The 257,310-nt window shown below is 39.3% G+C and overlaps 2 protein-coding genes and 1 long non-coding RNA gene across 11 annotated transcripts; 2 read left to right on the forward strand and 1 right to left on the reverse strand.

Annotated features, from left to right (window-relative positions):
- The first annotated feature begins 13,512 nt into the window (after window positions 1-13,512).
- Window positions 13,513-26,184, forward strand: LOC110345357 (uncharacterized). Its single transcript, XR_002388655.2, has 3 exons — window positions 13,513-13,657; window positions 25,477-25,659; window positions 25,967-26,184. It is a non-coding gene; the product is annotated as an uncharacterized LOC110345357 (long non-coding RNA).
- Window positions 26,185-35,333: 9,149 nt separating this feature from the next.
- On the forward strand, window positions 35,334-69,115 carry Map7d3 (MAP7 domain containing 3). 2 transcript variants are annotated; one of them, XM_004862333.4, is made up of 18 exons: window positions 35,334-35,469; window positions 40,243-40,341; window positions 40,433-40,516; window positions 41,725-41,888; window positions 45,494-45,608; window positions 49,554-49,646; window positions 50,693-50,818; window positions 53,974-54,713; window positions 55,280-55,407; window positions 55,746-55,945; window positions 57,149-57,284; window positions 58,446-58,584; window positions 59,820-59,924; window positions 61,959-62,012; window positions 64,095-64,194; window positions 65,035-65,233; window positions 66,290-66,570; window positions 67,743-69,115. In XM_004862333.4, exons 1-18 carry the CDS (start codon window positions 35,403-35,405, stop codon window positions 67,748-67,750), a joined length of 2,838 nt encoding a protein of 945 aa, XP_004862390.2. In that variant the 5' UTR covers window positions 35,334-35,402; the 3' UTR covers window positions 67,751-69,115. The 2 variants fall into 2 exon arrangements, with proteins under 2 accessions (XP_004862390.2, XP_087058246.1); XM_087202120.1 differs by lacking the exon at window positions 49,554-49,646.
- Window positions 69,116-72,503: 3,388 nt separating this feature from the next.
- On the reverse strand, window positions 72,504-132,424 carry Fhl1 (four and a half LIM domains 1). 8 transcript variants are annotated; one of them, XM_004862335.4, is made up of 8 exons: window positions 132,247-132,424; window positions 113,072-113,144; window positions 77,674-77,855; window positions 76,656-76,830; window positions 75,887-76,056; window positions 75,263-75,449; window positions 74,424-74,623; window positions 72,504-74,016 (listed from the first exon to the last, which is right to left on the reverse strand). In XM_004862335.4, the coding sequence occupies exons 3-8, from the start codon at window positions 77,827-77,829 to the stop codon at window positions 73,933-73,935; spliced, it is 972 nt and encodes a 323-aa protein (XP_004862392.1). In that variant the 5' UTR covers window positions 77,830-77,855; window positions 113,072-113,144; window positions 132,247-132,424; the 3' UTR covers window positions 72,504-73,932. The 8 variants fall into 8 exon arrangements, with proteins under 8 accessions (XP_004862392.1, XP_087058247.1, XP_087058249.1 ...); XM_087202121.1 differs by having other exon boundaries at window positions 132,055-132,326; XM_087202123.1 differs by lacking the exon at window positions 74,424-74,623.
- Between the last annotated feature and the right edge of the window lie 124,886 nt (window positions 132,425-257,310).

The raw sequence follows: 257,310 nt of genomic DNA on the forward strand, positions 1-257,310 counted from the left end.
AAAGGAATTCATCAAATCACTAAAGCAGATCTGTTTAGAGAGACTGACCACCATCTCGTTACATTCTCCCAGCTTTTCTCCTTAATTAATTGTAACTGAAGCATCTTATTTGGGAAATATACTGAAAACCCCAATTCTCCAAACAAAATTTTCTTCAAAACACAAATCCTATTGAAACATATTACAGAAAAGTGGCAGTAGAATGTTGACTGGCATTTTCTGATTTCAAATAAAATACACTTCTGAATGATATACTTGTGATTTTAAATAAAATACACTTCTGAATGATATACTACTGATTTAACCACTTCTTTTCCTATAAGATAATGCAACATATTATACTTTTTCCACTTCTAAGTGGAATTTGGAGTGAATAGACTCACTTTACATGTAATATAACTGAAGCCAATTAGAAAATCAAATGAATTTTGAACTGGCTATGGGCACCAGCCATTAATCAGGCTCTTCATATTTACCAAGTGCTCTACTGCCATTCTCATTAGAATAATAAGAGAATTTGTATGTCCTGAATGGATTTTTCTAAACTAGTAGCTTACAAGTATGGAGGTGTCTAAATCTTTTATGACTTGCAAGAAGAAATGCAGCTTGAATTTATAGTGTGTATGAGGACTAGGCTGAGAATCAGGAACTATGAAACCATACATATTTCTCTTCCTTTATTTCCCTGAGACTCAGTTTCCTTATCTGTAAAAATGAAGATAAAAATCTACCTATTTCCCTGAGCTTCTCTAAAAGAGGATCAAATGAAATGATAATTCGAAGGCAATTTTCAAAGCATAACGTGCTATGGAAATGGACAGGATCACTATCTATAAAATGGAATTTTCAGCAGCAAACAAGCCAATTTATATTTTTCTTCCATTTCCTTTAAACTTTTATAACAATTCCAAGGCTTGTTTCAGAAACTTACCTGGCACCCAATAAATAAATCAATGGGCATTCACCGACAGAATACTATGCAGCTCCTAAAAGGAATAAGGTAACTCTACATGTCAGGCATGGAAATGTGGGCTGGGGAAGGGGGGTGGGCTTCCAGACATTTTCTTTATGTGCCATACAATTCTACATTGTTTGAGTCTTTCACAGTAATGTTACTTATTTAATTTTTGAAATAGAGGGAAAAGTGGAAAGAAGGAAGAGAGAGAGAAAGGGAGGAGAAGCAGAAAGAGCAGGGAAAGAAGAGTGGGAATTAGAATCCCTTTATACCACCTATAATTCTGTACTGTTTGATTATTTTATAATGAGCATGTATTACTTTTCACATTTTTAAAGTGAAAGAAGGGAAGGTGGAAGAGAAGAAAAAGAAAAGGGAAAACTGACGAGTTGTATTTTATACTTCTTATAATTACATGTAATTTGGTTCCTTTATAATGAGTAATTGTTATTTTTGCATTTTAAAATGTTTTACAAGAGGGAAAGAAGGAATCAAGGGAAGGAGGGAGAAAAGAGAAACACTCACCTAAGCACAGAGTTTCTTTAACTTCCCACCCCTGTGTCACTGTGGGGTCCCAAATTACCAGATCTGGTCTCTAAATCCAGTATTTGATGCGAAAAGGAATGAGCAGAAAACAGGAGATTCATTATCTGTTGGCCATGCCTCAGTCGCCTTCTTTTCTGGATCAAACCAGCCTCTCTGTCTCTCTGCTCTTAGCTTTATGGAGCTTATTGACCAGGTTAGATCCTCTTTTTGTGGCTTGTAGCACGTCATGGGGCTGCTCTTCTGAGCATAAAATTAGCCTGAGCAAAGTCCTCAGTTTATTACATACCTGCAATAATCCATTAATTTGACAGCTTTTTTCCCCCAATTTTCATTAAAAATTATCTTCAGTTCCTAGTTAATTATTTCTTTAATTAAGTTGAATATAGTAAATGGGCACTTGCTCACTTAATTAAGGCTCATTTTACTTTATTGAGAAAAGTGGGAGGAGGTTAAAACTAGAAGCAGAAACCAAAAACCAAGAAGGAATGAACACATTTACATTTTACACTGTCAGTAATGTGAAGCCAGCTGTTTACTTTCACTGGAGATTCATTCTTCAAATTGCCTTGAAAAGAAGTAGATTTACTGAACAGCTTTGTGCATCTTACTGGAGAGCAAGATGTATTTTTGTCCCAGAAGATGTCATTACACCTCCGATGGGGCCACGAAAACATCACCAAGTCCCATTAAGGATCCAGAGATGATCCCCTTTAGCCACCATACTTCACAGCTGAGGACCCTAAGGCCCACAAGTGAATGACTTGCCCAAGGTCATACAGCTTGTGAAAGCAAAGTAGGAGATAGCACTGAGGTCTCCTGACTCCAGACTAGTGAATTTTCCTTTCCATCTCATCCCTTAAGTAGAAAAAATTCAGCCTAATAGGAGGCTGACTCAACCAGTGTGTAGGGCAGGATTCTCCACAGGGGAAAAGGGAAAAGGATGGGGCCAGACATGTAGCTCAGTGGCATGGAGCCTGCCCGGCAAGCACAAGGTCCTGAGTTCGATCCCAGTGGGGGGGGGGGCGGGGGGAGAAGAGGTGTATCTGAATTACTTATTATTCACCCCCCCCGAGGCTGTGATGGACATGGTAGATAAAAACACTCACTCATCCATCTTGGACAACTTATTGACTTAATGAGACCCTGTCTCAACATAAAAAATAAAAATAAAGGGCTGGGAATGTAGCTCAGTGTTAGGGCCTTGGGTTCAATCTTCCATCCATTCTGGGAAGGCGGCGGGGGCGGGGGGGATGACAAAAATAAAACAAAACCAAGTTTAGCAAAAAGATAGACTTGACATTGAATCTCAGCTATGTGACTTAGGGCCGGTTTCTTGACATCCCTGGAGCTCCCAGCATCCTCACTTGTAAAACATGGATGATGGAGCTCACCTCATATCACTGTGTGGATCACATGAGACAACATGTATAAAGGTACTTGGCCCAGTGCCTGGCAGAGTTACAGTCCATCTCCTTTCCATCCGTTCAAGGCTTAGATATTGTTCCCTGTCCCCCACACAGCTTACAAGAAATGGTAAAACAATTGTCAAGGAGCACTTTGATACTTCCCTTTGTCAGTTTCTCAACCCAACACTCAACTCTGCAAGGGCAGAAGGTTCATATTATTCAGTGATTTACACATTTCCCGATGCATAGAAAGAGCTCAATCAATATTTGACAAATGAGTGATTATGCACTTCAATTCTGCTAGAGTGTAAGCTTCCTCGGGACAGGGAAACACCTCTATTCACTTCACTTGTACCCTGCCCCAGGAGTTAGCACAGTTTCTGACACCCAATAGGTGTTTGTGAATATTTGCTAAGTTCACATTGCTATAGTTTGAAAATGAGTGGTGTCTCCTAAAGGCCCATACTTAAAGGCCTGGTCTCCAGGGTGGCACAACTAGGAAGTGCTGGAGACTTTTAAGAAGTAGGGCCTAGTAGGAGGTCCTTAGGTCATTGGGGATGTGCCTGGCAAGGGAATTGTAGGATTCCGGCCTCTCTCTGCTCCTTGAATCAAAATGTGATTCCTTGCTCTGACATGTGCTTCCACCATGCTATGCTGCCCTTATCAGAGGCCCAAAGCAATGGGCCATCAAACCTTTGACTTGAACCTCCAGAACCATGTGTGCTTCTTTGTTTCACAAGTATCCTGATTCAGGTATTTTGTTATAGTGATGGGAAGCTACCTGATACAAAGAGGAAGATAATTTGAGAAGAATATATTCATACATACTTAGATATGTCAAGAAAATTATCTGGAAGGAGACCCTGGTGAGAACAGCTGCCTCCAGAGAGAAAGACTGAAGAGTCTTGAGTAGGAAGAAAACTCACTTTCCATTGCATATCCTTTTGTAATGTTAGAATTTTAACCATCTGCATGTGTTTTTTTTTAAAGTAAAAACACTGTGTTTCTCAAAGAAAACCCAATGTAGTTCAAATGAAATAACTGACCAGAAAATGAAACTTGTCCAAAAAAATGAAGAAATGAAATCTTTGGTCAGGAAAAAAAAATAACATGTTTGAGGGCTTTAGTGCATAGCTTTCTATTTTCTGGAAGGTTATAAGGAGAATGATGACCATCTGTTCTCCATATCTACAGAGTAATAGGAAATGAATTGAAATTGCTGTACAATATATGGGTTAGACATAAATAAGTCATTATTGATGATAGTTGATGAACACCAGAAAAAATTGTCATGGGATGTATGACCCTCCTCTCCCTGGAAACTCAAAGGCTTATAGCCATAAGGCTCTGCTGATTTACCTGTCTTTCCACAGACAAGGCTGAGCTGAATAACTTTAAACTATGTCCCCATTTCTGACATTAGAAAAGACCCTTCATCTGCTGAGATCCGGCTGACCTGGTTCTTCTGGTTCTGAGTGTGAACATCTGACCAGGGCAATTGAGAGTGTGATGATTTCCATACAGCATGGCTCCCACTACAAGCTAGCTGTCAAATTTGGGCTCAACCATACAAATAGTGAGAGAGTCCAGTGATTGAGGGGGAAAAATTATCTATTTTGGTGATTTCTTAAGAGATTTTGAAAGACAATTTCTCTCTCTCTCTCTCTCTCTCTCTCTCTCTCTCTCTCTCTCTCTCTCTCTCTCTTTCTCTCTCGCGGTACTGGGAATTGAACCCAGAGCCTTCACACTGAACTACACTCTGAACTACATCCCCAGCCCTTTTTCATTTTTTATTGATGAGAAAGGGTCTCACTAAATCACTAAATTGCCTGGGTTGGGCTTCAATTTTTAATCCTCCTGCATCAGCCTCTCAGAATACTGGGATTATAGGCATGAGCTACTGTGCCTGACTAAAAGACAATTTTTATTATATTTGATTGCCACCTTAAACACCACCATTCAACTCATCACCTGCTCATTGTCATACGTTAACTACAGACGTTGGCATTCCTTAACAATTGTTTTGTATAATACTACTACCTGTTTTAAAGCATCACACAGTCATATATGGTTTTAAGCATTATAGAAAATGCATCATATGTCTACAGAGGCTGTACGGTTTAGGAGCTAATAAAATAGACTCTGAAGCCCCAGCCTCTTCATCTATAAAATGGGAACAATGCTTTATGATGATGACATGCATTTCTAGCCTTTTCATGATTTAAATGAGATAATATCATAGATGCTTTATAAGAATTAGCTAGTATTACCTACTCTTTTGCAACTTTTTTTTTTTTGGTACCAGGGATCGAACTCGGGTCTTTGCGTTTGCAAGGCCAGTGGCGCAACTTCTTCTTGAAGCTCAACAGCATTTATTTTGTCAACAACAATTGAGTCCCCATTATACACAAGCCATAATTATAAGATAATAGGGATTTGGCAGTGAACAAAATAGATAACTCTTGCCTCATAAAGTTTATGTTCTAGAAGGAGTAGGCAAATCGTAAACAAGAAAAATAAGTACAGGATATAATATTAACAGAAAGTGATAAATGTCATAGAGACAAATGAAATGAGAAAGAGATATGGGGATTTCTGGAAGATGGGCGGAGAATTCGATTTTCAATAGCGCAATCAAGGGCACCTTCATTGATACAGTGATGTTTGAACAGAGAGCTGAAGGAAGTGACGGAGTGAGGATATCTAAGGAGAGAGGATTTGGGGCAGGAGGAGGTACCTTGTGTGCTATAGGGCACTTGAAGCACACTTGGGAGCAGTATATAAGCACCTAAGAGTAAAGCGGAAACCAATGAAGAAATAGGTAGGCGAGGCCAGAGAGAGCCGTATCATTCATGGGTCATTTTAACCCTGAAGGAATGGGGACACATTTCAGGGCTTCACCCTGAAGAAATGGGGACACAATTCAGGGCTTTTTAAACTTTTTTTATTTTGAAAAGACATCAAACTTACAGAAGGGCCGGGATTTTGCTCAGTGGTCCCGGCCCCTGCCTTGCAAGCACAAGGTCCCGAGTTCAATCCCCGGTACCAAAAAAAAAAAAAAAAAAAAAAAAAAAAAACTTACAGAAGAGTTGTAAGAGCAACACAAAGAACGTTCATATATAGACCCTCCAGTTGTTGACATTTTTCCATATTTACATTATCTCTCTTTACATACATTTTTGAAGCATTTGAGAGTAAACTGGACACACCATGTCCTTTCATTCCAGATGTTTCAGCAGGCATTTTCCTAAGACAAAGAATAGTTTCTTATGTAATCACAACTATCAAAGTTACGTTAATGCAATACTTTCTCATATACAGTCATATTCATATTGAGCACACTGTATCACTAGTGTTCTTTATTGCATTTTCCCTTCTTGGAACCAGGATCTAATGTCAGATTACACTCTGCTTTTAGTTGTCATGACTTTTCAGCCTCCTTTAATCTGGAAATGTTCTTCAGCCTTTGATGACATTGACATTTTTGAAGCATACAGACCTGCTATTCATAGAATGTTCCTCAATTTGGGTTTGTCTAATATTTCCCCCTGGCTCAGGGTATGTATTTTTGGCAGAAACAGCACAAAAATGATGGTGTGTCTTTCTCAGTGCTTCACATTATGACACAAATGATGTCATTTTGTCCCATTTTTGAAGATGCTAACTCTGATCATTGGGTAAAGTGATGTCTGGCAGATTTCTCCACTGTAGTTTTCATTTTTCCATTTGTAATTTAAGTGATCTTTAGGGAAATACTTTGAATCTGTAAATATCCCGTTCTTCCCCAAACCTTCAAACAATAGTTGTGGCTTTCTTGCTAGTTTTCTTGTGATAGTTGTCAAATGATGATTTTCTACTTCCATCATTTTTTCTACATTGATTAGTCAGCTTTCTACTGAAATGAAGAGTTTTCCCTCTTCTCATATTCATTATTTCTTAATCCAGTAAGAACACATGGCTTCCTATTTTAATCAGAGGATTATAATCTATCATAAAATACGTTGATGCTCAAATTGTCCCAGATTTGTTCAACGGTATTCCTTTCAAACTGGCTTTTGTATCTTTCTGACAGGTTCTTCATGAGTGTTTAAACACTTCTGTATGCTTTTGTGCATTATGTTCCAGATTTACCATGCATTTTTTCCTACCTCATGCTTAGAATCTACCATTTCTCTGAGGATGCCTAGTTTCTTTTAGAGAGAAATGGCATCTAGAAATCAAGATCTGCATCATAATAGGCCTGAGCAGAAGAGTAAGATGATCTGACATGTTTTTAAATGATTACTCAGGCTACTGGGCCAAAAATTCACTCTAAGTGGGCTAAAGAGAAAGCAGGAAGATGCATCTCTGTTAACAGAGTAGGCATCTTTCTTTACAATGAAAATCTAAACATGTGGCTTTTCTGCCAAAAACCTTTGATGGATAATATCACCTATAAAGTTAAAGCCCTGAAGAATTACAAAGAAAGTTCTTCAATGGTCTGATCCCTAGTTACTTCTCCACTTTCATCCCCTAGTGCTCCCCTTCCACGTATTCTATATTGTGCCTATAGTGAACCTTTCAGAGTTTCCAAAATGCTCCATTTTGTTTCATTCTTCTGTGTTTTTGCAAATGCTGATTTCTTTGCCTAGAGTATTCTTTCAACAACCAGCCCCCCAGTCCTTGACTATCTCATCCTTCAAGACCCAACACAACAATATTTTTCTTCTGTGAAGTCTTCTCTCAGAAATTTCTTCTTCCACTTCTCTGAGCATCTCACCCCAGGAGTAAATCATTCAACTCATTGTGGTGTCATACATTCCATCATGGGAACAGAGTAACTCTTCCAGTCACTTTTCCTGAGCTGTTACAAGAGAGAAAAAAATCACATTGTAGGATTCCTTTCCTCCTAATGAATGGTCTTGTTAATATGAAACTCAAGGAAGTTCAGCGTCAAATGGCCCCGACCCATAACAAAAGAGAAATTCCAAGGCTGGAGTGCGGGAATCTTTGAAACTAAAGTGTGGTAGCAGGACTTCCGAGAAGGAAGAAGCAAGCCAGTTTCCATAGATATGTAGGGCATGGGGCATGGGGAAGAAGGAGGCAGGCTTAGCTGAGTGTAAGACAGAACTCAGTTGAGTTTTGAGACTTCTATAAGAACACGCCCCCTTCCCTAGTGCCTTCCAAGTCTTATCAGAGACCAACAATAGACTTCTTGCTCTTGTCCTCTGATGGGAATCCATGGACATCCAAGTAGGTCACATCCTTTAAGCCAGTTAGAAAACTGTGTAAGATATCTTTAGTGAATTCTCTGGAAAAGGTCCGGCTTTCTGAAACATTTCCTTCGGAGTCTTGGAGATGAGTCTCATTAGTAGCTCTTAGCCACAAAAGCTCTCTAATATCAATGACCTCCATCCAAAGACTCCCAGGACAACTCTTAGTAGAACAAGTTGTTGCAACAAGGAAAACACATGCCATGGAAACCCCTAAGTCATCTCAGGAAGAGGGAGAAGGAAAAGACTTATTGGAAAATTTGGGCTTCGGTTGAGTGAGTTAGGAGGTTTTAATGAAGGGAGGGTTCACTTTAAATTCTATCACTTGGGATCTCGGTAAATCTTATGGAGAGGGAAGGTAGACTACAGTGAAGATAAAGCTGTACATACTAATTAGTGAAGAAGTAGCAGTCACTCATATTAGCCAGGAGGTGGAGATATTTGGCATTTTATGGACAGCACAGTAACTGTTTTGGTCTGTGTTTAGAAAAAATTATGAAATTTCATTTTGTTTTACTTTACCATGATTTTAGAGTAACTTTATCTGACACAATTCTGAAAGCTTGCTTAGATCCCAAGGGTGAAGATGTTCTAGCTATGACTGCCTAGCCAGCTTATACCAACATTGAGCCCTAGCTGTGAGCATCAGACCAGTACTTATATGACAGGCTGCTCCTTTCTCTTTTGGCCAAGAGAAAGTGCAGTCAGACAGCAAAGTGTCATTTTGTGATATCTAGATTATCCCCATTGCTGATCAGGAAGTTATTTAGAGGATATAATTTGTATTTGTACTATGATTAGTCTCTCCTGCTTGCTGCAGGATGAGCTGTTGCATTCTCTGATATAAAAATGGCTGCATGGAAAGAATTCAATATGAAAAGACCATAGAAAGATTACATCAGCCAACTATAAGACAAGCAACTATAGAAACATACATCAGTAACAACTCTTAAAGTCAGGAGCTTGGACTATGAAACCCAGGCAATGAAAACATGTCCCAGCACTCAACTGCCTCTGTTTTAGACAGGCAGGTGGCCTTTTTTTAGTTTAGTCACGAACTATTATGCTTTCCCTGTAGCTTTTGCATAGGTATAATGAGTAATGTTTGCTGTAGCACAAACTCCCTCTTGCCTTGGCTGGCTAAGAGAAAATCAAGGTCTGAGTGATTATCTATGACCACTCTAGCTAATAAATTCAGACTAGTTTTTTGGACCACCAATTCACAGGTGTATCATTTATGACTTACTAGTGTCAGAGACAAGCTTCAGACCACCTTTCTAGTTGTATTATGGCCACTGTGGGAATTGTAGCTCATAGTGTAAGCATAAAGAGGGGGTAGATTATCCCTCCTGGAAGTTCTCTTGAAAAACCTTTGTTTGTCTCATTTTGGAGGCTTGTTGGTGTTCTTCTTTTCTTTTCTTTCTTTTTTTTGTGGTACTGGGGATTGAACTCAGGACCTTGAGCTTTCAAGGCAGGTGGCAGAACCACTGAGCTAAATCCCTGCCTGTTGGTGTTCTTCTTAAGGTGATATGAGGCATTAGAGGGATGGCTGTTTTAAATCCCTAAAAATTACCCTAAGTCCACACAATATAGTAATGTGTATGAAAAGGTGTATGAAAAGGTATATATAACAAGTAGATATATAACAGGCAATACTGTGGTGCAACATCACTTGTGTTAGGAACCTAACCACATTTACTACAATAGGAATGGGCCAATTTGTATCTCTTGAGATGAACAAATCCTTTTAGTAGAGTGAAACCATTCCTGCAAAGAAAGTTGAAGAGAACAAACTGATCACTGTAACAAGAACAACCCCAAAATGAGCTCCCACTCATGATTGACTAGATCTTTCTGACACGATTATAATGAATTCTAGCACATCTTGTTGATGTGGGGTCAAGATCTAATTTTTGCTAGACTAAAGGTTGGGGTTAATGCAGTAAGGGAAACAAGTACCAGAAAAGACCTGTAAAAGGAAATCTACCTTCTGTAGTGTTTAAAGGAACAGCGATTACATTTTTGTCAGCAATGTTAGGCAGGGGTACCACATGCAGCAATCAGTTAACTTCAGAGGATGGTTGTGGGAAAAACGTATAAGAGAGTTTTCTTTTTCTTATGTGGTAAATATGAAGGGAAAATAATAGGATAGAGATAAAGGATGTCAGTATTCTAGAAAGCTTCTAAATGGAAATAACAGGCAAGATTAGTAGAAGAGTAAAGGAAGAGACAAGGGTTCCAGAATTGCAAATTAATCTTGTTCTGTCAACTGTATAGAAACTGTTCACTTCTGAAGCGAGCAGCTTTGGGATGATTCTTAAAGATCCAAAGTTTAAGGTCTCCAGACAGACTGGATATGCAGCAATGAAAGTGAAGTGATGTATAACTTTTGCCCTGGGCACCATGAATCCAAGGATCACCACTTGGGAGTGATAAGGCCGTGTCAGTTGGTAACTGTACCCATTTAGGTCCTTACTGTCGAGAATGAAGAGAAGCTGTTCCCTAGTGTCTTTTCCGTGAAACTAAACCTCCGGGTTTGGATCGTACAGAGAAATTTTTGGAAAGGTAGCATTGGCAGATTGGTGATGCCGTTGAAGGTATTTATGGGTCCCTTGAATTAATCATATCTGCTTGTGACATTCCCAAGTACACAGGATGGACTCTTATTAATTTGTAAGTGAATTTGTGGATCCTAAAGGAGGTTGTTCCTGTAGACATGAAAGCTAATGGTAATACTTTAGGTCAAGGAAATCTTAGAGCTTCTGACAGCTTTATTAGTTTTAGTGTTAGAATTCCGTTAATTCTGTCTACTTTTTATGAGGACTGTGGACAATAAGGACAATAGAGTTTCTAGACAAAAGGCATTACTCTAAAAAAACTCCTTAATAACAATGTCAGCAAAATTAGTTCCCCTGTCACTAGACAGATAATTTAGAATTCCCGAAGTAGGAAAACTGTAATCAAGATTTTATTTTTTGCCACAGTTAAGGATTAATATGAGTTGAATTGCACCCTCAATTAATATACTGAAACTTCACCCTAGTACCTTCAAATGTGACCTTATTTGAAACTAGCTTCTTGAAGAAGTAATCACTTAGGTTAAAACGAAGTCATTAGAATAGACCCTAATCCTTATAAAAAGAGAAAATCTAGACACAGAGACAGACACACGTGAGGGGAAATTAATGTGAAAAACCCAGGAGCAGACAACCATCTACAAGCCATGCAGAGAGGCCTAGAACAGATCTTTCCTGCCACAGCACTTCAAAAGGACCGAACTCTGTGCACATGTTCATTTCAGACTCTGCGAAACATTTCTGTTTACCACTCATCCCAAGTTTGTGATAGTGTATTACAGCAGTCCTGGCAAACAAATACAGGGCTGTAGCCTTCTGACAGGGAAAGTTTTAACCTGTCCTGAGATGAACAATCACCTGAAATAGTCTACTGAAGAAGCATTTGTGTGAAGCCCATTTGGAAGTGCTCAAAGAGACCTCAGGGCTTTGGGTTCTGTTTATGAACCACCTTTACAGATTAACCAGGATTGTGTGTTAGCCGGTAAGACATGTTTGGGAAATGTCTTTGAAAATAACTTTAAAATGACCCACATCAGCTGAGCATGGTGGTGCATACCTGTAATCTTTGGAATGTGAGGCAGGAAGATCATAAGTTTAAACCCAGCCTGGGCTGCATAGTGAGCTGAAGGTCACCCCGAACTACATGGAGAGACCTTGTCTCAGAACAACAACACCAAATTACCCCCATCGTTATTGGTTTAATATTGTGGCCAGTTTAGCTCCAGTAATGTGGATAATAGCATGAACATTTTGTGTTGAATTCCATTTTAAAGAATTTGGCACTTCTGGTCAGCCATACTAATAGAATCAAATATTATTTTTAGGCAACAAGTCTTCAAACTTTTTCAATATTTTTATTCCCAATAAGAACTTATTTCTAACAGTTAACAATGATCACATTTAATTTCTCTAAGGAACTTTCTGAGTGATTACAGGAACAATTATCTTGGTTAAAGCTATTTGTTTAGCTTGACAATCAGCTAAAACCTTATCATCAGGTTCTGGCTCCTTGTACCTTGAATAATTCTCCACTTTTATTGTAGCTATTTCTTTAATTTGACAGCATCTGAAAGTTTTTTCATTGTCCAATTTTGTAGGTACTTCTGTGGAGATCAGAAAATCTCTTAATTTCAATGTATTCTAAAGTCAGACTAACCTAAAACCATATACTTACTATAAATATTTATTCATTTATCTTCTACCAGTTATAAATTTATAGGCTGGTAATCAGTAAACCCATCCGACCTGATTTAATGTCTGTGAAAAGTTTATCTCTTGAGGGTGAATTTAATTCTATGATAGCCTATCATATTTGTCAACTTTGGGTTTTATTCTTTATATGTGATCAGTTTACAAACATGATTAAGTTAGGATTATTCTAAGGCATCTCTAGAAGATCTATGTGGTATATGGGTAGTGTTATGGGTTTTTTGTTTTGTTTTGTTTTAACAGAGGCAAGAAAATGTGGGTTTTCATTTTTTTAGGTAAAGGGAAGAGGCTGGGTTTATAATGTTAAAGAATGGACATAAAGAAATGTGCTACAGGAGAATATGGAGCAAGCTAAAAGGAGTGATTTTTGGTTTTTGGTTCTGGAGACTGATCCCAGGGTCTCATGTTAAGCAAGGATCTACTACTGAGTTATCCCAGTGAGTGTTGTTTTTTTATAACACAAGAGTTTTTGCAGCTTAGAGAACCATTAAATTTGGTCATAACTAAACTACCTGAAGTCTTCACATGTTTTGGTATTTCTGTTATAGCACTTAATTAAAGAGATGTCTTGACCACTGGGACTAATAAAAGACTGAATTAAACAACAAGGCCTCTCATGACCATGTAACAGTCAGGATTTCTAGTGCCTATTTGGATGCTTTATGAACAAAAATGGCAGTGGAATTGTGAATCTAAGATCTTGGGAAACAATTATTGTGTCAATTTTTATGCTTCTACACAAATATGTTTCTTTTACCTTGAAAAATACTCAATCATTGAAATATGTCTAGTCCTGGTCCACTTATGTCATAGCTCAAATATGTTTCTTTTACCTTGAAAAATAATCATCGAAATATATCTAGTCCTGGCCCACTTATGTCATAGCTCAAATATGTTTCTTTTACCTTGAAAAATACTCAATCATCGAAATATATCTAGTCTTGCTTCACTTATGTCATAGCTCAGGCGACATCATAATCGATTGGTTAGAACACAATGCTGCAATCGGGGAGGGGCCAGTATATAAAAGGACTCACTCTCCAAGACAGCATAGGCATTGCAGAAGAGCTTGAGTGAAGACATCAGAACATACTTCTGTGGGGAGGTTCATTTCAGAGATTCAGCATCCATCCACCAGTTAGGTGAGCGATTCCAGTTCACATCAGTCAAAGCACATAAGAAGAAGCAAGACTGGCTGCCAAGGGTTACAAGGTAATGGGAGATGCAAGTAGTTGGGGCATATAGATCAAGTAACTGGGTGGGGTCTCCAAAGACAAGGTTTACAGGTAGAACTCTCCAAGTAAGATTATTTATTTACTATTCATGTATTAATTGTTTTTTCCAAAGGGAATTGGCCATATAAACAAATTTTAAATAAAATAAGAAGTAGAGGGTAAAGGTATAAAGGTACTAAGCAAATAACTTGATCCACAAGTAAGGCAGAGATTCGGGTCCTGGGTCTCAGCAAAGGAGAATATTTAAACCAGGGGGTAGAAGGCTTCGTAGGTGATTATGGACCTGGACTTCAAAAGGGAAGTGGTGTTTGCCTGGGTGGAGATAAAGTAACCAGCACTTCATGTAGAGGGAGAGCACTTGTTCCAACAGTGAGGCCTGAGCAAAGCGCCAGAAGCAAAGATAACGCGTTGGGAGAAGCCATGGGAGATGGATAAGACTTGAGAGGGGGTGGCCAATAACAAGGTATACAGAATCTTAAATGCCTGCCTGCCAAAGAGCTGTTCTGGGGTCCTTTGCAATCGCTCAGCACTTAAAGGTTCTGAATAATGCAAATCTTAATCAAAGAGAAGTCTTAGAAAAGTATGCTGGATATAGAATAGATTATATGTTTCCATGTGACAGAACATGAATGCCTAGGTATGGGAAGAGGGGCAGGGATGGGTGTTACAGGGGAGTAAGGGTTGACAGGTTACTGTGATGAAAGGAGTTTGTGATGTCACAATATTAGCAGCAGAGACTGACTGGGGACAGTTGAGGATGAGGGAAAAAAAGGAGAGGAAAAGAGACTTGGAGAATCCCTTAGTTAAAATAGGCTTGTATAGTAGCACTTCTGCTCTTAGAGAAGTTGTTCAGGGGGAGGCACACATGCTCTGACATTATTTCTCACATGTCATCACAAAGTTCTCCTTAACAGGCTAAAGGGATCAATGTGAAAGAGACATCATCCATGTAAATTATGCCTCCATTATGAGGCATTCTGAGGCCTCCAAAGTAAGGTTTCCCATTGGTGGAATGTGAGCCAATGGCAGCGCTTCTACTACATCAAGCCAATGTGCTTGAATCCCACTGCAATGCCTAATGCAGTACCAAGGGATTTGGCCATTGAAAGAAAGGTGTCCCCAGAAGGTAGTGGTCTCACAAATAACACCTCCAACATCATACACTGCACCATAGACTAGGGAAAGGACCTGAGATGTTCTTTAAAACTCACACATCTATTAATACATTAATATTCCCATTTCAGGGAAAAAAAGGCTATCAAGAGAGATGGTAAGTTGAAAAGAAAGTTCTGTGTTATTATTTTTTTGTTTCTCTTTTGTAAGAATCTTTTTGGTTTCTGTCTTGTACTCTGAGTAACTATTTTGAAGATAATGCTGCCTAGTGTATGAACTCTTATGGTCCTCTCATTATTTTCTTAGGAAATTTTGTTTTGCTTTTTCACAAAATAAAAAAACAGATACTGTAAACCAAGAAAGAAAGAGAGAAGGCAACAGGGAGGTAGACTCTGGAGATGGTAAAGGAATCTGGGAAAGAAAAGGGGAGGGAGGAAAAAGGAGTAAATATAATCAAGATGCCATATGTGTGTGTACCATTTCTGAAAGATGAATGTAATTATTACGTATCACAACCACACACTAATAAGAAACAAAAAAATAAAGAAAAAGTTAATCTCTAATTGGCTGAAGGGACTCATATGAGGGAGGAGCCATGCCATCTCCATTGTGAGGCCTTGATGGACCCCTTCACTATGTTTTCTCATTGATAGAGGCTGACCAATGACGGCCCTCCTACATAATGATGATCTATGTGCCAGGAGTCAGTGTACCCAACACCTGCCACTTCAGTTCTCTAAATTACAGAGTTGAACCATTAAAAGAAACAAAAGTGGTCTCAGAAAGTAGTATTTCCCTCATTACACCTGCACAACAATACCCTGCACCATACCATTGGTGGAAAGTGGGCAATGCCTGTCTCTCTACTAAAACAAGGTCACTGTATGACCATCTACTGTGCTCAATTCTCACCTCAAAATCCCAAATCATACAACACTACCACAAAAAGTGATAGAGTGGTCCCAGTAGGTAATGCTCTCTCTGTGACATCTTCACACACTTCACCTTCCCTGAGGGACAGCATTTAGAGTACCTATAGACATATAAGTATGCATATAGGCTACCTATATATTACCATTCAAATTTCAGTTTTTCTCAAAGCCTTGGGGACATGATGCCTCACTCTAGTCAAGGTTTGCCATTGGTGGAAGAGGAGCCAATGGCTGCCCTCTTCTGTGATAACATCATCTGCCTCTGCATCCAGTGTGCTTGTTTAATATCATAGAACTCTAGATCATAGGGTGTGACCATTAAGACAAATAGCACTAGTTATAGACAGTATTATTTCCCACATTACACCTAAACACCCAGTCTCTGCACTCCACTCCAGGGAAGACCGGACAGTTGCAGCAGTCATTCTTGGTGTGATTACTCACATTTTTGCACAAGGTGCTCTCTGTGCGTCTGAGGGGACCCTTATCATGATGAAGCCATGATATATCTCCACTGTGAATCATTGATGGCCTCTCTACTGAAGTTTCTCATTGATGAGACCTGTCCAATTGCTGTTTTCCCACTAAATCAAGGCCTCTCTGTGACTAGCCAGTTCTCACTCCAGAATCTCAAGTCACAGAGTTAGATGATTAAAATATATTTCAGTGGCCTCAGAAATTAATGTCTCCTTTATAACCTCTGCCCCCCTCCACGTACTTCACCCTCCCCAGGTAAAGGACTTTATGACCTTGCAGATCCCATTAGTTCTATTACGATACTATTGATAATACATTAGCAGTGCACAATTCTCGCTAAGTGGTTATCAGGATACCTGAGGTGGAGGAGACATGAAGCTCCTGTTTTGAAGCAGTAGGGGCCCCTTGAAGTTTCCCAGTGTTCAAAGGAGCCCAATGGCTGCCCTGCTTCTGAAACACAGCCTCTGTATCAGCAGCCAGTGTGCTCATTTATCATTTCAAAATTCCAGGTCATAAATTCAAGTCAATGAGAGGAACAGGGGTCTTGGAATTTAGTGCTTCCCTGTGACACCTTCACACTCAAAGACTACACTCTACCTAGTGAAATGAGATGAGAAGTCTGTCCAAGTCATACCAGATACTGCTCTTCACACCTATACCTATACACAAGTTGTTCTCAGAGCTAGTGAAGGGACACTTAGGAGGGAGAGGCCATGATAACTCCAATGTGAGACTGATTTCTTCTCCACTAAGATTTCCCATGGGTAGGAAAGCCACTGTGTTTGAGTCTCACCCCAGTGCCACATTTCATAGACTCAGGTAGCCGAGGAAGGTTTAGCCCTTCCCCACATTTCCATTTCAGCATAGTGCTTCCTGGCCTGTAGAAGGAGTTCATTGGGTTGCAGAAGTCATCTCTGAGGGCATCACTCACATATCTGACCAAGGCCCTTTGTAATGGCTGAAGGACCCTTAGGCATAAGTGCCACAATGTTTTATGGTGGTGAGTGGCCTCTTAATCTATAGATTCCCATTGGTGGAATCTGAGCCAATGGCTGACCTCCAACTTGATAATAGTCTTCTGTCTCTGCCAACCACGGGTGGGGTTTGTGTCAGATCTAAAGGTGAAAAGGTCTCTCTCCCATTACCATTCTCTTGAGTATATGAAAAGCCTATATGGGTTTTTATGAAGAGATTATTTAAAAGCTCATAGTCTTAAGGTGTATGAAGTGCAGAATGTCACTGAGGGTTTGTGGAATAGGATAGAATTATTACACAAAGTGAGAAAGATATTTTAAAATTGCTCAGTCTAATTATATGTACATGTATATAATATTTGATATATAATTTACATATTCTACAAATATATAAGTTGATTAATAATGGCTTTGCCAGTTATAAAACATATGGGCCTTTTCCTGACCCCATTTGAATCTTTTGAAACTCATCTTAATTCGCTTTGGGGTATATATGAATTGGGCTATGGTTGCTATGGAGATCTCAAAGCTCATCCAAACTTCTCTGTGGTTATATCTGAAATTATGTCTTTGGGGAGATTCAAATTATGAGAATGAGGGCTGTGGGTGTCTGCCTCTCAAGGTGCCACTTGTTATCAGCTACCATCATCTACTAAACTAGAAAGATTCATAGATTCCCAAACGTAATAGATGATTACATTTCATAGTAGATCTTTTATCCTGTCAACCATTCTGAATAACACACCAAATTAATTTGGGGGCATAAATGGATGTGCTTTTCGGGAGAATTTGGCTCTATTTTCAGCTGTGAATTATGCATTAGTAAGAATTATTTGGACAGCATTCATCATCATTTCCGAAGTTAATGAAATTCCATTACACTTTGGTACATTTTCATTTCATCCAGTGGTAAATTAATTCTCCCTTACTCTTTCCCTCTGCCTCTGTCTCTCGCTTCCCTTTTGCATCATTTACCATAGTTATTTAGTGGGAACATAGAGAGGCTTCATAGCTACAATAAGTTAAATAAGGGCCAGGAAAGGCAGATGTTACTGTTTCTGTCTATAATGATGCTGTGCCCTATGACCCAATGCCAAGATAAGCATAGAAGGCTCCTTGTTTTCTCATTCATTCCACTAACCCAGAGTTAAGGGCAGGGCTGGGTTGGAGCTGGGCACCTACTTATCTGGGCTACAACTTGGAAGTCTGGCCCCTCATCTTTGTGACACACTGCTCACACCTGTGAGCTGTCAGCAGAGCCATAGCACGGGCCACCCAGCCACTTGCTGAATCAACTGCTTGATTTGGTAGGGAAAACTCCTTTGGCAAGTGTGGGGCCAACAGCACTGCAAAGTCCAGGTTTGCCCAACTGAGAAGCAAGCCTGTAACTCTCCTCAGTGCTGGACATTTCTGTTTATTATTAGCCTGGCCCCACCCTGCATTCAGACCTAGTCAAGGCCGGATCCTGCTCCCACAGGTCCCCTGCCCAATAAGCAAACAAATGTCTTGGGTCTGGGTCCCTACGAACAGACCCAAAGTGCATCCTGGCAACTACTTTGACCTTCCTCTCACAAATGGCTCTGCATGTTTCTAGACTCTTCTCTCAGCTAATAGTGTAGTGGTTAAAAAAGGAGTTCTGACTCTGAGCACAAGAAAGACAGGGCTTGCATGCCTTGGACTATCATATGAACATTGCCAAGTTCTGTACCAACTTCGGCCATACTTTCCACACTATAAATGGAGGTGACATCTCTCTCACAGATATTATGAGGACAAAATGAGATAGTGTATGAGAAAATATCAAGCAAAGGGGCTGAAACTTAAGAAATGGGAGTTGTTATGACTATTACTAGCTCATTCTAATAATATGTTCTGATCACTTTTGAATCCTTTTGCCATTGTGCACAACTTGCATGTCCTCTATGAGGCTTAGAGGGATAATGGTAGCCACCACTAAAGCATGACACAACCAGCCCCAAATAGCATGCAGAAAATTTGAAAAGTGTAGAAGTATAGGGCTTCTTTCTGTTTTCTTTAATTGATGTATCCATCCAATCACTGAGTCCCACAAGGCACTGAAGGAGGGGGAAGGGAGGGAAGGAGGGAGGGAGGGAGAGACAGAGAGAAAAAGAGGAGGAGTAGGAGGAGGAGAGGAGAGAAAGGAGAGGAGAGGAAGGAGGAAGAAGAAGAAGAGGAGGAGGGAAGCTCTTCTGTTCCAGGGAAACTTCAGGCCTCATTTTTGAACTGGCCCCTTCAAGTGCTAGGAGATGCACTAGGTGAACAGAGATATAGATACTAAAGTCACCCTACAGGCAGGATTTGAGGATTAATAGGAGAATCATTTTTAGAGTGTTTGGTGATTTCATTATACAAGTAATAGGTGACATACCATAAACCTTCTGACTTCAGGCAGATCAGTATTTTATTTATGAAGGAGAATAGAATTTTTGAAACATTTACAGAGGAATAAGGATTCCACATTGCTATCAAAACCATACAAAAACAAGTTAGTTTTCCTGGTTGAAAAAGTCCTCAATCAGTTCTGTCGGAACAATTACAAATGGCCGCTGTCAAATGGATTGTTTTCTGGTCGATGGTATTTGGCCAAACTAACAGGAATGAAATTAACCAGATGGTAATCCCATTGATTGTACAATATTGGTCATTTTCTAGTGCAAAATATGGCTTCCCAGGCATGTAATAACAACACAGGTTCCTGCTTATAAATAGTGGTCATGGTCATCACTTTAGGTTACTTTTCCACTTGACTTAGTAATACAGTGTGTAATACAATGAATGTTTATTCAGATTATTTGATGCTCTGTATTTCAATTAACTCTAGACAGGTCCACTCCAGAAGCAAAAGGCAGACAGCATTAGTTTATTTGCCTATATTAGCCAAATTGGCAGGTAGTCAGGCAAACACGACCGTGTAGCAACATCTTTATAGTAAGTTGCCTGGAGCTCCTGAGCCAACAGAGTGATTTGAGTCAGGTGGAGATAAGCGGGACCTTGACTGTAATTTATAGCTGTTGGGGAAATGACAGAGCCAGGGAGGTGCCCTACCTTTGCAGAAAGCAAAGGCCATTAAAGAAGGGGAAGTAATCGATATTGATTGTGAAAGGTACAGTAAATCCTATGACCACATGCATCCCCTTATCAGGTGACGTTCTCCAAGAGTCGCTGATCCTGGGAAGCTGTACATAAACCTGGGAGCTAAAAGGCAGCATAATGTGGACACTGAATTAGACTGGGCACCACGGAGCCTGAGGTCCTCACCTTGGCTCCAGGTGGTTGTATAATCTTAAGCAAGACCTCTTTCTTCCCTGGCCCTCACAAAGTTCTCTCCCTCCTCCTCCTTCTGTCCTTTCTCCTCCTCTCTACTAGGAGGGTACTAGAAAGTAATGTCTGAAAAGTGGAAGGAACAGGGATTCTGATGGAGGAACTTATTTCTGGAAGCATGCAATTTTAATAATAATAATGACAGCTAAACTCTTCTCTTCACATCAGGCTTCAAATTGAGATCGTGAGCTTTGTTTCTTTCAATTTATTCATTTTGACTGATTTAGTCATCACACAACACATGGCCACTACTGTTCTTAGCTACTGGCCCTTTGGGACCTGTTTTTACAGTACTTTTTTTTCTTTAGTCCTTGGAGGAGGGGGGAGAAAAGTTCCACTCTAAATAAGAGACCAAACTATTACACATTTTTATTCCACATTCCTTGAAGATTTCTCATCTCTCTAGAAATATATGAGTGGTCTGAATATCCTGCATCCTTGTCAGCATTTGGTATTATCAGTTTTGTCTTTGTTTCTGTTTTAGCTGTATGCAGTGGTATCTCACCGTGGTTTTAATCTTCACTTTCTTGATGACTAATGATGTTGAGCATCTTTGAATGTGCTTATTTGCCAACACTATGCCTGGTAGCTCCTTCCAAGATTTCAACTAGCTTCTACCCCTTTCTTCCCAAATAGGTGATTTCAACAGACACCACCTACAGGCATTAACCCTAGGATTTTAAATAGAAGTCTCAGGCTTGGAGAAAAATATATGGAGGAACTAGGGTAAAAAAGGGGGTCTCTTTTGGAGTTTCTCACATACCACATTATGAAAGTGTCCACATATTTCTGATAATAAGAGTTGCTCTAATTCTAAAAATTCTTTTCAATTCTAACTTCTCTAGGTAAAGTGCACATACACACACACACAAGGGAGCAGTTTTTTAAATTAAAAATTGTTTTAGAGTGAATTCACTCCAGTAAAAGTAAAAAGCTAGATCACAGAGGACCTGTAACAAGTTACTGGGAAACTGCCCATACATGCTACATTCTCACAGATATAATTCATATAAAATGAGATGAAAAAATTTATTATCTTTACAATTTTTCCTTCATATTCTGAAACAATGTCTTCATAGTTCTCATTTCCTTTGTTTTTTTAAAAAACAAAACTTCATTCTTAAAGCCTGATTACAAAATCTGATTACAAAAAATCTGATTACAAAAGTCCTTTTGATTCACCAAATGTTTATTGAGTACCTAAAACACTCTGAGCACTAGGTTAGACAACATGGGAGAAAGTATTGAAAAATGAAACATCCTCTCAACCCCTGGAGGGAAATTGTGCTGTTTTGTACCTCAGGCTTATTTGAGGAAACAACTGAAAATTCTCTTTGTCATTCAGTCTTAGCATATGGCGTCTTCGCACGAACTGAGTCCTCTATATTTTTTAATAGGCTTTTTCTCTTTTGTTGACCATCCCAACACAAAGCTTCCTTTAGGCTCAGGCTCACTTCCTCTTTTTTAACAGCATTCTCAGCTTGTATTCAACGGTTTCCTGTTCACATAATTCGAAATGCCCTTGTTTATTATTCTCTACCTTTAAAAACTACAAAGGAACACTATAAAATGTTGTTTGTTTTGCCATATATTCTTAGCCTAAGGAACTAAAAAGAAGACAAAGGAGGGGCGAGGTTGGGGTAAGAGTGAAATCATTATGGTGTATCTTCCGTTTATATTGCATAGCTAGATATGTAACAGGCGGATGATACATACATACATACATTCATGCATACATGCATGCATACATACATACACAGCTTGTTTAAGGAATCTATTTATCTAATTAGTTGACTCAGTGGGAGGAAGAAGGGATTGTATTTAGCAAGAAACACCAGAAGGAAGTCCATTCCTTTCATGAATAATTCTGCACATGCTTGTTTATTACTGAAGGCAATTTTGTTCGTGAGAGAGGAAGATTTGAATTACTTAACTACACAGCTAATTCTTAATTATCCATGTTAATAGAGAGAAGCAATTGCTGATCATCTGAAAGAACAGAAAATCAAAAATTCTTACCATTAATTAGTCACTTACCTCCCTGCAGTCCAATTCCCCCCTCTGTCCCCCACCCAGCAAACAATTTTTGTATATTAGTGAAAATGTTTTCCCGAGGTAATCTCTCCCCCTACAGGCAACGAGCCTACCAAGCTGATGAATCAGATCCCTAAGGAGAGGCTACAATGCCGCACCACCTGTGCACTGATTTACAACAGGGTTCTGGGGGTGGCAAGGAGGGAATGTCCTAGAGACAGAAACATGCATGTTCCCTAGCCAGTGTGTACAGTTGCCTCCTGCTTCCTGGTTTTAGCTCATCTGAGAAGGCTGGTTGTGAGCTGAGATAATCAAGGAGAACTATGTGACTTTGGGTACACTGCTCTTTGAGCCTCAGCTTCCTCAACAGTGAAATGGGGATTATAATAAGGATTAGTGGATTGAACTATTGTCAGCCATATGAGATAATGAATGCAAAGCACCAGAGACAATGGATATCATCGGTGATATCAGCCATTACTATTACTATTATTTTTTTTAAGGTTGTTCATTGTGCAGAGAATCATTGTAAGAATAAGTGGATCATCTCAGCTAGAGGCTGTGACTTTGTCTTAAGGGATTTGATAACAATAAAAGCTTTTGATTTTTTAAAAATACATTCTACCAGATTTCGGTTATCCCACAGTAACCTTTGCCTTTTACTCTTACTTTCCATATTCTTTCCTAATAGCAGAGAAAAAGGTAAGATTCCACCTGGTGCACTGCAAGCTCTGGGCACTCTCCCAGGGGTGGGAATGTATCTAAGCAAGTGTATGAGCTGCTGACTAGGGGCCTTCACCTGTAGCCCAGGGATAGACAAATGATCCCTTCCTGCAGCCCAGCAGAGAGCACCTCCTAGCGTCAGAAGCTCCTTTCAGCTTCTCTTTCTCCAATGCACCCTACCAGAAAGACTGGCTTTCCCTTAAATAAGTTCATATCATTGATACATCTTCTAATCTTGTCACCGACCTGGCAGCTCTATTCTCTTGAGAAAGGCGATTTGGTAAATATCCAATCTCTTTTTTTTTTAAATCCAATCTCATTAATTCTAAGCAGATTTTATCAGACCAGCTTTCAAAGTTCTGGAACCAGTTTACCAGCACCTTTGCCTATGTTAACTATCTGTGTGACATTGGTCAAATTGAGTTTGTTATGCAGTCTGACACAAGCTGTCCCTGAAATTCTGTGAAGATGGTTCCTTCCCTCCCAGACTTTCTAGGGTTCTAGGATTTTAATGGGCAGGGGATAGAACCAGTGGGAAAGGATGCAGTATAAGCAGATGTTTGGAGGGGGTCAATGATGAATCAAAACTGCTTAATACTGATTAGAGTAGGTCTTCTCCTAACCCCATTTTGCTCAAAAGAAAAAGATATTGGCTTGAATATAATGAAGTAAACACTGTGATATTTAACATACACATAATTGAAGTCCCATGGGTTATCTGCTCAACTGAATGATTTTTGCTACTTTTTCAGTGGCCTCCACCCAAGGACCTGACCTTACATGAAAGCCATGCTCCCTTTACTCGCTAGGTGGCAGCAGCACTCAGTTTTGCCACATAGCAACAAGTGGCCTTTCCTTTGTCATTTCTAGGATGATCTCTATTATCCATATGTTAGATTTGGCAACACCTTCATACTTTGTATTTACATTTTTATTTTTCTGAGCAACTAGATAGGTTTAATTCCAATTAAATATTTCAAATAATTTCACAGATTTCAAAAAAAGCATAGGATATAAAGCCAAAAAAGAATGAGAGTAGTAATGGAGCATAACTCTTTCACTTACAGAGGATAAAACAGAACTGGAGTGACTTGCCCAAGGTCACACAAGTAGTTAGCTGCTCAGAGTTCTTAGCTCTCTGTCCTAGCCTCTTCCCTTTTTCTTCTTTTGGGAAATGAATATGCCCAATATTTTCATTTAGTAATTGTGTAGCCTGGGGCAGACTAGTTAACCTCTCTAGGCCTCGAGTTCCTCGTCTGTCATATGGGGATAATAATGATATCTACCACATAGGGTTTTACCAGAATTAAATGAGACTACATGGAAGGGACAGGGAGGCACATCACAGTCCAGAAGGCATGTCACTAAAAGGGAAGGGCAGCACACATAGGTAGGTATGTCACACACAGAGATGTCTGATGGCATTTTGTACCCCAATTTACTATGGCAGAGTCTGATACTGCAGGAGACTGCAATATTGATTATGCCCAAAGCAGGCTATAAAGAGTTAACCCCATAATTGCCCCTTTTATAGAAGCAAGTCCAGCCAAAGCCTACGTGCTGAGGTCAGAGTAACTCGCACCCAAATTCCATTTCCACGACTAAAACCTTCTTACTAGGACAATGTTCTAATTACAACCATATATTTTGTCTATTCTGTTCCTAATTCAAGAATGATTTGTCTTGTCCTTTAGGAGCCTTGCTTACATTAATTTCCATAGAAACCACACACAATCAGTGGCTTGGATTGGCCAGTGCCTTTGTCAGCTACACCGGCATTGATTGTCCTGGCACCCCACTTTCTGTCTCTCTTAGTTCTATCTTTTACCTTTTTTTGCTCAGGCCTGTGTCATACACTGAGTAGGAGATTGGAGCCTACTGCAGAGGTTTCCAGTAATGGTTCAGGGATTCCCCCATATGATACAACACAGTACATACAGTTTTCCTTCTCTTCATACGGGATCGTTAGAAAAACAATCAGGCTATATTCAAGAAATAAGAGGGCCAGGGATTTAGCTCAGTGGTTCTCCCACCTGCCTTGCAAGCATAAGGACCCAAGTTCGATCCCTGGTACCAAAAAAAAAAAAAAAAGGGAAGGGGATGGGTGCCACATGAGAGATATCTAAGGCCTCTTCTAATACAAATGAACTCTGATCCTAGCATGAAGGTACAAGTTGCCTCACTCCAGTTTTCTCCCCTAGGAGACGTGAGAGAGACAGTGTCTCCTTCAGGTGACATCCTGATTAGTCCATCAATCACCCACAGACAACAAAGACCTGATGTAGAAATAAGCTTCCTCTGACAGCCTCTGAGAAACACATCTGCTTCATCAGACCCCTTTGACAACACGGACAAGATTCTCAAAAACAAAAACATCTACACAGGTGAATCTCATTCAAGTGAGCATCTCATTTGCAAGCATCATAGTGTGACTAGCATTAGCCACCAACTTCCTGGAGATTGTTCCTAGGACAGAAGCTACTGAGTCCAGGCCCATAACTACTGGGCCAGGTTCTGTGGCTGGTAGCATCCTATAGAATCATTGTAGCTAAATGAAATCCAAATGATGGTAATGCCTTACATGTACAAAATATCTACATATTTATACAATGTTTTGTTCACTCTTTACAAGGTACTTTGTGATTTTTATCTCATTTGATCCTTGAAATAACACTGGAATCATGATTGCAGGTAATAAGTCACCATCTCATAAATGAGGAAATTATAAAAGGCAGAACAAAATCAAGAACAAAGAGGAGCCGGGCACCTGTAATCCTGACACTCAGGAGGCTGGGATAGGAGGGTCACTTGAGGCCAGGAGTTCGAGGTCAGCCTGGGCAACATAGCCAGACCCCTTCTTAAGAAAGAAAGGGAAAAACAACAACAACAAAGGTCCTGAATTAAAGGGAGTTCTTGAGTGAGTTTATATCACTGTGTGATTCTGGGAAAGTTAAATTATCTTTCTGAACTTGAGTTCAACCTTTGTAAAATGGGCATGAAAGAGTTCACTCCAAGGATTGTGGTGAGAATTAAATAAAATGGTGTGTAGAAGCTGGGATTGGTGGCACACCTGTGATTCCAGTTGCTTGGGAGGCTAAAGCAGGACCATAACTTCAAGGCTAGTCTGGGCAACTTAGCAAGACCCTGTCTCAAAATGCATAAAATTAAAAAGGCTTGAGATATAGCTCAATGGTAGAGTGCTTGCCTAGCATGTGCAAGGTCCTGGATTCAATCCCTAATGCCACAAAAATATATTAGGTAGAAGTAATGGGTTCAAAGGTCAAAAATATGCCTTCTGAGCCAGGCACAGTGATGCATGCCTGTGACCCCAGCAGTAGAAAGGCTGAGGCAGAAGGGTCACAACTTTGAGGGCAGACTATATTACATAACAGCTTTAAGCCCAGTCTGGTGGCCCTGTTTCAAAAGGAAAAAATAGGACTGGAGATGTAGCTCAGTGTTAGAGCTTTTGCCTACTGCCTAGCATCGGTTCAATCTCCAGTATGGAGGAGGAGGAGGAGGAGGAGGAGGAGGAGGAGGAAGAGGAGGGGGGAGAGGAAGATGAAGAAAAAGGAAGAAAAAAGTTATTTACTTATTAAATGGTTGGCAGTTTTAAGTGATAGAAGTCAGACACTTCATGAGCTAAATGTTCAAATTCAAGAACATGGTCATATAGATCCAGAGTCAGACTTTTCTTTCTTTAAAACAAAAGGGAGCAGCAAGGTTTTCTTTTCAGCTGATCATTGAAAATAAAATCACCTGTTTTGTCCAAGACAGAAATTCACAAATGAATTTTCAACATTTGATGTGGTAAAGCGCTTGGAAGTTCACACTTGCATGTAGCTTTTGTTAGGTTTCGCCTGGTCTTGCTGCGGAAACTGCTCATCCTGTTCTGAATCAACATGGCCACCTCAGCTCCAAGATTCTGCACAGAAGAAGGAAGTTAGAAACTCTCTAGGAAAGCGCTAATTGTGTGGAGGGTAGAGGGCTGGAGTAGGTGGGGAAGGGAGTTTCAGCCAAGAAACCTGAAGTTCCTTTTGTGTGCCTGGAAAGAAGAGTTAACCCCCCACCCCTAGTACAATCTGCCATCACTGGCAACCTACAGACACGACAAACTGGTGGTAGTTCCCTGGAGAATAATTTGCTTTGAAACCTCTTTACACCTCTCCCCCATTCCTGAAACCTTATCCCAAGAAGCAATTCCCAAAGGGGCAGGTGGTGGGAGGATAGGAAACTGCGTAAGGTCACTCCAAGCCCCGCTAACGCTAACGTGAAAAATTGGAAACGATCCAAATGTTCAACCATGGTAGAGTGTCTGTAAAAGGTATCCTAAGGACCAGGTAGTATGTTATTTCAGCATTAAAATGTAAGTATGTGGGCTGTATTAAGTGAAAAAGCAAGAATACAATACAGTATAGGTACAAACTTTACAATGACATCTCCTGAGATACGTGTGAATATTAGTATAAAGGAAAGAAAATGAGTGTAGTGGGTAGAACATTTTAATTGAGTCTGCTTTGCCTATTGTTCATACCAAATATGATCTCATTTAATCCTCATGACAGCTAATACTTTTGTTAATTTCTCTATGAAAAGCTCTGCCTGACCTGGTCGAAATGGGGCACATCTGCAATCCCAGCTATGCAGGAGGGCAAGGTAGGATGATGGCAAATTCCAGGCCAACTTACCAAGACTCTTTCAATCAATCAATCAATCAATCAATCAGCTAGCAATGTATGTCAGTACAAGGTCCTGGGTTCAAGTGCTTGTACCACAAAAATCAATGTTTTAAAGCCTTGCCTGGATTTTCATTTGGATTGTGTGTGACAGCACTTCGAAAATGGGATTTAAAAGTACTTGCCCCAGGGCCGGGGATTTAGCTCAGTGGTTTCGCCACCTGCTGTGCAAGCGCAAGGACCCGAGTTCGATCCCCGGTACCAAAAAAAAAGAAAAAAAAGTAAATGGCTGTGACATTTACTATTTGACCTTAGACAAGTCACTTCATCCAAATTGTTTTCCTTGATAAATGATTGATTAAAGGTTAAATCTGAGTGCCGTGGAACTAGCAAGTGATTCATAATTTCAGTTTTCTCTCCGATGCTCCTGAGAATGGAAGCTCCGACTACCTACCAGGAAATGTCCATTAAGGGGTTTTGGAAAGTGCGGTGCCAAATGCCACTGGAGAGAAACATATCCGACCTTCCTACTTTAAAGCAGTACGCAGTTTGAAATATTCTATTTCTGTTGTTCATATTTCTGTGAAGTTTGGAGACCAGGCAGAAAGAGCTTGCTTTCTACCCCACCCAGAGAACTGCCAGAGATTAGGGTTGGAGGGAGAGAAACACACCCAGGAAGAATTGAAAGCTACGCACAGACAGTTAAAGCGAAAACTGTTGAAACCCTGTGCTTCCCAGGCCAAAGGGCAACTTGAAACAGCGCTGTTTTCAGGCAGCATTCCGGCCACCTCCTCCTCGGGGGACACTGCTCCCCAACCCTAGCGCTAGCTGTCCTTCCCAGGTGGAGGTGGTGAGATTAGCCTTTCCTTAACCCGACCTTCTTCAAGGCTCCCATGCCTCCCTCTTCACCCCAAACTGCTGAGGCTCTGGTCTTCTGGCGGGGAATAACATTAGAAGCTGCTTCGGCCTTTGTCTTGGCCTTGGGAGAGCCTTTCTCTTCTTGCCAGATCTATCTTCCAGTAAGGTTGTTTCCATTTGTGAGAATTGAGGAAAGGGCTCAAGCACTTTGATAGCCCATATCTAACTGCTCAGAATGTTTGCTCTGCCTTCTGGCTTAGGCAAGAGGAAACGTGTTTGGGAGAGGGGGTGGGTGGGTCTGTGACTGTACAACTGCCCTTTGCCACCACCTCTAGGGAGTAGACCCCACCTTGTCCCCTTCTGAAGCAGACCTTTTCCTCTCCAACAGCTGAGGGAAGTGGGGGAAGGAAGGGGGTGGGGCAGGAACACAAAGGGGACTGGTGCTCTGTGAAACTCTGCTATTCTGGCTTTAACAAAAGAGGTTTTAAGTATATGAATAGCTCCTGTGTTTATTGCCCCCAAAGAAGACTCTTTGTTAGATAGTTCCTCACAATTACTAATCTTTACCTGAAAACTTGGACTCTTGTCTCTAACTGCACACCTCGCTGCCAGCATTTGAGTTACAAAATGCTCCTGTCTTTATTTGCTGATAACCTGGTGAAATACAGTATCCCCAGCCCTCTGCCCACTAATGCAGACACCTAGAGGCAAGGTGGAGGTGAAGGCTACAAAAGAAAAGGGTTTCCAGTAACTGGAGTTGGGAGAGGAATACAAGGCTTGGAGTTACCTATCCCCATCTGAGCTGTGTAATATACTGTCATTATTAACCGTATTTGCATTTTAAGGGATAGTTCTACTGATTCTACTCATCTTGTAGCATTATTGCCAAGAATAAGTGAAGCAATGTGAATAAAGTATATAATTCAGAGCTTGCCACATATAGTACTGCCTCCTAGTATTAGCTAATATTATGACTACTAACCATTTTATATTGAGCCTGTAGTGGGCATTTTACCTGATCCTCTATACCAACTGATTTGAATAATTAATAAAACAGTTGTAAGAAGCTGTCATATTATCCTCCTTTTACAGATGAAGAAACCAAGGCTTAAAGCTGTGTAGTCCTTAAGTGGCAGAACTGGGACCCCAGCCCAGCTGTATTACGTTCCAGACCCACACTCTTCTCAGCACACTGGGTGGATGGAGGATGCATTAGGGGCCGTCCAAATTAAGCAGTCAGTTACTCTCCTTGCTAGTTTGTTACTAAAATTTGAATGCTTATAATGACAGCATTTCTCCCTGAACTAATTTCCTCCAAATGTCATTTCCTCCTTCTATAAACAGACTGAATACATTCCTGACTCATATTTGAACGAAGTCATTTCACATTTCAGATTTTCTTTTCCCTGCAGTCAGCCCTATGGCAATTCCACAGGCCCAGGGCCAAATTCCCGCTCACAGTGGAGGATGTGTGAATACCATAGGCTAAGAAAATAGCATGAGACCAACTGACAGAGGTCCCCCAAGTGCTGCCTTAGCCCACTATCTCCTGGCAGGCTCTGGATTAAGATATAAATGAAGCATATGGAGATGGGAAAACATATGCCAGGAATATTATGCCCAATATTCTTGTCAAGTGCACACACTGGGTCATCTGTAATCCTGAAGACACCACAAAGAAGGCTACCCTAAAATTTCCACAGAACCAAAATTGATGCTACTGCTTTGTTTCTCATACATTCTTAAATCAGCCTCATCACATATGCCAACATACGTCCAGAAGGAGCCAGAATTGGGCACACCCACCCCATCCCAGAGACAAAGAAAAGAGAAAAGAACAGTTTGTTCCAAATGAACGAACGGTTCCTCCTGGGTCTGCTCCTGTTGAGTTAATTATGCCCAGGCATAATAGTAAATGTCATCATCATCAGCAACAAAAACTTGTTGAACATAAACCCTCTACACAGCATTGTGCTGCACTCTAAGGAAAACACATACAAAAACTCACCATCCAGCCAGGCATGGGGGTATACCTGTAGTCCCAGCTACTTGGGAGGCTGAGGTGGGAGGATAACTTGAGCCCAGGAGTTCAAGGCCACCTCTCAAGTAAGTATACTAGTGTTTGGCCATCTTCCCCCTTTATGTTCTCACCAAGGATTTGACCTCTCATTTAGCTTTTGGCCCAGGCTGCCAAGCATTCTTTTTAGCAGCCCTTTCTTCCTTTGGCTTCTCAATCTATAGGAAAGCTCCTTCCACTCAGAGTCAGATTATCCTGACTTTGAGCAGGCCTCTGGGAAGTGGGTAAAGGGTAAAGATCAAGAGGCAGAGGCTCATGCGCCAAGGTGATTGCGAGGGAAGAAGCAGTGAGAATAGTCTCGAACAGGGCAGGGGGGAGGGGGGACAACTCCTAGAAACCTTTACACAAAGAATGATTGCTAAATAGCCTCTGAAGTGCACCTTTCACAACTTACAACATCTCCCTTCATTTCCATCCTGTCCCTTTTTCTGTTTCATTTGGAGGATATAGTTTTAATTCCAGCTGGAACACACAATGGTTGCCAGTACTAGATCAGCATTCTCACTCTATTTTTCTTCCAAAAGATTGTTTGGGCAGCCGCGCATGCGCATGTGCGTGTGTGTGTGTGTGTATGTGTGTGTGTGTGTGTGTGTGTGTGTGTACCATAGAGTACTACATAGGGTGTCAGAAGATTTAGGTTCCAGCAATGGAGACTTGAGTCAACTCTTGCTTCACAAGAGAATGAAAGAAGTAGGTGGCCTTGATGATCCTTACTAGCTTGGGCATTCTGTGGTCTGTCATTAAGTGTAACAACTGGAAACCAAAGTCACCAAGGTTATGTGTCTCTTGTGGCAGCAGAGAAATATGGTCTACTTATCTCTTGACTCAAAGATGACCCTCATTTTTTTCTTTTTTTTCTCACCTTTTACCTGAAAAATCTCCTTGAGCCTTGGAAGGACTGACCTTTGGGATAACCTGAGCCTTAGAAGTTTTACTCTACTTTTTTTGAATCTTTAGCCCCCAACTGTATGTAGAGATGATGAGAATCCATAGGCGAAATCTGCTTTGGCTCTTGGCTGCCCATGTGAGTAAGCTGACACTATGGCCTCTAGAGAGTGTGCACACGGGTCACTTCATACACTCCAGCCCTTCTTCCTCCCAAAGTGCACATTCTTTAAGCTTTGAGCTCACAAAGAAACAATGAGGTTTACAGTGCAGTTATTCAGCTGCACAACTGTATGAGCCCACTGACATTTGAGTTTTGCAAACCAATTCTCAAGAAGACCCAGGGTAAAGATAGATTTGTAACCATTAAAAATTGTTTCAGCTTGGGTCTCAAAGCCTTAATGATCAAAGACTTTTTAGAGTGATAGGAGTTGATGATTCCTGAAGTGCAATATATAAATATGGATGAAATTCCTTCCATCCACACAGCTTCCAACATCTATATCAGTACTCAAAGCAACAAACTGCCCCTCTGAAGCATCTGAATTCAAAGCAGGATAAAGTGGGGGCTACATATCTTGGGTAATGGGATGTGGTCTCCCTCCTCTCAATTTGTACCAAATTCCCTGGGAAAAAAATTAGTAGGAGTGTTTTCTGTCTTTCATTCCCTGCATGGGATCTGCATGGCTTTACTTTCCCCCTCCCTCATCTAAATAGCTCATTAGAAAACAGTAGTTTGGTTTGTGTATGCACTGTCGTGTGTGAGGAAAAGAGAAGAAAAATCTTGTGTTTTGTATCAGGCATCTCTGCTGCCCCTCCCTGTGTGTCATGTACCCCCCATCTGCCTGTATTATGATGCACTTCCCTCCTTATGTTGCTCATCTAACGTCATAGTGGTACCTTGGCTTTCCATGTATCCAAGGGCAAAGATTCTGCCCACTCTTGGTTAAATAAATAAATAAATATCCATGATGCACATGACACTAGATCTGTATTAGCATTTCTAATATGTCACAGTATCAACATGTAATGGTATTATATGCTCCACTGTAGTTGACATCATCTCAGACGTTATAGAGTACCCTTCCTTACAAGTGTGTGCTATACAAATAACACTGATAGAATGAAAAACTCTAAGATTCTGCATCTTAAATCATTCTGACTCCTCTTTTCTGTTCACTTTCTCCCATCTGAATTTTACCAAGTTTTAGCTCTAACAGAAGTCCCACCGTGTCTTTAAAGGGCAGCCCTTGATATTTTATGCTTTTTGACTCCTATGAACTTCCCTTATATTGCAGGCCTGTATTTAGAATAAGAAGGCACAGCCCATGTTTGCTTTACTTTATTTGAAGTCAAGAAAGAAAATGAAGACATTTTCTTGTCCTTTAAAAATTTTAAATCTAGATTCTACACCCCAGTGGCCACCCAAAATATTTTCATCTCTTCCTCCTTTCAGTACTCTCTTTCACTCATTCGACTGTATTCCTTATCAAATACAGAGCATGGCAAATGTGATTCTTTTTCCTTTACACATGTATTTGATTGGGACTGAGACTTTCTAGAAAGAGGCTGCTCAATAGTCATATCTGTCTATCTCCATTGCCAGACAGATATTAAGCTAAGGCCTTTAAAGGCCCTAAACGCTGAAAAGATTACGTAAGGTTCTTCCCTATATGTAATTTCTAATAAAGTCTTATTTTTCAAAGTAGTGGTGTTTACAAGTAAGCTGAATACAAACTTCCTATATTACAAAAATACTACAGAAGAGTTGAAACAATAGTAAAATGAACTTCATGTAACTGTCTCGATTTTTAACATTTTGTAATATTTGCTCTTATCTGTTTTTCCTCTGAAATACTTGTCGGTATGTTTCAGACATTATGTGGCTTCACTCCTCATTTCTTCAGCATTTATTTGCATTTATTTAAGAAAAAGGACGTTTTCCTATATAATTAAAATGCCATTCTTACAGCCAAAACTCTGACCTTGATATAATATTACAGAGTTCATATTCAAAATTTCCCAACTGTCCCAATAAGGAATGCCCTTGAAAGCTATTTTTCAATCCAGGATATAATCAAAGATCACACACTGCATTTGATCTTCTTTGCCTCTTCTGTTCTAGAAGACTTCCCTGGTTTTTTCAGTCTTTTGTGACAACATTTTGAAGCATCCAGGCCATTTGTTTTGTAGAATATGCCACAGCCCAGATTTGTCTAAATGTGCTACTTCTGTAGGTGTAACATATCTTGTAGTGCTTTTCATTTGTCTTGACTATTAAAGTGTTTGAGTATTTAAAAAATAAATTTATGTATATGCTATTTGTGTTTTCTCTCCTGTGATAGGCCTGTTTATGCCTTTTGCCCACTTTTTAGAGGTTTTTTATTTTTCTTGTGTACTTTTAGATCTCTGTACATTCTGGATACTAATCATTAATAAAGTATCTAGGTCTCAACTCTCATGAAACAAGGCTGATCACACGAATACCAAAGCAGGATGTTTTGGATTCAAATTCCAGTTCTGCCACTTATTATGTGACTCTGGACAAACGATTTAAACTCTCTGATTTAGTTATCTCAGCTCTAAAATGGGGGCGATGATGGCACAAGCCTCCTAGCCATAATAGGGAGATTAAATGTATTCATAAACGTAGTGCAGTTAGAAGAGTACCTGGCACATAGTAACCAGCGTCTGCTATTATTAGCTTCTTCCATTTTATGGCTCCCATGTCATTTTGAGAACTCAGAGAGCTCATCAAAATGTTCATCCCACAAGTGATCTCCTACCCCAGCTGGAGGTCTCCTGCAGTCCCAACCATGACAACCTTTCATCAAAACACACATTAATAACCGTACAGGCAATGATCCACCTACACAAGCGCGCATGAAATGATGTACCTCCGGCCAGTATTTTTCCCTTGTGGATGGAAAAAACATTTGGCGATTTTTAAGGGCCTCCAGCCAAATCTGGAGAAATTCATTCTAAGTCCTCTCTTTCACCTTAAAAGCCCACAAACACCGTGATGATTCTGCAGTCAACTTTCAGACCTAACAGTGCCATGATTTGTTCCGCAACCACGTAAGAAAGTGTCTCCTCATGAATGGGGACCGCCACACCGCACAGCAACCTGTACCCCTCCCAGCCTCTCCCTGAGTCTGTTCCCTCAACTTGGACCTTTCTTTGTGTAGTATTTCAAAGATTAGCAAACCCATGATACAAATGCACATACAGGGTACTTCATAAATGCTCCTTAACTGAATGAATGGGTGGGTAAGGATGGAATGTTACTGAGTTGCTGGGTAGGGTGATAAAGGAAGAGAAGAGACATTGGATGGCCAAGCAGGTTGCTGATTGGCTGGCGCCCAGGATGCAAGGGTAGAACATGGAACCTGGGAGAAGGTTTATTTAGAGAAGTTAGTCGCTATCCCGCCAGTGCAGCACTGGGTGAAGAGCCGCTCTGCCTAGGCTGAAGGTCCTGAAGCTTCGTCCAGGCCCTTCGGGCCCCGCCTCGCTCCACCCCCCCACCCCCCACCCCCCACCCCCGTGGTCCCAGCCGCGGCCCCGGCTGAGGCCGCTTTAGCGCCTGCGCACTGGGGCCCCAGAGCCACTGGCGCTTCCCAGCTCGGCTCCGAAGATGGCGGAGCATGCTGTCCGCGGTGGCAGCGGCAGCACATCCTTGCGGGGTCTGAGGGAACGCATGGGTGAGCGGGCCGGCGGCTCCGGGTGGAACTCGGGCCGGCGCGGGAGGCGGGGTTCCGAGGCCTAGGGGACCGACGGAGCGGCGCGGCGGACTCCTGAAAACTTTTTTCCGGAGTTGCCGCGCACCGTCCGGTCCTCCCTTCACCCCCGCAGGAGCCCCTGGGATGGCCCGGGGGGAGTCGTCGGCCCGGGGCCGGAGGGAAACGGCCGAGCAGCGTCGCCCGCGGCCTGAGTCCCGCTGCCAACCGCGCAAATGCCGCTGCCAAGCGCCGAACCCCCGCGGGCGGGCGGGGCTCGATGGAGCTAACGGGCGCGGCCGGGACCTCGGACGCCGCTGACGGCCGGAGCCCCGCCTTCTGCTGGGGCCGGCGGACGCCCGCGCGATTGCCCCGCCGAGCCGGGCTGTCCGGGAGGAGCGGGCGGCCACTGCACGGCTTCCAGGCTTGGAAAGTTTGTGCTTTCGCTGGTCCGCGGCGGCGTTCACACCCTCTTGGTCTCGGTCCAGGGATGAAAGAGCTGGGGGAAGAGGGCTTGAAAGTTGGGGGGGGGGGGGACTTGACTGTGCATCTCCTGATTTGTCTGCTGTACCACATGACTTGGACAAGATGTCACCTTCAGTGGGACATCTTGCAGTCCCTAGGCTGAACTGAAGGAGAATCAGCACTTTGGAGTGTTTTCTTCTCAACAGATCCCATCATCAAAAAATACTCCCCCCCTCCAAAAAATTGTTAATTTAATCAAATTTGGGAGCGCATTGCTTGGGTCAGGAGACTGCTCCACTACCTGAGCGACGTAGTATTTCTTACTTGTGGGAGGTTGCTTTTAGCCTGCTTTCAGGCTAATTCCCGCTACTGAATAAAATGGTTTTGACTTTGATTGAAATCCTTAGGGAATGTTCTCATTTGCAATTAAAGTTAATTTAGACTGAGATTGGGAGGCCATATGTTACTGAAGAACACTTTGAATCACTCTCCAAAGTATGTGTCAGAAGCAAATAGATTTTCACCATGCCCAGGGGAAAAGAATAGTGCCCCTCTCTAGTTAACCTAGAGAGAGAGCTTGCAATGGATTGTTGCATTGCTTGTTGACACCTAAGGTTGTCTGATAATTTATTTCATTGATTGAGATTAACCAGTATGTGTTCCAGTATTTTGAAAAGAACTGTGGTCTGGATATCTTCTAAAAATTTTGCATATTGAATGTTAAAATGTAGTTTAAAATTACTGGGCAGTTGTGTGACTGTACAGCGCATCAAACTAAAAAAAAAAAAGCCATTACAAAAAGGCTTAATCTAGAACCCAGTTTACATCCTTCTTCTCCCTTTCCTATTAGCAATTGAAAACAGACTTTAGACTTTCACAGCACCAGCTTGATTGGAACTGCTGTCTTGGTCTCAGCTTTTTCCTGAAGGGGTCAAGGGGACAGTGAAATGCTTTTGCCACAAGGTCAATTTCATCTGGTGGGAGTCTGGCTGCCTGAGTTAAAATGGTGTCCTGAACAAATAACTTACATAGGTGCACAATAGTCTACCTGTACTTATTGTATTCATTTATGTATGTATCCCTTAGTGTATACAGTATCTATTACATAAATGTGTACATCTCCATTTACTGAGCTGTTTCCTATGTCTAGTACTGTGCTAAGGCTAAGGAACATGCTTATTTTAACAAAACACATGTTTCATATTTATACAGGACTTTTAAAAATAGTTATTTGAACATTTCAACGAGATGAGCATAAGAAACTTTGCCACTGACTTGTCACTTTTCCCTTCTTTCTTTTCTAAATGCACACACAATTTCTCAGTTTAGAATGTTATTCAAGAAATACTTTCTGCAAATGCAGAAAAAACTACAGAGATTGAGAGCCAGATCATTGTAGAATTTTAGAGCAGAAGAAACCTTAAAGTTAGTTAGAAAATCCTAAAAGAAAGAAAGGAAAAGAAAACAAACATGAAAGGAAAAAATGGAAACAAAACTTTTATATATAAGGAGGGAAGGGGAGGTTGAAGGGAGGGGCGGGGATTAAGAGGAATCAAGATATACCATGTACAGGTACAAATTCCCTTTGATGAATGTGATTGTTATGTATATTTGAATTGTACCAATAAAATTAATTTTTAAAAATCCTGAGCAGCTTCTGCAACTTAAATGTGTACTACAATGGGGAGCTTAATATTTTTCCAAAGAGCCATTCTGCTGTAGACGGCTCTAAATGTAGAAAATTCTGCCCATTTTTTTTTTAAATTTTAAAGACATGCTATTTTGGTTTGGATTTAGGGGTCTTCAGGAAGTTTTAGCCTTCTGGGGAAGATAAGTGTACTTTATAGAATTGTTGCAAGAATTGTATAAAGTACTACAAATGAACTTTGTAAGTGGTGAAGTGATATATATTACTTGGCATGGCTGTTTTTAGAAAAGTACCATAAATATTAAGATTCATAATTCAAGTTTAATAATAAATTCACACTTTCTTTATCTCCAGGCAAAAGGTAACTTTTACCTTAATATGGGTTTAGAGTTAGGATAAGAACTCCAGAACTCCACCTTACTGTTAATGCTGTTAATTTTATATATGTCTGCATTGATTTATACCTCTAACTGAATATTAATTAAATCCTTCCTTCAATAAAGTTAAATGAAATATTCACTCAATTAAGTCCAGACATAAAGGCTTTCTCCCATTGCCTGTACATTTTAAGTAATTTTTAAAGCCTATCCATTTCGTGAATGTATTTCTTGCCAGTAGGAATTTGGATACAATGGTCTAAAAAGATTTGATATTCCCACATTAGCCTTTATATGATTTGCTTCATTATTCCCACCACAACTACTTCTAAGGTTATCTGTGTTTAATAAAATCTTTAAATAATTTGGTAAAATTGTGCATTTTGAAATTGTCCTTATGATCAACTAAGTTGTGTCATATACAGACTACCATCCTTAAGGCTTCTAAACAGGAGAACTAAATGTGCAAAAACAATACTACAAGGCTCTTTATTGTTTTTCTGTGCTCACATAAATGTAAATGGAGGAGTATGTGGGAAGGTTTAATTCATAGACTGTATTAAAGAATTTTTGTTAATACACTAATCTCAAATCCAGAGGATAAATGTGGTCCACACAATTGCTAGTAGTTGAATTATTAAGGAAGCTGAGAAGAGTCTCATCTTGAAATTTAGCTAGGTCATAGATTGTAAAAAAAAATATATATAAAAATCCTTTCTCTTTTGAAATGATGATCCCTATGGCAACAATTGTGATGTCATTTTCAAGATTACACCATAAATTAGCTTCCAGAGAGCTTAACTTGGTGGCAACTAAAATCTCAGCATCCGTTCATTTTGTAAGTGTGAGGATAGGCCCTCTGGTCCCTTAATTATTTTAACTACCCATCTTTAACTGTTATATAAATCATAGGAGTGTATTTCCTATACTTTTACACAAGAATAAAACAAGAGTTTTCTATCGTCTTTTCTATACCTGAGATGCCTAGGGGCATCTTTAGATATAGACATACATGGAAGTAAAGAGTTCAGAGATCCACTATAAAATACCCATGTATGTCCTGTAGTTTTTCTCACTTGCTCTCAAATTATGCTCTCCTAATCTTACACATCAATCTTACTGATGTCTTATTAATTGCTTTCCTGCTGAGTATGCAAGATATGTGTTAGCAATTTTTTAAAAAATGTTTTAGTTTTTTTTAAACAAATCATTTATTGGTAGATTATATGTGTGTGTGTATGTATATATGTGTGTGTGTATATATATATATATATATATATATATATATATATAGCATTCCTCAGGGAATTTGTACCTGTACATGATATATCTTCTTTTTTTCCCATTCCCCCCCTTCGACCCCTCTTCCTTATATACAAAAGCTTTGTTTCCATTTTTTTCCTTCTATTTTCTCTTTTTTTTCCTTGTCTTTTCTTTCCTTTCTCCCTCCGTTGTTCCCCTTATCAATTTGTATTATTTCTACAGAGAGTGATATAATGTCCTTGGAGATTCCTTCTTGTAGACATGGGGTCACCCTACACCTTCACTATTCATCAGAATAGAGCTTTGGGGGGCTAGGGATGTAGCTCAGTGATAGAGCTCATCCCCAGAATACTAGAGGTCCTGGATTCACTGTATATATACAACTACAAATGCCTGGACCCCACAGAGGACAAGATCAGGCATTGCTAATGTTTTTAAAGTAACTTAGATGACCTAGTGTACAACCAGGGTAGAAAGCCCCAATCTAGTTTATAAATGCATTCCTTAATTTTGAGCTCTGTCTCTGAGGATTCACTGTTAAAACTCTGCTTTCAGATTCAGATCCATAACTTCTTGACTTCTTATTTTCTAAATTCCCATGTATGGCAAAACATTTTTTCCATTTCTTTGCCAACTCAATTTTTCTAACACTTGGTGTAATGTCTTATTTGAGATATTTGAGGAAGCTATTAATCATTGGGTTCCTACTTATCCACAAGCTTGTGCTGCCACTGCCACTAGCAACTCTGATTGTCCTCATATCCACAAATATCTTGCCATATCCACAGTAAATACTTTGAGTTCTTCACTAAAGTATTGTCAAACATCATGCATATTTAGCGCATCTTTGTTGTTCACCCACATTAAGCAGTCATGATTTTACTTTATGGAAGTGATCTGACCTTTTATTATCAAAGACATAGTTGACTGAGGTTTGCCAACTCCCATATTAGGTGTTTGTATCTTTAATATCTAATCCCTTTCCTTTATCTCCCTGTATTGTAGTTGCTGAGGCGCAAGCAATTGCCAAAGAAAGACGAAGTCAGAGTGGAGTTTGTTCTTTGCCCGCTCATTCACCAAATATAAGATCAACAGTTAAACCTGGTATAATTTCTGTATATTTTGATAGATTTCAGAATGTCATATCTTTAAAATTTGATGTCATATTAATGTCTAACTATATATTTTTTTAAAGTTATAGATGGCTCTGTGCTTAAAAATGATATGAAACAAAAGTTAGCAAAGGAGCGCAGAGAAGAAAGAAAAAGACAAGAAGAAGGTATGTTTTAAATTTTCTTAATGAATTTTGTATAAAGGTTATATATTTCTGAATTAGTTTTACTTTTTTCTTATGTTTATATGATAGATTATGACTTCTGTTCTATAAGTGTGTTGGATTGGATTAAAGCTATTTTATAAATCAGATTTTTAAAAACTCATGAAAAAATCTTTGACTAAATTGTTTTTGAAGAGGTAATTTGTTACCTTTAATTTTCTGAAAACTAAGGAACAAATTTTTTTAACATTTGTAAAAAGAAATCAAATACGTTTTCAGTAAAAGATAATTCTTAAAATGAAAATAAAAACAAGTATCTTTTTGCTGATTGCTCTGATTCTAAAGTGTGATTTTTTTATAAATTAGGACCTAAAAGAATGATCTTTCAGTCGGGCATGGTGGCACAGACCTGTAATCCCAGCACTTGGGAGGCTGAGGCAGGAGGATCACCATGAGGCCAGCCTGAGCTACATAGTGAGTTCAAGGCTGGCCTGAATTACATAGCAAGATCCTGTCTCAAGAAAACAAAAAAATAATCTTTCTCCAACTTGAAAGCATACTTTTCAACTATGTGTCTTTCTCCTTTACTCTTCTGAAGCCACTGACAAAACTAGTGTTCAGCTTTATTCAAGTTCATCTTTGTTTTTATGGAAAGGGTGTGGAAAGAGAGAGTACTGTCTTAGGGAGAATATTTTACAGTTGCATAGATACTCTCTGGGTTTTAGTGAAGGAAAATTTGAATATCGGAAAACATGCTCGTCTGTAATACGGTATATGGCTAAATCCATTAATGTAAACCCTACAAGTAGACTTGGAAAGAAGCTTGCTAGGAGAGAGGACCAAAGCGTACATTCTGGCCATGTATTTTTTCAATGTGAATTTTTAAATATAGCGTATTAATCTGGAGGAGTTTGACTTCACCTTAAGCTGGCAAAAATATCACGAGTGAAAATATTTCTTTTTAATTTGGAATTTCATGTGGACAGAATGAGAGTCATCTTGCCTAAGAGACCCCAAGTTCTCCAGAGTGAAATGAACACCCCATGAAATATAGTTCACTTATATAATAAATCTTTAGTTACTATTACAGGTTATGTTATTTTAAGAAGCAGAATGAGATGTATTAACTTTTCCCTTCTATGTGTGTAATGTGGAAAACTTAAGTATTTTCTTGGCTCTTACACTTTGAAAATGTATTTGGAATATTTCAGCCAGTAAAGAACTACAACTACTTGAAAAAGAAAGAAAGGCCAAGCTCCAGTATGAAAAACATTTGGAAGAAAAGCAACGAAAGCTAAGGGAACAAAAAGAGAAAGATGAGCGGCGAAGAATATCTGCAGAAGAAAAAAGAAAACAAAAATTAGAGGAAGAAAGGGTTCGTAATTGTATAGCCTGTTCATCTGATGATAGACACTGTGTTGTCTGGGTCCGAGGTGCTCTCTCATAGCCCTTCTAGGCCTTTACTGGCCCTGTAGAAAGGGAAGGAGTCCCTGCTTTTCTGGCTGTTGGTCCTTTACTGGTAAGGTCCCACCAACCTCAGGAGAGAGGAGGAGCCTTGCAGACCTTCAGGATGTGGCTCATGGGATGCCTGCAGTCTGAGGTTTGTTCTGAGCGGTTCCACTGTAAGCGGCATTCAGTCTTGTCCCGCTGGCTAATGTCTAAGGGCAGGCCCACCTCCTCTCCTCCTCTCCTCCTCTCCTCCTCTCCTCCTCTCCTCCTCGACAGACCCTACAGACCCTTCTAGCTGATGTCGCCCAAGCCCTCTGAGTCCTTAGCCCGATCAGAGCACTCACTCTTCCTTCCCTGGCCCTTAGCTCTCTCTTGTGTGTCCTAGAGTCTCTCCCTCCCTGTCCCAGTCTCTTTGTTTTCCTCACAGAGCCCCTCTGGACCTGTGATTCAGTCAGCGTTCTGCCTCTTGTTTCATGGCACTGTCCTCTCTTTTCCTCGCTGGCCGAGTTTTTGGTGTCATCGGCAAGCTGTTCGTATGAGTCAGTGGCTTCATTATGCCCTTTCTTTTGCCCTTCTGTGCCTCTTCAGTCAGTTTGTCTTTTGTTCTTTATGCTGGGCATCTGGCTACCTATCTCATCGTCAGTACGATTCTTTTTGACACTAAATATTTCTGTTGTAGGGCATTCCACTACTTTACTGTGCATATGTTTGGCCCCTTCTGAATCAGGCATGTGTTCTCTGATGCCAGCCCTGTCTCTTTGTTCCAGTGACTCTCAGGTGTCCCTAAATAAGTCTTAAGACTGTCTGACTCTGACCTTTTTCTGCATGATGCAGCTCGCTTTTCTTTGCTTAGCTTTCTCTTTGTCTTAGCTTCTCTTTGCTTTTCCGTACCTTTGGACTCTGCCTGCTGTTCTCTCACAATGTATGTCTCTGTCTCTGTCTCTGTCTGTCTGTCTGTCTCTCTCTCTCTCTCTTATGTATCTGTTTATTTATTTGAGTACTGGGACTTGAACCCTTTTTTTCGTTTTCAGACATGGTCTCACTAAGTTGCCCAGGCTGAGCTCAAACACGTGATTCTCCTTCTTCAGGCTCCCAGAGTGCTGGGATTACAGGCTTGTACCACCATGCATGGCTTCCCTCTCTTATTTTCTATTGCTCTAATTTTAGTATTTCTTTTTGTCTCCTTTTCTCTTTGGTTCCACTTTTCCCCAAGGCATTTCTCTGTCTTTCTCTCTAAGAAAGACACTTTTCCTCCTTCCTGGTATACACAGTTGCTCGAACAGGCCACTGTGCCCCATTTGGAGATCTCCCTTATTTTAGGATGACTCTTCTGTCATTTCTCCCCTGTCTATGGTCCACTACCTCTTCCCCTCTGTCTTTCTGAACTTCTTCTATGGCTGGTTGTGCTCTGTGTGCTTCATGTTCCAATACTTGCTAAAATCTCATTCAGAATTTCTGTCACTTTCCGTCATCCTCTGTGAAACATTTCTGTATTTTACTTCTCAGTGATAAAGAGATGAAAGCCAGAGGGGCAGGGAGGGCAAAGGCAAAAGGAGGAAAGGGAAGGAGAGAGAAGAGGTAGGGAGAGGAGAAGGGAGGGGAGAAGGGAGAGGGGGAAGGGAAAGAATAAACTAAAGACAGCTTGAGAACCAAAAATGTAAAATAGAAAACTGTACAGAATGAGGGAGAGTCTCCTGGGAAGAGACACATAGTCCTAAGGACTGAGAGAAAAAAGAAGAACCATCTCAGTAAAAGAGGATCCCAAGGGAGAGAACAAAGATGTAATAAAATGCTACTGCAGACAGAAAAGGAACTGGGGACATGGTGGGAGAAGGGGCAGAAAGGCAGGGAGAAAAGGCAAAAGAGAATCCCGGAGAGCTATTGTGAGAGCGTCCCAGACAGAGTAGGAGCATGGAACACTGAGTAGGCTAGGCGTGGAAGAAAAGAGAGGAATTCTGGGGAGCAGAGAAGGAAGCGTGCATGGAGACAGGAGATATATATGACACAGGGTAGAGACTTACATAAGAGGTGGGAGTGGTCACAGATGCAAGAAGGAATCTGAAAGAGAGCACAGAGGGTCAGTGCATTTGAATCCAGTAGGACAGAATTCTTATGAATCAGATATATTTTAATAGGGGAAGATTCGTCTCTGATTGTACTCTATTATAGTTCCAGGGTTTCTAAGTAATGTAGAATAATTCATTTTAGAAAGTTTAATTTTCAAATATTGCCATTAGAGAAATTTTGTTTCATTTTCCTAGTATTTTTATCTTTACCCTCAGAGAAATGGTGAGGACATTATAAGAACAATGTTGCTATGAAACCATTGTTGTTAGGGAAGAATACAAAATGTCTAGCCCTGAAGTTGATGTGCTTTCTCAAATATAGTCCATGATGTGTCACATTACAGGGTTGAGAAATATCTGAGCAAAGAACTCATTTGTGGATAAAGTGTTTGCTGTTTTGATTTGTTTTGATGCTGGGGATTGAAGCCAGGGCCTTGCACATGTTAAGCAAATGCTGTAGCAATAAGCTACATCCCCCATAAGTCGCATAGCAACTAGTGAATGGAAGCAGCTTCTTTTTTTTCTTTTTTCCTTTTTTCCTTCCCCTCCCCTTCCCTCTCCTTCCCTTCCCTTCCCTTCCCTTCCCTTCCCTTCCCTTCCCTTCCCTTCCCTTCCCTCCCCTCCCCTCCCCTCCCCTCCCCTCCCCTCCCCTCCCCTCCCCTCCCCTCCCTTCCCCTCCCTTCCCCTCCCTTCCCCTCCCTTCCCCTCCCTTCCCCTCCCTTCCCTTCCCTTGTGATTTCATGTGTAGGACCCAGGCCCTTGCACATGCTATGCACTCTGCTATTGAGCTATGTCTCCAGCCGCCCTGGAACTCCTTTCTGGAAGTGCAGTTGTTCTGCTGCAGTGTGGCATTTAATTTCTGTAGTTGTTCTTCTGACCATTTTAGGTTGCATTTGAGGTCACGACGTCATTGGTTATCTTTGCTGAAACTTTACTATTTAACACCAGAATTTACTTTTTATAGATATGGGTAGAATAGGTTATTGTCATAATTTCACTCTATGTGTGTCGATATTTTTCCCCTGTCACTCCACAAAAAATGTTAAGGTAATTTTTAAAAATGTATATGTACCACACTAGATGATAAAATCAGTGGTTTGGGGAATCAGGTGAAGGGGAAAGTTGAGGTAGGGAAATAGGAAAGTATAAGGTATGATTAGCATACACAAATGTATACCACTGGGCCTTTGTACAATTGCTAGAAAGAGGCTACAAGTTTGGTTCTAAATTTCCTAATATAAGAAAAGAGGGAAATGTGTTCAATTCCTTGTTGCAAGATCTATAAAATAAAGAGTAAGTTATTCTGGAGAATCATTGGTATTGATTGACACTTGAAACATGTCTCCGATGATACAAAAAAGCTTCTACCTGATAAAGAAATTTGGTGATGGGGTTTGTTATCTGAAACACAAATCAAAATTATACTAACCCACATAATGAATGTATAAACATTTATTTTACATAGGAAAGATATAAAGCTGTTCTTTCTCGTACTTTGGAACGGAGTAATCATATCGATCATCGGCAAAAGAGATGGTCATGGGAAGGCTCTACCATGATGAATTCTGAAAACAAACTCGGTAATCAATACAATTATCAAATTTTAAGTTTGCTAATGTTCATATTTAAATATTGGCTGTGGGTAGAAGGTTGCTTTGATAGCAAGGTTTTGATCTTTATGTCCCGAATGAAAATGCTCTACATAGTAAGTTTATAATTAAATTCATGTAATGTACCAGTGCAGAAGAAACAGGTAAGATTTTATAATAGATTTGAACTCAATATATCCCAAATCTTACTTAAATTTATAATCAGCCTAAGAATAATGAATAACTACAGATTATATAATGCATATTTTAAAAATAAGATGTCTGCCTTAGTTGCCACTGACTCACTATAAATTTCCCTATGTGTGGACATAATTCTACACAATTTCATAAAACATAAGCTAAATTTATTAATTTGTAAGGAGTGACTGACAATGAACATCATGTGCCTAATTAATACCCATATGTGCTCCATAGAACTACATCATGAAAACTCATTTTGTTTCAGCTAATGATACTTTCTTCTTGAAATACTATTAAATATTATATTTTAGTCAGAAAACAGTCTGTACCTACTGAAAAACTTCAACAGGACTCATCTGCTTTCATCAAACAATACCTATGTCATTTGCAGGTCTTCAAAATTCTGTTGCCAAGAGTAAGTAGTTATTTCATGCGTTCAATTTGAGAAAATCATTTATATATATTTTTACAGTGCCACTTATTTAGGTTACGGAACATCTACATTTATTTTTTAAAAGCGCCATGTTAATTTACAATAGAAATTAATATTTTATATTTTTATCAGTATAAATCCTTGTACCATGATTTTTTATTAATCATATCAGATGAGCTTGTTGGGCTCAGGTAGCTCAAACTGAAACTTATTTTGGCCAAAAGACATTGCCATCAAGTGGCTTTTAAATTAATCCATATCTCGCTAACTGATAAATGAAATTGCGTTTTCTAAGGTCTAGAGTAGCCATTCAGTTTCTGTTAAGGATCATGATTATTACCTCATTTAAGGAAAATAGCATATCTGTAACATTGGACAGGTTGGCCTGCTTTGCATATATTTGTTACCCACTATAAACTTAGTAAATTGACAGGCAAGTATAATTACCTTCCTTGCTTTATACTTGAGACTTCAGGAAATTTGGTGATTTCTACTTTGACATGCTTTTTTACAGTTTTATTTTGATCATTTAATAGGTCACAATATTTAAATTGTACCTCTCACTTAGAAGTCTCTGTCTTTCCCTCAAAAAAGCATAAATGCTTAGTGATAGCTGTATTACCAAGCTCTACTTTGTAACTCTTCATAGTAACAATGTAGTGTTGTTTTAAACAAAATGAAGTTATCTACCATGGGTACTTCAAATACCTTATAGTTCCTGGTGTTTGCCTTTTGTTAGTATTTTTTCGTCTGTACCTGGGGCCTGGGATGTAGCTCAGTGGCACCGCACCTGCCTGGCAAGAGCAAAGTCCTGAGTTTGATCCCTGGTACCAAAAAAAGTCTGTACCTGAGTGTGTATCAGTGACCATTTTTGGCTTGTAGCAGCTGGTGCTTCTCATTGATAATTAAATGTGTTAAACAACCATATCCATCAATCCAGATGGGGAAAATCCTTTTTTTTTCTAGAGGAAACAATAGGCATGATCTTGGAAAGAAAATTACAGGGAAATCTACCTCATTCCCTCAAACTTAGCCATTAAAAAGCATGCAGATGGCTGGGTATGGTGCTATGCACCTTCAGTTGCAGCTATTCGGGAAACAGGCAGTGGGATCACTTGAGACCGGGGAGTCAGAGCCAATGTGGGCAACCTACTGAGACCCCCCCATCTCAGAAAACAAAGTGAAGCAACACTACTTCAAATAATAGTTTGAATCTTAACATGTTTCTTTTATATTAATTAGTTGCCTTCACCTTTTTTTTGAGCAATGTTGATGGCTATAAAATTTTAATACTCAAAAGATTCTGGGCAATATCAGTTAAACAAGTATAATTAATTGTAGCAGTGGCTAACTTAGTGGAAAAGATTTCTGGGTTTGTCTAAAACAATATTATAGTTGTAATATGTTGAAAGGACTTCTGGGGCAAAAGAGTTTTCTTTTGTTGAAACTCACATTATGTTATTTGTACTCTTAGGGCTCTTGCAATTTCAAAAATGAGTTTGAGAGGTCTTGGATTTTGTTGCCAGTCTGAGTGCATCTTGTTTTCTCTTGTAGTCATCTAAGATTTCTGGTTTTGTCTAAAACAATATTATAGTTGTAATATGTTGAAAGGACTTCGGAGGCAAAAGAGTTTTCTTTTATTGAAACTCACATTATGTTATTTGTACTCTTAGGGCTCTTGCAATTTCAACAATGAGCTTGAGAGGTCGTGGATTTTGTTGCCAGCCTGAGTGCATCTTGTTTTCTCTTGTAGTCATCTAAGATTTCTGGTTTTGTCTAAAACAATATTATAGTTGTAATATGTTGAAAGGACTTCGGAGGCAAAAGAGTTTTCTTTTATTGAAACTCACATTATGTTATTTGTACTCTTAGGGCTCTTGCAATTTCAACAATGAGCTTGAGAGGTCGTGGATTTTGTTGCCAGCCTGAGTGCATCTTGTTTTCTCTTGTAGTCATCTAAGTTGATCCACTTACCACCCCTACCCTCACTGTGCTTTCCCAAGCACTTTTGGGTCTAGCCTGAGTTCGTTCATAGATTAATGTAGGAAGATTGTCCCCCGTACCTTGCTTGTCATATGGTAAAATTAATATATTGTCCACCAACTAAATCCTGTAGAAATATTAGGTAACATTAATTACAATGTCATGTTTATGTACTTTCATTCTAATACATCTTAGTTGTTCCACAACAGTTAACTGTTTCACTACCTAATTCTTTTCAGGGACTAGCAAAGATTTAATATAATGAGCAAACAGTAGTATGCTTTCATTTATATGTCTACTTTCATATTAATGAAACATGTAAAGAAAAGGGACAGATTATGACTTTCAAGGTAATAGTTAATTTGCACTGAAGGAGTAAGTCCAAGTAACTATTTAAATGATTTATTTACTAGTTTTTAATACAAGGTATATGTGGAAGATGCTTTTTGAAATAATTCACTTGAAGGTAAAGTATGGTGCACACTCTGAAGTGATGAATGCTGTAATTAGTGATTCCAGAAAAATCTCTTCAAATTGAACTGAAACCTGTTCAATCCAGAGAGATCAGCATCTCAAGCTCAAATGAAATTCATAATCTAACATGTAATATTTTAAATAACTTGTTTTCAATTTTGGTTGATTCTTCTACTCATTGCTGCTTCATAATAACTTCACACTATTTTGTCATTTCTTGCAGTATGCTAATGAAGGATACAAGATTTAATCACATTTCAATCACTTAGACTTCTACGGTTCATGCTGCACAATCACATTATCACTTTAAGGATTTTTTCAAATCACACTATATTGCCAATATGTACTAACTTACAAGTCCCCAAAAGAGAATTTCTCTTTTAAACAGACATTACTAGAGTATTTCAAGAAAAATGGACAAGTGTCTACACTTAAGCTGGGTTGCTTAAATTGTGACATCTGTACCAAATGTTAATATTCAACTTTAAAAAAACACCAGTTATAACTAAGGTATAAATTACTTTTTGTGTTAGACATCATAGATTATGTTTTAAATTAAAGGTTTTATATTCCTCATTTGGGAACTTGGATGCTGTCAAATAATATCAGACATTTTCCCTGTTAGTTTTTGCCATTTTCTAAATAACTTTTTCATTTCAGGTAACAAAAAGTAAACTAGTTTTAAGTTTGGAGATGTAGAAACTGCACAGTATTTGAAATTAAATTCTTACAAGCAAGGGTAAAGAATATTTTTCTAAAAATTTGAAAAGACTAATGACTCTCTGCTGAAATAATATATTTAAGCAGTTTTTGAAAAGTAATTCTCCTTTGCACTTGGTCTTTAGGAAAAACAGAAAATAAGAGAAGCTCATCTTTGAACAGAAGAGAGAGCAAAATGCATTCCTCTAATGCAACAGGACATATGGAAGATAAGCTGGGTGATTAGTTATTTTTAAGCATAAATCTTATGTTGTAGTTTAAAAGAGGTACATTACGTCAACCTGGGATGCTTAAAAAAGTCATTGCTGACACTGGAAGCCAAAATGTCCCTTCTTGAACTAAAAATGCATTGGTATCATGCTTACTTGGCAGAAACCAGAAAAGCCTGTCTTTAAATGAAGTATGTATTTCCTGTCATCAGTTGACAAGGGGTCTATAATGAAGCTGAAAAAATAAATTACAAAATGTTATAATAGATGGATAGGTTTTATACTGGAGGATTTGATTCAATTCAAACATTTTATCAGGTTGTGTTTAGGAGCTCTAAATTACTGGCCACATTTTGGACATCAGAGCTTTGCTCTGTTCCCTCATAGCATTACCCATGTAGATCTTTTGTGCATGTTTTCACTAATGATTTTTGTACAAAAATATATAATTACTAAAACCTTTTCCTCCTAGCGTTTCCCTTTAACAGGTGTTTGTTGCTTTTTGTTTTACACTGATCCATTTACTCACAGAAGAGCCTACTTAATTGATTCGATTAAATCCTATAGAAACAAATGCTGTTGTCAGAGGGATCTTTATGAACATAAAGATTTATTGGAGCAAGATATTTGCAATATATTTCACTTTTCACAAAAGAATTCAGTGAACGACAGGGAGCTTTTCGTAATGAATTTTTGGCCATGGACTGGCTTGAACATTATGATTGTCAGTGGCATACATCTGTAGGAGTCCCTGTAGAAGTCTTTTCATGTGCAATTTTTTTCTTCATGTGTAAGTTTCCCCATAGAGTAGGAATTGTTCTGTTAAGTACTTTACCTGGATTTCTTCCTTATGTTTTGCTGTGGCCTTTCCTCCTCTAGTCAGGTATTATCTTCCTGACATTGTGATCTGGTCAGATGACAGTGTCCAACCCTGTTACACTGTTATCCTGGGAATGTTACCATTTTTACAGCAGTTCATATTGCTCATGTTCACTTTGCCTTATTCATATGTGAGACCACAAACTGAATATTTTCTGACTTGTTTTCCCATTTAGCTCATCGCTTTCATAATAATACTCCAGAGAATAATTTAATCAGTCATCTACTCATCCCAACAAAAGCATCGGTGGCCAGAAGCAAGAGTGCTGCTTCATTATCCATCCCAGGAAAAGAAAATACAGGTAACAGTCATACACTATAGAAAGCTTGAAAGTATTAGTGTCTGTACTTCAAAAAATGGGCTCCATCACTCAATTTGTTGCATTTAGTCATTAAAATAATGTGAATCATTAGCTTCCAAACTTCTAGCATAGTAATCTGAGTAATGGATAATTTATATGCTAAGATAGCTATCTTTGGTGGTGGTTGTTCAATTTTAAAGCTCTATGAATTTTGAAAATTCACTAATGTCAAGGAAGAAAGTTTCCTACTCTACTTTTTCCTAAAATATGGAATTTTGAATCTAACTTTAAGCATTTTAATTGAGGGCATAAAGATTGTTAGTAAAATAAAACTCATCTTCAGGGTTATGTGGCCTTTCTCATTCATAGCTTCTCATTCATAGGTACAGAAGGGTAGATATACCTGTAGGTAGCAGGTAGCAAGACACCCCAAGTAATGAAGAGCACTAATGCATTGTCCTCATTATTTTCCCCCTCTGCTTTTTCCTTTCCAAAACGTGTCCTGCCCTTTTTGCTTTTTTTCCTATCATTATTCATATGAGTAATAAAATGAATCAAAATGCTATCACAGCCTTCCTTATAGTGCAGCCTTTCTGCTTTTAGTTCTGATTTCCAACATTGTTTATGCCCAGTAACATGTATATCATGTTATTTTCCACCAGTCTTCCCCACCTCCAATCTATTGTAAGATTTTTTTACAAGTTTTGTTTTAGTTTAATGGATCACCATTTTAAAAAGCTCAATATTTTGCCTTAAATTTCTATAGCTAATCATAATAATAATCTAGTTAGGCGGGGGATTTAGCTCAGTGGTTTCGCCGCCTGCTATGCAAGCACAAGGACCTGAGTTCGATCCCTGGTACCAAAAAATAATAATAATAATAATAATTTAGTCATTATACTTACTAAATTTTCTGTAACACAAGCTGTTGATGTTAAATAATGTGACTGTTTATGTACATGCAAATATGTAAAGAAAATACCTAGAAAATCAATATTTATATTGCTGTTCCACAGTTATTTGCCTAAAACATAAGGCAGGAATAGCTATGATCTGGTAGTTTCTGACAGCTATTGGGAGCTCACCTGTGTTGGCACAGTGGAGTCGTGACGCTATGACATTGTGTGTGTGATGTGCCCATGTGCAGTGCTTACAGCATAAACACGAGAGTGTTTGCCGTCACTCATTCTGTAGCTGAGAGCTTGCATTTTCTGTCTGCTTTCACAGAGCTTGAGAAATCCCCAAGTGCCCCTACCCTTACCTAACTCCCTAATCTTGTTCGATAGTTAAAGTTTTCCAGGTTCCTTCAACTTTGAAGTTAGCATTAAGTTTTTATTTCGTTTGTTTTAAATATTTATTTTCTACTGTCATCAAAGCATACTCTTAAGAAAATTACTAAAAAGGAATCTAAGCACATTTATTCCTTTAAAACCTACCGAAAAAACCAAAAACTGTTTTGAGAAGACCTCGTGCATGAGAACCAGCCACCAAAGGTAGAAGATACTGAGAGACCAAAGAAAGCAGACAGCCAGGCATGGTGGTGCACGCCTGTAATCCTAGCACTTGGGAGGCTGAGGCAGGAGGATCTCTGCAAGTTCAGGGACAGCCTGGGCTACCTAGTGAGCTCAAGCCCAGCCTGAACTACATAACAAGATCCTGTCTCAAAACAAAACCAAAGAAGCTGACAAATTTGGGATTACCAAAGTGTGTCTTTCGGACAGCAGCAAGATAGGCAGATTCTTGTACCCCAGATTTCAGCAGCAGGAAGAAGGGGATTATATCCTAAGCCAGACAAAGTGGCCCATAGCCAATTAGAATGTATGATGATAAGCTTTTATATACAAATACATTATTACTTAAATATATCAAAAATCATTTGTAATAAATCATTTGTAAGATATTTGTAAAATAAAATAGTTGCAATTTAAAAAAAAAGTTTTATTCAGATGTAGTCAATCTTGGGTAATTTATTCTATTTTAATTATTTGATGAGCTCATGTGAAAATTTTCCATCCATACTTAAAGATGAGGTGGTGAATATATTTACTAAGTTGTAAGAAAGCTACCAGCAAGTACTTTTCAAAGTGTTTATTATATAAACAATAAATACATGGCACAGAAAAATCTTTTAAATGTAATCTTCCTACTATCCCAGCATTCACTGGTAACAATAATTTTTTTTGCATTTATATATTTTTTTCACAGACTGAGATAATCTACCTTTATTAAACTCAATATATACCATTTTCTAGGTCCAAAAATCGCGTATTATGTTCATGATTTCCTTAGTATAGTCCAAGTTTTTGTTGAACATTTGGATTATATTTTCAGCAGTGTCAATATTATAAACAATGGAATAGTTAGCAACCCCATATAGATAATTTTATGTATTTATCTCTTCTTTGCTAAGGATAAACATAGAAGTAGAATTGCTAGAACAAAAAAGTATACTTTTTAAGTGGCTCTTGATATATATTACCAAAATGCCCCCTAAGGAGAATATACTAATCTGTACTCCCACTAGTAGTATATAAAGTTACCTGGTTCCAAACATTGGAATTATTATTTTCTTCCATCTTAGTTGACATGGCATATTAGCATTTTTGTCCATTTCCTGGGCAGAGATAATTTGGGTTGTTAAAACTGGAAGAGACATTGGAGATCCTATCCCTTCTGAGTGCCTTGATACCATTATTAGTAGGGTGAGGAAATGCTCCTTAATTCTGTTCTGAAACAAATCAAGTTTGGAGTGTCTTACATAATCCCCCTTATAATGGTAAGATGTCTAGCCTAGTGAAGAGGTTCAAATTAGTCTTAAAAAGTCTCGAAGATCTTGCAGTTTTCATGAAAACCAATCTGAAATGCAGTGTGACTAAAGTAGAAGTGGCTTATTGCAAACATCAGCTTTGGAGAAGCATCTTCTTTTCATCTGTACTAGGCCATTGCTATCACAGCAACTCTGTTGTTGGTGTTGCATCTGAAGTACTAACTTCATGTTGGTTCTGTCCTATGTCTGTGATGCATTTACTGAACACTCGCTGTGCTATGTGTAATCCCTGTGATTTTCTAAGTCTCTTTTCTCTGTACGTGGTGTTTTTAATCTTGCCAAATTTCTAACTTTATGGAATTTTACTTCCTGTTCTCATTTACTATAGGCGTCACCAAAAAGTACCTACTCCAGTATGTACACACACCGCCCTTGAGGAGCCATAGTAGCGAACAATTGAAGACTTCCAGCATGCACAGCAAGTCAACTGAGAAAATACCTCCACAGACAAAAGTAGACGCTGCTCCCCTGGAGAAAGTGGAAGCACCCCTCAAGGCAAAAGTGAAAGCGTCTCCCACAGCATCTTCTGCAGCAAGCAGGGAAGAACTCCCCAAGGTGAAGCTGGAGTCCGCCCCCCGGGTGAGTGTGGACGCGACCCCTGGTGCGAGCATGGACATGACCCTCATGGTGAGCTCGGAGGCAACCCCCGAGATGAGCATGGACACAGCCCCCAGCTTGAGCTGGGAGGCGACCCCAGGAGAGAGCACAGACATGCTTACCGAAGTGAGCAGGGACACATCCTCCGAGGTGAGCATGGAAACCTCTTCCCTGACCAGCGTGGAAGCATCTCCGGTGGTGAGCTTGGACACCTCCCCGGAAGTGAGCACAGACGCTTCCCCTGTGGCAAGCATGGACTTCTCTCCTGAGGGGAGCGTCAAAGCCTCCCTGGAGGGTATGCAGGAGCTGCCTGGAGCAAGTGTGGAAGCTCCCTCTAGGGCGAACACAGAAGCAGGGCCCAAGACAAGTGTGGAAGAATCACACGAGGAGGGTGGGGCAGCCCCTCCTGAGGTGCTGGTAGAAGCAACCCCCCAGGCGAGTGTGGAAGAACCCCCTAAAGAGCCCTGCAAGGTGAGCAATAAAAGCATCTGCAAGACAAAACTGGCTCTCCAGAGGTTTGTCAAGTACTTTTCACTAACAAGGTTTCTAATAAAACATGTAATTTCATTGTATAGATCACACACAGTAGGTTAGGCTTTACAACATGACTAATTTGTCGTTTATATAATTTTACATTCTCTGATGTTCATTGTACCAGCACCTCCCCCATGCTAGGTTATTAGTTAATTTTTCATACAAGGCAAAAAATGTATCTGTTTATATGAACTCTTTCTAAATTCTGAAGAAAAAGCTTTTGAGAAATATTCCAAACCCTTAATTAAGACTTAGAAATGCAATTAGGTTTTTGAAGTAAGATTTCTTTTAATTTATTTCTTTGATCTATTGAATAGTGTAATATAACTTGTTTGTCTTGAAGAAAATATCTATGTACAGTTTCTGGCTTTCATGCACTAAAGAAAAATTGAGAGTTTAAGGAGCTAATAGTTGTATTTTATTCAGAATGTTTCTCTCTTAGAAAGAAAGCTAGCTGCAGTAAAATAATTGCTGGTAATTTCTTATTACATTGATCTGCTCAGAAACCAGAAGTAGACAAACAGACCTCAAACCCTGTTAGCAAGAAGCGCCCGTTGGGGAACATACCACGTTACAAATGGCCTTCATCTCCTACAAAGGAGAGGCATCCACCCTCACCCATAACTACTATGTAAGTAGTCTGTTTGAAGCTGTTCTTCTTAAGTGTCTTACTAGAATAAATTTTATTTCGGTGTTTCATAAATGAAATATATAGTATACATGGCAACACAAGTATACAGAAAAAATTTTAAAAGTAGATTTACTTTTGTTTATTTAAAAAATTCCAAGAGAATAATACCATCATCATACAGTGCTGAGACGTGACTGAGGGGCTGGGGATCAAACCCAGGGCCTTGCACATGCTAGGCAACCACCGTACCACTGAGCTATATACCCTAGCCCTGGACATTGTATTTTATGAAATTGTATACTAAAATTAATTAGCACACATTTGTTACTTTTTCGCAGGCAGAATCAGAAGAACCGCCCCCCTTCACCTTTACCAGGCTTAAAACAGCCATCACAGTCTCCATCCCATAAAATAATACCCATCCAACGTACTCTGTTTGTGCCAAATGCATTGGGTACTTTCAAAAAGAAAAGAGAAACTGTTTCTAAAACTACAAATGAATTTGAGGCTGTGAGCCAAAAGCGTGCGATTCACGAAGGTAAGTATATTCACTAAGAAGGTTTTTGGGGTTTTTTTGTTGGTTTTTTTTTTTTGGTAACACAAAAAAATCTTAAGGTCCTTTGGGAATGTTCAACTTCATTTTTTTTTCCCACTTGAGGTAAAGAGAATTTAATCAACCACTGGTCCTGGAACCGTCTTCTCTTCTTGCTTGCCCTTGTCAGAGCTTCTCCCCCATTCCTTTGCTTTGGAAGGTATATTTCTGGATGAGAAGGGTGGTCTAGGTCAGTGGTGATGAACCTGTGGCACACATGCTGCAGCAAGCTGTTTGTTATCATTGAAAGCTCTAAAAGGTTCGCCATCACTGGTCCACATAATCCCCGTGGACCCTTTCAGCTCTGATATTGGCTAGTGGTTGGAGAGAGCACATCCAGCTATTGGTGGATGAGTGGGTTTTTACAGGAGATGTAGGTCATTTTCCATACATAGACCTAACATGTGCTATGTCTTGGTTTGTGTTCTATGCAGGCTCCTGAAAGTGTCATATTACTGTTTTGCCTGTTCTGTGCATTCTTACACCTGTAGACATTACTTAATTTCTAACACACTAGGGAATTTTACTTTTCCAAGGAACTCCACTCCACAGTGAAGTCTTTGTAACAGAAATAATCTTTTTATTACAAATTATTCATCCTTCATATGTCTTAAAATTTTCATTTTCACATGTGGCTTATTGAAAATAAATTTGTTACACAGAGTAAAATATTATACTTTCATGTATTCACTTTATTTTACTGATAGCCTTACTGTTATCAAAGTTTCACTCAGTAATAAAAATGATGTACAGATCTCCAAATGTATGCCAGGTATACTTTTGATTAGTTGAGTATTTAAAATTTGTAGTCTGCATTTGGAGCAAGCATAAGCTTGGCTTTCCCTGTTTTTAGTATTTCTTCATCCTTTCCCAGAGTCATTTGATTGTTTTCTCAAAACAGCTAAAACCAAAGTAGAAGTATATTGTTGCATTTTAGAGTAAGTAGTGGTTTAAAAGAAACAAAATGCCAATTCTGTTGTTGAGGGGCAGTTGGGGCTTTGAACAACTCACCTATAGTTTGCATGTTATTTAGACATTTTGGTCTTCACACATATGGTTTGGTGTTTTGATGTTTTGGGTTGCGTTGCACTTTGTTGGGTAGAGAGGCAATGAGTTCCCTAAACTGTTTCACATGTTTATTTAAACTAGAGTCTGGTAATAAAAGCACACCAGGAACCATGAGTGCTGAGGAAGCAACAAAAATTTTGGCAGAAAGGCGCCGTCTTGCTCGGGAACAGAAAGACAAAAAGGAAGAAGAGAGACTCCAGAAAGAAGTGGAACCAAGGTCAGTACAAAGCCTTTCTATTCTCTAAATCTTGGCTAGGGCCCAAAACTTAAAATTTTACCCTCAAAGAACAATTGACTTTTTCTTCATTGAAGATCAGAAATCGTTCATTGCCTTCTAAACCGAGAAAGTATAGGAAGCATTTCAAGGCTTTGCAACTAGCCGAGCAGAGGACACTGACGTCTCCATACGTCATGTGCCATGAAGGTGTGCTAGGAGAACGCACAGGGAGTTCAAGCTTGTGTCCAGGATCCTGTCTCTCAGCAGTAGCACCTGAGTGATCACAGGACTGTGCTGCTTGCCTTCACTGGTGTCAGCCCCTTTCTTTATTTTAAAGACTTGTAACTTTAAGGTTTGTAAACCTAGAAATTATACTGTTTTACTTTGTGGGCTTTCCGGTGGCTTTTGTGACACCTGAATCTTATCAGGCCACTGACTTGCTGGAAGGATGTCCTGTGGGCCGTGAGTCTTACGTACAGCTATGTGCATTCTAACTTGGAAGAGCGGTTCCTTGCTGTTCCATCTTGAGCCTCATTTTATATTGGGCTGTATAATGTAAATCTCTGTCCACTGCTGCAAAGAATACCTATAGTACTTGACTGTATTTTCCAGTATTAAGTGTTCTTTGAAATAATATTTGCATATACTTTATATGAGCTTAGAGAAAGGAAGCGAAAGAGGATATTCGGCTTAGCAAGAAATTGTAACTGGAAGAGTATTATTCATTGCCTCGTGTAAACAGAGCTAATTTAGCATTTGAAAGCACTGAGCACTCGGACACCATTATACCCTCTTCTAAATTACCCATCATCCCCAAGTGAGACTGAGTGTGAGCAGATGTAAGGCCTTGGAGGTGGTCTCTGTGGCTTTAAAAAGTTAAAGAGTGATTATTTCTCTTTCATGTGTACATAGGTATGTATCTTTAAGATGCAAGGTTGTCCAGTACTTGATAGAAACCTTTTTCTACTCCCATTCTTTTTCACCCCATTTAAAAGGGTTAAAATTATATAAATCCCATGTAGCAACAACACAGAAAATGAATCTGGTTTAAGTGTCAATTCAGTTACTATACCCAAGTAGTTTCACATACTACTGAAAGCTTTATATGGTAATGACTAAGATAAATACCAAAAGATATTTATATGTACTTTGTGTTACTAGGAAAGCGGCAGATGTGTCAAAGAAGGTGGAGGAAGCCCAAGTTGAAGAGTTCTCAAAATGTGAAGATAGGCAACAAGAAAAAGAGATTGAAAAGAGCAAAGGATATCCGCCTCAAGAAGACCAGAGAATAATGCAACAGGTTTGCTGGCTTCACACTTTAGCAACAGATAAGAACCAGCTAATAGGGCCAGGGATTTAGCTCAGTGGTTCTGCCACCTGCCTCGCAAGCGCAAGGACCCAAGTTCGATCCCCGGTACCAAAAAAAAAAAAAAAGAACCAGCTAATAAAGTTACAGTTGAAACTCAAAGCAGCAATCTGGTTTTGAGCAGATAGATCATCTCCAGCCACCCCCAGCAAAGCCTTGGAATGTTTCACAAGGGCAGCAAACAAACCCAGAAAGCAGCAGGTTGTACATTACCACACCTTTATTTTGGATAAACAGCCCAGGTCAGTTTCCCTGTCTTGCATTCTGTGGTGCTACACATGGCACTCACAGCTGCACCTCACACCCTTCAGCAGGTAAGAAAGCAAGACATTAGGAGTACCTCTAAAAGTTTAAAATCATCAAATTGACCAAGAAGAATGTCTTACTCTTTAAATTCAAACTGCCAGCTAAATCCCCAAACTGAGCTTAGGCTGTGCTCATTTGGCAGTACTGCCACAGCCCAGTTGATATGCCCAATGCTAGTGTATCATTCATCAAAACTGGTTGTATGCTTCTTGAATGATTGTATGCTCTGGCGTTCCTTGGGAAGGAACTGTTATGAATTCTCTTAGTGCTTTTGAGAAACCTAAGATTTTGGTTCCTAAGACATTGCTATGTTAATGGATAGCTCCATAGTCATTCATATACTTTTAAAGTAAGGTGGTCTGCTGTTCATAATGATAACTTTGACATCCCAAACCTTTCAGATAACATTTAGCCCAATTCTGTGCTTTCTACCTAATGCTTTGAAAAATGACAACCTAGGACTGTCATATATATATATATATATATATATATATATATATATATATATATATTTTTTTTTTTTTTTTGGTAACGGGGATTGAACTTGAGACCTTGCACTTGCGAGACAGGTGCCGGAACCACTGAGCTAAATCCCCAGCCTGTCATATATATATATATATGTATGCATACGTACATATGTATGTATATACTGAATCAAGAGGTTGGAACTTTAATTTTTTAAACTAGGAAAAAAGAAAAAAATTTTGCCGGGGATTTAGCTCAGTGGCACCGTGCCTGCCTCGCAAGAGCAAGGTCCCGAGTTCGATCCCCAGTACTAAAAACAAAATTAAAAATAAACTGGCGTTCTCTGTTTCACTGAGATATATTGAGATTAAATGAAATTTTTTACATCAATTTCCTAGAAAGGGGACACAAAAATAAAAGCTCACGAAGAAGCTGATAAACGCAAGAAGGAACACGAGAGAATTATGTTACAAAACCTACAAGAAAGATTAGAAAGAAAAAAGGTACTTGTTCTCTGTTTTGTGGGTTTTGGTTGTGTTAAACAATGTTGGGAGTGTGATACCAGAATGGTTTTGAAAATCGCAGATTGGGTGTGTGTTAGCCCCTGACTGTTTCCCCACTACCAAGGAGCTGACTTCTACATCGAAGGCTCTCCTCTTACTGAGCATGCGTACCCTTGGTAGCCACTACAGCAGTGCCTCTGTATCAAATCTGAGGGAACAAAGCTCCTTCGAACAGGATGCCTCCAGCCATAGTAGGGGTTGGTGGAACTTATTTTCTTCTAAACTAGGCTGGAATTTGCAGCAGCTGTGGTACAAAGAAGTGTAGGACTCTTTGAAAGGCCAACACACAGCCCATGGTAGTGCCACTTTTGTGCAACTCACATGGCTCATCTACCATATTTCCCCAAAAGTAAGACCAGGTCTTATATTAATTTTTGCTCCAAAAGATGTAAGAGGGCTTATTTTCAGGGGTTGGCTTATTTTTTTCATGTACATCAATCTACTCTACACGTATTTGTGTACAAAAATCTACATTTGTTTAAGTAGTCATGTCATCGTCTTCTGGAACATCATCCTAATTCTCCAAACCCCAGATTCTGGTCTGAATTTCTTTTTTTTTTTTGCCTGACTTTCTTGCAACTTCATGTCCTGGAGAACCACTGGCCCCAGTCCCTCACATCCAGCAATAGAGCTCTCCTTAAATGAGCACTTCTTCTTGTCCATGTAGCCTGCTCCTGATGCATTGACAACACAGCTGTCCATGATTTTACCCCATGAATTCTTCACCCACGTCACAACCTCTTGCAGGCTGGGCTTCACAAAGTTTCCATTAAGTCAAATGTCCATTGAAGACTTCCGAGACAGGAGCGGCAACAAAAATGATGACAGTTAAGAATGATGGTCTAGGGCTGGGGATTTAGCTCAGTGGTTCCACCGCCTGCCTCTCAAGTGCAAGGTCCCGAGTTCAATTCCTGGTACCAAAAATAAAAGAATGATGGTCCACACAAAAGCAACAAAAAATTGCAGACAGCAAAATTCAGAAAACGTTTCTTTATTTCACACAAGGGCATTAACTACATCTGTTATAACACACAACATACTGAATTATGAAGATTCATATTAGACATAATCGTGTCCATTGTGTGCACATGTTATTTGTGTGTGGTGTCTGTGCTCGATTGGTCATTTGGCAATAAGTCTGGAGTTCATCTGTTTACATAGGTGTTTACTTTTCCTCTAAAGGTACCCCCTTAAGGTGGTATTTAAAAATACTTAATTTATATTACCATGTATTTTAAGTATTAATTTTAATAATATTTATATTATATATTAACATTATTTTATAATTCATATGTCCGTTGTGTGTTGCAACAGATGTACTGGATGCATCCGTCTAGCTGACAATCTTAGCTGAGGGTTATTTTGGGGGTAGGGCTTATATTATAAGCACCCTGAAAAATCATGCTAGGGCTATTTTGGGAGAAACATGGTCGGAGCCTGGTCTTGGCCGAAGTGCTGTAAGGCCTCCCTGTCATTAGATTGATCACCGTGTGATGGCCAAGGAGCCACAGCTGGCCTCACCTCATGAAGGGGAGAGAAGTCTTATCCCACCCTAGAATACATCCCACCTCTGCCTCCTGTCTTCTCTTTTTAATAACAAAATCTCTTGACTGTATGGTAGCATTGAGGTACCTTATTTTCATTAAAATCAGCTTCAGGAATAATCTGTTAAGACTAAAATTCTGTTAAAAGCTCCAGTTGATTTGCAATAATACATGATTAGTCTAAGGGAGTGAATTTCCATGTCTGTGAAGACAGGAATGAGAAGTTGCCATTTGTGTGACTGTGTTATGATAACAAGTACAACTATTGTCATTCATGGCATTTTGTAGGGGAAACCAGGATGGGAAGAGGGAAGTCAGCTGCCACACCAAGCCTTTTGTTGGTTTAATCTGTGAAAAGGAGATATTAACTGCTTCAGGACCACTGGTTTTAATCTCTTTTTATGTTTGAATTTTTATTTCCTTTAAATAGAGAATTGAGGAAATAATGAAGAGGACAAGGAAGACCGATGTAAATGCCTCCAAGGTAGTCTCCACTCCTACAAGCAGTGCATAAGAATTACTTGTTTCATGTTCTTGCCAACTTTCCACTTTTGCAAATCTGGTGGTAAAGAAAAAGTATCACATTTGCATTTCTGTGATGGTTAAAGAGATAAAGCTTGTTTTATACCTCTAGATAGCTTTCCTGTTTTCTCTGTGTGAAATGCTTGTTTTGGTCATTTTGCCCAAAACGTTTGGGCTGATTTGTCATTTGCTTTTTTGTAGCTCTTCGAATGTTCTAAACTCTGCTGCTTTTTTGATTGTTTAATGTAGGTAGCTTCTCCTGATGCATGGCTTGTCTTGTCCTATTGTCATCTTCTGCTGGATAGATTCTCCTAATGTTAATGCTGTTGAATTTTGTCAATATTTTCTGGTACAAAGTTGAATGCTTTTTCGTATACTTACTAGTCATTTGGAGATCCACTTTAGTAACATGCCTTTTCAAGTCACTGGCCCATTTTCTTACTTTGTCCTTTTTCTTATTGATTGTAGGAATTTTTACTCTGGCCAGGAATCCTTTCATACATGTATTGCAGGGATCTTCTCTCATGCTATGAAAGGGCTGATCAAATAATATGATGTATGTTTACATTTTTAAAATTTATTACATTATCGGATACATTACCATTAATCCCCCTCGAAACACTCCCCCTTGCTTCAAACACACTTATCCCATCATTCTTTCCACTTTCTGAGGCAGTTCTAGAAGTCCAAAAATAAATGTGACCAAAAATAAGGTGAGTGCTACTGCCAAGTGTCATCCAATGGAAAGTCAGGCTCGAAAAAAGTGTTCCAGTGCGTCCTCATCCACCTTGTTCACCAGATCTGGCACCTTGCCACTTGAGGCTCTTCCCTAAAGTCAAAATGGCCATGAAGGTAAACATTTTGAATCAGTTCAGGACAGTGAGATAGCCACAAGAGTACAACTAGAGACACTCCTGAAAGAGTGGCAAAAATAATGGGATACGTATGTTTGCAGTGAGGGGAGTATTTTGAAGGAGATTAATGGCAAGGTGTCTTTTACGGTAATCACTGTTTTTTCATTTAAACATTCAGTCTCTTTTTGATCATACCACAGCCTCATTCTCTTGCTGTCTTAATGAATCAGTGTTTATCATTTCAGTGAACTCAGATTGATCCTTTTTTTCCTTTATGGGGAATGCTTTTTAAATCTTTTTCAGTTTTTACTTTCTCCAATATCATGTCTTTTGATGGAACACATGCATTTAACATGTTCATAATAGGGCCATACTTTGTATGTCTCACTGCTGGGAGGCTCTGATTTACTGAAATAAATAAATTTGTTCATTATTCAAATAATTTTTAAATGGTATGAGTAATATTAATTTATATTTATATTTGGCCTATAATTATTCAAATTCAAGCAACTAGATTTGGTCTGTTTATAGGCTTTTTATTACTTTTATTAGTAAAAAGACTGATAAAAGTGATTAGATCTATTTGTACCACCAGGGTACAAGCTGTATAATGAGACCACTAGTGGTTTAAGCAGGCAGGAATGTTAAGCCCTTTTTCCTCCAGATTTGGTGTTCTTTTCATTCTTTGTTACAAAACTGATATTCTGTTGTTTACAATTGCCCTTTTCTGCTCAGTCATACCATTAAGTAGCATGAGAATGTAGACCAGGTATGTCAGTTCTGAAAAGTGCTGGCAGTCTCTATCTCAAAGTTAAGTCAGTTCATTGGCCCAGGAAATTTCACCTCAAGCAGCAGCCAAGAACTTTTTAGCTCTTCACCAACTCGTTGAACCTTGGCTTAATTGGGATTCCGAGCAAGGAGAGGACAGATGGCAGTCCAAAGCTGTGGCGCCTGGACCCTCACTCAGGGCCAGCCTTCATTCTTGAATATTTTCCCTAGCTGAAAGACGTAGCTAAGGCCCCCTGCCCCTGTCCTCTGTAGATTCTTGGCGCCAGTTAAAGAGGTGATTTTCTTAACCTTTTAATTGAAAAGTTAACCATCAGTCCAGTCTTAAAATCAGACCTCTTTGAAATTCTAAGCCAGGATGGTTGAATATTAGTTATAATTATTATTTTCTTTTTTAACTATAGGCTATGGAAATATCCAGCAATGACACAACTGAAGAAGATGAGGCTGATGATGAGGAGACGGAAAGTGATGAGGACTCCCTTGATGACATGTTTACATCAGGTTTGCTTGCTCCCGCTGCTTCTGTTAGTCACCATTCAGGGGCTGGACTGCCTAGGTTCATATCCAAGGGCTCTTCCACTTGTGAGCTGTGTGGTCTTGGGCAGGTCACTTAACCTCTCTGCTCAGAAGGGGAGTTAATGTTGTCTTCCTCCTGGGGCAGGCATGAGATTTTAATGAGATAAATCTGAGTATACTAAGCATAATATCTGACATGTAGTAAACTCTGAATAAATATTAGCTGCTACTGCTGCTGTTACCTTACAGGTCATACTAATAGACTGTAGGTGGCTCTCTTCCTCAGTTGAATGTGAGGATTGCTGGCATTTCTCAGCTCAAGGCCTCAAAAGGCATCCGTGATTGACTACAGGGTAGAATGCCACTTTCTGCCTCCTTAAGAAAAAATCAGGTCATGATATGAGTGCCCTCCAAAATATATAGTTAATTCCCTGTGAGGAGGAAACAGAACCGCAGTAATTGTCATATCCATCCATACTTATCCTGCAAGCGGACAGTGGACAGGTAAGGAAGGTGTGGTATAAGGTGCTAGAGATGAAGAGCCGTGGCCCTCAGCCTCAGGGAGCCATAGCCAGTGGGAGACAAACACAGGAACAAACAGAGGTGGGGCCTGTGACTGGGTCCGAAGTTCAGTCAGCGTACAGAGGGGACAGAGCAGCAGGCACCTCTGGGTTTGCCTTTGCGTATCCCGGCCCGGCTCCCCACAGTGCTGCTGGCCTGCCTTATCCTACCTCAGTCAGACGTCCCATCTTATCAGGATCATATCCTTGACTTTTCCTTGTATTGTTGAAACTCCAATTTTAATTGTTTCTTTTTCTTCCTTAGGCATCGGAAATGGCAGAGATTCATCTACCAAACTCACAATGCCTTATAAAAATGCCACAAGAATGCCTCAAAAGCAGGCGGTTTTACAGGCCAAAACTGGTGAGGTAGATAAGGAGCAGACAGCATACTTCAATGGTGATGTGAAAACCTTCAGACAGGAGGACCCAACAGACTCTTCGAATGACGCAAAAGGCTCAGGGTGAGTCACTTGCCATCTTATTTACCTGAATAAACTTGTAGGGTTATGAGTAACATTGTTAGAAAGCTACACAGGATGTATTATTTATTGAGCTCTTAGTTTGCACATTCCAAACACTGTCAAACATCAACTTAACAGAAACAAACTAATCCCCAGGAGCCTTGTCAGGTTTAGAGGTAAGCAAACTGAGGTGTAAAGCAGCCAAGGGCCTTATTTGCCCAACATCCCACTGTTAAGAAGCCAGAGTCCAAATTCAAACCCTGATTCACCTGACTCCAGACTGTTTTTGTTTGCATGGTAAATGTTTTGTAAAATCAGGAAAGAGGACGTTTGTGGAGTGACTGCCATAAGTCAGCCATTTTACATTGCTTTTTCTGTGGTACTGGCCTTCACACTCATATATGTCCAGCACTTTTTTATTTTTTATTTCGAGATGGGATCTCACAAAGTCACTAAATTGTCCAGGCTAGGCTAAAATGTGATCCTCCTGCTGGGATTGCAGGTGTACGGCACCATGCCTGGCTACATTACCTATCTTATATCTCACTGCAGCTCTGAGATACATCCTCCTGTCACATATGGGGAAATGGGGTCAGGGCTAGCTCAGGAGAACAGGGACAGTTTCTTGGAACGGAACACTGCTCAGGTGACTGCCTGAAAAGACACTAAGCCACAGGACCCATGGGAATAAGAGTGTGCCAAGAATCTTGGTGCCAGTGCCAGTGGGGAAAGCACTGGAGGTGGGAGTCCTGCACCAATTCTCAAACTATACCTCACTGGCCGCTCTTGACCAACTAGAAGGAGGGGACCAGGGTTCCTGGCACCCTGCCTGCTTAGCTGCTCCTTGGCCCTGGTGCTTCCATGGTGCTCTAGGGCTTCTAGCATACAGCGGGCTCTGTGAGCTCCAGGGTCCTTTCCAGCCTTCCCAATCTAGGACTGGGAAAGTTCATTTATACCCAAGGCAACTCTTATAAGTTAATTAAAAGTTAAAGTTTTGCTCAGGCAGAGCCTTGGTGTTGGAATAATCAGAATTCTAATGAAAATGTCTCTTTCCAGACCATCTACCAAAAGAACGTCCACTCGCACAGAAAAACCCAGCAAAGTGAGGGAAGCCTCCACCAGCACCCTATCCACCCAGAGTGTCACCACAAATCAGGAGCGGATTTGTGACCAGGGTTTTGACTTTGCTAGTCACAACACCAATGCCGAGTCACCTGCCACCGATAGCACTGCTAATAGCTACAGCCACAATCTGAGGGATTCCATGGCTTCTCAGCAAAGTTCTTCAACGCCTTCAGACTCTGAGGAAAGGAGCGAGCCTGTCAGTACTCAGTCTGGTAAGGCCTCAGCCCGTCTTCACTGTGCCTGAGCTCTTTCCTGCTTCAGCTGTTCCAAGGTGGTCTTTGGACAGAAGAAGACAGTCCCGAGTCTGCAGAATGATTTAGAAGAACCTTCCATTAGGTGTTCCATCATCAAAGAGCACACTTAATGGAGCAACAATTGTAAATGGTTACCACACTGTAAGATATTTTGATAAAAATTAATTAGTAGTAATTGTATTTATTTGAAACACTGGGCTGTTTGCACAGCTCCAACTGTGCATGCTCAAAATGTGCACTTTTAAAAATTGTTACTTTTAAAAAACAAAAAACAACAAAAAGAAGAACCTTCCATGAACATGTTCACAATAGAGGTGTAATTCATATGTCTCACTGCTAGGTGGCTTGAACCACCGGTGGTACCTGCATGGGTGGCTTTCTATTAATTTTATTAGTAAAAAGACTAATAAAAGTGCTTAGATTCATTTGTACCACTAGTAGTCCAAGCTGCCCAATGAGACAGTCACACCTGAACCACCAGTGGTTCAAGCCGGCAGGAATGTTGTTACTTTTGAGTAGATATCTTGAATCCAGTTTTTATTTCTCACATTTTTTGCCAGATATAAAAAAAATAATTCCTTTCAAAATGCAGATTTCCCTGGGCTCCTAACCCACAGGCTGCTCAACCGACACGTAGACACTCCTTTAGGGCCAAGGGTTCAGGAGGTCTTTGGAATTAGTCCCTCATCCTGTGTTTCCAAAACCAAAGGCCATTGCTTTTCTTTCCTGGACAAGATTTCTTTGAAAAAAAACCACTTTTATTATAGTACTAAGGGTTGAACCTAGGGTCTTTGTCCTGAACTGTATCCTCAGACTTTTTTTGTTTTTTATTTTGTTTGAGACAAGGTCTTGCTAAGTCGTCTAGGCTGGGCTCAAACTTGTGATCCTTCTGCCTGAGCCTTCCGGAGTGCTAGGACTGTGTCATCACACAGGCCCTCTCTTTGAAATTAAGTGATTTCAAAGCATCCTTTGGGGGTTGAGGAAATGAGGGACATATTTATAATAGCATCAGCGTGTCAGCAACCCAGGGGGCTGCCGAAGGTCTTAGGCCTGCCCCAAAGGGAGGCCAGGGTTGCTGTGAGACCCGCAGCATCTTCCCTAATCTTTCTTTTCCTTTTCCCTCTGGTTAGATGTGTAAACCTCGTGTGGCCTGGACAATGGTTCATCTTCCACTCTGGATAAACTTCCCACGGCCATGTCTCAGAATTTTCCTGCTTTGTGCTTGAACTCAGCAAAGGAAATGACCATTAAAAACAAGGGGAAACAAGACATCCGAAGGCCACTTTACCATCTGTCTTAGAAGATACCCATATCATCTCATTTTCTTGTGAGTTCTGAGTAAAAAGACATCTTTGTTTTTTTAAAAAAAAATCCCCATTATCTCTCCTGTGTTTTCCTACCAATGTGTGTGCTTAAGTGATTGTACACCCAGAATGTTTTTTGTGAATGATAACAATCAAATTTTAAAAGATTCCTGTGGAAGGGACAATCCTCTTTTCAGTGTATGTTTAAAACTTTAATGTTTTTTCTGTTTAATGACATCAGTTTTAACAACAGGAAGCTCATTTTGATCTTGTTAAGAACCAAATAGATTCTGTGAGGCTCAGGATTGCTCACAAGAGCTGTGTCAGATTGTTGCTAGTACACAGATACTGAAGGTTGCATGATACAGTCACATTTCACCACGGCACACGTCTATTTCGTTCTGCTGACTTTAGTGCCTGGCAGCCATACCCCCAAATGCTGGGCGTCCTGAAGGCCTCATCGTGCAACAGCATCCATCACTATCATCAGTACATCATTTCCTTTGGAAGTACATACTGGGACTTAACTACAAAAACAGGGATTATTTTTGTTATGTACACAAAGCAGTGCTTAGCTGCTGTCTCCTGGTGGTGTTGAAGTCCCCTAAATGCTGAACATTTATCACCTTTTCCTGTCTGTTCTCCTCAGTCCTGTCGTCCTTCAGCATGCACTCAGGTTTGGGATATGTTACGAAAATGTGCTCACTTTTCTCAGCACTGTCTGCAAGTGAGTACGGGGGCAGCATTACTCCTCAGTGCCCCTGAGAAGCACATGCATGCCTACACACACATGCATAACACACACATGCATGCACACACCAGGCATATGATTCCATAAAGCTGGAATAATGCAGATACCTTGTCCTAATGCTAATGAGTTTCATAGTGTTGACTCACAGAGTTTGAAGTAGACCAGTTATTCCTTCTAGCCACCAGTCTTGGATTTGTAAAAGGAGATAATTATTCTTTCTAATCCTTCGTTGTTTGCTGCCTTGAGTACTGTACCTTTGTTATAGATTAGGGCAGGATGCCTTAAGTTTAAAAACTATTTTTATACACTAGCTTTCATATATAAGGCAGAGACAATCACCCTAAAAATGAAGTTCAGATATTTTTCTGCAGAGATGACAGGTGTTGAAACGCTGTTACAGCTCTCTGTGAATGTGTGCTGTACGAAATAAACTTGCAGATCAAACCCATTTTGTTTTGTTATGATGGTATGAAATACACGGATAGTGGTATAAATGTGGCACCACTTGCTGACTGAGTGCAGGCACCCAGCACCCTCGGTAATAGCAAACAGACCTTCCAACTCCCCTCTTCATGCAGTTGGTGATGCAGAGGAGTTCCACTTCAGGACAGTAAGGCACCAGTTTCACATCTGCTCTTCTCCGTACAACTATTCAGTACTTGCTGTTCTTTCTTCTGGTGGCTCTCACTTACTGAAGTCTGATGCTAAAGTATCTTTTTATTGTGGTAAAATTCATATAACAGTCACCATGTTTTTTCTTTTTCTTTCCCTTTCCCCTTTTTTTCTTTGAGATGGGATCTGGCTATGTTCCCTAGACTGGCCTTGAACTCCTCGGCTGCAGGGATCCTCCTGCCTCAGCCTTACACATAATGGGGCTGTAGGTGTGTCTAGTTTTAGAACATTTTCTGAAAAGAAACCCATCCCCTCCCCACCCCTTTGAAACCTTGAATGTGGCACTTGCCTCAGATGAGGAAAACCTACTTGATTTTTTTTTCTCACTTTTCAAGGTCTGTCTGTACTCGGGCAGTTTGTGTGCTTGCTTTTTTGTCCACAGTACTGGGGATTGAACCGAGGATGCTCTACCACTGAGCTATCCCCAGCCCTTTTTTATATTTTTATTTGGAGTCAGGGTCTCACTAAGTTTCCCAGACCACCCTTGAAGTTGCAATCCTCTTGCCTCAGCCTGCCTCAGCTAGGATTACAGGCAGGCTCACATGCCCAGCGGTGTGCTCCATTACATACCCATTTCTTCATGATATTACTGTGATTTTGAATGGCAAAACGAATGTTCTGATGTGCCTGTAAATGTTTTGTGTCCAGTCTTAAAACATGCTTTCTCCACTAGGTTTTAGTTATAGTAAGACCAGAAGTGTGTTTATCCCTAATCTTTGGGATCTGGTTCTCAGAAGGATGGGAAAGGTGTTCCCCACTGAGCATTCAGTGCATTCTGTGCATTGGAATCAGCATAAGCTGGACACATCCCATTCCTGCCAAAGACCCCACCTCTATGGACATCATCTGTGCTCAGAGCCCTTGACTGCCAAGTCTGCCACCAGGTCCCTTGGTCCACCTCTTGACTAAAGTTTCTGTCATGACTCCAAGGCGCTGGGTGGAGTCCTTAGCCTTTCTGCCCCCTAGCCGACACCGTGGTCCCCTCACATTTCCCTTCCTCTCTGGATAGACTTTGGGTGTCCTACTCCCTGAAGGACAGATCCCTGGCTACTACCGGGAGATTCTTCCGAACGGCATGTTTCCTACACCTGTGTCATTAAGGACACATGTGACAGCTGCAGTAGCCAGAAACCCTGCTACCCAGGACCCTGAAGACTTGAATCCTAGCCAAGAGGGCTGCCAGCTCCTCTCTGAGCCTTGCTCCTCTGTCAGTGAGGCAGCTCTACTACAATCCCTGCAGGCCCTGTCACTTCTGCAGTTCCCCCCCCTTCCCAGATACCACTCACTGGCCAAGCCGAGAGCATCGGGAGACGCCAAACAGCAGCTCATGCCAGGGAGCTAAGCTTGGAGGTGACAACTGGCCCCTTTATCTCAGCAGGGCTCAATCTCTGTGCACTTTCAGTGCCCAACCCGACCTGATGGGTTGGAGTCAGCCCCAGTTCTCACTCCCAGCAGTCCAGTGACGGTGTCCCCAGGTGGGTCCTGCTCACTCCCCTGACTACTCTGAGTCATAGTAATGTAGTCCAGGTCATTCACATGACATGCTGGGTGCTTCAGAAGCGTCATTGTAATGATGGGAGTTCATTTTTATCAATGAGATCATTGTTGTTTGTGGAAATGGGCATTTGTCACATAACTAGAAAGAGGCAGGGCTGGTATTGAAACCCAGGTCTGTCCCACCCCCGCCTTTGGGAGCCACACATCATGTGGCCTATAGGGTAGGTCAGACACCACCAGAACAGTGTCTTTGGAACTGGGGACAAAATCCTTGCCAATGTTGATTGGACACTTTAGTGTCATTTTACAGCTGAAGAAACAATGTCAGGTAACTTGCCTGAGGTCTCATTCCTAGAGAATGGCAGAGTAGCCAGATTTGAACCTGGGCAGTCTGGCTGCAGACACCACCCTGTTAGCCACATGTTGGTAAGTTCTTGACATTCTGATCCCCTTTGAGGGAGAAAATGCTTCTCTGCTGGTGATACAATAACGAAATTACCCTCATTCCTCCTGAACATTATGGGCGTCACTCAACAAACAACGTATGCCTTCTAAAGTCACGAGGGGAATGCTGCAGGGGGTGCTGGAGTACGGGCAGAACCCAGGTGCCACATCCTCAGGGAGGGCTGCCCCCCCTCCTTTCCTTGCTGCCGCCTCAGGTACCTGCTCCCTAGGCAAGGCTGGGGGCCAGTTGCTCTCAAGAACCCAACCACCCCGCTCCCCATGCAGCCCTGCACACTGGACAGACTCATTGGTTTAAAGGTTGTAATAGCTCATTTCTCTAGAGGAACACATATAAGGGGATGTCCCATGTTCTTAAAAGTGCTCATGGTCATGCAAGGCCCTGGATTCAATCCCTGGGTGGGAGGACCCCCAAACAAAAAGCTCACAGCTCACAGTTCCTCACTGTCAGGCTTCAATTCCTAAGAGGGTAAATGTTAGCACCCAAGGGCTCTGGCCCAGCCGAGGGGGCCCACTGAAGTCTTAACACCCTCCTCTCCATTGACTAAGCCCTTAGCCAAGATGTTTTGACGAGGTGCCTTAGAGCATGTGGCTCCTTCAGAAAGCAGGTGAGCTCTGCCACTGCCTGTTGCCCTGGGCCTCCTAGGCCACCTGGAAGTGACAAGTGGGGGTGGGGTGGATGTCCTGAGAGCAGGAGCCTCAGGTGAGCGAGTGACATGGCTGCGTGGTGGTCTAGCAGCTGTGTGCCAGGCCAGCTCCCTCTGCCCACACCTCCCCACCCTCTGCCTAACTGGACAGCTGAGCCCAGAACACAAGGACCAGCCAGGGTCTCTTGGGGCAGAGGGTTCCGGCAGCCACAGGTTAGGGTACAGTGGTGCTCAATGTGAATCCAGAGAGTCCGGCAGGAAAGTCAGGAGGAGGCTCCAAGAATATACTGCCCATGAGGACTTCTCAGCGACATGCTTTTCTAAGGGATGTGCAAATCTGGGGAAGGCTATCTTGGGTCATAGTGGACACCCAGTTTTTCCTTAACCTGGATCAAAGGTGTGTTACAGGTCTGTCTTATGTACAGTTCCTATGTTCCGTGTGATTGCACCAAACCGAGTATATCCTTGAGTTAGGGGAAAAAAAGCCTCTCAGGTTTCTGGGTTAGCAGTATCACCTTATGGCTTTATTCTGGGCAGTATACAAAGACAAGAGGCAAGTTATTTCTATGCTGCTTTATTTCTGTAAGGATACACTGAAACATTAGATGATAACAGCTAATGACAAAATGTAAAAATGAGGCACTGGCTTCTACAATCACTCCTATGAGAACATTAATATGTATTGTCATAACATGTTTACTTTGGATACTGTCTTGTGATACTATGTAATATAGTAATGGAGAATACAGTAAGTAGGTGATCCTGCATCACAGGGAAGCAGGAGGTGGAAATCAGGTTCCGCTTGTGAGGACTTCCCCAGAGAGCCAGCTGAGCTCTTGAGAAGCCCTAGGAGTCACAACAGAAGGGACTGTGCAGCCCTCTTCGACACAGATGAAGAGCAGACAACTACATGTTACAAGGGATTCAACTCGTCATGGTTTCACAATGTCAGCTCCACATTAATGACAGCCCTGGTGCCTGCTCAGCTACCCCTCTAGAGTGTTACAGTCATTGCTGAAGGATGAACCTCAAAACTGCAGGACTGTCTGAGGGGGCCCAAATATCATCATGCAAGTTTCCAAACCCATAAACTATTCTACTATTAATTAAAACAAAAATATCATTAATTAGAAAAATAAAAAAGACAGCAGGGTTAGTTTTGTTAAGCTTCCAGAAGTATTGGCTGTGATGCTGCTGCTCTGAAACAGGCTTGTTTTCTCAGATCTGCTCACACATTCCCAATCACCTGTATGTTTCATGCTGTGAAGCAGGAACGCTCAGAACACATGCCGCACAGGCAAATCAAACATCAGCGTGGGTAAAACGGTCAGTTGAGAATTACAGCTAAGTTCAAATGTTAATTTCCTGAAAATTCTTGTTAATCATGTAAAAGCACAAAAGAACAGAAGGAAGGTCAGAGTTTTAATAAGGAAGCTAAACCATGCATTCCAGCAAATTCTTTCTCTGCCCACAGAAGAGGGTGAGCAGTGAGTTGGAGCAGCCGCTGCAACTCTCGAGTGTCTTCGACTACATGGTAGGTCCCAGCTGAGCCACAAAAGGCGTCTCAGTGGGGGCTTTGTTGCTTATGCTTCTTGCTTACATCATAAGTGGCTAAATGGTCAGTACTTTTCTGCTCTATGATAAACATGCAGAAGAGTCAATCTATCTAAGTTTTTGTTTCTTCATTGCAGCTATAGAGAAATTAACTTTGCTGCAAGTTTGCTTTTGGCTAAATACTAATATGATCACTGTGTGTCCTTATTTGAGTAATACTGTAAAATGGGAGAAAAGACAGAAGGAACAACGTTAGGAGGTGAAAGACCACTCTTGTCCTATTGATGGTGTAGGGCAGAGAGAGCAAGGACACAAAGAACATGATGCACATTCCATTTTACAGGACAGGAGCCCCTGTCACTTTACAGCTTTTTGGCACAGTCAGGGCAATACACCTGCTCCTGGTGATAAACAAAGCGCTTGTTGGCCAGATTCACGGAGCATTTTTTGCAGTGGAAGCAGTAGTCGTGCCAGGATTGTCCTTCATAGGCCACCACACTGGAGCCTTTACCAAACCCTGTGGAAAAACAAAAGAAAACGAGAGACAGTTGAATGAATACAAGTGAGCAAGCTGTGATTCAGAGATAAAATGACGACTTGCCCCATTCAGAGCCAACAAGTGCACAGAGGCAACGTCTGCCTGGCTCACAGCCCCCCCCCCCTCCACCGCGCACTGTCCCCCATGCTGCCACTGTGCCCCATGCTGCCGCAACCCTGCTACGGCTCTCAAGGACCTGAGAGGATGCCGGAGCTCAGCCAAGGGCTTCTCTGATATAAGGAACCCTCATTCCCACACCGCCACTATCACCCTGTGACGCGCACCGACCTCCCACCATAACCAGTTTCTTTGATTTAGGTCAGGGCCATGGCATCAAAGTGGCTACCAGGAGGCAAACTTGGGCTGTTCGTGAGGTCTGCACTTACCGGGCCTCGAGGAGCTGCTAAGCTTCGATTTTTTCTACAAAGAACCACCACCCATGAGGGACAAGTCCTTTCTCCACCCGGATGCCTGCCCCGGAGGTTGGCGCTGGGAAACAGGGTGAGAGGCAAGCGTTTCCCGCGGCACACTGGGGGCTTCCTAGCTTTAGAGACTGGGTGGCTCACTCTTGGCACAGTCCTTTTCCCTGAGGATGGCAAAAGTCTTCTCAAATGTACATTTCAAGGCTCCCCGGGGAATGGGAAAGTTGGAGGTGGGGAAAGGGCCCAGGGCACGTGGATCGCGGCCGCGAGATGAGGAATGAAGTGATTAGCTTTGCTTCTGATCACACAAAAAATAAAAATAAAAAAACAAAACCCCCCTGCCAGCAGGTACCTCTGCACTAGCCTCCAGCTATGGGCTGTTATAACACCAGGTTATCGTGCTCCGGGCTCTCTGGCGCCCCCAGCCCTCCCCGGCCCTCCCCGGCACCCCCCTTCTCCTCCCCTCCACCCGCATCCCTTTTCCAAGCCCCTCCCCTCTCCCACCCCTCAGTGCCCCCAAACCCTCTTTGCAGTGCCTGCCTGTGGCCCAAGGGTCTCAGGCTTGTGAACTCCTGGCATTGTTAGTTGGCAGTAGTCATGAAGTGTTCTGTAATACAAAAGCTAGCCTGGCCTGCAGGAGAATCTGAACTACTGGGAGGTCCTTTAGAGCCACAATGGCAGGGACAGGGCATTCTAGTCTCTGGGGACCTTTGTGGATGAAATCAATGACACAGGAAAATGAGAGATGGTTATCATGCACAAAACCTAGCCTGGCAGACTTAGCAAGGACTCTTTAAGCCTACCAGTGATGGGGTTCTTGCATCCAGCACACTTCTTGGCCACAAAGTTCTTGTAGCAATCCACGCAGTAATACTGGTCCTCCACAGCGGTGAAACGCTGCCCAGCCAGCTTCTTAGAGCAGGTAACACACACAAAGCAATCGGCATGCCAGGGCTGATCCTGGTAAGTGATTCCTCCAGATGTGATGGCCTAGACCAGGGAGTGTAGCACCGGATTCAGATTCAACAACCATTTTGTTGAATGCCTACCACGTGCCAGGCACTGTGCTGGGCGCTTTGGTTTACAGTATCTCATTTAATCTCCACCACGGCCATGGGAGGCAGGTGCCATTATTACCCCTAATTGACAGATGAAGACACCAAGGCCTGGGGAAGGTGAGCCCCTTGGCAAGGTGGCGCAGCAACTGAGTGGTGGAGGCTGGCTTCCAGAGCCAGGGCTGCCCACACCACCGCCACCAGACAGCTTACTTTCTTATCCCAGTCTCCTCATCTGTAAAATAGGCATAATAATTCCTACGTCACAGGGCTGTTGTGAGGATGGAATGGGATAGTGTGTGTGCAAGTGCTCTACAAACTGTCAACACTTCTAGAGACAGTAGTCAACACGCATCTCCCTTGCCAAAGTACCTTGTTGCACTTGACGCAGTGCTTGGCAAACTTGGTCTCGTGGCAAGTCACGCAGTAGAAGTCCTCCCCTTTTGGGAAGAAGCTTCCGGTCCCGATGACTTGCTTGCAGTTGCTGCAGGTGAAGCAGTCTTTGTGCCAGACGGTGCCCTTGTACTCCACGTTCTGGTCTCCTGCAGGGGGAAGCAGGCCGATAGCCCCACTGACAGGCTCTGCAGGGGCCTGCATCCACTCAGCCCCTGCCCGGGCCCTCCAGAGGTGAGGGGATGCAGGCCCTGCAGTGGCTGGCCTCACGCCTCCTCCACCTAACCCTAACCCGGTGCCCCTTGTGGTGATGTCCACCTGGGACTCTTGCGGGCGGGGTCCCAGCAGTATCATTTCCTATGAGATGTGAATCCCCACTCCCCCGCCTCTACCCACTGCATGGACTAACAGTCAGCTGGGGGGCTGCCTGACCTCTGAGCCCAAATTACACCCTAGGGGGGAAGCATGCCTTGATCACTTACTACACCCAAACGAGAAAGCGCTACATACTGTTCACTTCATTCTCTTGCCACAGGCTGTTTTCGCCAGTGTTCTTTAGTCTCCAAGTGTGTGCGTGTGTGCGAGCATATATGTGTACGATATATACGTGTATGTATATGTGTACATATATATGCTAAAGTCTCAAAGCAGCTTGCAGCAACGTTAGCCCCACCATGACAAGCAAGCCAACATCATGGCTGCCCTCAGAGCTCCTCCCGGGCAGCCTGGGGTGGGAGGGGGACAGTACCTGCCACGATGGCCTTGAAGCACCCTTTGCACCTGGGGGAGTCCTCCCGAGTGGCACATTTGTTGCACAGTATCTTGTTGTCCTTGGACACAAAGGTCTCGCTGGCCAAGGGGTGAAGGCACTTGGCACAGCGGAAGCAGGTGTCGTGCCAGTAGCGGTTCTTGTAGTGCACCTCCTGGGAAGCAAGCAGAACGGGGCAGCCCCTGTGAGGGACACTGAGGCAGGGCCGGCCAGCTTCCCTGGGCTGACTACTGGGCGACACTCACTCACACCTAGGGTACCCCCCAGGTGAGTGTTCTTCGGAGCAGTAAGAGGGACACTGCAATGAGGATGAAAACCTCATAATCCCCAGGATACTTAGAGTACAGGCTGAGCATCTCTAATCCCCAAATCCCAAACCCCAAATGCTCCAAAATCTGAAACGTTTTGACTGGCAACATGGCACCACAAGTGGAAAATTCCACACCTAACCTTATATGTCAGGTCACAGCCAAAACCCAGGCACACAAGACATAGTCTACTCAGTGTCTCCAGGGAGAAAAAGAAAAAGACTCTCCTAGCCACTTCGGCTGTGGTGCACAAACTTTATTTCAGGCACACAATTATTAAAATATTGCATAAAACTACCTTCAGCCTATGTAGGTAAGGTATACATGAAACAAATGAATTTCCTATTTAGCCCTCATGTCTTATCCCCACGCTGTCTCATTATATATATGCAAATTATTCCAAAAATTTTTTTTAAAACCCAGAATCTGAAGCAGTTCAGGTCCCAAGCATTTTACATAAGGGAATTCAACCTGTACAACCAAAAGAGCTGGCAAAGGCCTCAAGGTCCATCTAGTCTGAGGCCCATATTAAACGAGGGACACCAGGAATGCCCTTGGGAACAGAGGCGGCCTCAAGGTGGCTGCTGTGAGGAGCAGAACTCAAAAAGGTGCCTGTTGCTGTCTGAGCAGCAGGAAAACTACACCCCGAAGCCCAGCCCGTGGTGCTCACACACGGGGATGCCCAGTACCTTGGAATCTGCACCGATGGGCTTGCGGCACTCCACGCAGGTGTTGGCACAGAACTTGTCAAAGCACTTCAGGCAGCAGTGGTGGCCATCCTTCTGCACGTACTTCTTCCCCTGCAAAGAGTCCCTGCAGTAGTGGCAGTCCGACTTCTCAGCCATGGTGCCCACCTTATAGCTGGAGGGACCTGCAGGGGCAAGCAGGAAGAACAAATGACCAAAGGGCATGCCAGGGCGCTCTGCCACAGCGGGCCTTAGAGGTGCCTGGGCAGTGCTGCATGTGGCCAAGAAGCCCCTTTGAGTAAACGGGCTCTGGGCACCAGGGCCCAGCTTCCACTGGAGCCTGGCTGGCCGCTAAGCCCCAAGGCCACGGATACTTCACTATGACTCCCAGAAAGACAATGCCTCCGAGCCCTGGCCGCTCACCATGCAGAGATTCTGGAAAGTATGGTGATTGTGAGCAGTAGAGGGCTGGGATGGCGCAGGCAAGAAAGGGGAAATTGCTATACAGGAATGAAGACCTAGGTGGCAGGCAGGCTTCTCACAGGAACGGGGAGGCAGGGGCCGGGCCCTCTCCTTGGAAGGCTGCCCGCCATGTGCAAGCCAGGAGCCTCCCTGCCAGTTTTTGCCCTTTTCTCTGTCACTTTTTCAGGGGAAAGAGTATTCTCTGGAGGCCTCACTTTCCTCCTATCTATACAGTTCTATCCATCTGAACTAAACCTCAACAGCCGACTCTGTACCCTGCTGGTCACACAAACAATCCTCATCCATTAAAAATGCTTAAATTTACTTGAAATCAGGTAGAAACAATTTTAGACCCTAGAGAGATCCCAAAGAGTTTTGTTCCAGATAAGTGTACTGACTTTTGAGGCCTAAGCAGTAGGGCTGAGGGGCATTTATCAAAACAGCCTTCTTGACTGGCACCAGCACATTTTGAAACTGGATTATTTGTCACAGTGATGCATGGTTTTGTGACTTACTAAAATCAAACCCTCGGGTCAAGAGAGGGAGGATCAATTATATTCACTTTGGGACATTTGCTGCTTTAAACACTGCAAGTTTAAAGTATGCTCTGGAAAAAATGACTCTGACAGAGGGTTAATTCCAAGAACCCCGCGATTCCCCCTGTATAACCCCATCACTTCCCCACCCAAGACTGCTAAGGCCCTCCGTGGCCCCTTTGCCAAGTCACTGTGCACAGAACCTTGCCACCAACAAAGGTACCAAATGTGAGCCGCTACTAGCTCTCAACTTCTTTCCATGTTAAGTCTATATGCTACTTTTTCTCCTCTCTCTGAAAAAGAAAATTTACAAAAGTAGATAGCACCTATTTAATCTGTGAAGGAAACACAAAAGCTGAGACTGTTTAATGCAAACCATCCACACACAGTTATCAAACACCCAGAGCAAGTGTCGTCTCCAGAGAAAGAACACGGGAAAATAATGAGCAGTTGCAGGCTACTCACCGCAGCTCTTCCTTCAACCAAACAGCCCAGACTCCTGCTTTGGGTTCCATTCCCAGGTTTTTTTATACAACCACATGTCCAGGCTGTTTGGATCCTGTTGCCCAAGGCAACCAAACAGCAGAGGGTGAGCTAAGGAAACCACACCCTGCATGTGGGAACCCGCCTGGGCCAAGGCTGTGGAACTCTCACTCAGACCCATGCCAGTCTCTGTAGGCAGCCTCCAAACAGGCGAAACTGGGCACCAGGACACACATACCTGCTGCCTCCTACTGACACGCACCCAGACCCCTCATCTCCAGAGAGCTGGGACGGGAAGGAAATGAGTGGCATTCTTTACAAGGACAGTTGCTGGGGATAGTTGTGTCATAGTCAGGAGACTAAAGAAGACCAGAGGACAGTTCTGACTTGACTTTTCCCTAAAAAGAACACTAGGATGTTCCCTTATGTGACAGGGTTAGAAACCAAATGTACACAATGAACCCAGGGCCAACCTCCCCGGAACTATGTGCTGGTTCCATGAAGCAGCTGTTCAACTGCCAAGGGCCTCCATGCCAAGGACAAAAGTACCTCACCGTGACGCTGTGGGGAAAATCACTCCCCTGCTCTTTCCTAGGTCACTTAAGATCCCTGTCTTCCCTTTACCATATTGAAATTGTGCCCTCTATAAAGATTTGCTTTCTTATTAAGAGCTCAGTTAAGAAACCAAATGAATCACCAGTAAGAGTAAATGCCAGGAAATTAAATTATCACTGGCTCCAAAATGCCATTTGGCAGGAAAATAGAATTTATAAGATTAGGCAGCACTGGCTTTCTGTGTGGCTAGTAACTATGACTGGGTTAGCCCTTCAGAGACTATCTTCTTGGACCATATTTGAATATCCCTCTTTCTCCCACACTGAGGTCTCTGTTTAGAACACAACCTTGAGCCTACTCATTCTAGTATCACTCTCTTTTGATGCCTATATGGGCAGAAATGGCTTCCAAATATTTCTGTATTTGACTATTATACAAGAGTTCCACCTACGGGGAGGGCCACCTTTTGATATTCCTGAATCCTAGCTCTATGGTTAAAATACAGGCATTAGTGTCATACACTAATAGCGCCAGACACAAGAAAAAAATAATTCTAGAAAACACAATGAATTCTATTTAGAGATATCTAGAGATTGTGAAGAAAAGGAAAACACTATCACGGTTCTCATACCAAAGAGATCTTCCCTGCCACGTCTTCCTGACTTTAAATGAATACACTTTCAAAAAACTCTTAGCTTGCTTTCTTAGTTCTAGAACATGACACGTTCAGTGTCTAGGCATCCAGATGATGAAATAATCCAGGGTTGAACAATGAACATGGACCTACCAAAGTGTGTGGAAAGTATCAGTCAATGAAGTGACATACCATTATATTGTTCCTTTAATACAGGGTCTTACGGTACAGGGTCCAAGCAAAAGGAACATTAACAACCCCAAGTTAATGGTACCAATAAGAAGGGTTCTTGGTCTTTTGAGTTTTAGCTTTAGGACTGTTCTCCAAGTATAAGATATCGAGGGTCTCCTTAAATTCCCCACCTCAGTATACTTAAACCCAGACTATCCAAATGGAGATTTCAAAGGGCGTATTTTAGAACTGATTTCGACAGGTGACTTAAATCATTTTTATGTATGTGGAAACAGTTATTAATCAAGATAAAATAGGCACTTCTAGAAATATTGGCTTTATTGCCTAATAAGTAAACAGGCTAGAAATACTTCAAGTACGTTAACAATGTCTATGTCAAATTCATGAACTTTTGTACATGTTTTGTAAGAAATCTAATTTGGTAGAACTTTGGGCAACCTGAATTAGCTCACTTCCTATTTTTCTAAGTTTATGATTAAGTGGTACAAAACCTTTTTAAACCTTCAGGCCACATGCTTTGGAAGTTACAGTAATACATTCCTACTGATGAGACATCATATCAAAACTCTGCATAAAATATGAATGATATGTATAAAATATTTTGCTAGCACTTATCTCAAGGGAATAACAACTCTAAGAACCCAGCTGATAAGTGATAATGTTGACACAGAGTTTTGTAAAGGATAGCAAATATCCCAAGTGGTTGACATCCAGGGGAATGAGCCATACATAGTTCAGCTTTGACTTTATGAGGGGAGAAAAGCTTGCAATTTTCTCTCTCTCTTGATTTTTGATAGAAATGATCAGGGAAGAGAAAAAATGGAAATGGCATTTGACCTCTTTGGAGGGGCTCTCTTTACTAAGCATTTATCTCTTATGTAATACTTTTACATCCCCTTCAAATTGTCTAAGTACATGAAATATGAAGCCTTTTAGCTTTTCAAACTTATGCTTGCCTTGACTTACTGCTGTCATCTTGACAGGACATGTCACTCATCATTAAGTGAAACATTTGCTACATACAACTACATGCCACTTCCCTTATCACCTGTCTTTGTGGAGGACATGTTTGCTCTAAGGTAGGCTCTCTAACATCTTGGTGTGGCCCTCATCTGTACCTAGCAGTGAGATTTTTCTACCACACAAAATTCTGCCTCTGCACCTGGAGCCCAGGTTTCAAATCCAAGATTTTGTATAAAGTAGTTACTCAGTATATCCTGCTAACAGTAAGTCACCACCACTAAGTTTCTAAAACTTCCATGTGGAAGGTAACTCAAAATTGATTGTGATCCAATGATCAGAGCTTCTATTTTGTCTATACAAAGCCCATTTCAGGGTAACACTGATTTTCCTTCCGTGAGGTCTTCTCTCTTTTTCATGGACCTGTTCTCTGCTTTCATGAACCAATGAACCTAATACAAAACAATATCCTATTTCCTGGTTTTAAAAATCAAATCCTGTGATCCTAAGGTACCAAAATCTAACCTATACCTTACAATTACCTGAGTTGTTCCCTGATTCTTTAAGACAGAAATCTTCCATATAGATGCATTTAATAATAGGCATTCTAGAAGCTTAGAATGCGGGTGAAAACTGTGGCTGGGTGATCACATTTTAGATATCTATTCTAAGATGGTAGCCTGGCTTTATTTCTATGCCTGCTCCAACAGAAACATCATTCTTCATCTAACAATCTTCTTCTTTTGGAAGAAAACTTCCTGACCTACATCCAGCATGGAAGTCCCTACAAGAAACCTCAGTATCTCAATAAAAAGTTTTGGCTCTTAATTTAATCATGTACACATACAAGTAATACAACATTGCAACATTTGTTTTCCACTCTAAATCTCTCATTAGAGAAGGTTCAATTTGCATTTAATAAGTCTTGCTTGTGTTTTTGTGTGTATTTTCTCATGTATTTCTTGGTAATATTCCTTTTTCTTTCCTCATCCCCAAGTTGCTCAAAATAAGAATATTTAAGGAGAAAGTGAACATTCTGACTAGATAGCGTTTTTCTAGCCATGCACTTTCCTTGAGTACTATAAGGTAGACCATGAAAAGTCAATTCAGACTATTTCTAGTCTATTAATTGCTAAGTCTAAGATACAGGTACCATATTGACCCAAAGTGTAAATGTTGACTTCCAAAGAGAGGGTATATTGCTTTCTTGAGAACATTTAACAAATGCAAGGAGGCTCTGGCTATGAATAAGACACTTGTGTCACAGACATGCTAATGCACCTGGAGATGTCAGCAGACATTTGGGAATAAACATCTAAATAGCTGCAGTGAGACAGAGCTCATGAGTCACTGCTAAAATGCCCTCTTTCATAGAATTTCATAGAAAAATCAGCAAGTGTTTTCTTCCCTTAAAAGCAGATGCGTACAGAATGATTCAATGTTATTAGCAACTTCACTGGAATGATGCATTTAGAAAAAAACATAAATCCCTTCTTGTCACCCATGTACAGATAATACTATTTTAGATTAAGTCTGGTATCAGGAGGGCTGGATATAGATTATTAAATGAAAAATTATGTGCCCCTAAACTTTCACCAGGGCAGATTCTATCCTAGTACCACACTGTCCATATATGAGGTGTTTCTTAATGTCCTACATACTACATGCAGCACATTCTCACTTGGGACCTGGCAGCAATAAAACATGTGTTTCTGGTTTCTCCAGTTGTGGTGAAGTAGTAGGCAGTCATTTGGTGGTCATTAAAAGTATGAAACACTCAGTTTCACTCTCAACCAAATCTTCTATCAGTTTTCAGTTATTTTAAAAAATCAATCCAGTTTGATTACGCCTCTCTCATATTCTTTCCCTGCTCTAAGATAGGACTGTCAAGAAGTGTAGGCCACTACAGAGCAGCTAGTGAAAGGACTCAATGGCAGTATAATTTGGCAAATAGTCTTACTTCTCTCCACAACCTCATCTTGGCCCTTGACTTGAACAGCCAAGGGATAAAGGCACTGAATTTATCTAATTTTGCCGACAAAGTGTTCAATGTCAAAATTATACATTTTTGTCCTTGAAATGCCCTCTCGATGAGTGGTGTCACTCAAAATGGATTCTGACCCAATGATCTGAAGCTCTATTTTGTCCATCCTAAACCCATTTCAAGACAAGACTGATTTTCCTTCTGTAAGAACCTCTCTCTCTCTCTCTCATCGACCTAGTTATTATTCTCTACTTTCACAAACCAATGAACCCAATGCAATACAAAATGCTATTTCTCAATTTAAAAAGTCATCTAAAAGATGTAAATAATTGTTTTAATTTAACCACATTTATAGCCCTGAGATTCAGAGAAGCAAAAATAATGTAAAGATCTGATGTGACTTAAAACCTGAAGTTGGGTAGCCCATAAATATTTCAACTTTTAAACATGCTGTCTTATGTGTCACTTAATTACTAAATAGAGTGCACAGTTACTCTACCAGTTAATGTACATTCAAGGTTCATTAGGATAAACTGCACAGTTGACCAGTTTGCTACACCCAGACAATATGTGTGTCGACCAATAACCACAATCTCAGACATGTGGTAGCATCTTTGTAAAACAGTTCCTTGAGCTTGGGGAAAAAAATCAGGCAGTTTTTGAACACATACAAATAAAACGCTGCATATTAATTAATTAAAGTAGGGAATTCTGTGGCAGCATATGTGCTTCAAAACATCAAAAGAGAACTTTCCAAAAGTATTTCCACTGTGAAACAGCGACAGGCAATTAAATTTTCAAAAATCTACCAGCAATAATTACTTTGTCCTTTAACCTGAAAGCTGGGAGACAGGACAGGGTGCTTGGCTTCTGCCTAACTTCTTACTTCACCAACTCCCAGAAAGGAAACTGTTACTTGGGCAGAGGGCAACAGACCAACAGCCACATTCCTGGCTTCACAGAGAGACACAAGCAGCAGGATGACTTCAGAGAACTGGGCTTCCGTCCTTCAGGCCCTTTTCCACAGGCTTCTTTAATGTCAAGTTACACAACAAGATCAAGACTCTCACAGTCGTGACAGTCTAGGGCAGTGGTGGAGAACCTGTGGCACATATTCTACAGCAGGCTGTTTGTGTCACTGAAAGCTCTAGAAGTTTCACCATCCCTGGTCTAGGGTATCCAAAACCTTGGCTCTTCTTCCAGTAAGAACACCTAAGGCTGTATTGGTCATATCAAAAGTATCCACAGCTGTTTCTTCAGAAAAATAAAAGACATTATTTAGAAAAAGGGAAGCTATCATAAGTCATTAGGGACCCTCTTAGTTGTAAATTATTCCTCCTTCCTGCTGTATATACAATTTGCCTTTTCCAAACACCTTAAGTTAGACTGTCAGCACAGTCAAAATGAAGAGCTGTATCTTACGAGTAACCAAAAATTCCTAATCAAAAAACCCCTCTTTCCGCTCACAATCATTTACAGTTTCATAAGACATCTTTTAAAAAATGTAAAAATGCAATCGTACATTTATATATGTAAACACAAATTGTTCAAACTGCTAATCTTACTTGAGTAAAAATAATCTTTTGTCTTTGAAATAGCGTTAGAGGACAAGAACAAAACAGACAAACTATGACTTATGTGCTATTTAGATAAGACTAAAATCATTTAATCAAAAATTTTCTCTTAGCCAAGTGACTGACTGCCATAACAAAATTGTGCTCAAGAGAAAGAACATAAAGTTTTTACCTGAATGTCTTTGAGAAGCCATGGCTCAGAGACCAAGTTCAGGAGCGGCACCTAGACCAGTCTTCCCTCAACTCCAGATGATAAGGTTATGGCTCATTTGTGAACATACATTTAAGGGGAAGCAGCTCACACAAAAATAACCAAGAGCAGATGTCCCACCCCTCCCCAGAGATCACAACCTTAATCCCACTAGAAAATTCTTAACCATTTTAGGTGATCCATGGGAGAAGAATAGAACCCAGTAAAAATACCAAATGCTACATATAAATACCTGTGAGGCTACTCAGCATCCAAATTAGCTCCAGAGCCAGAGAGGCCACATAGAAAGTCATCCCTCTACCGGAATAAAATTTGGACTCAACTCTGACATAGTTTAACGGTGAGCCAACCTTATTAATCCACTTTATATGCCTCAAGAGCTTGCATTTAGTCCTATAAACAACACATTTTTGTGCTATTAATGATAGAAGTAACTGAAAGAGATAGACTTTTGTTACCAGTATTATTAAAGGGGATTAATTACTACAGTTATAAAGATTAAGGGCATTATAGATGTTTAACACAATGTCCTTCCTGGTCGCTGATGCACATCCCCAGTAGACACACAAGACAACACTGTCTCACCAACTCAGTCTCTTGCTTTTTACTCTCTGGGACAATAAAAGTAAAAACATGAATGAAAACGAAGACATCAACCTTATATATTATACCAGCTCTGCAGGTCATCACTGGCTGGAGACTGACAATCAGGAGGTTTTAGGAAAAACCTCCCTAACTCTGTAGCATCCCCGCCCCATTCCTTCTCTGGCCATTCTCATCCCTGGTCCCCTTGCCCTGGCTCCTGCCTGACTGGTCTCACTGTCTCATGTATTCTCTCAGCATGGAGCCCTTCCTGGTTGCTCCTCTACTCCCTTAAAGTCTTTGCTCCAACCACTTTGTCAGTGAAGCCTTCTTTGACCACCTGCATGGTTCAAATGGCAACCAACACCCCCTACAATCTTCCTACCCTGCTCCCCCAATTTGTTGCTCTCCACAGTACTTAGGCCCTTCTACCACAGTAATCATCACATTGATTTCTCTTGTTTAATTTTCCATTCTGCTCCATGAGGAATCTAGAGTATAAAATATAGCCCAGCTCCCAGGAGGTGCCCAAAAACTATGTGTTGAGAAAATGAATTAAAAGGAGTTAAACATGCCGATCAAGCCTCCAAAGAAGTATTTCTACCAAGAATCCCGAAAGTGGCTTTTACTGAACTTCAGGGAAGACAGACAACTTTCACACTGGGAGAGGCCCTGGGCCAGGTACCTTTAACCTTTAGAGCCACTGTCTTGTCTAACAGTACATGTCACTGCTTTTGGTCCTATTCTTCCCTACCAGGCTGAAGGCTGGGATGATGCTCTGCTCATCTTTGTGTTCTCACTGCACACAATAGGCAAAGGCTTCATGGATAAATGAATTAGTGAGTTTTCTAATTTTTATGCTCTTTAGGCATTCAACAAAAAGTTATTCTGAAAGATATCTGATATTGTCCCTATCCCCTAGTTAGCTGGAGAATGGCATCACAATAAAAGCCAGGATGTTTCAAGCAAACATATTACATGTTAGGGTCAAAAAGAGAGCCTGAAAAATGAAGGGAAGTGGCACTGTGCTCTCCCTCCACACCTTTCTAGCCGTTTCCTTGTCCAGGCTGATTAAATTATGGCAGAGATTTTGGCCAGTTACAACAATAAACTTACACTTTTCACCTAGGTGAAATGATTTTATTTTACTAGATGACTGACCTTTACAAACCCTAACTTTTAGATTGTTGTGAAGCATGCTTTTAGGTAGAGCCAATATATTTTAAATGCCCCTCTTATAGCTTTGTGAATAATAAGCTTAGTGTACCAACTGGTTTTCTTTAGGAAGTCAATTCTAGTTTCAAGTTATGCATCAGGAGGTGGATTCTTGTGACAAGAATGGCAGTTCCTTTAGATATCTGATAACTACAGATTATGGAAAGGCATATAGCCTTATCGTCGGCAAACAATGTCTATTTTGCCTGAAATATAAGATAAAATACAAAGACAAGAGCATTACTTTCTGACCATTAATTAGTCAACCAGGACAAACCAGTGTGAGCTGAGAGTTTGGCTCTACAGCCACTGCATTGATTCCAGCTGTAACTTTTATCAACCAGGTAACTGCCTTCCTGAAAACTCCATGAAGCATTAAGCACTGTTTGCTCAGGCGCTGGTCCCCACTGTTGATATCCTCAAGTCACAAAACCAGAACGTTCACAAAAAGAAAAATGAAAAAGCCCTTTGCAATATGAAAGAATTTTCCAATAACAATAGTTGGTAACTTTTTCCTGTCTTGGGTCAGTGGTTCAGAAACCTTGATGTTATTTTTTTTTTAATTTTTTTTTCTTGATGTTATTTAACAGACACCCCAAGAGTCACCGGCTTCATTAATGTTGGAGATGATCCCACTACATATTAACGGTATGATGTTTAATAATATCCCCTATAATCACTGTAATGGTTACAAAGCACCTTTATATACTATTGTGGAGCTGTCTGGTGCTTAGTGAAGCAGTGAGAAAAAGGGTAGATCTCTGAGGAAGAGTCTGGAGGCACAGAAACAGCCCAGAGGAGTACTGCATCTGTCTATTTGAGGTGGAGGGGAAAGCCGAGTGAGTGGTAGGCAGTGACAATGGGCACAGGAAGGAAAGACTAGGTAGGAGAGACACTATAGGACGGGACTGGCTAGATAGACAGAACAGAGCCAAAGAGCTCTCTCTCCAAGGCTGCAATTCTGGGTGAGCAGGAAAATAACGGTCAATGAGGGAGGCAAAGGTGTTGTGGCAAAGAATGTCACTTATTTTGGACTTTATAACGAAGTTCTTCTGAGAGGTCAATAATGAACCCCCTTCGATGGGATCCTGTTGCTGAGTAAAGAGAAAAGTAAGATTATGGGGATCTGTTTGTGGGGATTCTCACACTGCAGTCTAATCCTAGCCTCCACCTCCAAATCACCACTGGGAAGATCACACTTCAAAGTTCAAAGAGGTGCATCCAGAAAATCAAATGTGGTAAATTTAGTGACCTACTTGGCCCACACACATCTCAGGAGTTCCTCCACAGCATGACTTAGGGTCACCCTTCTCCTTTACTCTATTTTCCTTTCGCTGAAGACATTTCCAAATGGTTAGAAACTTAATTCAAACAATTACTAGTCATTAGTGACTGCCAGAAGCAAGAGTTTGGTAACAACCTGGAATGGAATCTTTGTGAATTTATCAGTGGTTTCATCTTCATTTTCTTACATTATACTTCTCCCCTTTCCTACTATTAGGAAATTAACATGCTCAAGTTTTTTTCTCAATATAATTTAGTCAGGCTACTAGTCTCTCCGCCAACAACTTCTCCTGAGTGACTCTAACTGCAAGACTAAGGCATCTAGTCATGTACTATGATATGATGTGATTCAATGTTGAACTTTCCAGAGTATCTCTTGTTCTATGTACTCTTGCCAGAAAAGGTCCAGTACATCTTCACCCATCTCAGGTTCCTGTCAATCTTTAAGGTGGGAAGAGTACTTTTTCCTGATGACAGGTCCAATTCTGCAAAGTCACTGCTTAAATGTCATACCTATCAAAGAGCAAAATGAGAAGCACCTCTACAACCTCATGTGGGGTAATTTCATCAGGCTAGATCCAAAGGAAAGTTCAGTATTCTGCCTCCCCAAACAGAATCTAAATCTCAGAGCAAATGCAACGGTGGCTATGAATGGGGAGAACTGTTACAAATAAGAGGCACATAAAATAAAAGGCCCTGCAAACAGCGAGGCACCTTGAAAATGCTCATTAACTCAAGACCTGCTCATTTCACAACTGACCAGGGTTTAGGTGGTTTCTTTCTAATATTCATTCAGGGATTAATAACTGAAGCATGTGCCATGGCCTCTGTCATTTGATTTTTGGAAATGTCATTCCATGATTAGTAACAGTTTTAAATGTCTCCTGTCCCCAAACTCTGCCCTTTCCTGTGTTGCTACTGGACTCTCACCAAGAAGTAGAAATTATCCCAATCATATCATACACATATTTTATGGACTTCTAACTGGAAATCATTACTTAGGACAACATTGAACAAATGACTTTCAAAGCAAGCCACTATGATTTAACTCGGATTTTAAAAAATAGAGGTGGCACTCAAAGAAAAGAAAAAAGCAGAACAAAAAAATAAATAGAAACCAGTAAGAATTTTAGAAGGAAATATATAATCTCAAAATCTCAGATCAGAGGAAAATGAATATTTCATGAAACCAAGAAGCTGGTAGGGATAAATCTTTGTCATATTTTCGGTGTTAAAATTCTCTTCCAGTCTATTTCTACCACCCACTTGTGATATATCTGTTTTATTTCCATGTTGCCATGTGCCATGACTGAAAACACCCTTTCAATCATGCTAAATCCTGGCATTCACTAGGCCCACCTGTTATGAACATTTCAAGCCTCTGATAGATGCTTGAGGGCTAAACATTCCATGGGCCCATTCTGTAATTCACCCAGCTGATTAGTATCTGTAACAAGAAAGAGCAAATCAAATGTGCTCCCATCCATACCTTTACTCTTAATGCCCCTAAGTATGACTGACTGCCTTGACAGGAAAGAGACCATAATACTTCATGATCCCTGATTCCTAGTGTGAAATAGTAAGACCAGTAACATATAATCTGTCTTCATTTACTAAAGGATTATAATAAATACATTATTTTATTATGCAGTGGTGTTTTCAAACATCAAACAGAGGAAAGCCCTAGAATTCAAGGTCAAGGTTGAAGAAATCCACAAGTGGTTGTGTGGGCTTTGCGCAGTAGAACATCTGAACTTAACATGGTGCACAAAAGTGGGAGTGTGAGTATGGTAGGACAGAAGTGACCATGTCACTCAGGAAGTCTGTATTTTGTTAGGCACTTGAGTTGATTATTTTGACAGCAGGGTGAAACTGGATTTCTGGAGGACTGAAAAGGTACAGAAAAACGAAAGCTTACCTGGCCATCTGCCATGTTTCCCAAGAGCACTTATTTATCTGCCCCAGCAGTGTCTTTTTTTTTTTTTTAAATAGGGTCTCGCTATGTAGTTTAGGCTGGCCCTGAATTCACTACGAAGCCAGGCTGGTCTCCAGCTTGCAGTGATCCTCCTGCCTCAGCCTTGCAAATGCTGCCCAGCAGTGTTTTGATCGAGGCTCCACCCAGTAGTTCTTACGGGCAGATCCAGGAGGGTGGTGGCCCACAGTGATTGTGTTGAGACAGCAAACAAAAATAACTCCCTACAAGACCACACTGATTGCAGCATGTTGTGTGCTGATAAATTACGGCCTCAAAAGGTAGCTTGAATTCCCTGTTGGTCAGTCTGTGCATGGTAAGAACAGAGTATAGGTCCCTCCAAAAGCATGAGATGCTAAGAAGACCTGAAGATGAAGTGAGCCAGGTCTGCTCTGCATGTATTTCCACCTCCATAAAGACTGCTTAACGATAGCTGAAAATCATCTTCAATCCAGTCTAGCCCAATTGTCTCATTTTACAAATGTGAAAACTGCCCAAGATGAAGAGATGACTTGCCTCCCTGAGTTAGGTGCAGCTCCATGTCTACTTTCTGGGTGTCCACACTCTCAAGGTGTTGATCCTTGCTCTCTCTCAGACTGCTTCCAGCAAAGGGTAGTTATTTGTGATAATGCAAAACTCGAGAACATGGTTTATAGTAAATGAAGTTCATGTTCCCTTGACTTTGGTAGTCATCAGCAGATGCTCCTCTGGGTCACACACCCTGAGACTAAAGGACACTTATGTGATTTGTAGATGGGACACTAGATTTTTTTCATGCTAGTGCAAAAGTCTAGTCAAAGAGAACATAAAATTCGGCTGGGAAAACTTGGAAGTGGTGGCTGATACCAAGCTGAGACAAATAAGAACTCGGTTGAACAGAGCAGCAGAACATCTGCCCCAAACAGCTGACACTTGTGATTTCAAAGCTCTCAAAGCCAAGCAGTATGTTTACTTTTCAGGCAGCAAGTACATGAAGACAAAGTTCAGTAAACAAGGCTTGGTAAAAGGAAGGTCTCAGGGATGGGAGTGTGGTCTGGTGACAGAACAAGTGTTCAGCATATACAAGGTCCTGGCTTCAATTCCTAGAATCAAGGGTGAAGGTGCTCTGTAGAGCAAAAGTAGCAGAAGCCACCGAAGAACATGCAACTTGGAAAGATCACGTCACACTTATCTCAATCTCAGCCCTTCTTTTATATTTTCAAGTGGTGTGATAATCAAAACTAATCCAGGAACTATGTACCCACTGTAAAGCAAACCAGATTGTCTAAGGTACAGAAAATGAAACAAAGTTAACAGTGACTGCTCTATTCCATTCATGAACTTCAACAAGTTATTGTCAGGGGCTTTCATAAAATTAATTCAAGGTTTCATTTTTTTATGAGATTGGTTGAACAATTAACATTGTTAGTTCTAAGATAAATAACATGAAATTTCCCCTGAGCTTAATATATCTATTTTATAGTTTCCAGACAGGATAGTGTAGTGGCTAAGTATATAGACTCTGGAGCTGCCTTCATTACTTCCTGGTTATATGACGTAAGTGAGCTTCATTTCTCTGTGACTCAATTTGCTCATCTGTAAATGGAGATAATAATAGTACCTATGTAATAGGGTCACTGTGAGAAATACAGTAGTATTTGTGATTAGCGCACTAGACCAGTGGCTGGCATGTATTAAGCATCATATATTACCATTCAGCAACACTCTAAAAATGTAGCTGTCCCAAGCAGCAGATTCCTGCAAATAGAATCTATCTTCAAGTTTACCAGTTCAAAGGGGATACGTGGAAAAGAGTTAGGAGCTCAAGATCTTGGCCAAGAGTCCAACTGTAAGGACCATGGGCCAGAGAATGTTTGGAGCACGAGAAAGAAAACCTCAAAGTCCTAGGGACTCAGAGTAACTGGCCTCCAGCAGCAGGACCAACCAGCAGGGAGAGATGTATATCTAACATGGATAAGAAGGGTTTATGAATAGATGCTGGAGACCCAGGGAGAACAAATCTCTTTGATCCTCTAGGGAAAGACCCAATAAATAGGTCTCAGCCCTTTGTTTAGTCTTGAGGTAGGTAAGAGTCTTTCCTACAGCCTTCTTACCAAGAAAGGGCCCAGTTAGCTCAGTGGATGATTAGACTTTTTCCGGCTAGAGTTAACAAACTTTGCAACAGACCAAATAAAGATTTGCCCTCATGAGTGCTAATTAAAAAGGCAGACCATCCTTGCTTCACACTTTAGAGCTTATGTCAGTTTATGAAAAACAACATCAAAAAGATGCTACTTATATCTACTAGACAGCTCCAGCTAGGATGTAGACTACTTTTGAACTGTGCAAGTTAATCCTGAATAAATGTCAAAAACATGGATCTGAAAGAACCCGTCACATCAGACTGCTTACAGAATGGACCCAGCAGCCTAGGGGAGATAAGGCTTCTTGTGCTGAGATATAAGTTGGATGAGCACAGCAATATCAAAGGTCTCAGGTCTGAGACACTTGCACTATCTGCCCCACACTTGACCAAACACACGCTGTGCTCAATCCCCTATGCCCACCCTAAGATAGTTCAGGTTAAAGCACCTAGAGTGGGGAAAACTCTAAGAAGACTATTATCTGACCAACCTGTGGGCAGGCCAGATGCTATGGTTGCACTTGTCCCTCTGGACAACAACTCACAATGACCTAGCATCTATAAACAGTCACTGAGAAGCTATATTTTCCAGGCCACAGATCTCAAATCAGACCCCCAAATAATCCCCTCCTATCAGGAGGGGCTGCTTAACCCTGTGACTCAGCTTACCCCAGAAGAACCCCAGGGAGGGAAGGGCTGCTCCTACTCCAGCCCCTGGGGGGCAGGGACAGCTCTGGGATCAGCTGTGAGGAAAGGATAGATCCAACCAAAAGACTTTCTCAGGCTCCTCTGAAAACTCCAATGACCTCTTCTAATGGCAGGGATTGGGGAATACCCACAGGCATAATATCACAACCTTGTATCATCAAAAATCCTTTAGTTATTTTACCTAAAATTCTACAAGTCAGGGCTTCCACTGGGCTAAGAGTATTCCCCTATAAAATGAAAAGATCACTGGTGAAGGCTTCTGAAGGTAGCTAAGTGATACGAAGTCTTCTGGTATTCTCAGGGATAAGATGTACAACACTTTAGAATGGGAATATTTCTTGGGTGGTAATTTGATAGAGTTGCTCACAATTTTATGCTCACAGTGACTATTAAAGTGTCCATATTCCTCACTTCACCAAGATATGTGTTTATTGGTATCTTTGATATACCATACAGCCTGCTCTTTTAAAGTGTATAATTCAATGGTTTTCATATGTTCATAAAATTGTACAACCATCATCACTAATTCCAGAACATTTTCATCCCCCTGAAAGAAATCCTGACCTTCTTAGCAGAGACTCTTCCCACTCTCTACCCCTCCCAATCCAGCCCCCAGAAACCACTATCTACTTTCTGTCTCTATGGATTTGTTTATCCTCTATGGATCTGTATACCTATGGCTTAAGCACAACCATACGGTATGTGGCTTTTTGTGTCTGACTTCTCCCAGTAAGCATGTTTTCAAGGATCATCTGTGTTATACATTTATTCATCATTCCTTTTTATGGCTACATAATATTCCATTTTATGGATACACCACATATTGTCTGTCCATTTCTCAGTTAACAAGACCTCTGGGTTGTTTCACTTTTTAGCTATTATGAATAATGCTGCTGTGAACATTCTCTTTGTGCATGTTTACTTGTTTTAAGTATGTAGAGTATAGATAGTGAAAAGTCTTCCTCTCCTTGTATGTCACCAGATGTCCTCTTCCACTCAGTCATAACCAATGATATCACTGTCTTCTTTATGTTTCCAGAGATACTGGGCATATAAATAAATAGATAGCTACATATATATTTGTATTTTCTTTTCTTTCTTAAAAAGTACATGGTAGTATGTTATACATCCTCCTCTGTACCTTGCCTTTTCTATTTATTCCTCTGCTATCTGTATTTAGAGAATTTTCCATGTCAGTACAGAAAGCGCTTCCCCTTTTTAATATGTACATAGTATTCATGTGTAGATATACCACGATTTACTTGGTCCATTATTGACCGATGTTTGTTTCCAGTCCTCTTATGTAAGAAGTATGTATATGTGTTTTAAAACCAGGTGCAATGGCACACATCTGGAATCCCAACTATTTGGGAGGCTGAGGGAAAAGATCACAAGTTCAAGGCCAGTCCAGGAAACTTAGCAAGACCGATCACAAAATAAAAAAGGACTGGGAATGTATTTCAGAGATAGTATCCCTACCCTTGGGAGGGAGGAGAAAGAAAGAAAAAGGGAGAGGAAAAGGGAGAAAGAATATATATGCTTTTAAAGGACGGAGTGTACCCATTTTCAAAAGTAGTTTAATCAGCTTGCCTTCCTGTAACATCAGACATTCAAGAGGAGTCGGGTGCTGTAAACGAATGAAAGTTCTGATTCACCAGGAGAAGAGAGAAAGGGAAAAGGATGAGAGCTCTCAAGCAGGACCAAGGAGCACCTACTGAAGCTTACTGAAATGGCAGATTATTTCTGTTCACACAGAGAAGACGCCATCTGGAAATCCCATGCCAACTATGCTAAGGTTACGCTTTAGCTAATAACTTGCCCAAGAGGAAGTGGCTTTTGATTCCAAGCCTAGTGTTCTTTGCACCAAACCACAATGCCTTGCCTGTGAATTTAAAAATAAACTCAGTAAAACACATATAGTGACAATGTACACATGTTCGTGACACCCTGCACCATGATACTGTATATTAGTGTCGATGGAGGATCTACTCAAAATCAAAGAGGTATCTTACTGTTCCTCAAAGCTTTAGACTAAAAAGCTATAAAGTACATGTGGGATTTGACTTTCAAATGTTCATGTTGTCTTCTTCATCTATTTTAAAAAATAAAAGGTGGCTGGCTCCTCGGCTGGGGATTATAATGGAGCAACACCAGCTGGGCACAGGCCCTTTTGGATGATTAGACTGGCATCATGTCACTGAGGCATACCACCAGGGAAGTGCAGGGTTCTGAGTCACAGGCTGACCTTAAAGCTGCATGCTGGGTAAACAAGACAATGTTTGTTACATAAGTCTGGGGTGGGGGCGCTTTTCCACTATATCTGTGTCAGAGTTTTCAATTCACCCTTTAATTGTTCCTACTTCGAAGCAGAATAGTTCATTGTTTACAGCCTCAAAGGTCAGTCTTTTCTGAAATGGGCACTTGGATTTTTAAAGGTCACATAACTAACTGAAGCCAGGTGACCTGTACTCTATGGCTATTTGTCACTGATTTACCAACTTAGATTATACCTGTCTGTTTCTACAAACAAGACAAACGAGCACCCTTGTTCTAATCGCAGTGAACACTTTTAAAAAACTTAACTGGATTTCAGGAAAAGGACTGATGTTTATAAATTAGGTTAAATATATGCAAACCATTTTTAAAGTATATATACTGGCTATTTGTTAGATGTTGACATTGGGATCCCAATTTATGGGAATGTGACAATTCAGTATGGCAAACCAGAAGTATATAGGAATGTCAAAACCTAATTATTTTTAATTCCCTTCAAACTATCAAAAATAACATCAAAAATAAATGCAAAGGCCCAAATAAATTATCATATTCGACCAGGAAGTACACAGAAAGATGAATTCAAGAGCTGTGAAACAAGATATTTAATTTTCAAACACTTTTAGCAAGTTTGAAATCGAAAGTTAACTCTAAAATTAAGCTAAAATAATAGTATAAAAGTTAAACTAATTTTAAGGTTTCATTTAAAGAAAAGGAGAGTGAATGTTTTTGTAATGTTATTGTGTTGTAACTCAAGAAAAGAGTGCTGGACTTGGAATCAAAAGCCCTGGATGTAATCTCTTGACTACTGAATTGCTCACTAGCCAAATTAATTTTCCTTCTACATCTATGAAATGGAAATATTAATACCTGTCCTGCTTTCCCTTAGAATTATTTTAGGAACAAAACTGAATAATGTGTGTCTAAGTACTACATAAACTGAAGGTACTATAAAATAATATATTTGTAAAAAAGAATAAAGCCAGGCATGATGGTGCACACCTGGAATTCCAGCACTCTGGGAGACTGAGGCAAGAGAACTGACAGTTTGAAGTCAGTCTGGGCAATTTAGCAACTTAGGAATACCCTGTCTCAAAATTAGCCTTTGTACCTAGGTAGGTGGAATCTTCTAATTTTTCAGGTGGACTTAATTTTTCACATGACTCACACAATTTTCACAATAAACACACATTTATCATGCATTATAAAAATCTAGAGGCAGATGACTGTGAAAAGACTGGCAATCTGTGTGACAGAGATTCTCTTTCAGGCTAACCCAAATATTCAAGGATGGAGAATTCAGAAAATAGTAACATGGGTATTCTAAGTTTTGCTTCAGGTCAAGCTATTTAATCCCCTTATGTTCAATAATATTTAATTCTTTGTGAAGGCACAAGTAGCTGGGAACAAATGTATAAGCAAGATCCACATAATCTTATTTCTTTGCTTTGATGTAAAAATCAAAAGCATACTCCTCTGCATACTTGTATAGGGTATTTTTAGTTGTTCTAAGTAACTGACATGGCTCATCCTTCATTCTTTATATTGAAAATAACTTGAAAAGCCCTTAATCAAAGAAATTCTGCTAGTTTTAAAGAAAAAGTAAATAAGGAATACTTCTGACTTCTGTTGTTTAAAGGGATAGAGAACTTTAGTAACAACTTGAAGAAGTGAGTTAATCCCTTTGTAACACAGCCAGGATAGGGTTTATTTTCCTACTGTTATGATGGTAACTTAGAACACACTGCACAACAATATCAAATATCAATTCCCTCCAGAGTTGTAACTTTCTAAATGTGGTAATTAGTAATTTGTCAAAATTATCATTCAGCATAAAAAGTAAATACTCTCTACGTAGTAATTTGAACTTCTGTGCCACTTTCTGTATCAAATCTTCAATGCTATCAAAGATTATAGGTGTTATAGGTAGATAAACTGAGACTTTAAGAGATTATGTGTCTTGCTTAAGAGAAGGGGGCGAGGTCAAACTAAGAATAGAAGTTCAAATACAGTCACCTGTCCTAAGCATAAATCTAGAAAACTTTCCACCTTCCTATTAGCCATAGCACAAAGTGTGATCAATTTTTATATATTTTAAATGTGTTGTAGTTAAGAAAATTTTCTCAACTGATTTGTGGAAATACCATCTAATTAAGGGTGATATTATACATAGGAACTACAGGACATAAAGCATTTCTACACAAATTAACTTTTTCCAAACAAAATTCCTATCTAAATCTTCCTAATTCACCATCTTGAGCTATAACACAAAGTAGATATAGTTTTAAACTCACGTATACAATATACAGTAAATCAGTTTTATTATGAGTGATTGTGAAACAATCACAAGATAAATCATATATTTTGAGATCAAAGAGAAAGTCAATGGTAGAGGAATCAAGAAGTTTGCAACCTAATAGTCTCTTCCCAGACCAAAGTACATGTTATACCATCCTGTCAAGGGGTTTTTATGGGCTTTAAAGATCATGTGTCTGTATGAAGAAGTTAGTAAATTTTTATAACTCCCTATATATTTTTTAAAATATTCATCCTCTGCTGATATATTTAAAATATATCTAATTACCAAGTTCCCCACCTGTGTCCTCCACCTAATCTCTGCCCCAAAGATTTTCTGTCCTAACTTTTTGTTCTTATACATTAAGTTTTCTTGGAATGTCTGGATATTGGGAACACTGCAGAGGTCTGTTTCTACCCAAACAACAGCAACTGGAACTGAAGTGGAAAGTAGAGGATTAGCTTTTATAAAGAGTGGGAAAAACTGCTTGGACATACTTTTAAGGGACCTCCTGCCAGCCAACTCAAGAGTGCTAGTAAAGACTTCCAGAAGGAACTATACCCAGCCGACCCTCTGGGCCAAGGGAGAGTGTTTGGACATAATTTGGGGGACGGAGAACAAAGGGATCAACAATGCCGCTTTGCAAGAATGTAGGGAGTACTTTCCACGTGAATAGGGGCAAAACCGTTACACTGGAACCTTTCATCCCCATCCCCATTCTTCTTTTGAATTGTAACCAGAGTGTTGCTTTAATAATTTGCACTTAACACCTTGACACCAAGGCTTGGGACTGGATCCAGAACAGACCAGTTTAGCCCTCAGTTAACTGCTCCTCTGCCTTCCAAATGCAACAGATTTTGTGGGAGGAACTAACACTCAGTGTCTTTAAATGCTTTTAAAGATGATCCTGCCTTTCTGTAAGAACTGGAAGTTGCCTGGCTCCTGCCTCTGGTGAAAACAAAATTTACAAGTGCACCCTCCTTTTTTATGGGTGCCCAATGTCTTGAGTCACAAAAAACTATCAGATTTTTTAAAATATGCAAATATTTTTTCCCTGACTCTATGCCAGAATTCTAGAAACTTGTTACTTTTAAAATAAGGTTCCTATATGTTTTCCCAGTAAAACCAGGGCGTTTATTTTACATCTTTTATTTCACAGCATTCTATGCAAATTTAGGCAGATTAGTGTAATGATCAAGATACTAGACTTTTAAGTGTGTAAAATATGCAAAGTTCGCTGGTGAGGAAATCTACTACATTCATGTCAAAATGCATCCCTCAATAACATGGATAGGTATGTAAAAAAATAAGTATAGTAAAATGTTATTAATGGCTAACTGTAGCTGATGGTTATATAGTTAGCTACTGCAAAAATCATTTCAACTTTGAAAGTCTGCATAATAAGATGTTATGGGGAAAATAAAAAATAGATAAGCAAAATCCCATAAAGTGGATTGCAGTTACACACAAACAGGACTGACTTCCATTTGGTAAATTTAAGACTATGGGCACAGAGTGTCATACAATCTGGAATGAAGAAGACAAAATGAATACCAGTGCCTCCAACAGAAAGGAATCTGTCAAACCCATTTTCAAGTCTTCATCAGAGAAGCCCTGAAAGTCTCACAATGAACTACCATATCAGACATATACATCTGCAGTGTTGTCTTGAGGAGTTCGGTTTAATAAGGTTCTCAATCCATTCGTACGGCTCCATCTGAGAGATGCCACTGTAGCCAGCCTCCAGCTTCTTAACCATCTCTCCCCTTTTATGGACATTTCAAGTCTAAAGCATACTCATCTGTTTCCAGATTCCTAAAGATATTAGAAAAAAAAATCTAAATATAACAGATGGGTAAGTGCTCGTGGTAACTGGAAACCCAAATGTAACTTCAGCTTTCACAGGCTAGGGCCTTAACACCCATGGCTTTAGTGTAATGGTCCTGCTGTAGACCTTTTGTCTTTATTCCCCCAAGAGAAATATTACCCTGACTTTGATGGATGACAGATAAGTGCTATTCAAATTTTTATTTTAGGCTGACATTAATAGCCTTTACTTATTTTAAAGTCAATCAGTAAGTATTCTCCAGCATGTTAAAAGTCACTTATAAAACTCAGTTGAGTGTGTCTGTCATTTTATTAGCTTTTAAAATAATTCAATACACTTATAAAAATCTAATTCAAAAGTTGGTAAAAACCTCTGAAACACATCCACAGTATGAATTCTAGGGTTCTATAAAATACAACATGAAAACCACTAGACTAGAATTCTTTTTTTACTCTTAAGTGTTTATTAAATCCATGACTCTTAAGTAATGTAAGCAGCCACTAAACTCCCCCTAGAATTCATAGAAAGAAGTAGTATCATACTGGTAACTTCCTGATTCTTAATCTGTTCTTCCCTCCCACTGCCCCTGCCCATAGTATCTATGCCCACCCTTACAGTGCCTTTGCCTTATCATCCTCAACCCCAATTCTCCAGCTTCATTCATATAAGACCCTCAACTGCTTTTTTTAGGCTGGCCTTCCAAGTTTCAACAGTACAAATAATGTGACTGTGTAACATGGAAGGAAAGGGGCAACACCATGTATGTGTTTGTACACTTGATGGCAGTTAGAAACAAACAAACTCTCCAGAAGCCGAAAACAGCGTATTTCACATTTGAGTTAGCACCTCTTCTTAGCTACCACCTAAATAAATGTCACAATCTTACCTAATCTGATAACCAGCGCTAAGAATGTAAAAATTGAGGCCACATAATGAGAAATGGGCTGAATTATTTGGATGTGAAGTGTATAGATGCCCATAGCTTACTATAAAATGCAGCCCCCAAAATTAAGACAGACTAATGCATTGACAGACATGTGATAAAGGTAATACAGTAAAATGTTTAACTGTAGAATCTAGATGGTAGGAATGTGAGTGTTCACTGCATAATTTCAACTTTTCTATCTGTTAGAAAAAACTTCAATGTTGGAAAAAAAATGATGCCATGCTATAATGAGGTAGGATGTCCATTTGAGGACATCTTCCAGTGTTATCAGGAATATGGTTATTAGAGGAACAGCAGGTCAAACAAGGATCCTGAGATTGTCCTGTACACTATCAGGTAATGCTACGGTTTGTGATTTATTCAATACCTGTCATTCAATTCCTTGTATCTCTAGTCGATGCCTACTAAGCATGTGGCACTAAATAATAAATGACAGAGAGGAGCTAAGGGACTCTTGCTCCTGAGGAGCTTCCAGTTTCCTGGAGAAAGAAGGGTACAATCTGAGACAGGAAACTCAACCAAATCCTTTATTCTTTATGCCTTACATTGTCCCAGTAGGAAAAATAGGAAATACCCTTGAAAGGGTCAAAAGAATCAGATCAAGATCTGGTACAAGGTTTATGAAGACTGTCAGCACAGAGGGCAGAGCCGGATACATAAAGGATATGCTAAAAACATTAAACCATGTTGTATTGTCTCCAAATCAAAATCTATCACATGCCCCCAACACAAAGGGTAGAACTCATCCTCTCCATTTAGTCATGGAATGAATGAAACACTTGAAGGAACAAAAGGTGCTATGGATTGTGAATTCCCTGGCCCAAGTACACTGACAACTACAGTATGTACACAAACCCTCACAGTTATCTACTGCAAAAGCTCTACTGGTTCTGGGAAAGGAATATGTACAATACCTTAAGTAAATTATGAATTTATAGCCTCAAAAACTATATAGAAATGTTTCCATCACATACACATCTCCTATGGTTTATGAAATGTCCACAGATTCAAGAAAGACCACAAATTCTTACCAAACTACCCACGGACCAACACTTCGCTCATAAGGTGAAGAACTCTTAAAGAAACTGATTGTTTATCCAATAAGGGGATATCCTCAGTGAGAAACACTCTACAAAAATGAAGCTTATCTGGCTGACAGGAAAGAAGAATGAGGCTACTCTTCTCTAAATATATTTCATACATTTCAACTTAAATTGATTTCGATCCCTAGTTCTGTATACACAAAATTAAAGCATTAACAATGAAAGAAACAATGAAATCCATAAATTATAACAATTATTAACACAGTTCTCCACAAGGGCTTTCAGTATGTGATATAAGATCAATAGGATAACAATGATGATGATGATGATAAAGTACTGTTTAATCTCCACCATTATTAAGGGCTTCAGGCTTTAACTTTGCCATTTCTGTAAAAGCTTTGAGGTCAGCTATGCTTCTCAGACTGGATATAACAGAAATTTATATGATTTAACAATGAACTTAATCTAATAAATTTTCTAAGTTCATGGTTATAAAGACATGTGAGTCAAGGTTTCAAACCTAGAAATTAAGGAGTATCTAACATTCACCTCACAAATATGGCTCTTTTGCAAGTGAGCATCTGTTGTTGGCGTCTCAAGTCTTTGTCTTATTAATAGAAGAGGTGACGATGGAGAAGATCTTAAAACAACTTCCACATGCACTGAACTTTTATGATGTTCAAAAATCTTAGTAAAAGCACTAAGTATCCTTAAGTTCCTATCAGACCTGAACTGAACTTGATGACAGATCAGACTGTAATATTTCAAGCTTGTGGAGTAAGAATAGAAGGATACTCTTTGCTTCCCTTGCTACAGCCTTTGTGGAATCTTTATTAAGCATTTTCTGGTTCCTTTGTATTGGTTTTAAGGAAAATTCACATTGTAGTTTGTTCCTAGAGATGGTGAAAGGACTTGCAAATAGATAAATTAACCATGAGTAAAGCAACATGTGACGCACTATCCTTAAACTAAAACATTCTGACTTGATTTTAGATAAATCATTAAATTTCCTAAAACTGGAATATCTTTGTGAGTTTCCGGGCATCATATGAGAGGGAATAAGAAGTGCTATGCAGTCATTTGAAGAGCTGAGGTCCAAGATGGTTTGACTCTAACTACCTTAGCGATCAGACATCTGTATCTTCATTTCCCATTAATTGGACATAGACAAAACATTGCATTTAAATTTCAGTGTCCAATGTGACTTTTTCCATGGACATCCTGCTCAAACCCAATCTTTATTGTGGACTTCCATGGCATAGTTTAATACATTTGATCTCTGAAATATGGTCCAAACTTTGGATGTACATAAAACTTACAATCCTGTAATAGATAAGAGACACTTTTAAAAAATACAAATGCAGTGTCCAATCAATAGTCTCATTGATTTAATATCCTTTCCAAAGATTCTCTTACAGAAAGTTCTTAAACACAGTTCATTCATGTTAATTAAACAATAATTTATTTCACTGAAAAGAAAATTACGTATTTCCTAAAAATGACTTCCTTGGGACGTGATGTATGTGTGGGTAGTGTCCCTTACAAGTGTGATGTATACTGATGGAAGACTGCAAGAGGTGAAGACTCTAGTGATTCTACATTTTGAAAGTCTAATGAGGACCCCTTTTATAAATAAGGCAGTTTCTGTCCTCAAGTGAAAATGAATTCCTTCTAAATCAGATGTTGGGAAAAGTTAGGAGATGGTAGAAGAGGTCAGAATTAATTCCATTAAATTCCAGACACAGATTTAGTTGCCATAGAGACAGGGAAGATAAATAAACCAGTAACCTTAACAAATGTGCTGCACCTTTGCCAGACATATCTGTGACTTACCATTATTTTTACTTAAGTATCTTTCAGTCCAAACATAACTGACTCTGAAAACTACAAAACCAAACAGAACTAGGCCCAAAAGAAATACGAATGCTCATTCAAGCAAAGGGCAAGCAAGAGAGTCAAGAGCTACTCCCCACCCCAGCAATGTGCTCTCTGTTTCCCTTGAAAGAAGACTGTAACATAAAGCTCAAGAGGCAATGACATACGGGGAAAATATGTGGTGACAAAGCCAGAGGAAACCATGTCAAAAAAGAAAAACAGACATGAAGTAACTGACCTAATTAAAAGAGAAAAGTGTACTTATAACAGAGAAACAAGTGTATCTAAAACAGGGAGTACAGCTGAAGGGAAGGGGGCCCCTGGGAAAAGGCCCACAACCTGAGTGAATTTCTATGCCTTTTCTAAAGAAAATCAGAGGATGAGATAGGCACTGTCCTCAAATTACAGGTTCATTAAGATTCTCCTTAATTGTACACTGGATTTAGACATGAAGGTTCATTCCCTGCCTGGCACTGGTACATATGCATTAAAAGCTTTGCACGTTGTCACACGGGACATGAAGATGTCTCTCCACCAAACATGAAAAGAAGAAAGCAAAATAAGGGCTTGAGATGATAAAATAATCAAGAAGGAACTATATCACTGGAATTTCATATGTAAGCTCTGCGGAGGTGTCTTCATCATATTTTCATGGTTATTTACTAAGCACCAACTGTATAGTAAATAAGAATACCCTACTTGCAATCTGGAGTTAATTTACATAGGAAGAAATGGGAGACTGCCAACCTTTAAATGCGCAAAATGCTATAATAAAGTGTAAAAACAACACAAAAAATGCTCAAAGTGATACTTAACGTTTGTCCACATGCCTTCTAGATCATGTCCATATGTGCGTCTCATTTTGCATGGTTATAATCACAGCACATCTACAACTCTGCATCCTGCATTTTTTCAGTAAGGCTACTTTATACAAACTCTTTCACATGTCTATGCAAGCATCAAAGTGGTAATTTTTAACAAATTCATGGAATTTCACTGCAAAGATGTACCCTAATTTACTTAATCAAAACAGTTTGTTCAATAAATGAACCATTTCTCTAATGTTAGACATTTAAATTTGTTCTAATTTTGAATCTTCACAAACAGCACTGTGATGAACACCTATAACATACAGTCATTTTCTTTTTTTCTTGGTACCAGGGATAGAACTCAGGACTTTGCACTTGCCAGACAGGCAAGGTGCCACTGAGCTACATCCCCGGCCCCTGTCACACAGTCATTTTCTTTTTCTTTGGGGTAATTTATTTGTTAGAACACATTTTTCAAAATAGGATTACTAGATTAAAGGGTATCAATCTGTGACTTTTGCCAAAAATGTTCCAAAAGGCTTTGTACCAACTTACAATGCTACCAGCAAGAAGTGAATGTCTGTCTCCAGGTAACACATTAGCACTGAGTTTTCTTTTCACTTTTACTGATTTGCTAGGTGGAAAGTACACCTTGTAGATGTCTGCATATGTGTTTCTCTACGTGCTAGTGAGGCTAGCTGGACATTTTTCCATGCATTTATTTACTGTGTGAAATAATGTAAATGCCTTTCACCCACCTACCTACCGGACAATTCATTTAACCAACAGTTACAAAGCATCTACCTCACGCCAGGCCTGTGTGCGGCTTTCTTAAATCTGTATGGGTTCTGTGTATAATATAGAACTTAATTATCTTTTCATACGTGCAGCAAATTTTTCCTGGCATTCTTTCTTTTTCACTTTAATATACTTAAACTTTTTGGGGCCGGGGATTTAGCTCAGTGGTTCTGGCGCTGGCCTCGCAAACGCAAGGTCCTGAGTTCAATCCCCAGTACCAAAAAAAAAAAAATTGTACTTAACTTTTCCACAGTAGGGTTATATGTATTTCAATTTGTTGATCCCTTCCTTTCTGACTTTTTCTATTGTTTTATAGCTTATCAGGTTGTTATATATCCTGAAATTTGATAATTACCCTATTTTCTGTGGCCTTATTTACAAGCTTTCTAAAAACGCTATATTCTCCTATTATAATAATAAAATTAACAGGTCTAATCCCTACTTCATAATTCTTGACCATCAACATATCTTATTTTTTTACTAGAAGCATATAATTTAAAGAAAAATTCAAACAAAAGTTTATCTTCTAATATGTGCTATGTTGTATCCAAAAACATTGGTTTTCACCTACTGTGCTCCAACTAGATGTGAACTCAAGTTTATCTGGGAAGATTCAACCTGGAATTGCCTTCATAAACTCTCTTTCTCAGGCCAAGGAACCATTGCTGCCCATTTTTTCTTGAGATTCCTTTGAGCTAAAGCCCTCCTGCTACTCAAACAGAGATAGGTCCTGAGACTCTCAGACTAGTGGCTGTGTAACCTTCCACACATTGGAATTGTAGAATCTCAGGCCCTACTCCAGATGTGCTGCATCAGAATCTGTCTATTAAAGATGGGAAGGGTTGAGGGAAACCACAGGAATCTTCCAGAGTGAGATAAAACACATGATGGTCCTTCGCTTAATCAGGTACCATCAGAATGTATCCGTCCCCCAAAGCTGACCATCAACCTTTTAAAGTGCCCCCTTAAAATGAGAACCACTCAACAGTGAACCTGAAAATCAGCAAGCTGACATTCTAAGAGAAAGGATGAGCTTCTGTCTGCAATCTCAATTGCACCTAGAACTGAGGTTGAAAACTCACATCCCCTACATGAGTAAAACACCTCAGTAATAGCATCCACACATGGTCCTCGTGTCAAGGAGACAGCAAGAGTGCTGGAGACTGCGGCAAAACTCAGAGTTCATGCTCCACCTGAGGGTACAGTGGTGATTTGGCTCCGACCTAGTATAGCGAACAAGAATGCAGGCTCAGTGTTGCCAGATCATCTCAGATTTTCAAGAGAAGTTTAAAAATCTGGATTGTTAAAAATGTGAAAACTCTCAATTTTTAAATGCTGGCAATTCATTTGAAATTTTATTTTTTTTAATTTATTGGTACATTTTAGGTATAAAATAGTTACATTCATCATTGAGACCTTGTACTTTATATGATGTATCTTAGTTCTGATTTTTTTTCCCATTCCCTTGCCCTCCCTTCACCCCCTCCACCCTTCCCTATTTGCAAAGACTTTGTTTCCATTTTTTCGCTTTTCTCACATTTTTTCTTTTCCCTTCTTTCCCTTCCCCTACCCCTCCCACTTCCCCTACTCCTTTAGATGTTTTCTTCCTATTGCACAATATCAATTATACATTTTTAAAATTATAATATCAATATCTAGGAGACATTACCACAGATTTTACAGATTTTAAAAGGATATAGAAAGCATATTACAAAAATCTTTTTTGAAATGATTTTGACAACTTCTAAGAAGTACCTTGGAAGACAAATTAATGAAACTAACTCTGGAGGAAATATCAAATTTGAATAGCACCTATTAAAGAAAGTATATTCCTAGCTTGAAAAACTACCTATATGACAAGAACAGGCTCATACACATTTTAACTGATAAATTATATCAAACATTTAAAGCAGAAGAAAGAACCCTTCTCCCCTCATTTGAGGAAAGCAACATTGTGCTAATCCTAAAACTGGATAAAGATAATAGAAGAAAAAAGTATGAACATAGATAAAAATTTGTTTAACAAAACAAACTCTTAGAAGTCAGATCTGGCAGTATGTAGAAAGTGGTTTTATTATAGGGATAGCAGTGTTGGTTCAGCATTGGAAGATCCACCCCCAAAAGTCATCATTTTAACAGAGGAAAGGAAAAAGCCATATGACCCTATCAGTAGTTGCAGAAAAAGTATTGGAATAAATTCTACAGCTGTTCATAGTAAAAGCTATCAGGAGACTAGAAGTAGAACAGAACCTTCTCAACAGATTAAAGACAAGTACTCCATGCTTCCAGCAAAAATGCCTTATAGGAATGGAGAAGATACAATGCTTTCTCCCTAAGGTGGGGAGCAAGGGCACATATGCCTACTCTTCATCTGTCTAGTAAATTTTGAAACATAGGCCAAAACCACAATAGTCTGGCAATAAAATGACACAATTAGGATAGGACTGGCACGGCAGAAGTAAAATCTTTATATGTAGATGAAATGATCATCTACAGAGAAAATACTAAGGAATCTCTAGGAGCCCCTAGAGCCTGTATTTGAATTTAGCAGGATTAGAAAACACAAGGTATATATAAAAATTCAGGTCTATGTATACTTGCTATAAGTAAAGAATTGGATATTGAAATTTAAAAGTTATATAGGAGTATAAAGAACCTAGAAAAGTAAAAAGAAAAAAAACAGTGTTGGAAGACATTTATTACCTAATTTTAAGACTTCCTCTAACGCTACAGTAATCAAGGCAGTGTTGGCGTAAGGAAAGGCATATAAATCAATGGAATAAAACAAAGAATCTAGAAATAGAACCACACACACACACACACACACACACACACACACACACACACACACACATATGGCCCACTGAGTTTTGAAAGATTATTTAACATTAACATTTTGTAGAACATAAACTCAATTCAAGAGCAGAGGAAAAGATAGTGTTTTCAGCAAATGGCACTAGAACACCTGGTATCCGTATGTAAAAAATTAACCTCAACCCTTTATTTCCATACATAAAAATAACTTGAAAGGATCTATGAACCTAAATATGAAAGACTAAATCTATAAAACTTTAAGAAGAAATTATAAGGGAAAATGTTCATGAATTTAGGGTAGGCAAGAATTTCCTAGGATACAAAAAACATGATGTATACAAGAAAGAAACTGATAAATGAGATTCCCTCAAAAATTAGAACTTTAAATGACATCGTTAAAAAAATGAAAAGTAGTCCTTAAACAGACCATATTTATAATACATATAACCTAAGACCAGAATATATAAAGAACTCTTACAGCTCATTAATAGCCAACCCAATTAAAATAGATACAAGAAGATAAAAAACAGCCAGTAAGCACAAGGAAAGGCATGCATGCAACACTAGAATCAGAAAAATACTAATCAGTACAATAACAAGATCAGATTATACACTCATTAGGGAGATGAAGGTAAAACTTTTACAAGAACAAATGTCAGCTTAGGTGTGAACCAGTTGGAACTGTCTACTACTGCTAATGTAAATGTAAAATAACAAAACCATTTTGGAAAACAATATAGATATTTCTTGTATTACTTTTAAGAACCAACAGTTCTCTTAAGTTTTTACTTAAGAGGAATGAAAACACATGTACACAATAGATTTATACATACAAGTTGACTATCACTTATCTGAAATTCTTGGGACAGGAAGTGTTTCAGATTTTGGGTTGAAATCCACTTGATCTGCAAAGAGGATAGCTACTCCTGCTTTTTTTCGGATTCCTGTCACATGGAGCATTGTTTTCCACCCTTTAACTTTCAGTCCATGAGTTTCTTTTTGAATTATATTTGTTTGTTGTTTGCAGCATATTGTTGAATCTTGCTTCTTGACCAATTTTGCCAGTCTTTTTCTTTTGATTGGTGAATTGAGACCATTAACATTGATGGTTATAACTGATACGTATTGACTTATCATTGTCATGACTTTTTCTGTTTGTTGGATTCTCCCCCTTTGTGTTTAATTTTTTGTTGTGCCCGATGGATTCATTCTGCTGGGCTTCCTGGGGTTGTGATCCTCATTGTCTTTTCCTAGGTTATTGTCTAAAATTTTTTGGAGTGCTAGTTTGGTATTCATGAAGTTCCTAAGGTGGTCTTTGTCATGAAAGTATCTTATTTCTCCATTGATTTTGAAAGATAGTTTTGCAGGGTACATCAATCTGGGTTGGAGGCTATTTTCCTTTAGGGCTTGAAATACGTCACTCCAAGCTCTTCTTGCCTTGAGGGTTTGAGTTGAGAAGTCTGCTATGATTCTGATGGGCTTTCCTTTGTATGTGATTTGTTTCTTTTCTCTAACTGCTTGTAGAATTTTGTTCTTCTGTTGGGTTTCTGGAATCTTAACTATTATATGCTTATGTGTAGATTTTTTTGAGCACAGCTAGTTTTTTGATCACGGCTATATGCCTCACTTATCTGTATGTCAAGTTCTTTTCCCCTACTGGAGAAGTTTTCTGCCATCACTTCTGTGAACAGTTTTTTTTTATGTCATCTGCACTCTCTCCTCTTTCTTCATTGACTCCAATCAGTCTTATGTTATTCTTCTTTGCATCATCTAGCAGCTGCTGGATTGATTTCTCATGGTCCCTTACAATTTTAAAGAAATTTTTCTTTTCCTGGTCACTAATTGCAATCTTATCTTCTATATCTGAGATTCTGTCCTCACATTGGCTCATTCTCCTGAGTATACTTTCAATGGAGTTGTTTTGTTTTGTTTTGTTTTGAGACAGTCTCCCTTTGTGTTCAGGCTGGCCCTGAATTCACTTTGTTGCCCAGGCTGGCCTCAAACTCCTGGCGATCCTCCTGCCTCTGCCTTCTGAGTGCTGGGATTACAGGGGTGCACCACCACGCCCAGCTTCAATGGAGCTTTTAATGTCATGTAAATCTATTTCCATCTGTTTTATGGATTCCATTTGTTTCCTATGTTGGGATTCCATCATGTTCCTCAGCTCCTCTATTTTTTTTATCTGTGTCCTCTCTAGATTTATTAATCATGTCTTGCACTATGGGCACAATCTCTGCTGTTATGTGAGAAATTATTTCTGATTTCCTTTTTTCCAGATCCTCTTTTGTTGCCAGTTCAGGGAGTCCAGGTTGTTGAGTATCAGAGTGTTCCATCTCATTTCCCTTTGGGGTTGCTGTAGGTGATCTGGAAGTCTGGTTTTGAGACTTGTTTATGTGTTTTCTCATTTTGATGGTGGGGGGGTGTGGGGGGAGTTGCTGTTGGAGCCCGCACGGAGGCTCACTTCCTCTGTGCTGGGGGTGGTGGTGATATGGTGGCCGGGAAGCCTCCACTTGGGCACTGGGAGCGGCTCACCTGCTCTGTGCTGGGGTTGGTGGTGGGATGGTGGCCCGGAAGCCTCCTCTTGGGCGCTAGGAGCACTCACTGGAAATTTTAAAAGAATACCTCTGTTTGCCAGATCCAGCCCACCAATTTCAGACCGTGACACTAGAAGGATGACTTTGAAACTTCAAGCCTGGGTAACCCATCTGTGCCAATCTGCATGCCTACTACTAGCAGTCTGAGAAGAGAAGTCATATCAGTATCAACGGCACACATCAAATCATTATGACTACTGTCTTTTATAATTCTGTGGTTTCTGAATACTAAAAAACTGCCAAATTAATAGTGAAAATGACCATATGCCACCAATACAAATATTTCCTAGATGCAAACTATGTGTCTAATTAATTAACAATACTGTCGTTACTAAAGTACAGATAACTCATATTTAGCCCAGCTCATGCACTTGTTAGAGATTATGCTCTGGTCAAGTTTATGTTCCAAATATTCCATAAACTAAAAGACAAACAAATGGAGTAATTTCAAGTTTCTGACTTACAAACTTTATCTACTGATAAGTGTAATATTAAAATGGGACACAGTATTATTTTTAAAAGACTTAAGTATCTTTGTGTGGAAACTGTAAAGTACAGTTTCTTAAACTGTTCAATTATTCTAAGCAAACTTTGAAAAAGTAGAGTGCAAGCCGGGCATGGTGGTGCATGACTATAATCCCAGCACTCAGGAGGCTGAGGCAGGAGCATTGCCTTGAGTTTGTGAGGCCAGCCTAGGCTACATAGTGAGACCCTGTCTCAAAAAACCAAAAAAATAGAGTATAAAGGGCATGGTTTATATTTGTGTTCATCAGGGCCCCAGGCACAGCTGCAGCTCCAGCCATTATGGCACACTTTACTATTTGTACATGTGGAGGTGGCATAAATCACAGGCTCAAAGATCAGAGTAGAGATGGGGGCTTTGGATGGTCTACTTAACATTGGGCAATGTCATTTTTTAAAAAGCAAAGTCAGTTTCTTCATCTGCAGAAAAGAAAATCATGTAGGGATGTCCTACATTTGAAGAATGTCAGGCACGAATGTATTTTTCTTTTTGTTTTGCACACTGCTACAGTTCTAGACTGACACACAGTAGGGCTGAATGAACGGAAGAACACAAGCTGCCACTGCATAATGCTATGTATTTCTGTCACAGTGAAACACAATTTAACAGATCCTATTTAACTGACTCACTTGAGAAACTCATTGCTCTCAAAGAAAACCCAAACAACACAAAATTTGGGTCAGAGTTCAGATATCATTGAGGTATTTTCTTGGTATTAGAAAACTACCTCAAACATGAGTTTGAAAATTTCAACTAAACCATTTAAAAAACATCATCTAGTCCCCATAGTTCCTATGAAAGTTTGCTACTGATGAAGCATGTCAAAGTTGCAGCTTGCTGTTGAATTCCTGGGGGCAAACAGTGCATGAGAATTGCCAGGTTCCAACTATCTGGCACTTCAAACTAAGTAGACAGGAAGACATCTTACTTAAATAATCTAGTCTCAGTTTCTGTGGGAAAATAAAAACAAGAGCTGTAAAAATGCACAGAGCTAAAATCTTTGCTCTTTAGATGAACACTGTAGGACTCCTCAGAGAAGGGTCAAAGTTACAGCCTCCTGCTCGAGCCAAAGTAGTTCTGCTTTGATTTTCTTTACTGAGGATAGATCTATGATTTTTTAAAGACACGTTTCTACAATTTTAAGTTTAGAAACAACCTTGGTAGGTAAAGGCTATCTCTGAATGAGAGCTGTGGTAAGGTTCAGAGCAAAGATGAAGAGTCTACCTCAGCTGCTGAGGCTTTTATCATCAGCCAGTTTAAAACCCTGGCTCTTGGAAGGGATTACAACTGCCACCATAATTGAGAAAATGGAGAAAACACAGATTAAACATTTCTAAAACTTTGTCCAATGATTTTTACTCTTTGAGGTTTAAAATATCTATGCGTGAATAGGTATCATCCCTAATTTGAAAACCTAAAAATTCAAAGTGCTCCAAAATCTGAAACTTTCTGAGCACTGACATGATGCCACAAGTAGAAAATTCCACACCTGACCTTATGCGATCATGGGTCACAGTCAAAACACAGGTGCCTGGCCAATGAAATAAAAGGTCTGGACATTCTGGCTGCTCACCCCAATGCAGCAGGGCTGCTCTGAACTGGAGGGAAATTCTTTTAAATATGCTGGCACATGCTAATGTGACCCAAAAGCATTCCTTGGCATTCCTATCACAGTATTTTATAGTGACAATGCTACACCTTGGCCCCTTCTACCCAGGGCAGAAAGATTCCTGCTGGTTGGTCTGATCAGCACAACTTCTTGGGTCTCCAGCAGGAGTCTCCTCCTTCCGTCCCGTATCTGTTCCATGCAGCTTTCCTGCTCCCTACTGTTCATGCTGTGACATGAGAAGGTCCTTAGTCTCAAGCAAACCACCCAATGGTTCTGTTGTGCCTCGCAGATTCACTTTTCATGGCCCAAATTAAAAGAAAAAGAGGTTTTCCCTTGCAAAGGCATTCCCGAGAGGGCTAATATTTAGGGTAAGCAGTGATATTGGTTGGGTTAATTAAAATAAACCCTCTAAAAACCTCCTGTACAAACAAAGTTCTCTGTACAATGCCGCCCCTAACACTACAAATTGGAAGCTTGGAGATCAGCATAAGAATTTTGTGGCAATTAGTAAAACTTACCTCACACTGGATGTGTGGAGGGCTGGATGTATTCGGCAAGGGCTGAATACAGTTGAGAACAGCTTCCAATTGCCTAAGTTAGGGAAAAAATGAGAATCAAGAGTCAGAGTTACCTTTTTAGAAGAAAAGTCATAAATTCTAAAAAAAAAGTCAACTTTCTTTGAAATGATTCATGGTAACACATTCTACTTTATTTACAACCCTTAGAGTTAACGGAAAACTGCCAAGATTTTCTGCACATTTCTCCAAATGTCTGTTTATCATATAACATTAGCACTGGCAGTGGATCTGGCTCCCTCATTATCAAGCTGTATTAGCTCAAACACTCAGCATTGTTAGGGGAGTGAGCTCATGGCCTATTTCAGTTTTAAATTAACATTTGGCAATCACCCGGGTAATCAAAACAAATGACTCAGTCGATTAGAATAGATTTATTAGTTGAGCTTTTTTTTCTCTCTCTTTTAACATCTTTAGAATATTTTGCCACAGGAGGGCTCAGATCCAGCTAGAATGTAGAACACAAGTCACCAGAGGAATATTTAGAGGTGCTGCCATGGAGATGAGGCGCCTGTAACCACTGAAGTTATCTCCAATCAACAACAGGATTAGGATGCAGGCGAGGGAGCAGGCTCATCCCAGTGTGGATGGTTGTGCAGCACTAGGAAACAGGTGTGCCCTGTGCTGTTCCCATCCCTGACACAGTCTACCACAACATGCTGCCCTCCCCAGGCCCACACAACCTCCCCACAGGCCTGTGTCCTATGGGCCTAAACACATCACCACCGCATTCCACAAGAGGAAAAGGCAGCTCCCCCACTGCTTTTCTCTGCTGTCCCCAAAGCCTGAACAGTGCCTGGCACGCAGGTGGCTCTCAAGAACTATCAATGGAAATAGGACAAACATAAACTAAGGATTATAATCAGGCTTGGAACTCCCCCCTTCCACCAACCATTTCCAGACCACACATCAAATAGGCAGTGGCTACAGATTTAAGAAATATTAAGGTACTGGACAATAAAGTGCCAGAGCCGTTACTCAAATAGGCTAATGGGTTCTTCTGTCTAAGAGATCTAAATGACAACTGTCAGAGTTGAAGACAACTCTTCTTAACTCAAAATGGACAAAGCTGTTGACTACAGGGACAGGGCTCTTGTCAGCCAGGTCAAAATTCCAGGAGAAGGCAAATCTGTGGCAGTGGTGAGGAGCTAACAATCAGAAGAGAATGTTTAAAGTGACTAAATTCAAAGGAACACCTTCAACTCCTCTTCCCACTAATGCTTAAGTAGAAACAATATTTTCATGTTCTGTCATATAAACACTATTACACACTTCATGTTACATCCTGGCTATCCTATAGGACTTTAAATTTCTTGGTAGTGGGGACAAAAATCTCTCTCTCCGAACTTAGCATGGTATGTATATACAAAAGGCTCGGTTCCTTCTTGTCTCCTACCACCCACACTCCACTCATATGGAACTCACTCTTTCTAGAAAGCACCACACTCTTCCACACATCTGCAGCAGGATCACAGCATGGCACAGCCGTTGTCCAGCCAGGCTACCAGAGTCAGACTGCCTGGGTTCAAACACTGGCTCCACCTCACACTACCTGCCCAGCCCCTCTGAGCCTTACAATGGCAACTTACCTGACAAAGAGCTAAGGGCATGCAAGGCACTCACTGAATATTACAGGCATACTTATCACTAATAGTAGAGCAGGAAAAGAGTCACAATGTTATCAAACTTGGATAATAAACTCCTACACTGCCACAAATGCCTGGCACCAAACATACTTCTCTTTAGATTCAACCCCATTTGAACTTCCAACCTGAATCCCTCCCATGCCAGCCTTAATATCCTATTTCATCCTACTCATCCTCCTGGAATTGATTTTTCCTGGAGATGGATACAATTCATACTGGCTTCTACTTTAAAGAATCTGGGTCTCTACTTAAGGAGTCAGAATAGCTTCCTTCTTCAGATGCCAGCCCTGCCGATGCCTTCCCTGCCTGCTGTGTTCCTGCCTCTAAGTTCCAGTTTAGAGGGCTACAGCTGGGGAAGGGACAGGGAAATTACCTTCTAGTAACCAGACCAGGACCCTGGCTATCCCTTTCAGAGGACTTCCTTGCATTTCCTGTTCCCTGACATCATCCAGAGGGCAGAAGGGGGAAAGGCCCAAAGGCAAAGCTCTCAAAATTGGGTCCTACTCAGGGCCCTGAGAGAGTAGTCTTCCATTCCATACTTTATAGGTTCCCTATCAGGAATGAATCCACAAAGGAGAAAAACCTACAGTGAGACGTGAACTGCATTTGTGCCTCCTTTTCACTTTATTGTATTAGTGTGTAACACTACTTGGGGCTCTGAGGAAGAAAACACTCATGGTGGGTATACTTGTGTGTATTTTTCAAACTGCAGCAGATAACTGTGGCTCCGACTAGACATAATACAAATTGTGTTGACAATATTGCACAAGTCACAGAATGAAAACAGAGCAGCAGCCAAACGCACCGGGTAAAATACGATGACAGCAAAGTAATCCAAAATAAAACCCAAACACTTCAGGGTCAGTCATGCTTTAAAATAAATGTTAATCTTATCCACCCTGACAGAATTAGTAAGTGAAATTAGACAAACCATTCATATTATTCCTGAATAGGCCAGCAGTTATTTTTTAGTGACGTTTAATACATACCACCAACTTTCCTTGAGGTTTAACCAAAGTATTCTGGTCATAGACACTGATGACCATATCAGTACTTAAAGTCAAGCTTAAATGATCCCCAAATCACCAATCAATTGGGTGAATTTCACGGAAAAATAAAATCCAGAGACAACAGCTGTTTGAATGAATTTAAAAAACCAGTTGAATCAATCAAATGGATGATCCCCCAGGGATTCACTGTCTCCTCTAGATTCTTTGAATGTGATTGCCATGGCAACCGTTCCTTAATCATGTCCTTCAGCATATTCTCTCTCACCTAAGAAATCAAAGAGCGGGTAAACCCCAAACATCTTCTTAATTAGGTACACTTGTGATAGCAATGGGCAGAACAGACTTCTCAGTTACCCTACTTTTTTTTATTTACCTACTTGGGCTCCTATGAGAGTCACAAACACCAGCATCTGCACCACTAAAAATACATTTTCAGTGTTACCATAAAATGCAGTAATAAATACAGCTGAGATGGCCACTGGCTCATTTCCTTTAGCAGAAAAACTGATAAATTGGCTCTCACTCAGCAAAATAATTTATTCAAAATTAACAGTTCAGATGAAACATCTCATTTCTAGTAATTCCAACATAACTAAATTGTTAATGATCTGCAACATAACCAAATCGTTAATGACATATTAATTTAATAGGTAAACAAAAACTAAAAGGACGGAGATAGGGGTGTAGCTCAGAGGTTAAGCACTTGCCCAGCACACACAAAGTCTTGGGTTCAATCCTCAGCACCACAACACACACACACACAAAGAAGGATATTACCAGCTAGAGAAATATAATAAATTCCCATTTTGTGTCCTTATAGTGAGATTTGCTATAGAGTATAGCTGGTGATATATTCTATTCTCTGGAAAATCATTTATTTCCATACACGCTTCTGCATTTATTTTATATAATATAATCCCTATATTTCACATTTGAAGAGATAGTTTTCATCCTTATTCAATTTGGGAAAGATAAACTATATTTTTAAAAGGTGTCTACTAGGTGTGATTAGTCCAGATTTTCGCACAGACTTTTGCAGTTCCTTAAAAACACTAAAAACTGCACAGATTTATCAGAATTAGAGTAATGAACCATTTTTAACTTTGCGTTAGTATATACATAACCTTTAAAAATACTGAATCTGGGGCCGGGGATTTAGCTCAGTGGCACCACGCCTGCCTTGCAAGCACAAGGTCCTGAGTTCGATCCCCAGTCCCCTCCCACAAAAAAAAAAAAAAAAAAAAAAACTGAATCTGTTTTTATAGGTTTTCAAACTAGTAAATATCTTTACTGGATGTGGCCTGACCTATAAACTAAACAGAAGGTGGAAGAGTAAGCAGTGCCCTCTAATATTCCCCAAATAAATATCAAAAAGATCTTTCCATGGGCTGTTTCTAGAGGCAAATTTTAAGAATGTTTTGGTCAGGGGGTCTAAGTGTGTAGCCCAGTGGCAGAATGTGCCTAGCATGCACAAGGCCCTGGGTTCCATCCCCAGCACCAAAAAAATTTTTAAAAAGGAATTTTTTGGTCATAAAGGGAGAAGAATATATGTGCTTATTTCTTGACAGGCATACTAAAACATTAAGAATATTTAGTTTAAAAACCATTGAAAGTAGAATAAAGGAAACTAAAATTATAAGGCATTAAGAACAAAGAAAAAACAAGTCAAATGGTGAAATCCAGCAAGAAAAATAGAGTGACAAATATTTGCTAAAGTCAAAAGGTAGAACCTGGAAAATTCTTGTCCTTTGCCCTAATCTTCAATGCTATTTTTGTTTTGTTTTAAAAATAAGGAGATCGATGTCTTCTCAATGACTATTATAGCAGCTCCCAAATAAAACAAATGATAAAAATTCATTTAATTGGCTGAGAGGCTTGAATTAGTCATTGCCAAGTTTACAACTTTCCCACAACTCCAAGCATTCCTTCATTAAGCAAAACCACATTATTCCCTGACATGATGACCAAGAGGAGCTTGTTAGGTGACGATAATTCTCTGTGTTTATATAACTTGCTGTAGACCACCTTCCAAATTAGAACTATAGGGCTGGGGATTTAGCTCAGTGGTTTTGCCGCCTGCTGCGCAAGCGCAAGGACCCGAGTTCAATCCCCGATACCAAAAAAAAAAAAAAAAAAAATTAGAACTACATCAAAGCAAGGGACTCCTGAACCAAAGACATTATAAGACCTGTTGCCCCATGACCCTTAGCAAACCCTGCCCATTTTTCACAAAAGAGCTTTCATGGTTTTCCTTCCTTATGATCTCATTTCTACAGTCCTAATTTGACCCACTATCACTTCACACTGAGACTGCTTAATCAGACTTAAGGATGGGCATGCACTCTTCTTCATATAGCTGTCAGAATTATCTCTCAAATGTACCGACTCAAAGGTATCACTCCCTTTCCCCAAAACCTTCCTCCACTATCAGGGCTAAATTTCTTAGCTTGAGATTCAAGGATTGTGGCTCAATTTCACCTTTTCCACATTCAGCGATGGCTTTGGCTGACTCCTTGTCTCTGAGGCTCACTGCTACTCGAGAATGAAAGGTGCTTCGGCTCATGCTGTTCTTCCTTAACCAGTGATTCTCAAAACTGGTGCACCATGGGAGCTATGGCAACTACTGATGTCTAGGTGCCTGTTATGGTTTGAATGCGAGCCCTATAAAATTCAGGTGTTGAAACTTATTGGCCAACATATTATTAAGAGATGGGCCCTTTAAGAGGTGATTAGACCATGAAGGTTCCTCCCTCACGAATGGGATTAAGGCCCTTATGAAGAGGCCTCACTCAGCATTTAGCCCTCTTGCCTTTCAACCTTTTCACCACATGTAGTCTCTTTCCCACTTAGCACATCTTCCCAGTGCTGAACTTGGACCTGGCCATACTTCCCCAGGATGGCTCTGAGCCAGAGGCTGCAAAGCCAGGTTGCCAAGGCAGGAAAACTACTGATGGTTTTGCAAACCTGCTTACACTGCACAGTAGTCTAGGACGCCCCCACCAAAGTTTCCTCCTTCTTTTCGTCCCTCTAACAGCTCTCCCCACCTTCCTTGCTGTGATAGTTTGAATGGTTTTGTACCCTCTAAAATCCATTTTGAAACTTAATCACCAACATACTGTTAAGTGCTAGGGCCTTGAGGAGGTGATTAGATCATGGAGGACAGAGCCTGCAGGAAAGGGGTTAGGTGCCCTCCTAAAAGAGCTAGACAGAAGACTTCAACCCTTTGGCCCTTCCACCTTCTTTCGTGTGAGGACACAACATTCCTCCACTCTTGAGAACACAGTAGCAAGGTGCCATCTTAGAAGCACAGAGCAGCCTTCACCAGACAATGGAACCTGCCAGTGCCTTGGTCTTGGATGCCTGGCCTGCAGAACTGTGAGAAATAAATTTCTGGTATTTACATCACCTACTCGCAGGCATTTTGTTATAGCAACACAGACTAAGACAATACCCTACCCCCAACAAAGTTTCCACAAATGAATATAATGCAGCCAAAGTTGAGAACCACTGCCCCAAGTTCCTACAGCTCATAGTTGTCAAACTTCAGTGGGCATTAGGTCTCCCGAGGGAGGGGGTATCTTGTTAAAACTCAAGAGTCCTGGGCCCTATCCCTAGTATTTTGGACTCATCAGGTCTGGGCTCATAAATCTGCATTTCTAACAAGATCACAGGTTATACTCATGCTAACGATCCACCAGCTCCATTCTAAGAAACAGTGATCTATACATAATCACAATTAGTATAATTGTATAGTATAAATACATGTATCCATATACATATAATGGTAATCATCACAAGTATAGGTTGAGTATCCCTTACCTGAAATCGTAGGACCAGAAATATTTCAGATTTAGAATTGTTTTCAGATTTTGGAATATTTGTATAAACTTTACCATTTGAGAATCCATAATCTGAAAATCCAAAAATCTGGGCACTGAGAGATGTTTAACCTTTACAACTCATTTGGCAAAAGACAATGTGACATCTTCTGGAATCTCCCACATTTATGAACCAATCTATACATGGTCTTAGAGATTATCCAATCCCCTTTAACAAACTGAAACCATGATCGGGGAAAGTGATTTGCCCACAGGATCTGGTTAGTGGCAGAACTCGTGCTAGGATTCAGAACTCCTGACTGTCCCTGCTCCCCACCCCATTCAATTCAACTCTTTCCACCACACCCTTAACTTGTCTGTACCAGCTTTTCCAATTAGAATGGACATTACTTGCTTGAAAAGATGCCTCTTGATATTCTCCACAGCACCTGGCGTGCCAGCAAAGTGCCTTGCACATTAGAGTAAGCATTGGATAAACACTTGTTGATTTACATTTTATGAAGCACTCAGCCACATACTTGCCAAAAGCAGGGTTTGGCACTCTGTAAACTGTTCCCTTACACTATGGTAAATGCACATCTCTGCTTCCACCAATTAGCCAGAGAGTACATTCTTCACATCAACATGCATGCTGCCATTATCTGCTATGGAGACAATGATAAAATAAACGTATAAAGAAAAATGACACATTTCAAAAGGGACAGGTAAACCACATAGTGAAACAATTATGAGGTGAAACAATTCCATTTCAAGTTGCACGTCAGAAAACCTTTACAAAGTACCTAAGCTCCCATTTTATACTGGATGAACCATTACAGCAGTAAAAAAAAAAAAAATACAAATGTCAAAAATTGTCAAGTACATCATTCTGGTAGTTTGAATATTTTGGCCAAATTTTTATTCATGCTGAAGCCCTCCTTTTCCTTTAACAAAACAATTTTAAAAATAACTGGACTGGGCCGGGGATTTAGCTCAGTGGTTTCGCCACCTGCTGCACAAGCACAAGGACGTGAGTTCGATCCCTGGTACCAAAAAAAAAAAAAAAAGAAAAAAAACAACTGGACTAAGAGTAAAGAGGTAACAGAAGGAAGAGGAGCCAAAGGATAGTAAGAAATAGGTGAGTGAGCAGCAAAAGCAAGAGGATGCTGTCACATACCTGCCCCGAAAGCCCCTTCTATAGCCACAGGTTCCACACCTGCACATTCAACGAACTGTGGATAGAAATGTTCAAAAAGAACATTTACAAGTCACACAATAGCTGTGGGCCCAAAGCAATCGCACTCTGACCTGCGTATTGGCTCAGAAACTCACCAACTGACTGTTTCTAGTGACACCACAAATGTAAGGGTCAAAACAGGGCTCACTGGATAGTAGGGCAGGGAAATGGTCAAGTCTAGGCCTTCACCACAGGATGGCATGACATACCAGCGGGTGGCAGACAAGAAAGGCTCCAAGCCAGTGCTCACAGTGACCCATTTACTGCCTATTGTGCTTCTAGGCACGGCATTTGGCACTACTGCCAAGCTTTCGTGAGATCTCGAACAAACACTAGACTTTAATCTATGAGGTAGCAACAAAAAGTACCTCATATATTCTGTTTTTCTGAAACTCAAATGTATAAACAGTTTTTACTTAACAGACTATTGTTGAGCAGTTTTAGGTTTACAGAAAAGCTGCGTGGAAAGCATTCAGTATCCATATACCTCCTCAAAGTCATCCTTGTAACTTCTCATCATTAATTTCTTGCATTGGAGTGGTATGCCTGCCCCAACTGATGGGCCAATACTAACATGTTATGAACTAAAGTCCTACTTTGCATTAAGGTTGATCCTCTGTATCAAGAATTTTTGGGGTTTTCACAAATGTTGAAAGGGTTTTTAATATCTTTCGAGTCTGAGGAACAATAAATCCCCGTACCTCAAGACCATTTTGATTGCTTTAGCTTTGTCAAATAAAGTTTTATAGATTTATAATATAAATCATTCATTTTTTAATGATTTATGGTTTCAAGACTCTCATACCATAGCCCAACAAATAAACTCAACTTTGACCACCCAAATATCACCCTTTCACAACCATCCAACATTCAGTAGAGCTCCAAACGAGTTAGCAGTTACTGGGTCACAAAATGAAAAATAAGAAACACAGCCCCTGAGATGTTCCCTGACATGTTGGAATTAAGTCTGTTGTCTTTTTAGTCTGGAGATGTTTATGAAAATGGCCTTGTCCTGACAAACCAGAGCCATGCAAGAAGTAGTATTAGGAGATAGGAAAGACACATTGAAAAAATCAGGGAAGGAAGACAGAGAGGGCAGAAACAGTAGAAATCCGAGGGGCAGAAGGACACTAGATGCAGACCATAGCAACAGCCATTGAACAGAGACAACCAGACATTTTTTGACATTTGAATTTTTCTGAGGGAATGAAAGGGGGACAAATTACATCTCAGTATGGTACCTCTTAAATTGCCCAACTGAATATATTGCTAAGAAGATAATATTTGGCATATTAAAAGTCTGCTCTGCACATAAATGCATGTAAAGATAGTATACTTTCTATGCACAGAAAATGCCCTCTGAAGCCTGCTTCAAATCTTTTGAAGGGCTCAAAGGATTGTTATTCCTATAAAATGATTTTGTGTGTGTGTGTGTGTGTGTGTGTGTGTATGTGTGGCTGGAGGTATAGACATACTGTCATGTGCCACATTAACATTTCAGTCAAGGATGGACTATATATTTGAGTGGTCCCATAAGATTATAATGGAGCTGAAAATTTCCTATTGCGTAATATTTTTCTACCTTTTCTATGTTTACATGCATAATTCTGTTACAACTGCCTATAGTACTCTGTACAATAAAATGCTGTACAGGTTTGGAGCCCAGGAACCTGCAGTCTAGATGAGTAGTAGGCTATGCCATCTATAAGTACACTCTGATATTTGTACAATGACAAAATCACCTAACATTTCTCAGAAAATATACCCATCTTTTTTAAACGCATGACTGCATACAAATGTAAAACCCTTATTCTCCTTTCATTTATTACTTTACAAATAAATGAAGCAAAATTGAATTTTATTTTTTCCTGTTCTTCCAGGATTTAACATCTCACTGACCCTATTTAAGAACATATAAGGCTCTTCTGTTTATCTGAATCATCTCTCTCTTGACTGTAATTTTCCTTTGATCCAAGTATGTAATAAGACTATTTGCTACATTATTTACTTGCAGGCAATGAGTAAAAGATTCTAGAAAATCAATGCCTAGAATTCCTCTGTAATATTATTTTACCTTATGATGAGAAATGGAAAAAATGGAAAAAAAGTCTTTGTAAATAGGGAAGGGTGGAGGGCGTGAAGGGAGGGCTAGGAATGGGGAAAAAATAAGAACCAAGATGCATTATATAAAGGTACAATTCCCAATGAGAAATGTAATTGTGTTGTATACCTACAATGTACCAATAAAAGGATTTAATACAAAAAAAATATTATTTTACCTTAAATGCATAGAATTGCACTTGGGACATAAATCTGATTGTTGTATACAGGATCCACAAAGTTTCAAAGCTAGTTTGGAATGTGGCTGTCGTGCAAAAGCAGATCAGATGCTGCTTAGAAATGGGGCAAAGAAATAATGTATTACAAAAGGGCCATGGTGAAACTTGGAGGGATGAAAAATACGCACAACCTGACTATGGCTACAAACATTTGCTAAAACTCATCAAATTGTAGGTTTTAAGTGGATGCAGTTTGTTGTAGGGAAATAGTCAATAAAATGGATATATTAAATGTAGTTCTAACAAAGGTCAGCCACTTCATCTATACATGTAAGTATAAACTTTCACTTCCTTCTATTAGTTTAGCTGCTTGGTTTCTTTCCTTGGTATGATTAGGTGTGCTTACAACACTGAAAAATTCCTTTCCAGTTCATTCCTTAAGAGAAGCATGGCTTCTTACTGCCCACAAGGAAACAGGTCTAGGGTTTGGAAACTTGTATCGATCCTGCCATCTGGAAGTATAGCATCTTTGACAGGGAGTTTAAAAGGCTTCTTTAGCTTCTAGAAGCTATCATACTAAGGACTTCAATTATTTTATCATTTTCAGTATTGCAAACTATAATCATTTACAAGGTAGTTCTTAGAAAGTATTGAAAAAGCATGTATTTTGTTAATTCTCTAAATCCACTACTATTGTTTACTGATATAAAATCCGCATTATAACTTGCATATCTCCCCATGTATGTGTGTGTGTATTCCTTAGTGTCTAAGAAATCGGGGAAGAGAGACTCATTACTTCAGCTCCCCTGGCCACATCAAAGTGTAGATTATTGATTATATTTATAGGCAGATGCTCACAATCAGCTTTACAAACAAGAATAGTACATAAAACTAGGTCTGGCAGATTAAATTGTAAAACCAACCCTTCATGTTCTTAATACATCACACATTTCAAATCTGGCAAGAGTCCAGCAGAGCCTTAACCACATTCTAAAATTGAAAGTGAGTGATAAGACTTATTAACTAATCAAGTATACAGATTTAGTTTTGTAACATTCTCATCAAAACAACTTTATCAATAAAATCTGTGAATTTCCAGCTATCATTTCTTTAGTATGAAAGTAAATCTAAAACTATAATCACAAATTATTGTGATTATAGTGTCTATGGAACATTCTATGTCTTGAAATCTGTATAACATATTTTATATGGGTAAACAAAATGCAAATTTCACAAGCAGTAAAGCACTGACAAGGAAGATGCCTTATTTTGATTGTTCTTTTCTCTGGAATTCTCCCCATTGAAAACCACAGTCTGTGTTTATCTCCTCTCTTTGCATTTTATTTCTATAGTAGTTCAAATATGAGATAATTATACCACTGTTTACATCCAGAGGAAAATCTATTTTCAGAAGAGAAATACAGTGTACTGTAGGGAGCTAGGAAGAGATGGCCCCTTATTGATGATACAAGTGTTCGTTAGCAGGAAATGATGAACAAGAGCAAATACTACTTAGAACACATTACTAGACAAGGGTAAAATTTTCTTACTCATTCACGTGTTAAACCACTGGCAATGGGTATCTATCTTCATTACTTCATGTAGCTTTGGCATTTTTTGAGGCCCTGGCTGTAAAGAAATACTGTAATTCTGTATTCATAGACTTAAGCCTATACAACCTCTGTATGTATTTTAACCTATCCTGTCAATGTCATTTCTGTAGAGAATGACACCAGCTCTTCTCACTTCAAACTTGCCCTGGAGATCAGCTCCCCTGTCCATCCAAAGCTGAGAACCAGCTCTGGCCCAGTCTAGATAGAGTAACTGTGTAACACTGGCAAAGTGGGGTAAGAGAATGATGCAGGAGCAGATGAATGTGCTGGAAGGATCTGGGTAAACCAAGAGCCTGGAAAAAGGAAAGTGGGCTGTCACAGGGGCTGAAAAAAGTCACCCTGAGAGTAAAATAGCTATAGGTAAAGGAAGCCAGAGAGACGGACCCACACAACCACAGAAAGAAATAAAGAGTGGCGGGCAGGGGGAGTTAAAGAACTTATTTTGTCTAAGAACAAGAGTCTGTGTGCTTTATTTTAATGATGCTGCCTGCCTGCAATCTGCTATAATTTAACTTTCGACCTAGGTTTAGAAACAGATGCAATCTTTAAAATATCATTCCTATAATTTCAACAGACATCTCATTTCATAGAGGAAAAACCATTTTTCATGAAGCAATAGCTCTAATTGTGGTCTTCCAGGCTACCACGTCTAAAGACTCAAGTCATTTTTTATTCCAGTACCTAGAGACATACTGGATCTGCTCTGGCACTTGCCCAATAGGCCAGGGGAAATTAAACTTGAGGGCTAGATGGATACAAGAAGTTCTCTATCACTAATACTTAATTTAACTCAGTAAGTAATATAAAAAATTCCTGTGTTGCTCACAAATATTTTGGTCATTTTCCAAAATTAAGAAATACTTGGGCTTGTGATAACCTTTAGAATAGTTAATATATTTCCACCATAAAAGCTTGTTCTTTTGACAGGCCACCAAAAAGTTCATGACTGTGAAGTCTTTTTAATTAGGAAATACAAATTTACCTGTGTATGGAAAAGACCTAAAAATGCAAAGTGGAAAATAATTCAAACCTGACATTAACATATGATCTTGTATCAGCTGCTTGATCTCATTAAGTCTGTTTTGTCATCTATAAAATGAAGGGAAGGAAGGGTTGTGATAGCACCATCTAATATTGAAATTCTATTAATAAGTTGGAGGAGGAGAAATGTGAAGGAGCCATCATTTCTTTAGACAGCTGACACGCGGAAGTCCTAATAGTTTTCTAACTCCCTGGCAGAATTCCCATTTCACTCGTATTATGATCGTAACTCTATGTACAGATGCAGAAACCACTCAAAAAATCTTTTAGTAGTTTTAAAAAAAAACTTTATATTTACAAGATGGAAATTTTGCAGTAAATCTACCATCAAAATTTACTGTATTTTTAAAGACAAAAATATTGTCACTATTTTCTGGGTAGTGGATTATGCCTGATCTTTATTTTCTTCTTGAGGCTTTTCTCTACTTTCCACATTTTCCCACAGTGGTAAGTACTACTTTTTATTATCATTGGAAAAAGGTTTTCCAAAGGATTATGCTGTCTTAAAAATTTTACCACATCTCTGGAGTCTACCCTAAAATCAGTGGGGTAGGACTGGGAGATAGGTCAGAGGTAAAGCACTTGCCTAGCATGTGCGAGACACTGGATTCAATCCCAAGCACCACAAAAAATAAAAATTAAATAAAATCATTGGGGAGGCGGACAAGATCGGGCAGCATCACCATGCTTATCTGCACAAAGTGGCTGAATATCCAAGTGGCTGAGTGCTGTAGTCAGAATCAGGATATTATTGTAATCAGAATCTATGGCTCACAGTCCTATGTGGAAATCAAAACATGCATTTTATCTAAATAACAGTTCTTTTTTTCAGCATCCTGGCCCTTGAGAATCATGGTTAAAATTCCTTTCCAATTTTAAAGTAAATGAAATGAAACACAAGGTCCTTTTTCTGCCCACGCACACAAAAATTGCTTTCCAGACAAAATATGATTGCTATTGGGCTGTTAAAAATTCTTCCTCTTCTATGCCCTAAAACAAAACACATCACAAGTTAAAATAAATATTTAGCTGTCAAAACAAAACACCCCCATATGGAAAACACAACTATGAATTTGATGATGTTTATTATAAAAACATCCGTAACAAGCACAAATGTTTAAATTATGTAAAAAGAAGACAAACTCAAATACTGTCATTATAGAGTTCTACAGTCCTAAGGAAGGCTGAAGGTGAACTTCTGAGAGGATATAAACACAGGTGTCCTCCGGGTTCATGGCTATCAAAACACCACCTGAAAAATTTGGGTAAGATGAAAACTGACATTCTCCAAAATGACAATAACAGTGTCATTTTCAGTAGAGCTCCAGAACAAATCCTTTGTCAAATTCAGCTCTCATCAGTTGAGTAAGGTACAAAAATTCACCTCTCTATTCTCTACCTGAATACAGCAAATTCATCATGAACTAAGTTACCTCTGAAATTACTTTTACCCAGGACCAGTTAGTCTAGTCTCAGGCTTCTCAGCTCATCATCAACATTTACATCAAGCAAAAAGGACAGCAGCTTAGTCGTGGGACATCAATTTAAACTCCAACTCTGTAACTTATAAAATGCACAGTCTCAGCAAGTTACTTCACTAAACTCTCTCACTCTCACCTGCAAAATGTGCATCCTAATTACTCTGCAGAGTTAATGTGAACATCAAATTAGATAATGGGTGTACTAGTGAACTTCCTGGGACTGTAGTAGGTAGTAGAACTGTAGTCGGTTCAGTTTGTGTTGGTTCCTCCTTTCCACCTATCCATTGACACTCCAACTACGATCAAATTTAACATTCATAGTTTTAATTACTCTCAAGCAAGCTCAATGGTATATAGGACATGCAGTAATTTTCATTTTGTTAAGTAAAATTTTGAATGGTGTATGCCTCAAGGGAGACAGTATGAAGTTGTGCTCAAAACCATGAACTTCAGAGAAATAAGATGATTTCAATTTTGATTTCTACTTCCAACCCTGACCAGCTGTGAGACCTATAGCAAGTTAACTACCTCTCTAAGCTTTGTTCCTCATTATAAAATGAAGCGAATATATAATATATACAAGTGCCTAACACAGTACAATAAATGGTAGCTGTTAATTAGTCCATTATTTAGGTTGGTATGCAGGAACTAGTTACTTTTAAGACTATTCAAGTGAGCTCAGCCAACTATTCAGTGACATGAATGCACTCTTACTGTTCTCTACTCTCCTAGTTATGTTTTACAGCATTCTGTGGAGGAAATTATATCACTGGCATTATTGATGTTTTCAGCTAACCTGTACATTCCAGGATGTTTAAGCAGCATCCCTGGCTGCTACATTAGATGCCAGTAGGTGCATCTGGCAAAACATGTGGACACTGTCCAATGACCCCTGTGTGGAAAACTCCTCCTGGCTGAAAATCATTGGTCTAACACAATCCATAAACTCAGGGATTCTCCAAGATCTCAGGGGGTAGCCCTCTAGAAGGTCAAAGGTTTTATGGAGCTACTAGTTAGAAATATTCACTCTTCTGGGCTCCATCATCCATTGTTATCCATAATTCAAAGCTGACCACAGAAAAATAATCTGGGGGCCCAATTTGCCATCAGAAGGTGCTCTAAATTACATGAACAGATGCTGGTCAGCCACTTCTCACTTCTCCATAGAGTGACTCAAGCTGAATCTGAGCATCACGAAACCTGCTATGTCTGTTTGCTTCATGCAGAATGCATCTTTATACATTTCATCCATATACCAAACGTCACACTGTATCCCATAAATATAATTATGCATTGATTAATATTTTTAAAAAGGAAGAGACTACAGACTCTAAAATGAATTATAAACCAGATTACATTACGGAGGATTGGTTCTAGGAATCTTCTGTGGATACCAAAATCCACAGGTGCTCAAGTACCTTATATAAAAAGGCATAGTATTTTTGGTTTTTTGGTACCGGGGATCAAACTCAGGACCTTCCGCTTGTGAGGCAGGCAGCGGAATCACTGAGCTAAATCCCCGGCCCCGCCATAGTATTTTTATATAACTTATACACATCCTTTTGTATAGTTAAGTGACTTCTAAATGACTCACAATTACTAACATAACGTAAATATTTGTTACACTATATTGTGTAGGGAAAAATAATATGAAAAAACAAAGGTTTGTAAATGTTCAATAAAGATGGAATTTTTTCCCTGGATATTTTCAATCCTTGGTTGACTGAATCCAAGGATACGAAGAGGTGACTGCATTACCCAAAATGAAAAAGCATGTCTTTCTTACTTGGGAAGGTGAGGTCAAATTTATGCAGTGAATAAGTCACTGGAAAGAAATGACTCCACTGTGCATGGCTGAAGCATGTACATAGTGACTGTGTTAATGTCCAAAAGATTCCAGATAGCTCTTGTTTATACACTACAGATTCACTATTTTTCATTTAATAACAATACTAGAAAGGCAGGAGCCATTTCTTATTCAGTTTGTATCCCTGAACCTAGAATAAGAGCCTCCAACACAGGAGGTAACTCAATAAATGCTTGTTGAATAAACAAATACTCATATACTCTGTTTAATTAAGTACTTTGCTAACAAAAAGAGAATCTTTCTTTGCTCTTGTCCAACGGGAGCTGCAAGAAAAGATTTCTTAAGAAAATGATTACAATCTAACTCCCTTTTACCCCAAATCCAAACAACTGGGTACTTCAATTAACGAAGGAAAAAATGTGTAGGCAAAAGTTAGGGAAAGCAGCCAAATAGATAAGGCCTAAAGTTCAAGCAAGCAGGAACATTTGTTCAACTCCCACTAGGTTATAAAAGCCAATATTACTGGCACCAGAGGGGGAGAAGGGAACTGAGAGGTGGAGAGAGGAAACAGGGATCAGTCTCAGATTAGCTGCTGCTCCTTCAACAAAGGGCTATTTTTTAAAATGCCCAAAACTTTAGAGGTGAGGGTGCATTTCCTACAAAAGGCTTGATTTACAAATAACCTTTTGAATGGATATTGGCAAAATCTTAAGGAATATTCAGAAAGATAAACTGATCATACTTCTGTTAACTTTTGAAATTTATCTTTTTTTTTTCTCTCCTGTCCCATAGGAGGAACAGTTTCTAAAAAGGCAGATAAAAACACACTCCTCTTACCTAGAGAGAAACTTGAGGGTCACTTCCCTCCAACACACTGTTCTTTGTAAAAGATTTTACCTCTTTCAGCATTCTGTTCCTCAGAGGAAAACAAATCAGACTTAGGTATTTAAAAGTATGCTGTTTTCACTGTTAAGTGTACACAGAAAACATATCACATAAATTTTAGACATGGTACATACAGTTACGTAAATAATTACATTTTCATCAATCTTCCAGACTCAAACTCTATTTCCACTTGAACATTTCCAGTAAACAAAGTACTTATCTTATTCAAGTAATTTTTTAGTTTAACATATTATTAAATTGGTTCCAGTGTGCTGATACTACACAAGAGAAATTTTACCCATTTAAATCTTATAGAATCTCTTAAAAGTTTCACTTGAAAATCTAGACTTGGTTGAAAAAAAAGTTTCCTTCTCCAAAAGTTAAATATGGAAATGGCAGCCTAGAATATCAAAAACCCTATATGGTTACAGAATTTATATGGTAGTCTTAGACTATGTACTTACAGTGAGGTGGTTTGCACAAATCATGGCCCAAATATCTGACCAATTTCCTGTTGCATAAAAATGACATTTACCCTTTAAAATGTTAAATATGCATTTTTTAATGACAGAAAGTAAAGACTAGATTAGAACCTTATGGAATTAAATTGGGAAAGTATTACAGTCCTACCACATTAAAGGCTGATGCCTATTTAATATGTCTTCTTCTTAAGCAAATATGAGCCTGAGTTTCCACAGGCAAAGCTACCATCCTAGAAGCCTTTGCTTTTTCAATGTAAGGAATGGGAAGGGTCTGTTTCTGGGGATGAGCTGGGACGCAAAGCTTTATAAAATTCCAAGGGGCCCGTAATTTAAACTTGTGTTATTCTGCAAATGTTCACATTTTCAAAGAACAATATAACATTTACAATAAAACTGCCTTAATCAAGATAACAAAAAAAACGTTCCTGGTGTTCTGTAAGCTTGCCATACATTTGATAACCCAGAGAAGCATTACAAGCAATTACAAAATGATGGCTCCAATTAGGAAAACTGGATCTATTCCAAATTCAAATCAAAGGGAACTTAGATAGTCCCAATGGAACAATTTAAGTGAATAGTACAAGGGATTTCCAGCAACGATATGCGTTTATCCTATTATTTCTCCTCCTCTGAAAACCACACAAAATGCTACAACAGTGTACCTCTTACCCTTTAGGAATTTCCAAAACCAAACCAAGAATCCCATTAATAGACCTGGTTCTCTTCTTTTCCCAAGGGGCCTACCGAGTACAGGATTTTTATTGTAAAGGGCAATCAAAACAAACCTGAAAAACTCATACATTCCCAAATGCAGAAAATAACACAGCACTAAACACGAACCACACACAATGTTTCCCTTAGCCTTGCTGATTTTCAAACCTCTACCTAGTCCTGGAAGACTTTAAGAGGCCAGAGGAAAAGAGAAACTTTGAAAGCAGAAACCTGTCTCCCAGAGCCCAGTACTGAAGGCGGCACCTTGTAGGATTTCAAGCTTTTTGAGACAGAAAGGTCACACCCTTTAATTTGGAAAACCTGCCTTCTGAGGCTCAGCCTGGGTGACAATCTTCCTCTGGCTTCTCTAGGTTCTACACTTTGGAGCTGAAATCCCCCACGCTTCCACCCCCACTCCCCAAACCCCTGCCCTCCTCCTGGAGAGCAGAACCACAGCGGGCCCCTCCTCATTCTCTCTACACCCCCCCTCACCCCCTCGCACCGCCCCCCAGCATCCCCCCAGCAAACCACGGACAGCCCCCTCATCTCTACTCCCTCTAATCGCCATCCTTGCCTTCTCCGCGGACCGATCCAAGACAGGTTCCCTCTCCCCTCCCCAGTAGCCGCCATCCTTGATGGGAAACCCAAGGGAGCCCCCACTTCGTCTTCACCCGCTCCCCACAACCCCGCTAGCTACCTCTGAAAAACCCACTAGGCGCCCCCACCTCGCCCAGGCCCCACTGCCCGCCATCCTCGGTGCAAAACCCACAGGCCCCCGGACTCCCTCCCACTGCCCACCATCCCCTGCAGAGGGAAACATGGAGAGCCCCCACTTCACTCCCACCCTCCCCCCGCCGCCCCACTCCCTCCTCGCCCTCCCCCACGGCGAAAGCCCCGGGGAGGCCAAGGCACGCACCCCGTGGCCGGCCGCCCGCCCAGGGAGCCCCCGCCGGCGCAGGCGCCGAGGCCCGAGGCCTCAGGTATCTTGCCCTGATGTCCCAGGCGGCGGGACCAGCCCGGAGCGGCGGCGGGGGCAGGAGGGCAGCCGCTCCCCGAGGCCGCGGGCGGGCGGGAGGCACACACGCACGCGGAGAGAAAGCCGGCTTACAGCCTGGGATGCTGGCCCGCGCAGCTGGCTCCGCGGCGACGCCGGCCGCTGCCTGCACCGAGGACAAACGCGGCGGCGGCGGCAACTGCGGACTGAGCCCCCGAGGAGGGCGGTGGATGTAGGGCGCGGGAGGGCGCGAGAGGAGGGGCGCGCGGGGAGGCCGGGAGGGAACGCGCGCACGGGGGCGGGGGCGGAGGCGGGCGCGGTTGGCTTCGGGCGGGGCGGGGCGGGGCTCGGCTCGGCTCGGCTCGGCTCTGCCCGCGGCGCGGGGGCTGCGGGTTCGGGCGGGCGTGCGGAGGGGGCCCTCGTCACGCACGCACCCGACGCCGCCTCGGGCCCCCACTTCCAGAGAGGCGGGTGGCCTGCGAAGCGCGCGTGTGTGAGGAAGGCGGCTTCAGGGAGGTGGTGGCGGCGGGCGCTTCTGAGAGGACCTGCTCGCGACTGAAGGCGGAGAGGAGGGCGGGCTGGGGGCGCCCGGACCCCCTCCCGCAAGCCGAAGGCCTTCGTTGGCTGGTGGGGAGTCACGAGTCACTGCGGGCAGCTGCGGCCAGGACAGGGGAGGTGGGAACAACAAAGAGTCAGCCAGGGTGGCCTCTTGCCTGTCTGGGGTCCTCGCCAACCTGCGCAGCCCCTACAAAGAGGCGAGGGGCCCGAGCGCTCTCCTTTCGGCCCGTAATGCGAAGCCTTGTGTTGTGGAGCGCATTAAAACTCCACCAAGGTTGCCTCCCCAATATCAAGCTGAGGAGGTAAAGGAGCCCCATCCTCAAGGCCAGCGCCACCATCCAGAGGGCTTTACAGCACTCAGAAAACACTAGTGGCGGACAGGCGCGTGGCGACTCGCTGATTCACTCAACGTTCAGTTTTATGATCCCTCCCCGTGTGCCAAGTACTGTGCCAGGTGCTGGAGATCCGGCGCAGTTATGCAGATGCTATGGGCCTAAACTGGGAGACAGACATAAAGAAATGAGAAAATGGTCGCATTAGGATAAAGCAGTGAAGGAAGAGGGTCCAAATAGTACGTGGCTAGGAAGAGAGAAAGTGGCCCTTAAACTGAGCCCGGAAAGGTATGAAACAGGCAACCATATAAAGAACCAGAGAAAAGCTCTCCAGAGAGAGAGGGAGTAAATCTTGCTGCCCTGGAACTAAAAGGTGGTGGGCAGCAGGAGAGCTGGGGAGAGTAGCGCAATGTAAGGCCGAAGGGGTTGGCAGGGACCAGATTGTGGACTGCATCCTAAAATCAATGAGGCCATTGAATGAATGGCTTAATCCTGGAGCAGGACAGTGTTCTGATTTGTCACAAGATTAGTACAGTCTCCCATCCTTACTCAGATTTCTCACTGTACTTGTATTCATTCCCATGGTTCTTTACAATTTGATCACATGTATAGGCTCCTGTACCCACCACAAGGACCAATATGCAAAGCAGTTCCATCATTACAAAAATCCTTCCTGTTGCCCACATGCCTGCCACAGCCATCTCCCTAGCTCTCCAGTCCCTCCCATTGGCAGCCACTAATCTGTCCTCCATTTCTATAGTTTTCATAGTTCAAGAATATTACATAAGTGAATAATAAAGTTCATTTGTCCCTCAGTATTCATGCAGGATTGGTTCCAGGAACCCCCTTTGGATACCAAAATTCACCAGTGCTCAAATGCCTTTTATAAAATGACATGGTATTTGTAAATAACCTACACACATCCTCTCTTACACTTTAAATCGTCTCTAGATTATTTAGAATATCTAATATGCCAGTAGTTGTACTTTACTGTATGTGGAACAATGACAAGAAATAGTATATACATGTTCAATATAGACAGAATTTTTTCAAGTATTTTCAATTGGTGTTTGGTCGAATCTGCTGATGCACAGCCCACAGATACAGAGAAACACTTGTTCTCATTTTGAGATTGGCTTTTCTCACCCAGTTTGATTCCCTTGAGAGTCATCCAAATTGTTATGTGTGTCCTCAGTTCATTCTTATTTCTGTCTAATAGCCCAGATCACATTTATCTTTTTAAAAGACCACCTTAACTATGGTGTGAGAAATGGTTCAGAGATGAAGAACAGAAACAAGGAGGCTAGTTAGGAAGCTTTCCGGACACTCACTATCAAAGCTGAGGATGGCACCAATTAGGGCAGTGCTGGTGGAGGAAGTGGAAGGATTTTGTTAAACAAGACTGAAGAGGGAATTGGACTGGACTTACAGACAGCATAGAGTAGAGAACTATTTTTGAGACCTCTTACTGTGCAGTGGAACCAGAAGAAGAGTGGTGAACCAGAAAAGGGTGAGTAGGGACAGGAGAAAGTTCCTTTCTCTCTGAGTCTGAAAAGATGAGAATGTGTTTGTGAAGAGTTTAGGGACAGTCAATAGGGAGGGGCTGGCAGGGCAAGAGAGGAGGTTTTACTACAGGAGTCAAGTCCCCCAAATGGAATGAGAGCTGGATTCAAGGAGAGGATTGGCCCTCACTCTGGACAAAGGCCTTCTCCATTGTAAGGAAGGCTATGGAAATCAAGGCTGATGAGAGCCGGAAGGCAGGGCAGCAGTATATTTAGATCAAGCAAATACAGTACAGTCTGATGACTCTTGTTTACCCCATTCCTCACTAACTAGATAGTGGCCACCCTTGCCAGAGAACTAGGAGCATAAGCCTCTGCAAAGTCCTCTTCTCTCCCCTTGCACCCAGGGCCTAGGCCTTCTCTTTCCCCACTTGGAGGCCTCAGAAATGCTGTTAGGCTTTTCTGGATGGCAAGAGAAGACTCGCCACACATTGCCTAGGGAAAGAGAAAGCTGACCTCTTCTCCCCATCATGGGAAGGCTTTAAACAATCAGGCAACTCCCCTAAAAATCAACCCTGAGCCCAGCCCAAAAGAAATGGCCAAGAGGCACTTCATATGGAAGGCTCTGGACAGAGGACCCTCTCCCAGGGACACTTCCAGTCATCCTTTGGCACTCAATCAGTACTCCTTGTGGTTCATTCTTCCCAAGTCCCCTTCCTTCCTCCCCCTTCCATTTTCATTCTCCTCTCCCAACTTCTCTTCTCCACCCCTTCCTTCCTACCTGATTCCTTCTTCCCTGCCTCCCCCACTTCTTTCCTCCCTTCTTCCCTTCTGCAGACAATCAAGAAGTTTCCAGTAGTTGCAAGGTAAGCTGCCCCACCTCCCATGTGGCCCGAGTTTGGTCTGCACTCAAGGCCAGTCCTGTCTGCCTCTTAACACTTCATCTCCTTGGATTGGAACTCAACTTCTGGAGGTCACAGAAACACATCGTTCTACTTAAAGCATGTAGGGGACTGTGATGTGTGTTGCTGAACAAGCAAAATATATAAAAGGAAACAGGTTGCCAAGATTGTGAACTTGAGTGCTACAGTTTTATGATGTCTTCAGCATTAAGAAACAAAAAGAAATTAAATAATGTCATCTCAGATCTGATCATTTTAGTTTCTGTTTGAGTAAGGAAGCGGACATGAGGAAAAGTCTTCAGTTTAAACAGTATTTAAAACTTCCTTGGAAGGAAATAGAGAACCATTACTAGGACCCAAAGTAATCAAGTCCTTTCTTTTCAAGAAGTATCATTAGCACTAGTAATTCCAAGTCATTGAAAATTTATTATGCACCAATTTACATGCATTGTTTTGTTTACTCTCATGTTAGATACTAGTATTCCCACTTTATAGATAAGGAAACTAAGGCTGAAAGAGGTTAAGCAATTTTGGACTCAGGATTAAAACCAAACAGTGCAGCACTAAAGCCCATAGTCTAAACCAGTATACTGTACTTCCAAAACAACAAAAGAAGAGTGTTTGTCACTTTTATTACAGTCATACAAAGAGGCTACTTCTTTGACATAAATGATTTGTTTTTGTAAAGTGGTGTTAAGTACTTTGTCTGACTTCTCCCTACCATTTCTGATCATCAAGTGTCCCTTTCCACAGGTTTCAAATAGTTGGTCCATTTATGATCTTGACAATGACAATGACGGACCCCAACATAATTGTGCCCAGAGAGCAGAACTCCCTATCTGGCCAGCCTTGTCATTCACCTCTTTCCACTCAGACCTTATGGGCCATCAACCTGGGGTCTAGAAAATCTTGAAACATATCCTGAAACCTTTGTCACAACTTACACAGTTTCAATGACTTCCTGACCATGTTTACATTTCATGGGTAGCTAAACTTCAGTAGAGGCAAAGCCAGTAGATGCAAAAACTCTCCCCAGCCTTGTCCCTATTCTGCCCTATTTCTCTTCCTGTATTTCCTGTCTCCACTAATAGCATGCCACCCCTAGGTGGTCAACATAAAAACTGCCACTACTTTTGACTCTTTCTTCACATCTAATAGGTTACCAAGTCCTGTACATTCTATGTCTGAAATAATGAAACCTCACCTCCTCTTCCAAGTTGTCCCGAAGCAGCTCAGGCAAAATCTATTGCTCCCATGGCATGTGGTTCATGCTGTTAACATAGCAGGTAATTGAGACATACCGGGTGATTCATGTGTGCATTTCCTCCAGCAAATCATAGACTCTTTGAAGACAAGCAATATATGTGTCTTTCCTATTTATAACTCTAGTTTCTTGGAACATGGTAGGCAATAAATTCATAATTCTTTAAAAAAATTTTATTGTGGTAAAATTGAGAAAATAGTATAATCAACTTCCATGCATCTGACACTCAGCTTCAACATTTATCAACACGTGACCAATTTTACTTTATTTATAGTTCCTCTATCTATTCCCTCTAATGCACATATACACTGGGCTATTTTAAATCAAATGCAAGACATCATATCATTCCATCAAGAATGCTTCAGTATGGGCTGGGGATTTAGCTCAGTGATTTTGGTGCTTGCTGCACAAGCTCAAGGTCCTGAGTTCGATCCCTGGTACCAAAAAACAAAACAAAAAAGAATACTTCAGTATATACTGTTAAAAGATAAAGACTTTCTTCCTTTTTGATATAAGCACAGTACTGTCATCACACCTAAGAGCAGTTAACTAATACCAAGATGGAATGGCAGGAAAGAGTCTAACATTTTCTGAATACCTACTGTAGATCTAATGCGCTAGGTGCTTTACATGTGGTATGAAATTTAACTCCATCCTTCCAATAATCCTGTGATTAAATAATGTTACCCCTCAATTGCAGCTATGGAAACTCAGAAAAGGTAAATTAAGTCATACTACAGTACACATATCATTGGAGATACATGGAGAGTTGTGAGGACTCGGAACATTCAGTTATAAAGAAAGCAATCACTAAATGGTCACTTGACATCTTAAAATTGATCTGTCGACCACCAACCCCAGCACAAAGGAGGTGAGCTGCTCCCAGCGCCCAGGAGGAGGCTTCCAGGCCACCTTACCACCCCCCCCCCAGCACAGAGGAGGTGAAACACCGCACAGGTGCCAACAGCACCCCCCACCCGTTGAAATGAGAACACATGGAAACAAATCTCAAAGCCAGACTTCCAGATCACCTAAAGCAACCCCAAAGGGAAAAGAGATGGAACACTCTGATACTCAACCACCTGGACTCCCTGAACCGGCAACAAAAGAGGATCTGGAAAAAAGGAAATTAGAAATAATTTCTCACATAACTGCAGAGATTGTGCCCATAGTGCAAGACATGAATAATAAATCTAGAGAGGACACAGATAAAAAAATAGAGGAGCTGAGGAACATGATGGAATCCCAACATAGGAAACAAATGGAATCCATAAAACAGATGCAAACAGATTTCCAGGAGATTAAAAACTCCATTGAAAATTTACACAGCAGAATGACCCAATGTGAGGACAGAATCTCAGATATAGAAGATAAGATTGCAATTAGTGACCAGGAAAAGAAAAATTTCTTTAAAATTGTAAGGGACCACCAGAAGTAAATCCAGCAGCTTCTAGACAGTGCAAAGAATAATGTAAGACTGATCGGAGTCAATGAAGAAACAGGAGAGTGCAGATGACATAAAAAAAACTGTTCACAGAAGTGATGGCAGAAAACTTCCCCAGCAGGGGAAAAGAACTTGACATACAGATAAGTGAGGCATATAGGACTCCAACTAGCCATGATCAAAAAACATCTACACATAGGCATATAATAGTTAAGATTCCAGAAACCCAACAGAAGAACAAAATTCTACAAGCAGTTAGAGAAAAGAAACAAATCACATAGAAAGGAAAGCCCATCAGAATCACAGCAGACTTCTCAACACAAACCCACAAGGCAAGAAGATCTTGGAGTGATGTATTTCAAGCCCTTAAGGAAAATAGCCTCTAACTCAGATTGATGTACCCTGCAAAACTCTCTTTCAAAATCGATGGAGAAATAAGATACTTGCATGGCAAAGAGCACCTTAGGAACTTCTTGAATACGAAACCAGCACTCCAAAAATTTTTAGACAATGACCTAGGCAAAGACAACCAGGATCACAACCCCAGGAAGCCCAGCAGAATGAATCCATCGGGCACGACAAGAAATTAAACACAAAGGGGGAGAATCCAACAAACAGAAAAAGTCATGACAATGATAAGTCAATGCGTATCAGTTATAACCATCAATGTTAATGGTCTCAATTCACCAATCAAAAGAAAAAGACTGGCAAAATGGGTCAAGAAGCAAGACCCAAAAATATGCTGCATACAACAAACAAATTTAATTCAAAAAGAAACTCATAGACTGAAAGTTAAAGGGTGGAAAACAATGCTCCATGTGACAGGAATCCGAAAAAAAGCAGGAGTAGCTATCCTCTTTGCAGATCAAGTGGATTTCAACCCAAAATCTGAAACACTTCCTGTCCCAAGAATTTCAGATAAGCGATAGTCAACTTGTATGTATAAATCTATTGTGTACATGTGTTTTCATTCCTCTTAAGTAAAAATTTATGAAGAGAACTGTTGGTTCTTAACAGTAATACAAGAAATATCTATATTGTTTTCCAAAATGGTTTTATCATTTTACATTCACATTAGCAGTAATAGACAGTTCCAACTGGTTCACACCTAAGCTGATATTTGTTCTTGTAAAAGTTTTACCTTCATCTCCCTAATGAGTCTATAATCTGATCTTGTTATTGTACTGATTAGTATTTTTCTGATTCTAGTGTTGCACACCTTTCCTTGTGCTTACTGGCTGTTTTTCATCTTCTTGTATCTATTTTAATTGGGTTGTCTATTAATGAGCTGTAAGAGTTCTTTATATATTCTGGTCTTAGATTATATGTATTATAAATATGGTCTGTTTAAGGACTACTTTTCATTTTTTTAACAATGTCATTTAAAGTTCTAAATTTTGATGGAATCTCATTTATCAATTTCTTGTATACATCATGTTTTTTGTATCCTAGGAAATTCTTGCCTCCCCTAAATTCATGAACATTTTCCCCTATAATTTCTTCTTAAAGTTTTGTAGTTTTAGTCTTTCATATTTAGGTTCATAGATCCTTTCAAGTTATTTTTATGTATGGAAATAAAGGGTTGAGGTTAATTTTTTACATATGGATACCAGGTGTTCTAGTACCATTTGCTGAAAACATTATCTTTTCCTCTGCTCTTGAATTGAGTTTATGTTCTATAAAATGTTAATGTTAAATAATCCTTCAAAACTCAATGGACTGTATATGTGTCGTTCTATTTCTAGATTCTCTGTTTGATTCCATTGATCTATATGTCTTTCTTTATGTCAACACTGCCTTGATTACTGTAGCGTTAGAGGAAGTCTTAAAATTAGGTAATAAGTGTCTTCCAACACTGTTTTTTTTTTTTAGTTTTCTAGGTCCTTTGTACTCCTACATAACTTTAAAATTTCAATATCCAATTCTTCATTTATAGCAAGTATACATAGACCTGAATTTTTATATATACCTTGTGTTTTCTAATCCTGCTAAATTCAAATACAAGTTCTCGGGGCTCCTAGAGATTTCTTAGTATTTTCTCTGTAGATGATCAGTTCATCTACATATAAAGATTTTAGTTCTACCTTGCCAATCCTATCCTAATTGTGTCTTTTTATTGCCAGAGTATTTTGGTGTGGGCCTATGTTTCAAAGTTTAATGGACAGATGAAGACTAGGCCTTAGGGAGAAAGCACTGTATCTTCTCCATTCATATAAGCCATTTTTGCTGAAAGTATGGACTACATGTCTTTGATCTGTTAAAGTTCTGTTCTACTTCTAGTCTCCCGATAGCTTTTACCATGAACAGCTGTAGAATTTAGTCCAATACTTTTTCTGCAACTACTGACTGGATCATATGGCTTTTTCCTTTCCTCTGTTAAAATGATAACTTATAGGGGTGGATCTTCCAATGCTGAACCAACACTGCCATCCCTATAACAAAACCACTTTCTACATATTGCCAGATCTGACTTCTAATAGTTTGTTTTGTTAAACAAATTTCTATCTATGTTCATACTTTTTTCTTCTGTTATCTTTATCCAGTTTTAGGATTAGCACAATGTTGATTTCCTCAAATGAGGGGAGAAGTGTTCTTCCTTTTTTCTGCTTTAAATATTTGATATAATTTATCAATTAAAATGTATACAAGCCTGTTGTTGTCATATAGGTAGGTTTTCAAGCTAGGAATATACTTTCTTTAATAGGTGCTATTCAATTTCATATTTCCTCCAGAGTCAGTTTCATTAATTTGTCCTCCAAGGTACTTCTTAGAAGTTGTCAAATTCATTTCAAAAATATTTTTGTAATATGCTTTCTATATCCTTTTAAATTCTGTAAAATATGTGGTAATATCCTCTAAATTTTGATATTGTAATTTTAAAAATGTATAATTGACATTGTATAATAGGAAGAAATGGTCTAAAGGAGTAGAGGAAGTGGGAGGGGTAGGAGAAAGGAAAGGAGGGAAAAGAAAAAATATGAGAAAAGCAAAAAAATGGAAACAAAGTCTTTGCAAATAGGGAAGGGTGAAGGGAGTGAAGGGAGGGCCGGGGAAGGGGAAAAAAATAAGAACCAAGATACATCATGTAAAAGTACAAGATCCCAATGATGAATGTAACTCTATTTTATACCTAAAATGTACTAATAATCTTAATGGGGGAAAAAATTGATCTCTCTGACACACGGTCTCAGGCAGGTGGATTCTCCTTTCCCACCTAATTTTTCTCAACAGCCCTCCTCTCATTTTACAAAAGACAGTCCTCTTCCCCAGCCGCTAATCAGGCTTGGTACCTTTTGCCCTGGGGTGAGAAACTGCTGATGACAAAGGGACCAGCCAAAGTAAGGGTGTTGATGTAGAAAAATGAATGACCTTAATCACTGCATAATAAAACCATTTGCAACACAGGTGTTTTCCAATGCTTTGCTTTCACAAAATTGCTGAACGATCTAATAGAATTGTCAGCTAATAAATCATTAAAATTCATTTTGATGATACATCACAATGGGAGTTTTGGTATATAACTTAGAAGAAACAAAAGGATTATGTTACAATGCTGTGAGAGAAACTGTATTTCCTTCTTATTTTTGTGAACAAAGCCTCTTAGTGTTTACATTTTTTAAAAGTAAAGAATCAAAATAATATTAAAGTCTAACCGTATCTTATTCTAACAATTAACAATGTTTATCCACAATGTTTATCCACAAATGCATGAACTAATATTTTTTCATTTCTAAGAAATACATTTCAATTTTTTACACTATATGTTTAAGCTATTTTTCAAATTTTCTAAAACATTTGTTATTTTGGTAAGGTGTACTAAAATAACTCTATCCAGAACCTTTTAAAAACATATAAAGCTTTATGGTTAGTGGAAATATGCACACATACATATTTTGTTGCAGAAAACTAGATAGAATGATCAAAAACAGACATATACATAAAAATCTATTAGGACACAGTTCTGTGGAAAAAGTAGATGGAAATACGAGTTTAAGGAGGAAAAAAGGAACAATGTAAAATTTCCAACTCTTACAGAAGTTAATCATATATATTTACATGGCTGATGGAGGGTATGGGATATTGTATTTGGATTTAATTGCATAGAATCAAAATAGTGATATGACTATTTTATTTTAGAGTGTTAGTATTTACTATATATCCAAACTTCATTATGCCAAAATGAAATCCATTATAATAACTTTGTGTATAATAAATACTTTATTCCTTTTGTCATTGTGTGTTGCAGTACACAATAATGATGTTTGTTTTGGGGAATTGATGGATGTAGCATAAGCATATCTTGATAATTTTCAATCCCTTTAACTCCCTCTTTCCCTGCCTCAATCTTCTCCCCATCTCCAAATGTCTACTTTCTTCTTTCTACCATCTCCCCTTTATTTTACTCATATATTTATTTATATTTTAGGATTCTCATATGATATGAGAAACACATGTAATATTTAACTTTCTGTGTCTGGCCATAATGCTAATTTCCTTTTTTAACTAGGTAAAATTTGTTTGCATTTCTATTTGTTTTTCTGAGCTTTTTATTTTGAAATATTTCTAACCTCCAGAAAGGTGATAGCAACAGTATAATGAGTTCCTTAGCTTTTTTTTTTGGTATTGGGGATCAAACTCGGGACCTTGCACTTGTGAGGCAAACAGCAGAACCACTGAGCCAAATCCCCGGCCCAGGAATAGTATAATGAAAAACCTCTATTCCTTTGGCCTATATTCATTGATTATTATTATTTTTCCATATATGCTTTGTCTGTGTGGATGCCTGTATTTATCTATGAATTGTTTCATAGTTGTAATTGCAGACAATATGATCCTTACTCATAAACACTTCCACATGTATCTCCTAAAATCAAGGTCATATGCCACAGTGCAATGATCACACCTGTAAATTTTAACTTTGATATAATAATATAATAAAATTTATATTCATAATAAAATTTCTCCAGTCATTCCAATAATATCTTTTGTAGTTGTTTCTAATGTAGGCTCCAATCGAGAACCAAGCATCATATCAGTGTTATTTCTCTTTAGCCTCCTTTGATCTAGAATAATTTCCAAAGTTTTTTTTTTTTGAAGAGCCCAGTTGTAGATTTTTTTCCCCCAAAATATCATTCAGTTTGAGTTTATCTAACTGTTCCCATTTGGGGCAGGAATAGAACAGAAGTGATGGTGTTCCTAGTGCATTGCATTCGAAGGCACATGATGTCAGCATGCCCCATGATTGTTAATGTGAGCTTTCATCACTGGATTCAGCTGGTTTCCACCAGATTTCTCCTTTGTAATTATTCCTTTTCCCCTTATAAGTAATCTGTAAAGTGATATTTTAGGAGTATGAATATCCTATTTCTCAACAGGCTTTCACCTTATATTTTTACCATCTATTGATTTTTGCCTAAATCAGTTATTACTATGATGATGATAAAATGCTAATTTTCTATTTTCGTCATTTCTTCTGCATTTATTAGAGTTGTCCTATAAAATAGAGCTTTCCTAAATGAAGTACTGAAAAAAATAGCTTTCCCTTCTTCTACCTCCTTTTTGAACTATCTTTGAACTATTTTTCTTTTTAGTATCAGTATGACCTCATGGATTCTCTTTTTCTTATTATTAAATATGTTATAATCCACCCCTGTCTTTATTCATTTTGATATTCAGATTGTCCCAAATTTGCCTAGTGGAGCCAGTTGTGGTGGCACATACCTTTAATCCCAAATACACAGTGGGGCAGGATGGGGGACTGAGGCAGGTGGATCATAAATTCAAGGCCAGCCTGACAACATAGCAAGACCCTGTCTCAAAAATTTATATATAAAAAAGACTGAGAATATAGCTTACTGGTAGAATGCTCCTGGGTCTAATCCCTGGTACAATTAATGAATTAATTAATTAACTAAAAGAAAGCTAATGGGGCCCTCTTCTAGCTGGATTAATCCTCTTGTTTTGTTTTGTTTTTAATGACTCCATTAATTTTTTTTTTTTTTTGTACCAGGGATGGAACTTGGGACCTTGCGTTTTCGAGGCAAGCGGTGGAACCACTGAGCTAAATCCCCAGCCCAGCTCCATTAATTTTTGAGGATTTTCTTGCTTTCTCCCATTACAAGACATTCCAGGCTCACTTTCTTCTTTGCTTATCCTGGACATAGAATAAGAAATTCTTTCAAAGACATCTAGTTCCGTTCAGTGTGGAAGACAATGGTAGAGGTGCCATCTGGATTAACCATCAAGAAGGGCCTTGCTGCCTAGCTATGGGGTGTGGTCAGCAGGCAGACTCTAGCTGCCAGCTCCATCAGGGTCCATCTCAGCTGCAAAACCCTTTTGCCTAAGTGCAGTGTGAAGACCTGGCTTTTCAGCCTGATGTGGGCCCCTGGTGGGGCAGGACACTAGCTCCACAGCTTCCTGCCAAGTTGGCTGAAGCCTACAGTGCAGTTCATCTTCTTTCTCTTCCCAATCCTGCTTCTTTTCTCATCCTTATACATTTGTTGAGAGCTAGTAAACATCTTGTACTTTATTTTTTATTATTTATTTGTTTGTTTGTTTGTTTATTAAGACAGGGTCTTGCTATATAGTCCATGTTGGCCTCAAACTCAAGATGCTCCTTTCTCTGCCTTCTGAACATCTTGCACTTTTAAACACTATCACAGTATCTATTTCAGAGAACTCTAAATTGTATTTAGGATGAGATTCTAGGTGGTGTGTGCTCAATAGTACTAACATATCATTGCTTTACACCTTTTTAGTAGATTAATGTACATTTTTACACTAAAAGTTCATATTAATAGCTATATTCTACCCCAATGTTACATGGTTCTTCTACTTGTTCCCCCAAAACATTATTTGTATTTTCCTTCTCCCACAATGAGATTCCCAACTCTCAATCTATGTATAAATTTTCAATGTATTTATTCATTTGTTCAATCCAATGATATACACAAAATAGTTTCATATTCCTAGAGAAATGTTGTTACCGGTAATAAACCACTAAGAAATGTTCAAGATTGCTTTGCTGGGTTGTTTTGTCTTGTTTTTTGTTTTAAGAGACAGGGATCTTATTATGTTGTCCAGGCTAGCCTCGAATTCCTTGTCTCAAGGGAGCCTTTTGCCTCAGATTCCAAAATACCTGCAGCTACAGACAGATTATTTTTATCTATATAATATATCGCCCTGAGAGTGCACAGTGAGAGTATGGGGTCAAAAGTTATTAGACTAGTTCTTTTTATCCTGTTGTATAGTTTTATTTTCAGTTTGATATGCACTTAGGTTGATTTATTTGTTTATATGGAATTTAACTTTGCTCATATTAATTAAATTTTATTTTTTGAATATACAAAATATTAATGCAATTGAAAGACAAAATATACAAAAATTTGCTCAGAGAGTTCCCAATGCCTTCCCTTGTAACCCATTCTCATCTACTCCCTTTAGGTAATCAATTTCTTTAATTTCTGATTTAGTCTTCTGGCAAAATATGTTTTACAGATATAAGCAGATACATACATATATATTTCCCTTTCTTATGCAAAAAGTAGCGTACTATGTATATCATTTTGGATCTTGAAACACAGAAAACACAAGTTTTAAATTAAAACTAAGTAGGGCTGGGACTTTAGCTCAGTGGTTTCGCTGCCTGCTGCGCAAACGCAAGGACCCGAGTTCGATCCCCAGTAACAACAAAAAAAAAAGATCCTAAATTAAAACTAAGTAAAAATTATAATTTAAAGTTTGGAGATTTAAACCATTCTAGCTTTGAAAGTACTTTAGAAATCATTCTGTTATCTTCATTTCCTCACATATTGGGTGTGTTGGGCACTTTTCATGGTGCCTAACTTTTTCACAAATTTTACAGTTTTGTGAAGAACTAATTTTCTATGGGGATTTTCTTCTGCATGCCCATGCCCATGGAGGTCATTTCTCAGTTGCCTCAGTTCTAGCCCCTCAAGTTATCCAAAGCTAAGATCAGGGCTTTTCTTGCAAGATTTAGCAGTTCTATTGCCCATACTTACATAGCACAAACTCAGGTACAGGCCTAGAATTTTCTGACTCAGGTAAGAAGATTCTGGCCCTGTGCTGGTGGGTAGGCAGACTAAGCAGGAGACATGGTCTTAAGCCCTGCTTCACACTGTAATCCTGGTTCCAATCCCCTACCATATTCCAGGCAATTTTAATCCCAGTCTCCTATGAACTTGAAGCCCTAGTCAGTTTTTTCTGTTGCTGGGACACAGTACCTGACACACACAACTTAAAGAAAAGGCTTAATTTGGCTCATGGTTGCAGGGAATTAGGTCCACGGTCCACTGGCTCCAAGGTAGAAACATCATGGTAGAAGGGCCTGACAGAGGAAAATGCTTAGTTCATGGGGGCCAGGAAGCATAGCGAGGAAACAGCGCCAGAAAGGAATTGTTGAGGGACCAGATAAAGATGCTAAGGTTACGTTTCCAGGACCCAACCAGAAGTACTCAAAAGTGTGTCCCATCAATCCTCTGGGGCAATCCCAAAACAAATCAAGTTGATTACACATTAGCCATCATATCTAACTACTGCTATAATTTCTGTTCTGTGATGATTTTTTTCTCACACAAGATAGGGGTACTTCTAAACATATTTTTAAAATCTTATAGATCATTGGCATAATGTAGGGAGAATTATGCATATGCTTACTCCACCATCTTGACATGAAATCATTCATTCATTCAAAAAAAATGTTTTTGCGGGGCTGGGGATTCAACCTAGGGTTTTAGGATTGCTAGGCAAGTGCTATACCACTGAGCCACACCCCAAACCTGTATTCAACACATATTTATTGAGACCTACTATGTGCTAAGTATTTATCCAGTATCTTTAGATACCAAAATAAAGAAATCATCACAGTCAATCAAAGCTAAACTTCTTTCTCTTATGCTTTTTATTAAGAATATTCCATTTTTCTTCATAATATAATAAAATCTTTAAAATATGTTAGGACTGCCAAGCTATCTTGAAGGAATGTCTATCTCATCCTCGTCTTCCTCTCCTCCACCTATATCTACCTTGTTATAGACTCCAAATAAAATCATCTTTTAAAAAAACTCACTGCAAAAGGCAAGCTTTCCTTTTGTTCCTTTAATCTTTCTCTTCAATTGCATTGATGATGCCTTTAAATGTTAAAGTAAACCACATGAATTTGTTTCTAGAAAAAAAAACCCTGCCACCTACTTAATATTCTGTATTACTCCCTAGGACCTCTTCTGGCATAGGTGGAAGCCTTGGCTTTTTAAATGGTAAATTGTTTTAAAGAATTCACTTGCAGATGATGAATCCTAGCTTCCAGGCAGACCTCTTACTTAGGCTGCTATCCTCTCGGCATTTTTACCTCTGACGAATGTGTACTTAGGCTGTATGTGACATTTTTCCTGATTATTGTGTTTCATATCCTTTTATTCTTCTCTGGAAATGTAAATATAAGGTGCATTTTCATTCTCTGGTTCAATGCTGAGACAAAAGCCCTCCTCTGCACTGTGGTATTTAACAGGCTGGTGTGCTGACTAATTCTGCAGCAGCTTTCCCTATTAGTTCAATTTCTAAATATAGCAGTGGACATGGTGTCTGATAAAAGGCAGTTAATTAAGCTTTATTTTTCATTCACTAATATTTCAGTTGTTCACTGTTTAAGTGCAAACAGTATTGCTATGGCAAAAGCAAAAGTCACATACATACTTAACAAAATTTTAGTGTGATAGTCAATCATTTTTTCTGTTACTTTATAACCAAAAACCACTGATAAGTGAGGTCACACATATTATAGGCTAATAGTGTTTTTGTTTTGGAATTATGGGAGCTGAGGAGACTGCACAGGCCCACTGAGGAAGAGCTAGCTTAGGCTTTGGAGGTTTGTTCCGATTGGGCTTATATCATGTTAATACAGTTATTTTTTTCATCCAGATTGCCACATGCTGACTTCTACTACATGTATTTGTGGTCCAACTATACACAACTCCTCTCAGCCTGGGAGTAAACTGTGATTAGAGTTGGCTGAATATTAGCAGCAGTTAAATCCTGAAGCCTTAGATAATTTGTTCTTCATTGACCTATGGTTTTGGCAAAATTGAACTTAAATGGAGGAAAATGTATTCTTGACTTGTTTTTGAGGCTGGGATGATTTAAGAGTGAGAGCCATTTTGGTTGAAAATAGAACTATATTTGGGAATAGCCTTAAGAGGTGCTTCTCTATAAAGTTTGTGAAGAAGACAGCAATGAAGTAGAAGACAGCAACTGAAATTGCCATCAATTTAAGGAGTCATTGCTTCTGTTCTGCTCCATCCCTCCAAAATTTCTCAGCTCAGATAGCACAGTTACTTGCTAAATACAAATGCAAATTACTTTAATTCTATGGTTTTTCTTTTTAAAAAAAGAGTCTAGACTGAAGTAAATAACAATAGCTAATCTTTGTTGATGTGCCTGGCATTGTTCGAAGTGCTATGGATGTGTGATCTCATTTACCCCTTACAGTAACCTTATGAAAGAAGGAGTCTATTATCCCATGTCATAGATGAGGAAACTGAAGGCTCAGAGAAGTTAAACAACTTGCCAAAAGCCATACAGTTATTAAAAGGGCTATTTGAACTTAGATCAAGACACTTTGACTCGACTAGTCTTGAAAAAACAGAATTTTGTGTACTTGTTACAATCTAAAGTGTCTCTCAGAAGTCTTATGTATTCAGAGGATGGGCTTTTGGGTAAGTAATTAGATCACGAGTGCTCTCTCTTTCTGCCTCCTGGATGCCAGGAAGTGAGCAGCTTTCCACTGCCATGCCTTTCTCCAATGATGTTCTACCCACCACAGGTGGAAATCAATGGAGCCAGTTGACTGAGGACTGAAACCTCTGAAACCATGAGCCAAAAGAAACCCTTCCTTCTCCAAGTTGTTTATATCAGGTATTTTGTCACAGTGACAGAAAAAGGTGACTAACACAGTTCCTGACCACTGCATATACTTGTTTTTTGAGATGCTGGGTCATGATTTGCCATTGACTCACACAATCATTTGGCAGGGGGAGCTTTTAACCATAGATTGGTGGGATTCTCTTCTCCCTGTCACTTTTTATAAGTCAGTGAGTGGAGGATTCAGAATTCTGAGAGAGACTGCAGCCTGAAGGAGTTCTCAGCAGCACCCCTCTATGAGGTGTGATAAAAACTACAATGAATGTTCAATTTTTTTTTTAAAGTTATTAAAATAAAAGACACATTGCTATTAATCCCCCTCAGAATACTCCCCCTTGCTTCAAACACACTTAACTCATCATTCTTACCACTTTCTAAAGCAGTCCTGGATGTCCTCTTTCTTGAGTGTCTCTGATGGAGCTGTTGTGGCTGCCTCAATGTCCTGAATGGATTCTAAATGGTTACCTTTTGTAGTCATTTTGACTTTGGGGAAGATCCAGAAGTTTCACAGTGCCAGTTCCAGTAAATAAAATGGATGAGGACACACTGTAATGTTTTTACTTGACAGAAATTGTTATAAGTGGTTTATTAATGAGGAGGGATCAAAATTATGGTGAATATTAAAATTTAACAATTTATTACAGTAAAAGACACATTGCCATTAGTTCTCAAAATTTTTCCTCTCACTTCAGACACATGTATCCTATTGTTCTTGGTAATATGTCTTTTACTGTAATACACTTTTTAAAAATTTAAACACTCATTGCATCTTTCCAACATCTGTTGTAGTTTTTACTGAAGCTAGTATTTAGTACTCATTAGAGATGATCTACAGTCTTCTCTGACCTCCATCGAGAGGTTCCTGCCTTAACTGCTGAACTATTTCAAAGGTCTGAGAGGTTCCAAAGACCAAGACACACTTGTGTGCCCATGTGCATGCACACCCAGAATCACACCCACACACCATCTGCTACCCACAGTGATCTGAGAGCCCAATAAGAGTCCTATCTACAGGCAAACACTGGGGCTGCACTTGGTCACTGCTCCTTCTCTTTGAAGACATCTGTTTCTAGCTTGTGTGCTCTAGAAGGATGGGCACTGATGACACTGTTGCCATCCGATGGCAGTTTCTCTTTTTTCATCAGTGGCTATGAGTCCCAAGCTTACTGTCTTCTCCATAGAAGTGTTACAGACTTCTCCTGACACCATGTAAGAGTAGAGTCATGAACTCCTGGCATTTGCTTCTAATCCCCTTGCTTTATCCTAGGGAACCTGTCTCTTGTAAATGACACCTTCCAAAGTCCTACTATTCAAGGTCCTTCTAATGACAGCCTGCTTCCAGGGGATTGTCCAGTGTCTCTAATGCAAATAAGAAGTAGCAACTCACTTAGTACTATAGGCCTAATGCTGTATGGTCTGAGGTGGAAGATGCTGAAGAAATATAAGACATGGCCAGTGTAATGCAAACTCCTCCAATGGCTTCTAAAACAGAATAAAATCTAAACCTATGGCCATAGCCTACAAGGTCCTGCATGCCTGGACCCCTCCTTACCTCTCTCCCCCATCTCATCTCCTACCAGTCTCTCCCTCTCTCCTTTGTTCCAGCCACAATGGGCTGGCCTTTTGTTGCACACATTGCACTTGTTTTCACCTCAGAACCTTTCTTCTTGTTTTTTTCTGTGTCTAGATCAATCTTCTCTTACATTATACGACTCACTTCTCATCTTTAAGTTGTCTCTCACCACTGGATCTAAATAGCACCCAACCCTGGGTCACAGTCACATTAGCCTGTCTTTCCATCATCACAGTGATCTATTTATTTACTTAGACCCTCTTTAACCACTAGCATACAGCTGTGCAAGGGACTTTTCTCCTTTTTGTTCTCTGTGCTATTCCAAGGGCCTAGAACTGTACTTGGTATCTAGTAAGTGCTCAATCCACCCTTCCTTCCTTCCTTCCTTCCTTCCTTCCTTCCTTCCTTCCTTCCTAGTGCCCAGGATGGAACCAAGTGCCTTGAACATGCTAAGCTAGTGGTCTACCATGAAAATAAACCCCCAGCCCTGTCAAATCCATATTTATTGGATAGGTAATGAGGTAATGATTAAATACTAACTTACTTGTTACCTGCATATATGAGTAAGATATGGGGGTTTGGAAGAAAAGGGACAAATGAAAGAAATCCAATTTTATTTATTTATTTTTGGTATGGAGGCTCGAACTCAGGACCTTGTGCTTTCGAGGCAGGCGCCAGAACCAGTGAGCTAAATCCCCGACCCAAGAAACCCAATTTTATTTTATTTTATTTTATTTTTTTGGTAATGGGGATCGAACTCTGGTACTTGTGCTTGAGCAGCAGGCGGCAAAACCACTGAGCTAAATCCCCAGCCCAAGAAACCCAATTTTAAAGAAGAGATCAGAACTAAAATGGAATGTCCAGGTTAAAATAATGATGATTCATTGTTTCTAGATGTGACCAACCTTTGATTCGCTGTGGGTCCTTTAAGTCCTCTGTCAGTTAAGTACATTTAAAAAGGCTGACTACATCAATGGGGGTGCTGTGCAAGCAACAAAATCCTTTGAAAATGTACCATAATTTGCCTCAATGTGCATCCACTTAGCTATAAATGTCTCTAGTTTCTCATTCTTTATTGCTGAGTAGTACTCCATTTTATAAAAACACCCCACATCTTCTTTATCCAGTCTCCAGTTGATGGGCAATTGGGGTGTTTCTCTTAAGTGAAATAAATAGGACACACATGTGTAAATACTGAATAGTTTCTCTGGTGTGAAAAACTAAAAGTGTAAATAAGGATCAAAATGTATAATTGATATTGTGAAATAGGAAGAAAAGGTCTAAAGGAGTAGGGGAAGTGGGAGGGGTAGGGAAAGAAAAGAAGGGAAAATAAAAAATATGAGAAAAGGAAAAAAATGGAAACAAAGTCTTTGTAAATAGGGAAGGGTGGGGATGCCGTACCAAGGTGGCGAGTCACGCGCAACATGCCGAATCAGCCTGCGCCCCGGCAGCAATTCACTGGACACCCCCCCACTCCCGCTCCTCTGGCCTCTTCTCTGTACAGCCACCTGGTTCCACACTACAAAGACGCAGAGGACACCAGACCACCAGACCACGGTACTGCGTAAGGTGGAGTCATCTTCACCTCCCATCAGTACCGGGACTATCTTCAGGGGAAGGGCAGCTGGAACCTGCAATACAACTCTGCAGAGTTCAACCCTACAGGAGGACAGGGAGCTCAACTTGGGACTTGCAGCCAGAAATCTGCCTGAATCTCACGGCTCTGCAACTAGCTTGCTGAGACTCATTGACTTATATCTGCACACTGTTACCCATGTTGTCTATTGTGACAGCAGAGACATACCCTGAAAGAGGCCCTTCATCTTCATTGTTATTTCTTATTCCTAAAATTAGTATTATTAGTTTGGGGTTTTTTTCAATTTTCTTTTCTTTTGCTCCTCTTATCTTTAATTTTTTTCCTACTCTTTGCAAATATTTGTTTTTCTCTCTTTTTCTTTTCTATTCTTCTTTCTTTTCTCTTTCCTTTTTCTCTCTCTTACACTCACTCTCTTGGTCTCCCACATTCTTCATCTTCCCTTTTTGTCCCTGTTTTGGTCCTCATTCAGAGTTCTTCTTTATTTTCCTATTATTCTCTTTTTCCTTCTCACCTGTGTCCTCTGACCACACTGCTAACCTTCCCCTGTCCTTCTTCCCATCTGTCCCTCCCTCCCCAACCATTCTAACTCCCCATCCCAAAGGGTAAAGTTGTTATATTGAAGAGTTTATTCACTATATGTTGGGTTGGTCCTTGATCTTGATTTAATTCACACAGCTAAAGGTGATAGATTAATAAGTACCACAAAATGTCATTTTCAAAGATGTACCTGATGCAGTGGTGTTGCTGATTGTATCACTTGGGCTAAGGTGTGGGTATTGATCTAGTCAATGAACCTTCCTAGTATAAGGAAAATGAGATAGCCTTAGAGTCATTAGAGACTCAAAATTTAAAGACCAGCTATATCTGGAAGACACCTCTGAGAAGCCATCATTCCATAAGGGTTCTAATTACAAGCAACAAAGATAAATACAATAAGCCATTTCAAATTATCAACCCAGGAGTTAAACCAAGGACAGTACCAAAAACAAAAATGAGAAGACATTTAAGCAAGGCACAAACTCAGAATTCCCCCCCACCAAGGGTAAATGCTGGGGGAAATGAGATGGAAAAGTCCCATAACCAACCACCTGGATACCCTGAACTGATAGCACAGGAAGTAACAAAACAGATGAATGAGGCTCTAGAAAAATTCAAAGCAGAAATAATCTCCCAGATATCTACAGAGATGGTGAGCAGAGTGAAAGACATGATTAGAGGACCTAGAACAGAAACAGATAAAAAAAAATAGAGGAGCTCAGAAACATGCTGGAAGCCATGAATACCCAGCATAAGAAAGAAATGGAAACCATGATAGCCCAACATAAAAAAGAAATGGAATCAAAGAATCAGATTCAAACAGATATTCAGGAGATCAAAAACTCCATTGAAAGTATCCACAGTAGATTAAGGGAATCTGAAGATAGAATATCAGATATAGAAGACAGGATCACGGTTAGAGACCATGAAAATAGAGATTTCTTAAAAATAGTAAGGGACCATGAGAAATCAATCCAACAACTGCTAGACGATGCAAAGGAGAATAACATAAGACTGATAGGGGTCCATGAAAAGACAGGAGAAAGCACAATTGACATAAAAAAAACTGTTCACAGAAGTAATAGTGGAAAACTTCCCAGACAGAGGTAGAGAATTGGACATACAGATAAGTGAGGCATATAGAACTCCAGCTAGCCATGATCCAAAAAAATCTACATCTAGACATATAATAGTCAAGATCCCAGAAACCCAACAGAAAAACAAAATCCTACAGGCAGTTAGAGAAAAGAAACAAATCACCTACAAAGGAAAGCCCATCAGAATCACAGCAGACTTCTCAACACAAACCCTCAAATCAAGGAGAGCCTGGAGTCAAGTATTTCAAGCCTTAAAAGAAAATAACTTCCAACCTAGACTCTTGTATCCTGCAAAATTATCTTTCAAAATTGATGGGGAAATTAGACACTTCCATGACAAAGAACACCTGAGAAATTTCATGAACATCAAACCAGCACTACAAGCAATTCTAAACAATATCCTAGAAAAAAGCAATGAAGGCCACAACTCCATGAGGCCCAACAGAAGGAAGCTACCAGGCAAGGTAAGACACTAAAGGGAAAGGGTGAAAAATAAGAAATAAAAGAGCCAACAAAGTAAAACATCATGACAAGGATAAATCAATATCTATCAATTATAACCCTCAATGTTAATGGCCTCAATTCACCAACCAAAAGAAATAGACTGGGAGAATGGATTAAAAAGGAAAAGGTAACAATATGCTGTATACAAGAAATGCACCTAACTCAAAAAGAAACTCATAGACTGAAAGTAAAAGGATGGAAAACAGTTCTCCATGCCACAGGAACCCAGAAGAAAGCAGGAGTAGCAATCTTATTTGCAGACAAAGTAGATTTCAAACCAAAACTACTTAAGAGAGACAAAGATGGTCACTACATCCTTGTGAAGGGAACAATCCAAGAGGAAGAGATGACAATCCTAAATATATATGCACCAAATATGAATGCCCCCAACTATACAAAACAAATATTAATAGACATGAAAAACCAAATAAATACTAACACAATTGTAGTGGGGGACCTCAATACTCCACTATCACAAATAGTCAGATCATCTAGACAGAAAGTTAACAAGGAAATTCTAGAACTGAACCAAGCTATGGAACAAATGGACTTAATAGATGTTTACAGAGTGTTCCACCCCACAAAATTGGAATACACATTCTTTTTAGGGTTGCACACGGGTCATTCTCCAGAATAGACCACATGCTAGCTCATAGGACATGTCTAAGAAAATGTAAAAGAATGGAAGTTACCCCCTATATATTATCAGACCATAGTGCAATAAAATTGAAGATCAATAACATAAGAAACTGCAAAAGCCCAACAAACACATGGAAACTGAATAACACCCTCTTAAACAACCAATGGGTCACAGAAGTCATTAAAGAAGAAATTAAACAGTTTCTACAAGTAAATGAAAATGCCAGTACAACATACAGAAATCTATGGGACACAATGAAAGCAGTTCTACACGGGAAATTCATAGCAGTGAATGCCCATATTAGGAAAACAGCAAAAACTCAGATAAATAACCTAATGCAGAACCTCAAGCTCCTAGAAAAAGAAGAGCATAATGAATCCAAACCTCGTACAAGAGAGGAAATTATAAAGATCAGGGCAGAAATCAATGCAATGGAGACTAAGAGAACAATACAAAAAAAAATCAATGAATCAGAGTTGGTTTTTTGAAAGAATACATAAAATCCATAAACGTTTAGCCAACCTTATCAAAAAAAGGAAAGAAAAGGCACAAATACATGCAATTAAGAATGAAAAAGGTGAAGTCACAACAGATCCAACAGAAATCCAGAGGATCATCAATACTTACTTCAAGAACCTGTACTCCAATAAAATGAAAAACACAGAAGAAATAGGCAGATTCCTAGATACATAAAAATTGCCAAAATTAAATGAAGAAGATATAGAAATTCTAAACACCCCAATTACAATGAGTGAAATTGAAAATGTAATAAAAAAATTTACCAACAAAGAAAAGCCCAGGTCCTGATGGCTTCACTGCTGAATTCTACAAGACATTTAAAGAAGAACAAATGCCATTACTCTTTAAACTCATCAAGGAAATTGAAAGGGAACCAAGGCCTCCAAACACATTCCTGGAAGCAAGTGTGACTTTGATTCCAAAACCAGGGAAAGACCCAACCCAAAAGAGAACTGCAGGTCAATCTCCCTAATGAACATAGATGCAAAAATCCTCAACAAGATACTGGCAAAGAGAATACAGAGGGTCATCAAGAAGATCATACACCCTGACCAAGTCGGATTTATCCCAGGCATGCAAGGATGGTTCAACATACATAAATCAATAAATGTAATACACTATATTAACAGAGTCAAGGACAAAAAACATATGATCATCTCCATAGATGCAGAAAAGGCATTCAACAAAATCCAACACCCATTCATGATAAAAACCTTACAGAAAATTGGAATAAAAGGTCTCTATCTTAATCTGATTAAGGGTATCTATGAAAAACCAATAGCCAACATCATACTAAATGGTCAAAAACTGAAAAGTTTCACACTAAAATCAGGAACAAGACAAGGATGCCCACTATCACCACTCCTGTTCAATATAGTTCTGGAAACATTAGCCACAGCAATTAGAAAATAGAAAGAAATAAAAGGAATAAAGATAGGAAAAGAAGAAGTTAAACTGTCATTATTTGCTGACGATATGATACTTTACATAGAAGACCCAAAAAACTCTGCCAGAAGACTTCTAGACTTAATTGACAGATTGAGCAGAGTAGCTGGATGCAAGGTCAACACTCAAAAAACAATAGCCTTCTTATAAACAAATAACAGACTCACTGAGAGAGAAATTAGGGAAACAATTCCTTTTATAATAGCATCCAAAAAAAATGAAATATCTAGGAATCAATCTAACAAAGGAAGCAAAAGACCTCTATACTGAAAACTACAGCACTCTGAAAAAAGAGATTGAAGAGGATACAAGAAAATGGAAAGACATCCCTTGCTCCTGGGTAGGAAGAACCAATATAGTGAAAGTGGCTATACTTCCAAACCTACTATATAGATTCAATGCAATGCCAATTGAAATTTCAACAATATACTTCACAGAACTAGAGAAAACAATCCAAAAATTCATTTGGAACCATAAGAGACCTAGAATTGCTAAAGCAATTCTAAGCAACAGAGACATGGCTGGGGGTATCACAATCCCCAACTTGAAACTATACTACAAAGCAACTGTGATAAAATCAGCATGGTACTGGCAAAGGAACAGACCTGAGGATCAGTGGAATAGATTAGAAGATGCAGAAACAACTCCAGACATGCTCAGCCACCTCATCTTTGACAAAGGAGCCAACCACCATCACTGGAGAAAAGATAGCCTCTTTAATAAATGGTGTTGGAAAAACTGGATTTCAACCTGCGAAAGATTAAAACTAGACCCATACCTATCACCATGCACTAAACTAAGATCGAAGTGGATTAAAGATCTAAATATTAAGACAGAAACACTAAACTTGCTGGAAGATAAGTTAGGTAGAACTCTCAATGACATTGGCATAGGAAAAGACTTCATGAACAAAACCTCAGCAGCACGGGAACTAGCAGAAAGAATCAACAACTGGGATCTCATCTTTTTAAAAAGCTTCTTCACTGCAAAAGAAACCGCCAACAGAGCTAACAGACAACCTACAATAGGGGAAAACATTTTTAGCAGCTGTACCTCAGACAAAGGACTACTATCTAGAATATATAAAGAACTGAAAAAAATCAGAACCCCAAATTCAAAGACCCAATTCAAAAATGGGCATCTGAAATGAACAGACATTTCTCAGACAAAGAAGTAAACCAGCAAACAAATATATGAAAAAATGTTCAACATTACTCTTCATTCGAGAGATGCAGATGAAAACAACCCTGAGATTCCACCTCACCCCAGAAAGAATGGCTGCTATCAAGAAATCAACAAATAACAAATGCTGGTGGGGGTGTGGGGAGAAAGGAACCCTTCTCCATTGTTGGTGGGAGTGCAGACTGGTGCAACCACTGTGGAAGTCAGTATGGAGATACCTCAAAGAACTAGGACTAGAGGTCCCATTTGACCCAGATATTCCCCTACTGCATATCTTCCCAAAAGAATTAAAAGAATCATACCACAGCGATATATGTGCACCCATGTTCATAGTGGCACAGTTTGCAATAGCTAAATCTTGGAAGCAGCCCAAGTGCCCATCAAATGGAAACTGGATAAAGAAAATGTGTTTTTTTTTTTATAAAATGGAGTATTACTCAGCCATAAAGAATGAAAAACTAGAGCCATTTATAGCTAAATGGATGCATATTGAGGCCATACTCTTAAGTGAAATAAATAGGACACACATGTGTAAATACTGAATAGTTTCTCTAGTGTGAGAAACTGATAATGTAAGCAAGGGTTAAAATGATTCAAATGAATAATTGATAATTTGAAATAGAAAAAAAGGTCCAAAGACAAAGGAGTGAAGGAAGGGGAAGGGGAAAGGAAAAACTACGAGAAAAGAAAAAAAATGGAAATGAAATCTATGTAAATAGGTAAGGGCAGAGGGGGGAAGGGTGCACAGGTAATGGGGAAAAAAATAAGAACCAAGATATATCATGTACAGGTACAAACACCCAATGATAAATGTAAACGAATTGTATACCTAAAATGTACCAATAAAAGAACTAACTAACTAAATAAATACATACATACATACATACATAAAAATAGGGAAGGTTGGAGGAGGTGAAGGGCGTGCAGGGGAATGGGGAAAAATAAGAACCAAGATACATCATGTAAAGGAACAAGATCCCAATGATGAACGTAACTGTATTGTATACCTCAAATGTACCAATAAACTTAATGAAAAAAAGAACAAAATGTTCCATAATTAGCCCTTCCCTAACTTTACCTGTTTTATAAATAACATTCTTGGCATTAAGAGCCCAAACAATTATTGAGAAATTGATAATTAATTAGCTGTTGACTAATCTGGGGCAGCAATGATTTCTCCAAATTTTAGTCTCAAGACCTCAGGAGAGAATTAATGAAGCAGTTCAACAGTCACAGAATTAAAGGCTTCTTGGGAGCAGCAGTTCATGCTACTTCAGGAACTGGACCAGAGGATGACCTTGACAAATTGGAGCACACACCCTGAGTTTGTATCATATTGCAGTATGGGCTTGAGATGTCAAGGTTTACTTACAATTTCAAGAAAATTCAGAAATCCAGATTTTTATGGGAAATCGCCTGAATCTTAAATGTTGGCAACTTCTTTAAATAGTTTTAAAATACCACAGCAGCCAAATAAAACATGTCTACAGGCTGAACTTGGCACACAGATGCCTGCCTGGTCTTTCTAAGATTTCTTCCAACTTCTCAAATGCTTATAGTCGATGAATTTTCTTTTCAAAAGTTGACATGAAATCTGGGTGAATATTTTTAAAACATTGATTAGTATAGAAATCTTTTTAAAGATCAAAATGAAATATTGTTTCAAGTAAAATAATGTTCGCTGAATATTTGAAATTTTTACTTTTTTGTTTTGTTTTGCTTTGCTGAGGGTGGAACTCAGGGCTTCATGCATGCTAGGCATGTACTAGAGTTTTGACCAGTATGTTAGATACGTATTTCAATAAAGTTGTTTATTATTTATTTAAGCATAAAGCAAGTCAGAAATTTAAAGAGAGTATGCTAGCTATGATGTCTTAAGGCCAGGATAAACAAAAAATTGAAGGAGTAACCTCTGTAGATGAGAGGTTAGTGTGAATTTATGTGTAGTGCAAAACCCAAAATTCATCAAGAACATTAACAGCAGTCCTGATCTTGGCCCATGAGAAAATTTTAATCTCACTGGATCCAATTTTCAGTTCATTAAAGAAGGGGAGAGATTAATACCAGCACCTAGGAATTTTCCATGTCCTTTACAGAAAGAACTATCATTATAGAAATACCCGCTCACCCAAGAAACATATTAAATACTTCAACTATTAGCAGAAAAGTTTCTGGGACAACCAAAATATGCAGTTTCACATTAACTTTCCTCTGATATGATGGGGTTGGCTTGGAATTTTTATGTCAATGTTAAATCCACTAGTGATCAATTGTTACCTCCAAAATATACTAAAGGGATAATTTTTTAAAGCTTTATTACTTTGTAGTCCATTATAAAAGACTGGAATCCCTGGAAACAACAACCTAAAAATAGTAACAACTTTTGATTTTAAACTTAGAGGTTGATCATGGTGTTTGCTTTTTTTTCAACCTCTCATTCAAAGTGTTACATAATAATGTGAGAATAAAATTCAGAAAACAATTCCATTTATAATAACAAAAAAGGATTTTTGTTCTTTTATCTATCCTAAAGAATATATTTTAAAAATTGTAAAACTTGTACTTTGAAAACTACAAAACATTGTAAAGAAATTAAAGAAGATGCAAATAAATGCAATGATATTTGTGCTCATGGAGCACATTTAATGCTGTTAAAATAGTAATAACCCCCAAATTGACATACAATTTAGTGCAATCCCTATCAAGATTTCAACAGCCTTTTTTGCCAAATAGAGAAACCAATTCTCATCCTCATATGGAATTGCATGAGGCCTTGATAACCAAAATTATTGAAAAAGCAAAATAAAATTAGAAGGCTCACACTTTTAAATATCAAAACTTACTATAAAGCTACAGTAATCCATACAGTGTGGTATTGACACAAGAACAGTCATATAAACCAATAGAATAGAACTGGGAGCCAAGAAATAAGCCATATACATATAATTCAACCAATGAGTAGACTTGAGAGTCAAGAATTAAAGACATACTGATCAATTCTATTGATTTCAACATGGATGGCAAATTCATTCAATGGGGAAAAGAATAGTGTCTTCAACAATGGTATAGGGACAACTGGATATTCATATTGGCCTTCTACTTCACAGCATATACAAAAATTATCAAAAAGATCAAAGACTTAAGGGTAAGAGCTAATGTAAAACTTCGAAGAAAAAGGGTGAATTTTAATATCCTTGGGTTAGACAAAGCACCAAAGGCACACAAAACAAAAGGAAAAAATAACATGGGCTTTATCAAAAATAACAACTTTTGGGCTGGGGATTTAGCTCAGTGGTTCCGCCGCCTGCCTTGCAAGCTTAAGGACCCAAGTTCAATCCCCAGTACCAAAAAAAAAAAAAAGAAAACCAACAACTTTTATGCTTCAAAGCGCACCATCATGAAAGTGAAAAATAACCAATGAATATAAGAAAATATTTGCAAATTATGTATCTGGAAAGGTATATGTAGACAAAGAATACTTGCAACTCAATAATAAAGAGCAAATAAATGAGATAAAAAATACACAAAGGACTTACATAGACATTTTTAAAAGACATGTAAGTGGTTAATAAGCACATGAAAAAAATGCTTACCATCAGTCATCATTAGGGAAATGTGCATCAGAACCACAATGAGATGCCAACTTATACCCATTAGGACGCTACTATTAAAAAAACAAATTCAATTAATAAAAATTGTTGATAAGGATGTAAAGTAATTGGAACCCATATGTACTGTTGGTGGGAATGGAACATGGTGCAGTCATTATAGGAAATAGCATGGCGAAAAAGAAAAAAACATAGTATAGCAGTTTCCAAAGAATTCAATATAGAATTACAATTTTGGGGCAGGGATTTAGCTCAGTGGTTCTGCTGTCTGCCTTGAAAGAGGAAGGTCCCGAGTTTGACCACCAGTATCAAAAAAAAAAAAATAGAATTGCAATTTTATCCAGCAATTCCACTTCTTGGAATATACACAAAAAATTGAAAGCAGGGTCCTAGAGTGATATTTGTTAACTCATGTTTATAACAGCATTATTCACAATAGGCGAAAGGTTGAAGCAATTCAAATGTCATAGACAGATGAATGGATAAGCAAGTCGTGTATACATACAATAGAATATTATTTAGTCTTAGGAAGGGAAGACATTCTGGCACATGCTACAACATGGATGAATCTTGAAGACATTATATAAGTCCAATAAACCAGTCACAAAAAGGCAAATATTGTATAAATCTACTTATATGAGGTATTTAGAGCAGCCAAATTCCTAGAGACAGAAAGTACAACAATGGTTGCCAGAAGCTGAGAGAGAGGATTTGTTGTTTAATAAGTACAGAGTTTCAGTTTTACAAGACAAAGTGTCCTGGAGATGAATGAAGATGGTTGCACAAGATAAGTGTACATAATGTCCCTGAACTGAACACTTAAAATGGTTACTGTAGTAATTTAAATTTTTTTACTCTTTTGTGGTCCTGGGGATTGAGCTCAGGGATTTCACACTGAACTATATCCCCAATCCTTTTATTTTTTTATTTATTTATTTTTTTTTTTTGAGACAGGGTCTTGCTAAGTCATTCAGTTGCCCAGAATGAGCCCAAACTTGGATTTCTCCTGTCTTAGCCTCTCAGAGTGCTGGCATTACAGGTATGTGCCACCACACTCAGCTTGTGACTTTTACGCTATGTGTATTTTACTCTAATTAAGAGATGTTTTAATTGGCAAAGTATCTGAATAGCTATTTTTCAAAAGAATATCTTCAAATAGCCAATAAGCACATGAAAAGATGCTGAACATAGTTAGGCCCTAGGGAAATGTACATCAAAACCATGAGATCCTACTTTACACGTACTAGGATAGCTAAAATACAAAAGTCAGACAATAAAACTTGTTGACGTGGATGTAGAAAAGTTGGCGCTTTAGTATATTATTGGCAGAATGTAAAATGTCAAAGCCCCTTTGGAAAACAGTTCCAAGGTTCCTCAAAAATTAAAAAGAGTACCATATGAGTCAAATTTACCTGTAGGTATACACCCAAGACAAATAAAAACATGTCCAAAACAGAATGTGCATAGCAACATTATTTATAATAGCTAAAAAGTGGAAACAACACAAATATCATTTGGCTGATGGACTGATAAAGTGCGAAATATTTGTACAATTAGAATATTATTTGTCAGAAAGGAATGTAGCACTGATACATGCTACAAGATGGATGACCTTGAAAATGTTAAGTGAGAGGCTCCTAGGGCAGAGAAGGTGAGCTGGTCCCAGCACCCGGAAGGAAGCTCCCTGCCTCCATCCCAGGCTCCTAGGGCAGAGAGGATCAGCAAGTCCCAGCACCCGGAGGGAAGCTCCCCACCTCCGTCCCAGGCTCCTAGGGCAGAGGGGTGAGAGGGTCCCAGCTCCCGGAAGGAAGCTCCCTGCCTCCATCCCAGGCTCCTGGGGCAGAGAGGGTGAGCTGGTCCCAGCATCCGGAAGGAAGCTTCCCTGCTGCCATCCCAAACTCCTAGGGCAGAGAAGGTGAGCCGCGTGGGTGCCAAAAGCAAACCCCGCCAGTGGAAATGAGAAGACACGTAAATAAGCCTCAAAAACAGACTTCTGGATCAACTACAGCAACCCCAAAGGGAAACGAGATGGAACAATCTAATACTCAAACACCTGGACTCTCTGAACTGGCAACAAAAGAGGATCTGGGAAAAAGGAAATCAGAAATAATTACTCAGATAACAGCAAAGATTTGCTCATGGTGCAAGACATGATTAATAAATCTAGAGAGGACACTGATAAAAAAATAGGGGATCTGAGGATCATGATGGAATCCCAACATAGGAAACAAATGGAATCCATAAAACAGATACAAAGAGATTTCCAAGAGATTAAAAACTCCATCGAAAGTCTGCACAGCAGAATGAACCAATGTGAGGATAGAATTTCACATATGGAAGATAAGATTGCAATTAGTGAGGAGGAAAAGAAAAATTGCTTTAAAATTGTAAGGGAACACGAGAAATCAATCCAGCAGCTGCTAGACGATGCAAAGAAGAATAACATAAGACTGATTGGAGTCAATGAAGAAAGAGGAGAGAGTGCAGATGACATAAAAAAACTCTTCACAGAAGTGATGGCAGAAAACTTCCCAAGGAGGGGAAAAGAACTTGACATACAGATAAGTGAGGCATATAGGACTCCAGCTAGCCTTAATCAAAAAAAATCTACACGTAAGCATATAATAGGATTCCAGAAATCCAACAGGAGAACAAAATTCTACAAGCAGTGAGAGAAAAGAAACAAATCACATACAAAGGAAAGCCCATCAGAATCACAGCAGACTTCTCAATGCAAACCCTCAAGGCAAGAAGAGCTTGGAGTGATGTATTTCAAGCCCTAAAGGAAAACAGCCTCCAACCCAGACTGATGTACCCTGCAAAACTATATTTCAAAATGGATGGACAAATAAGATACTTTCATGATAAAGAGCACCTCAGGAACTTCATGAATACCAAACCAGCACTCCAAAAAATTTTAGACAGTACCCTAGGAAAAGACAATGAGGATCACAACCCCAGGAAACCCAGCAGAATGAATCCATTGGGCGTGACAAATTAAATGCAAAGGGGGGAGAATCCAACAAAAAGAAAAAATCATGACAAGGCTTTTAAAACTTTTAACTTCATCTCCCTAGTGAGTGTATAATTCAATCTTGTTATTGTACTGATTAGTATTTTTCTGATTCTAGAATTGCACACCATTCCTTGTGCTATACTGGCTATTTATCATCTTCTTATGTCTACATTTTAATTGGGTTGTCTATTAATGAGCTGTAAGAGTTCTTTATATATTCTGGTCATAGGTTATATGTATTATAAATATGGTCTGTTTAAGGACTACTTTTCATTTTTTTAACAATGTCATTTAAAGTTCTAATTTTTGAGGGAATCTCATTTATCAGTTTCTTTCTTTTATACATCATGTCTTTTGTATCCTAGGTAGTTCTTGCTTACCCTGAATTCATAAATATTTTCCCTTATAATTTCTTCTTAAAGTTTCATACTTTTAGGCTTTCTTATTTAGGTTCATAGATCCCTTCAAGTTATTTTCATGTATGGAAAACAAGGGTTGAGGTTAATTTTTTATATATGGATACCAGGTGTTCTAGTGCCATTTGCTGAAAACACTATCTCTTTCTCGGCTCTTGAATTGAGTTTATATTCTATAAAATGCTGTTAAATAATCTTTCAAAACTCAGTGGACCATATATGTGTGGTTCTATTTCTAGATTCTCTGTTTTATTCCAATGATCTATATGTCTTTCCTTACACCAACACTGCCTTGATTACTGTAGCTTTAGAAGAAGTCTTAAAATTAGGTACTAAACGTCTTCCAACACTGTTTTTGTTTTTGTTTTTGTTTTTAACTTTTCTAGGTCCTTTGTACTCCTACATAACTTTTAAATTTCCATATCCAATTCTTCATTTATAGCAAGTATACACAGACCTGAATTTTTATATATACCTTGTGTTTTCTAATCCTGCTAAATTCAAATACAGGTTCTAGGGGCTCCTAGAGATTTCTTAGTATTTTCTCTGTAGATGATCATTTCACCTACATATAAAGATTTTGCTTCTGCCATGCCAATCCTATCCTAGTTGTATGATTTTATTGCCAGACTATTTTGGTTGGGCCTAGGTTTCAAAATGTAATGGACAGATGAAGAGTAGGCATATCTGTCCTTGTTCCCCACCTTAGGGAGAAAGCATTGTATCTTCTCCATTCATACAAGGTGTTCTCACTGGAAGTATGGAGTACATGTCTTTAATCTGTTGAGAAGGTTCTGTTCTAGTTCTAGTCTCCTGATAGCTTTTACCATGAACAGCTGTAGAATTTAGTCCAATACTTTTTCTCCAACTAGTGACAGGATCATATGGCTTTTTCCTTTCCTCTGTTAAAATGATGACTTTTGGGAGAGGATCTTCCAATGCTGAACCAACACTGCCATTCCTATAGCAAAACTACTTTCTACATCCTGCCAGATCTGACTTTTAATAGTTTGTTTTGTTAAACAAATTTCTATCTATGTTCATACTTTTTTCTTCTATTATCTTTATCCAGTTTTAGGATTAGCACAATGTTGATTTCCTAAAATGAGGGGAGAAGTGTTCCTTCTTTTTTCTGCTTTAAATGTTTGATATAATTTATCAGTTAAAATGTTTATGAGCCTGCTGTTGTCATATAGGTAGGTTTTCAAGCTAAGAATATACTTTCTTTAATAGGTGCTATTCAAATTTGATATTTCCTCCAGAGTTAGTTTCATTAATTTGTCTTCCAAGGTACTTCTTAGAAGTTGTCAAATTTATTTCCAAAAAGATTTTTGTAATATGCTTTCTATATCCTTTTAAATTCTGTAAAATCTGTGGTAATGTCTCCTAAATCTTAATATTGTAATTTAAAAAAAATGTATAATTGACATTGTGTAACAGGAAGAAAAGGTCTAAAAGATCAGGGGATTTGGGAGGGTTAGGGGAAGGGAACAAAGGGAAAGGAAAAAATATGAGAAGAGGAAAAAAAAGGAAACAAGGTGTTTGCAAATAGGGAAGGGTGGAGGGCGTGAAGGGAGGGCAAGGGAAGGGGAAAAAAAAATAAGAACCAAGATGCTCATGTAATGGTACAAGATCCCAATGATGAATGTAACTGTATTTTATACCTAAAATGTTCCAATAAATTTAATGGGGGAAAAAAAAGAAAAGAAAATGTTAAGTGAAAGAAGTCAGTCAGAAAAAAACCTCTCCACATATCTATAGTTCCTTTCATGTGAAACGTCCAGAATAGACTGATCTATGGAAGCTGAAAACAGATTAGCTATTGTCAGGGGCTAGGAAAAGGGGACAAATGGAGAACATCTATTACTGGCTACAGGATGTCTATTTGCGGTAATGAAAATATTCTGAAATTGATGGTGGTGATGGTTGCACATTATGAATATTCTAACAACCATTGAAAGGTATACTTTAAATGGGTGAATATCTCAATAAAGCTGTGAAAATGTGTTTGGATTCTTCCCCACTTATAGAAACTGAAAGTCTCTTTCTATCACAAACATTAATAAAATACTTCTATGTCATGCATTGTGCTAGGTGCTATTGGAACCAAAAAGTTGAATTTTCCAATTCTGCCATCTCAGTGTAGTGTTCATAGCCCAGTACATGTGCATCACTGACACATGGGAGAAAGTGAGGTTGAGCCCAACGGAGTACCAAATGTTATGGTGAGGGTAAGAACGATTCTTCATGGAAGAAGTGACATTAGGGGCGTCAGAGGGTAGTAGGATTTAAACAGGTATAGTTCAGTATAAAAGGCATTCTAGCTGTGAACAGGGTGAGGGTAGGCTGGTAGCAAAGCACCTGGAGGACAATGAAAATGAGAAACAGTTATTTGGAAAATGTCAAGTACTTCAGTTGACTCAGAGGTAAGAACTGGAATTTAGTGGCCCCTCAAGGAACACAGTAGATTAGGGTATTGAATGCCATCCTAAAGAGTTTGGATTTAGCCAGAAGGGCTTGGTGACACATGCCTGTAATTCCAGCACTCAGGAGGCTGAGACAGGAGGATTATGAGTTTGAGCCCAGCCTGGGCAACTTAGAGATTTAGTGAGACTCTGTCTCATAATTTTAAAAATAAATTGAAAAGGGCTAAGGATGTGGCTCTTTGAAAAAAAATTAAGTTAGGACTTGTCTCACTAGGTAAGAGACAAACGTGACAACTTTTGAGCAGGGGAGTTACATGATCAAAGCTGTACTTTAGAGAATATTCTCCCCCTGCATGCTGCCTCCACTCCCACCCTCATCCTGAATCACACAGGGCCCGTTACATGTCTCCTCTTCAGGCTAAGACATGTGAGACAATGGGCTGGAAGTCAAGTCACCAAGCACAGAAGAGACTGAAATATAAGCACAACTGGGATTAAGAGCAGATCATGAAATCTTCCAGAAAGCCAGTCATATAGCATGCAAGGAGGAATCCACACAGTCTCAGTCTTCCCAAGAGCCTTGAGAGATGCTGCAAGATAAGTGAGCAATGCCATAAAAATGTGAGGGAAAATAATGCTTGATCCAGCAGTCTATTCCTGGCTACAGGGCTAATCCAACTTGAGGTTAAAGATCTTTTCAGAAATGCAAGGGCTCAGAAACTTTCTCTCATGCTTCTTTCTTAGTTTCTAAAAGGACTTACATAATTATTTCTGAACCGAGATACTAGTATAGAGCGTAAAAACAAAGAGAAATGCTATTTTCTCAGTAAATCATATCCAACTGTGCAAATAGTGATATTTTCTCTTGCTATAGTAGGATGCTAGTTACCTTAACCCAGCATAAATCTGTATGCTAGCTCACATGCAATTTCTTACAGACCCAGATAAGTTCTTCTCCAATGTCTCCTCTTGGAGTTGTAACTAATTTTGCTACCAGTTTTCATCCAAATCCACTGGTCAGTGGCTCACTTTTACTATGTTGTAGTTGTTGCAGTACTGGGGATCAAACCCATGGCCTTCACACGAAGCTACATCTCAGCTATTTTTAAAAAATATTTATTTAGAGATAAAGTCTCACTAAAGTTGCCCAGATCGGTCCATCCTCCTTGCTTCAGCTTGCCAGAGTGCTGGGATTATAGGTGTGCACCACTATGCCCTGCTATGCTTTTTCCTTTATTTCTTGGTCAGGAATTGCTTAATCCTGAAAGTCTTGTGATACAACATGGCAAGGAATGGAGGAAAGGCCCGGCACCACAACGGTGGACAACAGCAAGAGGGCTCAGACAGGCTTCTTAAAGACTGCTGGAGAGGGGCCGGGGATTTAGCTCAGTGGTTTCATTGCCTGCTGCGCAAGCGCAAGGACCCGAGTTCAATCCCCCGGTACCAAAAACAAAAACCAAAAAGCAAAAAAACAAACAAACAAAAAGACTGCTGGAAAATACGCTGTAACAAAATAAGGGCGTAAAGCAAGACTAGCAGATGAATATGGTGGCACACACTTGTAATCTCAGCTACTTAGAGGCTGAGGCAGGAGGATGGCAAGTTCAAGCCCAGCTTGAATGACTTAGCAAGACCCTGTCTCAAAACAAAAAATTTACAAAGGGCTGGGGAAGTGGCTCAGGGCTCCCTGGGTTTAGTTCCCAATTTTGGAAAAGCAAGAACAAACAGAAAAGGATCTTAGCAAACTGGATCCAACTTAGAAGAGTGGATGGGGAAGGCCCAGGCTAACCCACTGCAGCCAGCCTGAAGGGCATGCAGTCAAGGTCAGTGCAGGAAGTTGGCAGTCCCCAGGAAGGTGATGTCTGAGAAAAAAGAGAGAGGACTGGATGGAATATCTAAAATTATCAAGAAGTTATAGGGCTGGGGATTTAGCTCAGTGGTTCCACTGCCTGCCTCACAAAGCGCAAGGTCCCGAGTTCGATCCCGGATACCAAAAAAAAAAAAAGAAGTTGTAAAGAATTTAGGATGTGTGGAAGATAGCGAGGGAAAAGAAAAACAAAGCAAAAGATAGTGATTCCAGATAAAAATATTATCAGAAAAGAAAAATAATCATAGTGTATTGCACAGTTCTATAATGAATGATACCAACATAGTTGTAATAGTGTAAATACTTGTTTTCTTTTAAAATATAATTGAAATGCAACTATATAATGTAAGATTATTTGATTTTCATCTCTCTAGTGCTCTTCTAGCAAGACAAAAGATCAATAGCTGATGCCCGAAATTGACAAGTCTAGAAATACCAATAAAATCATACTGTAAAAGACTGTGATCATAATTACTAGAAGAAACAGCTGAAAGTATTTAAATGGCTGCTGCTATGGAGAAGAACGAGGGTGTGGTAAAGGGTGGGCAGGACGAGGACTGCTGCTTTCCATTATATCACTTTTAATTCTGAATTATTTATTTTTATGATATTAGTACACATTTTGAATTATACAACTCTAAAGAAGAAATCTAAGTCTGACCATGCTGTGAAAGTTGATCTGAAGAGGGTGGAAACTTATCTGGAGGGATAGTGTCATAGTGGTGACCAGAGATACTAAGAGCCTGAATGAACCTAATGAAGCAAACATTCAACCAGATTTATTCAACTCAAATTCAGGAAGGCCTTTTTCCATTAGAAGTCTCATCAGAATGTAATCTCCTTTAGAGTAGCGACTTGTCTATTTTGTTCACTGCTCTATCCCCAGCATGTAGCACAGTGTCTGACACCTATAGAAACTCCATGAATATTTGTTGAGTGAATAAATAAATAAAACTTGATATATTTCTGCAAGGCCAAATTGCATTCTTTCTGAAGGTGATGCTTATTTATAAGATGAATGCTTCCTTAGATGGCAACAAAATAATAGCCATGCTTTTTTTTGTCTCTCCTTCCCCCTCTGCTCCCCCTCACACACAAAAAAGGAAGAATAGAGTAAAAATCTGCTTAATGTTGTGGAAAGCAAGGCAATAGTACCTACTTCAAAAACACAGGTAAGATGTGTAGCACTGACATGCATCTTCCAGGTAAATGGTTAGAGGGAATGGGGAAGGGCTGGCTTTATTTTGGACTGAGTGTTAGGGTTTCCAAGATTCCATTCTCTTTGTCTTTCCTAAGTAGACCTGGATCAAATCCATAATTAAAAATCCAGGATCTGAACTTGTCACACACACTTTTTAACCGAGTTCTGTCCCGAATCACCATAATTTTAGTTGGAATTTGAAAAAGCAATAGTTCAAGAGGCAAAGTGCCTGAGACATAATATGTCATGTTATACAACTGTCTATAAGCAGTGCAAAAGAAGTTCTACATAAATGTAATAGAAAATTAAGAAGGAGATGTTAGTTACCATCTAGCATCTAGCTGAAAACCACTGAACATATATTTAGTCTGCAAGCTCAGTTCCTAAATCCTCTTAGAATTCTGAAGATTGAATTTTAAGCAGATGTTCTAGGGGTAAGGGACAAGCAAGATGTTTTTAAAATAAACACCACCATCTTAGCAATTGCTAAGCAGGTTATAGACAAAATTAGTTTATCCATGTGGAATGGTTGTACTTCTTAGACATTTGAGTTTAGAGCATTATTACTTTCGTATAATGATATTTTATCCATAAAAAAATAACTGTGTGAAGGCAAGTTATCAAGGCAAGAAACCAGCCATGGAGTAGAAGACAAGAATCACGCTAGAAGTAGGGTACAGGGTGAAGACTCAACTCGATTCCCATGCCTCCCTCCCCACTTGCCCACATCAGTTTCAGTGTGCCAGCCAGATCTGCTCCTCTACAACTCTTTGTGGCTCTTTCACCTCTGAGAATGTCTTTCAAACTTTTGGACCTTGTACTTGGCTCCAACTTATAGCAGTTAACCCTGTTAACTCCTGTTAACCACTGGAATGTCTAAGCCAGTCCATGAATCCTGTGTTATATTGGTTTGGCTTCATTGCTACTTTTATAATATGAAAAAGGTTTTTAAAATTAAGATCTGGGAGAGTGCTCAGAAATGAGAGGCCATTTGTATTTTAACAGTGCACACAAGGCATAAAATATGTTTCTCAACATTGCAGCTGCTAAGTAACACAAATAGATTTCTAGTCTCCTAAACATTTGCCTATGCACTCTGGCATTCCTCTGATGCCATTCAAAAGTTGTGCTTAAATACTCCATGATTTATGTGCACAACAGGAATAGGAGAGATTATTTTTTCAATTATTCTTATTTCTTTGGAATCAGCAGCCAGTACCATAGCAATTCTAGACTAAATAGTTGAAAACAGGCAGGGTTTGCTCAGGAAGAGATGAGGGTAGCACCCTCTCTTACACGTGAAAGCTAAGGCTCTGTCATTCCACCCTGTGTCTGGATGGGTGCTGGGTACTGGGGATAAGGAAATGAACCAGAAAGACTTGGCCCCTCTCTTTATGGAGCCCATTCTGGTAGGAAGAGTCAGACCATAGTCAAGAACACAAAGAGAATTTTGGGTTGTGATTAGAGCTATGGAAATAAAGAGGTTGTTATGGGTAAGAGTCACTGGAGTAACTGAACATTTTCATATGAGTAAGACAGTCTTGTCCTGGGAAGTGTGCATCTAGTGGAGACAGACTAAATGCAAGTAGGCAAATAAGGAAGCTAGTTATGGGTCCTGAGCAAAATAACAAATGGGACAAAGGGTGAACAGAGAAATTCTCTCCCTGGAGGTGCTTTCTCAGCTGTTGTCTCATGGGCGAGAAGGAACTGGATAAGGCTAGAAGTGGGGAAAGAATCTTCCAAGCAGTAGAAACAAAAATTCTAAAGTCTCTAATATGGGGAAAAGTTAGACATTTCCAGGAAAGAAGCCATATGGACCATAGAATAAGAGCAATAGTGGAAGGAAATGAGGTTGGAGAGATAGACAGGGCCAGCTTCTTTGGGGCCTTCCTGCCAACAGTGAGAGAGGAGTGCAATTCTTATTCCAAGTGCACTGAGAAAATGAAAAGGTTGCCCTCAGTCTTCTGTTCTTTGGCCTTCTGTTTTTCAGTGGCTCTTCACTGTAAACTCATATGAAACAGATGGGCACAGGATGTCAATGAGACATGAGAAATGTCTGAAAACATAATACATTAGCTTTGGCCTTTAAAAACTTCAAAGAACATCTTTCCTTACACCAACACTGCCTTGATTACTGTAGCTTTAGAGGAAGTCTTAAAATTAGGTACTAAACGTCTTCCAACACTGTTTTTGTTTTTAACTTTTCTAGGTCCTTTGTACTCCTACATAACTTTTAAATTTCAATATCCAATTCTTCATTTATAGCAAGTATACATAGACCTGAATTTTTACATATACCTTGTGTTTTCTAATCCTGCTAAATTCAAATACAAGCTCTAGCGGCTCCTTGAGATTTCTTAGCATTTTCTCTGTAGATGATCATTTCATCTACATATAAAGATTTTGCTTCTACCTTGCCAATCCTATCCTAATTGTGTCATTTTATTGACAGACTATTTTGGTTTGGGCCTATGTTTCAAAGTTTAATGGACAGATGAAGAGTAGGCATTTCTGCCCTTGCTCAGCACCTTAAGGAGAAAGCATTGTATCTTCTCCATTCATATAAGGCATTTTTGCTCTAAGTATGGAGTACATGTCTTTGATCTGTTGAGAAGGTTCTGTTCTACTTCTAGTCTCCTGATAGCTTTTACCATGAACAGCTGTGGAATTTAGTCCGATACTTTTCCTCCAACTAGTGACAGGATCATATGGCTTTTTCCTTTCCTCTGTTAAAATGATGACTTTTGGGGGTGGATCTTCCAATGCTGAACCAACACTGCCATCCCTATAATAAAATCACTTTCTACATACTGCTAGATCTGACTTCTAATAGTTTTTTTTGTTAAACAAATTTCTATCTATGTTCATACTTTTTTTTTCTATTATCTTTTTCCAGTTTTAGGATTAGCACAATGTTGAGTTCCTCAAATGAGTGGAGAAGTGTTCCTTCTTTTTTCTGCTTTAATAGTTTGATATAATTTATCAGTTAAAATGTATATTGGCTTGTTGTTGTCATATAGGTAGGTTTTCAAGCTAGGAATATACTTTCTTTCATAGGTACTATTCAAATTTGATATTTCCTCCAGAGTTAGTTTCATTAATTTGCCTTCCAAGGTACTTCTTAGAAGTTGTCAAATTTATTTCAGAACAGATTTTTGAAATATGCTTTCTATATCCTTTTAAATTCTGTAAAATCTGTGGTAATGTCTCCTAGATCTTGATATTGTAATTTTAAAAATGTATAATTGATATTGTGTTTAAAAAAACTTCAAAGAACATATTCAACTGGATATTTGTATATGATACTTAAATGGAAGCATATTTTTGAAGATTCTTATGGCTAAGTAACCTAGTAAGCCAAGTGGAGTCTAAGTCCATTCCACCTTCACTCTCTCCAAAATTGTTAACAGGAATGGTGTTTCCAATATGGAGTAATATTTGTTAAATAAATGACTAAGGTAGTAGTTTGGTCAGTTAAAAATTGCCTCCTTCCAAATAAAAAGTAAAGTAGGTCACATCAACCTACATACTATAACAGGGTAAAAATTAATCAGTAGATAAAACTCAGTACTGTACCAAGAGCAAACATAGATAGTGAAACAAAACAAAACTGAAAGTGAACTCAAAACAGTATGCTGGCCAGGCATGGTGGTGGTGCATGCCTGTAATCCCAGCATTGGGAGGCTGAGGCATAGGATCACCTCGAGTTTGAGGACAGCCTGTGCTACATAGAAACAACTGCCTAAAAAAACTACAAACAAACAAAAAATTGTATGCTGAAACTGATCACAAACCTGGCTCAGGACTTCTTCTTGGTGGACCAAAGAAATAAGGAAGGAAGATCAAGTTCATATTGTCTATAAGGTAAAACATAGTTTTGCTCAAGACAGGTGTAGCTTTTCCTCGCATAGGAGCCTGACTGAAATTTTCCTCATGGATACTATTAGACTGGAGACATTGTACTTGAGTGAACCTATGTCTTTTTTTTAAAAGCACTTGGATTAGGTTATGTTCACAAACCATAAAATTTATCTGTCCTAAATATACAATTCCTTTTATCTTCTTAAAGATTGATATATAAGAACATCTAAGCAGGTTATATAACTGGAGGACAGAATTCTTATCTTTCCTTCAGATAAAAGATAAAATGATTCATGGGCTGAGGATGTAGCTCAGGAGTAGAGCAATTCCCCTGCAAGTGCAAAGTCCTGGATTTGATCTCCAGCACTGGAAAAAAAAAAGACACAGATACAGTGATTGCTATGGTTTGGATTTGAAATGTACCCCAAAACACAAATGCTAAAAACTATGTTGCTAGCTTATGGTCTTTTGGGGGAAAGAATTGGGTCATAAGGGTTCTAATCATAACTTGATGGTATTATTGTAAGGTGAGGGGAAAAAGGATGTGGGAGATGGTTGAAGGAAGGGGAACATGGGGGAGGAGTATATGTGATCCCCAGACCCTTCCTCTCTGGTTCTTTCCCCCTTCTCTTTTCTTCCTGGCTGCCATGACTTGAGCAGCTTTGCTCCACCACAACTTTCCGCCTTGATGTTCTGCCTCCCTTAAGGCCTAAAGCAATGGAACGAGCTGACCATGGACAGAAACCTCAGAAAGTGTGAGTCAAAATAAATCATTCCTCATTTAAGTTGTTTTTCTAAGGTATTTGATCACAGTGATGAAAAGCTGAATAACATACAGACTAATATGGGGGATTATACTTTTTCCTAGCAAAACTTTCTACAATTGCTAGCACATTTCTTCTAATTGGCACTCATAAAGATTATAATATTATCAGTGAAGCTCAGCCAGTGCCAGAAGGTGAGCCAGTCCCAGCACCCGGAAGGAAGCTCCCTGCCTCCATCCCAGACTCCTAGGGCAGAGAAGCTCAGCCGGCCCCAGCACCCGGAAGGAAGCTCCCCCGCTGCCATCCCAAGCTCCTAGGGTAGAGAAGCTGAGCCAGTACCAGAACCTGGAAGGAAGCTCCCCCACTGCCATCCCAAGCTCCTAGGGCAGAGAAGGTGAGCCGCGTGGGTGCCAGAAGCACCCCCTCCCCAGTGGAAATGAGAAAACACATAAACAAGCCTCAAAAACAGACTTCCAGATCACCTACAGCAACCCCAAAGGGAAACGAGATGAAACAATCTGATACTCAACCACCTGGACTCTCTGAACTGGCAACAAAAGAGGATCTGGGAAAAATGAAATCAGAAATAATTGCTCAGATAACAGTAAAGATTTTGCTTATGGTGCAAGACATGATTAATAAATCTAGAGAGGACACAGATAAAAAAATAGAGGATCTGAGGAGCATGATGGAATACCAACATAGGAAATAAATGGAATCCATAAAACAGATACAAAGAGATTTCCAAGAGATTAAAAACTCCATCGAAAGTCTGCATAGCAGAATGAACCAATGTGAGGATAGAATTTCACATATGGAAGATAAGATTGCAATTAGTGAGGAGGAAAAGAAATTGCTTTAAAATTGTAAGAGACCATGAGAAATCAATCCAGCAGCTGCTAGACGATGCAAAGAAGAATAACATAAGACTGATTGGAGTCAATGAAGAAAGAGGAGAGAGTGCAGATGACATAAAAAAACTCTTCACAGAAGTGATGGCAGAAAACTTCCCAAGAAGGGGAAAAGAACTTAACATACAGATAAGTGAGGCATATAGGACTCCAGCTAGCCTTAATCAAAAAAAAAAAATCTACACATAGGCATATAATAGTTAGGATTCCAGAAATCCAACGGAAGAACAAAATTCTACAAGCAGTGAGAGAAAAGAAACAAATCACATACAAAGGAAAGCCCATCAGAATCACAGCAGACTTCTCAATGCAAACCCTTAAGGCAAGAAGAGCTTGGAATGATGTATTTCAAGCCCTAAAGGAAAACAGCCTCCAACCCAGACTGATGTACCCTGAAAAACTATCTTTCAGAATGGATGGACAAATAAGATACTTTCATGATAAAGAGCACCTCAGGAACTTCATGAATACCAAACCAGCACTCCAAAAAATTTTAGACAGTACCCTAGGAAAAGACAATGAGGATCACAACCCCAGGAAACCCAGCAGAATGAATCCATTGGGCGTGACAAATTAAATGCAAAGGGGGGAGAATCCAACAAAAAGAAAAAGTCATGACAAGGCTTTTAAAACTTTTAACTTCATCTCCCTGATGAGTGTATAATTCAATCTTGTTATTGTACTGATTAGTATTTTTCTGATTCTAGAATTGCACACCATTCCTTGTGCTATACTGGCTATTTATCATCTTCTTATGTCTACATTTTAATTGGGTTGTCTATTAATGAGCTCTAAGAATTCTTTATATATTCTGGTCATAGGTTATATGCATTGGAAATATGGTCTGTTTAAGGACTACTTTTCATTTTAATGATGTCATTTAAAGTTCTAAATTTTGATGGAATCTCATTTATCAAATTTTTTCTTTTATACATCATGTCTTTTGTATCCTAGATAGTTCTTGCTTACCCTGAATTCATAAATATTTTCCCTTATAATTTCTTCTTGAAGTTTCATACTTTTAGGCTTTCTTATTTAGGTTCATAGATCCCTTCAAGTTATTTTCATGTATGGAAAACAAGGGTTGAGGTTAACTTTTTATATACAGATACCAGGTGTTCTAGTGCTGTTTGCTGAAGACACTCTCGCTTCCTCAGCTCTGGAATCGAGTTTATATTCTATAAAATGCTAATGTTAAATAATCTTTCAAAACTCAGTGGACCATATATGTGTGGTTCTATTTCTAGATTCTCTGTTTTATTCCAATGATCTATATGTCTTTCCTTACACCAACACTGCCTTGATTACTGTAGCTTTAGAAGAAGTCTTAAAATTAGGTACTAAACGTCTTCCAACACTGTTTTTGTTTTTGTTTTTGTTTTTGGCTTTTCTAGGTCCTTTGTACTCCTACATAACTTTTAAATTTCCATATCCAATTCTTCATTTATAGCAAGTATACACAGACCTGAATTTTTATACATACCTTGTGTTTTCCAATCCTGCTAAATTCAAGTACAAGTTCTAGGGGCTCCTAGAGATTTCTTAGTATTTTCTCTGTAGATGATCATTTCATCTACATATAAAGATTTTGCTTCTGCCGTGCCAATCCTATCCCAGTTGTGTCATTTTATTGACAGACTATTTTGGTTTAGACCTATGTTTCAAAGTCTGATGGACAGATGAAGAGTAGGCATATCTGCCCTTGCTCCCCACTTTAGGGAGAAAGCATTGTATCTTCTCCATTCATAGACAGAGTTTTTGTTGGAAATATGGAGTACATGTCTTTGATCTGTTGAGAAGGTTCTGTTCTACTTCTAGACTCCTGATAGCTTTTACCATGAACAGCTGTGGAATTTAGTCCAATACTCTTTCTCTAACTAGTGAGAGGATCGCATGGCTTTCTCATTTCCTCTGTTAAAATGATGACTTTTGGGGGTGGATCTTCCAATGCTGAACCAACACTGCCATCCCTATAATAAAACTACTTTCTACATACTGCTAGATCTGACTTCCAATAGTTTATTTTGTTAAACAAATTTCTATCTATGTTCATACTTTTTTCTTCTATTATCTTTATCCAGTTTTAGGATTAGCACAATGTTGATTTCCTAAAATGAGGGGAGAAGTGTTCCTTCTTTTTTCTGCTTTAAATGTTTGATATAATTTATCAGTTAAAATGTTTATGAGCCTGCTGTTGTCATATAGGTAGGTTTTCAAGCTAGGAATATACTTTCTTTAATAAGTGATATTCAAATTTGATATTTCCTCCAGAGTTAGTTTCATTAATTTGTCTTCCAAGGTACTTCTTAGAAGTTGTCAAATTTATTTCCAAAAAGATTTTTGTAATATGCTTTCTATATCCTTTTAAATTCTGTAAAATCTGTGGTAATGTCTCCTAAATCTTAATATTGTAATTTAAAAAATGTATAACTGATATTGTGTAACAAGAAGAAAAGGTCTAAAAGAGCAGGGGATTTGGGAGGGGTAGGGGAAGGGAACAAAGGGAAAGGAAAAAATATGAGAAGAGGAAAAAAAAGGAAACAAGGTGTTTGCAAATAGGGAAGGGTGGAGGGCATGAAGGGAGGGCAAGGGAAGGGGAAAATAAATAAGAACCAAGAGACTCATATAATGGTACAAGATCCCAATGATGAATGTAACTGTATTTTATACCTAAAATGTACCAATAAAGTTAATGGGGGAAAGAAAAGAAAAAGAAAAAAGAAGATTATAGTATTAGTTCCATTTTATAAGATGGAGGGCATACGGATCAGGGAAATTGAGCAATTTAGCTGAAATTAGACATTTATCAAGGCTAGACTTCAGGACTGGAATGTTACACCAGCCATATTCTGAATCCAGTTGCTTAATATGGTTGATTTTTCCCTGTTTACAAGTTGCTATTCTTGTAGTGTGTTCCTCTCACTCAGTTGAAGTTCAGAAATGTGAAAGGGGTCCAGGAATTCAAACTCTCTTAAGGCCCTATTCAGATTGCTAAACACAGATTAAGTGTAAGTAATACACTCCAATGTTATAAATTAAGAAATAAGATGTTTGCTTTTTTATTTCTAGATAAACACATGAAAAATTTGTTTAAGCCCCTTACAAACTAGGTAGAACATTCCATCACATTGGTCCAGACATCAGTTCCTCCAAACTTGGCTGACTGTCATTTAATGACATGTGGCCCAACAGGAATACAGATAATAGTTGATGAGCAGAATGTGAAATATGCAGGTGTTATTGCAAAAGACCTTGCTATTTTCCAGAAGTATATTAACAGAAGGGTAACGTGAAGTCCAAAAGATTTGTAAATTCATGCTCCTTGTTTATCCAGGATTTTCAAGCTCCTTGTAAAGTATCCTACAGAGCCAAACAAGGAGTTGATCATTTGAGAGCCCATGGTCCTGCAGCAGAATGTGTTTATGATCTCTCTAGATTCCAGCCAGCATGAACTCAGATCTGGAGAGAGACGGGAAGGCCAAAAGGTGCTTTCTTGAATCATGTAAGAACCTTTCATAGTGCTAAGAACTTAATAAGTCCTCAGTAATTTGATTTTTAACCTGAAGACAATGAGGGTAAAAAGTTTTTTATTTTCTTATTTTTTGTACAATGGAAACATTTGTTAAGTGTAAGTGTAGAGCTTGATGACTCTTCACAATATGACCACACCTCTGTTACCAGTTACCCATTTCCAGTGGAGGAATTTTTTGGCCCATAGTCATCTTTTGTAAAGGAAATGTTATCCTTGGTAACACAATTTATATTGTGCCCTTAGAAAAAAATTTTCCCTTGATTATAGATATCTTTTTCCTTTTATTATTAGTGTCTATTAATTTTACAAAATATTGTGTTTCAATGTGTGTAATATATTTTGATCATATCCACCCCCCATTACCTTCCCTTAGACCCAATAGAGGATTTTTAACTAGAGTATGAGCAAAGAAGGGTAAGATCTGCCTTTGGCCCTGCTGGAAGACATCATTTTTGGTAGGGGAAGCAGAAGATAAAGAAAACAACTACATCATAATGTGCTGAGGGCTCTGAAAGAAGTATGTCCGTAGTGCCTAGGGAGACAGTGGAGTAAGTGGCTCATTTTGCCTTGATTATTAGTGCAGTCTTCACAGAGGGGGGACATTTCAGATAGGTCTTATGAGAGTGAGTCAAGTGGAAAAAGGTGGAACTAGAATTTATCATACAGCAAGAACACTGTGGACAAAGGCAAGTTTGGGAGACCTGCCAGAAGGGTAGTATAACAGAAACTATGCAGGGCGAGAACATTTCTCCATTGACCCCACAGCCCTCACCATCTTGTATTCATTTTTCCTGCTCCCTCCACAATCCAACTTCTCTGAAGGATCATCTTACTTTCTTCCTCACCTCCATCTGCTCCTCCACCGACCCTAATATATCCTCCAGACTCTCTGCTGAAATTTCTCTTGCTTCAATGTTGGTAAATCAAAGGAATACTCTTCTGTCTGTGTATTATTTAGCTTTTCAGCAATGTCTAGAAATCAGCCATTCTCCCACTCTAAGACAATCTCTTTTCCTGTTTCTGAAATACTCCACATCCTCAAACTTTTCCTTCAATGTCTTTTGCTGGACCCTTTTCTTCCTCTACTTATGCCAAGAGTAAATAGAATAATACATGAAAAGTGCTTAGAATCATTCATGGTACATAGTAAGCATTCAACAGACATTATCTACTATTATTGCTAGTTTCTTAGTGACATATTTTTATTGTTCCAGTGTTGCTATTGCTGCAGGATTTTTGTGTAGAGAGATGGGACACCAAGGCCTTTTTCCCAGGAAGCAATGGAGTTATATCCAAAGGTTGAGTGCCAAACATGGCGTAGTTTCACCCTTCTATGCAACTTTTGTGTTATTGTCTCTCTTATATGGGCATACAGTAATATTTTACAGTCTGCTTGGGTATACATCAACATTCTACATTCTGTTGCAGAGTTACATCAGAACTACACATGGTACACAGGCTGATATCACTGGTTACTTTTTATTTTAAGTTGTTATCTAACCAATAAATGTTGTTATTCCTCAGGACTCATGTTTTAAGTGCTATCTATATAATTATTAATCACAAGTTTTTAATTTTTATCCTTTGTCTATCCACTCAGCCAATTTTGCACAACATCCAGAGTATTCTTTTTTTGGGGGGGGTACCGGGGATTGAACTCGGGTCCTTGCACTTGCAGGGCAGGCAGCGGAACCACTGAGCTAAATCCCCAGCCCCTAGAGTATTCTTTTTGAGAGTCACATACCATCATACTTAATGGTGAAATATTGAGCACTTTTCTCCTAAAATTGGTAACAGGGCAAGGATGTCTACTTTCATCACTTTTGTTCAACATTATCCTGGAAGTCCTAAACAGTGCAATAAGGCAAGAAAAAAAAAGACATACAAATCGGAAAGAAAGAATTAAAACTTTTCATTCAGACAACATAAAAGAAAATAGAAAAAAAACTAAGGAATTTACAAAAATATCTACTAGATCTTGTGAGCATGGTCAAAATATAAAATGAATTGTATTTTTATATATTGGTAATAAAAAATCAGGAAAAGAAACTTTGAAGTACATTACTATTTATGATAGCATAAAAAATTTCACTCACTGGGGAAAAATGGCAGAGTAGGGATCAGCAGGAAAATTCAGCTTTGCCAAGTTCCAGAATCCAGACAGCTGGAAAACAACAGCTTGCCAAAGACAGAAAAAAGAAGTACAGTCCATAAAAAGTTCCAAACAGAAACTCAGGCGTCTAAAAATTATACTGAAAGTATGGGCAGCAGAAAGGACCAATTTGAGGACAGAGTGTCACACACAGAAGATAGGGCTGCTATCAGAGACCAATTATTCAGAGATACCTTAAAAACAAGAGAACATGAGAAATGGATCCAACAGCTGCTAGATGACTAAAAGAAGACTAACCTAAGATTAATTGTAATAAGTAAAAGGAAAAGACAGCCACATGGCATTAAAAAACCAATTTACAGAAATAATTGCAGAAAACTTTCCAAATACAGGGAAAAAATTAAACATACAGATAAGTGAGACACATAAAATGCCGAATATCCACAATCAAAAGAAAACCTCTCTGTAGTATGTCATGGTGGAAAAGAATCACAGGGAAAGAATCTTAAAAGCTGTTAGAGAAAAGCAATGCATCACTTATAAAGGTAATACTTTTAGAATTATAGCAGACTATTCAACACAAGCTTATAAAGCATAGGAGAGTTTGGAGTGAAGCGTTTCAAGCCCTAAAAAGAAAACAACTTCCAACCCAGACTTATATATCTTGCAAAACCTTCTTTCAAAGTTGGTGGAGAAATCAGGTAATTCAATGACAAGGGCACCTCAAGAAATTCATGACCACCAAACCAGCACTGCAAAAAAATTCTTAAGGATGTCCTACAAGGAGACAAATAAACCAACAATGCCAAAAATCTGCTAGAATGAATACACCAGATAGGGTGAACAGTTAAGCAGAAGTGGGGAAATAAAAGAAATCAGCAACAGGAAAATAATGCAATAAAAGGAGTAAGTCAGTAGCATTCAGTAATATCTCTCAATGTGAACGGTCTCAATTCTCCAATCAACAGATACAGATTGACATAATGGATCAAGAATAAAACCCAACAATATGTTGTATGCAAGAGACATATTTAATCCAGAAAGAAATCCACAGATTAAAAATCAAAGGATAGAAAACAATATTCCATACAAAGAGGAAAAGTAGGAGTAGCTATTCTAATTTCAGACAAAATGAATTTCCAGCAAAAACTGATCAAAAGAGGCAAAGATCACTACATATTGGTTAAGGGAACAATTCAACAAGAAGAGATAACAATTATAAACATATATGCACTGAACACTATCATGCCCAACTTCATAAAACAAACACTACTGGACTTAAAAATCAGATAAATACCAACATAATTATAATGGGGGACTTCAATACCCCACTATCACAAATAGATAGATCCACTAGACAAAAAAAATCTACAAAGAAATATCAGAATTGAACCAAACCTTGAAAGAAATGGACTTAATAGATATTTACAAAGTGTTCTACCACCAACAAAAGAATGCACATTCTTCAGAAGCACATGGAACTTTCTTCAAAATAGGCCACATGCTAGCCCATAACTATGCTTAAGTAAATGCAAAACAACTGAAATTGCCCAATTCACATTATCAGATCATAGTGCAATGAAACCACAGGCTGACAATGGTAAAAGAAACCACAGAAATTATGCAAACACATAGAAATTAAACACTGTTCTCTTGAATGATCAATGACTCACAGAAGTAATAAAGCAAGAAGTTAGATAGTTGCTAGAATCAAGAAATAATTCCAGTATACATACCAGAACCTATGGGATACAATAAAAGTAGTCCTAAGAGGGAAATTTATAGCTATGAATGCCAACATCAGAAAAACAGAATAAACACAATTAAATAACCTAATGATGCAACTGAAGGTCGTAGAAAACGAGAACAATACAAATCTAAAGCAAGTACAAAGAAGGAAATTATACAGAACTGAGCAGAAAATAATAAATTTGAGATTAAAATACAATACAAAGACTTGATGAATTGAAGAGCTGCTTCTTTGAAAGAATAAACAATACAGACAAACATCTAGCCAATCTGACCCAAAAAGGAAAGATATAAAACAATGCAGTTAGAAATGAAAAAGTCAAAAGCTGAGCATAGTGGAGTGCATCTGTAATCCCAGCACTCTGGAGGCTGAGGCAGAAGGACTGCTGTGAGTTTGAGGCCCGCCTAGACTACATAGTGAGACCCTGCCACAAAAAAGCAAAAGAAGAAAAAGAAGGAGGAGGAGGAAGGTAGAAGGAGGACGCATGGGAGGAGAAAAAGAGGAAGAGGAGGAGGAAGAAGAAAGAGGAGAAGGAGAAGAGGAAGAATAAGGAGAAGAAGAGGAAGGAGAAGGAGAGGAAGAGACAGGAGAAGAGGAGGAAGAGGAGAAAGAGGAGGAGGAGTAAGAATAATAAGAAGAAATGCAAAAGTCAGAATCACATAGACACTATCAAAATCCAGAAGATTATTAATAACTACTTTGAGAACTTGAACTTTAATAAATTGAAGAATTCAGAGGAAATGTATAAATTCCTAGATACATACAAATGACCAAAACTGAGCCAAAAAGGTATAAAAACCCTGAACAATCCCATTGCAAGCAATGAAATTGAAGAAGTAATAATAATAATAATAAACTATCAGCCAAGAAAACCCCAAAATCCTGACTGATTCATTGCTAAATTCCACAAGAACTTTAGTGAAGATCTAATGCTAATACTCCTCAAATTCTTTAATGAAGTAGAAAGTGAAGGAGTATTCCCCAAGTCATTCCTTGAAACTAGCATTACCCTGACTCCAAAACCAGAAAAGAACCCAACCGAAAAAGAGAACTATAGACCAATCTCTTTAATGAGTATAGAAGCAAAAATCCTCCACAGGATACTAGAAAACAGAATACAACAAATCATCAAGAAAGATCATATAGCAGGACCATACCCTCACAACCCCGGGACCATCACTTGAAGGCCAGCTGCCACCCCGGGACCACCACAGGCAGAGCAGGGATCCAGATGCACATGGCAGAGGTGCCCTGTGCCATAAAGACCATTGTATTTGTTGTTGATTGTTTTGTTTTGTTTGGTACTGGGATTCGAACTCAGGACCTTGCACTTGTGAGGCAGGTGGTGGCACCACTGAGCTAAATCCCTAGCCTCATAAAGGCCATTGTTACAATCCCCAGAAGATAGAGCAGTAGTAAACAGCAGAGAGATGGCCTCTCCGAGGCTCCTTGATGAAAATTCAAGCCCACTGGGAAAGTGAAGAAAGTCTATGCAATAAAGATGCACCAGACTATAGTGGTTGGTAAGTTGGTGGGACCAGCACCTCCCACCCAAACCCAGACCCCCTTTGGGGGAAGGGGAGCTCAAACCTGCAATAGAAACTTGCAGAGTTCAGTCCTGCAGGAGGTTAGGGAAATCAGCCTGAATCTCAGTGGACTGCTGCTGGCTTACTGGGACTAATCAACTTAGATCTGCAATCTGCTGCCCACATTGTATACTGTGACAGCAGGACATATCCTGAAGGAACCTGCTCTTTTTTTCTCACCCTTCTTCTTCATTTCTCTCCTTTCTTGTTCCTGTTCCTGTTCTATTTTGGATTTTTTTTCTCTTTTCTCTCTCAATTGTTCTTATTTTTATAGGAGAGTGAATACAGTTTCTAGCTTCCCTATTGCTGTTAATTTGCTCTGTCCTCGTTTTTGTTCCTTCCCTCTGTCTTTTCCTCTTGTCTTCACCAGTTTCCCAAAGTTTGCAAGATCTTCCTGTATCCTCTAGCCTCACTTCTAACCTTTCCCTCTCCTTATATTTCTCTATCCCAGCCCTCCCCAACTCCTTATAAGTCCTCATCCTGGAGGGTAAATTTGCTATATTAAAGGGCTTATTTACTACAAACATATTTTGGGCTGGTCTTTGATTTTGATCTAGTTCACATGGTAAAAGGTGATAGATTAATAGTTATCACAATTTGTCATTTTCTAAGCTGTGTTTCATGCTATTGCTTTGGCTCTGATTGTATTACTTGGGACAAGGTGTTGTGATTGTTCTAATCAGTTGTCCTTCCTGGTATACCAAAAGTGAGATTGTCTAAGAGTCATTAAAGACTCAAAACCTAAAGACCAGCTATACCTGGAAGACACCTCTGAGAAACAATCATTCCTTAAGGGTCCTGGGTCCTCTCAGTGAGCAATATAGAAGTATCAACCCAGGAATTAAACCAAAAATATCAACAACAAAAAATAGAAATGAGATGACACCTAAACAAGGCACAAACCCAGACTTCCAGTTCACCAAAGGCAAATTCTGGGGGCAACAAGGTGGAAAAATCTGATAATCAACCACCTGGACACTCTGAACTGATAGCACAGGAAGTGACAAAACAGATGAATGAGTTTCTAGAAATATTCAAAACAGAAATACTTTGGCAGGTAACTACAGAGCTGGTAAGCAGAATGAAAGACATGATTAGAGACTAGAACAGAAACAGATAAAAATATAGAGAAGCTCACGACCATAATGGAAGCCATGAATGGACAGCATAGGAAAGAAGTGGAAACCATGAAAACCTAGCATAGGAAAGAAAAGAATCCATGAAACAGATTCAAACAGATATCCAGATTAAAAACTCCACTGAAAGTGTTTGCAGCAGACTGAGCCAATGTGAACACAGAATATCTGATATAGAAGACAGGACCGAAAGTAGTGACCATGAAGGGAGATTTCTTAAAAATAGTAAGGGACCATGAGAAATCAATTGAGCAGCTGTTAGATGACACAAGGAAGAATAATATAAGGCTGATAGGCATCCATGAAAAAGCTAGAAAAAGCACAAATGACATAAAAAAACCTGTTCTCAGAAGTAATAGCAGAAAACTTCCCAAGCAGAGGAAAAGAATTTGACATAAGTGAGGCATATAGGACTTCAAAAAGGCATGATCAAAAAAAATCTACACCTAGACATATAATAATCAAGATTCCAGAAACCCAACAGAAGAACAAAACACTACAAGCAGTTATACAAAAGAAACAAATCACATACAAAGGACAGTCCATCAGAATCATAGCAGACTTCTCAACACAAACCTCAAGTTAAGGAGAGACTGGAGTGAAGTATTTCAAGTTCTAAAATAAAACAACCTCCAACCTAGACTGATGTATCCTGCAAATCTATCTTTCAAAATTGATGAGGAAATAAGATACTTCCATGACAAAGAGCACCTGAGAAAATTCATGGATACCAAACCAGCACTCCAAACAATTCTAAACAATATCCTAGAAAAAGACAATGAAGGTCAAAACTCCATGAGGCCCAACAGAGCAAATCCACCAGGAAAGGCAAGAAATTAAAAGGAGAGGGGGAAAATCTAAAGAGCCAACAACAGGAAAATAACATGACAAGGATAATTCAATACATATCAGTTATAACCATCAATGTTAATGGCCTCAATTCACCAATCAAAAGAAATACATGCCAGAAAGAATTAAGAAGCAAAATCGAACCATATGCTATATACAAGACATGCACCTAGTTAAAAAAGAAATTCATAGACTGAAAATAAAAGGATGGAAAACAGTTCTCCGGGCAACAGGAACCTGGAAAAAAGCAGGGGTAGCAATCTTATTTGCAGACAAAGTAAATTTCAAACCAAAACTAATTAAGAGAGACAAAGAAGGTCACTACATCCTTGTAAAGGGAACAATCCAAGAAGAGATGACAATCATAAATGTATATGTACCAAATACTAATGTCCCCAACTATACAAAATAACATTAATGGACATGAAAAACCAAATGAACACTAATGCAATTGTACTGGGGTACCTCAATACACCACTGTCACAAATCATCTAGACAAAAAAATCAACAACAAAATGCTAGAAATGAACCAAGCTTTTGAACAAATGGACTTAATAGATGTCTGCAGAGTTTTCCACCCCATAAAATCAAAATATACATACTTTTCGGTTACACATGGGTCATTCTCCAAAATACAAAACAGGCTAGCTCATAGAACGTGTTTAGGTAAATGCAAAGAAATTGAAGTTATCCCCTGTATATTATCAGACCATGGTGCAATTGAACTGGAGATCAATAGCATAAGAAACTGCAAGAACTCTACAAACAAATGGAAATAGAATAACAATCTCCTAAACATCCAATGGGTCACAGAGGAAATTTAAGAAGAAATTGGACAGTTTGTACAATTACATGCTAATTCCAATACAAGATACAGGAATCTATGGGACATAATGAAAGCAGTTAAACAAGGGAAATTCATAGCAGTGAGTGCCAACATTAGGAAAATGAGAGAGCTCAAATAAACAAACTACTGCTGATCATCAAGTTCTTAGAAAAAGAAGAGCATGACAAACCCAAAGCTTGTACAAGAGAGGAAATTATAAAGATCAGAGCAGAAATCAATGCAATGGAGAGTAACAAAACGATATCAAAAAATCAACGAGTCAAAGAGTTGGTTTTTCGAAAGAATAAGTAAAATTGAAAAACCCTTAGCCAACTTTATCAAAAAAAGGAACAAAAAGGCTCAAATCCATGTAATTGGGAATGAAAAAGAAGAAGTCACAACAGATCCAGCAGAAATCCAGAGGATCATCAATACCAACTTTAAGAACATGTACTCTAATAAAATGGAAAACATAGAAGGGACAGATTCCTAGACATGTATGAACTACCAAAGTTGAATGAAGAAGATATAAAAATTCTAAAGATGCCAATTACAATCAGTGAAATTGAAAACGTAATAAAAAACTTAACAACAAAGAAAAGCCAGGGTCCTGATGGCTTTACTGCTGAATTCTACAAGACATTTAGAGAAGAACTATTGCCACTACTCTTTAAATTCTTCAATGAAATTGAAAGGGAAGCAATACTTCCAAATTCATTCCTGGTACCAAATTTTACTTTGATTCCAAAAGCAGAGAAAGACCCAACCAAAAAAGAGAGGTACAAGTCAATCTCCCTAATGAACATAGATGCAAAAATCCTCAATAAGACACTGGCAAATAGAATACAGAGGGTTAACAAGAAGATCATACACCCTGACCAACACGGATTTCTCCCAGGGATGCAAGAATGGTTCAACATACATAAATTAATAAATGCAATATAATGTATTAACAGAGCCAAGGACAAAAACCATATGATCATCTCGATAGATGCAGAAAAAGCATTTGACAATATTCAACACCCATTCATGATAAAAACTGTACAGAAATTTGGAATAGATGGTTTATATCTCAACCTGATAAAGACTATCTATGAAAAAACAAGAGCCAACATCATACTAATTGGACAAAAACTGAAAACCTTCATGCTAAAATCAGGAACAAGACAAGGATGCCCACTATCACCACTCCTGTTCAATACAGTTCTGGAAATATTAGCCATGGCAATTAGAAAAGAGAAAGAAATAAAAGGAATAAAGATAGGAAAGGAAGAAATTAAACTGTCAGTATTTGCTGACAATATACTCCACACAGAAGAAAAATCTCCACCAAAAGACTTCTACGCTTAATTGCTAGATTCAGTAGAGTATCTGGATACATGGTCAACACACAAAAATCAATAGCCTTCTTGTACACGAATAACAGACTCATTGAGAGAGAAATTGGGGAAACAATTCCTTTCCCAATAGCATCTCCCCAAAAATGAAATATCTAGGAATCAGTCTAATGAAGGAAACAAAAGACTTCTACATTGAAAATTACAGTACTCTGAAAAAAGAGATCAAAGAGGATATCAGAAAATGGAAGAACAACCCTTATTCCTGGGTAGGCAGAACCAATATAGTGAAAATGGCCATACTTCCAAAACTGCTATATAGATTCAAAACAATCCCAATTGAAATCCCAGCAGTATATTTCACAAAACTAGAGAAAAAAATCCAAAAATTCATTGGAAACAAGAAAAGAACTAGAATAGAAAAAGCAATTCTAGGCAACACAGATATGGCAGGAGGTACCACAATCCCCAACTTGAAACTATATTACAAAGTCACTGTGATAAAAACAGCGTGGTACAGGGAAAGAAACAGACCTAAGGATCAATGGAACAGATAAGAACACAGCAACTCCAGACATACTAAGTCACTTCATCTTTGACAAAGGAACCAAACACCCTCACTGGAGGAAAGATATCCTCTATAATGAATGGTGTTGGGACACAGGAGGTGAGCCACTTCCAGCACACAAGAGGAGGCTTCCGGACAGCTGTACCACCCCTGCCAGCACAGAGGAGGTGAGCAGCTCCAAGATCATAGGAGGAGGCTTCCGGCCCACCATACCACACCTGCCAGCACAGAGGAGGTGAGCCACATGGGGACCAGCAGCACCCTCCCCCCTCTGCTGAAATGAGAAGACATGTAAACAAGTTTCAAAACCAGACTGCCAGATCACCTAAAACAACCCCCAAGGGAAACGAGATGGAACACTCTGGTACTCAACCACCTGGACTCCCTGAACTGGCAACAAAAGAGGATCTGGAAGAAAGGAAATCAGAATTAATTTCTCACATAACTGCAGAGATTGTGCCCATAGTGCAAGACATGATTAATAAATCTAGAGGATATAGATGAAAAAATAAAGGAGCTGAGGAACATGATGGAATCCCAACATAGGAAACAAATGGAATCCATAAAACAGATGCAAACAGATTTCCAGGATATTAAAAACTCCATTGAAAGTCTATGCAGCAGAATGAGCCAATCTGAGGACAGAATTTCAGATATAGAAGATAAGATTGCAATTAGTGACCAAGAAAAGAAAACCTCCTTGAAAATTGTAAGGGACCATGAGAAATCATTCCAGCAGCTGATGGTGCAAAGAAGAATAACATAAGACTGATCAGAGTCAATGAAGAAACAGGAGAGAGTGCAGAAGACATAAAAAAAACTGTTCACAGAAGTGATGGCAGAAAACCTCCCCAGCAGGGGAAAAGACTTGACATACAGATAAGTGAGCCATATAGGACTCCAACTAGCCATGATCAAAAAACATCTACACATAGGCATATAATAGTTAAGATTCCAGAAACCCAACAGAAGAACAAAGTTCTATAAGCAGTTAGAGAAAAGGAATAAATCACACACAAAAGAAAGCCCATCAGAATCACAGCAGACTTCTCAAGGCAAGAAGAGCTTGGACTCACGTATTTAAAGGCCTAAAGGAAAACAGACTCCAACCCAGACTGATGTACCTTGCCAAATTATCTTTCAAAATCGATGGAGAAATAAGATACTTTCATGACAAAGTGCACCTTAGGAACTTCATGAATACCAAACCAGCACTCCAAAAAATTTTAGACAATATCCTAGGAAAAGACAATGAGGATCACAACCCCAGGAAGCCCAGCAGAATGAATCCATCGGGCATGACAAGAAATTAAATGCAAAGTGGGAGAATCCAACAAAAAGAAAAAGTCATGACAATGGTAAGTCAATATGTATAAGTTATAACCATCAATGTTAATGGTCTCAATTCACAAATCAAAAGAAAAAGACTAGCAGAATGGGTCAAGAAGAAAGATCCAACAATATGCTGCATACAACAAACAAATTTAATTCAAAAAGAAACTCATAGACTGAAAAGTAAAGGGTGGAAAAAATACTCCATGTGACAGGAACCTGAAAAAAAAGCAGAAGTAGCTATCCTCTTTGCAGATCAAGTGGATTTCAAATGAAAATCTTAAACACTCTGGTCCCAAGAATTTCAGATAAGGGATACTCAACTTGTATGTATAAATCTATTGTGAACATGTGTTTTCATTGCTCTTAAGTAAAAACTTAAGAAAAGAACTGTTGGTTCTTCACAGTAATACAAGAAATTTCTATATTGTTTTCCAAAATGGTTTTATCATTTTACATTCACATTAGTAGTAGTAGACAGTTCCAACTGGTTCACACCTAAGCTGACATTTGTTCTTGTAAAATTTTTAACTTCATCTCCCTAATGAGTGTATAATGCCATCCTGTTATTGTACTGATTAGTATTTTTCTGAACCTAGTGGTGCACACCTTTCCTTACGCTTACTGGCTATTTATCATCTTCTTGTGTCTACTTTTCAATTGGGTTGTCTATTAATAAATTGTAAGTTCTTTATATATAATAGTCTTATGTTATATGCATTATAAATATGGTCTGTTTAACGACTATTTTTCATTTTCTTAACGATGTCGTTTAAAGTTTTAAATTTTGATGGAATCTCATTTATCAATTTTTTTCTTTTACACATCATGTTTTTTACATCCTAGGAAATTCTTTCCTACCCTAAATTCATAAACATTTTCCCTTATAATTTCTTCTTAAAGTTTTATAGTTTTAGTCTGTCATATTTAGGTTCATAGATCCTTTCAAGTTATTTTTATGTATGGAAATAAAGGGTTGATGTTAATTTTTTACATAGGGATACAAGGTGTTTTATTATGATTTGCTGAAAACATTATCTTTTCATCTGCTCTTGAATTGGGTTTATGTTCTATAAAATGTTAATGTTAAATAATCTTTCAAAACTCAGTAGACCATATATGTGTGGTTCTATGTCTAGATTCTCTGTTTTATTCCAATGATCTATATGTCTTTCCTTACGCTAACACTGCCTTGATTACTGTAGCTTTAGAGGAAGAATTAAAATTAGGCAATAAATGTCTTCCAACACTGTTTTCTTTTTCTTTTCACTTTTCTAGGTCCTTTGCACTCCTACATCACTTTTAAATTTCCATATCCAATTCTTCATTTATAGCAAGTATACATAGACCTGAATTTTTATATATACCTTGTGTTTTCTAATCCTGCTAAATTCAAATACAAGTTTTAGGGGCTCCTAGAGATTTCTTAGTATTTTCTCTGTAGATGATCATTTATCTACATATAAAGATTTTGCTTCTACCTTGCCAATCCTATCCTAATTGTGTCATTTTATTGCCAGGCTATTTTGGTGGGGCCTAGGTTTCAAAGTTTAATGGACAGATAAAGAGTAGACATATCTGCCCTTGTTCCCCACCTTAGAGAGAAAGCATTCTATCTTCTCCATTCATATAAGGCATTTTTGCTGTAAGTGTGGAGTACATGTCTTTGATCTGTTGAGAAGGTTCTGTTCTACTTCTAGTCTCCTGATAGCTTTTACCATGAACAGCTGTAGAATTTAGTCCAATACTTTTTCTCCAACTACTGACAGGATCATATGGCTTTTTCCTTTACTCTGTTAAAATGATGATTTTGGGGGATGGATCTTCCAATGCTAAACCAACACTACCATCCCTATAATAAAACCACTTTCTACATACTGCCACATCTGACTTCTAATAGTTTGTTTTGTTTAAAAATTTTTTATCTATGTTTATACTTTTTTCTTCTATTATCTTTACCCAGTTTTAGTATTAGCACAATGTTGATTTCCTAAAATGAGGGGAGAAGTGTTCCTTCTTATCTCTGCTTTAAATGTTTGATATAATTTATCAGTTAAAATGTATATGAGCCTGCTGTTGTCATATATGTAGGTTTTCAAGCTGGTAATATACTTCCTTTAATAGGTGCTATTCAAATTTGATATTTCCTCCAGAGTTAGTTTCATTAATTTGTCTTCCAAGGTACTTCTTAGAAGTTGTCAAATCCATTTCCAAAAAAGATTTTTGTAATATGCTTTCTATATCCTTTTAAATTCTGTAAAATCTGTGGTAAAATCTTCTAGATCTTGATATTGTAATTTTAAAAGTGTAAAATTGATTTTGTGTAATAGGAAGAAAAGTTCTAAAGAGTAGGGGAAGTGGGAGGGGTAGGGGAAAGGAAAGAAGGGAAAAGAAATAATAAGAGAAAAGGAAAAAATGGAAACAAAGTCTTTGCAAATAGGGAAGAGTGGAGGTGGTGAAGGGAGGCCAGGGGAAGGGAAAAAAAATAAGAACCAAGATACTCATGTAAGCGTACAAGATCCCAATGATGAATGTAATGGTATTTTATACCTAAAATATACCAATAACTTAATGGAAAAAAATAAAAATAAATGGTGTTGGCAAAACTGGGCTTCAACCTGCCACAGATTAAAACTAGACCCATATCTTTCACCATGCACTAAACTAAAATTGAAGTAGATCAAAGGTCACATATTAAAACAGAAACCCTAAACTTGCTGGAAGATAGGTTAGGTAGAACTCTTCAAGATATTTGCGTGGGAAAAGACTTTATGAACAAAACTTCTGTAGCATGGGTACTATCACGAAGAATCAACAACTAGGATCTCACCTTATTGAAAAGCTTGTGCACAGCAGGGGAACCCACCAACAGAGCAAAGAGACAACCTATAATGAGGGAAAAAGTTTTCACGAGCGCCTTCCTCAGACAAAGGACTACTATCTAGAATATATAAAGAACTTAAAAAATCAGGCCCCCCCAAATTTAAAGACCCAATTCAAAAATGCACATCTGAAATGAACAGACATCTATCAGGTGAAGAAGTAGAAGCAACAAATAAACATATGAAAAAGTGTTCAACATCACTGGTCATTTGAGAGATGCAGATGAAAACAACACTGTGATTCCACCTCACATCAGAAAGAATGGCTGCTATCAAGAAATCAACCAATAACAGGGGCCAGGGATGTAGCTCAGTGGTTCCGTGCCTTGCAAGTTCAAGGTCCTGAGTTGGATCCCCGGTACCAAAAAAAAAGAAAGAAAGAAATCGACCAATAACAAATGCTGGCAGGGATGTTGGGACAAAGGAACCTTTCTCCACTGTTGATGGGAGTGTAGACTGGTGCAACTACTGTGGAAATCAGTGTGGAGACTCCTCAAAAAACTAAGATTAGAGGTCCTATTTGACCCAGCTCTTCCCCTGCTGAGTATGTTCCCAAAAGAATTAAAAGCATCATACCACAGCAATATATGCACACTCATGTTTATAGTGGCAGTTTTTAATAGCTACATCATAGAAACAGCCTGAAAGCCCATCAACTGGTGAATGGATAAAGATGTGCTTTTTTAATAAAATGGAGTACTATTCAGCCATAAAGAAAGATAAACTTCAGACATTTATAGCTAAATGAATGTACCTTGAGGTCATATTCGTATGTGGAAATAAATAGGACACACATGGGTAAATACTGAATCATTTGTCTGGTGTGAGAGACTGAAGGTGTAAATGAGGACCAAAATGTATATTAGATATTATGGAATAGGAAGAAAATGCTCAAAAGGGAAGGGGAACTGTCAAGGGTGGGGTAGGGGAAAGGAAAGAAGGGAAAGAAGAAAATTGAAGCTAAGAAGGAAAAAACGGAAACAAAGCTTAGGTATATAGGCAGGTGGAGGGGTTGAAGGGAGGGAAGAGTAATGGGAAAAAAAAGAAACAAGATATATCATGTACAGGTACAAATTCTCAATGATGAATGTGATCATAAGATATACCTAAATGGGGCAGAGAAGGTGAGCCGGTCCCAGAACCCAGAAGGAAGCTCCCCTGCTGCCATCCCAAGCTCCCAGGGCAGAGAAGGTGAGCTGGTCCCAGCACCCGGGAAGAAGCTCCCCTGCCACCATCCCAAGCTCCTAGGGCAGAGAAGGGCACCAGAAGCACCCCTCCCCCTGGTGAAAATGAGAAGACATGTAAACAAGCCTCAAAAACAGACTTCTGGATCAACTACAGCAACCCCAAAGGGAAACGAGATGGAACAATCTGATACTCAACCACCTGGACTCTCTAAACTGGCAACAAAAGAGGATCTGGGAAAAAGGAAATCAGAAATAATTACTCAGATAACAGTAAAGATTTCGCTCATGGTGCAAGACATGATTAATAAATCTAGAGAGGACACTGATAAAAAAATAGAGGATCTGAGGAGCATGATGGAATCCCAACATAGGAAACAAATGGAATCCATAAAACAGATGCAAACAGATTTCCAGGAGATTAAAAATTCCATCAAAAGTCTGCACAGCAGAATGAACCAATGTGAGGATAGAATTTCACATATAGAAGAAAAGATTGTAATTAGTGACCAGGAAAAGAAAAATTGCTTTAAATTTTTAAGGGACCATGAGAAATCAATCCAGCAGCTGCTAGACGATGCAAAGAAGAATAACATAAGACTGATTGGAGTCAATGAAGAAAGAGGAGAGAGTGCAGATGACATAAAAAACCTCTTCACAGAAGTGATGGCAGAAAACTTCCCAAGAAGGGGAAAAGAACTGGACATACACATAAGTGAGGCATATAGGACTCCAACTAGCCTTGATCAAAAAAAATCTACACATAGGCATATAATAGTTAGGATTCCAGAAATCCAACAGAAGAACAAAATTCTACAAGCAGTGAGAGAAAAGAAACAAATCACATACAAAGGAAAGCCCATCAGAATCACAGCAGATTTCTCAATGCAAACCCTCAAGGCAAGAAGAGCTTGGAGTGATGTATTTCAAGCCCTAAAGGAAAACAGCCTCCAACCCAGATTGATGTACCCTGCAAAACTATCTTTCAGAATGGATGGACAAATAAGATACTTTCATGATAAAGAGCACCTCAGGGACTTCATGAATACCAAACCAGCACTCCAAAAAATTTTAGACAGTACCCTAGGAAAAGACAATGAGGATCACAACCCCAGGAAACCCAGCAGAATGAATCCATTGGGTGTGACATATTAAACGCAAAGGGAGAGAATCCAACAAAAAGAAAAAGTCATGACAAGGGTTTTAAAATTTTTGACTTCATCTCCCTAATGAGTGTATAATTCAATATTATTATTGTACTGATTAATATTTTTCTGATTCTAGAGTTGCACACCTTTCCTTGTGCTGTACTGGCTATTTATCATCTTATGTCTACTTTTTAATTGGATTGTCTATTAATGAGCTCTAAGAATTCTTTATATATTCTGCTCATAGGTTATATGCATTGTAAGTATGGTCTGTGTAAGGACTACTTTTCATTTTAATGATGTCATTTAAAGTTCTAAATTTTGATGGAATCTCATTTATCAATTTTTTTCTTTTATACATCATGTCTTTTGTATCCTAGGTAGTTCTTGCCTACCCTGAATTCATAAACGTTTTCCCTTATAATTTCTTCTTAAAGTTTCATACTTTTAGGATTTCATATTTAGGTTCATAGATCCCTTCAAGTTATTTTCATGTATGCAAATAAAGGGTTGAGGTTACTTTTTTATATACAGATACCAGGTGTTCTAGCGCCATTTGCTGAAAACACTATCTCTTCCTCGGCTCTTAAATTGAGTTTATATTCTATAAAATGCTAATGTTAAATAATCTTTCAAAACTCAGTGGACCATATATGTGTGGTTCTATTTCTAGATTCTCTGTTTTATTCCAATGATCTATATGTCTTTCCTTACACCAACACTGCCTTGATTACTATAGCTTTAGAAGAAGTCTTAAAATTAGGTACTAAACGTCTTCCAACACTGTTTTCTTTTTCTTTTCACTTTTCTAGGTCTTTTGTACTCCTACATAACTTTTAAATTTCCATATCCAATTCTTCATTTATAGCAAGTATACACAGACCTGAATTTTTATATATACCTTGTGTTTTCTAATCCTGGTAAATTCAAGTACAAGTTCTAGGGGTTCCTAGAGATTTCTTAGTATTTTCTCTATAGATGATCATTTCATCTACATATAAAGATTTTGCTTCTATCTTTCCAATCTTATCCTAATTGTGTCATTTTATTGCCAGGCTATTTTGGTGGGGCCTAGGTTTCAAAGTTTAATGGACAGATAAAGAGTAAGCATATCTGTCCTTGTTCCCCACCTTAGAGAGAAAGCATTCTATCTTCTCCATTCTTATAAGGCATTTTTGCTCTAAGTATGGAGTACATGTCTTTGATCTGTTGAGAAGGTTCTGTTCTACTTCTAGTCTCCTGATAGCTTTTACCATGAACAGCTGTAGAATTTAGTCCAATACTTTTTCTCCAACTAGTGACAGGATCCTATGGCTTTTCCTTTCCTCTGTTAAAATGATGACTTTTGGGGGTGGATCTTCCAATGCTGAACCAACACTGCCATCCCTATAACAAAACCACTTTCTACATCCTGCCAGATCTGACTTCGAAGAGTTTATTTTGTTAAACAAATTTCTATCTATGTTCATACTTTTTCTTCTATTATCTTTATCCAGTTTTAGGATTAGCACAATGTTGATTTCCTAAAATGAGGGGAGAAGTGTTCCTTCTTTTTTCTGCTTTAATTGTTTGATATTATTTATCAATTAAAATGTATATGAGCCTGCTGTTGTCATATAGGTAGGTTTTCAAGCTAGGAATATACTTTCTTTAATAGGTGCTATTCAAATTTGATATTTCCTCCAGAGTTAGTTTCATTAATTTGTCTTCCAAGGTACTTCTTAGAAGTTGTCAAATTTATTTCCAAAAAGATTTTTGTAATATGCTTTCTATATCCTTTTAAATTCTGTAAAATCTATGGTAATGTCTCCTAGATCTTGATATTGTAATTTAAAAAATGTATAATTGATATTGTGTAACAGGAAGAAAAGGTGTAAAGGTGCAGGGGAAGTGGGAGGGGTAGGGGAAAGGAAAATGGCAAAAGGAAAAATATGAGAAAAGGAAAAAAATGGAAACAAGGTGTTTGCAAATAGGGAAGGGTTGAGGGGGTGAAGGGAGGGCAGAGGAAGGGGGAAAAAAAGAATCAAGATACTCATGTAAAGGTACGGGATCCCAATGATGAATGTAACTGTATTTTATACCTAAAATGTACCAATAAACTTAATGGAAAAAGAAAAGATATACCTAAATGTACCAATAAACTAAAAGAAAAAAAGATCATACATCATGAACAAGTAGGATTCATCCCAGGGATGTAGGGATAGTTCAACATATGCATATCAACAAACATAATACATCACATAAACAGAAGTAGGGACAAAAATCACATGAGCATCTCAATCGAAGCCAAAAAAGCCTTTGACAAAATCCAACATCCATTCGTATTTAAAAAAAAAAAACCTGAAGAAAATAAGTATAAGTGGACCTGATCTCAATCTGATAAAAGCCATTTATGACAAACCAATGGCCAACATCACAGTAAATAGAGAGTAGCTGAAAGCTTTCCCTCTAAAATCAGGAACAAGATAAAGATGTCCACTATCACCACTCTTGTTCAATTAAGTACTCGAAACATTAGCCAGAGCAATCAGGCAAGAGAAAAAAAAAGGATATCTATAGGGAAGGAAGAAGTTAAATTATCAGTATTTGCAGATGACATGATGTTCTACATAGAAGACCCAAAATATTGCACCAGAAGACTTCTTAAATTCATAACCAAGTTCAGTAGTGTAACAGGATACAAAATCAACAAAATTCAATAGTGTTCCTGTACACTAATAATAAACTGGCCAAGAAAGAAATTAGGGAAATAATATTATTCACAATAGCATCAAGAAAAATTAAACACTTAGGAATTATCTTAACCAAAGAAATGAAAGATCTTTACAATGAAAACTATAGTACTCTGAAAAAGGAGATCAAATAGGACACCAAAAAAAATGGAAAGCTATCTCCTGTTCCTGGATAGACAGAATGAATATAGTAAAGTAGGCCAGGGGCCGGGGATTTAGCTCAATGGTTCCGCAGCCTGCCTTGCAAGTGCAAGGACCTGAGTTCGATCCCTGGTACCAAAAAAAAAAATTGGTCATACTTCCAAAACTGATATACAGATTTAGTTCAATCCTAATCAAATTACCAACAGCATTCCTCACAGAAATAGAGAAAACTATGTTATAATTGATATGGAACTAGAAGAGATCTAGAATAGCAAAAGCAATCCTGGGCAAGACGAGGAAAGCAGGAGGCATCACAGTCCCAAACTTTAAGTTATACTACAAAGCTACAGTAATAAAAACAGAATGTTATAGGCAAATAACTGACATGTGGATCAATGGAACAGGATAGAGGATGCTACAGCCACATTCAGGTACCTGATTTTTGACAAAGGGACTAAAAACATACACTGCAGGAAAAATACCTTCTTTAACAAATGGTGCTGGGAAAATTGGCTATCCACATGCAGAAAATTGAATTTAGACCCAGATCTCTCACATATACTAAATTGAAATCAAAATGGATCAAATCTTTAAATGGTAAAACAGAAATATTTAATCTGCTGGAAGACAAAATAGGTAAAACTCTTGAAGACATAGGCATAGGGAAGGGCTTTCTGAACAGAACCTCAGCTGAACAAGAAATAATATCGAGAATCAACAAATGGTATCATATACAATTAAAACCCTTCTCACAGCAAAGGAAACAATTAATAAAGTGATGATAGCCTACAAACTGGGAAAAAATTTTTGCCAGCTACTCCTCAGACATGGGATGAATATCTAGAACATATGAAGAACAAAAAAATCAGACCTCCAAAATACAAAAAAATATATAAAAAATGAGCAACTGAAATGAACAGACACTTCTCAGAAGAAGAAGCATATATGGTCAATAAACACATGAAAAAATGCTCAACATCTCTGGACATTAGAGAAACGCAAATAAAAACAACACTGAGATTCCATCTTACTCCAGAAAGAATGGCCAGCATCAAGAAATCAAATAGTATCAAATGCCGGGTAAACTGAAGGAATAAGGAACCTTCCTACACTGTTGGTGGGAAGGAAAACTTGTACAATCACTATGGAAATCAGTATTCCTCAAAGAAGTAAAGTAGAGATTCCATTAAACCCAGCTACTGCTCTTCTAGCTATTTCCCCAAATATTAAAGACAACATGTTACATTGAAACTTGCTTATCCATGTTTATAGCAGCACAATTCACAATAGTTAAATCTTGAAAGCTGCCTATATGTCCATCAATAGATGAATGGATTAAGAAAATGTAGTATTTGTACACAATGGGGTACTAGCCTGCCATAAAAAATGATTAACTTAAATCATTTGTAAGAAAATAAATGTACTTTAAGACTATAATGTTAAGTGAAATAGATCAAACACACAAGCTTAAATATAGATGTGACCATTATGTACTACAAACATGTACTAATAAAAAATTGGGGAAAAAATTTCACTGAAAAATTGTGATGAAAATTATTCAAGATTCTCTACACTTAAAAACACATTGCTAACTGGAGACTGGATAAAGAAGACATGTTTTTTTAATATATAAATTGGAGTACTACTCAGTCTAAAGAATGAGAAACTAGAGACATTTATAGCTAAATGGATGCACACTGAGGCCATACTCTTAAGTGAAATAAATAGGACACACATGTGTAAATACCAAATAGTTTCTCTGGTGTGAGACACTGAAAGTGTAAATAAGGATCAAAATGTATAATTGATAATGTGAAATAGGAAGAAAAGGTTTAAAGGAGTAGGGGAAGTGGGAGGGGTAAGGGAAAGGAAAAAATATGAGAAAAGGAAAAAAATGGAAACAAAGTCTTTGTAAATAGGGAGGGGTGAGGGGGGTGAAGGGAGGGCAGGGGAAGGGTAAAAATTAAGAACCAAGATATATCATGTAAAGGTGCAAGTTCCCAATGATGAATGTCATTGTATTGTATACCTAAAATGTACCAATAAACTGAATGAAAAAAACCACATTGCTGAAAAAAAATTAAAGACATAAATGAAAGGAGAGATATGCTGTGTTCATAAATTGGAAGAGTCAATATTTTTAGGATGTCAGACTTCCCAAATTGATCTGTGGATCTTTGACAGTAGGGCCGTAATTTGTATGTCTCACAGCCAGGCTGCTCTGATTTGAATTCCATCATCTGATGTCAGTAGCTAACCGCTAGTGGTCCAAGCTGCGTGATGGAACAGTCCTGCACATATACCGCCAGTAGTTCAAGCCAGCAGGAGTGTGCTAATGTATTCTGATTTATAATCCTAGTAGATTCCTTTTGTCAAAATCAGCAAATTGATTCTAAAATTTATGTAAAAATGCAAAGGTGCTAAACAAAACAATCTTTCAAAAGAAAAATTTTAGATGACTCACACCATCTGAACTGAATACATAGTTCAATGTTTCTTCTGGAAAAAAATTAACCTCCACCCTCTACCTCACTGCTTACTGAAAAATTAGTTTAAGTTGCATCATGTACAGAAATTCAAAAGTGAAAACCACAAATCTTCTAAAAGACTATTTAGGCAAATATTCTCATGACCTGAGGATAGGAAATGCTTTCCTTGACAAGATCCAGAAAGCACTGACCATAAAAGAAAAAATTGATTAATGAAACTTAAAACAAAATTAAAAGTTACACTTCGTCAAATAACACCATTAAGAAAATGAACAGTGAAGGCACAGGCTGGGAAAATTATTCACAATATATAAAACTATCAAAGACAAAATCTAATGGAAAAATGTATAAAAAGACTTTAGAAGTTATTTCATAAAAGAAGAGACATGAAAGGCCAATAAACACATAAAAAGGTTCTCAACATTATTAATCATCAGGGAAATATAGACTATAACTGAAATGCAATACCACTTCGCATCCTCTAGAATGGCTGAAATTCAAAAGACTGACAGTATAAGTATTAACAAGGATGTGGAGTAATGGAAAACCTCACAAAACGCTGGTAGGAATATAAGATGGTAAACCACTTTGGGAAACTGTTTAGTAGATTCTCATAAAGTTAAACACTTATCCACCTGTGATCTAACAATTCCATTTGTACGTATTTATTCAAGATTAATATAAGCATATTTATATGAAGGGACTCATATAAGAATAGGCATCGCAAGCTGGATGTGGTGGCACATGGCTGTAATTCCAGCACTCTGGGAGCTTGAGGCAAGAGGGTCACAAGTTCAAGCCCAGCCTGAGAAACTTAGAAACTTAGAAAGAACCTGTCTCAAAATATAAATTTTTTGTAAAAAAAAGAAAAAAAATGGCTTGGATGTAGCTCAGTTTGAAGGCCCGGGCTTCAATCCACAGTACCACCACCACCACCGAAAAAAAAAAGAATATTAATTGCAGTCTTATTCATATAGTTAAAAAGAGAGATGGCAGACTTAAAAATGTAGGAAAAAAGGGCAAATTGTGATAAATTAATACAATGGAATATTACTCACCAATAAAAGGAACTGACTACTGATACATGCAACAACACGAATGAATGTCAAAAGCACAATGTTGAACCAAAACAGGCAGGCACAAGGGGGTGTAATGTACTCAATGTGATAAAAAATATGGGGAATGTTAACAAATTTATTACAGTGAAAGGCACATTTCCATTAATTCCCTTCAAAATACTCTCTCTCCCTTTGTTCACACTTATCCATCATTCTTGCCACTTTTCTGAAGCAGTTCTAAACGTCCCCTTTCTTGTCTTTTAGTTGTACTATCATGGCTGCCTCAATGTCCTGAACTGATTCAAAACATTTGGCTTTCATGGTCATTTTGACTTTGAGGAAGAGCCAGAAGTCACATGTTGCCAGATGTGGTAAACAACATAGACAAGGACACACCATAATGTTTTATGAGCCGGGCTTTCCACTGGATGGCACTTGGTAGCAGCATTCACTGCTTTTTTTAATTACATCTGATAAAGATGCTCATGGAAAAGGACTTCCGGAATTGTTTCAGAAAGCATCAAGAACTATGGGATAAGTATGTTCAAACCGAAGGTGAGTACTTTGAGGGGGGTTGATGGCAGTGTGTCTTTAAAAAAATTTAAACATTCACTGTATTTTGATCACCCCTTGTATGAGTCTATTTATATAAAGTTCAAGAACAAATAAAACTAAGCTGGGCCTGGTGGCACATGCCTATAATCCTAGCATTTTGGAGGCTCAGGTAGAAGGATGGCAAGTTCAAGCCCAGCGTGGGCAACTTAATGACTTAGTGAAACCCTGTCTGAAAATTTTTTTATATCCTTTATTGGTACATTTTAGGTGTACAACATAATGACATTCATCATTGGAGATATGCACTTTTACATACTCTCTTGGTTCTTATTTTTCCCCCTTCCCCTACCCTCCCTTCAACCCCTCCACCCCTCCCTATTTACAAAGACTTTGTTTCCATTTTTTCATTTTCTCATATTAATTCCATTCCCCTCTTTCCTTTCCCCTACCCCTCCCACTTCTCCCTCCCCTTTGCCCCTTTTCTTCCTATTTCACATTAGCTATTATACCTTTTAGTCCTTATTTACACTTTCAGTTTCTCACACCAGAGAAACTATTCGGTATTTACACATGTGTGTCCTATTTATTTCACTTTGTCTTAAAATTTTAAAAGGGCTAGGGATGTAGCTTAATGTGAAGGTCCCAGGTTAAATACCCAATACCACATACACACACACAAAAGGAAAAGAAAGGAAAGGGCAGAGGAGGAAAGAAAGAGAGAGACCAGATACAATTAATCTAGGATAGAAATCAGATCACTGGGTCATCACTTGAAAAAGGGCATGAAAGTATCTTCTGGGGTGATGGAACTGCTTTATGGCTTAACTCGGGTGTTGGTTACACAGGGTTATATAATTGTCTAAACGTACTGAGTCAAACACTTATATTTGTAATTTTTTGTTGTATATAAATTAAAATTCAATGAATTTTTAAATAAAATAAGGCCCCAAAACAAGAAATGACAACATAAAGACTTCCAACTGTTGAGTTCATGTGATTAAATTGTTGTCTTGGATGATTAAATAGTCATCTCAAATGGAACTCATATTGAATGGCAGTGTCAAGATCCTTTGACATAACAGAAAAAAATAGAATAAGGTCATGTGGTAGAGAGTGTTTGTGCGTCAGGCTAAATTAGGCAGAGTAATTAGCAAGCCATGCAGTGAGCCATGCAGTATGGGAAGAATATTCCAAACAGGGACAGAAAAGACAAAGACTAAGATGAGAACGAGTGTGGCATGTGACTGGAAATTAGTGAGCTAGGAGAAGTGGTGGGAGATGATTCCCGGGGATCTTTTGGTTGTTTTGCTAGACCTCTCCACACTTTGGTTAATAATTTCATCATTAACATCTCCTTAGTTAATCTCTTTGGAATGTGCTGTCTGTTTCCTACTAGTACTCTGAATGGCATAGGTGGCTGCTGCAGGCATGAGGATGATGATGGCTTGGAATACAGTGGTAATGTTGGAGGTAGTTCAAAGAGAGCAATTTTGAAATTGATTTTGGAGATGGAAGCCATAGGACGTCCTTATGGATTGGATGAAGAGGAGGATGAACAAAAAATGGAATCCAATCCCTAGAATTTGGATTCAAGTGATTGGTAGTGCTGTTCACTGAGGGAGATGAAGATTTGTAAGAGTGTAGATAGGGGAAATCAAGATTTTGTTGTCAGCCATGAGAACTTGAGACATCCAAATGGGGATGTCATGTAGGCATATGACATAGCAGTCTGGAGTTCAGTAGAGAAGTTTGGCTAAATAGAAATTTGGGAGGATCAGTGTATCCTAGAATTTAAAGCCATGGAGCAGGATGAAACCAATTAGGTAGAGAGCATGTTGGGGATTCCCCATTATGTGAGTGCAATAAGAGGCAGGACCCACCTTCTGCTGAGGAAACTGAGCAGGTCAGTCACTGTCTCTGACCTCTGGCAGCCAAGCAAGGGCATGTGACCCACCCTCACCCAACCTAGGACTCCTGTCCAGGATTTTGGATTTGGAGCTAATGTTGCAAAGAAGCAAGGAACAGTTCCCAATTCATTTTGATGCAGCAGCTATGGCATCTAGTGGTCACTGGCAGTGGCTATGGGCACAATATCTGCAACCAGTGCTAGGAAGAGCACATAGTGTCCAATGGCAATGGCAGAGATACGTGACCACTATAGTTCTGTGGTTTGAGCTTCCCTGGAACTCTGACCCCTGGATATCCCTGTTTCTGGTTTATTTTCCAAGCCTTTCTGTCGATTCCCATCAGTGAATTTCTTTTCTCCTTAGATTAATGAGAATTGGTTTCTGTTGATTGCAACTAAGAGCCCTGTGAATACAATGCCTTGAACTTGTAGGCGTGCAACAAATATCGGCTGAATACATGTCTGATCCTTTTGCACCTAGTTTAAAATTACTCAATAAGAAGTTCCACGCATTTCCACCATAGATGTCATGGTCTAATGAAAAGTGTTTTTTTGTTGTTTTTGTTGTTAATTGACAGCTTTCCGTAGAGTTTTAGAAAGGCAATGCAAAAAGAGGTCAACAGCTGAACTGTCATTCTAATGTAACCAGAATGAATATGTTGACTCAAGGATGAAGTCAGTTTTCTTCTAAAAATGGCATATGGGAATTATTGTTCATGAGGAAAGATTCTTCTTTAGATTCTCTTATATTTAATGAAGCTCCACATCAATCCACCTACCATTTCCCTTATTTTAAAGAGCTCTTATAGAAACCCATGAACTCCTAGTTTTAAGATGTGTTTTCACAATAAAAAAGGACACCCTTTGTCCTTTGCAACTAGAATAAAGAACTCATGTTTCACTTTTCAAAACTACTCAAGGTAATTCAATTCCTCCCTCCCCTCCAGTGCTTTTAAATGAAAGTCAACTGCTGTCTTTGAAGAGACTTAAAGAAATTATTGGAACAGCTGGAATCTCAATCTGCTTTGGCAAAAAAAAAAAAAAGTGAAATTATCCTACACTGTTTTATTTTACATTTTGTTGATTTTAAACTGCTTAAGGGGCCATCTGCTAGGGCTCTTGAAAAGAAATCAACTTTCTGTTTAAAGACAGCTCCAGACCCAAAGAGGTCAGTGTGAACTCAGCCCAGGAGAGTGTGAGGTCAGTTGACAAAAACATAAAGTCACCAGATGAGAAATAAGGTAATTTGAAAAGGTCAATATATCTGGGGCTAAGCCTGTGCGTTTCTCTTAATAACCCTTCATATCTACACTCTCCTATACCTCTCAAGCTTTGATATGAACATCAGTTACCTGAGGATCTTGTTTTGGTGCAAATTCAGACTATGCAGGTGAATAGTTAGCACCTGGGTCACTGTAACATCTCTTACCTGGATATTTATGGCATCTTTCTAACTGGTCTCCCTGCATCCAGGCTTGATGTTATTCTCAATTGATTCTTCAGAGAGAAGATAGAAAATGTTCCTATAAAAGCTAATCCTGACTCTGTAAGATTCCCCTAAAACAACTAGGTTTAAGTGATTTGCTAAGCTAGTAGGGGTGGAGGAGAACCTGGGACCTGAGTCAGTCCGACTGCAAAGCCAGTACCACTTCTGCTACATTTCATCAAGGGTCCCTGGAGTTACAAAACAATCTTGAGAAATGCTGGCCTTTTGGAGGGAATGAAATGAGGCATTCTCATAGTTTAAAGTTTTAAAAAGTGACATACAGCTTGAAAGTTAGAAATACTAGAAATACAAAAAGCCTAATGCCATGGTGTTTTAAATAGGACATGAACTCCCATAAACACACATTCTGGATGAGAAGTGATAGTTGTAACCATTTCCTGTGGCTGCTGTAATAAATGACCACAAACTGGGTGGGTTCACAATAGGAATTCATTCCCTACCATTTCGGGGAGCCAGTAGTTCAAAAGCAAGGTGTCAGGCAGAGTCGAAAGTTCTAGGGGAAAACCCTTCCTTGCTTCTTACAGCTTATGGTGGTGTCAGATGTTGCTTGGCATAATTCCAGTCTCTGCCTTCCTCATCAAACGGCCTCCTCCTTTTCTCCCTATATCTGTGTCTTCTCGCCTGTGTCATATAAGGATGTCATTAGATCTAGAGTCCACCCAGATAACCCAGGATAGTTTCCTCTTGAGACCCTTACCTTAATTATATCTGCAAAATCCCTGTTATGCTCTGGATATGGTTTGAATGCATCCCGCCTGCAAGGGTTCATGCGCTGGGAGCTTGGTTCTCAGTGTTGCAATGTTAAGAGGTGGGGTCTAGTGGCAGGTACTTACTGGCTTCTACCCAGTCTGACTTCCCTTCTGAGAGTGTGATCGCTCCCTCTTGCACCTACGCTGATCAGGATGCCATCTTCTGTGATGTGATCCAGCCAAAGACACCCTTACCAAAAGCTGAATTAATGAGGCCACACAATATTGACATCGAGTCTCCAAAATTGTAAGCTAAACAAACCTCTTTTTTTATAGTTCTCAATTTCAGTTATTTCCTTATAATGATAGAAAACTGACTAATTTTCTTTTTCCAAATAAGAGCACACAGGTTCTGGAGGTTAGGAAGTTCACCTCTTTTGGGAGTAGGCACCATTCAGCCCATTACAGTTGGTGACATAAAATTGCGAGACTCATAGTCCTCCCGTGACTACTATGTTGACGACATTTGGGTCTCAACTCTTCTCATGAACCCTGGTCTTTCTCAAATGCCTCAGGCCATACAGAGAAGAAATAGAAAATCAAATTAGTATTTATAAATCCTTACACCAAAGTATTATAAAGCATATCCAACACATATATTAGACAAGTGTACACTTGTCTCTCACTCCAGAGAGCCACAGGCATGACACTCAAAATATTTTTTTTTAATTTTATTGGTACACTTTGGGTATACAATTCGTTTACATTTATCATTGGGTGCTTGTACCTGTACATGATGTATCTTGGTTCTTTTTTTTTCCCCATTACCTGTGCACCCTTCACCCCTTCCACCTTTCCCTATTTACATAGATTTCATTTCCATTTTTTTTCTTTTCTCATAGTTTCTCCTTTCCCTCTTTTCCTTTCCCCTTCCCCTCCCTTCACTCCTTCGTCTTTGCACCTTTTTTCCTATTTCGAATGATACTCAAAATATTTAACAACTGATCTAGTACAGGCACCCACCCATCAGAATGGACACTGCAGCCCATATGAATGCTACCCATCATAACCAACAGGCACTTTCATGCCAGTGCCTACTGACAGAATATCAGTAGTAACTTATTACTACTCCTTCACATTTAGAGAGAATCTTGTTTTTCAGGGTATTTTCATATTATCCATGTTGGTTATTTTTATGTGTCAACTTGACCAGGACACAGGGTGTCCAGATTAAACATTATTTCTGGATGTGTCTATGAGAGTGTTTTCTGGATAAGATTAGCACTTGAATCAGAGGCCTGAAGAAGGCAGAATGCCCTCTCCAAGGGGTTGCCTGACAGGGAGGACAGTCTGGAACTCTCAGGCATGATCTGAATCTGCTATCTGTAGGCAGAATTTCTTCTTCGCATTTTGAGGAGCCTTAGCTCTGCGCCCAAGAACGATCACCTGATGTAATCAGACCTATTCAGATTCTCTAGGATAATTTCCCTTACTGAAAGTCAATCGATGGTGAACTTTCATCACATCTACAAACTACCTTCTTTGCAACACCGAGATTAGAGTTTGATTGAATAACTGGAGGCTGTAGCCTAACCAAGGATACATAACAGCAACCATCATAGAGTATTAATTGTCACAGTCACTCCCAAAAACTTTTGACAATATATACTAAAGTTAACCACAAATATACTATATGATCCAATAAGTGTCCTTCTAGGTTTATACCTAATATAATGTAAGTGAATTTTTACCAAAAGTTATATACAAGAATGTTCATATAGCATTAATTGCATGAGTCACAAATTGGAAATAATCAAAATTTCCATCAATAGAAGAAATAAACAAATTGCATTAGATCCATTCAGTGGAATATTTTAGCAATGAAAAAGAACTACTACTATATACAAATGTATGGATGAACCTCAGACATAATGATTAGCTTAAAAAGACATTCACAAATGAATACATGCTATATGATTTCATTAATATAAACTTCAAAAACCAGCAAACTAATTTATGATGTTAAAAATCAATGTAATGGCTACCTTAGAGAAGGAGTGATTTACTACAGAGGCATGAAAGAAGCTTCTAGATGTTAGTAATAGGATGTTGTTTGATTTGAGTGGTGGTTATAAGATGTGTGTGTGTATCATATCAAGTGGTACACTTAAGACCTATGAACTTAATATTGTTATATCTTAATAAATTAAAAATAAAGAGATTCAAAAAGACAAAAAGAATGAGTCAAAACCAGCAAATGATTTTTAATGTCTAATAATTTTAAAGTAGAGCATGAGAAAGACCTGATTTGACAACATGGAGAAAGACTTGGGGGCTTTTGTTGACGATGAGTTCCATGTGAGTCAGCCATGTGCCATGGCAATTTTAGAAGTTCATATAATTTAAGCAGTTTTACCAAAGTCACTGTTATATTTCATCTTGTTGGCTCCAGTTCTTCATTTTCAAATGTTTGACTTTCAGTTCTGTCATTTGGAACAAAATGGGGTTGTAGAAGGCATTCTTAGCTAGGAAAATAAAGCTTTGAAACTATCTTTAAATGAAGACAGTATTTTAAAATACTGAACAAAAGTCTGGTAAGTTGTTTTTCTTATAACTGAGCTTAGATATAGAGACAAGATGTAACACTCTCCAAAAACTGTTGTGAAATTTAAGAGGATCCTTAGATCAAGAGCTAAGATGGTAATAAGAAAAGTAACCCTGCCATATATGGAGGAGCTTGAGACAGAAAACTAAGGAAGGACATAGAAGGGTTTTTATTGTGAATATTAGAAGAGGGCATACTTATGCACTCATGAAAGCAGAGCGGAATCTATACTAGGTGCAGTGGTGAAGCCAACTTGGGTTCTGTATTAAGAAGGAAACTTCTAATGCCCAGAGTCCTGCAAAAGAGAGCTGACCCTCTTGGGAAGAGTTTAAGCAGTTGCTGAATGGCCATAGCTAGTACTGAGAAGACGCCTGCTGGATAGTGCCTCTTTCCAGATGTGAAGATATAAAGAATGGCACCAAGGGGAAAGCAGGTGGAATCTCCAAAATAAATAGACAGGAAACATGCTATTATGTTTGATGATGACTATTCATCTACAATCTCTGAAATGTGGTCAGTGAGGATTCTTGTAAACATTTTTAACTAGAAGTGGGCCAGAGAATGAATGTAAGATCACCGCAACTTTTCCAAAGTGCCTCTATAAAATGAACCTGAAGCTAACTCCCAAAGTATGTTTTCAGAAGAAATGTTTTCTTGTAACATTTTTAACTAGAAGTGGGCCAGAGAATAAATGTAAGATCACTGCTACTTTTCCAAAGTGCCTCTGTAAAATGAAGCTGAAGCTAACTCCCAAAGTATGTTTTCAGAAGAAATGTTTTCTTGTAACATTTTTACTAGAAGTGGGCCAGAGAATGAATGTAAGATCACCGCAACTTTTAAAAAGTTCCTCCGTAAAATGAAGCTGAAGCTAACTCCCAAAGTATGTTTTCAGAAGAAATGTTTTCTTGTAACATTTTTAACTAGAAGTGGGCCAGAGAATGAATGTAAGATCACCGCAACTTTTCCAAAGTGCCTCTATAAAATGAACCTGAAGCTAACTCCCAAAGCATGTTTTCAGAAGAAATGTTTTCTTGTAACATTTTTAAGTAGAAGTGGGCCAGAGAATGAATGTAAGATCACCGCTACTTTTCCAAAGTGCCTCTATAAAATGAACCTGAAGCTAACTCCCAAAGCATGTTTTCAGAAGAAATGTTTTCTTGTAACATTTTTAACTAGAAGTGGGCCAGAGAATGAATGTAAGATCACTGCTACTTTTCCAAAGTGCCTCTATAAAATGAACCTGAAGCTAACTCCCAAAGTATGTTTTCAGAAGAAATGTTTTCTTGTAACATTTTTAACTAGAAGTGGGCCAGAGAATGAATGTAAAATCACCGCAACTTTTCCAAAGTGCCTCTATAAAATGAACCTGAAGCTAACTCCCAAAGTATGTTTTCAGAAGAAATGTTTTCTTGTAACATTTTTAACTAGAAGTGGGCCAGAGAATGAATGTAAGATCACTGCTACTTTTCCAAAGTGCCTCTATAAAATGAACCTGAAGACTCCCAAAGTATGTTTTCAGAAGAAATGTTTTCTTGTAACATTTTTAAGTAGAAGTGGGCCAGAGAATGAATGTAAGATCACAGCAACTTTTCCAAAGTGCCTCCGTAGAATGAACCTGAAGCTAACTCCCAAAGTATGTTTTCAGAAGAAATGTTTTCTTGTAACATTTTTAAGTAGAAGTGGGCCAGAGAATGAATGTAAGATCACTGCTACTTTTCCAAAGTGCCTCTATAAAATGAACCTGAAGCTAACTCCCAAAGTATGTTTTCAGAAGAAATGTTTTCTTGTAACATTTTTAACTAGAAGTGGGCCAGAGAATGAATGTAAGATCACCGCAACTTTTAAAAAGTTCCTCCGTAAAATGAAGCTGAAGCTAACTCCCAAAGTATGTTTTCAGAAGAAATGTTTTCTTGTAACATTTTTAAGTAGAAGTGGGCCAGAGAATGAATGTAAGATCACTGCTACTTTTCCAAAGTGCCTCTATAAAATGAACCTGAAGCTAACTCCCAAAGTATGTTTTCAGAAGAAATGTTTTCTTGTAACATTTTTAACTAGAAGTGGGCCAGAGAATGAATGTAAGATCACCGCAACTTTTCCAAAGTGCCTCTATAAAATGAACCTGAAGCTAACTCCCAAAGTATGTTTTCAGAAGAAATGTTTTCTTGTAACATTTTTAAGTAGAAGTGGGCCAGAGAATGAATGTAAAATCACCGCAACTTTTCCAAAGTGCCTCTATAAAATGAACCTGAAGCTAACTCCCAAAGTATGTTTTCAGAAGAAATGTTTTCTTGTAACATTTTTAACTAGAAGTGGGCCAGAGAATGAATGTAAGATCTCCGCAACTTTTCCAAAGTGCCTCTATAAAATGAACCTGAAGCTAACTCCCAAAGTATGTTTTCAGAAGAAATGTTTTCTTGTAACATTTTTAAGTAGAAGTGGGCCAGAGAACGAATGTAAAATCACCGCAACTTTTCCAAAGTGCCTCTATAAAATGAACCTGAAGCTAACTCCCAAAGTATGTTTTCAGAAGAAATGTTTTCTTGTAACATTTTTAACTAGAAGTGGGCCAGAGAATGAATGTAAGATCACTGCTACTTTTCCAAAGTGCCTCTATAAAATGAACCTGAAGACTCCCAAAGTATGTTTTCAGAAGAAATGTTTTCTTGTAACATTTTTAAGTAGAAGTGGGCCAGAGAATGAATGTAAGATCACCGCAACTTTTCCAAAGTGCCTCCGTAAAATGAACCTGAAGCTAACTCCCAAAGTATGTTTTCAGAAGAAAAGTTTTCTTGTAACATTTTTAAGTAGAAGTGGGCCAGAGAATGAATGTAAGATCACTGCTACTTTTCCAAAGTGCCTCTATAAAATGAACCTGAAGCTAACTCCCAAAGTATGTTTTCAGAAGAAATGTTTTCTTGTAACATTTTTAACTAGAAGTGGGCCAGAGAATGAATGTAAGATCACCGCAACTTTTAAAAAGTTCCTCCGTAAAATGAAGCTGAAGCTAACTCCCAAAGTATGTTTTCAGAAGAAATGTTTTCTTGTAACATTTTTAAGTAGAAGTGGGCCAGAGAATGAATGTAAGATCACCGCAACTTTTCCAAAGTGCCTCTATAAAATGAACCTGAAGCTAACTCCCAAAGCATGTTTTCAGAAGAAATGTTTTCTTGTAACATTTTTAACTAGAAGTGGGCCAGAGAACGAATGTAAAATCGCCGCAACTTTTCCAAAGTGCCTCTATAAAATGAACCTGAAGCTAACTCCCAAAGTATGTTTTCAGAAGAAATGTTTTCTTGTAACATTTTTAAGTAGAAGTGGGCCAGAGAATGAATGTAAAATCACCGCAACTTTTCCAAAGTGCCTCTATAAAATGAACCTGAAGCTAACTCCCAAAGTATGTTTTCAGAAGAAATGTTTTCTTGTAACATTTTTAAGTAGAAGTGGGCCAGAGAATGAATGTAAGATCGCCGCAACTTTTCCAAAGTGCCTCTATAAAATGAACCTGAAGCTAACTCCCAAAGTATGTTTTCAGAAGAAATGTTTTCTTGTAACATTTTTAAGTAGAAGTGGGCCAGAGAACGAATGTAAAATCACCGCAACTTTTCCAAAGTGCCTCTATAAAATGAACCTGAAGCTAACTCCCAAAGTATGTTTTCAGAAGAAATGTTTTCTTGTAACATTTTTTACTAGAAGTGGGCCAGAGAATGAATGTAAGATCACTGCTACTTTTCCAAAGTGCCTCTATAAAATGAACCTGAAGACTCCCAAAGTATGTTTTCAGAAGAAATGTTTTCTTGTAACATTTTTAAGTAGAAGTGGGCCAGAGAATGAATGTAAGATCACCGCAACTTTTCCAAAGTGCCTCCGTAAAATGAACCTGAAGCTAACTCCCAAAGTATGTTTTCAGAAGAAAAGTTTTCTTGTAACATTTTTAAGTAGAAGTGGGCCAGAGAATGAATGTAAGATCACTGCTACTTTTCCAAAGTGCCTCTATAAAATGAACCTGAAGCTAACTCCCAAAGTATGTTTTCAGAAGAAATGTTTTCTTGTAACATTTTTAACTAGAAGTGGGCCAGAGAATGAATGTAAGATCGCCGCGACTTTTCCAAAGTGCCTCTATAAAATGAACCTGAAGCTAACTCCCAAAGTATGTTTTCAGAAGAAATGTTTTCTTGTAACATTTTTAAGTAGAAGTGGGCCAGAGAACGAATGTAAGATCACCGCAACTTTTCCAAAGTGCCTCTATAAAATGAACCTGAAGCTAACTCCCAAAGTATGTTTTCAGAAGAAATGTTTTCTTGTAACATTTTTAACTAGAAGTGGGCCAGAGAACGAATGTAAGATCACTGCTACTTTTCCAAAGTTCCTCCGTAAAATGAACCTGAAGCTAACTCCCAAAGTATGTTTTCAGAAGAAATGTTTTCTTGTAACATTTTTAACTAGAAGTGGGCCAGAGAATGAATGTAAGATCGCCGCTACTTTTCCAAAGTGCCTCTGTAAAATGAACCTGAAGCTAACTCCCAAAGTATGTTTTCAGAAGAAATGTTTTCTTGTAACATTTTTAACTAGAAGTGGGCCAGAGAATGAATGTAAGATCACCGCAACTTTTCCAAAGTGCCTCCGTAAAATGAAGCTGAAGCTAACTCCCAAAATATGTTTTTCAGAAGAAGAAAGTCCCAAAGTATGTTTCCAAGTGCTGTGTAAATTCTTGAGTGCATTTATGGGACTACCTATTCCAAAATCTTGCCCCTCTCAAGGAGTATAGACCTTACTATAACCTTTTAAATTTTTTTTTTCAGGCTGGGGGATATAGCTCAGTGATAAAGTACTGGCCTAGCATGCATGAGGCCTTAGGTTCAATCCCCAACACTGCTGAAAAATAAATTTAAAAACCCATCCCTTTCAAACACACTTTCTTTGCCCCTCCAAAACTGAAGTCTACCTATGTGGAAAACCCACAAAATCTTTATGCTTACAATAAAGCTTTCTCTTTAACTGTGTCTAATTTAGTAGAGTTGACATCAAATATAAAATATTATGAAGTACATGTTGGTCAATCTGACCCTGTCTAGAAAGCAATGCTTATTTTATTGTGTGGCTGCAAAAATATTATCATAAATATCTGTGACAATTAAGCACATAAAGTTATTAAAATATGTTCTCTCACTAAAGCAGCACAAAAGTATTGCATAAACAAATAAAACTTGAAGCAAGCATATTTCATTTGCTTAAAGAATACTAAGGAAGCCACTAAAGCAAAGCTTCTAGTGGCTGGCAGGCAATTGGGAGATAATTTCAGGGGTGATGTGACATGACAAATTGCTTTTGCTGTACACAATTTTCACTCCAGAAAATAATTCATCTCCTACTCCGATCACATTGCTCTTCCCCACTGATGGGTACATCCGTTCTGTTATCTCTGGAGTCTGAGGACCAAGTTTGTCCTTTATGAACATTACTCCAAAGATGCAAAACTACTAGAGAAAAAGAAACCCACAGAACATCGCCTGCTTTTGGGTATCTTTCAAAATGTAAATGTTATTCTTTTGGCCCCATATATGTGTTTGCTTTGAGAGTCCAGAGATATCCATAAAATAATAATCTTTGGAGGCAAGAGCAGCCATACTTTGATCCCATAGAAGTTTGATTTGAAGTTCTATAATGTAACAGATGTGTGAGTTTGGGAAATTCACTTGACTCTTCAGTTTTTTCATCTGTAAAATATAGGTAATAATATGCCTGCCTAAAGTTGTTATGAACTAGGAGATACCATGAATATTAAGGGTCTAACCACACAGTTTGTGTCTGTTAATTGGTATCTGGTATTATTATTCAGTCACTTAACTAAATTTATTTGCAAACACTGTTCTAGTTGCTGAGAATAGACCAGTGAATGAATAAATAATCAGAATCCTTTTCCTTCTAGATCATAAATCAGTGGGGAAACAACAATAAATAAGTAAAACAGGTAGTTTGTAAGAAGGTGATAATTGCTATGGAGAACAGTGTAACAGGGATGGAGTCTAAGGAGTGTGGGGACTGGAGATGGGGGGTGGCAGTTTTTCATGGAGTGTCATATAAGATGGTGACACATGGGCAAAAGGCTAAAGGCAATAAGAATGAGCCAGGAGTCACGAGGAGATCTGGGGGAAGGGTCTTACGCAGAAAGAATAGCAACTCAGGAACTTTGAAGTAGAAGCATGCTGAAGCAGGGATGTTCAGAAAAGCAGGGTGGTGATATGGAATGGTATAAGTAATAGGGAGAGTAACAGGAAATGAGGTCGGAGGAGTATCTGTGCCAGATCATGTAAAGTCAGATCATATAGTAGTGCCTGGTATGTAGCAAGTGCTGAATATATAATAGGCAATATTGTAACATCACTATCACCACCCCAACTTAGACATTTAAAGGCTCACCCATTGCCAGGTTGAAAATAAACTATAGAGGAGACGAGTGTGGTAGCAGAGAGACCATTGAAGCAACCAAATGAGAGACGGTGATGACTTGAGGAAGAGTAATTTCAATGGAGGTTGAATAGCATGGTCAGACTCTGGATATATTTTGAAGTTAGAGCCAAAAGGATTTCTTTACTTAGATCTGAGGTATGAGTGAAAAAGTGGAATCAACAATGACACTAAAGTTTTGGTGCCTGATCAATGGGAAGGATTAGATAGTCGTAATCTGAGATGAAGACTACACAAGGGGAGCAGATTCTAGAGATCAGCAGCTCATTTGGAAACATGTTGCATTTGACATATCTATTGTAGATCCATGTGGACAGGCTAAATAAGCAGTTCGATATGTTAAGTCTAGAACTCGGGAGAGAACCACGCTGGTGTTATTGCTGTATGGATTGTATATAAAGGGATGAACTGGATGAAATCACAAAAGAGAAAAGATAGATAAAGAGAATAAGGAACTGAGCCCTGGTGCGCTCCAATGTTAAGAAATCAGGGAGAAGATAGACAAATGCATTGGGATGGAAAATAGATTTATGGTTGTTGGGAGCTGGCAGTGGAGATGGGGTGAGGAGTTACTTTGGGGGGATGTTGACAATGTTCTGGAATTAGTGGTGAGATTGCACAACTCTGAGTACACAAAAAACTACTTAATTAAATATTGTAAAAAGGGTAGGTTTTATAGTATGTGAATTATACCTCAATTTTAGAAAAGAAAAAAAAAGAAGTCAGAGGGAAGAGGAAGAATGAAAGGAAACTGAGAAGGAGTGGTCAGGGATATGGGAAGACAACTGGGAGTGGACTATGAAGACCACTGATGACCTCGACAAGAGTCATTTAGGTGGAACGGTGGGGGTAACAACCTTACTGGAGTGAGACAGGGAAAAATACTTACTGGTTACTGTTGGAGAATGTTAGGGAACCAACTCTTTCTTTTGAAAACTGGTGAAGAATCAGGTATCTCTCTGATCTACAGAACTGGTGCTACTATAAAACAGTATAGTAAATGAGGGGATATTTCTCTTTATAGAAATATTCCAGCTAATAAATGAGGATGAGATGATAGAATTCTAATACCACCGCCTTGCAATCCACAATGGAGCACCAACAGCTTCTAACATCACACAAAGAGACATTCACACAATCCCATGCCTCCCAGTGGAAGTACAGATATTCTTCCTCTAATGACCTATCTGATCAATGACTGCTCTGGCTTATGACCGAAGCATGCAGTTCAGACTTATAACCTGCTGCCCAGATGGACGTATGACCCATCTTTTTCTTTCTTGGTACAGTTCCGTACATCTTGTTTATAGAGCCTCAATGTCTTCTTTTGTACAATATACTTTCTTTATACGGTATTGTAATTTTTGCTGATTGCACTGTACAGTACAGTACTGTAGTTTTATGTTCTGTTATACATTACAGAACTGCATGTAACAATTATGAAAATGAAAGCAAAATCTTCACTTTGGAGTTTCTTTTGACCATCTCTTTGTACTGAATACGTACTATAATGTACATACTACATACAATTCCTCATTTAGGGACCAATTCACTCAATGCCCTTGACGCAGGACTGTAAGAGGTCAAATGAGGAATGTCTGTACATAACACTACCAGCAAAGTGGACTTGAAAAAAAAAAATGAAGCCAAAATACATTAGAGTTCTATATCCAGGTAACAATTGGTAGGAAATACAGAAGACACAAAAGTACAATAAACAACACCACAGGGACACAGTAAATTCCAGACTGTGAGAAATTCTATAGGACAAGTAACTAGCTTTTCCAACAAATAAGTTTTAAGGAAAAAAAGAAGATGGAGTGAAAACTTATATGAGTGACCTATCAGCTGCAATATATGGATCTTATTTCAAACTTAATTTAAACAAAATTTTCTCAAATAAAGTTAGGACATTCTGAGACTATTGTAAATTTGAACATTGACTGGATAGTAAGGATATTCTTTAGAGATTTATATGGAATTGTGGTAGAGATAAAATTATACAATGTATAGGATTTTCTCCAAAATAATTTGGGAGGAAAATGGGTAAGGCAACAGATGAAAAAAATGTCAGCCGTGACTGAATAGTTTTTGAAGCTGGATTGTAGGGACATAGGGACTGATTATTCTTTATACTTTCCACATTACTAAACATTTTACTTTTACGTATGTCTAAAATTCTTCCTAATAAAACATTAAAATAGGTGGTTCGAGTATACCATTTTAAATAGTAATCACTGTTAATTAGGGATAATGGGACCGTGCATATTTATTATACTGTTTTCTGCAGCTTTTTATATTTTTCACAATTTCTCAAAAAATCCTAACAACTATAAATTTTAAAATGCAACCGAAGAAGACTCTGAACCAGCCCGCTGCAGACAGGCAGCCACCTGGTTCCACACTACAAAGACACAGAGGACACCGGACCACCAGACCACGGGTACTGAGTCCCGCTGCTCCTGGCCCAGAGGAAGGGGCTTCAGGGCCACCATCCCTCCCAACGCTCTCGGCCCAGTGGTAGGGGGTTTCTAAGCCGCGGTCCCAGTGCTCCTGGACCAGAGGAAAAGGCTTTTGGGCCACCATCCCTACCTCTGCTCCCGGCCCCTGTCCCACCTCTCCCAGATCAGAGCAGGTAATCCGTGCAGGCACCAACAGCACCACCACCCCGGTCGAAATGAGAAAACATGTAAATAAGTCTCAAAACTAGACTTCCAGATCACCTACAGCAACCCCAAAGGGAAATGAGATGGAACACTCTGATACTCAACCACCTGGACCCACTGAACTGGCAACAAAAGAGGATCTGGAGAAAATGAAATCAGAAATAATTTCTCAGATAACAGGAGAAATTGTGCCCTTAGTGCAAGACATGATTAATGAATCTAGAGAGGAGCTCAGGAACATGATGGAATCCCAACATAGGAAACAAATGGAATCCATAAAACAGATGCAAATAGATTTCCAGGACATGAAAAACTCCATTGAAAGTCTACACAGCAGAATGAGCCAATGTGAGGACAGAATTTCAGATATAGAAGATAAGATTGCAATTAGTGACCAGGAAAAGAAAAATTGCTTCAAAATTATAAGGGAACATGAGAAATCAATCCAGCAGCTGCTTGATGATGCAAAGAAGAATAACATAAGACTGACTGGAGTCAATGAAGAAAGAGGAGAGAGTGCAGATGACATAAAAAATCTCTTCACAGAAATAATGGCAGAAAACTTCCCAAGCAGGGGAAAAGAGCTTGACATACAGATAAGTGAGGCATATAGGACTCCAAATAGCCTTGATCAAAAAAATCTACACATAGGCATATAATTGTTAAGATTCCAGAAATCCAACAGAAGAACAAAGTTCTCCAAGCAGTCAGAGAAAAGAAACAAATCACATACAAAGGAAAGCCCATCAGAATCACAGCAGACTTCTCAACACAAACCATCAAGGCAAGAAGAGCTTGGAGTGACATATTCCAAGCCCTAAAAGAAAACAGCCTCCAACCCAGATTGATGTACCCTGCAAAACTATCTTTCAAAATGGATGGAGAAATAAGATACTTTTATGACAAAGAGCACCTTAGGAACTTAGTGAATACCAAACCAGCACTCCAAAGAATTTTACACAATATCCTAGGAACAGACATTGAGGATCACAACCCCAGGAAGCAAAGCAGAATGAACCCATCTGGCATGACAAGAAATTAAATGTGAAGGGGGAGAACCCAACAAAAAGAAAAAGTCATGGCAATGACAAGTCAATGCATTTCAGTTATATCCATCAATGTTAATGGTCTCAATTCACCAATCAAAAGAAATAGACTGGCAGAATGGGTCAAGAAGCAAAATCCAACAATATGCTGCATACAAGAAACACACTTAATTCAAAAGGAAACTCATACACTGAAAGTTAAAGGGTGGAAAACAATACTGCATGTGACAGGAACCCAAACAAAAGCAGGACTAGCTATCCTCTTTGCAGATCAAGTAGATTTCAAACCAACACTGATTAAGAGAGATGAAGAAGGACACTACATTCTTGTAAAGGGAAGAATCCAAGAGGAAGAGATGACAATCATAAATATCTATGCACCAAACACTAGTGCTCCCAACTATATAAAACAAATACTAAGGGACATGAAAAGTCATATATGCACTAATACAATTGTAGTAGGGGACCTCAACACCCCACTGTCACAAATAGATAGATCAACTAGACTAAAAATAAGTAATGAAATACTAGAACTCAATCAAACTCTTGAACAAATGAACTTAACAGATGTTTACAGAGTCTTCCACCCCAAAAAATCAGAATACACATTCTTCTCGGCTGCACACGGGTCATTCTCCAAAATAGACCACATAGAACATGTTTAAGTAAGTGCAAAGGAATTGAAGTTATCCCCTGTATATTATCAGACCATAGTGCAATGAAATTGGAGATCCATAGCAAAAGAAACTCAAAAAATTTCATAAACACATGGAAATTGAACAACACACTTCTGAATAACCAATAGGTCACAGAGGAAATTAAAGAAGAAATCAGACAGTTCCTTCAATTAAATGACAATGACAATACAACATATCGGAATCTGTGGGACACAATGAAAGCAGTCTTACAAGGGAAACTCATAGCAGTGAATAAGCATATTAGGAAAACAGAACGAGCCCAATTAAATGACCTGATGCTGAACCTCAAGCTTCTAGAAGAAGAAGAGCAGGACAACCCCAAAGCTCATACAAGGGAGGAAATTATAAAGATCAGAGGAGAAATCAATGCAGTGGAGACTGAGAGAACAATACAAAAAAATCAATGAAGCCAAGAGTTAGTTCTTAGAAAGAATCAACAAAATTCACAAACCTTCAGCCAACCTTGTCAGAAAAAGGAAAGAAAAGGCCCAAATCCATGTAATTAGGAATGAAAAGGGTGAAATTACAACAGACCCAGCAGAAATCCAGAGGATCATCAATACCTACTTCCAGAACCTATACGCCAATAAGATGGACAACACAGAAGAAATGGACAGATTCCTAGATACAAATGAATTACCAAAGTTGAACAAAGAAGACCTAAAAATTCTGAACAACCCAATATCAACCAATGAAATTGAAAATGTAATTAAAAACTTATCAACTAAGAAATGCCTGGACCCTGATGGCTTCACTGCTGAATTCTACAAGACATTTAGAGAGGAACTGCTACCACTACTGCTTAAACTCTTCAATGAAATTGAAAAGGAACCAATACTCCCAAATTCATTCCTGGAAGCAAGCATCACCTTGATCCCCAAAGCAGAGAAAGACCCAACTGAAAAGGAGAACTATAGGCCAATCTCACTAATGAACATAGATGCAAAAATCCTTAATAAGATACTGGCAAACAGACTACAGAAAATCATCAAGAAGATCGTACACCCTGATCAAGTGGGATTCATCCCTGGGATGCAGGGATAGTTCAATATACGCAAATCAATCAATGTAATACACTATATCAATAGAGCCAAGGACAAAAACCATATGATTATCTCCATAGATGCAGAAAAAGCATTTGACAAAATCCAACATGCATTTATGATAAAAACCCTAAAAAAATTGGAATAGATGGTCTCTACCTCAAACTGATAGAAGCCATCTATGAAAAACCAACAGCCAATATCATACTAAATGGTCAAAAACTGAAAGCCTTCACACTCAAATCAGGAACAAGACAAGGATGCCCACTATCACCACTCTTGTTCAATATAGTTCTGGAAACATTAGCCATGGCAATTAGACAAGAGAAAGAAATAAAAGGAATACAGATAGGAAATGAAGAAGTCAAAGTGTCATTATTTGCAGAGGACTTGATACTCTATATAGAAGACCCCAAAAACTCCACCAAAAGTCTTCTAGACTTAATAACCAAATTCAGTCAAGTAGCTGGTTACAAGGTCAACACACAAAAATCAATAGCTTTCCTCTACACCAATGACAGACTCACTGAGAGAGAAACAGGGCAAATAATTCCTTTCACAATAGCATCCAAAAAACTGAAATACCTAGGAATCAACCTAACAAAAGAAATCAAAGCCCTCTTCTCTGAAAATTATGGCACTCTGAAAAGAGAGATTGAAGATGATATCAGAAAATGGACAGACATCCCCTGCTCCTGGGTAGGAAGGATTAATATAGTGAAAATGGCCATACTTCCAAAACTGCTATAATAGATTTAATGCAATTCCAATTGAGATCCCAGCAGCATACTTCATAGACCTTGAAACAACAATCCAAAAATTTGGAACAAGAAGAGACCCAGAATAGCAAGAGCAATTCTAGGTAACAGAGACATGGCAGGTGGTATCACAATCCCCAACCTGCAACTATACTACAAATCTACTGTGATAAAAGCAGCATGGTACTGGCAATGAAACAGACCTGAGGACCAGTGGAACAGATTAGAAAATGCAGAAACAACGCCAGACACACTCAGCCATCTCATCTTCGATAAAGGAGCCAAACACCCTCACTGGAGGAAAGATAGCCTCTTTAATAAATGGTGCTGGAAAAATTGGTTTTCAACTTGCCAAAGATTAAAACTAGACCTGTATCTCTCACCATGCACTAAACTAAAGTCAAAATGGATTAAAGATCTAAATATTAAAATAGAAACTCTGAACCTGTTGGAACAGAGGTTAGGTAGAACTCTTGAAGACATCGGTGTAGGAAAAGATTTTATGAACAAAACCTCAGTTGCCCGTGAACTAGCACAAACAATCAACAAGTGGAATCTCTTCTTGTTAAAAGGCTTCTGCACAGCAAGAGAAACCACCAGCAGTGTGAAGAGACAATCCACAATGTGGGAAAAAATCTTCACCTGCTCTTCCTCAGACAAAGGTCTACTATCTCAAATCTATAAAGAACTTAAAAAGATCAGACTTCCCAAATTTAAAGACCCAATCCAAAAATGGGCATCTGAAATGAACAGACATTTCTCACACAAAGAAGTAGAAATAGCAAATAAATACATGAAAAAATGTTCAACATCACTGGTCATTCAAGAGATGCAAATGAAAACAACACTGAGATTCCACTTCACTCCAGAAAGAATGGCTGCTATCATGAAATCGACCAATAACAAATGCTGGCGGGGCTGCGGGGAAAGAGGAACCCTGCTCCACTGCTGGTGGGAGTGTGGATTGATGCAACCACTGTGGAAATCAGTATGGAGATATCTCAAAGAACTAGGACTGGAAGTCCCATTTGACCCCACTATTCCACTGCTGGGGATCTTCCCCAAAGAATTAAAAGAATCATACCACAGTGATATATGTGCACCCATGTTCATAGCAGCACAGTTTGTGATAGCTACAACTTGGAAACAACCCAAATGCCCATCAACTCAGACTGGATAAAGAAAATGTGGTTTTTTAATAAAATGGAGTACTACTCAGCCATAAAAAATGAGAAATTAGAGACATTTATAGCTAAGTGGATGCCCATTGAGGTGATACTCTTAAGTGAAATAAATAAGACACACATGTGTAAATTCTGAATAGTTTCTCTGGTGTGAGAAACTGAAAGTGTAAATAAGGACTAAATGTATAATAGGTAATGTGAAATAGGCAGAAAAGGGGCAAAGGGGAAGGAAGTGGGAGGGCTAAGGGAAAGGATAGAAGGGATTGGGTTTAATATGAGAAAATGGAAAAATAGGAACAAAATCTTTGTAAATAGGGAGGACTGGAGGGGTTGAAGGGAGGGCTGGGCAAGGGTGAAAAACAAGAACCAAGAGAGACTATGTAAAGGTGCAAATTTCCAATGATGAATGGCATTATATTGTATACCTAAAATGTACCAATGATTAGAATGAATAATCGATCATGTAAAATAGGAAGAAAAGGTCCAAAGGGGTAGGGGTTGTGGGAGGGGCAGGGGAAAGGAAAGAAGGGAAAGGAAAAATGATGAGAAATGGAAAAAATGGAAATAAAGTCTTTGTAAATAGGGAAGGGTGGAGGGCGTGAAGGGAGGGGTAGGAATGGGGAAAAAATAAGAACCAAGATGCATTATGTAAAGGTACAATTCTCAATGAGAAATGTAATTGTGTTGTATACCTACAATGTACCAATAAAAGAATTTAATACAAAAAAAAAGAAATAAAAATCACCACTGCTTTCAGGCTAAACAAAAAAAAAAAAAAAAGGAAGGCGGAGGGAGGACAGAGAAGAAGAGAATTGCAAAGTGTTATGCACATGTACCAATCCCCTGCATTGAATGTAATCATTATGTACTGCAAACACATACTAAAAAAATTCAAAAAATAAAAAAGAGAAAAAATGGAAAGGATTAAAAAAATCGTCTCCATCCACTACCTTAGTCCAAAACATCACCTCTCCTCTGGCTGACTATATTCATCTCCTAACTTATTTTCCTTTCTCTGGTTCTATTCCCTTATATTTCACTCTCCATGTAGATAGTAGCCAGAGAAATGGTGGTTGTTGTTATTATTATTATTATTATTATTATTTTAATCCAGGGTTTCACTATATTATGGCTTGTGCCTAGATATCCCCTGAAAACCTCATATGGTCATAGGTGAGGTTTTTCAGAAATGGCTGGATCTAGGGCTGTAATGCCGGAATTAAGGATGTGATGCTGGTATTGATTCATGGTGTGATGCCAAGATTGAGGGCATGTGAGTATTACCTGTCCTAAGGGTGTGTAGCCTGGATAGAATATAAAGGGACAGAAAGAGGGCTGCTGTTGTTGCTTACTGCCTTCCTGCCTTCTGCCTGCCATGAACTGCTTTTCCTTGGTGATGCCCCTCTGCCATGCCACCTGCCTTGGAGCCAGCCAACTATGATCTGAAACCTCTACAAACTGTGAGCCATTGCCTTGCAAGTGCAAGGTCCTGAGTTCGATCTCCGGTACAAAAACAAAAACAAAAACAGAAAACTGACCCAAATAAACCTTTCCTCCTTTCACCTTGTGTGTTGAGTATTTTGGCTCAGCAACAAGAAAAGTAACTAAGACACACTATGTTGCCAAGGCTGATCTCAAATTTGTGGGTTCAAGTGATCCTGCTGCTTCAGCCTCCTAAACAGCTGGGACTACAGACTGTGCCCAGCTGTGATATGGTTTTTGCAAAAATGAATTGGACTATGTGTGTGCCCTACTTACCATTATTTAATGGTTCTTCTATTATTGTCAGAATTTAAATCCCAAACCCATAGCATGTCTGTGTCTGCCTCTCCACTCTCATCTCCCATGGGCCCTCACTTTTCCTTAAAACTCTACAGAAATGTCTTGGTCCCTCAGATGAGCTTATGTGCTGTGAGCACATTTGCACATTTGTTCATGTTTGTTTTCCCCTCTGCTCAGAGTGGGGAGTACTCTTCTCTCAATCCCATGGTAACTAACTTCTGCTCAGCTTAAATATCACTTCCTCTAGAAAACCTTCTCTAACCCTTGAGCATCTTTATTCCAAGTTCCAGAACTCCCTTTCTGTCATAATGTTGATCTAAATGCACTGTGACCATGTTTCCCATCTAGATTCTTGGCTTCAGACGGAGGGCGGGGGCCTTTTCTCTTTTTTCCCTCTCTGCATGTCAAGTAGCTCATAGTAGGCTCTCTGTATCAGTTGCTCCGCATACCCAGCATACTCCTCTCCGTCCTCCTGAATAGTCTGGCTACTGATCCTTCATATCTCAGGTTAAAAGTTATCTCCTCAAGGATACTGTCCTTGACCATGCTGTCTGGTACTGGCCAGTCACTTTGTCACACCCTACTTTCATTCTCTGCACTACATTTGCCACTCTCAGCTGTTTTCCTTATCTGTGTGTTTCTTTGTTGTTTGTGTATTGCCTCTCTTCCCAGCAGGAATGCATGCTCCATAGGAACAGGATTCTTGTTTGATTTTTGTCCCACATTGTAACACAGCATCTAAATTAAAGTTTGACACATGAATGTTGAATGAATACATATTTGATGGGTTGAATAAATGAAATAACATCATGAATCAATCAGTCAGTCAAAAGTAACTCTCTAAGGAGAGCAACAGTCTTTATGGGGGGAGTGGTAAACCAACTGAGGAGACTGAGAAGTTCAGCTGGGGCTTAAGATAGGTCGTCATTGATTCCCAAACAGCTATTTCCTGCATTCTTCCATCGTGTGTCACCTCTGGCACTCATTGAAGGAGGACACTGGGGAAGGTTATTTCAAAACTCTTGCCAAATGGAACAGGCCCTTGAAATGAGAACAAATATTCCCTCTCTATGGTGAGCCAAAGGGAGAGGTTAGCAGAGGGTAGCTTCTGAGAACTTTTGGTGGGTGCTGGAGACTGCTTCACCAGTGACAAGTAAGACATGGGACACAGATGTCATATGAACAATCATACAACCAGCATGCCTTTGACTAACGATGAGGCCCGGCACAGGAAGGACTGTCGAGACATCTACAGCCCCTTTGCACAGGTTCAGCCTTTCTGGTGGACAGGGAATGGGTCATTGGCTAACAGCCTCTGCATCCCATTGCTGCTCTGCCCTCTAACTATTTTCAGCCCCCCTACGTCCTGACTCCTTACATTCCCCAACCCTGCACTACCAGCGGCAAGAACAGTCAGCATTCCACCTCCAGCAGCTCCGCCCAGAGGAACATGTCCAACCTATTAAACAGCGCTCTTCACGCCTACGAAGACAAAGAAGTGAACCGAAATGGAGTCCTTGTCAAGACAACTGCTCCCACTCTCAGCGTCAAACCTGAGGTGCTCAGCTTCCCAGCAAACATCCCTGAAGCCGTCCCTTTTCTTTACAAAAACCTGCCAACTAAAGAGCTCTCTAGCAAAGAGCCCTCCTCCTTACTACTTCCTTTGGTGGCAAGCCATGCCAGCTTGGAAATCACCCAAGGACCAATGGTGCCAGATCTTTTATAAACAAAGCACAAGTTCCTTCACATGCTGACTGGTTGATGAAAGTCCTGTGGGATTTGACCTTTGGAGGATTCACACCCAAAGGCCATTGGTTAAGTATTAAGTGTTACCGAAATAGACACTAAACTCAAAATATAAAAGCAAACATGCCAAAGTCTCATGGCTGGCTATCTCACATATTGTTGTGGTGTGCTGCATAATTAAACACTTAATTCTAACTCTTGTAAGGGTTTGGGGGGGCATCATATGTGCAAAGAGCATGTGTTGAGGAAAGAAACACATAGTACAGACACATACAGTGTGACCAGCAGCTTCTCCCTGTATCACCTTTGGGCACCAGGACACAATGACTTGGCTCCATAACATCAGGACCAGATTCTACTCCACACCTAAGACCAGAGATAGAAACTCGAGTTTAATTTCTGGTCCCTGAGCAAGAAAATCTCAAAACAAGCTGGGCGCAGTGGAGACTAAGACAGAGGATTGCCACTTCATGGTCAGTCTGGACAACTTAGTGAGAATTCGTCTCAAAATGAAACTTTAAAAGGGCTGGGGGACTCACTCAGTGTGAGGCCCTGGCCTCAATCCTCAGTATGGAAAAGAAAGAGCCTCCCAACCCAAACTATTCCCTAATCAACTCAGAGCTGGGAGTGGAGTGGGGCGCAAATCCAGGAGCACTAGGGAGGAATTTACACTTGTGGTTCCAGCCTAATCCTTCTTGCACCTTAGCGAGACATTTGATCATTCTCAAACTCGCAAGCACATTGACTTTAATGGGAAGTATATATACAGACATAGATTACAGCAACTTTCTCCCAGAGTCCTGTGTCTGAGACTCTGGAAGAGCAGAAATCAGTGAAACAATGTGAGTTCATGAAATATACAGTTTGTGTGAGCAGCAATGCCTCTTGATGAATAGAAGGGGGGGGGAGAAGGAGAAGAAGAGGAAGAGAAGGAGAAGGAGGGGCAGTGTACAAGGAGAAGAGGAGGAAAAGTAGGAGAGGAAGAGAAGAAGTTGAAGTGGAAGAAGGAGGAGGACAAAGAGGAGAGGAGGAGGAAAAGGAAAAGGAAGGGAAGAGGAGGAGGAAGAGCAGGAGAGAAAAGGAAAGGAAAGGAAAGAAAAAAGAAGACAGGACAAAAACAGCAACTTGCTTAACTAGTTATCTTTTGCTTCAGGACTGGCTACATAATGCTCCCTTTGCAGAATGAGATGAAGGAAAATGAGAAAGCAAAAATGTGGAGCAGTAAGTAGGTATTTCATGGTTTTCTGAAACCACTAAACTCCATACTCCTTCCACCACAGCAGTCCAGAGTGCACGAGAGGGACCACCACATGCTCACAGGCCCAGTGCCTCCACTCTTTCCCAACAATGCCAGGCCCACCAACAGCACACCACATTTCAGGTCCTAGGGGACTCTCCCATCCAAACTTGGGTGTGAGAAAAGGAACTGCACAAAGGATTTCCTTGTCCTTTAGCCTATGCCATTTTTGCCAAATGGGTGCAATGCACCAAGCTTCAGCAAAATCCACTTCAGCAGTTGGAAAGAGGTGGGGAATTATGGGGCAGAAGATAAAGGCATTTAAAGTATGGAAGCAGTCCCTAAACAGAGAGGACAGAGTCACACACCAAGCATTTCATTTGTGAGAAATACAATGGCACACATGCCGAAAACATGCACCAACATTCCAAAAGATATTTCCAAAGTTAACCTCGACTCTCAATTCATTGAGTGAGGCTACCTTGTCCCTGAAGACATCATACAGAGGGTCCCTTTGGGTACTACCTTTGGAATATGTGGCCAATTCCTTGGAATATCCTTTTTTTTGGTACTGGGGATTGAACTTGGGTCCTTGTGCTTTCGAGGCAGGCGGCAGAACCACTGAGCTAAATCCCCAGCCTCCTTGGAATATCCTTCGTGTTTGATTTGAATTTTTAGGAAGCAGACCAATATTGATGCATGGCAACTAGGCAGATGTGGATTTAGAGAGAAAGTAAAGTGGATTTTCTCAGGTATCACAAAGTTTGCCCCTGAAGAGCAGCTTCTGTGATGTTCAGCATTCTGGCAGCCACACTGGGATAAGTGTGCAATCCCCCAAGGGACCTTCTGGGAAGGGCAACAGTCATTTAATAAATGTGCAAGTTCTGATGTCATTTAATAAATACGACAGCTCTGATATGCTTGTTAAAATTCAGCCTCTGCTTTCTCGTTGTACCATGTGTTTGGGGAGGAAGGGAAAGGAGCGGGCTGTGGAATTCAGAGTCATGGGATGTCACTACATTCACATGCCTCTTCCTAGGTGGTAAGAGAAGGCTTCAGTGCAGGGTTCAGCCAACCTTTGTGGAAGGGCCACATATGGGATACATGGGCTTTTTTTCACATGAACTCAACTCTGTTGTAAAGGTGGTACAAAAGTAGCTGGTGACAATACTGAAACAAAAGAGCATGGCTGTGTAAAACTTTATTTGCAAAGTCAGCCAGGACTGGATTTGCTCCATGGGACAGATTTGGTCCTCAGGCCCTAGTGTGCTGACACTTGTTTTTGTGTAAAGCAGATATTCATTTGCAGATGTCTTGTTCAACATCTCCAAACAACTTGCTGGAAGGTAAAGGGGCAAGCAGAGGTCTCCGGGCTCCCATAATCACTTCTCTTCAACCATTCCTAGTTTAATCCCATGATGTCATTCAGAAATGCAATGGGTCACTGACCGGGTCACATTGCTCAGAGAAAAACAGGATGTTTGACACCTAAAATATTCAGAACAAGCTCAGATCTCATTTCTGCAAATATGCTCTTATATAATGGGAAGCAGTGGTAAAGGGAAGGCGGAGATAGTGGACTGAGAAGGGGTAGGCACACATGGAGAAGGCTCACTGGGCCAGGCTCAGATGGTGAGCCTGCTGCCCTGGAGAGAATGTCTCTCCTTGCAGCTGTCACTTTGGTGGACAGATGACTCCATTTCAACTCCCCCCAAGTAAAGGGGCTATAATCTCTCATTTGGGAGAAATACCATATGGTAGGTGCTTTGAAAAGTTGTAAGAAAAGTATAAAGTACTTAGGGGAAAAAACCACTTCCAAAAGCATGAAATTTGTCTCAAAAAAGATCGGGCAGTTTCTTTGAAATACCATAGCTTTCTAGAAAATTAAGTCGAAATCAGTTGGATTAAGTAACAAGAGGGGCATTATCAAGGCAAGTTAACCGGGAGATCCCCTTTCTTGTGTTTACATACCTTTAGTGCAGCTCAAATCCGCAACACTTGTTCCCAAAGGTCTCCCACAACCCGCCCCTCTGCTTAGCACCCACTGCTCTCTTTACCTTGGATTTCAGGCTCAGAAATACAGAAGGTCTTTTAATTTCCCAAAGGCCCAGAGACAAGTGGCTTCATGCCCTTGGGCCTTTGGCTAAGTAGATTTCTTGTTCTGGAAGATCCCTCTAGCCCTTCAAAATTCAGGCTCCTTCAGTTGTTTCCTGGCTCTCACAAATGCCTTCAGCACCTGTCTGTGATATCTTGGGAAAGTGTACATATTTCTTCTGTTGTATTTGCCATGTTGTTCTTTACTTGACTCTGTGCCTTATTTTCTTGACTAGCCTGTGAGCTTCTTGCTTTATGATTAGTCTCTGGCCCCCCAGAACACATTCAGTACTAAGAGCATGGGAAGATCTCCATAAACATTTGGGGAATTGAGTTCAAGAATGGGTGGGTGGGGGGAGGCTTGCTTGTCCAGTTGTTCCTCTTTGGACCAGGGCTTTGTCACTCAGAGCTACGATAAGTTCAGGTTCTGGTTTGATGTCTCTAGAGCAAAATCATCAGCAGCTATTAGCTCCTCAGCATGGGGCTCTGTACTGGCGCAGCTCCTTCATTCACTCCCTTAACTGAACTCTTCTTAAATAGCAAGACTTCCAGTCCAACTGCTGAGAGTCTGCCCATCCACTCCTTCTTAACCTTCAGGTCCCGTCTTAAATACCCCTTCTTTGAGAGGCTTCTCCCCACTCTCCACTCTCAGGTAGATCTCTCCATTGCTCTGTCTTGGAACACTTGTCTTTTGCTTTCTACCACTTATGGCAATCTGTTTAGACTTTAATGTCTTCATTTGTTTATGCTCTTCCCGTTCCACTAGAAAGTTACCATTTTGAGAACAGAGACTGTCTTTGTCACATTCACTGTTTCAGCCCTACCCTTGCAGCAGACTTAGCATTTAGTGGGCGTGCACTAAGTATCTGTTGAATGGGTGAATGAAGGCAGGCTGGGAAGTATGAGTAAGTTAATCCCTGTGGAATGACTCACCCAGTGGCACACAGAAATCTTTTTTTTTTTGTAATCAACGTCCCTTCAAACACACTAATCCCAGGAAGCAAATAAGATAATGAAGGGACATTTCTCCCACTCCACCACTTACAGAAACTCTTCCTTCCTCCTGCAGGAAAATGTAAAGGGAGACAAATGCCAAAAGGAAGGGAATTGTTATCTTTGATGCACGGAATAAGACATATGCAGATTTTGACGACACCAGTGTTCCCTCAAAGTGTGGCTGAGCTAACCCCCACAGCTTGATCAAACAGGAAGATAAGAAATGCTCACACGCAACCTTAAAAGTGGATCTGACCACATGTGTTGATTAGCTAGATTTAACCATTCTGCAATATAATATTTCAAAATGTCATGTTGTGTACAACAAGTGCACCCAATTTTTTCTATCAATTTAAAACTAAATATTTTAAACAGTGGATCTGACCATGCTGCAGAGTGGGACAAGCCCAGTTTAGGAGATTATGCCCATATAAGGCCCCACACACAGCTCCCAGTGGAGCCTGGGCTGATTTGGCACCTCTCAGCAAAAACTAACAGGATTGATTTTAGGGCTTTGTTCACAAAGAACCTCAAGTCTGCTGTCTACATTTGCATTTAAACACTTGATGAAAAGCCTAATATTACCCTAAATATATCAGGCCCCAAAGACTCTTGAAAGAAGTGATGCAAATAATTCAAGGCAACCGTAATCTGACGCTCCCTGGAGATCTCGCCAAGTGGCTAATGAAGAGCTGATAGGAGGACGAGAGCTCTGAAGACCACCTAAGCTCAGAGATGAGCTGAGGTCTTCTACCTTTTCTAACAGTGACCTACTAGGGCAGGGGACAGCAAATTCTCTGTCAACGTTTTAGGCCATGCACTCTCTGTCAGAACAACTCAACTCTGCCATTGTAGTAGAAAAGGCTTAGATAAGGGATGAATGGATGTGTGTGTGTTCTAATAAAACCTTATGGATGGACACTGAAAAGTACATTTTATACCATTCACATGCCACAATATATTCTTTTGATTTATTCAACCATTGAAAATGTAAAAACCATTCTTATCTCTCAGGTAGTAAAAAAAAACAGGGAGTAGGCCAGATTTGACCTGTGAGTTGTAGCTGGTTGATTCCCAGACCAGGGAGAAATGCAGAGAACACAGCCTCAGGTCTGGACTAATTTGGAGTTTTCAACTTCACTTCTGTCACTTTCAGGCTACGTGACTGTATTAGATCATTTTCCACAACCACAACGAAACCTATGAGACTGGATAACTTTATAATGAGAAGCAGTTTACAGAAGTCCAAGATGGTCCCACTTGTTTGGTCTCTGGTGGAAGTCTAATGCCAGATGGTGTTGCAACAAGGGGAGAGCGTGGAAGAAGTGAGACATGAAGCCAGAGCAAGGAGAGGGGCCAGGCCACCCCTTTGCATAACAATCCTCTTGAGACAACTCCAGGTCCCACGGGAACTACCTTAGTCCCGCCACTTCATGATCTCACCACACTGAGGACCAAGCCTCCAACACGTATACCACTGGGAAATACACTGAAACCATATCCAAACAATAGCAGTGGGCTTGAGCAAGCCAGTAAATCCTCTGCACCTCCATTTCTCCATCTGTGTGACACTCCTTCCCAGTACTGAAATGGGGATTCAAAGAGCAAAGGCATGGGAAACATTCAGCATGGTGCTTATCACACACTGTAAACAACCAATAAATGTTTGCTGCTATCATCTGAAATTCCCTTTCATTACAGCTCGGATTCTTCCTTTTCAAAGCCCTATTGCTTAGCACACTATCTGGCACACAGTAGAGACTCAGAAATTGTTGGCTGGATGAATGGAGTAACTAATTCATAGATATAATTGAATTATAGCAAATAATAGACATACTAGGTGCCCCAGCCTGTAGAGTTTCAGCTTTCCTCACTTCCAAACTTTTAAGTTATGGTCCAGTGTCCTGTTTGGGACATCAGTGGGAGAAAGTGTTTAGAACTGGCCTTATGGCAATTTCAGACATGCATGTATGTAGTAGGAGCTCACTAATTTGGTGATGAATGAATAAATGGATAAGTAAATGGCTATTGCTCATGCCAAGCAATAGCTCCAATAAGTCCTTGACTTATTCTGGTTTCACTTATGATTTTTCTACTTTATAGCCAAAGCATACCCATATAGCAATTCTGTTTTTTCACTTTTATTACCACGTTCAATAAATTATATGAGATAGTCAACACTTTACTGTAGAATAGACTTTATGTTAGAGAGTTTTACCAAACCATAGGCTAACATAAGTGTTCTGAACATAATCAAGGTAGGCTATGTCAAACAATCATGTTCAGTAGGTTGGGTGTATTAATGTATTTTAACTCACTACATTTTCAACTTATAATGGGTTTATTGGGATGGAAACCCACCATAAGTTGAGGAGTGTGTGTATTTGAAGTCTAAGAAAAGAGAGCCTCTTTTGCCCCCGTCTCTGGGCTTATGATGTTGGGGGGTCATCAGGATGAGGGAACCCCTCTGAAAGTGTCTAGGGGAGCAGAAGGTAATTCTCCAGCACTACCTGTTTGTTTTCTTCTCCTGACTTCTTCAACCAGTCCGACAGGGGCATGTGGGCCTGCCCACCACCTGCCTCTCTGGAAGATGAAGCTCTTGCCCAAATGTTTGGTGCTTGTTAGAGCCAAATTTCTATCTGCACACACATCCTCGCCCAGAGGACCATTGCTCCAGCTGCTAAGGTAAAAGAAGGGTTAGCCAGTGATTTAGGCGCAGGTGCTCCATGGGGGGAAGACATTCGTTTTTATATAAACAGCATATGGTGCTCATCTACCCCTCACAAGGAGGCTGTGGGGATTCCTGGCACGTGGGTAATTTTAAGTTTCAAAGTTTCTCCAGGGTCCTGGAAACAAAGTTGCAGAAAACATAGAGAGTGAAACTATCTTGAGCAGGATACAGCAATCGCTGAACCACAGAGAGCCTCACAGGCAGGTCAGAGGTTCCAGCCAAGCTCTCCCTGGAGAAGATTCCTACAAGCCCAAGCCAGGCGGACAGGGTGTTGGTTGCTCACCCCAAGAAATGGCGAGGGAATCAATGAGTGCTCTGTGGGACATGGCTGATGCCAGGAAGCCTTGGCCTTGGGCCACATGGAGCAAGAGGCTGTGGGCTACGTGAGCACTGACAAGGCCCTTAAGGGCTTCCAGCTTTCCTCCAGAGGAAGGCTTGACTTGGCTCTCGCTACAAATCCTGTCAACCACATCAGAGCTGTTTCACAAAAGTGCTCAGAAAATGGAAAATGTTAAGGACATTTGTGGGAACCAAGAAGGAGCCAAAACCAAGCTCAGCATCATTTTCTTCACCACCCAAGGAGCCACCTTCCCAAGTCTTGCAGAAGCAGTAAAGGAAATCAGGGTCCTCACGCCCTGTTGAACAGGTCCCTGTAAGCTCCAGGATACCTCTGGGAATCTGCATCTCCAAGCCTGCTTCAAGCTTTGGAGCCCAGGGTCTGCTTTGAGCCAACTATGTCATCAGTCGTGTCTTATAATGAATAACAGTCACACTAACCATAACAGCTACTGTTGATAGGGTGTTCACTGTAGCTCAGGCACTGTGCTAAGTTGCTGTGTGACTTTGCACATTCACTGGACCTCTCTGAGCCTCGGCTTCCTCCTCACTTGTAAGAGAGGGGACAATAATGATACTTAGCTCAGAGGGTGGTTGTGGTGGTTCAGTGGGACAGCTCATATGAAGGGCTTAACCCTGTGCTTGGCCCAGGTTAGAAGCTTCAACAAGTGATAACTACTGTTGTTATTACTACCTGTGACAAACAGCCAAAGATTAGGAACAAAGAGGAAAACAAGAGTGGTCTTAGCTTTACTTCTCCTCTCCCTCACCCTCACCTTACCTTGGTTCATAAATACAGACTCTTTCAGTTCTATCCCAATCCTGCAGACCAGGGTGGGTAGGGCCTGAGCTTACCACCCTGCCCTTGAGAAGCACACTCTAATCATGGGTCTGCATGCCCATCAACAACTCTGAGCAGACTGCTCCTTCCTCTCACCAGCTCCCTTCTCTGCACTATTCACATCTCCTTGCTGCTGCTGCATGGGCCTGGCTCCACAAGGTGTTGCATGCGGCATGCCATAGCGGTGTGAAAAGCAGTTATTTGGCTATCTTGTCAGGCAGTATAGGCATGAGTCAGAACTGCCAAGGCATTTGAAAGCAAGCTTTGCCCCCTCTGTGGTGGCCCCTGCAATAATGCTCCAAAAGGCATTTTTCTTCTTCTGAGGGTAGAGCAAAAGAGAAAGAATGAGTGGCACTTACCAGGCTGGTGAAGGGAATGTTTGACCTTGCTTTGCTTGTTGGATGGTTCATTCATTCATTTATCCATTCCATTCTTAGTAAGTCATCCTTTATATCTATGGCTACCACAGTGACACACTCACCCAATACGGATCAAATGCTTCTACATTTTGTTTCCGTATGGGTGAGTGCAGGTGCATACAGAGTAAAATAAAAGACTGAGGGCCAGGGATTTAGCTCAGTGGTTTTGCTGCCTGCTGCACAAGCGCAAGGACCCGAGTTCGATCCTTGGTACAAAAAAATAATAATAATAAATAAAAGACTGAAAGGAAACACATCAAGACATTAACAATGATTACCTGTAGGAAGCATTTTTATTATTTTTAATTATTTTAATTGACACATGATAATTGTATAAATGTATGGGGTACAATGTGAAGTTATGATGCATGGATACCTTGTTTAATGATCAAATCAGGATAATTACCATATCTATCACCTCAAACATTTATCATTTCTTTGAGGTGAAACATTCAAAATCCTCTGTTCTGGTCATTGCTGCTGAGGAGATAGAGAAGAGAGAACCATTTCACATTGCTGGTGGGAAGGAAAATCAGAACAGTACATCGGAACCGCCATATGATCCAGCTATCCCACTTCTGGGTATACCCAAAGAAAATGAAATCAGATGTCAAAGAGACACCTACTCTCTCCTGTGATCATTGCAGGGAAATGTTTTTTGTGTTTCCTTGTTTCTTAAATATCTTAAATTTCCCTCAATACACATGCTTATTACCTGAAAAATAATGTTATTAATTTCAAAAGTGAAAGAGACTACAAAGAGCTACCTGCTGTGTGATTCTGTTTCCATGACATTCTGGAAAAGGCAAAACTACGGGGACAGAAAACAAACAGGTCAGTGTTTGCCAGAAGCCTGGGGCCAACAAAGGGGTTAACTCACAAAGGGACATGAGAATGGTTTGAGAAGATGGAAATGTTCCATATCTTGATTGTGGTGATAACTACATGTCTGTATGCATTTTTTAAAACTCACAGATTGGTATGCTAGAAGAGATAAAATTGACAGTTTGTCAGTCATACTTTAATAAGCCCAAATTGTTTGTTTTTTTTTTAAAGTCTGGCTTATTTCTCCAGTTCTACTCTCTCTGGAGAATCTGACGGACCTAGAAGATAATGAAACTTTTCAAGGTTATGATGCAGAAAGGAAGATTATAGAAAGAGATAAGGGAAATTTTCATATTCCTGTCAGTCTCTGAAAGTTCAGTCATAGAAGGCTGAGGCTTGATCTCTGCTTTTTATTCTTTGTTCCATTTTTATGGTCACTCGAGACAGATTTATGTGAAAGACATAGTTTTCCTTAGTACTTAATGAGGTGACTTTAGAATGAATTCAAGTACATGATTTACAGCTCAAGTAATATCTTTATGAAACATTTACATCTGTGACAACACCTAATAAAACTTTTTATTAGAAACATTGCTTGTACAGTTAGAACAGGCTGTCAAAATAATTCCCATTGGCCCAAACACAGCACTAATTGATTATGCACCCTGTTGCTCTTGCCAGCATTGTATCTAAATCCAATCTGATAGGGAATAGAGGAAAGGGCACACCAATGACATCATGTTCTTTCTGAAAATTGGGGTTTTCATTTACTACCAGGGACATCGCCTAAAAACTGAGAGTAATGAGCCTGAAGCTGGTAACACCTGCCCTGAACTACCAGGGTGGACATGATTTTCCAAGTTCAGTCATGTCATTTAAATATTTGAGACCTGTTTCATGTTTTATTTAATATAGAATTGGATCATTGTTCATAAGACATTGTATAGGGCCAGGGATTTAGCTCAGTGGTTTCACCGCCTGCTGCACAAGTGCAAGGGCCTGAGTTCGATCCCTGGTACCAAAAAAAAAAAAAGACATTGTATAATTGGCATGGTTTCTGAGGCTACCCTTTTGTTTCATCCTTAAGTTAACAACAAGAGAAAGGAAAGGTTATGGAAAGAAGGTGGGCAGCAGGTTCAATAGATAGAAAATGGCTGGGGCTGGGGATGTAGCTCAGTGGCCCCGTGCCTGCCTCCCAAGCACAAGGTCCTGAGTTGGATCCCTGGTTCCACAAAAAGAAAAAAGAAAAGAAAAGAAAATGTCTAACATCTAGGCTACTGATCATGAGAAAGGGCATAAGGAAAACATGGTATGGAGTTCTCTACAGAAAAAGCCTAACCATTTCAGTCTAGTATATTTACAAACTAAGAATTTTGAGCTCTGAAACTATATATCCAATTACATCTAATTATAGGTCTGTCTCTTCCATTAGATTGAATTCCTTGAGGGCAGAAGCCAGTCTTATTCACCTTTGATTTTCAGTACCTAGGGTAGGGAGACACTCAAAGTCTGTTAAAGGAAGGAAAGAGGGAGGGAGAAATAGTAATCGAGTCACTAGGCTCCTATAAAAGGTAGAGGTTTGAATGCCATCACTGACGTCCCTCCGCATGAGTCAGAAGGAGTGGAGCTCAGCTGCACTGAGTACAGTGTGATGAGAGAAAGTGGCTAGCTTTGTGATTACATAGACCAGCCAGTTTTGTCCTGGACTGTAACCAACTGTGGACTTGAAACAGTCATCTTGGAAATGCAGCACTGGACATCTGGAGGAGTAGGTGAGAATGTAGAATAGCTAGCCCATATGGTGACAAGCAAAAATCTTCCTCCCCTCCTTGGGATCTACTTGTGTGTTCACTTTCATAAGACTGGTATGGGTTCAATAAAACATTGAGCAGAGAGAGGGGAAACTTGACCCAGGGTCGGGGGGGACGCTTAACACTCAACCCCACCCTGTTCTGGGAAAGACTAAAGTGAGCCAATAAAAATGTCTTTATAGGTAAAGGGTCTATTTTGTAAGGTTCGAGGTTAATACATGTATTTGGGGTCAGCACATCAGTCCTCCAGTTTCTGGGTGGAGGAATAAAACCCTGCTGAGGAAGGAATGTAGTCATGGTTTAACATAGAAGCAATTTTAGGAAATACCTATCAGGACCGCATTGGATATTTTTAAAATGATACCACTCTGTGGATCAGCCTTCCTTTAGGGTAGTTCTGAAGTGACTTTTCCCAACTACTCTGAAGGCAAGGAAGACTTCATTTTGGAAATACTGGCTGGGTGAGCTGGTGACTCACACCTCAGATGAATTAATAAAAGTTGAGAAAACAAAAACCAGATGTTTCCTTCATCTTAATATGGGGCCTGTATGCTTTCTTTTATAAGTTATACTGTCTCTTGCTGATTTCCTCCTATGGAGGCAAATATCAATTTTAAAATGTTAGCATCCAGGCATATTTGAGGAACTTCACCTTACCACTTGCTCTTTGGCTCAAATTTTCACCAAGACTGCACCTCAGCCACCGGTGATTTCAGCCAGCAAATGCACACTGTCAGAGCAGGGCATACCAGAGGGCTTAGACTGCTTATCTGGGTGTGCTGGGAACTCTCTAAACAGCCTTTGAGGAAAGGCAAAAAGAAAAGCGCTCTCTGCTTGCACTAGAACCTCCACAGAACCAGAAAGGGTCTGGCCAACCAGAAGTGGCTTCCTTTCCACATCCAGTATTCATTCCCTGGCCCTTGACCCTCCTGGAAAATGCTAGGGATTGCATTTTAGAGAGCCCACAACATATATTTTCCCCCTTCTGGCCAGACCAGTGGTGGATATGCTGAAATCCAGAGTGATGCCCTTTTAAGTTTGCTAATGACACCACCCATCATTCCCCGAAAACTTCTGAAGCTGACAGGTTATTTTTGTAAGGAGAGAAAATAATTTATTTTTTCCTTCATCCATTGTACTTTGGTTAAAGCAATTATTTTCCCCAGACACCACCCAGAGCAAAAAGCTCCAGATGTTCCTAGGTTATAATGGGCAACTGGCTTACAAATCCTGGTGTTTGTCACACTTGTGTTCTTTCCCAACCTTTTTGTTTGAGACCCTTTGTCCTGTTCTCCAATCCCTCTTCTTCCATCTCAGCTCCATCTTCACTTACCTAAGTAAGACACATTTATTTTTAGAAGTATTATTTTTTAAGGGGAAGATCCCACCACCCCACTCCCAACTGATGCTGTAGTCCACTGAGGACCAGTGTTCAAGCCCAGAGGACCCTGGAACGAGTGTCCACCCCCAAGTCCCTGGGTTCTCCAACCTAGGGTCTCCAATAGACCAACCTAATTGAAGAAGAAACCAACACCCAGGAGGAGAGTCTCACTTTAGGACTGAAATGATACCCTCCACAGAGACTGAGTGAGAGACAGCCTTGGGAGATAGAATTGGAGAGGGTGAGAGCTAAATAAGTATCTCCTGGGATCTCCTAGGATGCCTGGCCTCAGAACAGGAAAATCATGGGACCTGTATTCTGTTGTGGGAGGCCAGGATCAGTGGGAGTAATCATCAGAGGGGTGATCCTGAAGAAGAAGGCATTTGACCCAGTGGTATATTTGAGCTCTGGCACTGCTGCCAACATCCAGCAGAAATCACTGCTCTGAATTACTATATGTAAATATAAGGGGACTCTAATTGTCTTCACTAAAATTAGAATCCTCTTCATTTTGGCAAAAAGCTGTTCATGACTAGTTCCTAGGGTTTGCCAATATCCAGTTGACATTTGATGTCATTGTTGTCGTTGAATTTACTACACAGACAAGGTAACAGTAGTGGCTGACAATTGGTTTTCTCTCTATGCCAACGCCTGGATTGCCTGGGGGCTCATAAACAATACTGTGGCTCACTCCCAAAGAACCGGGCAGTAGCCCAAAGAATTTGCAACCTCCAGCACAAACAAACAAAACAGCAGAAACATGAAAAGACAAGGCAATAAAATGCCTCTAAAAACTCCCCACTCCCCCCGAATTGGTACAGAGGGCACGAACGGGGAGAAAATCATAAGCTACACAGCAGATACATCTGAAAAGATATCAATAGAGGTGAAATAGTTCTATAAGGCGGTCGGTAAATTTAAAGGAGATATAACTAATCACATAATGGCTGTAATGAAACAAATGATCAGCAAGACTAGAGAAGACACTGATAAACAGCGAGTAGAGCTAAAGAACGAGATGCAAAACATTAATTCCCAGCATAGAAAAGAATGAGAGTCTATAAGAAAGTTCCAAACAGAAATCCAGGAGATTAAAAATATGACTGAAAATATGGGTAGCAGAAGTGTCCAATGTGAAAACAGAGTGTCAGATCTAGATGACAAGGCTGTGATCAATGGTTAATTAACAATAAGAGAACATGGAAAATGGATCCAATAGCTTCTACCTGACTCAAATAGGTCTAATATAAGAGTGCAGTAGTACCTCAGTTCACAAACTTAATTTCTTTCATGATTCTGGAAAAGATGGCCATGTTCATGTTCCTGTGGTAAAAATAGCTGCGGTTGTGTTCGTCGCCTGATGCAGAGTTCACAAAAAACAAAATTTTGCCAAACACTTTTGTTTGCAAACCAAATTGTTTGCAAACAAAAACGTTCATGAACCGAGGTACCACTGTAATTGGAATTAGTAAAAAGGCAGGGGACAGCACAAAGGGCATAAAAAAATCTGTTTGCACAACAAAAAACTTTCCAGATATGGAAAAAGAATTTAATATACAGATAAGTGAAGCATGGTACAACTCCAAATAGCCATGATTAGAAAAAAAAAGCACTCTATGCTACATAATAATTAAAATATTGAAAATACAACACAAAAACAAAATATTAAAGGCTGCTAGTGAAAATCAATGAAATCACCTATAAAGGAACACCTATCAGAATTACAATAGATTTCTCAACACAAACATTAAAGGCAAGGAAAACATGGAATGAAGTGTTTCAAGATCTTAAAGAAAACAACTTCTAACCCAGACTGTTATACTCTGCAAAATTACCTTTCAGAATTGATGGAGAAATAAGATACTCCCATGATAAAGAAAAGTAAAGAAACTCATGCCCATCAAACTAACACTCCAGAAAATTCTCAAGAATGTCCTAGAAGGAGACAATGAAGCTAACAATGCCAAAAGGTCCAATAAAATGAATATATCAGGTAGGCATAGTAATTAAGTAGAAGGGAAAGAAATCAAAATAGCAACAGGAAATACAAGGATAGGTGTAAGTCAATACCTATCAATTATAATTATCAATGTCAATGGACTTAACTCACCAATCAAAAGACACAAATTAGCAGGATGGATCAAGAAACAGAATCCAACAGTATTCCAGGTGTAGTGGTACACATCTGTAATCCCAGGACTTGGAAGGCTGAGGCAGGAGGATTGCTGCAAGTTTGAGGCCAGCATGGGCTACATAGTGAGTTCAAGTCCAGCCTGAACTACATAGTGAGACCGTGTCTCTAAATAAATAAATAAATAAATAAATAAATCCAACAGTATACTGTATACAAGAACCACATTTAATACAAAAAGAAATTCATAGAAATCAAAGGATGGAAAACAATAATCCACATGATAGGAACCTGAAAACAAGGAGGACTAGTTATCCTATCTTCAGATAAAGTGGATTTCAAGCCAAAGCTGATCAAAAGAGGCAAAGAAGGACATTACATATTGGTTAATGGAAGTATTCTACTGGAAGAGATAACAATTACAAACATATATCCACCAAACCACGGTGACCCGATTTCATAATACAAACAGTGGAGGACATAAAAGATCAGATAAACATCAATACAGTTATGGTAAGGGATCTCAATGCCCCACTATCACAAATAGATCAACTAAGCAAAAAAATCAATGAAGAAATGTCAGAGTTGAACTAAACCTTCAAAGAAAAGATATATACAGAGTGTTTCACCCAACAACAACAGCATACATATTATTTTCAGCTACACTTGGCACCTTTTCTATAATACACCACATACTAGTTAATAAAATGTGCCAAAGTAAATACAAAAGAATTGAAATTTTGGGCCAGGGATTTAGCTCAGTGGCAACACGCCTGCCTTGCAAGTGCAAAGTCCAGAGTTCGATCCCTGGTACTGCAAAAATAAAAAAAGAAATTTTACTGTGTATATTATCAGATCACAGTGCAATAAAACTAGAAGTCAATAGCAAAAGAAAGCACAGAAACTATGCAAATATATAAAAATTAAACAATACACTCTTGATCAATGGGTCACAGAGGAAATTAAGGAAGAAATAAGACAGTTCCCAGAATTAAATGATAATGCCAATACAATATACCAGAATTTATGAGACACAATGAAAGCAGTCCTATGAGGGAAGTTGATCACTGTGAATGCCCACATCAGAAAAATACAAGAAGCCCAAATAAATAAGTTAATGATGCATCTCAAGGTCTTAGAGAAACAAGAACAATCCAAACCCAGAGCTTGTACAAAGAAGGAAATTATAAAGATCAGAACAGAAATTAATGAAATGGACATGAAAAAATCAATACGAAGTCAATGAATCAAAGAGCTGGTTATTTGGAAGAATGCATAAAATAGAATAACCCTTTGCCAATCTTACCAAAAAAGGAAATAAGAGACACAAATTAATGCAATTAGAAATCAAAAAGGTGAAATCACAGTGGACACTGCTGAAATCCAGAAAATTATTAGCAACTACTTCACAAACATATATACCAAATCATGGGAGAACTCAGAAGAAATGAAGAGATTCCTAGATACATATAAATTGTCAAAACTGAATCAAGGAGACTTAAAAATCTTGAACAATCCAATAACAAGCAATGAAATTGAAGCAGTAATAAAAATTAAAAATCCCTACAATCTAAGAAAAGCCCAGGACCTAATGGATTCACAGCCAAATTCTGTAAGAACTTCAGGGAAGATCTAACACTAATACTCCTCAAAATTTTTAATGAAATTAAGAGGGAAAGAATACTTTCAAAATCATTCTCAGAAGCTAACATCATGATCCCAAAACCAGACAAGGATCCAACCAGAAAAGATAATTGTAGGCCAATTTGTCTAATGAACATAGATCCAAAAATCTTTAACAAGATACTGGCAAACAAAATATGACAAATCATCAAAAAGATCATACACCATGACTAAGTAGGCTTCATCCAGGGATGGAAGGATGGCTCAACATATGCAAATCAATAAATGTAATTCATCACATAAACAGAAGCAAGGACAAAAATCACATGATTGGGCCAGGGATTTAGCTCAGCAGTGCCACTGCCTGCCTCGCAAGTGCAAAGGCAAGTTCAATCCCTGGTATCAAAAAAAAAAAAAAAAAAAAAAAAATCACATGATCATCTCAATAGATGCAGAAAAAGCCTTTGAGAAAATCCAACATTCACTCATGATTAAAACACTGAAGAAAATAGGTAGAGAAGGTCCTTATCTCAACATGATAAAAGCCATTAATGACCAACCTACTGCCAACATCATATTAAATGGGGCAAAGCTGAAAGAAAGTCCTCTCTCTAAAATCAGGAACAAGACAAAGATGTCCATTATCACCACTCCTGTTTAACATAGTCTTTGAAACATTAGCTAAGCGATCAGGCAAGAGAAAAAAATAAGAGATACATATAGGAAAGAACCAAGTCAAAATATCATTAGTTGCAGATGACAGGATCTTTTACTTACAGGACACCAAAAGACTATACCAAAAGATGCCTAGAATTGATAACCTATTTCAGCAGTGTAGCAGGATATAAAATAAACACACGGGCCGGGGATTTAGCTCAGTGGTTTTGCCACCTGCTGTGCAAGCGCAAGGACCAAAGTTCGATCCCCGGTACCAAAAAATAAAAAATAAAAAAATAAACACACAAAAATCAATTGCATTCCAATACACTGAAAACAAAATAAGAAGCTGGACGTGGTAGCACAAGCCTGTAATCCCAGCACATGGGAGACTGAGGCAGGAGGATCACTGTGAGTTTGAGGCCAGCCTGGGCTACATAGTGAGTTCAGGGTCAGCCTGTACTACAAAGCCAGACCCCGTCTCAAAAAGCAAAACAAAACAACAAGAAAAAAAAAAGAAAAAGAAAAAAGAGAAAAGAAATAAGGAAAACAATGCCATTCACAATAGCATAAAAAATTAAATAATTAATAATATTAACCTAACTAAAGAAGTGAAAGACCTCTGCATTGAAAATTACATCAGGCAGGGACGGACGGGGATTTAGCTCAGTGGTTTCACCTCCTGCTGTGTAAGTGCAAGGACCCGAGTTCAATCCCCGGTACCAAAAAAAAAAAAAAAAAAAAAAAGAAAATTACATCAGGCTGAAAAAGGAAATTGAATAGGACAGTAGAAATTTTAAAAATATCCACTGTTCCTGGTTAAGCAGAACATAAAAAAATGGCTATACTTCCAAAACTGACACACAGATTTAATGCAACCTTAATCAAAATACCAATGTCATTTTTCAAAAAGCTAGAGCAAACAATCCTAAAATTTATATGGAATCAGAAGAGACTCAGGATAGCAAAAGTGATCCTGAGTAACAAAAGCAAAGCAGGAGGCATCACAATCCTAGACTTGAAATTATATTATAAAGCTACAGCGATTAAAACAACATAGTACTAACACCCTCACTGGAGGAAAGATAGCCTCTTTAAGAAATGGTGCTGGAAAAATTGGTTTTCAACTTGCCAAAGATTAAAACTAGACCTATATCTCTCACCATGCACTAAACTAAAATCAAAATGGATTAAAGATCTAAATATTAAAATAGAAACTCTGAACCAGTTGGAACAGAGGTTAGGTAGAACCCTTGAAGACATCGGTGTAGGAAAAGATTTTATGAACAAAACCTCAGTTGCCCGTGAACTAGCACAAACAATCAACAAGTGGGATCTCTTCTTATTAAAAAGCTTCTGCACAGCAAGAGAAACCACCAGCAGTGTGAAGAGACAATCCACAATGTGGGAAAAAATCTTCACCTGTTCTTCCTCAGACAAAGGTCTACTATCTCAAATCTATAAAGAACTTAAAAAGATCAGACCTCCCAAATTTAAAGACCCAATCCAAAAATGGGCATCTGAAATGAACAGACATTTCTCACACAAAGAAGTAGATATAGCAAATAAATACATGAAAAAATGTTCAACATCACTGGTCATTCGAGAGATGCAAATGAAAACAATGCTGAGATTCCACTTCACTCCAGAAAGAATGGCTGTTATCATGAAATCAACCAATAACAAATGCTGGCGGGGCTGTGGGGAAAGAGGAACCCTGCTCCACTGCTGGTGGGAGTGTAGACTGGTGCAACCACTGTGGAAATCAGTATGGAGATACCTCAAAGAACTAGGACTGGAAATCCCATTTGACCCTGCTATTCCACTGCTGGGGATCTTCCCCAAAGAATTAAAAGAATCATACCACAGTGATATATGTGCACCCATGTTCATAGCAGCACAGTTTGTGATAGCTAAAACTTGGAAACAGCCCAAATGCCCATCAACTCAGACTGGATAAAGAAAATGTGGTTTTTTAATAAAATGGAGTACTACTCAGCCATAAAAAATGAGAAATTAGAGACATTTATAGCTAAGTGAATGCACATTGAGGCGATACTCTTAAGTGAAATAAATAGGACACAGATGTGTAAATACCGAATAGTTTCTCTGGTGTGAGAAACTGAAAGTGTACATAAGGACTAAATGTATAATAGGTCATGTGAAATAGGAAGAAAAGGGGCAAAGGGGAAGGAAGTGGGAGGGCTAAGGGAAAGGATAGAAGGGAATGGGTTTAATATGAGAAAATGGAAAAATAGGAACAAAATCTTTGTAAATAGGGAGGGCTGCAGGGGTTGAGGGGAGGGCTGGGCAAGGGTGAAAAACAAGAACCAAGAGAGACTATGTAAAGGTCCAAATTTCCAATGATGAATGGCATTATACTGTATACCTAAAATGTACCAATTATTAGAATGAATAATCGATAATGTAAAATAGGAATAAAAGGTCCAAAGGGTTAGGGGTAGTGGGAGGCACAGGGGAAAGGAAAGAAGGGAAAGGAAAAAATGATGAGAAATGGAAAAAATGGAAATAAGTCTTTGTAAATAGGGAAGGGTGGAGGGCGTGAAGGGAGGGCTAGGAATGGGGAAAAAATAAGAACCAAGATGCATTATATAAAGGTACAATTCCCAATGAGAAATGTAATTGTGTTGTATACCTACAATGTACCAATAAAAGAATTTAATACAAAAAAAACCCAGCATAGTACTGGCACAAAAACAGGCATGTAGATCTATGAAACAGGATAGAAAAAGCAGAAACATCCCCAGGCACATACAGCTATTTGATCTTTGACACAGTGGCCAAAACAAACACTGAAGGAATGACAACCTCTTTAATAAATGGTGCTGCTCCTCTGAAAAAGGAGATCAAAGAGAGTACAAGAAAATGGAAAGACATCCCTTGTTCCTGGGTAGGAAGAACCAATATAGTAAAAATGGCGATATTTCCAAAACTGCTGTATAGATTCAATGCAATCCTGATTGAAATCCCAACAGCATACTTCACAGAGCTAGAGAAAACAATCCAAAAATTCATTTGGAACAATAAGAGACCTAGAATATCAAAAGCAATTCTAGGCAACAAAGACATGGCAGGGGGTATCACAATCCCCAACATGAAACTATATACAAAGCTACTGTGATAAAAACAGCATGGTACTGGCAAAGAAACAGACCTGAGGACCAGTGGAACAGATTAGAAGATGCAGACACAACTCCAGACACACTCAGCCACCTCATCTTCGACAAAGGAGCCAAACAGCCTCACTGGAGGAAAGATAGCCTCTTTAATAAATGGTGCTGGAAAAATTGGGTTTCAACTTGCCAAAGATTAAAACTAGACCTATATCTTTCACCATGCACTAAACTAAAAGCAAAATGGACTAAAGATCTAAATATTAAAACAGAAACACTAAACTTGCTGGAAGATAGGTTAGGTAGGAATAGGAAAAGACTTTATGAACAAAACCTCAGCAGCATGGAAACTAGCACAAAGAATCAACAAGTGGGATCTCATCATATTACAAAGCTGCTGTACTTCAAGAGAAACCACAAACCGAGCTAAGAGATAACCTACAATGTGGGAAAAAAATTTTACCAGATGTTCCTCAGACAAAGCACTACTAATCTAGGATATATAAAGAACTTCAAAAAATCAAACCTCTCAAATTTAAAGACACAATTCGAAAATGAGCATCTGAAATGAACAGACATTACTCAGACGAAGAAGTAAAAACAGCAAATAAACATATGAAAAAATGTTCTATCTAAAATGTTCTATCATCTAAAATGGCTGCTATCAAGAAATCAGCCAATAACAAAAGCTGGTGGGTATGTGGGAAGAAAGGAACCCTTCTCCACTGTTGGTGGGAGTGCAGACTGGTGCAACCACTGTGGAAATCAGTACGGAGATACATCAAAAAACTAGAATTAGAGGTCCCATTTGACCCAGCTATCCTCCTGCTGGGCATCTTCCCAAAAGAATTAAAAGCATCATACCACAGCGATATGTGTGCACCCATGTTTATAACAGCACAGCTTGTAATAGCTAAAGCTTGGAAACAGCCCAATTGCCCATCAACTGGAGACTGGATAAAGAAGATGTGGTTTTTTAATAAAATGGAGTACTACTCAGCCATAAAGAATGAGAAACTAGAGACATTTATAACTAAATGGATGCACACTGAGGCCATACTCTTAAGTAAAATAAATAGGACGCACATGTGTAAATACTGAATAGTTTCTCTGGTGTGAAAAACTAAAAGTGTAAATAAGGATCAAAATGTATAATAGATAATGTGAAATAGGAAGAAAAGGTCTAAAGGGGAAGGGCAACTGGGAAGGGTAGGGTAAAGGAAAGAAGGGAAAGGAAAAAAATGTAAGAAAAGGAAAAAATGGAAACAAAGTCTTTGTAAATAGGGATGCGTGGAGGGGTTGAAGGGAGGGCAGGGGAATGGGGAAAAATAAGAACCAAGATACATCATGTAAAGGTACAAGATCCCAATGATGAATGTCATCGTATTGTATACCTAAAATGTACCAATAAAATTAATAAATAAAATAAATTTTAAAAAATAAATGGTGCTGGGAAAATTGGATAACCACGTACAGAATATTGAGTCTAGACCCATATAACTCACTACATAATAAACTAAAATCAAAATGGATAAAATATCTAGATGTTAATACAGAAACAGTTCATCTACTGGAAGATACAATAGGTACAACTCTTGAAGACATAGACATAAGCAAGGACTTTCTGAACAAAATCCCAATGGCACACAAAATAATAGCAAGAATCAACAAATGGGACCATATAAAATTAAAAATCTTCTGCATACCAAAGGAAACAACCCACAGAGCAAAGAGACAATCTACAGAATGGGAAAAATTTTTTCTACCTATTCCAGAGAACTAACATCAAGAATATATACAGAATTTTAAAAAAACAGACTCCCACAATAAAAGACCCAACAACAAAATTGGCAAACAAAATGAGTAGACATTTCTCAGAAGAAGTACAAATGGCCAATAAATACATGAAAAAATGTTCTTTATTGGTGGTCATTAGAGAAATGCAAATTAAAACTACTCTGAGATACCATCTTACCCCAGAAAGAATGGCCATCATCAAACAATCTAACAATAACAAATTCTGGTATGGATGTGAAGGAAAAGGAACTCTGGGCCTGGGGATTTAGCTCAGTGGTTCTGCTGCCTGCCTCACAAGCACAGGGTCCCGAGTTCGATCCTGAGTACCGAAAGAAAAAAAAAAAAAAAAGGAACTCTACTACAGGGTTGGTGGGAATATAAACTTGTACAACCACTATGGAAATCAGTGTGGAGATTTCTCCAAAAACGAAAACTAGAAATTCCATTTGACCCAGCTATCCCCCTTCTAGGTATCTTCCCAAAAGAGTTGTAATCATATTACAGGGATACACACACACTCATGTTTACAGCAGCACAATTTATAACAGTTAGACCTTGGAAATGGCCCAGATGAATGGATAAGGAAAATGTGTTATTTATATACAATGGAGTACTATGCTGCCATAAAGAAAAACTTGAGGCATTCGTAGGTAAATGGATGAAACTGAGAACATATGTTAAGTGAAATAAATCAGACACACAAGCTCAAATATCATATAGTTTCTCTTATATGAGAAACACTATATATATGATATATATATATATATATGATAAATAGGACATAGAAGTTCAAGTATTTCCCCAAATTGCAAATTCCATCATTTAAAAAATATATATATGTAGATATATATATATATATATATATATATATGCGCTATGTGGTTTCATTTATATTGCTAGTATATCTTAGTTCATTGGAAAGAAAGATTTGTGTTATTATTTGTTGTTTGTTTTTGTAAGAATCTTTTGGTTTATATTTTGTAGTCTGAGTTACTACTTTGAAGATAATGACACACACACACACAAAAAGATAATGATATACAGGATAATAACTATTATTATTCTTATTATTTGATGATAGAATTTTGTTTTATTTATCGTAAAAGAAATATTATTTTAAAATTTAATTAGCACATAATAATTGTACATGTTTATGTGATACAATGCAATATTTCATTGTATGTATATAATGTATACTGATCAAATCAGGGTAATTATCATTTCTATCTTCTTATCACTTCTGTGTGTCAGAGGCTTCAAGTTCCTCTTTTCTAGCTCTTCATAAAATATGTAATAGACCATTGGAAATTACATCCTCCTGCCGTGCTACGGAGCACAAGCACTTATTCCTCCTATCTGTGTTTTGGCACCTGTTGGCCAGTCTCCCTTTTTCTCCTTTCCCCCTCTCCTTCCTAGCCTCTAGCAGTTACTATTCTAGTCTCTCCTTTAAGATCAATACATATGACAGAGAATACGTGGTATTTGTCTGTGTGTGTGTGTGTGTGTGTGTGTGACTTAGAAGCAAATTTAGATTTGTGCTTTTGCTGCTACATTGCTTAACTTCTTGGTCTTAACAGGATTTTCTAAAATTATACTTTCACTCATTTGCCCAATCCAGATTGCTGGGAATCACTCTAAACTCCTCACCCCCCACTCATTCACTACATTCTTTCTCCAAGTCCTGTTGAGACTATCTATTAAATATTCCCTCCTCTTTGTCCTCACTGACATTTCTCTAGGTCACCACACTCTCGCCTGGCCAAGTTTTCTAACCCTCATCTTGGTAGCCACTCTTGCCCCTACACAGATAATCCATCCTTTCCACTGCAGCCATGGCAGTGATCTGTCTAAAACCTAGATCTAATCGTGTCTCTCATGCATTGCCACTCCCCAGTAATGTAGTGTGCATGGCAGCAGCCTGGGGAAACTCCTCACACCAGTGATTAATGTGTAAGGGCTAGTTAAAGCTACATTCATGTCAGAGAAACAGCTGGGCATTCCCAAGGCTGGGGAGGTATTGGCTGGAGTTCTCTCCATCGTGACACCTATCACACTCCAGTGGGATTTGCTCAGTTCTTTATCCAAGGCACCATACACAGTGCCTGGTGCAAAAGAGACATTCAGAATGAAATACAGAGTCTGACGAAAGAAAAATGTAGACACACATCAGCAGCTCACCATACTAATACATGTCTGGAACCTCATGCCCACCGCTTTGAGCACCCCTTGTAATTGTAGATGCCAAAGGTAACTTGTATTAACCTCATGATGTCTTAAGTAATTTAATATTAAAATATTTATACAAGTTTTGCTTTTCCTGATGCATACCGTTTTTGGTGGACTCCATAGTAACAAAGCCACAACTCTCTCCCTCAAAGGCAGTGTGTTCATTCTCTATTGCTGCCGTAACAAGTTACCACAAACTTGGTGGTTTAAAACAACACCTACTTGTCATCTGACAGCTCTGTAGAACAGATCTCAAGGGGTAATCATATATATATATATATATATATATATATATATATATATATATATGTATCTGCAGGGCTGCATTCCTTCTAGAGGACCTAGAGCTGAATCTATTCCTTGCCTTGTCCAGCTTCTAGAGGTCTTAAAATCCAGCAGTGTCACATCTCTCTCACTTTGCTTCTGTTGTCACTTCTCCTTCTCTGACTGCAGCCAAGAAAGGGTCTCCAATTTTAAAGGCCTGTGTGATTAAGTTGGGCCCATCTGGATGATTAGGACACAGTCCCCATCTTAAGACCATCTGATTAGCAATCTTAATTCCTCAATTCTCTTTGCCATGTAACCTAACATATAAGTTCCAGGGACTAAGGTGTGGCCATTATTGGAGGACCATATTCTGCCTACCATGGGCAGCAATGTGAGGGAACCGAATTTCATATAGCAGCCCTATTCTAATGCTGCTCACACAATTGTAATGTTCGTAAAACTTCTTACAATTCAGAAATCCCCTGAAAAATGAGCCCTATTGCTTATTAAACTCATAAAACTTAGTAAGTTTTGCTCCAAAAGATGTAATAGGGGTCATTTTCAGGGGAGGTCTCTTCTAAAATCATGCTAGAACTTGTTTTCTGGTTAGGTCTTATTTTCAGGGAAACATGGTAGCCAGCTGCATTCTCCTTAAATTGAAACCATGATTTAAAGACCTCTCTGTCCCCAGTGGCTGCCCAGGGCTCAGCCCAAGTGAGGGGCTCAGTGTCTATTGACTGGAAGTCAGTAGATAAAATAATAGTTGACAGGAGTGTTTAAGTATCAACCTCTTGGCTCATCTTAGAAGATGAAACTTTACTGAGGTCTAAGAAAGTGTTACAAAACCAATTTGTAGCACAATCAGGGGGTCCAATTGCTATTATCTTCCTTTCTCACACTAAACCAGCTCTGAGATGGAAGAAAAACAGGCAACTTCCATCATCTGAGACAGAAGTCTTCCAGATTTTTCAGATGAACAAAACAGCTCATATGCTTTCTGCCTAGTCCACATGGGAACACAGCTGTATAGGAAATTCAAATGAACAATAAAACAAAAGCATGCAATAAAGCCTCATGACTCCCAAAGCAACCAAGAACTGAACACTTCTCAAGCAATTTTTCTAGGATTAGTATTGAAACAGTGAACCACTTCAGTTCCAACAAATTTGGAGAAGTTAAACCCTGTTTCCAAGAAATGCTCACAGAGCTTTCAATACATTTTGCCATCACTGCAAAAGAAAAAACTTGCACAACAAAATAACCACGTCTCTGTGGTGGGAGCCAGTGCCCACTGCATAGCACCAAGTAGAAAGGGAGCAGACCCGGTGCCTAACCAGGCACAGAAAGCAGGACTCCCCCAAGCTGCAACCTCAATGCGGGTTCACAGTTAAGGAAAGTTCTTTCACTTGGCAGAAACGGCCACAAATTTCCAGGTGTCATGGAGTTCAGGCTCCAGCCATGACAGCTTCAGCTAAGCCAGTTCTCAGAGTTCCATCTTCACCATGACAACCACTTGGGATGCCTCCAGCTTGCCGAACTGGAGATTCTGAAGGAAAGCAGCCCAGAGGAGCTGCATGGTCTCCAGTTTTCCACATTTAATCAAATAGCACCTCATCAGCAAAACCATACAGAACACTCAACCCTGGTTTCCAAAGCCTTCTCAATCCCAGGCAGAATATTTCAATGTACATCACATCATCTGATCCCTTAACAAGCCTGGCAGCTAATTGGGGCTGGAATCATCATCCAGTACCTACCACAGTGCCTGGCACATGCTAACAGCTCAATAAATGTTTACCGAATCTTTGAACTGTCATCATTTTATAAAGGAAGAAGCAGTCTCAGAAAAATTTAGGTGGCTTTCTAAAAGTGCCCAGTGGCAGGCAGGTCAAGGACTCTGGCTTCCCAGCTGTTAGCCTGTTGAGTCTCATTCTGGCATGCTGGCCTTCAAACTCTGGATGAATGGAGGTCAGGAAGACATTTCTGTCCTTGTCAGCAAGCATTCATTGAGCATATACCCTAAACCAGAGCTTTTCACCACTCTTCTGTTCTCTGCCCAGCATCTGGTTCTTTCAAGTCTTGGTTTCAATGGGCTCTCTTAAGCAAGGACTCTTGACTGCCACTTCCATACCTGCCCCACCTCATGTCCGTTACCCTCTGTAATATTTCCCATTTGGCATGTATCTCCATCTCTTCCTATTTTGCATGGGAGTCCCCCCCACCGGCCCCCTCTTATGTGCATGCTGTGTGTGTGTGTGGTGTGTGTTATGGAAGGCTTTCCCACACAGAATGGAAACTCCCCAAGGGCAGGGTGCCGGCCCACATTGTGCTGACTGCAAGATAAGGGTGTGGTGCAGCTATGAATCCAAGCCAGAATGATGTATGTATAACAGTAGAGTTCTTGCAAGGATGTCTGGACTATAGAAGGGGAATGGGGTTGTTTATCTTGGGGACAGAAAGACTGAGGGCAGACACACCAGCTCCTGTTTTCAAATGCCAGAAGGTAGCAACACAGAGAGGTGGAGTTGTCTTCTTGGTGATCCAGCAGGACCAAGGGAAGGGGAGGGAGCTGCAGGGAGCAGATTTTGTTCAAGGTATTCACCGTGCTCATAACTTCGTAATTACTGTCTTCCATACTAGTATTTAGGTGCTGTGAGTGAGGTCGCACATCTGTTTTATTCCTCATATATGTATGTAGCACAGCACGTGTTTCGGTCACTCAATAGATAACCTGACTAAAGGACTGTTGTGTGGAACATTAACTATAGGTCACTGTCCACTCTGCTCCGAATGTCCCTCATCCTCACTTCTCTTCCCTTTGACTTATCTTGAAGTCTAAGCTTAAATATCACTATCACTTTATCTGTACCACCAGATTATAATACCCTCTCATAGTGCCCTATACTTTTCCATCAAAGGATTTATGATTATTGTATTTGAGGTTATTTGATTAAAGATCAGTATTTCCCCACTAGAAGACAATTGGTCCTTCTTTCCTGAATGATTCCCAAGAACCCCATGAGACAGCTATCTGTACTCCTGTACAATACTCTCCCAGAGAGCTGGGACTGTTGTCCAGTTGTTTGCTGCTATCTTCACTGTGTATTAACACAAAGTAAGTTCTCAGGTATCTCTTGGATGGACTTAACCCAAGAGGCTGAAGTCAAGTCACTCACTGGTCAGTGTTGTACAAGTAGCAGAGCCTGAGTTTGACTTCATGACTGTGTAACTCCAAAGTCTAGGGATTTTCACTAAACTAATCCATTGTTTAGGAGATGGCCCTGTTGGTGGAAAAGCTGGGAGGTAGTGTGAAGGAATGCTGTTAGCCAGGATGCCTTACCCATGGGCTAGACAGACACAGGAGGGCCCTTGGCTAAGAATGTGAGAACCCTCCTAACCAGGGGAACTCATGTCCTACAGCCAACAGGGGACTAAATGGAGGGACACAGTGATACTATGTGCCCTACCCTGTCCTAATGACAAGCGGGTGGTAGGCAGCAAGCTTGACATCTACAATTCCCTTCACAGTCCTGGTTATTGTCAAGATGGATTTTGAGCGTGGCACCTGCCTGTCGATCTAGTAATGGATCAGAATTTGGGCTTTGGCTGGGCATAGTGGCTCCCACTTGTAATCCCAGCACTCTGGGAAGCTGAGGCAGCTGGATTCCAAGTTGAAGCCCAGCTTTGACAACTTAGTGACTTAGTGAGAACCTGTCTCAAAAAATTTTTTAAAAGATATAAAATAAAAAGGCTGGAATGTAACTCAGTGCAAAGATCCTGGGTTCAATCCTTAGTACTGGAAAGAAAAAAGAATCTGGACTTCGGATTCAGGCTGGATTTGAGTATTGGCTCTGTGACTAACTAGACATGTGACAACATCTCTGAACTTCAGGTTCTTCCTGTGTGAAATGAGAAAAAAATGTATTTTCACAGCATGGTTAAGACTGAATTAAAATATAGATTAAAAAGTACCTCATATACACATTGCCTGTACCTCAGAGGGGCTCATAAATGGGAACTATAAAGCTTGGTGTGTCGGCACATGTCTATAATCCCAGCACTCTGAGAAGCTGAGGCGGGATGATCACAAATTCATTCCCAGCCTGGGAAATTTAGCATGACCCTGTATCAAAATGAAAAAGGGCCTGGGGATGTAGCTCAATGTACAAGGCTTGGGTTCAATCCCTAGCACTGAAAAAAAAAAAAAGGAGAGGGGGGAACCGTTGTTCTCATTTCCGATTCATTTTCAAGCCTCATCTTGCATCATTTTGATGGTGTACTTCCTGTCAAGAGCCTTCTGATAAAAGTTAAAACAACCACACTTTCTTATATTTCAGCACTGTCAGGTTAACTAATGCACTTGTTCGAATCTAACGTAGAACAGCGAAAGCAATTCTGGGCAACAAAGGCAAGGCAAGGGACATCACAATCCTTGACTTGAAATTATACTACAAAGCTACTGTGATTGAAACAAACAAACAACAAACAAAAACCCCAGCATGGTACTGGGAAAAAAACAGACCTGAGGATCAGTGGAACAGATTAGATGCAGAAACAACTCCAGTCGCACTCAGCCACCTTATCTTCGACAAAGGGGCCAAATACCTTTACTGGAAGAAAGATAGCCTCTTTAGTAAATGGTGCTGGAAAAACTGGCTTTCCACATATTGAAGATTAAAACTAGACCCCTATCTCTTTCACCATGCACTAAACTAAAATTGAAATGGATCAGAGATGTAAATATTAAAACAGAAACACTAAATCTGTGGGAAGGCAGAACAGATAGAATTCTTGAAGACACTGGTGTGGGCAAGAACTTTGCAAACAAAACCCCGACTGCACAGGATCAACACCTGGGATCTCATCTTATTAAAAAGCTTCTGCACAGCCAGAGAAACCACCAGCAGAGCTAGGAGACAGCCCACAGAGTGGGAAAAAATTTTTGCCAACTGTTCCTCAAAGGACTAATATCTAAAATATATAAAGAACTGAAAAAAATTAGACCCCCCCAATTTAAACACCCAATCCAAAAATGGGCATCTGAAATGAACAGACACTTCTCAGATGAAGTAGAAATGGGAAATAAATATATGAAAACATGTTCAACATCACTGGTCATTTGAGAGATGCAAATGAAAACAACACTGAGATTCCACCTCACTCCAGAAAGAATGGCTGCTATCAAATCAACCAATAACAAATGCTGGCAGGGCTGTGGGGAAAAAAGAACCCTCCTCCGCTGCTGGTGGGAGTGCAGGCTGGTGCAACCACTGTGGAAATCAGTATGGAGATACCTCAAAGAACTAGGATTAGAGGTCCCATTTGATCCAGCTATTCCTCTTCTTTGTATTGTCCCAAAAGAATTAAAAGCATCATACCACAGAGATATATGCACACCCATGTTTACAGCGGCAGTTTGTAATAGCTACATCTTGGAAACAGCCCAAATGCCCATCAACTGATGGATAAAGATGTGGTTTTTATACACAATGGAGTTCTACTCTGCCATAAAGAAGGATAAACTTGAGACATTTCTAGCTAAATGGATGTACCTTGACACTACTCTTAAGTGACATAAATCAGGCACACATGTTTAAATACCTCATTGTTTCTCTGGTCTGAGAAACCAAAAGTGGAAATAAGGACCAAAATGTATTTTACATATTGGGAAATGGGGGAAAAAAATCTTCAAATGAGAAGGGGAACAAGGAAGGGGAAAGGAAAGAAGGGACAACAAAAAAATGAAAAAGAAGGA

Source organism: Heterocephalus glaber, unplaced genomic scaffold (genome assembly GCF_053883595.1).
Source record: "Heterocephalus glaber isolate CG9 unplaced genomic scaffold, H.glaber_assembly_v1.0 deba00001764, whole genome shotgun sequence".
NCBI classification, from domain to species: Eukaryota; Metazoa; Chordata; class Mammalia; order Rodentia; family Bathyergidae; genus Heterocephalus; species Heterocephalus glaber.

What these genes read in the sequence shown, in the direction of transcription:
- Map7d3 (XM_004862333.4), top strand. Translation starts at nt 35,403, where the DNA reads ATGGCGGAGCATGCTGTCCGCGGTGGCAGCGGCAGCACATCCTTGCGG. An exon ending in AAAGCGTGCGATTCACGAAG is followed by an intron (nt 55,946 to 57,148) that starts GTAAGTATATTC and finishes TATTTAAACTAG; the next exon opens with AGTCTGGTAATAAAAGCACA. An exon ending in TGATGACATGTTTACATCAG is followed by an intron (nt 64,195 to 65,034) that starts GTTTGCTTGCTC and finishes TTTCTTCCTTAG; the next exon opens with GCATCGGAAATGGCAGAGAT.
- Fhl1 (XM_004862334.3), bottom strand. Translation starts at nt 85,244, where the DNA reads ATGGCTTCTCAAAGACATTCAG. An exon ending in CCATCGGTGCAGATTCCAAG is followed by an intron (nt 76,831 to 77,673) that starts GTACTGGGCATC and finishes CTTGCTTCCCAG; the next exon opens with GAGGTGCACTACAAGAACCG. An exon ending in CTTCAAGGCCATCGTGGCAG is followed by an intron (nt 76,057 to 76,655) that starts GTACTGTCCCCC and finishes TTCCCCCTGCAG; the next exon opens with GAGACCAGAACGTGGAGTAC.